This window comes from Parambassis ranga, chromosome 10, assembly GCF_900634625.1.
Source record: "Parambassis ranga chromosome 10, fParRan2.1, whole genome shotgun sequence".
NCBI lineage: Eukaryota > Metazoa > Chordata > Actinopteri > Ambassidae > Parambassis > Parambassis ranga.
In genome coordinates, this window is record NC_041031.1 from 261,601 (window position 1) to 495,000 (window position 233,400).

Here is a 233,400-nt window from a genome sequence, read left to right on the forward strand (position 1 = left end):
CAAAGCCAGCTGCACCACTCTTTGGGTCCTTAGCTCCATCGGTGTAAATCTGCAGAAACCCATTCCCACTTTCTAGTCTGTGTGCTATTATAACCAGAGTTTTGATCAGTTTTAATGTTTTCCATAATGTTCAAATCAACTGCTGGAGTGGGCAGGAGCCATGGTGGTACGTGTCTTCTTCTTCTTCTTCTTCTTCTTCTTCTTCTTTTAGGAGTTTAGCTGGCGGTTGGCAACCAATTTAAGGTGCATTTACTGCCATCTACTGGACTGGAGTTTGGAAGTCGAGACTAGTCATACATTTAAATACGATTAAATAATCCTGTGTTTTTTAAGTATATCATTAACCCTTTCTTTACATTTTTAGATATATCTCCTAATAGATTAATTAATATAAGTGCTTTCTTCTCTCTGCTCAGGACTATGGTTAAATACTTGCACTCTTCTGCATAATTATTACATTCCTAAAGGACATGCACAGCTCTTTCTGACTGTGTACAAAAGCCACACATTCTTGTTTGTTTTCCTATGCGGTGAAGTGAACTGTTAAGGCCTGTATGACCAATTCTCAAGCGTGTGAACACTGCTTCCTCTCTTCTGTTCCCCTCCCATCTCTGCCAGCACCCACAACCCTTTGAATATGATACAAATGTCTGCCAGTGTAATCATCATTCCATTGTTCTTGGACCTTACTGTGAATGACAGATTTACCCTCACCTTTGCTCAGTGGGATGTTGATGTAAACTATGTCCTGCTTCAGAGCCTGTTTGGCTAAAATATCCACCTCTTCATTCCCCTCAACACCCACATGTGCCGGGACCCAAACAAACTGAACATAAACATTTTTGTTTCAGCTGTGTACAGCTAAGATTCACCTGACTTTATGCTCAACAGCACAGCTTGACTATCTGAGGCAACTACAACCATATTCAATCCCTGACAGCTATTAACAAGAACCCATTTAAGAGCTAATAAACAGTATATACTGCGAGGTGGTCTGATGTTGTTTTTTTTTTAATCTTGATGTTATATGATGGGATGTTCACTGCTGCTCCTGTCCTGCCAATGTTTGGATCCTTAGATCCATCTGTTTATATATCACCAAACTCTCCTCAAACTGCTCAAGGTAGTGTTGGACAGTAACCTAATTTTACCTAATTTTCAGTGTTCAATTTCTGAGCATATACATTACCTGTCCATCCAAAGCTATTGTAGATAGACCCCTGATGTTCCCAACAGTTGATCCAATATTAAAGCATTAGTTTACCCCTTTTTAACCGTAGTGGGAGCTCCCCGGCTTCAACCTGCAGAGCCGCAACAGGCGATGAGCTAAAAGCTGCACAAACAAATGTGCTGCCATATATGCCAGACAGCCATAGTCTAAGGAAGACCTCATGGGAGCCTGATAAATTCTCAGCAGTGCTGCTCTCGCAGCTCCCCAGTCCTGACCAGAGACATATCAACAGATAATTTTTTACACTTGTTTTGAACAGCTTCTATGTGCTGCTTCCAGGTAGGTTTCTCATCAAATACCACTCCCAAAAATCTAACCCTTGTTGGAGCTTTTGCTCTTATAGCCTTAATGTAATTTCCTTATGTCGTCTGGAAAAACATATAACTTGTTTTTGCAACAGACATTCTGAAGCCCCATTTTTTAGCCCATTCCTCCACCACCACAATGGCATCCTGCATCTTATTTTGTAGGTACTTTAGATTACGTCCCCGCACCCAAAGGGCCCTATCATCTGCATACAGAGATTTGCCTATGCTTCTATCTATCTGATCAAAAATGTCAGTTATCATAATATTGAAGAGAACGGGGCTACACATGCTACCTTGCGGCGTCCCATTATCAACATTATACAACCTAGAATACTCTGCGCTCTTACCTTAACTTGCCTCCCAAACAAAAAGCCTAGGACCCAATTATAAAGCTTACCCCCAATTCCTAGCTTCTCTAACTTCATCAGCAGCCCCTCCTTCCACAGCTTTGCCTGCCACTACCATCACTTTGCTTGTCTGGGCTTTTCTTTCCTCCGACTCTAAGCACAGTACTGCATCCATTGTATTTCTCCCTTTACGAAACCCACTCTGAAAAGGGCTAAAAAGGTTAATGCTTTCTAAGTAGTATGTTGTTCTATCAGTTATAATTCTCTCCCTTGTCAGGCATCACTGTCATTCCCTCCACTGGTCTATATTTATGTTTACTTAGCACCTTACATCTCCATATTTGTATCCATGTATCATATATTGTGCTCATACTGCGTACTGTACTCTGATTTGGATTATAGTGACACTTATACTCTTATACTCTGTACTTAACTGCATGTAATGTAACTTGATGGCGCAAGAATTTCCTTCGGGATTAATAAAGCACAGCCTTGAGAGAAAAAGTTCTTCCCGGACCCTGTGCACGAGATCGCTGAGTCCGAGATAAACAATGACGTCATTTTGTGGGTTACAGTACATGTAATTTTAGCAGACATGAAGCTCTTAGCGCAAGTTCAATCAGGAAGACTATTTCCACTCTTTCATCACTTCCCTCCAACCGCTTCTCTCTCGTCCTCCTCACTCTTGTCCCGCCTGCTCCCTCGCCCCTTTTCTCTTTCTCTGCCTCTCACCTAATCAGCTGGTTAATAGAGAGCAACTCCCTCGCTCCTCTCCTGCCCAATCACCGCTCAGCAATTCATTTAAAATTTCTCCGTCTCCTCTCCAGCTGTCTTTCAGATCGATTTTGGCAACCCCCCTCCACCCCAAGCTCCACCAGTTCCTCGTCAGGACAAGGCCTCTCATCTCCTGCTCTTCTGCTCCTTCACCACCACCAGGTCTAGACCCGGGGGGATTCCTGCCTAAGCGGCCTCATCTCCTGTCCTTTCCCCCTTCGGATGTCGGTCATCGCATCGGGGTCTAGAACGCCAAAGCACATTTCATTCATTCACTGTACTTCAATAAATTCTTTCCCATCTGAACATTTAGTCTGTCCTGATTATATACTACAGTATAATGATTACGCAATGTGATATTTTGCTGTATTTCACAGTTTTGCAAATGCATGTGGAAGAAGTCCCGCATGAGTTTATATACATTGATGAGGCTGGATTCAACCTGACAACAGTTAGGCAGAAACATCACTGGCCACAGGGCTATTGTCAATGTACCAGGGCACCGTGGGAGTAACATCACCCTTTGTGCTGCCATTACACAGAATGGGGTCCTCCACTGTCCTTACAACACTTGACCTCATTCTAACATTTTTAGACAGATTACACAATATTATCACAGCAGCAAACCCAAGAGAGCAGATGCAATACATTGTCGTCTGGGCCAATGCAGCTTTCCATCGTTCCGCTCCTGTCCAAAACTGGTTTCATCAACACCCACAATTTACAGTTCAATACCTTCCACTATACTCCCGTTTCCTAAACCCCATCGAGGAGTTCTTTAAAAAAACTGTAAAAAACTGTAACATATACCCCTCAGGTCCTCTGGCCCTAACCTTTTAACTATTCCAAAAGTAAAGACAAAAACGCACGGCGCGTCATCGTTTTCTTTTTATGGCCCTCGCATGTGGAACAGCCTGCCTGAGGCCCTGAGGGCAGCAGCTGGTGTGGACATCTTTAAAAGTAAACTCAATACGTTTTACCCAGGCTTTTACTTAACTACGTTACATTCTAGCCTATTTATGATTTTATTATTCTATTGTGTGCTATAACTCATTAGATTCTATGAATGCTATTATTTATTTATGTATTTATTTATTTTATACACATTCTATTAGTACTTTTAGCTCATTTTAAGTTGTTTTGATTTATTGATTGACTGTTTGATTTTATGGACTTACCGTCCAACCCTACTAGCAAACCAAAAATGTAAGCCAGCCAGCTGAGCGTGCAGTGTTTATGTCGAATGACCACTGAATATGGCGTCAAACAGTAAAAGATTATAGTTACAAATAATATCGTGAAAAAATAATACTCTACTTTATACTACTACTAATACTCTTTTTTTTAATTGATCACCTTTTAATACTTTTTAAAACCCTGTGGACACCCTGTATATATAGCCCTATATAGTGACCACTTTGTAGTGCTGTCCTTCTTAGTGAGAAATTATAGACCCCATATAGGGCCCTCAATGTATTCGATATATCGAAAAGTAGTGTCACTCTGATGGACAGCAGAACTACAATACAATTACAATTAATTTTTCAGTTGTTTGTTTATGAAAATGACATCATGTGAGAATTTAAGAAGGATAATGTAATATTTATTATGTATATTAATTATGTTGGTCTGTTATGAAGTCCAGACCTGAATCTCAAACCTTAGATGAGTGAATACTCTGCAAATCTGTTATCATGATGCATTTTATGTTAACCATTCACCAAACAAATGACAGTCTCATCGTGTTATAAAATAGAAAACACCACAAATATAAAAACATTTATATAAGTAAGTACAGGTTTATATTTAAGCCTAAGGTTTATATCAAATGTAACAAATGATTAACAAACTTACAAAAATAAAATATTTTACATTTTATATTTTAACCATGTTTGCTGACAAAGAGCTAGACAGATTCACTTGTGTATCAGATTCAGCAGGCTCTGTGGTTAGGGGTCTGACTTGGAAAGACACTGCAGTCTCAGCAGCTTCCTGCGACGATCGCCACTCTGGATCCTTAAGTTCAGCCATTCTTGCTGAGAGGCCCCCAGTGCTAGACTGGGGTGAAACAAAGATGGTTAACTTCTCATCATTATTTATACTTCATACAAATAAGTATGGGAATTAAAAAAAGGCATCAAAGAAACAGGGTGTAGTATTGTGTAGATTTCATTTTTGACTACAGCAACAACAAAAAAAATCTGAGGGGCCACTTGGGAGTCAAAAGAGCAGGCTGTTTTTAGTCTGCCGATCCATAAGAGCAAATTCCCATCACTTTCTTTACTTTGAAAAAAAATCAGACAAACTCACTGCTGAATGCCACCATTCTACATTATGCAGTCAGCCATGACCATGACAACTACATGAGTTGTAGAAATGTACCTTGGAGCAAGATAGGGCTCTGCAGGGTTGGAAGGGTTCACTGGAGCAAATTCAGTGGTCACATCTGAAGGGTAAGACTGCAACATGTCCTCACCCACCATACACCTCAGGTTGGTTATACTGCTCTCCACTGCAGCATCAATGCTGTCCCTGTTATTGGATAGACCTAAAGGGACACACAGAGGTTACTGTCACTGGTTGCCATCATTTCAATCAAAACAATTAATTAGTGCTCTAATAAAGCTGTCCATCACCAGAAATTCCTTCTGTTAAAATCTATGTGATTTTTGACACTGGGTCAGATTTTGTTGATCGTTACTGAACCTCCTTTCTGAGACACTCACAGCAGCGTGTGAAACTCTCCAAGGCTCTGGACTGCAGGTATGGTTTAGCTTGAGGCTGCTGCAGCAGACATATCACTGTCCACTTGCTGAAAAACCCTGTAGGTAGAGAGAAACATTACCCAGCCTGTACCCCACAAGATAGATAGATAGATATATGTGCTTAATTAATTCCAAACTGAAATGTCACCACTAACTCATTAGCTTGGTTTTCAGCCATGAAATAGTAATTCTATGAAATACAGTTTAAAATCTGTCTGACTTACTAGCTTACTGTGTGTGAAGGTTTCTGAAACTGGTAGTAGAGTTGCTACTTGTAACAATAGCTCAATATAAAAGATGGTTCAACAATATAAAAATAATTTCCCATCTTAATTTCTCTCCAGCAAAGGTTTAGATGATTATGGCTTTGTTCGAAGTGCAGTTTCCCAGATACATGAAATGAAAAGAATGCACAGATTGTTTTACCGGAGGCTAAGTAGTTGTTGGTGGAGTTCAGCTGACAGGCCATATTCATCTGATTGAATCATCTGTCTGATAAAGTCAAAGTCCTGCTTCAGTTGAAGAGCTCCCAGCACACTGAGAACAAACACACAATAGACAGACTCATTTTATTCAATATGTGCAACAACAACAATTATTTCATCAAAATCCTTCTTTATAAGCCATCCAACAATAGTATAATGCTTTAGCCACAAACACACCTGAATTTGATCTGATGTTTAAGGATGTGTTCCATCCATGCCTCCATGAAAGCTGTCATGGTTATGCTCAGTGCTTGGACTCGGGCATCATCGGTCAATGGTGCCACAGCCTCCAAGACCTGACCAATTACAGTTTGGGCAGCCAGATATGCATACTCGTTGGGACTGCTGGGAAAATCTGTGCACCAAGAGAGATTTATAGTGAAATGAGAGATGCTGGCAGGGGAAGGAAGCCTGACTGCATGTTAATGTGACACTGTGGATTTCAGACTGTACTCCCTCAGCATCGAATACTGCATCTGCAAGAATTTCAACAAGGGAAGGTGAAGTCTACTACACATATCACAACTGCATATTCTCTGTAGAAACAAGCAGTTGTGACTGTGTCTATTTCACTGTCTCCTGACTTTTTAAATTAACCTGCCAAATCCATATAAATACAACTGTGAAAAGATGGACCAACGAAGCAGCAGCAATAAATATGACCCAAACTATCATCATATAATTCATACAAAGCCTAAATCAGATAATAGATAAAACAGATAAAACACAAATACTACTCTTTGTCATGTATTTATTCAGTGAAATGATCCAATATTGCAAAGTATGTAAACCTCAAGGATTAGCAATTTATTTAAGATGAGATGTTGAATCAATGGGAGCTAACAGGCAGTGCCCTGTTTCAGCCAGGATAACGTCATTATATTACTGCCTCTAGTTTACACAGTTTACAGTTTTTAACAGAACAGGATCATGATGGTGATCCTCGTGTTCTGTTTAAAACTATCGATTTCAATGGACATGAGATTTTGTTTGGTATTAAACATTTACTGACATTCCCGATGCTGTGCTGAAGGCTGTAGGTTGTGTAGAAATGCACAGTACCTGCAGGAAAACTGCTGTTCTAGGTTGAGGAATGGGTTCCTTTCGAAGTGTTGTAGAGGATTTATCAGCAGTTACTGGAAAACATTTATTTGTTTTATATACACTACCGTTCAAAAGTATCACTTGGGGATCACTTGGAAATTTTTTTTTTATTTTCAATGAAGATAACATTAAAGTAATCAGACAGTCCAGACATTGTTAATGTGGTAAATGACTATTCTAGTTAGAAAAAGCTGATTTTTAATGCAATATATACAAAGGTATACAGAGGCATTTTTTTCAGCAATCATCACTCCTGTGTTCGAATGGTACATTGTGTTAGCTAATCGTGGTAAAAAGGCTCATTGATGATCAGAAAACTCCTGTGAAATGATGTTAGCACAGCAGAACTGATCAGAGAAGCTGTAGAACTGGCCTGGAGACCCCAAACTTTAGAACGGTAGTGTATATATAATACTGGATCATTTTTTCCTGAATAAATAAAAGGAGCTAAAATAATTAATAATAAATAAAAAAATAAAAAAATAAAAAGTGAAATATTTCTGTTTCATTTGAGTGACTGAGTTCTGTCTGTTTTCAGGATTTTCAGGAGAAAATTCTATACTATACTTTCGAGCAGCACATGAATCCAGAAAAATCAAATCCCTGCAGGAAAACTGTAGTACTGTACCTACAAAAGCATCCAACAAAGCCTTGTGTTCCATTGTACAGGGTCTGTAAGTACTGGACTGTACCTGTCTTGTGGCGGGGTCTCCATTGCACAGCAGAAGGCATGGTCCGCTCAAAGATCTCTCCTGACTTTCGCTTGCAGTCACTGGAGAAGGTCTTCAGCATCAGAGAAGCAAAGGTCTGGTGGGCAGTTACAGAGAACAGTGCCATCCACATACTTTACATTGCATAACATCACATTTATTTTCATGTTGGCAAGATGTTTGTATTTCACTGAATTACATACAGTACACTAATTTTATTTGCATGGAAGAAATGACCTGAGGCAGATTTCAAATGTGGTTGTCAGGCTGCTAAGATAGATCAGACAGCTCACCTGCAGCTCAGACACAGCTTTGTCCAGGGCTTCAAGCTGCTGCCTCAGCAAAAGCTGGTTGTGTTTATGCAGAGTGGAATTATGGCCGCTGTATGAATTTACCAGGGACTCAATCTGACATGGCAGCATCTTTACTGACTCCTTGAGCATCTACAAATACAAAAAAACAGATTGTTACATGTAAACCATCTGACACTGTGTGAGAGCAAAAAGACAAAAAAAAACTGATCTGAAAGCCAAATAACACTTTTACAAAACAGTGCCGCAAATCAGGTAATAACAGACATGTTATAAGGTTTAGTTTATTGCAGGTTATCACGATCATTTACAATTGCATCTTTAAATACAATTGTACCACAATTTGTAGACATTAATGAACACGTATTTACATCGGTCTCTGCATCAGGACAGACAGGTGTTTTCTGTAGTGTTTTACTTAATGTGAAGTCACCTACTTTGAGATCCCCCTGAGTGATGAGCAGGAACTTATTGAGGCTCCATGAGGAGAGAAACTGATAAGCCTTGGACATGATCCAGACTGCAGGCAGGTGCACTGATGCTAACACCAGGCTAACCATACGTCTCTGTAGGAGGAGGCTAAAAGAACCTTTAAGGTAGAAAGAAAGAGAGGTGTAGATGTCTTGTGTTCCAGCTTGGGCTACATATTGCAGTGCTAAAATAAGTTTCAGTTTGCTGAGCGAGACTGTGTCTCTCATAATTTAAAATCATAAGTATGACAAGTATTGATAAGTTGGCTTGTTTACACGTTTACATTAGATCTAACATTCTGGGTGTAATATTTCAACTAATTAAGTAATTGATTTAATTGACAGCACCCAGTAGTATTTACTCAGTAATTATTTGATAGGACACATAATACTAGACTGTTTGATTGTATTGTCAGTACATGCTGATATGCTACTGATGTGATCGTGATGACATTTGTTACCTGAGGTTTTGTAGTTAGACTGAAAGTAGCAGAGAGCTGACAGGAGAGGGTGGGGCAGCAGTAGAAAGTGTTCCATGGTCAGTGACATTATCGTACGTCCATCTTGTTTAGATATAATACACTTATCTTTCAAAGCTGAACCTAAACTTTGGCATACCACTGAAATAACACAAAAAAATAGATATTGGTTAATATTGTTTTAAGTTACACTTTAAAACAATATTAACAGAGAAATATCGTGTTTTGTGAAATGTGGTTGTTCCCGTTAAAAGTGAATTTTTCTTGCCACTGTTGCTCTTAAGAGGGTTCAGGCTCTGGGTTTCTGTGAAATGCTTGAGACTATTCTGATTGTAAATGTGCTATATAAATAACATTGAATTGAATTGTGGTTGTGCTTTTTAAATTGCTGTTGATTTGACCTTCAGGGCCACTGTACCAAAGTAAGTGACTCCTCCATAGACATCCATTATAAAATGTTCAACTTTACAGCAGAGAAAAATCAAGGTTACGTCACAAAAACTGCTTTAGTCTCTATGGATAATCTGTATGAATTGATATGAATCCGTATAAATCTATGCTGTTTCCAAAATTAGGCACATGTTCTCATGTTGTACTGTCAACCGATCCCATCTCCTAAGACAATGTTCACAGCAACGGGGTCAACCACGTCTCCTCACTAAGATCAAACTTTCAGTCTGCTTCTTCCTCAGACTCGCTCTGAGAATGTTCTTATATCACTTTAAGAGTCCTTACTAAACATTTTTAAAATGAGAGCTCTGAGGGGATTCTTAAAATCTTTGTGAATACGGTCCCAGATCCCTTGGTTATAACAAGCATGTTTGGCATAGTTATGTGAGTACTCTTGTCAGTCAGAAAATAGAAGTTGTCTGTCTTGTTTTTATGAGAAAATTGTGCCAGTTTTATGGAACTTTCGTCATCCCTGGCCTCATTTGGCATTCACTCTATTAATTTAACTAAGCTTTCTGCTTAATAAATTGTGGGAATGACTTGAAGCTAATTGGTTTCCTGGCATCTATAACCCCAAAAATCCTGTGTATACGTCTATAAAGTGTGTTCCTATGCATATGATATATCATTACAAATGGCTTTACGGTGGCCAACTTGAATAAAATCTTTGCTACAATACAGCTTTGACCCACACCACACCTTTAATAATGATATGTAAGACTTTGAAACATAATTCAGTCCAAAATGAATTTGATATAAGGTGTTTCCACCTGAAAGCCATCTTGACTTTTGGTGGCCAGCGCCCTTTTTCAAAAGACGTATGATGTAGAAGAGCGTTTGTATTCTTTTGAAGTATGCATTTATCTCACTATTATCTAGTCATGTTCCATGTCTTTGCTCTTTGGATTAATCAGGAATAAGATGGATTTAGGTGCTGCCATAACAGTGACAGCCAGAGCCTTCTAACTGATTAAAAAAAAAGGTCAGTCTAAACTTAATAATGTTCAGTTCCTAAAAACTAAGAGTATTACAAACAGAAGCAGCTGTGTGTGTGTTGTATTTCACTGTGATTGAATATCAGAACATTTATGTGTGAAAGTGTGTGCATACAAACCACGGTCCCAGTAAACACATGCTGTAGTGAGTAACAGATGCAGGGCGGAGGCCTCTAGCATGGCTTTGCACTCATCTGGAACCAGACCTAAAATGTATCAAATGAAAATCAAATTGACAGTGGGAAACATCTTCATAAGGCTGAAAATGCTTGATTTTTTTTGCACTAGTGTGCAAAGATCTGAGGTAAAATGAAATACTGGCACATTCATTATAAAAATATGCTTTTTCAGCCAAATTCAAAGTTGACATCAGCAGAAAGCAGGTAATAGGTGTGTACATAGCACCGTAGTCATTTTTCCCAAGTTTATTACATTTAAGGCATAAAAACGGATTGAAACCTTTAATTTTTACATATGAAAAGTGTGAATTAACATCATAATGATAAGAAAATAAAACTACAAAGCAAATACTAATTAGTAAAAGGTTGGAAACCAAGGCAAGATGTTTTCCCCAAACTGGTGATATGTTTTGCAAATGTCTCTCTCTCTGTATTTGTCCTTTGTCTCCATCTCTCCCTTTACCCTTCACTCTGCCTGGCATAAGGATGGCAAATAACAGCTCCTAGTACACCCTCAGCTGTTCGCCTCCTCCACTCTGCATCCTCAGTTCCACTCTCACTACTACCGTTTTCTAATGACAGCCAGTCATAACACTCTCCTCACATGACTGAGGGTATTTCCTTCATATTACTATCCTGTAGGCCTTTCTAACTGAACTTGAGCGCTATAAAATAATATTACTCACTTATAATGGGGAAAGTCTGTCTGTATATTAGCAGTTTAAAGCCACATGCCTAAGTCTATTTAAATGCATATAAAATGTTTCTGCCATCATAATATCATTAAATGCTGACCTTAACAGTTTTCGTACTCCTTAGTTTTTACTTGATGCTACCATATTTTTTGCAAAGGGTCTTCTATTTTAGAAGGACTGGGAAAATATTGACAGTGTGAAGTGAATCGCAACGAGCTGTCAGCCATCTTGGATTTTAAAACTTGAGCTACACCAACATCTACTGTGTTAGCCTGTATGCAAGTGCAGCAACAAACCCTATGCGTATTAAAGAAAATGGCTTTTCACTGGAGCGACAACTAAGAGACTAAGAGTGAAGTGATGGATGAGTCTGTTTCCTCACCTGCCTCTGTGGCATGAATGATCTTGTGCAGGATGTGGAAGTGTCTGTGGCTGTTTTGGAGGTTGATGCTTTCTGTGGTTTTTCCTGTTTGTGGCACATGGAGTGTCAGCCGCAGGGCTTGTCTGCTCAGAGACCACAGCAGGGTGCGATACTGTGTAAGCAGATCTGAAAACACAAACGACTGACCAAGGTCCAGCCACTGTACAGAGTGAGGCAGGTGAACACAATGTGGCTCCACTGTTGCACCTCCTGCTCCTACAATCTCCTTGTTGACTGGGTCGCCATCGTTTTGGGAACCTAAGCTGAAAGAGAAGCATATTCTCATAGTGTGACCTTGTAAATGACAACAGTCTCATACATGTTGCTGCTGTTTTCATGCTTTCCTCAATTTTACTTAAAATTGTATCTACTTCTATGTATTTTAGATATAAATACTAATGACAAGCTTGATTTATCCCTTGTGCAAATACTTTCATCAGTGTGTTCATATGTTGTGGATTGATAGTTCTGCCTCAAAAATCAGGTAATCAGAACAACAGAGCAAACTCAGGCCTTTGCTGATATTAGTCATGATACATTACATTAAAGGCGTTATTCCTCTTGTTTCTGTCTTTATTCTTGGGTCTGAATTTCTGTTTTATTACCCAGAGTAACAACAACACAAACCCTACAGCTATGAGGTAAACACAAACAGAACACAGGATGCAAGAGCAACAACAAAACAACCAGAACACAGGGCTAAACAGAAATCCAGACCCAGGAATAAAGACAGAATCCAGAAAGTAACAACAAAAGAACTCAAGATCATGAGAAAACGTTTGCTTTGTGGTTAAGGGTTGAGGTTTGTTACTGAGCTTACATCTGAACCTGATTTTTTCTTTATTCTGTCAGCCTTTACAGTGAGAGAGACATGGTTTTCTTGAACACAATTAACAGACAATCTAAGAAAAGCTTGTTTAAATCATTCTAAGGGCCTGAATTAGTAACAATTACAGCTCAGCAAAAAACAGTGGATGGTAATCTTATCGTTACCTTTCAGTAGCATCTGGCCTTGTTATTTCCAGCTCAGTTAGTTCCGGCTCAGTTCCCTCAATATTCTGGCCTCTTTTGGTTGAATCCAGTTCCACTGAACCAGCTGTATTAATGACTGGAAGATATAACATCTCCATGTCAGAATTTCCATTCAACAGGTCCGTTCCTGTAGCCGTAAGCAGCTTTTCAACCTCTTCCTCTGGGGTACATGTATGTGAAATCAGTGAAGCCAGCATGTCACTGGAGGACACAAGCGCCTTAAAAATTAGCTTCACTGAGGTATGTTCCAGTTGGCAAACCCTTGATAGTTCCACTGCTTCTGCATTGGTCTGGCAGCCCTCCACTCTGTGCTGGACAGACAGGGGCTTGGCTAAAACATGGTGGTTTTTCAAGACATTACTGACTGCGTGACAGCCAGGGACATAATCAGTAGTTTTATGGAAGGTGTGGTTGGGAGATGACAAATATGTGTGGGCCTGACAGCTCTGACTCTGCCCAGAAACCCAGTGCTGCAGCTGTCTGGCTGCAGATTCTGTGTGATACACTGCTAGAATCAACATCAACTCTTTGACTGAGAAGGCAGATGGGTAAGTCCTTTTTATGGCTGGAAGACAAGAATCTAATAGGGAATAATGTGCCTGCTGCAAAACCACAGTCCTCAGCTCTGTGACACTGTGCTGAAGCCTGTGCTCCTCTACGGCTTGGTTGTAGAGCTCGGCACCTGTTAAAATATCCTCGAGAACTTCTCTTTGTACAGTGTCTAATTCAGTTTGGGCTATGGCAGTAAGAACTGCATACACATAATGCTCCATCAAAACCGACGCCTGCAAAGCAAGTAAGTCCAGAGTCTGTTTGACTTCTATTAGCAGCCCCGTCCGCTGAACAAGACCAGGTCTCAGATAGTGGTCAGACTGGACTTTGGAAAACAGACAATGCCAGTGGCTTAGATGGACCCGTAGCTCCTGACTCAGTGAACACAGTCCAACCCTGAATGACGATGGGGTCTTAAAAGAAAAGGAGAATATTTAAGCAAAATGGTAGTTTCATAAAGGAAACAACTGCTTCCTTCGTTTGTACTAACCTGCTTGTGTGCCAGGTGGGATTTCTTCAACTGGTGTGCCAGCAGGTGTCTTACTCTAGAACTGTAGGCTGCTGTTAAATGAGCCCTTCTGGTGTACTCGTGTATAAAGAGCAACAAGGATCTCTGCTCCAAGAGCTTCCAGAGATTTCTGTAGTGGCCCTGCAAGTAGAAGGGGGGCAGAAAGAACACAGCACCCTAAGATAAAAGGCCTTTAACATGGAGCTGGTGTTTGGTCATGTATGGCTTGTAGCTCACATTAGGATAAACACTTTTCAGTTTTGTCTAAAATACAGACAGGCATGACAAAATAGCAAGAAAGGGGTTACTGAAGGTTACATGTTTCCTGGCAGTGCCAGGATAAGAACTACATAAGAATGGATCCACCAACGCTGGGGACTAAGCAGTACTGGTAAAGGTATATGAGAAAAGGAGGCATCATGTAACACTGGTTCTCAGTGGCTAGTGGATCTAAGGGTTGATTAGAGCAAGATCCAGTCACAATCACAGTGACAGACATCCAAGGAAGGGTCTTAAAGAAAAAGAACTGAACAGCACCAGGCAATGACATGATCCCTGACTACTGACTTCAAAAGCTGACTTCACTCCGTAATTGCCTGACTGCATAAATGAACCAACTACTACATGGTTAACGGAGGCTGGACACATCAGTTGCAGCTCCTCCTTATGATTTCTGCATTCTTACCTAGGTTGTTCTCCTTACACATGCTGAAATCCAGCTTCTCTGCTCTCCTTTCAACTCACCTGGGAAGACTCCATGTGTGCTTCACCAAGCTGAGACTGAGAAGCCACAGTCAGCAGTGCTTGTTGCAGATGCAGAAGACGTGCAGAAGAACGGGATACCAGGTTATGAGCAATCACAAAGTTGTCCTCTTCCTTATCTTGACTGCGGACATGAAACAACCACCTCATATTGGGATTAAAAGTATTTCTGAGTAAAACCTCAGCTCGCTGCAAGGATTGGGAGATGGACCTCTGTGACCAGTGACCTGAAAGGGTTTAGACATAGAGAAACAGAATTACATTTAATTATACATAGCTTAAAACAAAAAAACAAAGACATGGGAAAAAACTATCACTGCCTGTGTGGTGTGCCAGGTCTGCTTTGATGAAACTTTTGTTTAAACATTTACAGGATGCAATATGTCATTTAAAGCAACTGTCTATAGAAATCTGTTTATAGACACAGTTCACCCTTTGCAGCTGACAGTAAATATGTCATATGTCACCCTTTGTTTTCTGATTTTCTGTCACCATGCAGGAACTGCATCTTCTCTGAAAGACAAATAGAGAGATCCTTCAAGATTCTGTGTGTTTTTAATATCACTTCATCTTTAAATAACATTTTTAAAGCAGTAGCTACCTCTACTCTCTCATTTACCCCTGAATCTCTAGTCATCTAAAGCCAGTCATTTTAGGCAAATGTACCTGCTCCGTTTCTGAGCAGAACAACTCAAAATCCTCCCAGTCTGAAAGAGACACAAACAAGAATTACAACAAAGATTGTAGAGAAAGATGAAAATGAACATGACCTATTTATACTTTCTAACTGTGTGAGTACATCACCTGCTGACACATTCGTTTTACCATCGGGATCTTTCAATGTCCGTGCCCTGCTTAGATCCATCTAGACAACACAGGCATAATCAAAAGTGATGTCAGGCAGTTAACTTCAGCACACACCTCCGAGTCGACACACTGACAACGGATTTGCCAATTGTAAACAACTGAACCACTGGCATATGAAAATACATGTTAGCCAGTTGCTTTGCTGTATCTCTGCTTCAATGGCAAAAGTAGTGAGGTCAAAACAAGATTACTTAAATCATATTTCAAGCTGGACCATATTCTGAAGAGATTTCTAACATTTTAGGTCTTGATGAAATCGAGCCTGAACAATAATTTAAAGTCACCATTTGAGTTTCTAGCTCACATTAAACAGTGTGAATGGATAAACAGCAAAGCAGGCCATAAAAAGGAGAAAATCATGTTTCGATGTGAACTCTTTTAAAGGACAAATCTTTACTTGTACTCTACTTTCCACTGCATGTTGTATACTTGTGTTCTACTATGACTACAAAGCATTTCATTGTCCGGTGAGGTTATTTTCAGTTTTGTTTTTCAGAAGGTTGAAGCAAGGCATCTGGACTTGTAGAGTTTTCTTGAAAATGTTTTGCTGCTCATCAGTCATTAGACACAGACACAGTCAGCCAGAACAACACAGGTAAGTATGGAGACATTTAGAGCTATTGTTTGTGAGTTCCACCCAGACCCACCCACTGAGGTCCTCCACCACATACCATGTTTCCCACCAAACAGAACTGCTGAAGCTGCTTGGAGGAGCAGCCAAACGTCCAGACACCTCGCTTCGAACCTTCTGAAAGAAAATAACCTTGATGACTGAGAATCTTCATTACCTACAATTAATAAAGTAAAATGCGAGGTTGAGCCTTTAGGTATCAGGACCCAGTTTACCAACTGGATCCTTGAGGCAGACAACGCCTCCACCTTTAAGACTAGACTTAAAGTCTTTCTGTTTAGTAAGGTGTGTAACTAGTCTAAACTACAGTGTGTAGAGAAGTTGGGTATAGATACAGTTGCTTGTTGACATGGCCTCAGCCACAGGTATAACAGGTGTCATAGTGCAGATAAACTCTTAACTTTTAGCACAGCTAGGCTGCTATAGGCCTACACTGTCAGGGGACACAAACATGATCCACTGAGCAGTTCCCTGCCCCCTTAAATCCCCCTCTCACCTCACCTCTCCTCTATTCTCATTAGTCTGGTAGTGATTCATGTCATAAACTGTTTGCTGTCTTCCTCGTAGTTTTGTGCCTCTCTCTCTCTGCAGGTCTCTCTGCCTCCAGACCTGCATGCTGACCTGCAGCCCGGTCCCTGATCATTCCAATGCTTATTGATCTTCTTCTCCTCTCTCTCCTTCATCCTCTCTGTCCTGTCTCCCTCTTCTTCTCTCTCTCTCTCCTTCATCCTCTCTGTCCTGTCTCCCTCTTCTCCTCCTCTCTCTCTCTCCTTCATCCTCTCTGTCCTGTCTCCCTCTTCTTCTCCTCCTCTACCCGGCCGACTGTCAGCAGGAAGGTTCTCCTTTTGAGAACAAGGAGCCTCTCTCTCTCGGTATTGTCCAATCCACAAATCTGTTCCTTCAGAAAATTAAATCTGAAGCAGGCTCTTGAACTCCAACACAGCGGCGTATCAGGGCCACATTAGTAAAAAATACTGACCCGGAAGAGGAGGGGGGGGGGTAATATTCTGAGATTTAAAGTAGCAAATTTGCTAGAATAAAAGTCAGAAATTTACGGGAAAACCTCAGATATTCTCTGACATTAGGCTATAAAGTCCAAATCTGGTTAGACGTTGCTTGCTGTCACGGTCGCCGTGGAAAAGCTCCTCAAGTTGTACTTGTCGCAAAGCTGTGAAGAAGACAACCTTTCCTGCTCCAACCTCCCGACCATAGTCCGGGAGCAGAGGACGGAGCTCGTCGTTAACCCCCACCGTCAGCTGGAGTAAAGGACCAGAGCACTTTCCTGTGCTTGCAGGGCGGCAGCTTTGTTCTCTTATTCTTCACGCTGTACAAACACCTGTTAATAACAAGTCACCTCCTCTCCTGCACACACACGCACTCACTGCCGTCCCATTAGAAGGCACAGACCACTGTCATAACACGGTGAAAACCCTAAACCCTGCATTTTATCCAGTTTACATGTACACATAAACCGTGTATGAATGAAGCGAACGTCTTGGAAACACGACGTGATTCCATGACCAGGAATGCAAAGTTCTGAGTTTTTTTTCTCGCAAATTTGCGACTTTAAATCTCAAAGTATTAGCCCCCCTCCTCTTCCGGGTCAGTATTTTTTAATACGCCGTCGAACACTGCAACATGTTACTGGACTGGAGACTAGAGGTATAACTCCTGTAGGTTACATACTGGATGTTGGGAGCTGCATCCGTGAACCCATGTCGGCTCAGCGAAAGACCTTTGGCCACAGACGTCTCTGAATTCTTTAATAGCAGGGTTTCGCCTTTACTTTCGTGTTAATAATTATACCTGCTCTCAACAGTAGCAGCAGATTCAGCTCATCCATCCACTAATATTGTGTTATCCGTAACTACACTTGTGTTTATCAGACAGCTACACTAAATGCGCCTTGTAATTGATTTACCCTTTCCCGGATGTTCTTGTTAATCCACAATAACGGGAACAGCGACGTTCACAAGAGCAGAATATGCTACATAACCGCAAACGCAGCATTTAGCTGCAGCTAATCAGAAAACGGGATTAATACGGCGCTGTCACAGATTTTAAACGCGTTACTGCCCCTTCTGGAGCGGAGGGTGAACCGCCAGGGCCGGCCCGAGGCAGCGTAAGCAAATGCTAAGGGCGCCGTACATCCAGGGGGCACCAGATATGGAGGAAGAAAAAAACTATTCTTAACCCTCATGCGTTGTTCGGGACATTTTTGTCCTCTGAGAGAAATTTTTCTGTTTATTTTGGCCATAACTTTGTCAATATGTGGACAAATTGAATCATTTTTCCTCAATAAGCTTAATTTTACATAAATTTTGTTAATATGATTTTAAAATTTTTCATAGGTCAACGGTACACTGTGGGCAAATTTTACCCCCTAATGTGTTGTTCAGGGACAAAAACGTCCCCTAACTTTAACGGTTTTAAAAATATATTAGATAAATATTTTTTTGAAATTTTTTTGCATAGACCTTTTAATTAACTTCAGTTCTAATCAACAGTAGTGCACATGTACGTATGGTCGTGTGGAGCGCAACACACCATGGAAAAGGGGCACTTAGACCTCACTTAGACTAATTCAGTGATCTCAACTGAGACACTAACCTAAAAGTAAAGTCACTCTACTGGAGGACGTGTTTTCCGAAAGCTAAAAAAAAAAAAAAAAACAGCTATTTTACCCATCCACAACTTCAGACGCCAGAACTCCTGGATGTTTTCATTTTACATGCTTATGCATTGCCGTTGTACGTCTGAATTAGGTACACTTCACTTACTTAGTAACTTTATTTTCCTGACTTTCCTTCCCTGACAGTGCGCAAATGGCTCTCTTCCTCTCTAACATACACACACAGTGTGTAGACACACAATTATGTGCTAAAATACTCCCTATAACTCCATATACTTAAGCCAGAAACTACAGTACATGAGCACAGGCCTGCAGGTAAAGGGTTAATATGGTAATTAAGTTGTTAACTGTAAAAATCACAAATTTTACCTCCTACCAACAGGGTAAACCACCAACAATCAAGAATGCATGATTATGTAGTGCCATGGCTGTGCAGTCAAAAAAAGTGTGTTTATAATGTAAGTCTATGGGACAAAATGGGAGAAAAAAAGAAAATCCAGTGCTGTGCAAAAACTAATAATGCAATCAAGTCAATTTTTTTACTGATGTTTGACATGACCAAGACTGTAATAAAGGTTCAAAAGAATCCAGTCCACATTCACCTTTTCTATTAAAAATGAGCCATTTTGTGTGTTTTTTTTTCAATCTTCAGCACCACCCCTTATAAAATTGGTGATTAAAGGGTTAAAATCCTGGGGGAAAATGATTTTTTCACTACTGTTGATTAGAACTGAAGTTAATGAAAAGGTCTATGCAAAAAAAATTCAAAAATATATTTATCTAATATATTTTTAAAACCGTTAAAGTTAGGGGACGTTTTTGTCCCCGAACAACACATTAGGGAGAAAAAAAGAAAATCCAGTGCTGTGCAAAAACTAATAATGCAATCAAGTCAATTTTTTTACTGATGTTTGACATGACCAAGACTGTAATAAAGGTTCAAAAGAATCCAGTCCACATTCACCTTTTCTATTAAAAATGAGCCATTTTGTGTTTTTTTTTTTCAATTTTCAGCACCACCCCTCATAAAATTGGTGATTAAAGGGTTAAAATCCTGGGGGAAAATGATTTTTTCACTACTGTTGATTAGAACTGAAGTTAATTAAAAGGTCTATGCAAAAAAATTTCAAAAAAATATTTATCTAATATATTTTTAAAACCGTTAAAGTTAGGGGACGTTTTTGTCCCCGAACAACACATTAGGGTAGTGTTTGCGAACAATGCATGAGGGTTAAAACTAGTTGGTATTATGTCTTCAGAAAGGTATAAGCCCACATTAATTTAACTGCATAGCAAAGCCTACTAAGTAGAAGAACTACTAGTAGTAATAATAATATAGCATACTTTCTGAAGACGCCTCTCCTCCTCTGAATAATGGACTTTACCTGCTACACGGTGGTCGTGTTTTAATGGGTCAACAAGCTCAACATGTCGAAACGTCCCGAACTGTCTGATGCCCAGGGGAGGAAAAACGCCACAAAGACGATGTCAGTGATATAGTTCCTTTTTCGAACGGTGATTGATAACGCCATTAACAACATGATTTGCTAATCAATAAATAGCTAGTGAATGTTATGGACGGGCCTAGTTGTTATGGAAATAGTAATTTAACTCCCTCATCGTTCCTTCCTGAGGCAAACAAAATATCAGATCTATTCTGCAGGTCTTATTGCATTGACATGGTTATGTGACGTTTTCCCAGCTTGCTCTTCATTTTCCATAGTTGTGAGCCTAGCTGTTTGTTGTGTTACAGTTCATATAGTCTAAAGTGTGTTTATTATGTTAAACTTTACATCAGTGTTAAAGTGCACATTAATGTTAGAGCATAACTTAGCATTCTCACATGCTAAGTTATACTGCAGTTTACTGATTCTTTGCATTCTGCTAATTAGCATTTCACTGTAATGACAATAACATTGAAATACTATATGAAACTAATATATGAATTACTAATATAATTTGTATATCAGAAAAAGTACACAGTATATTATACAGCAGGGGTCTCAAACTCAACTTACCCAGGGGGCCGCTGGGGTTATAGTCTGGGTGAGGCTGTTAATGGGTGAGGCTGTAATATTCCAAAAAAGTACAACTGCTCTAATCGTTTTAATATTTATTAATAACAGGTCAGAATAGGGATGCAAATGATTTATTAATTCATTAATCGTTAGTTGAATGACCTTATCGATTGATTAACAATTAATTGATAAGAGGTGATTTTCCTGGGCCTGAATTTCCAGCAGTTTCACTAAGACTAAAATCTATAGTCATATTCCTTAATGAGTGACTTGCTGTACCATTGGAGATACAGTACAGACAATGACATTTATGTAGGCTAAAATAACAAAATCAACTGTGAATAGAAATTAAATAAAATATGTCCAGCTGCTTTAACATGTAAATAAGATGTTCACTGGCGCTTGTTTACAGTGAGGGCAGCTACTGAGAACACGTGTTGTATTCAACTAGCATCCTGATTAAAAAGAAAGAAAGAAACTCCAAGTACTTCATGTGACCTGCGAGCACAAATGGAAATGCTGATTAACACGTGGCAGTCTCCTACTTTGATCCATTCTGGGACTATATTCTGACGGAGCACTGCTACATGCGCACAGACAGCACCTGAAAACACACACCGTCAACATACCAGCATGGCCAGGCTGCTGAGAACTGTCCAACAGACAGCGCGTTGCTTAACACCCATGTTTAATGCGCGCTCTCATTCCTCTGGTGCAGTACGCTTACATGTGTGTGTGCGCACGCCTGTGTGTGTGTGTGTCGGGGGGCGGAACTCCTCTGCAGCGGAGAAATGCACGAGCATGTACAGACAGAAACGACACTCCGAGCGGAACGGAGGCTGCCACTCCTCAAAAAACATCCCAAACGAAATATCAGAGAAATACTGACGGGCAATTAATAATAAAAATAAAATGCACAGGCCAAGCCTCAGCAAATAAGTGTGTGTGAGAAAAACACTAAACACTAAACTTTGATGTCAAGTGGGGGGCCACAAAATATATTTTGCAAATGGCCCGCAAGCCGCTACTTTGAGACCCCAGTTATACAGTATAGTGTACTTCAAATCTGTATCTAGTTTTTTATTGATATTTTTTCATGTTATTTTATTCTTGAAATCACGTGTTTATTATTAGACTGCTGTCACATCCTCCTCTTCTGTCTTCAGAGGCACTGCTGAGGTTTCTCAGTCCCACCATTGCAAATCCTCCTGTCGCCTCCATCTCAGCAGCACCACCCAGCACTGATGCAGCAGCTTCAAGTGCTCCTCCTGTCGCCTCCATCTCAGCAGCACCACCCAGCACTGATGCAGCAGCTTCAAGTGCTCCTCCTGTCACCAATGCAGCAGCTTCAAGTGCTCCTCCTGTCGCCTCCATCTCAGCAGCATCACCCAGCACCGATGCAGCAGCTTCAAGTGCTCCTCCTGTCGCCTCCATCTCAGCAGCACCACCCAGCACCGATGCAGCAGCTTCAAGTGCTCCTCCTGTCGCCTCCATCTCAGCAGCACCACCCAGCACCGATGCAGCAGCTTCAAGTGCTCCTCCTGTCGCCTCCATCTCAGCAGCACCACCCAGCACCGATGCAGCAGCTTCAAGCAGACCTTCTGTTGCTCCAGTTGGTGTTGCTGGCCGCCATGTTCATTATCTTGGCAAAACAATCCAAAATGAACTGATAAGTAGATTAGTTCTAAAATAATAGAACCCATTGTGAGATCAAAATATCCAAATATTTCTCCATCATTTTAGACTGCACCCCTGATCTGAGTCATAAGGAGCAGCTCTCTGCTCTCTGTCATAGTCAGGATAGTGCCACAATAAGACATTCCTCAAGTAAAAGAGCATTTCTTGGGCTTTCTTGTGGCTGCATGGACAGGGGACAGATGACTGCAGTGGGTGGGGGAAAAGTGCAACATTTTAGGTGGTGCCAGTCGTGCACCACCTTGCGCATGTGTGTGAATCAGATTCATTCTACATTGACAGGCGCATGCTCGCTATTTGTGAGCAGCGCCACACCCCCATTTCTCCATTTAAGGAAGCCTGCAGTTGATTAATGAATGAAGGAGGCGCCTATGTGAGGAGAGAAGTAGTACATTTCACGGTTTGTTAAAAGTGATGGAGCCAAAAAGCAAAAACAAGAGAACTTTACAACCACACAAATCGAAACAATTTTGTCAAGAGTATCAAGAAAGCGCACTGTGGCCCAGGTAAAAGAAAAGTGGTTCCACATTAAAGTTGATGCCGAAAAACACACTAACCTCTTACATCATTAATAGCAGCAATAATTGTCACAATGAGGGTGAGAGTGTGTCAATTTCATGGTTGTTTAACATGTAAAAATGATTTTTTAATGAATGTGGTTTTATTCGCTCTGCATGTGTAAGTCATGTCATTTTTAAGTCAGTTCAGCCTTCCTCGTTTCCGCATGGTTTGGGGCACTAAACACAATTGGTTTAGTTCGCATAATTCCAGCAAATGTATTACCTGCATATATTTTATGTTTTTATGCACTTTGTTTATAAGAAAGACACTGAGTGAAGAGCCAGTGACCTACAGAGAAGAGAAGACAAAGGAAGGGAAGAAGAAGAGACTAATGTGAAGTATACTTTTAAACTTTTTGTCTCTTTTTCTGCCAATTTTACATTTTATTATTATTTATACATTATTGAACGTGTCCTTTAGAAAGAGAAGAGGTGCTGCGCAGGAGACACCACCTGCATTGTGAGTTATGATTATTAATGAATATTTATTTTTTTACGTAGTTTATAAGAAGTTGTTAACAAAGATTTGTTTGTCTGACAGAAGAAGTTAATTCTGGGGGACAGCCGGTCAGCATGGAGAGCCCTCTTCTTCAAAAAGATAAATGTCCATTCATCGGTGTTCTTATTAATTCTCTACGCACATCAATAACTCGGTTTATTAATGTTTATGTTTTTATTTGTCTTGTAGAGAAAGGAAACAAAACACAGACCCAGAGAGACAGCCAACATCTACAGTGAGCCCTCTTCTTCTAAAAGATAAGTTCATTCTGTATTATATTAGCATTCATACACTGATGTGTTGTTATGGTAACTTCATTGTTGACGGCTCCTTTTTCTGTCCTTCATCTTAACCTCATATTTTCTTTTTTAGGGCCCGAGCACCGAGTGGTGCTTTCCATAGAGAGCATCCTATCCTACTGCATCAGTGTATGGTTCACCAGCTGCAGTGGCTCAGAAAAAAACACTCCAGAGGGTCATAAACAGAGCTCAGTAGATCGCCGCTGCCCTCTCTCAACACTGGAAGAACTATCAGAAAACATCCTCGGGGACACATCACACCCCGAGCTCTGTGTTTGAACAGTTACTGTCAGGATGGAGATACAAAACAATCAGTTTTTATCCAACAGCCATAACTGCACTCACTAACACAGGACTCTGCTCACATGGGTAGTTACACTATTTCTTTTATTTTTATTTTAAAAAATAAATTTCTCTTGTTTTTAATTTTAAACATTTAATTTCTTTAATTTTTAATTAAAAAAAAATGTATTTTCTTTTATTTTAATTTTAAAGTTTAATACTGTTTAGTATTTCTTTTTAATATAGTTGAATATGACTACACACTTTAAACTGAACGCTTTTTAAAGTTTGGTTCCACAATGACAATACACACTGTTCTTTATTGTCCATAGGGCTGCAGCAGCGACACTGTTTGCTCAACTCAATAAATGTAAAGTTTGTATTTACACAGGCTTTTTTTCTTTAGGGGATTCATTTTCACAACACAAAGTAAGAAGGTGCTCAGTCAACGATACTTGCTTAGATACACTAGAACAATAACTACTAATATTAAAGTGTTTCAGGAAGATAATATTTTGTATGGGGTTTGTAATGGCAGACAAATGGCATTTGAGTCTTAAAGCACTTTTAATAAGATACAGACTTCTACAGAGAATGCAGAGTCAAGATAACAGTTTAACAGGAACAAATTATCTTAAAAAAAGTTTGCAAATCACAAGAACTACAGTGTGACCATTCATCTGGCAGATGTAGAAGAAAATGACACAAAAGCTTCATTAGTAAGGATTATTATTATAAGGATCATCTGGACCAGCATCGTCAGTTTTATCATATCATAGCATATCATTACAATATGCATAAGAAAAAAACAGTCGTTCTTCAGCTCAACTAGCAGCACAGCCCGTACTAACGGCGGTTTGAATACGTATTTTGACAGTATTTATATTTGACCAGTCCGCATTTCGTCTCACCTCTGTGGACCGCAGCTAGGCGGCGCAGTAACCGAACGGTCCCAAACGTTAGGGAAACCGCCTTTTCCGGCCACGTGACTGTTGAAAGGACTGTTTCCGCGGGCCTTTATCCTCGGGAGTTGGCGGGTATTTGTAGTCTGCGGAACTGTTGCACAGTCTAGCTGACCCAACGAAAACTTGCCGTCGTTTCATAGATCTGGGAAATATGTCTGACTGGAAAAGAGACAGGCGCCGCGGTGCTCACAGTGAGGAACGGGAAAGCAGGTCAGTTCTGAATAAAGTCGCTCTCCTGGCCATAAAAAGTTGTTACTCTGAACTTCTATTGTGTCCATTTGTCACTTAACGGACACATAACATTGTGTGAACTTTCTCTGGAGCTGTATCTGTCCTGTCTTTAAATGCATGTGCACGTTCGTAAATATTGTCTTTGAGCTACTAGCATCGTAACATCGGTGTTTTTAACATGGTACAACAACGTTAGCTAACACTGTGTTCGCCCTTAGTATCGTGAAAGAAATGGCGATGTCGTGGCGGTAAATTGAGCCTCGCTTCGAATTTTGCTCACTGTGGTTACTCAGGATACAAAGGGTTTAACTGCCGGTCAGCAATGTGGTGGGTTTGAGGGAACTACTGATTATGTTGTATTTTCTACCTAGTGATGGTAGAAGTAAGAGACTGGAGAGAAAATTTCCGCCTGACGCGATGCTTACTCAAAAAACCCACGGTGTGAGCAAATACCGTAAATTGTCGTGTAGTCGTGTAGTGTTTACATGTAAACACCTTGATCACACATGTTTACATGCAGTTGTAATGCAACTATAACCGGCTCCCCAAGGCCTTATTCGATTATGACTTGTGCTAAGGGAAATGGTGTTGACATGGCAATGCAATTATTTGAATTTAATTAGTTTGATTGCCGTTGCTAGGCAATCAAACTATTGTTCTTCACCCTCTTTTTTTCTTCTTTATCAAATTGTTCATCTCACAGAGGACATTCCGGGTCAACTTTTTGTTTTCCAAAAAATTATAATTTTTCAAATATTAAGCAATTTCGGTTTCATTTTTAACATGGGAGTCTCTGAGATGCTTAAGTAATTCTTTTGTTTGACCCAGGAAGAGCAGGATAAATTTACCTATTTATCCTGTATGAGGTTGCATGGGGCTGAGCTTCTCAGCTGTCACTGGGTGAGAGGTGTGGTAGACCCTGGACAGGTTGCCCACCTATCACAGGGCTCCCAAAGAGATATTAAAAGTAGTAAAGGGTGTTTACTTGAATATTTCAATTAACTTCTGTATTGTTACAGTGTAACTAAAGAAGCTACTCGGCAGTGCCAAAACATCTTTACAAAAATCCTTGAGTCCAGTTGCCTCAATTTAAACTTATACATGACTATGACCTAAAGAAATGAGAGCATCCATAAGCATAAACTCTGTATTGTGTCTTCCTGCACAGGAGCGTTGGCCTGTCTCGGTGGTCCCACTGCAGGAAGCGAGGGGTCGATGGAAACCTACGGTCCAGCAGCAAGGTGGATGGTCGTGAAAAAGACAATGACAGGCATATTGAAGGTAGCCACAGGTATCCTGATGGTAGACATTCCAGGTAAGACTATATGCCCTTAGTATAAAAATGAATGTGTATGTGGAATTGAGGGGCCTGGTGGTGCAGTGGTTAAATGAGTGGTTGTTTGTCAGTATGTTGCGCTATGATGGACTGTGACCGGTCTAGGCTGTACCCCGCCTCTCATCCGTAGATAGCTGGGATAGGCTTCAGATAATGGATGGATGCGGAATTGAAATGTAATTGTGCACATAGTACTGATATGTATAGTACTGATATGTATAGTAACTGCAAGGTAGGTAGTATTATGAATGCTAAAGGATTCTTTTTCTAAATGTTTTAGAAACCTGCCTGATTTAGGCTACATCTGAAATGATCATTTTTATAGATTTAACTCAATTTTTTTTTGAATTTATTTGTAATTCATTCACAAACTAGGAATGTGTGGTACTTATTGTGGATTGCATGTAGCCTATCTATAAAAGGACCATTAAGTACAGGCTTGCACATTAAAAGTCCTTGGGTTTACAGGTTGCTGAAACATTTTAGAATGTTTCTGCAGGCACTGTGACAGCAGCACATCATATTCCTCCTTTTGTTTTATCAATAGTTTCACCACGCCAGAGAGTACAGGCCCAGTGACTCGCTGTAGCCAACAGGCTGACTGGGGCAGTCAGGTGGAGGATGATGAGATGAGGAGGGATGTACACAGGGACATGCAGCGGTAACAAACACTTCTTTCAGAATTTCACTTTGTTATATTTCAGGTTTATTAAAAGCACACCCTTCTTGACTTCACTTTATAAACTATGTTTCAATGTTTGTTCAGTTACAGGAGGAGGATATTGGGTGCAGAGGTTACAGAGAGAGAGAGAAAGACTTCGTCTGGCTCCTCTGAGAGGTTTGTTGCATTCTATCTCAGGTTTTCTGAGATCCACTATCCACTATAATTCAAAATGTATTAGTAAAAGAAATACTGGTTTTTCAAATTCATACATACATGTTAAACACGGCAACTTTATTTACATTATATACACCTTTACACTACAAAAGGCTAAGAAGCAACATATATTAAGATAAATGTATACATATATTGTACTATTGTTACTGTTTCCTGTCTACTGAGTCACATAGCAGGAGGCCATTTCTCTTGGTGCATGGTGCATATGTTTTGTGAATCAGCTGCAATAAAAACACAATGAGGAACACTTGAGATTGAGGTGTTTTGTCTTCTGCAGCAATGACTCTAAAGAGGGAGATAACATTGAGACTGATGAAGCTGTGTTGCTACGGAGACAAAAACAGATCAACTATGGCAAGAACACACTTGCTTATGACCGATACATCAAGGAAGTTCCAAAGTAAGTTGAAACATATATATGCAGCTCTGAAACCTCCATGAACAAATATAGATATAACTTAAAATCAGATACATTAACAATTCAGTTGTCATGCTTTTATTTTTCTTGTCTTCTTATCAGACACATGCGTCAGGCAGGCATTCACCCAAAGACCCCTAACAAGTTCAGGAAGTATAGTCGTCGGTCCTGGGACCAGCAGATCAAACTGTGGAAGGTCAAACTGCATGCCTGGGACCCTCCATCAGAGAACGGCCTAAATGAAGTCCTCGATAACATGTAAAAATAATTTTGCCTTCATATTTTGCATTTACTTTTAAGTCTCAGTCTGTTGGTTCATGTGTTTGTGTTTTGTTGTTTCAGTGAGGAGCCTGATCTTGGTGACGTAATGGACATTGAGCTGGACTTCCCATCTTTAGCTGACTCCCAGAATGCTTCTGTGTCTCTCCGCACACACCTCCTCTCAGTAGAGGTGAGTTTAAGGGGCTCAATATTGTATTCTATACTCTTTAAGGAAAATTACTTGTCTAGGCACAAAGATAATATATCACAAGTTAAATTTACAGTTGAGATTTAGCTGTATAAATGTATTAGACACTTGCTATGCCAACATCTGCTTGCAGTATCTGAAAAGGAACTGGTTCGATCGATCGTTTTGTTGAGATCATTTTCAGCATCAACATAACACATATTCTGTGCACCCAACAAGCTAGCTGTTGAATTTAGGTAGCTATTCTTGTGGTTATTTTGTTGGGTCAGTGTTAGTGATTCAGTGTGACCAGGTAACACTTTGTTAAACTCACTTGAACTTGTGAAGCAAGTTTCTGACTATAACAGACAGTGAGGAGTATTGAACTGATTTGTTTGTGCTCTGTTGCTCAGGATGACGACTGCTTGGGTACTCCAGTTAAAGTACAGAGGACAGAATCCACCGTGGAGGCTGACATGGCATAGCTCATGATTAGCTTTGTTGAAGGAAATACAATGTTTTGACATACTTGGGTTTCCCTGTCTTCTCTCATTCTACCATGTTGATCAGAATGACTTGGTACCAGTGATTGGAGCAATGCCACACCTGCACAGTTCAACACTGTATGTCATTAGTTCCTCTTTAATGTGGTTATGTTGCAGGCTATATTCTTATTCCATAGTTTGACATGTTTTACAGATCGATTTTCTGCTCAGGGACTTTCACAGCATAATTTTACAGTTGCATTTTAAAAAACTTTCAGTTCTCATTATTGATTTACAATTAAGGATTCGCCTACTTACTGCATTGATCTGTCCATTAGGTGCAAATGTGTATGTCTTGGCTAAGTAAAATCCAAAAACATAGAAAGTTGCTGGAGTCAAAGTGTTGATGTAATAGTCTAAATGAGACGGGGAATCCAAAGGTAAGGTTTTTGATTATATTTTGACGAGATTTTTTCTTTCAGGGGTACAATTTGAGGTTTACAATTTCATACCAATTTTACTTTAGTAAAGGATTTAGTAGAGCCATTTGTTTTTACACTTTTAAGCAAAGTTGTAACTGTTACTACCTGTTTCTTTCATTGTAAAGACTTTCAAATAAAAAAAAAAAATTCTTCCTGTTTTTATGACTGCTGGAATCCAAGTTGCTCTCTGGTGTTACTAACCAAAGCCCTACAATGGAGATAATTTACTATTTGTCTATGTGCTGTGGGATTATGATGATACAGGAGGGATTAAAAGTAAATCAGAATCAGAAATACTTTATTACTTCCGGGGGGAAATTGCTTTAAAGTGTGGTTTATGTCTGTAAGTAGGTGTAATTAAAGCTATCGTTGCACAATCCTATGAATTTATTGACACACTTTAGTAAAAACAATAAGAGGTTTTGTCAAGTTTCGCTGTAGTAGACACAGCAGAGGCCGGGCTCATGCAATGTGCGACAGTGCCCGTTTCCAGCGAGGGAGGCGCTGTTGTGCACATACGCGTTTGAACTACTTCAGCTACAAAGAAGAAGTGGGGGACGCGAGAAGGAGGAGAGAAGAAAAGGACGTATTGGTGCTGTTGTGGAGGTTAAATTGTTTAAGAACTAAGGCATAAAGCACCATGTTGAGAACTTGTCTAAGAGGAGCTAATGCCACAGCGCGGGTAAGATCGCTAACCTTTCCGTTTCTCCCATGAGCGACCATGTTGGCCTTATGTTATCAGTAAATGACCCACGGCCTAGCTCAAGGTGCCATGGTAGATTTTACGTTGAGTCTGTTAACTCAAGTCGTACCGACCGATATATGTTAAAGACAAAACATCTTTTGTATAAACCGCCTGCAGAAAGAGCTAAGCAGAATGGTACATGCTGTCACTGCTAACTGGTTAGCATCCAGTGACGTTTCAAGCATAAGTAAGCGGAGAGGTCATGGTGGCAGACGCGTCTACGTCTTTGCAAAATATGTCTGTTTCTAAATTTTACTCGTCATTGTTTTGCTGTACCAGCCATCATTTTAACGAAGACTACCTACGGCAGCCTATTCATTCAAGATTAATGACTGCTGTATGGCGCATGTGTTTTCGCGAAGTTGATTTACATTTCTGTGTTGGACTGTCAGACCCTTTCCTGACCTGCACTACTCTCCGTCACATTCGCAGAAGCAGTAAAACTTGTCTGACGAGTAGCATGGTCTGAGTCCTGAGTGGCACCATGTAATGCCACACCGTGCAGGTCTGATTTAAAGTCGCAGCGCACAGTAACAAAAGTTAGGAAATACAGAATGCCCCCACAATGGGGACATTTTAAAGTACAACGCTGGCACGAAAAGCAGGGCCAAGTGCTTCTTTTTATCGTGGAGGAACACTGAATATAAAGTAGGAAATGTATAATTGTTTGTTTTATACATTTGCTTTGGGAACTGGAAATCAACGATGAATACCGGGTGGAATGAACCCGTCACAATACCGAAGAACGAATCTTGCAGTAGTTTAGGTCAGTGGTAAAATGGTTCAAAATGTCATTATTTGGCTCAGTACCTGGTTTAAAGCTCCCTTTTTAAAACATTATGTAATAGTAAAGAAGTGCCATGTAAACATAAATTGCTGTTTGGATTTTTTATGCACAATATGGCCCCATGTAATATTTACACATGCACACATACCCTATACTAACTGAGATACTAACTATTCTATTCACACCAAAAGCCAACTCTCATTGCCACACACTTATGTCAGAACCAGCATTAACCTGTTACCAGTTTGAGCTGCAGTAGCTTGTCCTTTTGAAGCTCTTTGAGACAATTTTTGATTGTAAAATGCGCTATATAAATAAAATTGAATTGATCAGGAGCACACATACCAGCTTTTGCTGGCTCAGGCTGCTGGCACAATTTTTGCTTGCCTCACTTTTTCCTGCTTCTAACACATCAACCATGACGGCAAAACGTACACCTCCTGCCTAATATAAACCACCCACATGAGTTATTCACTTTACTCATCAGTAATCATATTATTATGGCTAATGATGCGATTGCACGCTTCTTAGAGCTAAAATTGGTACTGATGGTACACTACTAGTTAGCCTCCAGTAGTTTGTCAGATTTAGAATTTGGTATACATCAGCTTAACTTTTTTAAGTTATGTCAATAACTAGTTTTTTATTTTCTCTTTCTCTCTGTCTACTTCTCTTGTTTTCTCTATAGAAGCACTATGGGAGGACCCCTTTAACTGGTCTGCAGCATCTTCGGCATTACACAGCAGGAGAGACCAGGTAATTTACCAACACACACAGTATAGAGATAAACTGTGTAAACTTTAAGATAAATGATGCATTCTCACATCTCATGGTGACATGCCACACTGATACTCTCTCCTCTTCATTACAGTGGTGGTGCTGCTAAAGTTTTGGTCGGTGGATTGTTGACAGTAACTGGGAGCATTGGAGGGACAGTACTTTATGCCAAATGGGACAACAAGTTCAGAACAGCTGTGGAGAAGAACCTTCCATACTCAGACAGGCTGTTTAATCTGACTCTGGGACCTGCAGCTCAAGATGATGGCCTCATCAAGAAACAGGTCAGGAGACTGTGTGAAGGAGGGAAAAAACCCAAAATAAACTAAAACATTAGGCTGACTGGTGATACTGCTTTTCAAAGTGGTGGTTTAATTTTCAGAGCACATGCACAGCAAGTGAAGATAAAGATATGTTGTAAGCTGAAAATAAGGGCCCCGTACTGAATGTGAAGACAGTTGATTTATAATTAATTAATATATTCATTGTTAAGCAAGATTTCAGTTTTTTCTGATCTGTACACTTGATTCAAGTCAAAACATATGGCAGATGATTGGCAATATAGTTTGTGACATTTCTACATTGCGTCATAATGTGTTTCTGCGACTAAAAATATCTAAATCATATCGGTTATTGATCAACAAGACAATGTATAGAATGATTTTATTTTTTTTTGTTTAGATGGAGTTGGCTCAGCCACCGTCTATGGTGGAAAAACACGTGAAGCCATCTAAATCCAAGTCAGAAAAGAAGGTAAAGGAGGCAGCAGAAAGTCCAACCAAAGACTCTAGCCCTGTTCCCTTACCACCTGCACAGAGCATAGAAGGTAAGTCTCTAAAATGTCTTTTTTTTACATAAACCAGTAATTTGTTTTGAAATTTAGGAGCTCTTTCTTTGTCTAGACAATCTTTTGGCAGTTTTTTGTCTTAATTTTAAAAAGTGGTATCACCAGGCTCATTCTTTGGGTAACCCAGAGGTGTGTGCTGTAGGGGTGGGCGATATGGCAAAAATTTTATATCACGATTCTTTAATGATAAAATCACGATCTCGATTTTATCACGATTTGTTTTTACATTGACACTAATTTGCATGTTTCTGTGTAAATGACGTCAGGTAGCCTACTGTCACCTCTCAAAAACTGTCAGTAGATATAAAAGGCAAACAACAACTCTGATAACGTGCACTCAGTATTAGTTTTCAATAAACATGAAAATTTAAATAACAATTACAGAACAAAATAAAGTTTTATTACAACTCATTCAGGTTAAAAGAAGACTAATGTAGTTCTGTAAAGTATTATTCAACAGTCAACAGACTGAAGTGTGCCTCCTAAGGTTAAACACTAAATACAGTATGAGACTTAAGTAACTCTTAAAGTTCAATGTGATTTAGAACAAATGATCAAACTTTAATGGGAATCATGTCTAAGGACAAACGGAGCTGCTGCTGTCACCTCTGTCCACCGTTTACTAGAGTCCTCATATGGAGCCTCTTCATCAAATGCCTGCGTTATTGTTTGGTGACGTCATTAGCTGTTGCCTCTGTCTGCATCTGATGTACACACGCGGCCCTCCCACTGCACACACACACACACACAGGTGTAGAAGAGCTGCTGACGGCACAACAGCAGCGAACCTGAATATAACGAGCTGGTAATGTTCAGAGAGGTGGGCGCGTACGTGCTCGTAGCATTATACACACATGTACACGCGGCCCTTCCACTGCGACACACGTCACGCGCACACACACAGACACAGGCTTAGAAGATGCGCCGCTGCTGCCGGCAGAAACAGCACCGAACATAAAGGTGGAGTTCGTTTCAGGGACCAGTTCCTCTGTTCTCTTTTCGTTTTCAGCCGTAGCTTCCTAACAGGGAGGCTGTCATTGGTTGGTCAGGTTCACAAGTGAAAAAAGACTCATGCGTCTGCGCGAACATAGAACTGCAATTAATAGAAGGTACCAAATTTACCTCACAGTTTACCATTAGCTTCTGCAAGTTATACCAAAACAGTTTGAGAAACACTAATATTGCCTAATTTTATGGATTTTTACTGAGAATAATAATTAACTTTATAACTTGTTACAAAATCTCATTTAAGCAATTTTCTTACTATAAAAAAACAATAAAATAACAAGTGAGAGAGAGCAGATGACGCTGTCACCCACCGTTCCAGGATAATGATCTAATATTCCATGTACGTTAGTGAACCTTTGGTTTCAGTATCTGTTGTGATGATCCTTCTTAAACTGCGGACAGGCAGCAGTATTCTTTTTGGAGAGTAGTTATTTTCTCCTTGCCATAGAGGCTTTTAGTTGCTTCGAAGTTACTCTGAGCTCCTTTGTGACCTCTTGTCTTGGGAGTTTGTTGACCACTCTCTTGACCACTGATACAACTCTAAATATCAAAAACCATCAACCTTAGATTTTGGAAAAGTTGAAAACAGATTAGCAAATTCAAAGTTCGGGGTTCAATAACTTTAAAAAATGTCATATTCATGCAGAAATATAGAAAATTCCAAAAGGTTTAAAAACTCTTGAAATCTGCTGTAAATACTTTGTTACTTCCATGTTGTTGTTTTGTTGTTTTTTATGCACCAAACACCGACACAATTTTGTATGTAAAAACATACATAAGATGCATGTTTACAGGGTTAGGTTGAGCTCTAATTTCACTTCTGTTGCAATGTGTGGCCTTTTGTTTTAATGCATCCACAGACATCTCTCAGGGTAAGCTGTCTTTTGTTGTATATTTCTGGTGAATACTGTGTTCCTTTACCTTACATTTGACTTAAACTGAGCAATTTACAGAAATGTGTATATAATAAATTTGGTAACATTTAAATATTATATATTCATGTGCTCTATCATTCTTGTTCACTGTAAGATATCATTCCTGAACATGCATTGTTCCTTTGCACATCAAAACATAAAGCCACAGTCACACGTGTGACGCAGGCAGTTGTCTCCTTCATCTTCTAAAAGCCTTGTCCTCACCAGGACTTCACGCTGCCTATTTACATTGACACAAGAGTTGTTTGTTTGAGTTATTTCCTCACTTAGTGATTTGATTAGTTTTAAATGCACAAGTGCATTCGCACCAATAACACAGAACAACAGAGTAAAAGTCTTTTCTCTATGGTGTTACCGGTATACAATTAAAAAAGTATGATGGGCAACCATGTCTAGAAGGTCTCTTGGGGAGCCTATACCATTTAGGGATACAGTATAATAATGAATTAGTTACATGTATTTGTTTTAATAGACTAATTATATAAGTGCAGGTACTGTGTCATTTGAAGTGCTAAAGTCTGTCGTTATCTAATTCAGTGAAATAAATGCATGGTAGTTAAATGACGACTATTAACATTTTTATCTTGTTTTCGTGACCAAAAAATTAATCAAAAATGATTCATTAATAAATTGATGTATTATTTGTTTTTAGTACTGTTAGACATCTGTAGTTGAGTAGTGGTAGTAGAATGTAGTATCAAGCAAACAGTGTTTAGGGTATTAAGCTAGGGATGCACTTTATTATATGATTTAGCACAAGGTTTAGGTTTTTAACTTTCAAATTGCACAATCTTGTTTAGACTTATATTTATACTTGCATTACAAATTGCACACATTGTAAATACTGTTTAATTTTTACCGTTAGAGGTATATTTTATGTATGCTTGAGTGCCTGTATTTTGCTTCTGCAATAGTGAAATTTCCCAGCTTGGGATAAATAAAGTATTCCTATTCTATTCTATTATTGGCCTTTGCTGCAGCAGAAATTTGTTTTTAGATTAAATCGGCAAATAAGATGGAGATACCGCAAGATAGGTTCACATTGATTAAGTTTTGGATCGTTAGTGGACACACCAAAAATGCTGCATTAGGTCAGTCCCCTTATAAAAGACCCGGGTTATTCTTTGGTGATGGTTTTAAAGTAATGTCAGAAAGTATGTCATTCCTTTAACCCTGCACTCAAGCATACCTTATTTAATCACCTAATTTCACTACAAGCAATGAAAACAAATATGAAATAAGAATATCAATATCTGCAGTTGGCCAACGGGAGTATGAAAAATCAGATATCAGTAAAGGTTTAATATGGTGCATCCCTACACTAATGCAGTTCTGTAAGTACTGTGCCTTACTACCTTTACACCTGACAGCTTAAGGCACAGTACAAATGGATACTGTGGTGTTGATGAAGATTTTCAGTCATCCAGGTTATATTCGTTGAGATGATTGACACAAGGCGTCTGGACTTGTAGAGTTTTCTTAAGGATGTTTTGCTGCTCGTCCAAGCAGCTTCATCAGTTCTAACTGTTTGGTGGGGAAACATAGTTTATATCTGGTGCACTCACACTGGACTGCATATATCACATTGCTGTGTTTCTCCCTGAGAGTTTTGTCCTTCGGGTTTTGTCCTTCTGTCTAAGTGTTGTCATTGGTTTCAAATGTAAGTATGAGGTATGTAGAGCTATTGTTCGTGAGTTTCACCCAGACCCACCCACCGAGGTCTGCCACCACATATAAACCATGTTTCCCCAACAGTTAGAACTGATGAAGCTGCTTGGATGAGCTGAGAAATGTCTTCAAGAAAACTCTACAAGTCCAGACGCCTTGCTTCAATCATCTCAATTATGTACTGTGGTCTTATTTATTGATGTATTTATCCAGTCTTTGACAGTCACTTCAGTGTGTATTTGAAGAATACCTAATGTGTGGGTAAGATGGTTCTTTTAAACCATACTTCACAATCTACAAAAGTTGTAGATTGCTTTGGTATCCAGCAACTGTTAACCTTAAAGTTAGAAAGGCCTACACGTGCTGTCGTGCTTTGTCACATTAACTGCCTGTGCCTTCTGTTTTTTTTGTCCCATCCAGAGGCTTCTGCAGAGGCCACTCATATCATTTCAGCCATCAGTGAGGTCCCATCAGTCCCTGCTCCATGTGACACAGAGGCAGCAGCCATCAAAGGTAACAGCTACATGGCTGTGGACAGGTACCACACACTAAAGACAGACAGAAAACATAACTAAGATAAATGGCTTGACTGAGGAAGTGTGCTAGTACACCAAACGGGCACAAGACTGTGAGCTCAGATTTATGTCCAAGTCACAAACTAGATTATTTTAGATTATTGGTGCTAATGTTGGCACCTTATTTGTGGCATCTCATGGTTTTGTGTGTGCATTTCTTTAGAGGAGTGCAAAGAGTGCCATGATCACAAGGATGTTCCAGTGGCAGCTGATGTTCATCCTGATGCAGAGACTGTGGCATCAGGACATCTGAAAGAACGTCAAGAAGAAGAAGTAGCCGCCAGATTAGCTCAGCAGGACCAGGAGGAGCAGGAGATCCTGACATGTAGGCTGGTGACAAAACACACACAGACACAATCTTGCACACTCACACACAGCAGCTATAAGAGAAATCTGATGAAATAATGCTCTCTGTGTCATTGTCGTCTAACTCCTGATCTCCATTACACCTCTTATACTTACTGTTTGTTTCTTCTTCAGCTGTATCTGCCAGTCTTGAAGATTCACTGGCAAGCTCAGCTAAAGCTACTCTCGAAGCCATCGGAGCTCAAGAGGCAGCTCTGCAAGCTATCACACAGCATACACTCAAACTAAAGGAGGCTATGGAAGCAGAGGTATGCAAAATGCACAAAACGCATGCTATGTTACATTTCAATTAGGGCACGTATAAAAGGATTTCAGTTAATAACAATTATGGACACCCTATGAAAGCCTGTGTGTGTTTTTTTTAACAGATTTGGACTTTTTTAAATATAATTTTCAACAATACTTCAGAGATTCCCTTCAGGAGGATTTTCAGACCCCTTTCAATATTTCACTGTGTTATATTGCAGCCATCTGCTAAAATCACTAGTTTATTACTTATTATTACATCGCTTTGATTTATTAGACTAAATGAAATACGTCAATGTGCATATGCTTAAAATAGACGGGGCAGCTTTCCATTTCTAGGTGACATGCGATGTTGATTATTATACTGATCCGCGAGGGGAAGTTGAGGATGCAAACTTTTTTCCATTATCTGTTTCCATGAAACACTGCCACACTGCAGATGTCTCTGACATGGTAGAGGAGGAGAAAAATATTAAAAAAAACTGGTGAGGAATTATAAATACATTAGGAGATCCTTACAGCAGGCTCTTAGTACTGTTGGTGTGAAAGTATATGACTACAATCAGAAAGAGACTTCACAAGTTTAACTTTCATTAGAGGTCTGCAAGTAGTAAACTCTGGTAGTATTCTAGTAGTAGTATTAAACCTGCTCTGTAATAAAAACATGAAGGCTAGACTAAACCAGGACTTAAACTGTGAAGAATGGAGGTGCACTTGTCATGGTGTGGGGAAGCTTTGCTGCAACAGGACCTGGCCAGCTCATATTCCTATTTATCATAGAATCCACCACAAATTGTATTGTGTATCAGAGGGGGTTTGATGAACATGTGAGACTAACCCTAACCCTCTGTAAAAATATTAAAGCTGAAGAGGAGCTGGACCCTACAACATGACAATGACCAAAATATAAATGTAAATGTAAATCAACCAAGGACTGGCTGAAAACTAAAAAATAGACAGTCCTGGTATGGTCACGTCTAAGCCCAGATCTTAATCCCACTGAGCCTTAATTGAATTAACACATGCAGAGTATGGAAATGGCTTTATGACACCACTTTGTGTCAGCATTTTTACAGCGTTTTACAGCAGCAAGCCTCATGACTTGCAGCAGTTTTCTCTCCAGTCTGCATCTGTGAACTAGACCACCAGTACACAGGCTATAATATAGGCTCAACAGGGACAAACTCCAGGAGACGAGCAAGACTGCAATCAATCTGGAGTTAAAACATCTGTTAGATAGAAAAATCTACTTTAATTTAGTAAAAAAATAATGTTATAAAATAGCTGGGTCCTAAATATATTCATCTTCATGTTTATGTTAACCTGCTGCATACAGCCACAAAATAATATAACTGCTTGTGCATCACAGTCATTTTACTTCTTTGACTGTGAGGTGAAAGTTCTCTCTGTTAATCCAGATTTTAATGCTGAAATATTTTTAAACTCTGCTGCTAAGCAGTGACAGAGGAGAGGACCAGTGTACATCGCTGTTTTATTCTGAATATGCTAGTTAACACGTAAAGAGGAATATTCCTGTAGCTCCAGAGCATGTACACACTTTATTCAAAATGTTGCTTGAATAAGGACCTTAATCAGAATATGGTGTGCATGTTAACGTAGTCATTGAGATGCTGTGGGGTGACTTGAAAGAATTCTGCGTTGAGGAGTGGGAACGAACCTTCCTCAGACTGTGGTCAGAGACTGGTAGATGGCTACAAGGACTGTCTCACTGAAGTTACATTAGCTATTAGGGTAGGGTGTCCTAACATTTCCTCAGAACAAATTTGTTTTCATATCTTGTGAAAAATGAACCTTGTGTTCATTGAGTAACACAAAGTTCATTTTTGTTATTTTTAATTTAAATCACCTCTTATCTAGAGATGAATAAAGAAGAACTGAATATTTAATGGTGTATCATTTTTCACATCAGATTGTACATCAGTGTATCCCTGATTTCTTCATATGTTAAACTGCATCCTATATATGTTAGAACATCTAGACCTGTCACCCATAGATTAGATAGTGTCTTCAGAGCTTTACAGTCAAATTCTATATAAAGAATAAAAGAAGTACATTGTTGTCTTCAGTTCCTAAACAGTTACCAAGTGTTATTCAAAAGCTGACGGGTGTATAGTGTTGTAACTCTCTGGAGGCCTGATGGGACACTTTAAACAGGCAAATTCAGATCAAGTGATTTTAGTGTCTGTTGAATCCAGGTTCCTCCTCAGGAGAAGTCAGCCCAGTGGAAGGATCTTGAGGCTGCACTTGCTGATAGAACCTTGGCTGTAAATGATGCCAATGCAGCCCAGCTGAAAGCCAAGTAACACTGACACACACACTCATTCCAATTGTGTTTTTTCATACTTTTCAATACTTGCTATGCTGAATTGCACTAAATGACAGTATTAATAAATCTGTTGCCATTATTGTGTTAAGATCAGTGTTTTCCTTGAGCTTGTCAAGCTTAATGTATCATTGGGGGTACATGTCCTTATTTCAAGGGTTGTTGCTTGTATATATTTTAGTTTAAAAGATTATGTGATTGTTTTGATGTGACAAATACCTAATATTTACACAATATATTTGTTTGTCTGCCATGTAAATGTAGTTGCAAGTCAGTGTGATGAAAGAGATGTTCTGTAGTATACCAGTATACTAACCTATAATAACATGCACTACAGTAATATTGCCTTTCATGCATGTAACTCAATGTATACGTGTAGGCCTGACACACAGGAAATGTGTCAGTGTGTGCAAGGAGGCCTTAAGTTTTTCCATGTCTCTGTCCTTGCAGTGAAGCGTTGGACAGTCTGAAGTCAGCGATTGACAGCTCTAAAGGCCTGAGGATAAGTGCTGTTCGCCCACTTGTGTTAGCTGCTGAGGAGAATCTCCATAACATGGTAGTGGATTTGGACAAAGTGGTTGCTAAAGTAAGGACAACGTTTTGCTCATTTTGATTAAATTTCACATTTTTTAACATATTTGATCTGATACTCTGATGTAAATGTTAAAATGTAAAATATCTGTAAGTACCGGTAGATAGCACCTGAATGATGACACTGCTACCCCACTGTGGCTCTCAACACTATCACATCATTTAAAAACGATGGCTGGATGTGTCAGTGTTTAATTAATACATATGTCTTATTATTTCACCTACTATGCAATCACCCCTTAAGCCTTACTTTGGACCACCATATCATGAACCTTGTACAATCCTGTTTTCTTAGTCTGCAGATTTTTTGCTTACTAAAAATTACTGTAAAACAAGTTTTGTTTATCTTCCCTTTTAATTAAAATCTCTCTACAAGCAAGCAGCAGTGGGGAAAAAAGGGGACAGGAGAGTAAGACCGTCTGTGTGTACTATATCTTTGTAGGTACAATCTGCAGAGTCAGAAGCAAAGATTGTTTCACAATACAGTGAACTGGTTAATGAAGCCAAGCTTCAGTTTCAGCGTGAAGTAAGCAGCCTTACACCAGAGATCCAGGCAAACTGGAAGGGACTCGGTAAGAACACACACACATCATGTCAGTATTTAAGTAAGGGTGGGATGTGTTGTAAGCTAGTCTGAATAATGTCATAATTTTGAATTTGACAGTTGTGCTGTACCAAATAATGACAGAGATATTTCCAAAAGTGACTTTGTTTCTGTGTGTCTGTGTGCAAGCTGGTAAACTGTCAGCAGATGACTTGAATGCCCTGATTGCCCATGCACACCGCCGTATTGACCAGCTGAATCGAGAGTTAGCTGAGCAGAGAGTCAGAGAGCAGATCCACATTGATGCAGCACTGGAACAACAGAAGCTGGAGGACCAGAAAGCCCTGGACAAAGCTGTTGGCACAGCCCTGCAGCATGTCAAAGGGGAGGCACGGCTGGAGCAGGAGAGAAAGGTATGAGGTAGAAGGAGCCACCAAGAATTGATACGGCAAGGCTATGTTAATAAAGGAGTTATTTATACAGTAGTAAATATGTTCTTCTTTAGATACAGCTCAGGGATTTAAATGCTATCTAGGTTATTTAGATATTTATTATACATTTCAATTTTATCTTTGACTTCTATTTGTCTGTAACAAAAAAGAATTTCCCCGGGGATAAATAAAGTAATTCTGATTCTGATTAATGGCTACTGTTTTAACAATGAAAGTTATTTATTTATCTGGCTACCTTAACACTGGCGTGTGTGCATGTGTATATGTGCGTGTGTAGCTAGCTGAGCTGCGGGAAGTGATGGAGGCAGAGATGAGGACTCAGCTCCGGCGGCAGGCAGCTGCTCACACAGACCATGTCAGAGATGTCCTCAAAGTCCAGGAGCAGGAGCTAAGAGCGGAGGCTGAGCAGGTGATTCTGCACATTCTACACATCAAGATCAAATGTCACAGCATCCAGTTATCTGATATGTTCAGTTCTGTGTGTTGGATATAGCTGCAAAGCACTGATTGTCTTGTGCCCCAGTTCTGAAGCTGTTAATTTTGTTCAGGTCCTGAGCAGTAAGTTGCTTGAACAGGAGACCCGTAACCGTCAGCTGAGTCAGGAACAGCTGGACAACTTCACGCTGGATATGAACACTGCCTATGCAAGACTGAAGGGGATAGAGGAGGCCATTGACAGTAAGATATAATTGCATATATGTGTTGTTGTGAAAACTACCCAGTGCCTTGTCATTTAGTTATATTTGGCAGTTTCATGTTTATTAATTGCATATAATATTTTGTACTTGATTAATCAATCTCTTAATTTTGCATACGTCCTTGAACTGCTCTCAGAGTGCAGATTTGCTTGTGAGAAGCGGTTTGCTGGAGAGAAGTGGACTACTTACCTACTGCGGGTTATTTTTAGAACGTAACTCCAGGGACCACTGTATCACTGGATCAGCCATAGCATTATGACTACCTGTCTAATATTGTGTCAGTCCCCCATTTGCTGTGTGCTCGGAACCACCATTAACTTCTTCAGCCGTTTGAGCAACAGTAGCTGTCTGTAAGTAACAGTAACAGTCTGTTGGATCAGACCACACATCCAGCCTTCACCCCCCACATTAACTGTCACCAGTTCACCAGTGTACAATTCTTGGAGCACTTTTGATAGATGCTGATCACTGCAGACTGGGGACACCACACGAGCTACAGATGCTCTGACCCAGTTGTCCAGCCATCACAATTTGGACCTTGTCAAACGTGTGTAAATCCTTATGCTTGCCAATTTTTTTTTATGCACATCAACTTTAAGGACAAACTGTACACTCGCCCACTAACAGGTGTCATGATGATATGTCATTCACTTTATCTGTCAGTGGTCATAATGTTATGCTTGATCGTATGCAAGCAAAAGAATTTTGAAGTTATTCTGGATTTTACTAGAAACCAATAAAGAGACACTTTTTACATGAAACATATCAATGGAGACAAAAAACAGTAGTAGTAGTAGATTCACTCTCTCCAGGAGCCAGCCCCCAGAGGCTATGACGGGAGATGCAGTTTTTAACACTTTCACATGGGCTTCATTTGTAGGCCTGGAAATTTCTACTTAAAAGAAACAGAACAGTTTGAATGAGAAGTGCCATGTTAGAAGAAAAGGAAAACACTGCATTTCAGCATTAAGCCCTCTTTTATCATCTTTTATATGCTAAATCTCAAGAGAAAGTTGGTTATGCAGCAACACAACGACCCTAATGAAGAACAACAAAGTTAAAGTTCTAACCTTTTTTCAGTGAAACGGCTGAGATAGAGCAAGCAGGTCATGTGAGAAAACCAACAAAGGTTTCAGAAACATTTTCAGATGGTATTTTGTGCTCTGTCTTTTGACATAGGCCACGTGTTGGCAGAGGAGGAGGCCCGTAAAGCTCACCATCTGTGGCTTTCAGTGGAGGCTCTCAGTTACACTTTAAAGACTTCAGACGCTGAGTCTCCCACCATGCCTCTGGAGGGTGCTGTTCAGGCTGTGCGAGAGAGCTGCCATAGCAATGACTTTGCCTTGGCCCTGACATCAGCTCTTCCTGAAGAATCCCTGCACCGCGGTGTATACAGCGAGGCTTCTCTCCGTGCCCGCTTCAACTCCCTGCGTTCACTGGTCCGCCGTGTTGCTCTCATCGATGAATCTCACAACTCCTTGTACCAATATTTCTTGTCCTACCTTCAAGCTGCACTACTGTTTGAAGCTAAACAGGAAGCTCCACCTACCCACCTGAGCAGCGAGCACTTAGATCCATTCAAACTTCTGTCATATGCAAGCTATTGCTTAGAGCATGGAGACCTGGAATTAGCAGCTAAGCTGGTGAACCAGCTGAGAGGAGAGGCCAGGAGAGTAGTGGAGGACTGGCTGAATGAAGCCAGACTAACCCTGGAAACCAGGCAGGTCATCAGTCTGCTCTCTGCTTATGCAAATGCTGTAGGGTTAGGAACCACCCAGGCTCCATAGGCTGCTACTTTAATCTGGCAACATGTATAGGAACAGTTTGCTGAAAATCTTTCTGGGGAGAAGCAAGAGTTTGTTCACTGTAAAGCTGTCAACTTGACAGGTAAGGAAGCATAGTCAGTTCACACACATCAACAGAGATCTCAGTATATGTATTCATTTAAGTTAACTGAAATTAACCATGTGATGGATTTCCAGATGCAAACCACATTTGTTTTAAAGCAATACATCAATGTGGACACTTGTTTGTAAAATGCAATTGATGCACCCTCTTAGCTTGAAGGTTTTGGTCCAGTTATTTACCTTTGTCATGTTCCTGTTTTTCATTGCTCATCTGCCACAGTAACTCAATCCAAAATTCAGTATGTAGTGCTGCACATGTTAAATAAATTATTAAAAGGGTATGCTGTGTGTGCATTCATTTATCTTTGTTATGGTTTGAAGTAAAACATGCTGCAGAATCCTGCAGCAAAGCACTTTGAAAGACAAAGGGTCCAGAACAACAGGGAAGGAACACTTAAGCAGACTTAAATAAAAGGAAATGCTGATGAGATCACAGTTTAAAAAAAGGTAGACATGCAAACCCTTTAAAGTCTGAAGATGTTTGCTTTACATGGAACTGAAACACAAAGGCATTCATAAAATGTAAATATTTAAGATCTCTATATATATGGCCGACTGTGAGCAGGAAGGTTCTCCTTATGAGTCGGGTCCTGTTAAAAGGAAGTTTTCCTTGCCCCTGTTGCTCTTAAAGGATTATCTTATTTTAAGGGGGTTCAGGCTCTGGGTTTAAAGCACATGGAAACAGTTCTGATTGTAAAAGATGCTATATAAATTGAATTGAATATGTGTACATTAAATGTACAGTGTTCACTGTCATCTTCACAGCTTGATCAAAGAAGCTCCTCCACAGATTGTGTACGAATGGAAAAAATTCCAGTCCATTGTTACAGATCGACAAAGTTTACTCCAAAAACGTCATGTAGTAGACAAAGAAACCCACCTTTAGGCAGGAGTTTCTCACACTGGTTAATGTTACTGTTTTTAAATCCACCATCAGGAGAACACTGATGCCACATGACACTGAACAGCCATGGTGTGTGTGTATGACAGAGCTGCAAGGAGAAAGTCACTGCTGTCCAAAAAGAACGCTGCTGCCTGTCTGATCACCATCATGTGGACAAACCAGAGGGCTGCTGGGAAAATATTCTGAGGATAGAGCAGGCCAGAATAGAATCATTTAAAATAAATCAGATCACTGGGAATGATGCTGCATTCCGAATATATAAACCTCTCCCATCTGTGAAACATGGTGGTATTTGAACCAGGGGGACTTTAATGGAACAACGGATTCTGAATTAAACCAGAGATTTCTAAAAGAAAATGTTGGACATCAAGTGTGTCATGCAGCAGGACTACAGTGACCGTACAAGTTGTTTATAAAGTAATGGTTGAAGAAAAACAAAGTCAAGCCATGTAGCAGTTGACAGAAACTTTTGTTTTTTGTTATCGCTGCACAGCAGGTCACAGATGATACTGAAAGAACGGTTCACATACTGTAGTCCTGGATCATTTTTTTAAATAAATAAACGATCAATATTTCAGTGAAATATTTTCTATATGTTTGACTGCTGATGCAGTGGTTAGCACTGACGCCTGCGGGTACTTTGGCTTCCTTCCACATGCCAAACATGTGCATGTTAGGATGTAGGTGTGAATGTGAGTGTAAATGGTTCAGGGTGTACCCTGCCTCTCACCCATTGACTAGGATCCAGCACCCATGTGACCCTGTTCAGGACAAGACACATACTGCTCATACTCATCCACTAGCACTTTATGCACAAATACCACGGCTCATCCAGTGCTTCATTTACTCATGTTCCAATGCTTGTCCAGTGGCACATATAAACAAGTCCTGAAGGCTGCATTTAGTTATATTTGGATTCAGTAGGTGCAACAACTGCAATTGATGATAATACCTTATCAAACTTCATCATTTCTACCTCAACACTTTCACATGTGTCTGTCTAGAGCTGATACATATATAGCTTATTATTGTGTGCATATGTGTCCATATATTTGGCTCCAAGTCAGACTTTATTGATACGCACTTTGGTAGTCATAATAAAAAAAAGATAAATACTCATTTTTTTCATTTGCCAGTCAGAGTAAACTGCCACTACGGAGCAGTTTGAATTATTCTAAAGAACCAAGTCCAGTCTGCAAAAGTAGACAGTTATTTCGGTTTAATTCATTTTTGTGTCAAATTATTGATTTGATTTGATTTGATTGAGTGGAATTATGCTAAATTTACTATTTTACCAAGTTAAAGATGCACTGCAATTTGAATTTGGTAAATTTAAGTTGTGAACTATATAATGTGTCATATACACACAACAATATGATGACATATTTGTATAATATTTACATTTAAAAAACGCTTTAAATGAAGTGGTTTGAAATGGTTCAATGTACTATTACTACTTGAAATCATCCAGAATCACGAAAGATCAATGCTGACATAGGACTTTCGAAAAGTTTATATGAAAATCAATACAGACAAAACAAAACAGTTCAGTCATGTGAGCTGTCTCCCTCATGTGGCAAAACTAATTTCTTTGCTCACAGATCAATCAAATATTTACACATAAAAATAAATGGAAACAAATGTGTATACATGTCCCATATGAACAACAACCAATGAAAGCACTGTTTGATGTTGTCCCAGGGGAAGCTTGAGGTGCAGCCCTCCTCTGGTGCACGGCCTGAAGTTCTGACAATTTATTAAACTCAAAACTTTTTTGAATTTGCATACAATAAGATTTAAACAAACAAACAAACAAAAATAATAATACATGGGAGCAACATGTGAAAATGATACCATAAATAATGTGAAAGAATAAACCAAAGTGGGTGTTAGTAACACAAAGTCAGTCCTTGTTCAGGTCCACATACTTGGACAGTTTCACTGATCCATCTATGACAGCAGATAATACTGCAAATATGGAGATTGGTGCAAAGAACACCGATAAGCTTTACAGTCACTGCAGTGCACAGCAAGGTGCATACCCATAGTCAGACCAGAACCTCCTTCTTTTCCTCAGTTACTGGATAGAATGACACACACAAAGTATGATGATGTCAAAGTGACGTTGACCTTTGACCCGTTTGCTGAATATGGTCACAACACATCGTCGTTTCAGTACTGTGACCTTCAACTGCCCCAAAGTCTGAGTTCAAAAAATAGTCCCAAAAAGTGGAATCTGTGAAGACATTAATTACATTAATATTAAAGGCATACTTGTTCAATTAGGTACTGACTTTGAGTTCATCTGTATGGCCTGCACAGAAAATGGCATGTTCTATTCTTACTCAAGTTGCATACATTGATTAAGTACCATATTCTGAAGCGACTCAAATCTGATTTGCCCATTTTACAGTTTATAGTGGTCAGTGGGTTTTTCCCTGTGGTCTGTTGTGTTGTGGAGACAGACAGATCTGACCACAGTGCCCTCCACTTTGTTCTGTAGCTCTGATAGTTATCTTACATTTCATATCCTGGGAAGGAAGTGTGTCATTGTCATCGTGGGTGTGACTCGGTTGCCTCTTTTGGGGTTGCCAATCTTGCTGAGGCCAATGTACATGCCAGGGTAGGCCATGGATTCATAAGCGTTATAGTTGTTGGCCAGGAGATTCTCCTTGAACTTGCATTCATCATTGTAGTAGCCCTGCAAGGAGGTTAATGAGAAAGGGACAAGAAAAAGATATTAAAGGCAAGGTCAGAGTCAGCATTGTTTTTTTTTTCATGCCATAGATTTAGGAAGAAATGTATTCATAGTCTTTTCTTTTGCTGTTGTTTTAGTGTCTGCCTTGTTGTTTGTGAAAATATCGTGAAGCTCACGTTGTTGAAGTTAAGACTTTACTGAAGACAACTATTACTATTAAAAGAAATTCCTTGTACAAGTTTCTTCCTTGTAAAATAAACGTGTCAACTGCAGACAGAGAGAGACATAATCAACCATAATACTGCTACTGCTGATTAGCTAAAGTTGAATGACACTTTGCCCTTTCTAAAACATATGAAAGTGTGACCTGAACAGGCTGATGCCACATGGTAGACCCTTGGCGCTAAGCTAAAGCAACATCAAATGAGAAAAATGAATGCCGATGAAGAACATGAAGCTTGGCCAGGCAAACAGCTCAGAAACAAATATCAACCACTGTATGTCACTGCCCACTGTTGAGAGCTCACTTTGAACAAGCCAATAAACACTGCTGTCACCAAACACCTTCCAGCCACCCTCTGGATCAGCCTGGCTCCACTGCAGAGAGGACACCAGCCACTAACCATTGACAGCAACGCCCCTGCTCCATCAGCTTCTCTGCAGTGTGAACAACAGCTGCAGGATGATCACGGCATGACCTCCCCATGGATCTCTCCACCTCACTACTACCACTACAGCCCTGCACCCCCTCGGTTTCATTCCTTTTCTGACTTCTCCATCTCCCATCTTCCCACTTTACCTCTTGTGTTCCTAAGTTACACAGAGAGCTTGGTGAAGTCTGGGGATCAAAATGATCCCCTTCACACAGAACTTAGCCAACTGTCCAGCAACTGTCCAGCAGATACCAACTCCAAAGGTTGGTGTCTGGAGGATTTTAGCCATTTTAGGGACAGTGTTGGCCAATCTAACAGGACTAACAAGCACTAACAAGTTGCATGAATGGTACCTGATGACATCCCCATACAGGAATATATGCATTTTACATGTATGCATACCACTGCTCATCCAGCTGCTCATCCAGCTGCACATACACATTTCCATGTAGTACTAGTATATTTAAGTTGAATAACATATCAGCTAAAATACATAGAAATACAATACATAGTTTTTCAGCATTTCTATTATGACAACCTGTCATGTTTGTTCTCTCTAATGTATGATGTTTGCTGCACGTTTGTTCCTCTCTCTCTCCTTCACCCTCTCTGTGCTGTCTACCTCTTTCCTCCTTTACCCAGCCGACTGTCAGCAGGAAGGTTCTCCTTATGAGTCGGCTCCTGTTCAAGGTTTCTTCCTGTTAAAAGGGAGTTTTTCTTGCCACTGCCCAAGCAGTTCATTACTTCTTCATTGTTGTCACATGTTAGGCAGTCAGTGTGGGCTCATTTACACTACAAACTTTAAAATAGTGGGTTTATTTTAAGGGGGAGGGTGTTACAGCCCCAGGCCTTTTTAGTTATTTTTGAGGGTTTGGTTAGGTTTGGTTTCACCTCTATTGTTTATTTGGACCTGTCCCCCTTATATCGGCGTCATAGCACCCCTGCGTCCAGCAGGTGGCTTGATGAAAGTTATAAAGATGTGTGTGTTGGAGTGTAAGATGCTAGTAAGTTGCTTATATAAATGTATGGAGTTCGCCAAGGGGGGTTAGATGTGTGTGTAAGTGGTGTTGTGGTTCCTCCACAGTCACTGACGCCAAATTCTTCAAGTTATGGAGTGGTTAATCTTTGGACATTGTTGTTTCCAAGATATACTGGTTTCTTTTCCATGAGTGTGCTTTACATTACTGTAGTTCATGGTCTTAAAACACACCATTTCGCCACACTAAACATGAATTAACATGCAGTATATTCATTTGACCACAGCATTCTTTTTAAGGTGTCTTAAGTAAAATGATTGTCTGTTTCTTGAAATCAAATCAGATCAGTTCTTACCGAGCCATAGAGCTTCCCTTTTTCACTCATGGCAATAAAGAGGCCACTCCTCACCCCATACAGAGTCACCACTCCTCTCTCCACAGGAGAAATTTCAAGAAGACCTGGGATTGAAAAAATGAAAATGACAAGATTCACAAAGAGAATAAATGATTCACAAATAATATATAATATGGTCACATCTGAGGTGCTGTATGTTTCCAAAATATTTTAATATCACACATGAAAAAAGGTATTTATCAATCTCAAACTGATAAGCATAATTTGCTTCATTTATAATAATTTTGTTGTTAAAACATATCACTGTCACAGCAGGGTGACAGTCCAGTGTTCATACTATCTTGTTCATGTCACAGTGTTTCATTCTACAGAGAAAAGTCAGTGGAGGTTGGCAGTCTGACCCTCCAACAAATGGGATGTTGTTGTCTTGTACCCTAACCACCTTTGTAACCACCTATATCAAACTACATGGTTCCTTATTAACCACTTATAGAGACACGATGCTCTGAAATCTCAACAAGAGACATTCAGGGTGTAATTTCACTACCAGCCCTGTTACCAGATGACAGATCTACTCACTTTTTCTTTTCTTTTAAAACAGCAAACAGTTCAGATGGTTAAGATATTGCCATAAAACTGATTTCTTTGGCTATGGCTTGGTTTTGCTGGAATTGCTGATCCCTGACATAACAGAAGAGACATGCCTGTGATAACTTTCATCCTCTGCTGATGTCATTAGTACAATATAAAGTGACACATTATTCCACTTCATCACATTAAAAATGATTTTCAGTAGCCATCAATATTTTACGGTGGCTAAGAGAACTGTTGCAGTGCTGTGAGCTCTCTCAGCTACTCTAGCATTTTCTGTTTGTGTTGTTCATAAAGTTCATTCCATATTATTTGCCAACAGGAGCTGTCACAAAGAACTGTACAGTGATTTTTTATGAGAACGTGCACTGTCCTATTATCCTATTATCTTGTCATTTTATGAGAAGAGGTAAAAATATTTTCAACTTTTTACGGACAACAGTGTAGTACTAATGAGAAAATGCCACAATACTTACTGTATCTGTTTTCATTATGTACGCCTGTGACCTTCCCACTGGGTAAGACCTGAATGTGAAAGCCAATGCCCACATTGCAGTACAGCCTTCTTAGTCTCTTTATCCCCACCAGGTATTCTCCATTATTAGCTGTCACTTCCCTCTTGTCCCAGGATTTGCTGCTAGCCCGGAGCAATGATCCAGTGCTCTGTAGAGTCTGACTGGTAGCGCTGATGAATGGAAGAGAAGCAGCGGTGCTGCACAGGAGGACCCCATACAGGAGCAGAGGGAGCTTAGACCGTGATGATGGCATCCTCACGGTCCACAGAGGCAACCGTGGTGTATTGAACTGTATGATCAGCAATAATGAAAAAACGCACTAGCTTCAGTTGTTAAGTTGTTGTATTTTAGAAAATACAATAAAGGCAAACACTCAATTTCAGCACTCTATGAAACCCACAGAAACCTTCAAGCTTCCATATTTAGTCATCTCTAAACACGTGTCCAGAACACCACTGACTTCTCCTGTTTCTTAATTTTTCTTAGTCCCTAGGTTGATCCAGCAGACTTATATTTGCCCTTATATTACATCACACACCACCTACTGTCTTGTTTGTCTGTGAGTCACAGATGCTGTAGCAGCAAACAAACTGAGAAATACATAAAATACGTAGTGACACAAAACAAAGAGGGACACGCAAGCACACAAACAAGGTAAACAAATTAAAGAGATCTGCTTTTTGTGAAACACCATGTTACCAAATTTCTTCTTCACTATTTTGAGTGAAATCATTGAATGTATGTGCTTTTTCATGTTAATACCTTAACTTGACATGTTGCGTCATTAAGAAACAGCAGGCAGAAATCCAGATGTAAGAGAATATAAATCATACTGTGATTCATATTTATTTGAGAAAAAATGGAAAGTGTGACATCTAATCATCCAGTTAAGCTAGCAGCCCCTTGTCTGCATTTTTTCGCAGACTTTAGAAATGTGAAACTGAATATGCTGCACAATTTGCAATCAAAATTGCCATGTTGACTGTCTGCAGAGGTAGCCAGTGGGGTATAACACACATTACAACAAATCTGTTCGTGTGACCTCAACAGTATGCTTTAAAGTTTAACAAACCAAACAAGGTGGACTGGTTGCCAGTGGTAAAACGTTCCTCTGGACCCCCCTAGCTTCTCTTGACAGACCATTGCTTTAAGTGATTCATTTGGTTTAAATATACATTGGTTTTAGGCAAAATGTCGATTTTGAAATATATTATCAAATTGATGTAAGCTAAATTGAAATGTTTCTATGGGCTGACGAGAAAAAAATAAAGCAAATTATTTTGTAGAAGAGTCAATACAATACAAAAACAACACACAAATAATTAACCTGTTGCCCATTCATTTAGTATACCCTAAATATGACTGTATGAAATCTGAATGATATGGAATGTATAGGTGTTTTGGAATGTGTCCGTCTGTGATGCAGATAACGTTACTGTTTCACTGTGCTTGAACTACTTTGTATGGTACAAGTAGTTCAAGCACAGAGAAACACTGCAAACAACAATGTGATTCATACCAACAAATGTTAGTGTACACATTATACAGCAGGGGAGGGTTGATATCATGTGACATGTGGTGCGTCAGCACACTGCCCATGTAGGGCTCATTGCAGGACTCACAAAGAGAAAGCAAGACCAAGGGAATGATAGAGTATGTGTGTACACATGTGAAGGACTAGTCACCTGCTGGGCAAAAACCCCATGGTAATTGTGACGTGAAAAACCATTTATCAACATTTTCTCTGACATCAAACATCGTCACTAAAGTTCCCCCAAAGCAATAGGGAAGAAAATGTGACAGTTACAGGTCTAGAAATCCACTTGGTTTATTGTTGCTCTGTTGTGTTTTCTCCTCTAAACATATCTGCATTTAACTAACACTAATTTTATTTGGCAGACGGGCCCTATAGCAACGTCAGCCCACATGGTACTGCATATATATATATATATATATATATATATATATATATATATATATTTACTACAGTTTAGATTCATTTAGATTTATGTTTTTTACCCCCCCCCCCCCCCCAATTAACAACCTATTATGGGAGATAGATGTTTTTCAAACCTTTAAAGAACAAAACCAAATGTTCATTACTCATAGTTCCTATCGAGTAATCTATACCTTTGCTGCTGCTGTTATATGTCTCTATATGTCTCTATATGTGTGGTAGGTTGTTTTTACACTACACATTTGGTATGAATTTGATCTTTAAGTAAAAATGTAAATTAAATCTTAATATCCAACAAAATATCAAAAGATAGGTTAGTTTATTTTTTTCTTTCTTTTCATTCTATACCTTATACAATCAACATTTATCTAGGTGCAGAAACCCAGCCTGAACCCCCAAGCAAGCGTACAGTGGCAAGAAAAACTCCCTTTTAACAGGAAGAAACCTTGAACAGGACCTGACTCATAAGGAGAACCTTCCTGCTGACAGTCAGATGACAGGTTGCTTTAATTGAAATGCTGAGAAACTATGTATTGTATTTTATATGTTAATGTTATATGTTGTTCAACTTAATTATACTAGTACTACATAGAAAATGACATAGGCAGGTGTTGACAGTGCACACTGGATTGGTCAGAGGGCCGGTGTTATGATTTGGTATTTTAGCTGCTTATTTGTTTCTTGGTTATATGCAACCCTTATGCACTGTTCGGGACATTTTTGTCCTCTGAGAGTAATTTTTTTGTTTATTTTGGCCATAACGTTGTCTATATGTGAGCAAATTTAATCAGAGTACAGTACACAGTATAAGCACAATATATGATGCATGGATACAAATAGAGAACAGTGGAGGGAATGACAGTGATGCATGACATGATCATCCAGCTCTTCTCCCTACAGAAAGGGGAGGAGTTATACAGTCTGATGGCCACTGGCAGGAAGGACCTCCTGTGGCGTTTTGTGCTGCTCCTCGGTAGTCTCAGTCTACCACTGAATGTGCTCCTGTAGGACAGCAGTGTGTCATGCAGGGGACGTGTTGTTAGGAATACTGAGGAGTTTCCTCAGTATCCTCCTCTCCGTCACCTCCACCACAGACTCCAGCTCCACTCCCAGTACCGAGCCAGCCTTCCTAATAAATTTTAAACGCCTACACAATACAATAATAAAAAAGATAATTTATGTTTATAAAAACACTGAATTCAAAGACAACTGTCTATCAACAACAGATCAAACAACTTTAGTGAAACACCACTTTGAGACAGACTCTTCTACACTGTCTATGAGCAAGTGGAACCTGAAGTCCACTTTTATTCTGGTAGGAGATTTTGAAAACTCAGAGAGTCAGCCAGATTTTGAAAGTAAACACACGCCCCTTTCTCTCGGAGCTCACCCTGAAGCCACGCCTCCAATCACATGGACGCGCATCACCTGAAGATGAGCTGCGGTCTGTGCCTTCGGCCATTATGCACGTACCTCTCTGGTGTGCACAGAGCAGGAAGAGAGTGACAACCAGCCAATACTCCGCTAAGGGTGGTCCCGGAGGATTGGCTGATGTTTTTAGTGTTTTATAGCTTCCATGATGATTCATATTCTTTGTTTTAAAGCGAAACTGCCGAACTAATTGGTTGCTGTCGGATTGTAAAGAGAAGTTACACTAATTTAACAAAGTGCATCACAATGAAATCTCCTACCCGACCTTTAAACGTGGCTGGAATGATTCTGCACCCTTTTTTTAATGTTAAAATGATGCTTAAAATAGTAAAAGCAGTCTAATGGAGAAGTTCTCTCTCCTCCGGACCCAGGTGTACTGTCTGTGGTTGCTGTGCAGTTTCCTCCACACATCAGTCAGACCATGAGCCTCCACCAGCTGCTTCATGGCCTGTTTCATAGCAGTATGAGGTTCATAGTGGTCTCTGTCCATCTGATCATTCTCTGTGCAGTTAAACTCTCCTCCTGTGTTCTGGTTCTGTTGATCGTGGTGTAGCGGGATGATTCCTGGTGAACTCGTACCGGGGTCTCAGCACGGTGAGATGTTGACCCTCCACACACCACCCCAACCCCACAAAACCCTCTAATTCACCAAAATAAACCCGATCTACAACTAACACACACACACACAATATTTACATAGAAAGAAAGGTTTAGAAAAACCAGTCGCAATGCCCTCAATCACTGCTCAGCCAGGAAATAGATTTTTTCAAAGACAATTCATTCACAATTCACAATTCATCAATTTTTGTCAAGGGCTTCTTTGCTTTGGCAGGCTCAAGTGTAACAGCAAAAGACGCTTTGAGAGCAGACTCCTGTGGTTGTGGCTCTGGTAAAAAAAATGCTGTTTTATGTACTTTTGATTTGAGGTCAGCTACAATGGCCAACCTGGTAGCTGCGATATACTTCTCATATTTGACTTCGTACAAGCTGATGTAGTTGCATCTTACATTGAAATCTTTCATGACTGATAACGTTTCTAGGCGAACCAGGCACATAGGTTTGCCTTTAAATTCTATAAACAGATCCATTTCCCACCTTGCTTGATTTTCCTGGTCAATTTGTCTTTTTGCACCACTGGTGACCATGGCTCTACCTGTCTTCCTCGCTGAAGGAGCCATCTATCAGTGAACTGTCATTACAATTTGGTACTAATTCTGTGCAGTAGAGGAAGCATTATGCAAGATATTTAAAAAATTATGAGGACCACCTTGAATTAAAAGGCAGGCCATATGCGGCCCATGGGCCACCAGTTCCCTATCCCTGGTTTAGATGCTAGCGGAGAGCTAACACTAACATCATCACTGTTATGATGAAAACCTTTTTTATAAATTGTTGCCAGGGAGTATCTTTGGTTTATGATCGCTGTGTATGCCATGGAAGTGTATTGTGTAAATAGAAGATGCGTCCAGTTGTGTGAAATACAGAGCGGAGTTAGACAAGACTGCAGAAAAAAGCACTGTTACAGTAACAAAACAACAGTAACAGTCACTAAACCCTTTGTTGTGTAATTTGAGTAAAGTGATGTATTTTGTTTATGACCTCTTATACAGGTCAGGTTTTTTCGTTTGGTTGGAAGTTTGGTCGAAGCAAGGATTCACCGGGCAGCAAACATGCACAGACTGGATGCAAGATGGCTAGCCAGACTCAGATCTAGTGACCTTGATTCATCTTTTCCATCATCATGCCAGGGGGAGATCTTCTGCATAAGGGTTGGACAGTGACTTTAACTGTTCGACAGTGATTTAATTTGAACTGAACTATATAGACTATACTTCTATAGACTATCATTTTTTTTCACTTTGAACTGAATCGAACTAAAACTCTTCTTAAAACTGAACTATTTGGACTGTATAATAAGACAATCTTGCACTTTTTGTTGTATTCTGTATTCATGATTGTCAATATATGGGATAATTGTAGTTATCTTTTTTGAGTCTGAAACTGTGAAGGTATTTTTTCTACCTGAGAGGGAAAAGAGTTAACTCAGTACTTATATAGGAGAAGGACTAAAAGACCAGTCTAATTAAACACTAAATTAGCCTGACTGATTTCTAACCTAGGTTGATAAAGAGAAACAGTGAATGATACTTACCTTTTACCCTATTACCGGTACTTACCTCTCTATCGGACCCTGCAGGGTTATTATTAGTTTTCTTGTTTATGTGTTGTGCATTATTTGTTCAGTGCACACAGTTGGCCTCTTTCGTGTTTAAAGCTCTTGTCTCTGGTTTGTTTATTTTTGCTCCCCACTCCATAGAACCTAGAATTTGCCCAGTGGCACAGCTAGTGGTGCTAGCTGGCATCAGTCCCAAAAACATGGGGCAGTTGTTTTTTGGAAGCTATCATCACCCGAGACCTTATTTGGTGGTTAAATAATAAGCTACAAGAAAGACATATTTTTGGCCATTTTTGCCTTTAATTTGTATTTGTCAGTGAAGAGAGTGACAAGAAGAAATGGAGTAGCAAAGGGCAGCAGACTGGAATTATTGATTGTTTAACCATAAGAAAACCCTGGTCTAGTGTTGAAGGCAGACACAGTGGCCATTCCAGGTAGCTAGGTATTCAAAGGTCAAGATAATCTCATGTCAATGTTTATGGGATATGTATACCATAAATATCTAGGGGGATTTTCAGATTTTCTTCAGATGCCATAGAAACATCTGCTTTACAGAGGGTACCAGTGGAATAAATGAATAATCAAATGACATTTTACATCTCAAAGGTCAAAGGTAAAATGCTCAATAAACTACCGTAACACTTCAAATAATAGCCTGGGCCTATATTTGCCTAAGTCCCAAAATTGTCCCTGCTTATATTTAGGACAGGCCTTTAATTATTAATAATTTAATTGTTCTGGCTAACTAGAACTAGCTGAAAAGTTGTCCACATCCCTTCCATCATTAATGTCATTGTACATTTCTTTAGCCTTAATCCTTACCATCTTCAGAGTGACTTGAATTCACCTCCAGGTCTTCGCTAACCTTTTTTCTCCCTCTACCATGCAGTCTGGCCCTCTTACGGTCTTCATCAGATAGACATTGAAGTTCTCCTGAATTTTCTTTGGCATATTTGACAACTGATAGTTTAAATTCAATATCGTACTTTTTTCTCTTTGTCGCCATGGTGGCCCTTGCCATCTGAGAACACGTAAAGAGTACCGGTAAACAAAGGCAGGTTTTAGCTGGCACTTTATATTCCTGCTTTGTTTTGTCTAGTTTATGCACAATGTCTGTTATGTGAGGTGTAGGTTTTAACAGGACCCAGACGCAGACGAAAATAAAGTTCAACAAAGGTAGCTTTATTTAAAGCTAACTACAACAATGACCAGAGGAGCAGGAGAACAAAAGGAGGGCTACTGAAAAACAGTGCCAGTCAAAGAAGCACAAGACAAAAGTACAAATAAACACAAAAGAAAGGAGGTCAAAAACAAAACCAAACCTGAGGAAGATGGGAGGATGAAGAAACACAGAGCAAAAAGGAGGACGACGAGATGGTGGAAGGCAGGTAAACCCAAGAGGAGACGAGCAGGGATTCACACAGGATTCACATGGGAAGAACTGACAAAGACAAAGGGGAAGCACAGGGCTTAAATAGAGGAGAGACGGCACAGGTGAACACAATTAGGGAGGAGCTGGTAATCAGGAGGAGGGAACTGGGAGGAAGTAAAAACTGGCAGGGAGACATGCAGGGAAGACAGGACTTCAGAATAAGACGAGGGGGCACAGCAACACTGAGGACAAGAGGGAGGAAAGAGGGATCAGAGGAGGAGGAAGACCAATAACAGAAAATCATAACAACAAATGAGGGAACAGAATAAACATGACGATCCACAACAATGTGCATGTATGTTCTTATCATATCTTCATTCCTTTTTGTCCTACCTCCTCGTCTCCTTTTTTACCAAGCTGGCCTTCAGTAGAGCATGTAGCAATCTGAGTTCCTCCTTCCAAACGTTTTAGTATTGTTTGCAGGGCCAAACCCATGTTTGTGCCAAGCATTTATTTTGTGGACCGATTACAAAAGATTGGGCCCAAAGACACTGCATTCTGAGATAACACCAAGATCCTCAACAAATTTTACATTTTACACTGTTAGTGTGGCCTGCAGCGTAACCTAGTTTAGTCCAGTCTTGGTTGACCTCCCATACAGCAGTATAACAGCTACGAGTATGTGTTAGTTGTTCTGTGTTACACTGTGTTAGTGGAAGGTTAACAAAGGCTAACATTAACACTACATTTTTTTCTTTCATTTTTGTGTTGTGCTATATGTGCACGTGCACAAGTGGGTGTAAAACAACCTGATTCTTCCCTGAAGGCCTGTTAGAGGTCTCATTAGGCATTGTCACATTGTATTGGCCTCATCACTTGCACCAACAGAATGGGTGCAATAGGTGAAAAATCAACCATTTGCATTGCTTAAATTTAGCTAAGGTCTCACAGCATGCTTAACATGAACCAATGAGAGACACTGCTTTGCATCTAATTCAATGGTCATTCCAGGTCCCAGTGTCGTTCTGCCTTCTCCATTATCTGGGTTTCAGAATCAAAGAGCATATGGCTGAATACTCCCATCAAATGTTTTCAGACCGATGAAAGTGCACAATGCAGCAAGGTGAATGTGCTCTGACAGGATGAGATGTCACACCATATGATGTGTAAAATAGAGAAAGTATTTCACAAGAATAATGGTTTATTCTTATATGGTCTGTAGGCCAGTGTTTATGATCGTAGCAACAACAATGCACGCACACACAGAAAGCAAGACCACATTACACAAAATGCCTTTTTTAGTGAGATGTTAGAGGGAAGGAGTGGAAGAATGCTAAGGACAATAAGAGGAGTTTGATGTCTTAGAAGGCAGAGTAGCTAGCACAGAAAATTAGAGATGTACAAAGCTATGCGGTGGAGTTTTTCTTGAGGTCAATACAGGATGAAATCATTTATATCATACACTAAGAACTGTGGGGATGTTCTTGCCCCAGTTTTCTCTAGGAATATAAAGATAGAGGAAAACTGAGTTGGCAGAAGATGGTTGTGAGGCATGATATGGAGGCCAGAAAGGTGATGGTCAGGAAGTCATTGAGTAGATAAATTACTATACTATACCATATACTAGACTATAGCTAGTTATTGCTAGATTAGTAAATCACTATTTTCTCAGCCTTTCCTTTACCACTACTGTTTGGATCATGTGGCTACTTTGACACTGGCCAAACTACTTAATGACAGTGAAGACCAGCAGCAAACATGGATGCACACCCATACACTGCAAATATAATCTGGAATGGGTTGTTTCCAAGCAATTTGGAAATACCAAGAGCCACATGTCACAGTTTGTTTGAAGGGTTACCAGGAGAAAGACTCTTCTGTCTAAAAAGCACATGGAAGCAGGACTGAGGTTCACTAAACTGCATCTGACTAAATACAAAGGGCGCAGGGTAGACAACTAGACACAGGTGTGACACATGAGTGAGCAGCAGGTAATCAACAGGAGGAGGGAACACACACGAAGTCCAGTATGACAAAGTCTGGGGGGCTCAGTAAGCTAAGTCAGAGGCTGAGAAGGCAGAGGTGTCCCAGGGTCGAGGAAAGCGGCGGAAGAACACCAGAGATGAGGTTGCAGGCCCTCCAGTGTCTGAATTGGAAATCACCAGAGACGAGGTCACAGACCCTCCAGGATCTGGGTGGAAGAACAACAGAGATGGAGACGCGGACCCTCCAGGGTCCGGACGGAAGACCAGCGAGGACGAGACGATAGACCCTCCTGGGTCCGGGCAGAAGACCAGCGAGTACGAGACGATGGACCCTCCTGGGTCCAGGCAGAAGACCAGCGAGGAAGGTGAGGTGGGCCCTCCTGGTTCCGGGCAGAAGACCGGTGAGGACGAGACGATGGACCCTCCTGGGTCCAGGCAGAAGACCAGCGAGGAAGGTGAGGTGGACCCTCCTGGTTCCGGGCAGAAGACCAGCGAGGAAGGTGAGGTGGACCCTCCTGGGTCTGGGCAGAAGACCAGCGAGGAAGGTGAGGTGGACCCTCCTGGGTCCGGGCAGAAGACCAGCAAATACGAGATGACGGACCCTCCTGGGTCCAGGCAGAAGACCAGCGAGGAAGGCGAGGTGAACCCACTGGGGTCATGGCGGAAGCTCGGGAGCGGTAGTCCATCAAGGGCAGGACAGGAACTTGGAGTAGGTGACCCACCAGGGTCCGGGCAGAAGGCCGGCGAAGACGAGGAGGCTGACCCACCACGGTCAGGGCAGAAGGTCGGCGGAGGCGAGGAGGCTGACCCACCAGGGTCAGGGCAGGATACCAGACAGGCGGACCCTCCAGGGTCTAGACAGAAGAACACCAGAGATGAAGCTGCCTGACCTCCGGGGTCCGAGTGGATGGCCACCAAGGATGGAGACGCGGACCCTCCTGGGTCCGGGCGAGGGGCCACCAGAGATGGAGATGTGGATCCTCCGGAGTCTGGACTGAAGACTAGAGAGGACTGCAAGGAGGACACTCGAGAGCGGTGGTCCACCAAAGACCAGAAACCGAAGGGGTCCGGACAGGAAGCCAGAGCCGAGGACGAGGACCCTCCAGGGTCCGGACAGGAAACCAGAGCCGAGGACCCTCCGGGATCCGGACAGGAAACCAGAGCCGAGGACCCTCTGGGGTCTGGACAGGAAACCAGAACTGAGGGAGGACCACCGGCGTCGGGACTGGAGACCAGAGGTGAAGAACCAACAGCGTCGGGACTGGAGCCCAGAGGCGAAGGAGGCGTCGGGGCCAACAGGATCTGGGCGAGGACTCAGAAGAGGAGGCCCACCAGGACCGGAGCAGAGGCTCGGGAGCGGTAAACCACTAAGGTCAGGACAGGAAGCTGGGGGCGGAACCCCACCAGGCTCAGGACTGGAACTCGGGGACGGAACCCCACTAGGACTCAGACAGGAAACTGGGGACGGGGCCCCACTAGGGTCGGAACTAGAGTCAGGAGACGAGACCCCTCCACGGCCAAAACTCGAAACAGGAGATGGAAGCCCACCACGGCCAAAACTGGAACCCATAACTGAGGACCCTTCGGTGTCGGGCTCAGTCACTATGATTAAAGGTCCTTCTGGGTCAGAACGGGAAACCAACTCTGCAGGGTCAGGGCTGGAACCCAGAGCCGGAGATTCTCCAGTGACAGAGCTGGTCACTAGAGCTGAGGGTCTATCTGGGTCAGAACTGGAACCCAGAACAGAAGACCCTCCATAGTCCAAACAGACCTCCCCCAAATGATCATCTCAAGGCATCACAATAGTCAGAATGATTTATCATGTGGGCACCCTGAATGCAGATGAAAAAGCTCATCTCTGGCTTGATTTGTTGAGATAGCATAGAGACACTCAGTCTGTCAACATCAGTGTCAGTGAAGATTTCAGATTGTTTATGAAGTGTTCATTCTGGAGCTTTTCCAAATTTGTTGTGGACAGCATGCTGTTCATGGCAGGATGGCCGAGCAGTCCAAGGCACTGCGTTCAGGTCGCAGTCTCCACTGGAGGCGTGGGTTAGACATCTATTCTGGCATGCTGCCGCTCATTGTAGATTTCTGCCTTTCATTAGGCAATTCTTTCTTTCATTCCGAAATGAAAATGCAAATCTGCTCTGCATTCTGTTATGCTGACTTCTGTTCCGGAATACTGACCTCTGTTCCACAATACAGACTGTTAATCAGGAATTCTGCCTATCATTCCAGAATACTGATGTCTATTCTGGAATGCTGCCACTTATTCTGGATTTCTGCCTTTCGTTCCTGAATTTTGATTTTAATTCTGGAATGCTTTTCATTCCACAATGCTGTCTTTCATTCTGCAGATCAGCTCTTCATTCTGTTATGCTGACTTTTGTCCCAGAATGTTGGCCTTCCATTCCGGAATGCTAACTTCCATTGCCGAGTACTGGACATCATCTCAAGGCATCACAATAGTCAGAATGATTCATCATGCGGGGACCGTGAATGCAGATGAAAAATCTCATCTCTGGCTTGACTTGTTGAGATAGCATAGAGACACTCAGTCTGTCAACATCAGTGTCAGTGAAGATTTCAGATTGTTTATGAAGTGTTCATTCTGGAGCTTTTCCAAATTTGTTGTGGACTGCGTGCTGTTCATGTCAGGATGGCCGAGCGGTCCAAGGCGCTGCGTTTAGGTCGCAGTCTCCACTGGAGGCGTGGGTTCAAATCCCACTCCTGACAGGAGCAATAAGTTATCCTTTAAGAAATTGACTGACTGAGAATCTAACCCAGACCACATAAGCCGTTTGGATGATTTCATGTGTTATTATAATATTAAAGGTAACAGCTGAGACATTACACAAAACCTTCAGGGGTTCTTCCTGTTGTTTCTTGCCACTGTTGCTCTTAAGGAGGTGCAGTCTCTGGCTCCGATTGGATGACATCACAGGCCGCTGTCAGGTTAGTGGTTTAATTCTGGAATTGTGTCTACCATTCCGGAATCCTTTCATCATTCTGGAATGGATAGACATCTATTCAGGCATGCTGCCGCTCATTCTAGATTTCTGCCTTTCATTAGGCAATTCTTTCTTTCTTTCCGGAATGAAAATGCTGTCTTTCATTCTGCAAATCTGCTCTGCATTCTGTTATGCTGACTTCTGTTCCGGAATGCTGACCTCTGTTCCACAATACAGACGGTTAATCGGGAATTCTGCCTATCATTCCGAAATACTGATGTCTATTCTGGAATGCTGCCACTTATTCTGGATTTCTCCCTTTCATTCCTGAATTTTGACCTTAATTCTGGAATGCTTTTCATTCTGGAATGCTGTCTTTCATTCTGCAGATCTGCTTTTCATTCTGTTATGCTGACTTCTGTTCTGGAATACTGACCTCTGTTCCACAATACAGACTGTTAATCGGGAATTCTGCCTATCATTCCGAAATACTGATGTCTATTCTGGAATGCTGCCACTTATTCTGGATTTCTCCCTTTCATTCCTGAATTTTGACTTTAATTCTGGAATGCTTTTCATTCCGGAATGCTGTCTTTCGTTCTGCAGATCTGCTTTTCTGCAGATCTGCTTTTCATTCTGTTATACTGACTTCTGTTCTGGAATACTACTTCCACAATACAGACTGTTAATCGGGAATTCTGCCTATCATTCCAGAATACTGATGTCTATTCTGGAATGCTGCCACTTATTCTGGATTTCTGCCTTTCGTTCCTGAATTTTGATTTTAATTCTGGAATGCTTTTCATTCCGGAATGCTGTCTTTCATTCTGCAGATCTGCTCTTCATTCTGTTATGCTGACTTTTGTCCCGGAATGTTGGCCTTCCATTCCGGAATGCTAACTTCCATTCCCGAGTACTGAACATCATCTCAAGGCATCACAATAGTCAGAATGATTCATCATGCGGGGACCGTGAATGCAGATGAAAAATCTCATCTCTGGCTTGACTTGTTGAGATAGCATAGAGACACTCAGTCTGTCAACATCAGTGTCAGTGAAGATTTCAGATTGTTTATGAAGTGTTCATTCTGGAGCTTTTCCAAATTTGTTGTGGACAGCACACTGTTTGTGTCAGGATGGCCGAGCGGTCCAAGGCGCTGCGTTAAGGTCGCAGTCTCCACTGGAGGCGTGGGTTCAAATCCCACTCCTGACAGAAGCAGTAGGTTATCCTTTAAGAAATTGACTGACTGAGAATCTAACCCAGACCACATAAGCCGTTTGGATGATTTCATGTGTTATTATAATATTAAAGGTAACAGCTGAGACATTACACAAAACCTTCAGGGGTTCTTCCTGTTGTTTCTTGCCACTGTTGCTCTTAAGGAGGTGCAGTCTCTGGCTCAGAAATACTGATGTCTATTCTGGAATGCTGCCACTTATTCTGGATTTCTCCCTTTCATTCCTGAATTTTGACTTTAATTCTGGAATGCTTTTCATTCCGGAATGCTGTCTTTCATTCTGCAGATCTGCTTTTCTGCAGATCTGCTTTTCATTCTGTTATGCTGACTTCTGTTCTGGAATACTGACCTCTGTTCCACAATACAGACTGTTAATCGGGAATTCTGCCTATCATTCCAGAATACTGATGTCTATTCTGGAATGCTGCCACTTATTCTGGATTTCTGCCTTTCGTTCCTGAATTTTGATTTTAATTCTGGAATGCTTTTCATTCCGGAATGCTGTCTTTCATTCTGCAGATCTGCTCTTCATTCTGTTATGCTGACTTTTGTCCCGGAATGTTGCCTTCCATTCCGGAATGCTAACTTCCATTCCCGAGTACTGGACATCATCTCAAGGCATCACAATAGTCAGAATGATTCATCATGCAGGGACCGTGAATGCAGATGAAAAATCTCATCTCTGGCTTGACTTGTTGAGATAGCATAGAGACACTCAGTCTGTCAACATCAGTGTCAGTGAAGATTTCAGATTGTTTATGAAGTGTTCATTCTGGAGCTTTTCCAAATTTGTTGTGGACAGCATGCTGTTCGTGTCAGGATGGCCGAGCGGTCCAAGGCGCTGCGTTAAGGTCGCAGTCTCCACTGGAGGCGTGGGTTCAAATCCCACTCCTGACAGGAGCAATAAGTTATCCTTTAAGAAATTGACTGATTGAGAATCTAACCCAGACCACATAAGCCGTTTGGATGATTTCATGTGTTATTATAATATTAAAGGTAACAGCTGAGACATTACACAAAACCTTCAGGGGTTCTTCCTGTTGTTTCTTGCCACTGTTGCTCTTAAGGAGGTGCAGTCTCTGGCTCCGATTGGATGACATCACAGGCCGCTGTCAGGTTAGTGGTTTAATTCTGGAATTGTGTCTACCATTCCGGAATCCTTTCATCATTCTGGAATGGATAGACATCTATTCTGGCATGCTGCCGCTCATTCTAGATTTCTGCCTGTCATTAGGCAATTCTTTCTTTCATTCCGGAATGAAAATGCTGTCTTTCATTCTGCAAATCTGCTCTGCATTCTGTTATGCTGACTTCTGTTCCGGAATGCTGACCTCTGTTCCACAATACAGACTGTTAATCGGGAATTCTGCCTATCATTCCGAAATACTGATGTCTATTCTGGAATGCTGCCACTTATTCTGGATTTCTCCCTTTCATTCCTGAATTTTGACTTTAATTCTGGAATGCTTTTCATTCCGGAATGCTGTCTTTCATTCTGCAGATCTGCTTTTCATTCTGTTATGCTGACTTCTGTTCTGGAATACTACTTCCACAATACAGACTGTTAATCGGGAATTCTGCCTATCATTCCAGAATACTGATGTCTATTCTGGAATGCTGCCACTTATTCTGGATTTCTGTCTTTCGTTCCTGAATTTTGATTTTAATTCTGGAATGCTTTTCATTCCGGAATGCTGTCTTTCATTCTGCAGATCTGCTCTTCATTCTGTTATGCTGACTTTTGTCCCGGAATGTTGCCTTCCATTCCGGAATGCTAACTTCCATTCCCGAGTACTGGACATCATCTCAAGGCATCACAATAGTCAGAATGATTCATCATGCGGGGACCGTGAATGCAGATGAAAAATCTCATCTCTGGCTTGACTTGTTGAGATAGCATAGAGACACTCAGTCTGTCAACATCAGTGTCAGTGAAGATTTCAGATTGTTTATGAAGTGTTCATTCTGGAGCTTTTCCAAATTTGTTGTGGACAGCACACTGTTCGTGTCAGGATGGCCGAGCGGTCCAAGGCGCTCCCTGACAGGAGCAGTAGGTTATCCTTTAAGTTGACTGACTGAGAATCTAACCCAGACCACATAAGCCGTTTGGATGATTTCATGTGTTATTATAATATTAAAGGTAACAGCTGAGACATTACACAAAACCTTCAGGGGTTCTTCCTGTTGTTTCTTGCCACTGTTGCTCTTAAGGAGGTGCAGTCTCTGGCTCAGAAATACTGATGTCTATTCTGGAATGCTGCCACTTATTCTGGATTTCTCCCTTTCATTCCTGAATTTTGACTTTAATTCTGGAATGCTTTTCATTCCGGAATGCTGTCTTTCATTCTGCAGATCTGCTTTTCTGCAGATCTGCTTTTCATTCTGTTATGCTGACTTCTGTTCTGGAATACTGACCTCTGTTCCACAATACAGACTGTTAATCGGGAATTCTGCCTATCATTCCAGAATACTGATGTCTATTCTGGAATGCTGCCACTTATTCTGGATTTCTGTCTTTCGTTCCTGAATTTTGATTTTAATTCTGGAATGCTTTTCATTCCGGAATGCTGTCTTTCATTCTGCAGATCTGCTCTTCATTCTGTTATGCTGACTTTTGTCCCGGAATGTTGCCTTCCATTCCGGAATGCTAACTTCCATTCCCGAGTACTGGACATCATCTCAAGGCATCACAATAGTCAGAATGATTCATCATGCAGGGACCGTGAATGCAGATGAAAAATCTCATCTCTGGCTTGACTTGTTGAGATAGCATAGAGACACTCAGTCTGTCAACATCAGTGTCAGTGAAGATTTCAGATTGTTTATGAAGTGTTCATTCTGGAGCTTTTCCAAATTTGTTGTGGACAGCATGCTGTTCGTGTCAGGATGGCCGAGCGGTCCAAGGCGCTGCGTTAAGGTCGCAGTCTCCACTGGAGGCGTGGGTTCAAATCCCACTCCTGACAGGAGCAATAAGTTATCCTTTAAGAAATTGACTGATTGAGAATCTAACCCAGACCACATAAGCCGTTTGGATGATTTCATGTGTTATTATAATATTAAAGGTAACAGCTGAGACATTACACAAAACCTTCAGGGGTTCTTCCTGTTGTTTCTTGCCACTGTTGCTCTTAAGGAGGTGCAGTCTCTGGCTCCGATTGGATGACATCACAGGCCGCTGTCAGGTTAGTGGTTTAATTCTGGAATTGTGTCTACCATTCCGGAATCCTTTCATCATTCTGGAATGGATAGACATCTATTCTGGCATGCTGCCGCTCATTCTAGATTTCTGCCTTTCATTAGGCAATTCTTTCTTTCATTCCGGAATGAAAATGCTGTCTTTCATTCTGCAAATCTGCTCTGCATTCTGTTATGCTGACTTCTGTTCCGGAATGCTGACCTCTGTTCCACAATACAGACTGTTAATCGGGAATTCTGCCTATCATTCCGAAATACTGATGTCTATTCTGGAATGCTGCCACTTATTCTGGATTTCTCCCTTTCATTCCTGAATTTTGACTTTAATTCTGGAATGCTTTTCATTCCGGAATGCTGTCTTTCATTCTGCAGATCTGCTTTTCATTCTGTTATGCTGACTTCTGTTCTGGAATACTACTTCCACAATACAGACTGTTAATCGGGAATTCTGCCTATCATTCCAGAATACTGATGTCTATTCTGGAATGCTGCCACTTATTCTGGATTTCTGCCTTTCGTTCCTGAATTTTGATTTTAATTCTGGAATGCTTTTCATTCCGGAATGCTGTCTTTCATTCTGCAGATCTGCTCTTCATTCTGTTATGCTGACTTTTGTCCCGGAATGTTGGCCTTCCATTCCGGAATGCTAACTTCCATTCCCGAGTACTGGACATCATCTCAAGGCATCACAATAGTCAGAATGATTCATCATGCGGGGACCGTGAATGCAGATAAAAAATCTCATCTCTGGCTTGACTTGTTGAGATAGCATAGAGACACTCAGTCTGTCAACATCAGTGTCAGTGAAGATTTCAGATTGTTTATGAAGTGTTCATTCTGGAGCTTTTCCAAATTTGTTGTGGACAGCACGCTGTTCATGTCAGGATGGCCGAGCGGTCCAAGGCGCTGCGTTAAGGTCGCAGTCTCCACTGGAGGCGTGGGTTCAAATCCCACTCCTGACAGAAGCAGTAGGTTATCCTTTAAGAAATTGACTGACTGAGAATCTAACCCAGACCACATAAGCCGTTTGGATGATTTCATGTGTTATTATAATATTAAAGGTAACAGCTGAGACATTACACAAAACCTTCAGGGGTTCTTCCTGTTGTTTCTTGCCACTGTTGCTCTTAAGGAGGTGCAGTCTCTGGCTCAGAAATACTGATGTCTATTCTGGAATGCTGCCACTTATTCTGGATTTCTCCCTTTCATTCCTGAATTTTGACTTTAATTCTGGAATGCTTTTCATTCCGGAATGCTGTCTTTCATTCTGCAGATCTGCTTTTCTGCAGATCTGCTTTTCATTCTGTTATGCTGACTTCTGTTCTGGAATACTGACCTCTGTTCCACAATACCATTGACAGTAAAAACTATGGACAGAGCCTCCGTGACGTCACCCGTTTGTTTCTGAAGAGCCGTTTTGAGTCTCAGTGGGAGGTTCCGGGACGTGATGACCGCCGCCATGTTGGCAGCGTCACGTCAACTAAAACTCCGAATATGGACAAAGAGGGGGGGCACGAGCGGGGTTTAGGGGGGCGGGCGATTGTGGAAGCAGGAAACTCACGCTGTGATACGTCAACTGTCTGTCACTCAAGCGGCAACGCCCATAATCAGGCGTAATTTTAAGTCCGAATACAATTGAAACGAGTGAGTTGTAAAAAAATTCACCCCCCGTACAATTGACACTAGAAGAGAACCTATCATCTGAGACCACAGCGATTTTTTGTACCAGGCTGTAAACATGTTCTTTTCTGCTGTGAAATCGGCCATTTTAACATGGGAGTCTATGGGAAATTACTCGCTTTTGGAGCCAACCCCCAGCTGTTGCAGCGTGAATTACAAGTTTTGACACTTCCGCATGGGCTTCCACTTTGAGCCCCGAAGGTTGCCGCTTGCACAATACAGACTGTTAATCGGGAATTCTGCCTATCATTCCAGAATACTGATGTCTATTCTGGAATGCTGCCACTTATTCTGGATTTCTGTCTTTCGTTCCTGAATTTTGATTTTAATTCTGGAATGCTTTTCATTCCGGAATGCTGTCTTTCATTCTGCAGATCTGCTCTTCATTCTGTTATGCTGACTTTTGTCCCGGAATGTTGCCTTCCATTCCGGAATGCTAACTTCCATTCCCGAGTACTGGACATCATCTCAAGGCATCACAATAGTCAGAATGATTCATCATGCGGGGACCGTGAATGCAGATGAAAAATCTCATCTCTGGCTTGACTTGTTGAGATAGCATAGAGACACTCAGTCTGTCAACATCAGTGTCAGTGAAGATTTCAGATTGTTTATGAAGTGTTCATTCTGGAGCTTTTCCAAATTTGTTGTGGACAGCATGCTGTTCGTGTCAGGATGGCCGAGCGGTCCAAGGCGCTGCGTTAAGGTCGCAGTCTCCACTGGAGGCGTGGGTTCAAATCCCACTCCTGACAGGAGCAATAAGTTATCCTTTAAGAAATTGACTGATTGAGAATCTAACCCAGACCACATAAGCCGTTTGGATGATTTCATGTGTTATTATAATATTAAAGGTAACAGCTGAGACATTACACAAAACCTTCATGGGTTCTTCCTGTTGTTTCTTGCCACTGTTGCTCTTAAGGAGGTGCAGTCTCTGGCTCCGATTGGATGACATCACAGGCCGCTGTCAGGTTAGTGGTTTAATTCTGGAATTGTGTCTACCATTCCGGAATCCTTTCATCATTCTGGAATGGATAGACATCTATTCTGGCATGCTGCCGCTCATTCTAGATTTCTGCCTTTCATTAGGCAATTCTTTCTTTCATTCCGGAATGAAAATGCTGTCTTTCATTCTGCAAATCTGCTCTGCATTCTGTTATGCTGACTTCTGTTCCGGAATGCTGACCTCTGTTCCACAATACAGACTGTTAATCGGGAATTCTGCCTATCATTCCGAAATACTGATGTCTATTCTGGAATGCTGCCACTTATTCTGGATTTCTCCCTTTCATTCCTGAATTTTGACTTTAATTCTGGAATGCTTTTCATTCCGGAATGCTGTCTTTCATTCTGCAGATCTGCTTTTCATTCTGTTATGCTGACTTCTGTTCTGGAATACTACTTCCACAATACAGACTGTTAATCGGGAATTCTGCCTATCATTCCAGAATACTGATGTCTATTCTGGAATGCTGCCACTTATTCTGGATTTCTGCCTTTCGTTCCTGAATTTTGATTTTAATTCTGGAATGCTTTTCATTCCGGAATGCTGTCTTTCATTCTGCAGATCTGCTCTTCATTCTGTTATGCTGACTTTTGTCCCGAAATGTTGGCCTTCCATTCCGGAATGCTAACTTCCATTCCCGAGTACTGGACATCATCTCAAGGCATCACAATAGTCAGAATGATTCATCATGCGGGGACCGTGAATGCAGATAAAAAATCTCATCTCTGGCTTGACTTGTTGAGATAGCATAGAGACACTCAGTCTGTCAACATCAGTGTCAGTGAAGATTTCAGATTGTTTATGAAGTGTTCATTCTGGAGCTTTTCCAAATTTGTTGTGGACAGCACGCTGTTCATGTCAGGATGGCCGAGCGGTCCAAGGCGCTGCGTTCAGGTCGCAGTCTCCACTGGAGGCGTGGGTTCAAATCCCACTCCTGACAGGAGCAGTAAGTTATCCTTTAAGAAATTGACTGACTGAGAATCTAACCCAGACCACATAAGCCGTTTGGATGATTTCATGTGTTATTATAATATTAAAGGTAACAGCTGAGACATTACACAAAACCTTCAGGGGTTCTTCCTGTTGTATCTTGCCACTGTTGCTCTTAAGGAGGTGCAGTCTCTGGCTCAGAAATACTGATGTCTATTCTGGAATGCTGCCACTTATTCTGGATTTCTCCCTTTCATTCCTGAATTTTGACTTTAATTCTGGAATGCTTTTCATTCCGGAATGCTGTCTTTCATTCTGCAGATCTGCTTTTCTGCAGATCTGCTTTTCATTCTGTTATGCTGACTTCTGTTCTGGAATACTGACCTCTGTTCCACAATACAGACTGTTAATCGGGAATTCTGCCTATCATTCCAGAATACTGATGTCTATTCTGGAATGCTGCCACTTATTCTGGATTTCTGCCTTTCGTTCCTGAATTTTGATTTTAATTCTGGAATGCTTTTCATTCCGGAATGCTGTCTTTCATTCTGCAGATCTGCTCTTCATTCTGTTATGCTGACTTTTGTCCCGGAATGTTGGCCTTCCATTCCGGAATGCTAACTTCCATTCCCGAGTACTGGACATCATCTCAAGGCATCACAATAGTCAGAATGATTCATCATGCGGGGACCGTGAATGCAGATAAAAAATCTCATCTCTGGCTTGACTTGTTGAGATAGCATAGAGACACTCAGTCTGTCAACATCAGTGTCAGTGAAGATTTCAGATTGTTTATGAAGTGTTCATTCTGGAGCTTTTCCAAATTTGTTGTGGACAGCACGCTGTTCATGTCAGGATGGCCGAGCGGTCCAAGGCGCTGCGTTCAGGTCGCAGTCTCCACTGGAGGCGTGGGTTCAAATCCCACTCCTGACAGGAGCAGTAAGTTATCCTTTAAGAAATTGACTGACTGAGAATCTAACCCAGACCACATAAGCCGTTTGGATGATTTCATGTGTTATTATAATATTAAAGGTAACAGCTGAGACATTACACAAAACCTTCAGGGGTTCTTCCTGTTGTATCTTGCCACTGTTGCTCTTAAGGAGGTGCAGTCTCTGGCTCAGAAATACTGATGTCTATTCTGGAATGCTGCCACTTATTCTGGATTTCTCCCTTTCATTCCTGAATTTTGACTTTAATTCTGGAATGCTTTTCATTCCGGAATGCTGTCTTTCATTCTGCAGATCTGCTTTTCTGCAGATCTGCTTTTCATTCTGTTATGCTGACTTCTGTTCTGGAATACTGACCTCTGTTCCACAATACAGACTGTTAATCGGGAATTCTGCCTATCATTCCAGAATACTGATGTCTATTCTGGAATGCTGCCACTTATTCTGGATTTCTGCCTTTCGTTCCTGAATTTTGATTTTAATTCTGGAATGCTTTTCATTCCGGAATGCTGTCTTTCATTCTGCAGATCTGCTCTTCATTCTGTTATGCTGACTTTTGTCCCGGAATGTTGGCCTTCCATTCCGGAATGCTAACTTCCATTCCCGAGTACTGGACATCATCTCAAGGCATCACAATAGTCAGAATGATTCATCATGCGGGGACCGTGAGTGCAGATGAAAAATCTCATCTCTGGCTTGACTTGTTGAGATAGCATAGAGACACTCAGTCTGTCAACATCAGTGTCAGTGAAGATTTCAGATTGTTTATGAAGTGTTCATTCTGGAGCTTTTCCAAATTTGTTGTGGACAGCACACTGTTCGTGTCAGGATGGCCGAGCGGTCCAAGGCGCTGTGTTAAGGTCGCAGTCTCCACTGGAGGCGTGGGTTCAAATCCCACTCCTGACAGAAGCAGTAGGTTATCCTTTAAGAAATTGACTGACTGAGAATCTAACCCAGACCACATAAGCCGTTTGGATGATTTCATGTGTTATTATAATATTAAAGGTAACAGCTGAGACATTACACAAAACCTTCAGGGGTTCTTCCTGTTGTTTCTTGCCACTGTTGCTCTTAAGGAGGTGCAGTCTCTGGCTCCGATTGGATGACATCACAGGCCGCTGTCAGGTTAGTGGTTTAATTCTGGAATTGTGTCTACCATTCCGGAATCCTTTCATCATTCTGGAATGGATAGACATCTATTCTGGCATGCTGCCGCTCATTCTAGATTTCTGCCTTTCATTAGGCAATTCTTTCTTTCATTCCGGAATGAAAATGCTGTCTTTCATTCTGCAAATCTGCTCTGCATTCTGTTATGCTGACTTCTGTTCCGGAATGCTGACCTCTGTTCCACAATACAGACTGTTAATCGGGAATTCTGCCTATCATTCCGAAATACTGATGTCTATTCTGGAATGCTGCCACTTATTCTGGATTTCTCCCTTTCATTCCTGAATTTTGACTTTAATTCTGGAATGCTTTTCATTCCGGAATGCTGTCTTTCATTCTGCAGATCTGCTTTTCATTCTGTTATGCTGACTTCTGTTCTGGAATACTACTTCCACAATACAGACTGTTAATCGGGAATTCTGCCTATCATTCCAGAATACTGATGTCTATTCTGGAATGCTGCCACTTATTCTGGATTTCTGCCTTTCGTTCCTGAATTTTGATTTTAATTCTGGAATGCTTTTCATTCCGGAATGCTGTCTTTCATTCTGCAGATCTGCTCTTCATTCTGTTATGCTGACTTTTGTCCTGGAATGTTGGCCTTCCATTCCGGAATGCTAACTTCCATTCCCGAGTACTGGACATCATCTCAAGGCATCACAATAGTCAGAATGATTCATCATGCGGGGACCGTGAATGCAGATAAAAAATCTCATCTCTGGCTTGACTTGTTGAGATAGCATAGAGACACTCAGTCTGTCAACATCAGTGTCAGTGATGATTTCAGATTGTTTATGAAGTGTTCATTCTGGAGCTTTTCCAAATTTGTTGTGGACAGCACGCTGTTCATGTCAGGATGGCCGAGCGGTCCAAGGCGCTGCGTTCAGGTCGCAGTCTCCACTGGAGGCGTGGGTTCAAATCCCACTCCTGACAGGAGCAGTAAGTTATCCTTTAAGAAATTGACTGACTGAGAATCTAACCCAGACCACATAAGCCGTTTGGATGATTTCATGTGTTATTATAATATTAAAGGTAACAGCTGAGACATTACACAAAACCTTCAGGGGTTCTTCCTGTTGTTTCTTGCCACTGTTGCTCTTAAGGAGGTGCAGTCTCTGGCTCAGAAATACTGATGTCTATTCTGGAATGCTGCCACTTATTCTGGATTTCTCCCTTTCATTCCTGAATTTTGACTTTAATTCTGGAATGCTTTTCATTCCGGAATGCTGTCTTTCATTCTTCAGATCTGCTTTTCTGCAGATCTGCTTTTCATTCTGTTATGCTGACTTCTGTTCTGGAATACTACTTCCACAATACAGACTGTTAATCGGGAATTCTGCCTATCATTCCAGAATACTGATGTCTATTCTGGAATGCTGCCACTTATTCTGGATTTCTGCCTTTCGTTCCTGAATTTTGATTTTAATTCTGGAATGCTTTTCATTCCGGAATGCTGTCTTTCATTCTGCAGATCTGCTCTTCATTCTGTTATGCTGACTTTTGTCCCGGAATGTTGGCCTTCCATTCCGGAATGCTAACTTCCATTCCCGAGTACTGGACATCATCTCAAGGCATCACAATAGTCAGAATGATTCATCATGCGGGGACCGTGAATGCAGATAAAAAATCTCATCTCTGGCTTGACTTGTTGAGATAGCATAGAGACACTCAGTCTGTCAACATCAGTGTCAGTGAAGATTTCAGATTGTTTATGAAGTGTTCATTCTGGAGCTTTTCCAAATTTGTTGTGGACAGCACGCTGTTCATGTCAGGATGGCCGAGCGGTCCAAGGCGCTGCGTTCAGGTCGCAGTCTCCACTGGAGGCGTGGGTTCAAATCCCACTCCTGACAGGAACAGTAAGTTATCCTTTAAGAAATTGACTGACTGAGAATCTAACCCAGACCACATAAGCCGTTTGGATGATTTCATGTGTTATTATAATATTAAAGGTAACAGCTGAGACATTACACAAAACCTTCAGGGGTTCTTCCTGTTGTATCTTGCCACTGTTGCTCTTAAGGAGGTGCAGTCTCTGGCTCAGAAATACTGATGTCTATTCTGGAATGCTGCCACTTATTCTGGATTTCTCCCTTTCATTCCTGAATTTTGACTTTAATTCTGGAATGCTTTTCATTCCGGAATGCTGTCTTTCATTCTGCAGATCTGCTTTTCATTCTGTTATGCTGACTTCTGTTCTGGAATACTGACCTCTATTCCACAATACAGACTGTTAATCGGGAATTCTGCCTATCATTCCAGAATACTGATGTCTATTCTGGAATGCTGCCACTTATTCTGGATTTCTGCCTTTCGTTCCTGAATTTTGATTTTAATTCTGGAATGCTTTTCATTCCGGAATGCTGTCTTTCATTCTGCAGATCTGCTCTTCATTCTGTTATGCTGACTTTTGTCCCGGAATGTTGGCCTTCCATTACGGAATGCTAACTTCCATTCCCGAGTACTGGACATCATCTCAAGGCATCACAATAGTCAGAATGATTCATCATGCGGGGACCGTGAGTGCAGATGAAAAATCTCATCTCTGGCTTGACTTGTTGAGATAGCATAGAGACACTCAGTCTGTCAACATCAGTGTCAGTGAAGATTTCAGATTGTTTATGAAGTGTTCATTCTGGAGCTTTTCCAAATTTGTTGTGGACAGCACACTGTTCGTGTCAGGATGGCCGAGCGTTCCAAGGCGCTGCGTTAAGGTCGCAGTCTCCACTGGAGGCTTGGGTTCAAATCCCACTCCTGACAGGAGCAGTAGGTTATCCTTTAAGAAATTGACTGACTGAGAATCTAACCCAGACCACATAAGCCGTTTGGATGATTTCATGTGTTATTATAATATTAAAGGTAACAGCTGAGACATTACACAAAACCTTCAGGGGTTCTTCCTGTTGTTTCTTGCCACTGTTGCTCTTAAGGAGGTGCAGTCTCTGGCTCCGATTGGATGACATCACAGGCCGCTGTCAGGTTAGTGGTTTAATTCTGGAATTGTGTCTACCATTCCGGAATCCTTTCATCATTCTGGAATGGATAGACATCTATTCTGGCATGCTGCCGCTCATTCTAGATTTCTGCCTTTCATTAGGCAATTCTTTCTTTCATTCCGGAATGAAAATGCTGTCTTTCATTCTGCAAATCTGCTCTGCATTCTGTTATGCTGACTTCTGTTCCGGAATGCTGACCTCTGTTCCACAATACAGACTGTTAATCGGGAATTCTGCCTATCATTCCGAAATACTGATGTCTATTCTGGAATGCTGCCACTTATTCTGGATTTCTCCCTTTCATTCCTGAATTTTGACTTTAATTCTGGAATGCTTTTCATTCCGGAATGCTGTCTTTCATTCTGCAGATCTGCTTTTCATTCTGTTATGCTGACTTCTGTTCTGGAATACTACTTCCACAATACAGACTGTTAATCGGGAATTCTGCCTATCATTCCAGAATACTGATGTCTATTCTGGAATGCTGCCACTTATTCTGGATTTCTGCCTTTCGTTCCTGAATTTTGATTTTAATTCTGGAATGCTTTTCATTCCGGAATGCTGTCTTTCATTCTGCAGATCTGCTCTTCATTCTGTTATGCTGACTTTTGTCCCGGAATGTTGGCCTTCCATTCCGGAATGCTAACTTCCATTCCCGAGTACTGGACATCATCTCAAGGCATCACAATAGTCAGAATGATTCATCATGCGGGGACCGTGAATGCAGATAAAAAATCTCATCTCTGGCTTGACTTGTTGAGATAGCATAGAGACACTCAGTCTGTCAACATCAGTGTCAGTGAAGATTTCAGATTGTTTATGAAGTGTTCATTCTGGAGCTTTTCCAAATTTGTTGTGGACAGCACGCTGTTCATGTCAGGATGGCCGAGCGGTCCAAGGCGCTGCGTTCAGGTCGCAGTCTCCACTGGAGGCGTGGGTTCAAATCCCACTCCTGACAGGAGCAGTAAGTTATCCTTTAAGAAATTGACTGACTGAGAATCTAACCCAGACCACATAAGCCGTTTGGATGATTTCATGTGTTATTATAATATTAAAGGTAACAGCTGAGACATTACACAAAACCTTCAGGGGTTCTTCCTGTTGTTTCTTGCCACTGTTGCTCTTAAGGAGGTGCAGTCTCTGGCTCAGAAATACTGATGTCTATTCTGGAATGCTGCCACTTATTCTGGATTTCTCCCTTTCATTCCTGAATTTTGACTTTAATTCTGGAATGCTTTTCATTCCGGAATGCTGTCTTTCATTCTGCAGATCTGCTTTTCTGCAGATCTGCTTTTCATTCTGTTATGCTGACTTCTGTTCTGGAATACTGACCTCTGTTCCACAATACAGACTGTTAATCGGGAATTCTGCCTATCATTCCAGAATACTGATGTCTATTCTGGAATGCTGCCACTTATTCTGGATTTCTGTCTTTCGTTCCTGAATTTTGATTTTAATTCTGGAATGCTTTTCATTCCGGAATGCTGTCTTTCATTCTGCAGATCTGCTCTTCATTCTGTTATGCTGACTTTTGTCCCGGAATGTTGCCTTCCATTCCGGAATGCTAACTTCCATTCCCGAGTACTGGACATCATCTCAAGGCATCACAATAGTCAGAATGATTCATCATGCGGGGACCGTGAATGCAGATGAAAAATCTCATCTCTGGCTTGACTTGTTGAGATAGCATAGAGACACTCATTCTGTCAACATCAGTGTCAGTGAAGATTTCAGATTGTTTATGAAGTGTTCATTCTGGAGCTTTTCCAAATTTGTTGTGGACAGCATGCTGTTCATGTCAGGATGGCCGAGCGGTCCAAGGCGCTGCGTTAAGGTCGCAGTCTCCACTGGAGGCGTGGGTTCAAATCCCACTCCTGACAGGAGCAGTAGGTTAACCTTTAAGAAATTGACTGACTGAGAATCTAACCCAGACCACATAAGCCGTTTGGATGATTTCATGTGTTATTATAATATTAAAGGTAACAGCTGAGACATTACACAAAACCTTCAGGGGTTCTTCCTGTTGTTTCTTGCCACTGTTGCTCTTAAGGAGGTGCAGTCTCTGGCTCAGAAATACTGATGTCTATTCTGGAATGCTGCCACTTATTCTGGATTTCTCCCTTTCATTCCTGAATTTTGACTTTAATTCTGGAATGCTTTTCATTCTGGAATGCTGTCTTTCATTCTGCAGATCTGCTTTTCATTCTGTTATGCTGACTTCTGTTCTGGAATACTGACCTCTGTTCCACAATACAGACTGTTAATCGGGAATTCTGCCTATCATTCCAGAATACTGATGTCTATTCTGGAATGCTGCCACTTATTCTGGATTTCTGCCTTTCGTTCCTGAATTTTGATTTTAATTCTGGAATGCTTTTCATTCCGGAATGCTGTCTTTCATTCTGCAGATCTGCTCTTCATTCTGTTATGCTGACTTTTGTCCCGGAATGTTGGCCTTCCATTACGGAATGCTAACTTCCATTCCCGAGTACTGGACATCATCTCAAGGCATCACAATAGTCAGAATGATTCATCATGCGGGGACCGTGAGTGCAGATGAAAAATCTCATCTCTGGCTTGACTTGTTGAGATAGCATAGAGACACTCAGTCTGTCAACATCAGTGTCAGTGAAGATTTCAGATTGTTTATGAAGTGTTCATTCTGGAGCTTTTCCAAATTTGTTGTGGACAGCACACTGTTCGTGTCAGGATGGCCGAGCGGTCCAAGGCGCTGCGTTAAGGTCGCAGTCTCCACTGGAGGCGTGGGTTCAAATCCCACTCCTGACAGAAGCAGTAGGTTATCCTTTAAGAAATTGACTGACTGAGAATCTAACCCAGACCACATAAGCCGTTTGGATGATTTCATGTGTTATTATAATATTAAAGGTAACAGCTGAGACATTACACAAAACCTTCAGGGGTTCTTCCTGTTGTTTCTTGCCACTGTTGCTCTTAAGGAGGTGCAGTCTCTGGCTCCGATTGGATGACATCACAGGCCGCTGTCAGGTTAGTGGTTTAATTCTGGAATTGTGTCTACCATTCCGGAATCCTTTCATCATTCTGGAATGGATAGACATCTATTCTGGCATGCTGCCGCTCATTCTAGATTTCTGCCTTTCATTAGGCAATTCTTTCTTTCATTCCGGAATGAAAATGCTGTCTTTCATTCTGCAAATCTGCTCTGCATTCTGTTATGCTGACTTCTGTTCCGGAATGCTGACCTCTGTTCCACAATACAGACTGTTAATCGGGAATTCTGCCTATCATTCCGAAATACTGATGTCTATTCTGGAATGCTGCCACTTATTCTGGATTTCTCCCTTTCATTCCTGAATTTTGACTTTAATTCTGGAATGCTTTTCATTCCGGAATGCTGTCTTTCATTCTGCAGATCTGCTTTTCTGCAGATCTGCTTTTCATTCTGTTATGCTGACTTCTGTTCTGGAATACTGACCTCTGTTCCACAATACAGACTGTTAATCGGGAATTCTGCCTATCATTCCAGAATACTGATGTCTATTCTGGAATGCTGCCACTTATTCTGGATTTCTGTCTTTCGTTCCTGAATTTTGATTTTAATTCTGGAATGCTTTTCATTCCGGAATGCTGTCTTTCATTCTGCAGATCTGCTCTTCATTCTGTTATGCTGACTTTTGTCCCGGAATGTTGCCTTCCATTCCGGAATGCTAACTTCCATTCCCGAGTACTGGACATCATCTCAAGGCATCACAATAGTCAGAATGATTCATCATGCGGGGACCGTGAATGCAGATGAAAAATCTCATCTCTGGCTTGACTTGTTGAGATAGCATAGAGACACTCAGTCTGTCAACATCAGTGTCAGTGAAGATTTCAGATTGTTTATGAAGTGTTCATTCTGGAGCTTTTCCAAATTTGTTGTGGACAGCATGCTGTTCATGTCAGGATGGCCGAGCGGTCCAAGGCGCTGCGTTAAGGTCGCAGTCTCCACTGGAGGCGTGGGTTCAAATCCCACTCCTGACAGGAGCAGTAGGTTATCCTTTAAGAAATTGACTGACTGAGAATCTAACCCAGACCACATAAGCCGTTTGGATGATTTCATGTGTTATTATAATATTAAAGGTAACAGCTGAGACATTACACAAAACCTTCAGGGGTTCTTCCTGTTGTTTCTTGCCACTGTTGCTCTTAAGGAGGTGCAGTCTCTGGCTCAGAAATACTGATGTCTATTCTGGAATGCTGCCACTTATTCTGGATTTCTCCCTTTCATTCCTGAATTTTGACTTTAATTCTGGAATGCTTTTCATTCCGGAATGCTGTCTTTCATTCTGCAGATCTGCTTTTCATTCTGTTATGCTGACTTCTGTTCTGGAATACTGACCTCTATTCCACAATACAGACTGTTAATCGGGAATTCTGCCTATCATTCCAGAATACTGATGTCTATTCTGGAATGCTGCCACTTATTCTGGATTTCTGCCTTTCGTTCCTGAATTTTGATTTTAATTCTGGAATGCTTTTCATTCCGGAATGCTGTCTTTCATTCTGCAGATCTGCTCTTCATTCTGTTATGCTGACTTTTGTCCCGGAATGTTGGCCTTCCATTACGGAATGCTAACTTCCATTCCCGAGTACTGGACATCATCTCAAGGCATCACAATAGTCAGAATGATTCATCATGCGGGGACCGTGAGTGCAGATGAAAAATCTCATCTCTGGCTTGACTTGTTGAGATAGCATAGAGACACTCAGTCTGTCAACATCAGTGTCAGTGAAGATTTCAGATTGTTTATGAAGTGTTCATTCTGGAGCTTTTCCAAATTTGTTGTGGACAGCACACTGTTCGTGTCAGGATGGCCGAGCGGTCCAAGGCGCTGCGTTAAGGTCGCAGTCTCCACTGGAGGCTTGGGTTCAAATCCCACTCCTGACAGGAGCAGTAGGTTATCCTTTAAGAAATTGACTGACTGAGAATCTAACCCAGACCACATAAGCCGTTTGGATGATTTCATGTGTTATTATAATATTAAAGGTAACAGCTGAGACATTACACAAAACCTTCAGGGGTTCTTCCTGTTGTTTCTTGCCACTGTTGCTCTTAAGGAGGTGCAGTCTCTGGCTCCGATTGGATGACATCACAGGCCGCTGTCAGGTTAGTGGTTTAATTCTGGAATTGTGTCTACCATTCCGGAATCCTTTCATCATTCTGGAATGGATAGACATCTATTCTGGCATGCTGCCGCTCATTCTAGATTTCTGCCTTTCATTAGGCAATTCTTTCTTTCATTCCGGAATGAAAATGCTGTCTTTCATTCTGCAAATCTGCTCTGCATTCTGTTATGCTGACTTCTGTTCCGGAATGCTGACCTCTGTTCCACAATACAGACTGTTAATCGGGAATTCTGCCTATCATTCCGAAATACTGATGTCTATTCTGGAATGCTGCCACTTATTCTGGATTTCTCCCTTTCATTCCTGAATTTTGACTTTAATTCTGGAATGCTTTTCATTCCGGAATGCTGTCTTTCATTCTGCAGATCTGCTTTTCATTCTGTTATGCTGACTTCTGTTCTGGAATACTACTTCCACAATACAGACTGTTAATCGGGAATTCTGCCTATCATTCCAGAATACTGATGTCTATTCTGGAATGCTGCCACTTATTCTGGATTTCTGCCTTTCGTTCCTGAATTTTGATTTTAATTCTGGAATGCTTTTCATTCCGGAATGCTGTCTTTCATTCTGCAGATCTGCTCTTCATTCTGTTATGCTGACTTTTGTCCCGGAATGTTGGCCTTCCATTCCGGAATGCTAACTTCCATTCCCGAGTACTGGACATCATCTCAAGGCATCACAATAGTCAGAATGATTCATCATGCGGGGACCGTGAATGCAGATAAAAAATCTCATCTCTGGCTTGACTTGTTGAGATAGCATAGAGACACTCAGTCTGTCAACATCAGTGTCAGTGAAGATTTCAGATTGTTTATGAAGTGTTCATTCTGGAGCTTTTCCAAATTTGTTGTGGACAGCACGCTGTTCATGTCAGGATGGCCGAGCGGTCCAAGGCGCTGCGTTCAGGTCGCAGTCTCCACTGGAGGCGTGGGTTCAAATCCCACTCCTGACAGGAGCAGTAAGTTATCCTTTAAGAAATTGACTGACTGAGAATCTAACCCAGACCACATAAGCCGTTTGGATGATTTCATGTGTTATTATAATATTAAAGGTAACAGCTGAGACATTACACAAAACCTTCAGGGGTTCTTCCTGTTGTTTCTTGCCACTGTTGCTCTTAAGGAGGTGCAGTCTCTGGCTCAGAAATACTGATGTCTATTCTGGAATGCTGCCACTTATTCTGGATTTCTGCCTTTCGTTCCTGAATTTTGATTTTAATTCTGGAATGCTTTTCATTCCGGAATGCTGTCTTTCATTCTGCAGATCTGCTCTTCATTCTGTTATGCTGACTTTTGTCCCGGAATGTTGGCCTTCCATTACGGAATGCTAACTTCCATTCCCGAGTACTGGACATCATCTCAAGGCATCACAATAGTCAGAATGATTCATCATGCGGGGACCGTGAGTGCAGATGAAAAATCTCATCTCTGGCTTGACTTGTTGAGATAGCATAGAGACACTCAGTCTGTCAACATCAGTGTCAGTGAAGATTTCAGATTGTTTATGAAGTGTTCATTCTGGAGCTTTTCCAAATTTGTTGTGGACAGCACACTGTTCGTGTCAGGATGGCCGAGCGGTCCAAGGCGCTGCGTTAAGGTCGCAGTCTCCACTGGAGGCTTGGGTTCAAATCCCACTCCTGACAGGAGCAGTAGGTTATCCTTTAAGAAATTGACTGACTGAGAATCTAACCCAGACCACATAAGCCGTTTGGATGATTTCATGTGTTATTATAATATTAAAGGTAACAGCTGAGACATTACACAAAACCTTCAGGGGTTCTTCCTGTTGTTTCTTGCCACTGTTGCTCTTAAGGAGGTGCAGTCTCTGGCTCCGATTGGATGACATCACAGGCCGCTGTCAGGTTAGTGGTTTAATTCTGGAATTGTGTCTACCATTCCGGAATCCTTTCATCATTCTGGAATGGATAGACATCTATTCTGGCATGCTGCCGCTCATTCTAGATTTCTGCCTTTCATTAGGCAATTCTTTCTTTCATTCCGGAATGAAAATGCTGTCTTTCATTCTGCAAATCTGCTCTGCATTCTGTTATGCTGACTTCTGTTCCGGAATGCTGACCTCTGTTCCACAATACAGACTGTTAATCGGGAATTCTGCCTATCATTCCGAAATACTGATGTCTATTCTGGAATGCTGCCACTTATTCTGGATTTCTCCCTTTCATTCCTGAATTTTGACTTTAATTCTGGAATGCTTTTCATTCCGGAATGCTGTCTTTCATTCTGCAGATCTGCTTTTCATTCTGTTATGCTGACTTCTGTTCTGGAATACTACTTCCACAATACAGACTGTTAATCGGGAATTCTGCCTATCATTCCAGAATACTGATGTCTATTCTGGAATGCTGCCACTTATTCTGGATTTCTGCCTTTCGTTCCTGAATTTTGATTTTAATTCTGGAATGCTTTTCATTCCGGAATGCTGTCTTTCATTCTGCAGATCTGCTCTTCATTCTGTTATGCTGACTTTTGTCCCGGAATGTTGGCCTTCCATTCCGGAATGCTAACTTCCATTCCCGAGTACTGGACATCATCTCAAGGCATCACAATAGTCAGAATGATTCATCATGCGGGGACCGTGAATGCAGATAAAAAATCTCATCTCTGGCTTGACTTGTTGAGATAGCATAGAGACACTCAGTCTGTCAACATCAGTGTCAGTGAAGATTTCAGATTGTTTATGAAGTGTTCATTCTGGAGCTTTTCCAAATTTGTTGTGGACAGCACGCTGTTCATGTCAGGATGGCCGAGCGGTCCAAGGCGCTGCGTTCAGGTCGCAGTCTCCACTGGAGGCGTGGGTTCAAATCCCACTCCTGACAGGAGCAGTAAGTTATCCTTTAAGAAATTGACTGACTGAGAATCTAACCCAGACCACATAAGCCGTTTGGATGATTTCATGTGTTATTATAATATTAAAGGTAACAGCTGAGACATTACACAAAACCTTCAGGGGTTCTTCCTGTTGTTTCTTGCCACTGTTGCTCTTAAGGAGGTGCAGTCTCTGGCTCAGAAATACTGATGTCTATTCTGGAATGCTGCCACTTATTCTGGATTTCTCCCTTTCATTCCTGAATTTTGACTTTAATTCTGGAATGCTTTTCATTCCGGAATGCTGTCTTTCATTCTTCAGATCTGCTTTTCTGCAGATCTGCTTTTCATTCTGTTATGCTGACTTCTGTTCTGGAATACTACTTCCACAATACAGACTGTTAATCGGGAATTCTGCCTATCATTCCAGAATACTGATGTCTATTCTGGAATGCTGCCACTTATTCTGGATTTCTGCCTTTCGTTCCTGAATTTTGATTTTAATTCTGGAATGCTTTTCATTCCGGAATGCTGTCTTTCATTCTGCAGATCTGCTCTTCATTCTGTTATGCTGACTTTTGTCCCGGAATGTTGGCCTTCCATTCCGGAATGCTAACTTCCATTCCCGAGTACTGGACATCATCTCAAGGCATCACAATAGTCAGAATGATTCATCATGCGGGGACCGTGAATGCAGATGAAAATCTCATCTCTGGCTTGACTTGTTGAGATAGCATAGAGACACTCAGTCTGTCAACATCAGTGTCAGTGAAGATTTCAGATTGTTTATGAAGTGTTCATTCTGGAGCTTTTCCAAATTTGTTGTGGACAGCACGCTGTTCATGTCAGGATGGCCGAGCGGTCCAAGGCGCTGCGTTCAGGTCGCAGTCTCCACTGGAGGCGTGGGTTCAAATCCCACTCCTGACAGGAACAGTAAGTTATCCTTTAAGAAATTGACTGACTGAGAATCTAACCCAGACCACATAAGCCGTTTGGATGATTTCATGTGTTATTATAATATTAAAGGTAACAGCTGAGACATTACACAAAACCTTCAGGGGTTCTTCCTGTTGTATCTTGCCACTGTTGCTCTTAAGGAGGTGCAGTCTCTGGCTCAGAAATACTGATGTCTATTCTGGAATGCTGCCACTTATTCTGGATTTCTCCCTTTCATTCCTGAATTTTGACTTTAATTCTGGAATGCTTTTCATTCCGGAATGCTGTCTTTCATTCTGCAGATCTGCTTTTCTGCAGATCTGCTTTTCATTCTGTTATGCTGACTTCTGTTCTGGAATACTGACCTCTGTTCCACAATACAGACTGTTAATCGGGAATTCTGCCTATCATTCCAGAATACTGATGTCTATTCTGGAATGCTGCCACTTATTCTGGATTTCTGTCTTTCGTTCCTGAATTTTGATTTTAATTCTGGAATGCTTTTCATTCCGGAATGCTGTCTTTCATTCTGCAGATCTGCTCTTCATTCTGTTATGCTGACTTTTGTCCCGGAATGTTGCCTTCCATTCCGGAATGCTAACTTCCATTCCCGAGTACTGGACATCATCTCAAGGCATCACAATAGTCAGAATGATTCATCATGCGGGGACCGTGAATGCAGATGAAAAATCTCATCTCTGGCTTGACTTGTTGAGATAGCATAGAGACACTCATTCTGTCAACATCAGTGTCAGTGAAGATTTCAGATTGTTTATGAAGTGTTCATTCTGGAGCTTTTCCAAATTTGTTGTGGACAGCATGCTGTTCATGTCAGGATGGCCGAGCGGTCCAAGGCGCTGCGTTCAGGTCGCAGTCTCCACTGGAGGCGTGGGTTCAAATCCCACTCCTGACAGGAGCAATAAGTTATCCTTTAAGAAATTGACTGATTGAGAATCTAACCCAGACCACATAAGCCGTTTGGATGATTTCATGTGTTATTATAATATTAAAGGTAACAGCTGAGACATTACACAAAACCTTCAGGGGTTCTTCCTGTTGTTTCTTGCCACTGTTGCTCTTAAGGAGGTGCAGTCTCTGGCTCCGATTGGATGACATCACAGGCCGCTGTCAGGTTAGTGGTTTAATTCTGGAATTGTGTCTACCATTCCGGAATCCTTTCATCATTCTGGAATGGATAGACATCTATTCTGGCATGCTGCCGCTCATTCTAGATTTCTGCCTTTCATTAGGCAATTCTTTCTTTCATTCCGGAATGAAAATGCTGTCTTTCATTCTGCAAATCTGCTCTGCATTCTGTTATGCTGACTTCTGTTCCGGAATGCTGACCTCTGTTCCACAATACAGACTGTTAATCGGGAATTCTGCCTATCATTCCGAAATACTGATGTCTATTCTGGAATGCTGCCACTTATTCTGGATTTCTCCCTTTCATTCCTGAATTTTGACTTTAATTCTGGAATGCTTTTCATTCCGGAATGCTGTCTTTCATTCTGCAGATCTGCTTTTCATTCTGTTATGCTGACTTCTGTTCTGGAATACTACTTCCACAATACAGACTGTTAATCGGGAATTCTGCCTATCATTCCAGAATACTGATGTCTATTCTGGAATGCTGCCACTTATTCTGGATTTCTGTCTTTCGTTCCTGAATTTTGATTTTAATTCTGGAATGCTTTTCATTCCGGAATGCTGTCTTTCATTCTGCAGATCTGCTCTTCATTCTGTTATGCTGACTTTTGTCCCGGAATGCTAACTTCCATTCCCGAGTACTGGACATCATCTCAAGGCATCACAATAGTCAGAATGATTCATCATGCGGGGACCGTGAATGCAGATGAAAAATCTCATCTCTGGCTTGACTTGTTGAGATAGCATAGAGACACTCAGTCTGTCAACATCAGTGTCAGTGAAGATTTCAGATTGTTTATGAAGTGTTCATTCTGGAGCTTTTCCAAATTTGTTGTGGACAGCACACTGTTCGTGTCAGGATGGCCGAGCGGTCCAAGGCGCTGCGTTCAGGTCGCAGTCTCCACTGGAGGCGTAGGTTCAAATCCCACTCCTGACAGGAGCAGTAGGTTATCCTTTAAGAAATTGACTGACTGAGAATCTAACCCAGACCACATAAGCCGTTTGGATGATTTCATGTGTTATTATAATATTAAAGGTAACAGCTGAGACATTACACAAAACCTTCAGGGGTTCTTCCTGTTGTTTCTTGCCACTGTTGCTCTTAAGGAGGTGCAGTCTCTGGCTCCAATTGGATGACATCACAGGCCGCTGTCAGGTTAGTGGTTTAATTCTGGAATTGTGTCTACCATTCCGGAATCCTTTCATCATTCTGGAATGGATAGACATCTATTCTGGCATGCTGCCGCTCATTCTAGATTTCTGCCTTTCATTAGGCAATTCTTTCTTTCATTCCGGAATGAAAATGCTGTCTTTCATTCTGCAAATCTGCTCTGCATTCTGTTATGCTGACTTCTGTTCCGGAATGCTGACCTCTGTTCCACAATACAGACTGTTAATCGGGAATTCTGCCTATCATTCCGAAATACTGATGTCTATCCTGGAATGCTGCCACTTATTCTGGATTTCTCCCTTTCATTCCTGAATTTTGACTTTAATTCTGGAATGCTTTTCATTCCGGAATGCTGTCTTTCATTCTGCAGATCTGCTTTTCATTCTGTTATGCTGACTTCTGTTCTGGAATACTACTTCCACAATACAGACTGTAGGATTTTCCAGTAGAAACTTTATTTCCTGATGTAAGTGTAGGAAGTTAAAGAAAGTGTGTTTGACTGTAATAGATGTTCATGACTGTTAGACGTATACATGAATGATGCAACTGCGGAGTAAGTGCAGTTGTGGTGCAGCTATGGCAACAATGTTTGTAGTGTAGCCATAGCAACGTTGTTGCTTAAAAGTGCAACCATAGCAACGGTTTGTTTATTATTTCTGATTGCCTGTTGGAGCCGGCACGAAGCGTCGGTTTTATAACCTAACTAACTAACGTAACCTAACTAACCTAATGTTGCTACCCACTAAACGTAGCTAAGCTAACTAACCTAACTAACCTAACTAACCACTAACGTAACTAACGAACTAATGTTGCTAACAAACGTAACTAATGTAACTAACGTTGCTAATAGTTCAGCTAAAGGTTACTAAATGTTCAGTTGGAAGTTCGTCCAGTTCACAATTCATGTAGTGTGTGAGTGTGAAATAAAGAGTGAGGAAACTACGAGTTGTATCCGCCGTGCTTGTTCCGACAACCCATCCAAAGGGGAGACTATCGAAGAGTAAATCTGGACACAGACTGTTAATCGGGAATTCTGCCTATCATTCCAGAATACTGATGTCTATTCTGGAATGCTGCCACTTATTCTGGATTTCTGCCTTTCGTTCCTGAATTTTGATTTTAATTCTGGAATGCTTTTCATTCCGGAATGCTGTCTTTCATTCTGCAGATCTGCTCTTCATTCTGTTATGCTGACTTTTGTCCCGGAATGTTGGCCTTCCATTCCGGAATGCTAACTTCCATTCCCGAGTACTGGACATCATCTCAAGGCATCACAATAGTCAGAATGATTCATCATGCGGGGACCGTGAATGCAGATGAAAAATCTCATCTCTGGCTTGACTTGTTGAGATAGCATAGAGACACTCAGTCTGTCAACATCAGTGTCAGTGAAGATTTCAGATTGTTTATGAAGTGTTCATTCTGGAGCTTTTCCAAATTTGTTGTGGACAGCACACTGTTCGTGTCAGGATGGCCGAGCGGTCCAAGGCGCTGCGATAAGGTCACAGTCTCCACTGGAGGCGTGGGTTCAAATCCCACTCCTGACAGGAGCAGTAGGTTATCCTTTAAGAAATTGACTGACTGAGAATCTAACCCAGACCACATAAGCCGTTTGGATGATTTCATGTGTTATTATAATATTAAAGGTAACAGCTGAGACATTACACAAAACCTTCAGGGGTTCTTCCTGTTGTTTCTTGCCACTGTTGCTCTTAAGGAGGTGCAGTCTCTGGCTCAGAAATACTGATGTCTATTCTGGAATGCTGCCACTTATTCTGGATTTCTCCCTTTCATTCCTGAATTTTGACTTTAATTCTGGAATGCTTTTCATTCCGGAATGCTGTCTTTCATTCTGCAGATCTGCTTTTCTGCAGATCTGCTTTTCATTCTGTTATGCTGACTTCTGTTCTGGAATACTGACCTCTGTTCCACAATACAGACTGTTAATCGGGAATTCTGCCTATCATTCCAGAATACTGATGTCTATTCTGGAATGCTGCCACTTATTCTGGATTTCTGTCTTTCGTTCCTGAATTTTGATTTTAATTCTGGAATGCTTTTCATTCCGGAATGCTGTCTTTCATTCTGCAGATCTGCTCTTCATTCTGTTATGCTGACTTTTGTCCCGGAATGTTGCCTTCCATTCCGGAATGCTAACTTCCATTCCCGAGTACTGGACATCATCTCAAGGCATCACAATAGTCAGAATGATTCATCATGCGGGGACCGTGAATGCAGATGAAAAATCTCATCTCTGGCTTGACTTGTTGAGATAGCATAGAGACACTCAGTCTGTCAACATCAGTGTCAGTGAAGATTTCAGATTGTTTATGAAGTGTTCATTCTGGAGCTTTTCCAAATTTGTTGTGGACAGCACACTGTTCGTGTCAGGATGGCCGAGCGGTCCAAGGCGCTGCGATAAGGTCGCAGTCTCCACTGGAGGCGTGGGTTCAAATCCCACTCCTGACAGGAGCAGTAGGTTATCCTTTAAGAAATTGACTGACTGAGAATCTAACCCAGACCACATAAGCCGTTTGGATGATTTCATGTGTTATTATAATATTAAAGGTAACAGCTGAGACATTACACAAAACCTTCAGGGGTTCTTCCTGTTGTTTCTTGCCACTGTTGCTCTTAAGGAGGTGCAGTCTCTGGCTCAGAAATACTGATGTCTATTCTGGAATGCTGCCACTTATTCTGGATTTCTCCCTTTCATTCCTGAATTTTGACTTTAATTCTGGAATGCTTTTCATTCCGGAATGCTGTCTTTCATTCTGCAGATCTGCTTTTCTGCAGATCTGCTTTTCATTCTGTTATGCTGACTTCTGTTCTGGAATACTGACCTCTGTTCCACAATACAGACTGTTAATCGGGAATTCTGCCTATCATTCCAGAATACTGATGTCTATTCTGGAATGCTGCCACTTATTCTGGATTTCTGTCTTTCGTTCCTGAATTTTGATTTTAATTCTGGAATGCTTTTCATTCCGGAATGCTGTCTTTCATTCTGCAGATCTGCTCTTCATTCTGTTATGCTGACTTTTGTCCCGGAATGTTGCCTTCCATTCCGGAATGCTAACTTCCATTCCCGAGTACTGGACATCATCTCAAGGCATCACAATAGTCAGAATGATTCATCATGCGGGGACCGTGAATGCAGATGAAAAATCTCATCTCTGGCTTGACTTGTTGAGATAGCATAGAGACACTCAGTCTGTCAACATCAGTGTCAGTGAAGATTTCAGATTGTTTATGAAGTGTTCATTCTGGAGCTTTTCCAAATTTGTTGTGGACAGCACACTGTTCGTGTCAGGATGGCCGAGTGGTCCAAGGCGCTGCGTTCAGGTCGCAGTCTCCACTGGAGGCGTGGGTTCAAATCCCACTCCTGACAGGAGCAGCAGGTTATCCTTTAAGAAATTGACTGACTGAGAATCTAACCCAGACCACATAAGCCGTTTGGATGATTTCATGTGTTATTATAATATTAAAGGTAACAGCTGAGACATTACACAAAACCTTCAGGGGTTCTTCCTGTTGTTTCTTGCCACTGTTGCTCTTAAGGAGGTGCAGTCTCTGGCTCCAATTGGATGACATCACAGGCCGCTGTCAGGTTAGTGGTTTAATTCTGGAATTGTGTCTACCATTCCGGAATCCTTTCATCATTCTGGAATGGATAGACATCTATTCTGGCATGCTGCCGCTCATTCTAGATTTCTGCCTTTCATTAGGCAATTCTTTCTTTCATTCCGGAATGAAAATGCTGTCTTTCATTCTGCAAATCTGCTCTGCATTCTGTTATGCTGACTTCTGTTCCGGAATGCTGACCTCTGTTCCACAATACAGACTGTTAATCGGGAATTCTGCCTATCATTCCGAAATACTGATGTCTATTCTGGAATGCTGCCACTTATTCTGGATTTCTCCCTTTCATTCCTGAATTTTGACTTTAATTCTGGAATGCTTTTCATTCCGGAATGCTGTCTTTCATTCTGCAGATCTGCTTTTCATTCTGTTATGCTGACTTCTGTTCTGGAATACTACTTCCACAATACAGACTGTTAATCGGGAATTCTGCCTATCATTCCAGAATACTGATGTCTATTCTGGAATGCTGCCACTTATTCTGGATTTCTGCCTTTCGTTCCTGAATTTTGATTTTAATTCTGGAATGCTTTTCATTCCGGAATGCTGTCTTTCATTCTGCAGATCTGCTCTTCATTCTGTTATGCTGACTTTTGTCCCGGAATGTTGGCCTTCCATTCCGGAATGCTAACTTCCATTCCCGAGTACTGGACATCATCTCAAGGCATCACAATAGTCAGAATGATTCATCATGCGGGGACCGTGAATGCAGATGAAAAATCTCATCTCTGGCTTGACTTGTTGAGATAGCATAGAGACACTCAGTCTGTCAACATCAGTGTCAGTGAAGATTTCAGATTGTTTATGAAGTGTTCATTCTGGAGCTTTTCCAAATTTGTTGTGGACAGCACGCTGTTCATGTCAGGATGGCCGAGCGGTCCAAGGCGCTGCGTTCAGGTCGCAGTCTCCACTAGAGGCGTGGGTTCAAATCCCACTCCTGACAGGAGCAATAAGTTTTCCTTTAAGAAATTGACTGACTGAGAATCTAACCCAGACCACATAAGCCGTTTGGATGATTTCATGTGTTATTATAATATTAAAGGTAACAGCTGAGACATTACACAAAACCTTCAGGGGTTCTTCCTGTTGTTTCTTGCCACTGTTGCTCTTAAGGAGGTGCAGTCTCTGGCTCCGATTGGATGACATCACAGGCCGCTGTCAGGTTAGTGGTTTAATTCTGGAATTGTGTCTACCATTCCGGAATCCTTTCATCATTCTGGAATGGATAGACATCTATTCTGGCATGCTGCCGCTCATTCTAGATTTCTGCCTGTCATTAGGCAATTCTTTCTTTCATTCCGGAATGAAAATGCTGTCTTTCATTCTGCAAATCTGCTCTGCATTCTGTTATGCTGACTTCTGTTCCGGAATGCTGACCTCTGTTCCACAATACAGACTGTTAATCGGGAATTCTGCCTATCATTCCGAAATACTGATGTCTATTCTGGAATGCTGCCACTTATTCTGGATTTCTCCCTTTCATTCCTGAATTTTGACTTTAATTCTGGAATGCTTTTCATTCCGGAATGCTGTCTTTCATTCCGCAGATCTGCTTTTCATTCTGTTATGCTGACTTCTGTTCTGGAATACTACTTCCACAATACAGACTGTTAATCGGGAATTCTGCCTATCATTCCAGAATACTGATGTCTATTCTGGAATGCTGCCACTTATTCTGGATTTCTGCCTTTCGTTCCTGAATTTTGATTTTAATTCTGGAATGCTTTTCATTCCGGAATGCTGTCTTTCATTCTGCAGATCTGCTCTTCATTCTGTTATGCTGACTTTTGTCCCGGAATGTTGGCCTTCCATTCCGGAATGCTAACTTCCATTCCCGAGTACTGGACATCATCTCAAGGCATCACAATAGTCAGAATGATTCATCATGCGGGGACCGTGAATGCAGATGAAAAATCTCATCTCTGGCTTGACTTGTTGAGATAGCATAGAGACACTCAGTCTGTCAACATCAGTGTCAGTGAAGATTTCAGATTGTTTATGAAGTGTTCATTCTGGAGCTTTTCCAAATTTGTTGTGGACAGCACACTGTTCGTGTCAGGATGGCCGAGCGGTCCAAGGCGCTGCGTTCAAGCTGGGGAACATTCGTCCGTCTAAGATGGGGAAGAAGGGGGGAGAAGGGGGGAAAAGAAAAGAAGAGAAAAGAAGAGGAAAAAGAGGGGAAAAAGGGAAAAATGAAAAAAGAAAGGAAAGTTGTGGAAACATCTCTAATTTATGTACGTATTTCAGGATGCAGAAACTCAAATTGACACTTTTAGGATTTTACTGTGGACCACAGCTTGGATTCGAACCGGCGACCACAGGAATGCTAGTGTTGATCTGCATCTGCTACATTTTTGGCATCATTTTTACAAATGGACATATGGATAAACGTTTTAACAGTCTGCCTAAAGTAAACGGAGTGTTACTATTAAGCAGGGACTCTCCCGTGTTTACCTTTGTTGCATAATACAGACCACAGACACTTGAATGAGACTGTTTCGGGTTTATTAACTCAAAATCATATTTTCTTACATCCCAAATAACGCTGTAATCCGACCCATATTTACAAATAAATGTCCCTTCAGTCCCGATCAAAAAGTAACAGGCAAACAAACAAAAAACTCCTCCTGGTGAACCCCACACAGGATCCTCTCTCTCCCTGGGCGATCCTTGTCCATAAAAAAATGGTTATTGTCCATATTTTTTTTCGCGTCACGGGTCCCTCTTACTCTCCCCGTTTTCCCGTTTTCCTTCACCTGTCTGCCACCGCTGTCCTTGGCGTCTCTCCTCCCCTGATGACAGTCCTTCGTCTCCTTTCAACCCACAGCATGTCAGCTGGCAAAATAGATCACCCGACCCCCGCTGTCCTCACAACAATATAAAATAAAATATTACAAAGAATGCCGTCGCCTTGAGTGGCCTTTCTCTATAGGTAATAGGCATTAAGGGACAATGTTTATTTACAGGAAGACATTTCTATATGGCAATACACCATAAAATCTAAATAAAAACATTACTTATGTGGTAGTGCTACAACGTGGGTGGAAATACTTTGATTCTCAGGTTTGGTGTTTAAACACTGCACCTTAAATAACATTAGTAAGCACCGAGTGGCAAAACAAAATCCACTTTGTGTAACGGCCGTAACTCAACAAATTTATCAATCTATAAAAACGTCAACACAGTACCAGAGTTTACATGACACACAAACGTAAAATAGTGTCACACGGCACTGTAGCAAGTGTTTAATTACCATACCGACTGTTTTTCTCGCTAGCTAGTGCAGAATGAATGCCGACCGGTATGCGCCATACTGATTCTCTGCTCCAACATTTGTCCACCGTGATTGGTCAAATGTTGGAAATGTTGGACAGTGGGGAAGAAATCCGCTAGCTGATTGGGTGCACCTCCAGCAATTGAAGGCTTGTGATTGGCTCTTGTGTCCAACATTTTCCAACATTGTACGGACGATCCTTCGCCAGCTGGCGTTCAGGTCGCAGTCTCCACTGGAGGCGTGGGTTCAAATCCCACTCCTGACAGGAGCAGTAGGTTATCCTTTAAGAAATTGACTGACTGAGAATCTAACCCAGACCACATAAGCCGTTTGGATGATTTCATGTGTTATTATAATATTAAAGGTAACAGCTGAGACATTACACAAAACCTTCAGGGGTTCTTCCTGTTGTTTCTTGCCACTGTTGCTCTTAAGGAGGTGCAGTCTCTGGCTCCGATTGGATGACATCACAGGCCGCTGTCAGGTTAGTGGTTTAATTCTGGAATTGTGTCTACCATTCCGGAATCCTTTCATCATTCTGGAATGGATAGACATCTATTCTGGCATGCTGCCGCTCATTCTAGATTTCTGCCTTTCATTAGGCAATTCTTTCTTTCATTCCGGAATGAAAATGCTGTCTTTCATTCTGCAAATCTGCTCTGCATTCTGTTATGCTGACTTCTGTTCCGGAATGCTGACCTCTGTTCCACAATACAGACTGTTAATCGGGAATTCTGCCTATCATTCCGAAATACTGATGTCTATTCTGGAATGCTGCCACTTATTCTGGATTTCTCCCTTTCATTCCTGAATTTTGACTTTAATTCTGGAATGCTTTTCATTCCGGAATGCTGTCTTTCATTCTGCAGATCTGCTTTTCATTCTGTTATGCTGACTTCTGTTCTGGAATACTACTTCCACAATACAGACTGTTAATCGGGAATTCTGCCTATCATTCCAGAATACTGATGTCTATTCTGGAATGCTGCCACTTATTCTGGATTTCTGCCTTTCGTTCCTGAATTTTGATTTTAATTCTGGAATGCTTTTCATTCCGGAATGCTGTCTTTCATTCTGCAGATCTGCTCTTCATTCTGTTATGCTGACTTTTGTCCCGGAATGTTGGCCTTCCATTCCGGAATGCTAACTTCCATTCCCGAGTAGTGGACATCATCTCAAGGCATCACAATAGTCAGAATGATTCATCATGCGGGGACCGTGAATGCAGATGAAAAATCTCATCTCTGGCTTGACTTGTTGAGATAGCATAGAGACACTCAGTCTGTCAACATCAGTGTCAGTGAAGATTTCAGATTGTTTATGAAGTGTTCATTCTGGAGCTTTTCCAAATTTGTTGTGGACAGCACGCTGTTCATGTCAGGATGGCCGAGCGGTCCAAGGCGCTGCGTTCAGGTCGCAGTCTCCACTAGAGGCGTGGGTTCAAATCCCACTCCTGACAGGAGCAATAAGTTTTCCTTTAAGAAATTGACTGACTGAGAATCTAACCCAGACCACATAAGCCGTTTGGATGATTTCATGTGTTATTATAATATTAAAGGTAACAGCTGAGACATTACACAAAACCTTCAGGGGTTCTTCCTGTTGTTTCTTGCCACTGTTGCTCTTAAGGAGGTGCAGTCTCTGGCTCCGATTGGATGACATCACAGGCCGCTGTCAGGTTAGTGGTTTAATTCTGGAATTGTGTCTACCATTCCGGAATCCTTTCATCATTCTGGAATGGATAGACATCTATTCTGGCATGCTGCCGCTCATTCTAGATTTCTGCCTGTCATTAGGCAATTCTTTCTTTCATTCCGGAATGAAAATGCTGTCTTTCATTCTGCAAATCTGCTCTGCATTCTGTTATGCTGACTTCTGTTCCGGAATGCTGACCTCTGTTCCACAATACAGACTGTTAATCGGGAATTCTGCCTATCATTCCGAAATACTGATGTCTATTCTGGAATGCTGCCACTTATTCTGGATTTCTCCCTTTCATTCCTGAATTTTGACTTTAATTCTGGAATGCTTTTCATTCCGGAATGCTGTCTTTCATTCTGCAGATCTGCTTTTCATTCTGTTATGCTGACTTCTGTTCTGGAATACTACTTCCACAATACAGACTGTTAATCGGGAATTCTGCCTATCATTCCAGAATACTGATGTCTATTCTGGAATGCTGCCACTTATTCTGGATTTCTGCCTTTCGTTCCTGAATTTTGATTTTAATTCTGGAATGCTTTTCATTCCGGAATGCTGTCTTTCATTCTGCAGATCTGCTCTTCATTCTGTTATGCTGACTTTTGTCCCGGAATGTTGGCCTTCCATTCCGGAATGCTAACTTCCATTCCCGAGTACTGGACATCATCTCAAGGCATCACAATAGTCAGAATGATTCATCATGCGGGGACCGTGAATGCAGATGAAAAATCTCATCTCTGGCTTGACTTGTTGAGATAGCATAGAGACACTCAGTCTGTCAACATCAGTGTCAGTGAAGATTTCAGATTGTTTATGAAGTGTTCATTCTGGAGCTTTTCCAAATTTGTTGTGGACAGCACGCTGTTCATGTCAGGATGGCCGAGCGGTCCAAGGCGCTGCGTTCAGGTCGCAGTCTCCACTAGAGGCGTGGGTTCAAATCCCACTCCTGACAGGAGCAATAAGTTTTCCTTTAAGAAATTGACTGACTGAGAATCTAACCCAGACCACATAAGCCGTTTGGATGATTTCATGTGTTATTATAATATTAAAGGTAACAGCTGAGACATTACACAAAACCTTCAGGGGTTCTTCCTGTTGTTTCTTGCCACTGTTGCTCTTAAGGAGGTGCAGTCTCTGGCTCCGATTGGATGACATCACAGGCCGCTGTCAGGTTAGTGGTTTAATTCTGGAATTGTGTCTACCATTCCGGAATCCTTTCATCATTCTGGAATGGATAGACATCTATTCTGGCATGCTGCCGCTCATTCTAGATTTCTGCCTGTCATTAGGCAATTCTTTCTTTCATTCCGGAATGAAAATGCTGTCTTTCATTCTGCAAATCTGCTCTGCATTCTGTTATGCTGACTTCTGTTCCGGAATGCTGACCTCTGTTCCACAATACAGACTGTTAATCGGGAATTCTGCCTATCATTCCGAAATACTGATGTCTATTCTGGAATGCTGCCACTTATTCTGGATTTCTCCCTTTCATTCCTGAATTTTGACTTTAATTCTGGAATGCTTTTCATTCCGGAATGCTGTCTTTCATTCTGCAGATCTGCTTTTCATTCTGTTATGCTGACTTCTGTTCTGGAATACTACTTCCACAATACAGACTGTTAATCGGGAATTCTGCCTATCATTCCAGAATACTGATGTCTATTCTGGAATGCTGCCACTTATTCTGGATTTCTGCCTTTCGTTCCTGAATTTTGATTTTAATTCTGGAATGCTTTTCATTCCGGAATGCTGTCTTTCATTCTGCAGATCTGCTCTTCATTCTGTTATGCTGACTTTTGTCCCGGAATGTTGGCCTTCCATTCCGGAATGCTAACTTCCATTCCCGAGTACTGGACATCATCTCAAGGCATCACAATAGTCAGAATGATTCATCATGCGGGGACCGTGAATGCAGATGAAAAATCTCATCTCTGGCTTGACTTGTTGAGATAGCATAGAGACACTCAGTCTGTCAACATCAGTGTCAGTGAAGATTTCAGATTGTTTATGAAGTGTTCATTCTGGAGCTTTTCCAAATTTGTTGTGGACAGCACGCTGTTCATGTCAGGATGGCCGAGCGGTCCAAGGCGCTGCGTTCAGGTCGCAGTCTCCACTAGAGGCGTGGGTTCAAATCCCACTCCTGACAGGAGCAATAAGTTTTCCTTTAAGAAATTGACTGACTGAGAATCTAACCCAGACCACATAAGCCGTTTGGATGATTTCATGTGTTATTATAATATTAAAGGTAACAGCTGAGACATTACACAAAACCTTCAGGGGTTCTTCCTGTTGTTTCTTGCCACTGTTGCTCTTAAGGAGGTGCAGTCTCTGGCTCCGATTGGATGACATCACAGGCCGCTGTCAGGTTAGTGGTTTAATTCTGGAATTGTGTCTACCATTCCGGAATCCTTTCATCATTCTGGAATGGATAGACATCTATTCTGGCATGCTGCCGCTCATTCTAGATTTCTGCCTGTCATTAGGCAATTCTTTCTTTCATTCCGGAATGAAAATGCTGTCTTTCATTCTGCAAATCTGCTCTGCATTCTGTTATGCTGACTTCTGTTCCGGAATGCTGACCTCTGTTCCACAATACAGACTGTTAATCGGGAATTCTGCCTATCATTCCGAAATACTGATGTCTATTCTGGAATGCTGCCACTTATTCTGGATTTCTCCCTTTCATTCCTGAATTTTGACTTTAATTCTGGAATGCTTTTCATTCCGGAATGCTGTCTTTCATTCTGCAGATCTGCTTTTCATTCTGTTATGCTGACTTCTGTTCTGGAATACTACTTCCACAATACAGACTGTTAATCGGGAATTCTGCCTATCATTCCAGAATACTGATGTCTATTCTGGAATGCTGCCACTTATTCTGGATTTCTGCCTTTCGTTCCTGAATTTTGATTTTAATTCTGGAATGCTTTTCATTCCGGAATGCTGTCTTTCATTCTGCAGATCTGCTCTTCATTCTGTTATGCTGACTTTTGTCCCGGAATGTTGGCCTTCCATTCCGGAATGCTAACTTCCATTCCCGAGTACTGGACATCATCTCAAGGCATCACAATAGTCAGAATGATTCATCATGCGGGGACCGTGAATGCAGATGAAAAATCTCATCTCTGGCTTGACTTGTTGAGATAGCATAGAGACACTCAGTCTGTCAACATCAGTGTCAGTGAAGATTTCAGATTGTTTATGAAGTGTTCATTCTGGAGCTTTTCCAAATTTGTTGTGGACAGCACACTGTTCATGTCAGGATGGCCGAGCGGTCCAAGGCGCTGCGTTCAGGTCGCAGTCTCCACTGGAGGCGTGGGTTCAAATCCCACTCCTGACAGGAGCAGTAAGTTATCCTTTAAGAAATTGACTGACTGAGAATCTAACCCAGACCACATAAGCCGTTTGGATGATTTCATGTGTTATTATAATATTAAAGGTAACAGCTGAGACATTACACAAAACCTTCAGGGGTTCTTCCTGTTGTTTCTTGCCACTGTTGCTCTTAAGGAGGTGCAGTCTCTGGCTCCGATTGGATGACATCACAGGCCGCTGTCAGGTTAGTGGTTTAATTCTGGAATTGTGTCTACCATTCCGGAATCCTTTCATCATTCTGGAATGGATAGACATCTATTCTGGCATGCTGCCGCTCATTCTAGATTTCTGCCTGTCATTAGGCAATTCTTTCTTTCATTCCGGAATGAAAATGCTGTCTTTCATTCTGCAAATCTGCTCTGCATTCTGTTATGCTGACTTCTGTTCCGGAATGCTGACCTCTGTTCCACAATACAGACTTGTTAATCGGGAATTCTGCCTATCATTCCGAAATACTGATGTCTATTCTGGAATGCTGCCACTTATTCTGGATTTCTCCCTTTCATTCCTGAATTTTGACTTTAATTCTGGAATGCTTTTCATTCCGGAATGCTGTCTTTCATTCTGCAGATCTGCTTTTCATTCTGTTATGCTGACTTCTGTTCTGGAATACTACTTCCACAATACAGACTGTTAATCGGGAATTCTGCCTATCATTCCAGAATACTGATGTCTATTCTGGAATGCTGCCACTTATTCTGGATTTCTGCCTTTCGTTCCTGAATTTTGATTTTAATTCTGGAATGCTTTTCATTCCGGAATGCTGTCTTTCATTCTGCAGATCTGCTCTTCATTCTGTTATGCTGACTTTTGTCCCGGAATGTTGGCCTTCCATTCCGGAATGCTAACTTCCATTCCCGAGTACTGGACATCATCTCAAGGCATCACAATAGTCAGAATGATTCATCATGCGGGGACCGTGAATGCAGATGAAAAATCTCATCTCTGGCTTGACTTGTTGAGATAGCATAGAGACACTCAGTCTGTCAACATCAGTGTCAGTGAAGATTTCAGATTGTTTATGAAGTGTTCATTCTGGAGCTTTTCCAAATTTGTTGTGGACAGCACACTGTTCATGTCAGGATGGCCGAGCGGTCCAAGGCGCTGCGTTAAGGTCGCAGTCTCCACTGGAGGCGTGGGTTCAAATCCCACTCCTGACAGGAGCAGTAAGTTATCCTTTAAGAAATTGACTGACTGAGAATCTAACCCAGACCACATAAGCCGTTTGGATGATTTCATGTGTTATTATAATATTAAAGGTAACAGCTGAGACATTACACAAAACCTTCAGGGGTTCTTCCTGTTGTTTCTTGCCACTGTTGCTCTTAAGGAGGTGCAGTCTCTGGCTCCGATTGGATGACATCACAGGCCGCTGTCAGGTTAGTGGTTTAATTCTGGAATTGTGTCTACCATTCCGGAATCCTTTCATCATTCTGGAATGGATAGACATCTATTCTGGCATGCTGCCGCTCATTCTAGATTTCTGCCTGTCATTAGGCAATTCTTTCTTTCATTCCGGAATGAAAATGCTGTCTTTCATTCTGCAAATCTGCTCTGCATTCTGTTATGCTGACTTCTGTTCCGGAATGCTGACCTCTGTTCCACAATACAGACTGTTAATCGGGAATTCTGCCTATCATTCCGAAATACTGATGTCTATTCTGGAATGCTGCCACTTATTCTGGATTTCTCCCTTTCATTCCTGAATTTTGACTTTAATTCTGGAATGCTTTTCATTCCGGAATGCTGTCTTTCATTCTGCAGATCTGCTTTTCATTCTGTTATGCTGACTTCTGTTCTGGAATACTACTTCCACAATACAGACTGTTAATCGGGAATTCTGCCTATCATTCCAGAATACTGATGTCTATTCTGGAATGCTGCCACTTATTCTGGATTTCTGCCTTTCGTTCCTGAATTTTGATTTTAATTCTGGAATGCTTTTCATTCCGGAATGCTGTCTTTCATTCTGCAGATCTGCTCTTCATTCTGTTATGCTGACTTTTGTCCCGGAATGTTGGCCTTCCATTCCGGAATGCTAACTTCCATTCCCGAGTACTGGACATCATCTCAAGGCATCACAATAGTCAGAATGATTCATCATGCGGGGACCGTGAATGCAGATGAAAAATCTCATCTCTGGCTTGACTTGTTGAGATAGCATAGAGACACTCAGTCTGTCAACATCAGTGTCAGTGAAGATTTCAGATTGTTTATGAAGTGTTCATTCTGGAGCTTTTCCAAATTTGTTGTGGACAGCACACTGTTCATGTCAGGATGGCCGAGCGGTCCAAGGCGCTGCGTTAAGGTCGCAGTCTCCACTGGAGGCGTGGGTTCAAATCCCACTCCTGACAGGAGCAGTAAGTTATCCTTTAAGAAATTGACTGACTGAGAATCTAACCCAGACCACATAAGCCGTTTGGATGATTTCATGTGTTATTATAATATTAAAGGTAACAGCTGAGACATTACACAAAACCTTCAGGGGTTCTTCCTGTTGTTTCTTGCCACTGTTGCTCTTAAGGAGGTGCAGTCTCTGGCTCCGATTGGATGACATCACAGGCCGCTGTCAGGTTAGTGGTTTAATTCTGGAATTGTGTCTACCATTCCGGAATCCTTTCATCATTCTGGAATGGATAGACATCTATTCTGGCATGCTGCCGCTCATTCTAGATTTCTGCCTGTCATTAGGCAATTCTTTCTTTCATTCCGGAATGAAAATGCTGTCTTTCATTCTGCAAATCTGCTCTGCATTCTGTTATGCTGACTTCTGTTCCGGAATGCTGACCTCTGTTCCACAATACAGACTGTTAATCGGGAATTCTGCCTATCATTCCGAAATACTGATGTCTATTCTGGAATGCTGCCACTTATTCTGGATTTCTCCCTTTCATTCCTGAATTTTGACTTTAATTCTGGAATGCTTTTCATTCCGGAATGCTGTCTTTCATTCTGCAGATCTGCTTTTCATTCTGTTATGCTGACTTCTGTTCTGGAATACTACTTCCACAATACAGACTGTTAATCGGGAATTCTGCCTATCATTCCAGAATACTGATGTCTATTCTGGAATGCTGCCACTTATTCTGGATTTCTGCCTTTCGTTCCTGAATTTTGATTTTAATTCTGGAATGCTTTTCATTCCGGAATGCTGTCTTTCATTCTGCAGATCTGCTCTTCATTCTGTTATGCTGACTTTTGTCCCGGAATGTTGGCCTTCCATTCCGGAATGCTAACTTCCATTCCCGAGTACTGGACATCATCTCAAGGCATCACAATAGTCAGAATGATTCATCATGCGGGGACCGTGAATGCAGATGAAAAATCTCATCTCTGGCTTGACTTGTTGAGATAGCATAGAGACACTCAGTCTGTCAACATCAGTGTCAGTGAAGATTTCAGATTGTTTATGAAGTGTTCATTCTGGAGCTTTTCCAAATTTGTTGTGGACAGCACACTGTTCATGTCAGGATGGCCGAGCGGTCCAAGGCGCTGCGTTAAGGTCGCAGTCTCCACTGGAGGCGTGGGTTCAAATCCCACTCCTGACAGGAGCAGTAAGTTATCCTTTAAGAAATTGACTGACTGAGAATCTAACCCAGACCACATAAGCCGTTTGGATGATTTCATGTGTTATTATAATATTAAAGGTAACAGCTGAGACATTACACAAAACCTTCAGGGGTTCTTCCTGTTGTTTCTTGCCACTGTTGCTCTTAAGGAGGTGCAGTCTCTGGCTCCGATTGGATGACATCACAGGCCGCTGTCAGGTTAGTGGTTTAATTCTGGAATTGTGTCTACCATTCCGGAATCCTTTCATCATTCTGGAATGGATAGACATCTATTCTGGCATGCTGCCGCTCATTCTAGATTTCTGCCTGTCATTAGGCAATTCTTTCTTTCATTCCGGAATGAAAATGCTGTCTTTCATTCTGCAAATCTGCTCTGCATTCTGTTATGCTGACTTCTGTTCCGGAATGCTGACCTCTGTTCCACAATACAGACTGTTAATCGGGAATTCTGCCTATCATTCCGAAATACTGATGTCTATTCTGGAATGCTGCCACTTATTCTGGATTTCTCCCTTTCATTCCTGAATTTTGACTTTAATTCTGGAATGCTTTTCATTCCGGAATGCTGTCTTTCATTCTGCAGATCTGCTTTTCATTCTGTTATGCTGACTTCTGTTCTGGAATACTACTTCCACAATACAGACTGTTAATCGGGAATTCTGCCTATCATTCCAGAATACTGATGTCTATTCTGGAATGCTGCCACTTATTCTGGATTTCTGCCTTTCGTTCCTGAATTTTGATTTTAATTCTGGAATGCTTTTCATTCCGGAATGCTGTCTTTCATTCTGCAGATCTGCTCTTCATTCTGTTATGCTGACTTTTGTCCCGGAATGTTGGCCTTCCATTCCGGAATGCTAACTTCCATTCCCGAGTACTGGACATCATCTCAAGGCATCACAATAGTCAGAATGATTCATCATGCGGGGACCGTGAATGCAGATGAAAAATCTCATCTCTGGCTTGACTTGTTGAGATAGCATAGAGACACTCAGTCTGTCAACATCAGTGTCAGTGAAGATTTCAGATTGTTTATGAAGTGTTCATTCTGGAGCTTTTCCAAATTTGTTGTGGACAGCACACTGTTCATGTCAGGATGGCCGAGCGGTCCAAGGCGCTGCGTTAAGGTCGCAGTCTCCACTGGAGGCGTGGGTTCAAATCCCACTCCTGACAGGAGCAGTAAGTTATCCTTTAAGAAATTGACTGACTGAGAATCTAACCCAGACCACATAAGCCGTTTGGATGATTTCATGTGTTATTATAATATTAAAGGTAACAGCTGAGACATTACACAAAACCTTCAGGGGTTCTTCCTGTTGTTTCTTGCCACTGTTGCTCTTAAGGAGGTGCAGTCTCTGGCTCAGAAATACTGATGTCTATTCTGGAATGCTGCCACTTATTCTGGATTTCTCTCTTTCATTCCTGAATTTTGACTTTAATTCTGGAATGCTTTTCATTCCGGAATGCTGTCTTTCATTCTGCAGATCTGCTTTTCTGCAGATCTGCTTTTCATTCTGTTATGCTGACTTCTGTTCTGGAATACTGACCTCTGTTCCACAATACAGACTGTTAATCGGGAATTCTGCCTATCATTCCAGAATACTGATGTCTATTCTGGAATGCTGCCACTTATTCTGGATTTCTGCCTTTCGTTCCTGAATTTTGATTTTAATTCTGGAATGCTTTTCATTCCGGAATGCTGTCTTTCATTCTGCAGATCTGCTCTTCATTCTGTTATGCTGACTTTTGTCCCGGAATGTTGGCCTTCCATTCCGGAATGCTAACTTCCATTCCCGAGTACTGGACATCATCTCAAGGCATCACAATAGTCAGAATGATTCATCATGCGGGGACCGTGAATGCAGATGAAAAATCTCATCTCTGGCTTGACTTGTTGAGATAGCATAGAGACACTCAGTCTGTCAACATCAGTGTCAGTGAAGATTTCAGATTGTTTATAAAGTGTTCATTCTGGAGCTTTTGGTGGTTTAATTCTGGAATTGTGTCTACCATTCCGGAATCCTTTCATCATTCTGGAATGGATAGACATCTATTCTGGCATGCTGCCGCTCATTCTAGATTTCTGCCTTTCATTAGGCAATTCTTTCTTTCATTCCGGAATGAAAATGCTGTCTTTCATTCTGCAAATCTGCTCTGCATTCTGTTATGCTGACTTCTGTTCCGGAATGCTGACCTCTGTTCCACAATACAGACTGTTAATCGGGAATTCTGCCTATCATTCCGAAATACTGATGTCTATTCTGGAATGCTGCCACTTATTCTGGATTTCTCCCTTTCATTCCTGAATTTTGACTTTAATTCTGGAATGCTTTTCATTCCGGAATGCTGTCTTTCATTCTGCAGATCTGCTTTTCATTCTGTTATGCTGACTTCTGTTCTGGAATACTACTTCCACAATACAGACTGTTAATCGGGAATTCTGCCTATCATTCCAGAATACTGATGTCTATTCTGGAATGCTGCCACTTATTCTGGATTTCTGCCTTTCGTTCCTGAATTTTGATTTTAATTCTGGAATGCTTTTCATTCCGGAATGCTGTCTTTCATTCTGCAGATCTGCTCTTCATTCTGTTATGCTGACTTTTGTCCCGGAATGTTGGCCTTCCATTCCGGAATGCTAACTTCCATTCCCGAGTACTGGACATCATCTCAAGGCATCACAATAGTCAGAATGATTCATCATGCGGGGACCGTGAATGCAGATGAAAAATCTCATCTCTGGCTTGACTTGTTGAGATAGCATAGAGACACTCAGTCTGTCAACATCAGTGTCAGTGAAGATTTCAGATTGTTTATGAAGTGTTCATTCTGGAGCTTTTCCAAATTTGTTGTGGACAGCACGCTGTTCATGTCAGGATGGCCGAGCGGTCCAAGGCGCTGCGTTCAAGCTGGGGAACATTCGTCCGTCTAAGATGGGGAAGAAGGGGGGAGAAGGGGGGAAAAGAAAAGAAGAGGAAAAAGAGGGGAAAAAGGGAAAAATGAAAAAAGAAAGGAAAGTTGTGGAAACATCTCTAATTTATGTACGTATTTCAGGATGCAGAAACTCAAATTGACACTTTTAGGATTTTACTGTGGACCACAGCTTGGATTCGAACCGGCGACCACAGGAATGCTAGTGTTGATCTGCATCTGCTACATTTTTGGCATCATTTTTACAAATGGACATATGGATAAACGTTTTAACAGTCTGCCTAAAGTAAACGGAGTGTTACTATTAAGCAGGGACTCTCCTGTGTTGTACTCTATTTACCTTTGTTGCATAATACAGACCACAGACACTTGAAATGAGACTGTTTCGGGTTTATTAACTCAAAATCATATTTTCTTACATCCCAAATAACGCTGTAATCCGACCCATATTTACAAATAAATGTCCCTTCAGTCCCGATCAAAAAGTAACAGGCAAACAGACGAACAAACAAAAAACTCCTCCTGGTGAACCCCACGCGGGATCCTCTCTCTCCCTGGGCGATCCTTGTCCATAAAAAAATGGTTATTGTCCGTACTTTTTTTTTCGCGTCACGGGTCCCTCTTACTCTCCCCGTTTTCCCGTTTTCCTTCACCTGTCTGCCACCGCTGTCCTTGGCGTCTCTCCTCCCCTGATGACAGTCCTTCGTCTCCTTTCACTCACAGCATGTCAGCTGGCAAAATAGATCACCCGACCCCCGCTGTCCTCACAACAGTATAAAATAAAATATTACAAAGAATGCCGTCGCCTTGAGCGGCCTTTCTCTATAGGTAATAGGCATTAAGGGACAATGTTTATTTACAGGAAGACATTTCTATATGGCAATACACCATAAAATCTAAATAAAAAAAAATACTTATGTGGTAGTGCTACAACGTGGGTGGAAATACTTTGATTCTCAGGTTTGGTGTTTAAACACTGCACCTTAAATAACATTAGTAAGCACCGAGTGGCAAAACAAAATCCACTTTGTGTAACGGCCGTAACTCAACAAATCTATCAATCTATAAAAACGTCAACACAGTACAAGAGTTTACATCACACACAAACTTAAACTAGTGTCACACGGCGCTGTAGCAAGTGTTTAATTACCGTACCGACTGTTTTTCTCGCTAGCTAGTGCAGAATGAATGACGACCGGTATGCGCCATACTGATTCTCTGCTCCAACATTTGTCCGCTGTGATTGGTCAAATGTTGGAAATGTTGGACAGTGGGGAAGAAATCCGCTAGCTGATTGGGTGCACCTCCAGCAATTGAAGGCTTGTGATTGGCTCTTGTGTCCAACATTTTCCAACATTGTACGGACGATCCTTCGCCAGCTGGCGTTCAGGTCGCAGTCTCCACTGGAGGCGTGGGTTCAAATCCCACTCCTGACAGGAGCAATAAGTTTTCCTTTAAGAAATTGACTGACTGAGAATCTAACCCAGACCACATAAGCCGTTTGGATGATTTCATGTGTTATTATAATATTAAAGGTAACAGCTGAGACATTACACAAAACCTTCAGGGGTTCTTCCTGTTGTTTCTTGCCACTGTTGCTCTTAAGGAGGTGCAGTCTCTGGCTCCGATTGGATGACATCACAGGCCGCTGTCAGGTTAGTGGTTTAATTCTGGAATTGTGTCTACCATTCCGGAATCCTTTCATCATTCTGGAATGGATAGACATCTATTCTGGCATGCTGCCGCTCATTCTAGATTTCTGCCTGTCATTAGGCAATTCTTTCTTTCATTCCGGAATGAAAATGCTGTCTTTCATTCTGCAAATCTGCTCTGCATTCTGTTATGCTGACTTCTGTTCCGGAATGCTGACCTCTGTTCCACAATACAGACTGTTAATCGGGAATTCTGCCTATCATTCCGAAATACTGATGTCTATTCTGGAATGCTGCCACTTATTCTGGATTTCTCCCTTTCATTCCTGAATTTTGACTTTAATTCTGGAATGCTTTTCATTCCGGAATGCTGTCTTTCATTCTGCAGATCTGCTTTTCATTCTGTTATGCTGACTTCTGTTCTGGAATACTACTTCCACAATACAGACTGTTAATCGGGAATTCTGCCTATCATTCCAGAATACTGATGTCTATTCTGGAATGCTGCCACTTATTCTGGATTTCTGCCTTTCGTTCCTGAATTTTGATTTTAATTCTGGAATGCTTTTCATTCCGGAATGCTGTCTTTCATTCTGCAGATCTGCTTTTCATTCTGTTATGCTGACTTTTGTCCCGGAATGTTGGCCTTCCATTCCGGAATGCTAACTTCCATTCCCGAGTACTGGACATCATCTCAAGGCATCACAATAGTCAGAATGATTCATCATGCGGGGACCGTGAATGCAGATGAAAAATCTCATCTCTGGCTTGACTTGTTGAGATAGCATAGAGACACTCAGTCTGTCAACATCAGTGTCAGTGAAGATTTCAGATTGTTTATGAAGTGTTCATTCTGGAGCTTTTCCAAATTTGTTGTGGACAGCACACTGTTCGTGTCAGGATGGCCGAGCGGTCCAAGGCGCTGCGTTAAGGTCGCAGTCTCCACTGGAGGCGTGGGTTCAAATCCCACTCCTGACAGGAGCAGTAAGTTATCCTTTAAGAAATTGACTGACTGAGAATCTAACCCAGACCACATAAGCCGTTTGGATGATTTCATGTGTTATTATAATATTAAAGGTAACAGCTGAGACATTACACAAAACCTTCAGGGGTTCTTCCTGTTGTTTCTTGCCACTGTTGCTCTTAAGGAGGTGCAGTCTCTGGCTCAGAAATACTGATGTCTATTCTGGAATGCTGCCACTTATTCTGGATTTCTCCCTTTCATTCCTGAATTTTGACTTTAATTCTGGAATGCTTTTCATTCCGGAATGCTGTCTTTCATTCTGCAGATCTGCTTTTCTGCAGATCTGCTTTTCATTCTGTTATGCTGACTTCTGTTCTGGAATACTGACCTCTGTTCCACAATACAGACTGTTAATCGGGAATTCTGCCTATCATTCCAGAATACTGATGTCTATTCTGGAATGCTGCCACTTATTCTGGATTTCTGCCTTTCGTTCCTGAATTTTGATTTTAATTCTGGAATGCTTTTCATTCCGGAATGCTGTCTTTCATTCTGCAGATCTGCTCTTCATTCTGTTATGCTGACTTTTGTCCCGGAATGTTGGCCTTCCATTCCGGAATGCTAACTTCCATTCCCGAGTACTGGACATCATCTCAAGGCATCACAATAGTCAGAATGATTCATCATGCGGGGACCGTGAATGCAGATGAAAAATCTCATCTCTGGCTTGACTTGTTGAGATAGCATAGAGACACTCAGTCTGTCAACATCAGTGTCAGTGAAGATTTCAGATTGTTTATAAAGTGTTCATTCTGGAGCTTTTGGTGGTTTAATTCTGGAATTGTGTCTACCATTCCGGAATCCTTTCATCATTCTGGAATGGATAGACATCTATTATGGCATGCTGCCGCTCATTCTAGATTTCTGCCTTTCATTAGGCAATTCTTTCTTTCATTCCGGAATGAAAATGCTGTCTTTCATTCTGCAAATCTGCTCTGCATTCTGTTATGCTGACTTCTGTTCCGGAATGCTGACCTCTGTTCCACAATACAGACTGTTAATCGGGAATTCTGCCTATCATTCCGAAATACTGATGTCTATTCTGGAATGCTGCCACTTATTCTGGATTTCTCCCTTTCATTCCTGAATTTTGACTTTAATTCTGGAATGCTTTTCATTCCGGAATGCTGTCTTTCATTCTGCAGATCTGCTTTTCATTCTGTTATGCTGACTTCTGTTCTGGAATACTACTTCCACAATACAGACTGTTAATCGGGAATTCTGCCTATCATTCCAGAATACTGATGTCTATTCTGGAATGCTGCCACTTATTCTGGATTTCTGCCTTTCGTTCCTGAATTTTGATTTTAATTCTGGAATGCTTTTCATTCCGGAATGCTGTCTTTCATTCTGCAGATCTGCTCTTCATTCTGTTATGCTGACTTTTGTCCCGGAATGTTGCCTTCCATTCCGGAATGCTAACTTCCATTCCCGAGTACTGGACATCATCTCAAGGCATCACAATAGTCAGAATGATTCATCATGCGGGGACCGTGAATGCAGATGAAAAATCTCATCTCTGGCTTGACTTGTTGAGATAGCATAGAGACACTCAGTCTGTCAACATCAGTGTCAGTGAAGATTTCAGATTGTTTATGAAGTGTTCATTCTGGAGCTTTTCCAAATTTGTTGTGGACAGCACACTGTTCGTGTCAGGATGGCCGAGCAGTCCAAGGCGCTGCGTTAAGGTCGCAGTCTCCACTGGAGGCGTGGGTTCAAATCCCACTCCTGACAGGAGCAGTAAGTTATCCTTTAAGAAATTGACTGACTGAGAATCTAACCCAGACCACATAAGCCGTTTGGATGATTTCATGTGTTATTATAATATTAAAGGTAACAGCTGAGACATTACACAAAACCTTCAGGGGTTCTTCCTGTTGTTTCTTGCCACTGTTGCTCTTAAGGAGGTGCAGTCTCTGGCTCCGATTGGATGACATCACAGGCCGCTGTCAGGTTAGTGGTTTAATTCTGGAATTGTGTCTACCATTCCGGAATCCTTTCATCATTCTGGAATGGATAGACATCTATTCTGGCATGCTGCCGCTCATTCTAGATTTCTGCCTGTCATTAGGCAATTCTTTCTTTCATTCCGGAATGAAAATGCTGTCTTTCATTCTGCAAATCTGCTCTGCATTCTGTTATGCTGACTTCTGTTCCGGAATGCTGACCTCTGTTCCACAATACAGACTGTTAATCGGGAATTCTGCCTATCATTCCGAAATACTGATGTCTATTCTGGAATGCTGCCACTTATTCTGGATTTCTCCCTTTCATTCCTGAATTTTGACTTTAATTCTGGAATGCTTTTCATTCCGGAATGCTGTCTTTCATTCTGCAGATCTGCTTTTCATTCTGTTATGCTGACTTCTGTTCTGGAATACTACTTCCACAATACAGACTGTTAATCGGGAATTCTGCCTATCATTCCAGAATACTGATGTCTATTCTGGAATGCTGCCACTTATTCTGGATTTCTGCCTTTCGTTCCTGAATTTTGATTTTAATTCTGGAATGCTTTTCATTCCGGAATGCTGTCTTTCATTCTGCAGATCTGCTCTTCATTCTGTTATGCTGACTTTTGTCCCGGAATGTTGGCCTTCCATTCCGGAATGCTAACTTCCATTCCCGAGTACTGGACATCATCTCAAGGCATCACAATAGTCAGAATGATTCATCATGCGGGGACCGTGAATGCAGATGAAAAATCTCATCTCTGGCTTGACTTGTTGAGATAGCATAGAGACACTCAGTCTGTCAACATCAGTGTCAGTGAAGATTTCAGATTGTTTATGAAGTGTTCATTCTGGAGCTTTTCCAAATTTGTTGTGGACAGCACACTGTTCATGTCAGGATGGCCGAGCGGTCCAAGGCGCTGCGTTAAGGTCGCAGTCTCCACTGGAGGCGTGGGTTCAAATCCCACTCCTGACAGGAGCAGTAAGTTATCCTTTAAGAAATTGACTGACTGAGAATCTAACCCAGACCACATAAGCCGTTTGGATGATTTCATGTGTTATTATAATATTAAAGGTAACAGCTGAGACATTACACAAAACCTTCAGGGGTTCTTCCTGTTGTTTCTTGCCACTGTTGCTCTTAAGGAGGTGCAGTCTCTGGCTCCGATTGGATGACATCACAGGCCGCTGTCAGGTTAGTGGTTTAATTCTGGAATTGTGTCTACCATTCCGGAATCCTTTCATCATTCTGGAATGGATAGACATCTATTCTGGCATGCTGCCGCTCATTCTAGATTTCTGCCTGTCATTAGGCAATTCTTTCTTTCATTCCGGAATGAAAATGCTGTCTTTCATTCTGCAAATCTGCTCTGCATTCTGTTATGCTGACTTCTGTTCCGGAATGCTGACCTCTGTTCCACAATACAGACTGTTAATCGGGAATTCTGCCTATCATTCCGAAATACTGATGTCTATTCTGGAATGCTGCCACTTATTCTGGATTTCTCCCTTTCATTCCTGAATTTTGACTTTAATTCTGGAATGCTTTTCATTCCGGAATGCTGTCTTTCATTCTGCAGATCTGCTTTTCATTCTGTTATGCTGACTTCTGTTCTGGAATACTACTTCCACAATACAGACTGTTAATCGGGAATTCTGCCTATCATTCCAGAATACTGATGTCTATTCTGGAATGCTGCCACTTATTCTGGATTTCTGCCTTTCGTTCCTGAATTTTGATTTTAATTCTGGAATGCTTTTCATTCCGGAATGCTGTCTTTCATTCTGCAGATCTGCTCTTCATTCTGTTATGCTGACTTTTGTCCCGGAATGTTGGCCTTCCATTCCGGAATGCTAACTTCCATTCCCGAGTACTGGACATCATCTCAAGGCATCACAATAGTCAGAATGATTCATCATGCGGGGACCGTGAATGCAGATGAAAAATCTCATCTCTGGCTTGACTTGTTGAGATAGCATAGAGACACTCAGTCTGTCAACATCAGTGTCAGTGAAGATTTCAGATTGTTTATGAAGTGTTCATTCTGGAGCTTTTCCAAATTTGTTGTGGACAGCACACTGTTCATGTCAGGATGGCCGAGCGGTCCAAGGCGCTGCGTTAAGGTCGCAGTCTCCACTGGAGGCGTGGGTTCAAATCCCACTCCTGACAGGAGCAGTAAGTTATCCTTTAAGAAATTGACTGACTGAGAATCTAACCCAGACCACATAAGCCGTTTGGATGATTTCATGTGTTATTATAATATTAAAGGTAACAGCTGAGACATTACACAAAACCTTCAGGGGTTCTTCCTGTTGTTTCTTGCCACTGTTGCTCTTAAGGAGGTGCAGTCTCTGGCTCCGATTGGATGACATCACAGGCCGCTGTCAGGTTAGTGGTTTAATTCTGGAATTGTGTCTACCATTCCGGAATCCTTTCATCATTCTGGAATGGATAGACATCTATTCTGGCATGCTGCCGCTCATTCTAGATTTCTGCCTGTCATTAGGCAATTCTTTCTTTCATTCCGGAATGAAAATGCTGTCTTTCATTCTGCAAATCTGCTCTGCATTCTGTTATGCTGACTTCTGTTCCGGAATGCTGACCTCTGTTCCACAATACAGACTGTTAATCGGGAATTCTGCCTATCATTCCGAAATACTGATGTCTATTCTGGAATGCTGCCACTTATTCTGGATTTCTCCCTTTCATTCCTGAATTTTGACTTTAATTCTGGAATGCTTTTCATTCCGGAATGCTGTCTTTCATTCTGCAGATCTGCTTTTCATTCTGTTATGCTGACTTCTGTTCTGGAATACTACTTCCACAATACAGACTGTTAATCGGGAATTCTGCCTATCATTCCAGAATACTGATGTCTATTCTGGAATGCTGCCACTTATTCTGGATTTCTGCCTTTCGTTCCTGAATTTTGATTTTAATTCTGGAATGCTTTTCATTCCGGAATGCTGTCTTTCATTCTGCAGATCTGCTTTTCATTCTGTTATGCTGACTTTTGTCCCGGAATGTTGGCCTTCCATTCCGGAATGCTAACTTCCATTCCCGAGTACTGGACATCATCTCAAGGCATCACAATAGTCAGAATGATTCATCATGCGGGGACCGTGAATGCAGATGAAAAATCTCATCTCTGGCTTGACTTGTTGAGATAGCATAGAGACACTCAGTCTGTCAACATCAGTGTCAGTGAAGATTTCAGATTGTTTATAAAGTGTTCATTCTGGAGCTTTTGGTGGTTTAATTCTGGAATTGTGTCTACCATTCCGGAATCCTTTCATCATTCTGGAATGGATAGACATCTATTCTGGCATGCTGCCGCTCATTCTAGATTTCTGCCTTTCATTAGGCAATTCTTTCTTTCATTCCGGAATGAAAATGCTGTCTTTCATTCTGCAAATCTGCTCTGCATTCTGTTATGCTGACTTCTGTTCCGGAATGCTGACCTCTGTTCCACAATACAGACTGTTAATCGGGAATTCTGCCTATCATTCCGAAATACTGATGTCTATTCTGGAATGCTGCCACTTATTCTGGATTTCTCCCTTTCATTCCTGAATTTTGACTTTAATTCTGGAATGCTTTTCATTCCGGAATGCTGTCTTTCATTCTGCAGATCTGCTTTTCATTCTGTTATGCTGACTTCTGTTCTGGAATACTACTTCCACAATACAGACTGTTAATCGGGAATTCTGCCTATCATTCCAGAATACTGATGTCTATTCTGGAATGCTGCCACTTATTCTGGATTTCTGCCTTTCGTTCCTGAATTTTGATTTTAATTCTGGAATGCTTTTCATTCCGGAATGCTGTCTTTCATTCTGCAGATCTGCTCTTCATTCTGTTATGCTGACTTTTGTCCCGGAATGTTGGCCTTCCATTCCGGAATGCTAACTTCCATTCCCGAGTACTGGACATCATCTCAAGGCATCACAATAGTCAGAATGATTCATCATGCGGGGACCGTGAATGCAGATGAAAAATCTCATCTCTGGCTTGACTTGTTGAGATAGCATAGAGACACTCAGTCTGTCAACATCAGTGTCAGTGAAGATTTCAGATTGTTTATGAAGTGTTCATTCTGGAGCTTTTCCAAATTTGTTGTGGACAGCACGCTGTTCATGTCAGGATGGCCGAGCGGTCCAAGGCGCTGCGTTCAGGTCGCAGTCTCCACTGGAGGCGTGGGTTCAAATCCCACTCCTGACAGGAGCAATAAGTTTTCCTTTAAGAAATTGACTGACTGAGAATCTAACCCAGACCACATAAGCCGTTTGGATGATTTCATGTGTTATTATAATATTAAAGGTAACAGCTGAGACATTACACAAAACCTTCAGGGGTTCTTCCTGTTGTTTCTTGCCACTGTTGCTCTTAAGGAGGTGCAGTCTCTGGCTCCGATTGGATGACATCACAGGCCGCTGTCAGGTTAGTGGTTTAATTCTGGAATTGTGTCTACCATTCCGGAATCCTTTCATCATTCTGGAATGGATAGACATCTATTCTGGCATGCTGCCGCTCATTCTAGATTTCTGCCTGTCATTAGGCAATTCTTTCTTTCATTCCGGAATGAAAATGCTGTCTTTCATTCTGCAAATCTGCTCTGCATTCTGTTATGCTGACTTCTGTTCCGGAATGCTGACCTCTGTTCCACAATACAGACTGTTAATCGGGAATTCTGCCTATCATTCCGAAATACTGATGTCTATTCTGGAATGCTGCCACTTATTCTGGATTTCTCCCTTTCATTCCTGAATTTTGACTTTAATTCTGGAATGCTTTTCATTCCGGAATGCTGTCTTTCATTCTGCAGATCTGCTTTTCATTCTGTTATGCTGACTTCTGTTCTGGAATACTACTTCCACAATACAGACTGTTAATCGGGAATTCTGCCTATCATTCCAGAATACTGATGTCTATTCTGGAATGCTGCCACTTATTCTGGATTTCTGCCTTTCGTTCCTGAATTTTGATTTTAATTCTGGAATGCTTTTCATTCCGGAATGCTGTCTTTCATTCTGCAGATCTGCTCTTCATTCTGTTATGCTGACTTTTGTCCCGGAATGTTGGCCTTCCATTCCGGAATGCTAACTTCCATTCCCGAGTACTGGACATCATCTCAAGGCATCACAATAGTCAGAATGATTCATCATGCGGGGACCGTGAATGCAGATGAAAAATCTCATCTCTGGCTTGACTTGTTGAGATAGCATAGAGACACTCAGTCTGTCAACATCAGTGTCAGTGAAGATTTCAGATTGTTTATGAAGTGTTCATTCTGGAGCTTTTCCAAATTTGTTGTGGACAGCACACTGTTCGTGTCAGGATGGCCGAGCGGTCCAAGGCGCTGCGTTAAGGTCGCAGTCTCCACTGGAGGCGTGGGTTCAAATCCCACTCCTGACAGGAGCAGTAAATTATCCTTTAAGAAATTGACTGACTGAGAATCTAACCCAGACCACATAAGCCGTTTGGATGATTTCATGTGTTATTATAATATTAAAGGTAACAGCTGAGACATTACACAAAACCTTCAGGGGTTCTTCCTGTTGTTTCTTGCCACTGTTGCTCTTAAGGAGGTGCAGTCTCTGGCTCAGAAATACTGATGTCTATTCTGGAATGCTGCCACTTATTCTGGATTTCTCCCTTTCATTCCTGAATTTTGACTTTAATTCTGGAATGCTTTTCATTCCGGAATGCTGTCTTTCATTCTGCAGATCTGCTTTTCATTCTGTTATGCTGACTTCTGTTCTGGAATACTACTTCCACAATACAGACTGTTAATCGGGAATTCTGCCTATCATTCCAGAATACTGATGTCTATTCTGGAATGCTGCCACTTATTCTGGATTTCTGCCTTTCGTTCCTGAATTTTGATTTTAATTCTGGAATGCTTTTCATTCCGGAATGCTGTCTTTCATTCTGCAGATCTGCTTTTCATTCTGTTATGCTGACTTTTGTCCCGGAATGTTGCCTTCCATTCCGGAATGCTAACTTCCATTCCCGAGTACTGGACATCATCTCAAGGCATCACAATAGTCAGAATGATTCATCATGCGGGGACCGTGAATGCAGATGAAAAATCTCATCTCTGGCTTGACTTGTTGAGATAGCATAGAGACACTCAGTCTGTCAACATCAGTGTCAGTGAAGATTTCAGATTGTTTATGAAGTGTTCATTCTGGAGCTTTTCCAAATTTGTTGTGGACAGCACACTGTTCGTGTCAGGATGGCCGAGCGGTCCAAGGCGCTGCGTTAAGGTCACAGTCTCCACTGGAGGCGTGGGTTCAAATCCCACTCCTGACAGGAGCAGTAAGTTATCCTTTAAGAAATTGACTGACTGAGAATCTAACCCAGACCACATAAGCCGTTTGGATGATTTCATGTGTTATTATAATATTAAAGGTAACAGCTGAGACATTACACAAAACCTTCAGGGGTTCTTCCTGTTGTTTCTTGCCACTGTTGCTCTTAAGGAGGTGCAGTCTCTGGCTCAGAAATACTGATGTCTATTCTGGAATGCTGCCACTTATTCTGGATTTCTCCCTTTCATTCCTGAATTTTGACTTTAATTCTGGAATGCTTTTCATTCCGGAATGCTGTCTTTCATTCTGCAGATCTGCTTTTCTGCAGATCTGCTTTTCATTCTGTTATGCTGACTTCTGTTCTGGAATACTGACCTCTGTTCCACAATACAGACTGTTAATCGGGAATTCTGCCTATCATTCCAGAATACTGATGTCTATTCTGGAATGCTGCCACTTATTCTGGATTTCTGCCTTTCGTTCCTGAATTTTGATTTTAATTCTGGAATGCTTTTCATTCCGGAATGCTGTCTTTCATTCTGCAGATCTGCTCTTCATTCTGTTATGCTGACTTTTGTCCCGGAATGTTGGCCTTCCATTCCGGAATGCTAACTTCCATTCCCGAGTACTGGACATCATCTCAAGGCATCACAATAGTCAGAATGATTCATCATGCGGGGACCGTGAATGCAGATGAAAAATCTCATCTCTGGCTTGACTTGTTGAGATAGCATAGAGACACTCAGTCTGTCAACATCAGTGTCAGTGAAGATTTCAGATTGTTTATAAAGTGTTCATTCTGGAGCTTTTGGTGGTTTAATTCTGGAATTGTGTCTACCATTCCGGAATCCTTTCATCATTCTGGAATGGATAGACATCTATTATGGCATGCTGCCGCTCATTCTAGATTTCTGCCTTTCATTAGGCAATTCTTTCTTTCATTCCGGAATGAAAATGCTGTCTTTCATTCTGCAAATCTGCTCTGCATTCTGTTATGCTGACTTCTGTTCCGGAATGCTGACCTCTGTTCCACAATACAGACTGTTAATCGGGAATTCTGCCTATCATTCCGAAATACTGATGTCTATTCTGGAATGCTGCCACTTATTCTGGATTTCTCCCTTTCATTCCTGAATTTTGACTTTAATTCTGGAATGCTTTTCATTCCGGAATGCTGTCTTTCATTCTGCAGATCTGCTTTTCATTCTGTTATGCTGACTTCTGTTCTGGAATACTACTTCCACAATACAGACTGTTAATCGGGAATTCTGCCTATCATTCCAGAATACTGATGTCTATTCTGGAATGCTGCCACTTATTCTGGATTTCTGCCTTTCGTTCCTGAATTTTGATTTTAATTCTGGAATGCTTTTCATTCCGGAATGCTGTCTTTCATTCTGCAGATCTGCTTTTCATTCTGTTATGCTGACTTTTGTCCCGGAATGTTGCCTTCCATTCCGGAATGCTAACTTCCATTCCCGAGTACTGGACATCATCTCAAGGCATCACAATAGTCAGAATGATTCATCATGCGGGGACCGTGAATGCAGATGAAAAATCTCATCTCTGGCTTGACTTGTTGAGATAGCATAGAGACACTCAGTCTGTCAACATCAGTGTCAGTGAAGATTTCAGATTGTTTATGAAGTGTTCATTCTGGAGCTTTTCCAAATTTGTTGTGGACAGCACACTGTTCGTGTCAGGATGGCCGAGCAGTCCAAGGCGCTGCGTTAAGGTCGCAGTCTCCACTGGAGGCGTGGGTTCAAATCCCACTCCTGACAGGAGCAGTAAGTTATCCTTTAAGAAATTGACTGACTGAGAATCTAACCCAGACCACATAAGCCGTTTGGATGATTTCATGTGTTATTATAATATTAAAGGTAACAGCTGAGACATTACACAAAACCTTCAGGGGTTCTTCCTGTTGTTTCTTGCCACTGTTGCTCTTAAGGAGGTGCAGTCTCTGGCTCAGAAATACTGATGTCTATTCTGGAATGCTGCCACTTATTCTGGATTTCTCCCTTTCATTCCTGAATTTTGACTTTAATTCTGGAATGCTTTTCATTCCGGAATGCTGTCTTTCATTCTGCAGATCTGCTTTTCATTCTGTTATGCTGACTTCTGTTCTGGAATACTACTTCCACAATACAGACTGTTAATCGGGAATTCTGCCTATCATTCCAGAATACTGATGTCTATTCTGGAATGCTGCCACTTATTCTGGATTTCTGCCTTTCGTTCCTGAATTTTGATTTTAATTCTGGAATGCTTTTCATTCCGGAATGCTGTCTTTCATTCTGCAGATCTGCTTTTCATTCTGTTATGCTGACTTTTGTCCCGGAATGTTGCCTTCCATTCCGGAATGCTAACTTCCATTCCCGAGTACTGGACATCATCTCAAGGCATCACAATAGTCAGAATGATTCATCATGCGGGGACCGTGAATGCAGATGAAAAATCTCATCTCTGGCTTGACTTGTTGAGATAGCATAGAGACACTCAGTCTGTCAACATCAGTGTCAGTGAAGATTTCAGATTGTTTATGAAGTGTTCATTCTGGAGCTTTTCCAAATTTGTTGTGGACAGCACACTGTTCGTGTCAGGATGGCCGAGCGGTCCAAGGCGCTGCGTTAAGGTCGCAGTCTCCACTGGAGGCGTGGGTTCAAATCCCACTCCTGACAGGAGCAGTAAGTTATCCTTTAAGAAATTGACTGACTGAGAATCTAACCCAGACCACATAAGCCGTTTGGATGATTTCATGTGTTATTATAATATTAAAGGTAACAGCTGAGACATTACACAAAACCTTCAGGGGTTCTTCCTGTTGTTTCTTGCCACTGTTGCTCTTAAGGAGGTGCAGTCTCTGGCTCAGAAATACTGATGTCTATTCTGGAATGCTGCCACTTATTCTGGATTTCTCCCTTTCATTCCTGAATTTTGACTTTAATTCTGGAATGCTTTTCATTCCGGAATGCTGTCTTTCATTCTGCAGATCTGCTTTTCTGCAGATCTGCTTTTCATTCTGTTATGCTGACTTCTGTTCTGGAATACTGACCTCTGTTCCACAATACAGACTGTTAATCGGGAATTCTGCCTATCATTCCAGAATACTGATGTCTATTCTGGAATGCTGCCACTTATTCTGGATTTCTGCCTTTCGTTCCTGAATTTTGATTTTAATTCTGGAATGCTTTTCATTCCGGAATGCTGTCTTTCATTCTGCAGATCTGCTCTTCATTCTGTTATGCTGACTTTTGTCCCGGAATGTTGGCCTTCCATTCCGGAATGCTAACTTCCATTCCCGAGTACTGGACATCATCTCAAGGCATCACAATAGTCAGAATGATTCATCATGCGGGGACCGTGAATGCAGATGAAAAATCTCATCTCTGGCTTGACTTGTTGAGATAGCATAGAGACACTCAGTCTGTCAACATCAGTGTCAGTGAAGATTTCAGATTGTTTATGAAGTGTTCATTCTGGAGCTTTTGGTGGTTTAATTCTGGAATTGTGTCTACCATTCCGGAATCCTTTCATCATTCTGGAATGGATAGACATCTATTATGGCATGCTGCCGCTCATTCTAGATTTCTGCCTTTCATTAGGCAATTCTTTCTTTCATTCCGGAATGAAAATGCTGTCTTTCATTCTGCAAATCTGCTCTGCATTCTGTTATGCTGACTTCTGTTCCGGAATGCTGACCTCTGTTCCACAATACAGACTGTTAATCGGGAATTCTGCCTATCATTCCGAAATACTGATGTCTATTCTGGAATGCTGCCACTTATTCTGGATTTCTCCCTTTCATTCCTGAATTTTGACTTTAATTCTGGAATGCTTTTCATTCCGGAATGCTGTCTTTCATTCTGCAGATCTGCTTTTCATTCTGTTATGCTGACTTCTGTTCTGGAATACTACTTCCACAATACAGACTGTTAATCGGGAATTCTGCCTATCATTCCAGAATACTGATGTCTATTCTGGAATGCTGCCACTTATTCTGGATTTCTGCCTTTCGTTCCTGAATTTTGATTTTAATTCTGGAATGCTTTTCATTCCGGAATGCTGTCTTTCATTCTGCAGATCTGCTTTTCATTCTGTTATGCTGACTTTTGTCCCGGAATGTTGCCTTCCATTCCGGAATGCTAACTTCCATTCCCGAGTACTGGACATCATCTCAAGGCATCACAATAGTCAGAATGATTCATCATGCGGGGACCGTGAATGCAGATGAAAAATCTCATCTCTGGCTTGACTTGTTGAGATAGCATAGAGACACTCAGTCTGTCAACATCAGTGTCAGTGAAGATTTCAGATTGTTTATGAAGTGTTCATTCTGGAGCTTTTCCAAATTTGTTGTGGACAGCACACTGTTCGTGTCAGGATGGCCGAGCAGTCCAAGGCGCTGCGTTAAGGTCGCAGTCTCCACTGGAGGCGTGGGTTCAAATCCCACTCCTGACAGGAGCAGTAAGTTATCCTTTAAGAAATTGACTGACTGAGAATCTAACCCAGACCACATAAGCCGTTTGGATGATTTCATGTGTTATTATAATATTAAAGGTAACAGCTGAGACATTACACAAAACCTTCAGGGGTTCTTCCTGTTGTTTCTTGCCACTGTTGCTCTTAAGGAGGTGCAGTCTCTGGCTCAGAAATACTGATGTCTATTCTGGAATGCTGCCACTTATTCTGGATTTCTCCCATTAATTCCTGAATTTTGACTTTAATTCTGGAATGCTTTTCATTCCGGAATGCTGTCTTTCATTCTGCAGATCTGCTTTTCATTCTGTTATGCTGACTTCTGTTCTGGAATACTACTTCCACAATACAGACTGTTAATCGGGAATTCTGCCTATCATTCCAGAATACTGATGTCTATTCTGGAATGCTGCCACTTATTCTGGATTTCTGCCTTTCGTTCCTGAATTTTGATTTTAATTCTGGAATGCTTTTCATTCCGGAATGCTGTCTTTCATTCTGCAGATCTGCTTTTCATTCTGTTATGCTGACTTTTGTCCCGGAATGTTGCCTTCCATTCCGGAATGCTAACTTCCATTCCCGAGTACTGGACATCATCTCAAGGCATCACAATAGTCAGAATGATTCATCATGCGGGGACCGTGAATGCAGATGAAAAATCTCATCTCTGGCTTGACTTGTTGAGATAGCATAGAGACACTCAGTCTGTCAACATCAGTGTCAGTGAAGATTTCAGATTGTTTATGAAGTGTTCATTCTGGAGCTTTTCCAAATTTGTTGTGGACAGCACACTGTTCGTGTCAGGATGGCCGAGCAGTCCAAGGCGCTGCGTTAAGGTCGCAGTCTCCACTGAAGGCGTGGGTTCAAATCCCACTCCTGACAGGAGCAGTAAGTTATCCTTTAAGAAATTGACTGACTGAGAATCTAACCCAGACCACATAAGCCGTTTGGATGATTTCATGTGTTATTATAATATTAAAGGTAACAGCTGAGACATTACACAAAACCTTCAGGGGTTCTTCCTGTTGTTTCTTGCCACTGTTGCTCTTAAGGAGGTGCAGTCTCTGGCTCAGAAATACTGATGTCTATTCTGGAATGCTGCCACTTATTCTGGATTTCTCCCTTTCATTCCTGAATTTTGACTTTAATTCTGGAATGCTTTTCATTCCGGAATGCTGTCTTTCATTCTGCAGATCTGCTTTTCTGCAGATCTGCTTTTCATTCTGTTATGCTGACTTCTGTTCTGGAATACTGACCTCTGTTCCACAATACAGACTGTTAATCGGGAATTCTGCCTATCATTCCAGAATACTGATGTCTATTCTGGAATGCTGCCACTTATTCTGGATTTCTGCCTTTCGTTCCTGAATTTTGATTTTAATTCTGGAATGCTTTTCATTCCGGAATGCTGTCTTTCATTCTGCAGATCTGCTTTTCATTCTGTTATGCTGACTTTTGTCCCGGAATGTTGCCTTCCATTCCGGAATGCTAACTTCCATTCCCGAGTACTGGACATCATCTCAAGGCATCACAATAGTCAGAATGATTCATCATGCGGGGACCGTGAATGCAGATGAAAAATCTCATCTCTGGCTTGACTTGTTGAGATAGCATAGAGACACTCAGTCTGTCAACATCAGTGTCAGTGAAGATTTCAGATTGTTTATGAAGTGTTCATTCTGGAGCTTTTCCAAATTTGTTGTGGACAGCACACTGTTCGTGTCAGGATGGCCGAGCGGTCCAAGGCGCTGCGTTCAGGTCGCAGTCTCCACTGGAGGCGTGGGTTCAAATCCCACTCCTGACAGGAGCAGTAAGTTATCCTTTAAGAAATTGACTGACTGAGAATCTAACCCAGACCACATAAGCCGTTTGGATGATTTCATGTGTTATTATAATATTAAAGGTAACAGCTGAGACATTACACAAAACCTTCAGGGGTTCTTCCTGTTGTTTCTTGCCACTGTTGCTCTTAAGGAGGTGCAGTCTCTGGCTCAGAAATACTGATGTCTATTCTGGAATGCTGCCACTTATTCTGGATTTCTCCCTTTCATTCCTGAATTTTGACTTTAATTCTGGAATGCTTTTCATTCCGGAATGCTGTCTTTCATTCTGCAGATCTGCTTTTCTGCAGATCTGCTTTTCATTCTGTTATGCTGACTTCTGTTCTGGAATACTGACCTCTGTTCCACAATACAGACTGTTAATCGGGAATTCTGCCTATCATTCCAGAATACTGATGTCTATTCTGGAATGCTGCCACTTATTCTGGATTTCTGCCTTTCGTTCCTGAATTTTGATTTTAATTCTGGAATGCTTTTCATTCCGGAATGCTGTCTTTCATTCTGCAGATCTGCTCTTCATTCTGTTATGCTGACTTTTGTCCCGGAATGTTGGCCTTCCATTCCGGAATGCTAACTTCCATTCCCGAGTACTGGACATCATCTCAAGGCATCACAATAGTCAGAATGATTCATCATGCGGGGACCGTGAATGCAGATGAAAAATCTCATCTCTGGCTTGACTTGTTGAGATAGCATAGAGACACTCAGTCTGTCAACATCAGTGTCAGTGAAGATTTCAGATTGTTTATAAAGTGTTCATTCTGGAGCTTTTGGTGGTTTAATTCTGGAATTGTGTCTACCATTCCGGAATCCTTTCATCATTCTGGAATGGATAGACATCTATTATGGCATGCTGCCGCTCATTCTAGATTTCTGCCTTTCATTAGGCAATTCTTTCTTTCATTCCGGAATGAAAATGCTGTCTTTCATTCTGCAAATCTGCTCTGCATTCTGTTATGCTGACTTCTGTTCCGGAATGCTGACCTCTGTTCCACAATACAGACTGTTAATCGGGAATTCTGCCTATCATTCCAGAATACTGATGTCTATTCTGGAATGCTGCCACTTATTCTGGATTTCTCCCTTTCATTCCTGAATTTTGACTTTAATTCTGGAATGCTTTTCATTCCGGAATGCTGTCTTTCATTCTGCAGATCTGCTTTTCATTCTGTTATGCTGACTTCTGTTCTGGAATACTACTTCCACAATACAGACTGTTAATCGGGAATTCTGCCTATCATTCCAGAATACTGATGTCTATTCTGGAATGCTGCCACTTATTCTGGATTTCTGCCTTTCGTTCCTGAATTTTGATTTTAATTCTGGAATGCTTTTCATTCCGGAATGCTGTCTTTCATTCTGCAGATCTGCTTTTCATTCTGTTATGCTGACTTTTGTCCCGGAATGTTGCCTTCCATTCCGGAATGCTAACTTCCATTCCCGAGTACTGGACATCATCTCAAGGCATCACAATAGTCAGAATGATTCATCATGCGGGGACCGTGAATGCAGATGAAAAATCTCATCTCTGGCTTGACTTGTTGAGATAGCATAGAGACACTCAGTCTGTCAACATCAGTGTCAGTGAAGATTTCAGATTGTTTATGAAGTGTTCATTCTGGAGCTTTTCCAAATTTGTTGTGGACAGCACACTGTTCGTGTCAGGATGGCCGAGCGGTCCAAGGCGCTGCGTTAAGGTCGCAGTCTCCACTGGAGGCGTGGGTTCAAATCCCACTCCTGACAGGAGCAGTAAGTTACCCTTTAAGAAATTGACTGACTGAGAATCTAACCCAGACCACATAAGCCGTTTGGATGATTTCATGTGTTATTATAATATTAAAGGTAACAGCTGAGACATTACACAAAACCTTCAGGGGTTCTTCCTGTTGTTTCTTGCCACTGTTGCTCTTAAGGAGGTGCAGTCTCTGGCTCCGATTGGATGACATCACAGGCCGCTGTCAGGTTAGTGGTTTAATTCTGGAATTGTGTCTACCATTCCGGAATCCTTTCATCATTCTGGAATGGATAGACATCTATTCTGGCATGCTGCCGCTCATTCTAGATTTCTGCCTTTCATTAGGCAATTCTTTCTTTCATTCCGGAATGAAAATGCTGTCTTTCATTCTGCAAATCTGCTCTGCATTCTGTTATGCTGACTTCTGTTCCGGAATGCTGACCTCTGTTCCACAATACAGACTGTTAATCGGGAATTCTGCCTATCATTCCGAAATACTGATGTCTATTCTGGAATGCTGCCACTTATTCTGGATTTCTCCCTTTCATTCCTGAATTTTGACTTTAATTCTGGAATGCTTTTCATTCCGGAATGCTGTCTTTCATTCTGCAGATCTGCTTTTCATTCTGTTATGCTGACTTCTGTTCTGGAATACTACTTCCACAATACAGACTGTTAATCGGGAATTCTGCCTATCATTCCAGAATACTGATGTCTATTCTGGAATGCTGCCACTTATTCTGGATTTCTGCCTTTCGTTCCTGAATTTTGATTTTAATTCTGGAATGCTTTTCATTCCGGAATGCTGTCTTTCATTCTGCAGATCTGCTCTTCATTCTGTTATGCTGACTTTTGTCCCGGAATGTTGGCCTTCCATTCCGGAATGCTAACTTCCATTCCCGAGTACTGGACATCATCTCAAGGCATCACAATAGTCAGAATGATTCATCATGCGGGGACCGTGAATGCAGATGAAAAATCTCATCTCTGGCTTGACTTGTTGAGATAGCATAGAGACACTCAGTCTGTCAACATCAGTGTCAGTGAAGATTTCAGATTGTTTATGAAGTGTTCATTCTGGAGCTTTTCCAAATTTTTTGTGGACAGAACGCTGTTCATGTCAGGATGGCCGAGCGGTCCAAGGCGCTGCGTTCAGGTCGCAGTCTCCACTGGAGGCGTGGGTTCAAATCCCACTCCTGACAGGAGCAATAAGTTTTCCTTTAAGAAATTGACTGACTGAGAATCTAACCCAGACCACATAAGCCGTTTGGATGATTTCATGTGTTATTATAATATTAAAGGTAACAGCTGAGACATTACACAAAACCTTCAGGGGTTCTTCCTGTTGTTTCTTGCCACTGTTGCTCTTAAGGAGGTGCAGTCTCTGGCTCCGATTGGATGACATCACAGGCCGCTGTCAGGTTAGTGGTTTAATTCTGGAATTGTGTCTACCATTCCGGAATCCTTTCATCATTCTGGAATGGATAGACATCTATTCTGGCATGCTGCCGCTCATTCTAGATTTCTGCCTGTCATTAGGCAATTCTTTCTTTCATTCCGGAATGAAAATGCTGTCTTTCATTCTGCAAATCTGCTCTGCATTCTGTTATGCTGACTTCTGTTCCGGAATGCTGACCTCTGTTCCACAATACAGACTGTTAATCGGGAATTCTGCCTATCATTCCGAAATACTGATGTCTATTCTGGAATGCTGCCACTTATTCTGGATTTCTCCCTTTCATTCCTGAATTTTGACTTTAATTCTGGAATGCTTTTCATTCCGGAATGCTGTCTTTCATTCTGCAGATCTGCTTTTCATTCTGTTATGCTGACTTCTGTTCTGGAATACTACTTCCACAATACAGACTGTTAATCGGGAATTCTGCCTATCATTCCAGAATACTGATGTCTATTCTGGAATGCTGCCACTTATTCTGGATTTCTGCCTTTCGTTCCTGAATTTTGATTTTAATTCTGGAATGCTTTTCATTCCGGAATGCTGTCTTTCATTCTGCAGATCTGCTTTTCATTCTGTTATGCTGACTTTTGTCCCGGAATGTTGCCTTCCATTCCGGAATGCTAACTTCCATTCCCGAGTACTGGACATCATCTCAAGGCATCACAATAGTCAGAATGATTCATCATGCGGGGACCGTGAATGCAGATGAAAAATCTCATCTCTGGCTTGACTTGTTGAGATAGCATAGAGACACTCAGTCTGTCAACATCAGTGTCAGTGAAGATTTCAGATTGTTTATGAAGTGTTCATTCTGGAGCTTTTCCAAATTTGTTGTGGACAGCACACTGTTCCTGTCAGGATGGCCGAGCGGTCCAAGGCGCTGCGTTAAGGTCGCAGTCTCCACTGGAGGCGTGGGTTCAAATCCCACTCCTGACAGGAGCAGTAAGTTATCCTTTAAGAAATTGACTGACTGAGAATCTAACCCAGACCACATAAGCCGTTTGGATGATTTCATGTGTTATTATAATATTAAAGGTAACAGCTGAGACATTACACAAAACCTTCAGGGGTTCTTCCTGTTGTTTCTTGCCACTGTTGCTCTTAAGGAGGTGCAGTCTCTGGCTCAGAAATACTGATGTCTATTCTGGAATGCTGCCACTTATTCTGGATTTCTCCCTTTCATTCCTGAATTTTGACTTTAATTCTGGAATGCTTTTCATTCCGGAATGCTGTCTTTCATTCTGCAGATCTGCTTTTCTGCAGATCTGCTTTTCATTCTGTTATGCTGACTTCTGTTCTGGAATACTGACCTCTGTTCCACAATACAGACTGTTAATCGGGAATTCTGCCTATCATTCCAGAATACTGATGTCTATTCTGGAATGCTGCCACTTATTCTGGATTTCTGCCTTTCGTTCCTGAATTTTGATTTTAATTCTGGAATGCTTTTCATTCCGGAATGCTGTCTTTCATTCTGCAGATCTGCTTTTCATTCTGTTATGCTGACTTTTGTCCCGGAATGTTGCCTTCCATTCCGGAATGCTAACTTCCATTCCCGAGTACTGGACATCATCTCAAGGCATCACAATAGTCAGAATGATTCATCATGCGGGGACCGTGAATGCAGATGAAAAATCTCATCTCTGGCTTGACTTGTTGAGATAGCATAGAGACACTCAGTCTGTCAACATCAGTGTCAGTGAAGATTTCAGATTGTTTATGAAGTGTTCATTCTGGAGCTTTTCCAAATTTGTTGTGGACAGCACACTGTTCGTGTCAGGATGGCCGAGCGGTCCAAGGCGCTGCGTTAAGGTCGCAGTCTCCACTGGAGGCGTGGGTTCAAATCCCACTCCTGACAGGAGCAGTAAGTTATCCTTTAAGAAATTGACTGACTGAGAATCTAACCCAGACCACATAAGCCGTTTGGATGATTTCATGTGTTATTATAATATTAAAGGTAACAGCTGAGACATTACACAAAACCTTCAGGGGTTCTTCCTGTTGTTTCTTGCCACTGTTGCTCTTAAGGAGGTGCAGTCTCTGGCTCAGAAATACTGATGTCTATTCTGGAATGCTGCCACTTATTCTGGATTTCTCCCTTTCATTCCTGAATTTTGACTTTAATTCTGGAATGCTTTTCATTCCGGAATGCTGTCTTTCATTCTGCAGATCTGCTTTTCTGCAGATCTGCTTTTCATTCTGTTATGCTGACTTCTGTTCTGGAATACTGACCTCTGTTCCACAATACAGACTGTTAATCGGGAATTCTGCCTATCATTCCAGAATACTGATGTCTATTCTGGAATGCTGCCACTTATTCTGGATTTCTGCCTTTCGTTCCTGAATTTTGATTTTAATTCTGGAATGCTTTTCATTCCGGAATGCTGTCTTTCATTCTGCAGATCTGCTCTTCATTCTGTTATGCTGACTTTTGTCCCGGAATGTTGGCCTTCCATTCCGGAATGCTAACTTCCATTCCCGAGTACTGGACATCATCTCAAGGCATCACAATAGTCAGAATGATTCATCATGCGGGGACCGTGAATGCAGATGAAAAATCTCATCTCTGGCTTGACTTGTTGAGATAGCATAGAGACACTCAGTCTGTCAACATCAGTGTCAGTGAAGATTTCAGATTGTTTATGAAGTGTTCATTCTGGAGCTTTTCCAAATTTGTTGTGGACAGCACACTGTTCGTGTCAGGATGGCCGAGCGGTCCAAGGCGCTGCGTTAAGGTCGCAGTCTCCACTGGAGGCGTGGGTTCAAATCCCACTCCTGACAGGAGCAGTAAGTTATCCTTTAAGAAATTGACTGACTGAGAATCTAACCCAGACCACATAAGCCGTTTGGATGATTTCATGTGTTATTATAATATTAAAGGTAACAGCTGAGACATTACACAAAACCTTCAGGGGTTCTTCCTGTTGTTTCTTGCCACTGTTGCTCTTAAGGAGGTGCAGTCTCTGGCTCAGAAATACTGATGTCTATTCTGGAATGCTGCCACTTATTCTGGATTTCTCCCTTTCATTCCTGAATTTTGACTTTAATTCTGGAATGCTTTTCATTCCGGAATGCTGTCTTTCATTCTGCAGATCTGCTTTTCTGCAGATCTGCTTTTCATTCTGTTATGCTGACTTCTGTTCTGGAATACTGACCTCTGTTCCACAATACAGACTGTTAATCGGGAATTCTGCCTATCATTCCAGAATACTGATGTCTATTCTGGAATGCTGCCACTTATTCTGGATTTCTGCCTTTCGTTCCTGAATTTTGATTTTAATTCTGGAATGCTTTTCATTCCGGAATGCTGTCTTTCATTCTGCAGATCTGCTCTTCATTCTGTTATGCTGACTTTTGTCCCGGAATGTTGGCCTTCCATTCCGGAATGCTAACTTCCATTCCCGAGTACTGGACATCATCTCAAGGCATCACAATAGTCAGAATGATTCATCATGCGGGGACCGTGAATGCAGATGAAAAATCTCATCTCTGGCTTGACTTGTTGAGATAGCATAGAGACACTCAGTCTGTCAACATCAGTGTCAGTGAAGATTTCAGATTGTTTATAAAGTGTTCATTCTGGAGCTTTTGGTGGTTTAATTCTGGAATTGTGTCTACCATTCCGGAATCCTTTCATCATTCTGGAATGGATAGACATCTATTATGGCATGCTGCCGCTCATTCTAGATTTCTGCCTTTCATTAGGCAATTCTTTCTTTCATTCCGGAATGAAAATGCTGTCTTTCATTCTGCAAATCTGCTCTGCATTCTGTTATGCTGACTTCTGTTCCGGAATGCTGACCTCTGTTCCACAATACAGACTGTTAATCGGGAATTCTGCCTATCATTCCGAAATACTGATGTCTATTCTGGAATGCTGCCACTTATTCTGGATTTCTCCCTTTCATTCCTGAATTTTGACTTTAATTCTGGAATGCTTTTCATTCCGGAATGCTGTCTTTCATTCTGCAGATCTGCTTTTCATTCTGTTATGCTGACTTCTGTTCTGGAATACTACTTCCACAATACAGACTGTTAATCGGGAATTCTGCCTATCATTCCAGAATACTGATGTCTATTCTGGAATGCTGCCACTTATTCTGGATTTCTGCCTTTCGTTCCTGAATTTTGATTTTAATTCTGGAATGCTTTTCATTCCGGAATGCTGTCTTTCATTCTGCAGATCTGCTTTTCATTCTGTTATGCTGACTTTTGTCCCGGAATGTTGCCTTCCATTCCGGAATGCTAACTTCCATTCCCGAGTACTGGACATCATCTCAAGGCATCACAATAGTCAGAATGATTCATCATGCGGGGACCGTGAATGCAGATGAAAAATCTCATCTCTGGCTTGACTTGTTGAGATAGCATAGAGACACTCAGTCTGTCAACATCAGTGTCAGTGAAGATTTCAGATTGTTTATGAAGTGTTCATTCTGGAGCTTTTCCAAATTTGTTGTGGACAGCACACTGTTCGTGTCAGGATGGCCGAGCGGTCCAAGGCGCTGCGTTAAGGTCGCAGTCTCCACTGGAGGCGTGGGTTCAAATCCCACTCCTGACAGGAGCAGTAAGTTATCCTTTAAGAAATTGACTGACTGAGAATCTAACCCAGACCACATAAGCCGTTTGGATGATTTCATGTGTTATTATAATATTAAAGGTAACAGCTGAGACATTACACAAAACCTTCAGGGGTTCTTCCTGTTGTTTCTTGCCACTGTTGCTCTTAAGGAGGTGCAGTCTCTGGCTCAGAAATACTGATGTCTATTCTGGAATGCTGCCACTTATTCTGGATTTCTCCCTTTCATTCCTGAATTTTGACTTTAATTCTGGAATGCTTTTCATTCCGGAATGCTGTCTTTCATTCTGCAGATCTGCTCTTCATTCTGTTATGCTGACTTTTGTCCCGGAATGTTGGCCTTCCATTCCGGAATGCTAACTTCCATTCCCGAGTACTGGACATCATCTCAAGGCATCACAATAGTCAGAATGATTCATCATGCGGGGACCGTGAATGCAGATGAAAAATCTCATCTCTGGCTTGACTTGTTGAGATAGCATAGAGACACTCAGTCTGTCAACATCAGTGTCTGTGAAGATTTCAGATTGTTTATGAAGTGTTCATTCTGCAGCTTTTCCAAATTTGTTGTGGACAGCATGCTGTTCATGTCAGGATGGCCGAGCGGTCCAAGGCGCTGCGTTCAGGTCGCAGTCTCCACTGGAGGCGTGGGTTCAAATCCCACTCCTGACAGGAGCAATAAGTTTTCCTTTAAGAAATTGACTGACTGAGAATCTAACCCAGACCACATAAGCCGTTTGGATGATTTCATGTGTTATTATAATATTAAAGGTAACAGCTGAGACATTACACAAAACCTTCAGGGGTTCTTCCTGTTGTTTCTTGCCACTGTTGCTCTTAAGGAGGTGCAGTCTCTGGCTCCGATTGGATGACATCACAGGCCGCTGTCAGGTTAGTGGTTTAATTCTGGAATTGTGTCTACCATTCCGGAATCCTTTCATCATTCTGGAATGGATAGACATCTATTCTGGCATGCTGCCGCTCATTCTAGATTTCTGCCTTTCATTAGGCAATTCTTTCTTTCATTCCGGAATGAAAATGCTGTCTTTCATTCTGCAAATCTGCTCTGCATTCTGTTATGCTGACTTCTGTTCCGGAATGCTGACCTCTGTTCCACAATACAGACTGTTAATCGGGAATTCTGCCTATCATTCCGAAATACTGATGTCTATTCTGGAATGCTGCCACTTATTCTGGATTTCTCCCTTTCATTCCTGAATTTTGACTTTAATTCTGGAATGCTTTTCATTCCGGAATGCTGTCTTTCATTCTGCAGATCTGCTTTTCATTCTGTTATGCTGACTTCTGTTCTGGAATACTACTTCCACAATACAGACTGTTAATCGGGAATTCTGCCTATCATTCCAGAATACTGATGTCTATTCTGGAATGCTGCCACTTATTCTGGATTTCTGCCTTTCGTTCCTGAATTTTGATTTTAATTCTGGAATGGTTTTCATTCCGGAATTCTGTCTTTCATTCTGCAGATCTGCTCTTCATTCTGTTATGCTGACTTTTGTCCCGGAATGTTGCCTTCCATTCCGGAATGCTAACTTCCATTCCCGAGTACTGGACATCATCTCAAGGCATCACAATAGTCAGAATGATTCATCATGCGGGGACCGTGAATGCAGATGAAAAATCTCATCTCTGGCTTGACTTGTTGAGATAGCATAGAGACACTCAGTCTGTCAACATCAGTGTCAGTGAAGATTTCAGATTGTTTATGAAGTGTTCATTCTGCAGCTTTTCCAAATTTGTTGTGGACAGCATGCTGTTCATGTCAGGATGGCCGAGCGGTCCAAGGCGCTGCGTTCAGGTCGCAGTCTCCACTGGAGGCGTGGGTTCAAATCCCACTCCTGACAGGAGCAATAAGTTTTCCTTTAAGAAATTGACTGACTGAGAATCTAACCCAGACCACATAAGCCGTTTGGATGATTTCATGTGTTATTATAATATTAAAGGTAACAGCTGAGACATTACACAAAACCTTCAGGGGTTCTTCCTGTTGTTTCTTGCCACTGTTGCTCTTAAGGAGGTGCAGTCTCTGGCTCCGATTGGATGACATCACAGGCCGCTGTCAGGTTAGTGGTTTAATTCTGGAATTGTGTCTACCATTCCGGAATCCTTTCATCATTCTGGAATGGATAGACATCTATTCTGGCATGCTGCCGCTCATTCTAGATTTCTGCCTTTCATTAGGCAATTCTTTCTTTCATTCCGGAATGAAAATGCTGTCTTTCATTCTGCAAATCTGCTCTGCATTCTGTTATGCTGACTTCTGTTCCGGAATGCTGACCTCTGTTCCACAATACAGACTGTTAATCGGGAATTCTGCCTATCATTCCGAAATACTGATGTCTATTCTGGAATGCTGCCACTTATTCTGGATTTCTCCCTTTCATTCCTGAATTTTGACTTTAATTCTGGAATGCTTTTCATTCCGGAATGCTGTCTTTCATTCTGCAGATCTGCTTTTCATTCTGTTATGCTGACTTCTGTTCTGGAATACTACTTCCACAATACAGACTGTTAATCGGGAATTCTGCCTATCATTCCAGAATACTGATGTCTATTCTGGAATGCTGCCACTTATTCTGGATTTCTGCCTTTCGTTCCTGAATTTTGATTTTAATTCTGGAATGGTTTTCATTCCGGAATGCTGTCTTTCATTCTGCAGATCTGCTCTTCATTCTGTTATGCTGACTTTTGTCCCGGAATGTTGCCTTCCATTCCGGAATGCTAACTTCCATTCCCGAGTACTGGACATCATCTCAAGGCATCACAATAGTCAGAATGATTCATCATGCGGGGACCGTGAATGCAGATGAAAAATCTCATCTCTGGCTTGACTTGTTGAGATAGCATAGAGACACTCAGTCTGTCAACATCAGTGTCAGTGAAGATTTCAGATTGTTTATGAAGTGTTCATTCTGGAGCTTTTCCAAATTTGTTGTGGACAGCACACTGTTCGTCAGGATGGCCGAGCGGTCCAAGGCGCTGCGTTCAGGTCGCAGTCTCCACTGGAGGCGTGGGTTCAAATCCCACTCCTGACAGGAGCAATAAGTTATCCTTTAAGAAATTGACTGACTGAGAATCTAACCCAGACCACATAAGCTGTTTGGATGATTTCATGTGTTATTATAATATTAAAGGTAACAGCTGAGACATTACACAAAACCTTCAGGGGTTCTTCCTGTTGTTTCTTGCCACTGTTGCTCTTAAGGAGGTGCAGTCTCTGGCTCCGATTGGATGACATCACAGGCCGCTGTCAGGTTAGTGGTTTAATTCTGGAATTGTGTCTACCATTCCGGAATCCTTTCATCATTCTGGAATGGATAGACATCTATTCTGGCATGCTGCCGCTCATTCTAGATTTCTGCCTTTCATTAGGCAATTCTTTCTTTCATTCCGGAATGAAAATGCTGTCTTTCATTCTGCAAATCTGCTCTGCATTCTGTTATGCTGACTTCTGTTCCGGAATGCTGACCTCTGTTCCACAATACAGACTGTTAATCGGGAATTCTGCCTATCATTCCGAAATACTGATGTCTATTCTGGAATGCTGCCACTTATTCTGGATTTCTCCCTTTCATTCCTGAATTTTGACTTTAATTCTGGAATGCTTTTCATTCCGGAATGCTGTCTTTCATTCTGCAGATCTGCTTTTCATTCTGTTATGCTGACTTCTGTTCTGGAATACTACTTCCACAATACAGACTGTTAATCGGGAATTCTGCCTATCATTCCAGAATACTGATGTCTATTCTGGAATGCTGCCACTTATTCTGGATTTCTGCCTTTCATTCCTGAATTTTGATTTTAATTCTGGAATGCTTTTCATTCCGGAATGCTGTCTTTCATTCTGCAGATCTGCTTTTCATTCTGTTATGCTGACTTTTGTCCCGGAATGTTGCCTTCCATTCCGGAATGCTAACTTCCATTCCCGAGTACTGGACATCATCTCAAGGCATCACAATAGTCAGAATGATTCATCATGCGGGGACCGTGAATGCAGATGAAAAATCTCATCTCTGGCTTGACTTGTTGAGATAGCATAGAGACACTCAGTCTGTCAACATCAGTGTCAGTGAAGATTTCAGATTGTTTATGAAGTGTTCATTCTGGAGCTTTTCCAAATTTGTTGTGGACAGCACACTGTTCGTGTCAGGATGGCCGAGCGGTCCAAGGCGCTGCGTTAAGGTCGCAGTCTCCACTGGAGGCGTGGGTTCAAATCCCACTCCTGACAGGAGCAGCAAGTTATCCTTTATGAAATTGACTGACTGAGAATCTAACCCAGACCACATAAGCCGTTTGGATGATTTCATGTGTTATTATAATATTAAAGGTAACAGCTGAGACATTACACAAAACCTTCAGGGGTTCTTCCTGTTGTTTCTTGCCACTGTTGCTCTTAAGGAGGTGCAGTCTCTGGCTCAGAAATACTGATGTCTATTCTGGAATGCTGCCACTTATTCTGGATTTCTCCCTTTCATTCCTGAATTTTGACTTTAATTCTGGAATGCTTTTCATTCCGGAATGCTGTCTTTCATTCTGCAGATCTGCTTTTCATTCTGTTATGCTGACTTCTGTTCTGGAATACTACTTCCACAATACAGACTGTTAATCGGGAATTCTGCCTATCATTCCAGAATACTGATGTCTATTCTGGAATGCTGCCACTTATTCTGGATTTCTGCCTTTCGTTCCTGAATTTTGATTTTAATTCTGGAATGGTTTTCATTCCGGAATTCTGTCTTTCATTCTGCAGATCTGCTCTTCATTCTGTTATGCTGACTTTTGTCCCGGAATGTTGCCTTCCATTCCGGAATGCTAACTTCCATTCCCGAGTACTGGACATCATCTCAAGGCATCACAATAGTCAGAATGATTCATCATGCGGGGACCGTGAATGCAGATGAAAAATCTCATCTCTGGCTTGACTTGTTGAGATAGCATAGAGACACTCAGTCTGTCAACATCAGTGTCAGTGAAGATTTCAGATTGTTTATGAAGTGTTCATTCTGCAGCTTTTCCAAATTTGTTGTGGACAGCATGCTGTTCATGTCAGGATGGCCGAGCGGTCCAAGGCGCTGCGTTCAAGCTGGGGAACATTCGTCCGTCTAAGATGGGGAAGAAGGGGGGAGAAGGGGGGAAAAGAAAAGAAGAGAAAAGAAGAGGAAAAAGAGGGAAAAGGGGAAAAATGAAAAAAGAAAGGAAAGTTGTGGAAACATATCTAATTTATGTACGTATTTCAGGATGCAGAAACTCAAATTGACACTTTTAGGATTTTACTTTGGACCACAGCTTGGATTCGAACCGGCGACCACAGGAATGCTAGTGTTGATCTGCATCTGCTACATTTTTGGCATCATTTTTACAAATGGACATATGGATAAACGTTTTAACAGTCTGCCTAAAGTAAACGGAGTGTTACTATTAAGCAGGGACTCTCCCCTGTTGTACTCTATTTACCTTTGTTGCATAATACAGACCACAGACACTTGAATGAGACTGTTTCGGGTTTATTAACTCAAAATCATATTTTCTTACATCCCAAATAACGCTGTAATCCGACCCATATTTACAAATAAATGTCCCTTCAGTCCCGATCAAAAAGTAACAGGCAAACAAACAAAAAACTCCTCCTGGTGAACCCCACGCGGGATCCTCTCTCTCCCTGGGCGATCCTTGTCCATAAAAAAATGGTTATTGTCCGTATTTTTTTTCGCATCACGGGTCCCTCTTACTCTCCCCGTTTTCCCGTTTTCCTTCACCTGTCTGCCACCGCTGTCCTTGGCGTCTCTCCTCCCCTGATGACAGTCCTTCGTCTCCTTTCACCCACAGCATGTCAGCTGGCAAAATAGATCACCCGACCCCCGCTGTCCTCACAACAATATAAAATAAAATATTACAAAGAATGCCGTCGCCTTGAGCGGCCTTTCTCTATAGGTAATAGGCATTAAGGGACAATGTTTATTTACAGGAAGACATTTCTATATGGCAATACACCATAAAATCTAAATAAAAAAAAATACTTATGTGGTAGTGCTTAAACGTGGGTGGAAATACTTTGATTCTCAGGTTTGGTGTTTAAACACTGCACCTTAAATAACATTAGTAAGCACCGAGTGGCAAAAGCAAAATCCACTTTGTGTAACGGCCGTAACTCAACAAATCTATCAATCTATAAAAACGTCAACACAGTACAAGAGTTTACATGACACACAAACTTAAACTAGTGTCACACGGCACTGTAGCAAGTGTTTAATTACCGTACCGACTGTTTTTCTCGCTAGCTAGTGCAGAATGAATGACGACCGGTATGCGCCATACTGATTCTCTGCTCCAACATTTCTCCACCGTGATTGGTCAAATGTTGGAAATGTTGGACAGTGGGGAAGAAATCCGCTAGCTGATTGGGTGCACCTCCAGCAATTGAAGGCTTGTGATTGGCTCTTGTGTCCAACATTTTCCAACATTGTACGGACGATCCTTCGCCAGCTGGCGTTCAGGTCACAGTCTCCACTGGAGGCGTGGGTTCAAATCCCACTCCTGACAGGAGCAATAAGTTATCCTTTAAGAAATTGACTGACTGAGAATCTAACCCAGACCACATAAGCCGTTTGGATGATTTCATGTGTTATTATAATATTAAAGGTAACAGCTGAGACATTACACAAAACCTTCAGGGGTTCTTCCTGTTGTTTCTTGCCACTGTTGCTCTTAAGGAGGTGCAGTCTCTGGCTCCGATTGGATGACATCACAGGCCGCTGTCAGGTGGGTGGTTTAATTCTGGAATTGTGTCTACCATTCCGGAATCCTTTCATCATTCTGGAATGGATAGACATCTATTCTGGCATGCTGCCGCTCATTCTAGATTTCTGCCTTTCATTAGGCAATTCTTTCTTAAGCATTCCGGAATGCTGCTGAAAAGAAGAGGAAGAAGAGGGGAAAAAGGATAAAATGAAAAAACATATCTATATCTATATCTATATCTGAACATATCTATTTTATATACGTATTAAAAGTTACAGAAACTCAAATTGACACTGTTAGGATTTTACTTTGGACCACAGCTTTGATTCAAACCGGCGACCACAGGAATGCTTGTGTTGATCTGCATCTGCTACATTTTTGGACATATGGATAAACGTTGTAACAATCTGCCTAAAACAAATAGACTGTCATTATTAAGCAGGGACTCTCCCGTGTTGTACTCTAGTTACCATTGTTGCATAATACAGACCACAGACACATGAAATGAGACTGTTTCGGTTTTATTAACTCAAAATCATATTTTCTTACATACTAAATAGAACTGTAATCTAACCCATATTTACAAATAAATGTCCCTTCAGTCCCAATCAAAAAGTAACAGGCAAACAGACGAACAAACAAAAAACTCCTGAGATGATCCCGCGTGGGGTTCACCTCTCCCCCTGGTACTGGTCCCTCTTAGTCTCCCTGTTTTCCTTCTCCTGTCTGCCACTGCTGTCCTTGGTGTCTCTTCTCCCTTGATGACAGTCGTCTCCTTTCACCCACGGTATGTCAGCTGGCAAAAAAGATCACCTGACCCCGCTGTCCTCTGACACGCCGTGTACCGCAACAATGTAAAATAAAATATTACAAAGAATGCCGTAGCCTTAAGCGGCCTTTCTCTATAGGTAATAGGCATTAAGCGACAATGTTTATTTACAGGAAGACATTTCTGTATGGCAATACCCCATAAAAAACTAAATAAAAAAATTACTTATGTGGTAGTGCTACAACGTGGGTGGAAATACTTTGATTCTCAGGTGTTTAAACACTGCACCTTAAATAACATTAGTAAGCACCGAGTGGCAAAAACAAAATCCACTTTGTGTAACGGTAGCAGTAACTCAACAAATATATCAATCTATAAAAACGTCAACACAGTACAAGTTCACATGACACACAAACTTAAAATAGTGTCACACGGCACTGTAGCAAATGAAAATGAATGAAAGAAAGCATTCCCAATTTTGAATTTAATCAGACAAATGGAGTCAGAGGTTCAGCCTTTCGCTGGAATTTATTAAGATCAATTGTTTGACACTTATCAATCAACAATTTCAACAGCAAAGTCCTCCAGTCCCAAGGCTAAGTCTCTTTTTATAGCAAAGCAAAATGTCTGTGTGTGTGTGTGTGGGTATGTGTCTAGATTGGGCAGCTCTTTCACCCAGATTGCGAGGACACCTCTGGTTCCTCTCCACGGAAATGTTTACATTTCCATCCTGTTTTCTCACATCAGATCGAGACACAAAGCCGAGGACAACAAGGACACTATGTCCTGATACTTCAAAACATTTCCTCAGCTCTGGACAACACTAAGAAATCAACATGTGTTAGGCCAAATCTAACAAAAGCATATTCTCCACAACATATCCCCCCTCAGGTGGGTTTTTCCTACCTGACACGTGTCAATCAAATTAATGTTGTCATCCGAATTGTTACTATGTGTGCATGAGTGAGTCTGGAATAAGTCAGTGATGGCAGACTGCTTATATGAAGTGTATAATGAATGATAACTGACAATTATATGAGTACATCAATGTCACATGTATGTCTACAAAGGCAAACCTATAAGGCAAACCTCTTCCTCCTGCTTGCTCCTGTCCTTGTCCTGCTCTAATTCTCACTCTCCTCAGTCTTCTTCTCCCTCCATTGTTCTCCACACTGAAGCTTACCTGTGGCTTATTTACAGTGCTCATGCTGATTGCAAAGTGAACTAATGATCTAAAACAGTTCTCACATGTGAAAAAAACTCAGTGAGAGTCAGCCAGATTTCTAAAGTAAACACACGCCCCTTTCTCTCAGAGCTCACCCTGAAGCCACGCCTCCCAACCAGTCTGTGACTTCAGCCATCATGCACGTACCTCTCTGGTGCACAGAGCAGGAAGAGAGTGACAACCAGCCAGTACTCCGCGCAGGGGCGCCTCGTAGGATTGGCTGATGTTTTTAGTGTTTTACAGCTTCCACAGATGATTCATATTCTTTGCTTTAAAGCGAAACTGCCGAACTAATCGGTTGCTATCGGATTGTAAAGAGAAGTTACACTAATTTAATAAAGTGCATCAGAATGAAATCTCCTACCAAATAACCAAAAAATGATCAATGTAAATCAAAGTTATTATCCCATGGAGGTCTGGATTTGGAACCATACTCAAAATAAAAATCACAGTACAGGCTGATCCAACTTGAGTGGAAGTTCCTCCAGACAAGTCAGTAGTGTGTGTGTCCTCCACGTGCCTGTATGACCTCCCTACAACACCTGGGCATGTTCCTGATGAGGCGGTGGATCCTGAGGGATCTCCTCCCAGACCTGGATTAAAGCATCAGCTCCTGGACAGTCTGTGGTGCATGTGGTGTTGGTGGATGGAACGAGACATGATGTCCCAGATGTGCTGGAATGGATTCAGGTCTGGGGAACGGGCAGGCCAGTCCAAAGTATCAATGCCTTGCCCAATTGCCAATGCCCAATTTCTATATTACTATATTACTATATGACTTACCAACACAAGCAAGCATTAAACATTCAGACACATCAACCCAAAGTATGAAAACAGTACAACCGCTATGTACAAACAGAGAGAAAGCATCCCATGGCTTACTGACCTACAAAACAATCAGATAAAAGCAACATGAGTGCCACTGGAAATGACAACAAGGACACAAAGTCAGAGCTACCCTAACATGATCGACAATGTCTCATCAGCTAAAAACAGCAAAACATTGAGACACTGAGAAACACTGAGAAATATACCAGCACGCCCATGACCACATTATACCATTAAGCAGATTGTTATCAGAACCAATACTCGCCCAGATCTGATTCAGACGCCACAGAAGAAAACAGCTCGTCATCTTTTTCATGGAACCTTCAACAGGGCAGGTAGCAGTGCCAACACTTCTCTAGAATCATCACATCCGGATCACATTCCGGCCATATTCCATCCAGACTTTTGGCAAAGTGTTCTCTCAGACACAACAAAGCTCATTTCCAAGACAACATCAGTGATTAAAGTTTGTTCCAGACTGGGAAGTTCCCCCTCTATCAGCTCTCTGTCTGAGCCAGCTGCCGTCTAACAGCCCGGCTGTGTTTTGGGACAAAGACAACACTATACACTACATTATCTGGGAGGGGGTCAGAGTCTTACGCGCCTTCTTTGCAGATAAAAAATGGCAGCTTATAACCAGACTGGTATTTTCACAGTCTGGGTTAGAATTAACAGTGGGAGGAGAACTCCAACACTTTACATAAATCTAAACAACAGATCGACCTCCAAACAAATGGGTCCTCTTCACACAGCTCATGTACTGTCAAAATAACAAGATTCCTTGTAAATCTGGGACGCTATGATGAGGTGTCCGCATACTTTGGCCACATTGTGCACTCAAAATGCCTTCAGTTTCACATGTATGTTTGTGTGTAGTCTACTCCACATGCCTCAAACCACTCTGGAACCTCAGGTGAATGGACTGTTTTCCATAGACAGTGTGTATTGTTAATGTTTCTGTGAATGTAATGGACACTGAACATCTCTGTTGGACGTTATAGTGATCTCTGAGCTGTGTTATTTACAGTTTTTTCTGATTGCTTAAGCACATTTCTGTAACTATTGGCTATTTGTGCAAAACTCTACACACAAATAAAAAAACCTTACACCAAATCAGCAAAACATTGTAGATCTCTTGCAAAAGCTAATACATCTTGCTTAACTCTTGTAAATACCAGCCATAAATGTGTGTAGTTTTACTAGGAGTGTGTTGATCATTTGGAAGTTGTGAGTAAAGCAGTGAGTTGTGTTTACAGTTCAGCAAAAAGATGCTGTGAAGTGGATTATATTTTTACAATTGCAAATTGTGTTACAAAAGTGCAAACTGAGTGTAAAGCAGTGTTTTTGCTTTTAGTTTTGCAAACTCAGTGATTTTGACATAACTATTAATAGTTTTAGAAATTGTGCTATAAGAATCATTGTTAGTGTTTAAGCATTCTGAAAAAACTGTAATATATATGGTCTTTTTATACCGATGTTAAGTCATGCATAATATTTACGGTTCGACTGTGTGTATATATATTTATATATAGGCTATATACACACAAACATATATACATCAGCTGATATACTGACAAGGAAATAAAAAAAATAAAATAAGAACTACACAACAAAAACTGCAGCGACAACACATTATCCTAATAGTGAAAAAACATACCATTACCACTGGTGGTGACCGCTCTCTTGTCTGCAGCACTCACATAGGAGGCCCTGAGGCTCCAGATTCCTGCAAAATGTAAGTTTTATTTCAATATTAATTAAGCATTCAACCAGTGTCACATTTGAATGTTTTTATTAGAAAGACAGCAAGTTATTATGACCCTCAATTCTCACTCCAGTAATATAATCAATACCCCCAACCCCACCCACAAAAAGAAACCCCAAATCAATTCAATGTGTCATTGAGCTCCCTCCGGCCTGCCTTCCACATGTAGATCACCATCAGGCAGGCACACAGCAACAGCAATTTTACATAGAGCAGTTAATGGCAGCAACAAGTCATCATACTGCAGGATGGGGCTCAGATTTCTCAGATCCTGCACTGTCCTTTACTTCCTGGCTCTTCCTCCTGCTGTGAGAGTTAAAGCCTCATCCTCTATTGTGCAGTTTCAGCATCCAGAGACCCGACATTATCTTCATACATTTAGATCTATTCATTTCTTGTAAGAATGTATTTACTCTGAGATACCTGATCACAACTGCAGCAGATTTCAGAATAAAAGTGATGAAAACCTCTTTAAAAGTAGTAGGTCGAGTGCACTTCCTCAACTTGGAGGTCACTACTTGCCTCCAAGATGTTGTGAGCACACTATTAAAACAAGCTATCTATATTTTATAGAGCACTGTACAATAATACAATGTAGGCGAGAGAGCCAAAGGTCAGAGTAAATGGATACAAACATCTCTCTACACACTGAGCTGCATTAGAGGATGGAGGAAGAACAAAGGATGAAACCTACGTGATGTCTTAGACAAAAAAAAACAACCTTTTACTACCTCAGAATGTAAATGAACAGCTTTGTAAAAATAAACATACATAACATTGTGTGGGACAGTTAAATTACATACAGACTGGATATCGAAGTGGAAGAGCGTACAATGACATTTATCTTTTCTACAGAATATTTTACTGCCAAAACACAGTAGAATAATATATTACGGCAGACTGCCACTCTCCCCAGACTTGTCCACCACCCGAGTCCTCAGTTGTCATGGTAACGATATGACAAACAAGTGCTTATAAGTTTACTGCTGGCCTTCTTTCTTCTCTCCCTCTGAAGAGCTGGAGCCGCTGCTGCTGTCTCGCTCTGCTGCCATCTGGAGGAGAAAAAGAAACAAGTCAGTGATGCACCATCACTCAGCAGTAGTACTTTACAGCATTTAAATAACTGACAGTATTTACATTTGTAATTAGTGCTTTATTATACAGAGACGTCACAGGAACTCATGAGAGTCAAGCTGTTGCCAAATTTTGGTACTGGTGTGTTTGGAGTTACAAGAAACCAAAAATCAGAATACAAACTCGGTCAGAGACTCGAGCGGAGTGCTGGTCCTGTAAGACAGTGATTACTGACCAGTCTGTCAAATTAAGTAACATTAATGTGTAAAATGTTGAGCTATTTTTGTAGTATTAACAATCAATTAGTGCTAAAGATTAGGAAGGTTTCATGGTTTTGATACCTTTAAATAGTCCCATAAAAACTTTAAAGTGACTTGGCTATATTCTCCATCAAATGGTGCAATGTGTCTCAAAAAGTGGCAATATTGCATCTAGCTGCTCTCCTAACCATCATCAAATAACAAAAAGGTAAAGAGGAACATGTTACATGTGGGTTGCTTAGATTAGATACTGCCCGGAAGATAAGAAGAATCTTGCTAGTCCAAGTTAGCATGTCAGTCATTTTAGAGACAATGGCTTTAGTGGACAAGTAGATTTATACCAGCAGTGAAACATATGCGGAACGTATCAAGCATGTTTTGGTTGCGTCTTTAGCATGACATCAATTCACACCAGGTGAGTTTTTGAAGCGCAGTGTATCTGTGCGCATGTTAAAAGCTCCCGCAGGAAATTTTTATTTTGAAAATCTACTGGATTCTCTGATGTTCTCTGACTTCCTGTTCCTGCTTAATCTGGTTGGTGCAAATTGACACATCTTTGATGCAACAGCTAGAACAGGCCCGCATCTCTCGTGGGGCAGCGTCTAGCTATGCTTCTGGGTATATGATATGCCCAGACGTCCGGCTGGAACAAAAAGCTAATTTTATGTTATTTTTTTTTCTTCACCTTCCTCAGTATGGATATAAGCTGTAGAAGACCGATGCCACCAAACATCTCAGCTCCAACCTCATTGTGTCTTGTATCTTTTAATGATTCTCTAATGTTAAAGCATGGTTCCTACCTTCTTGTAGGCCATTTCAAAGAGTTTGAGTGACGCCTGCTGCAGGGTGGTTGCTGCCTGTTTGATGTTCTCTCCCGTCTCTGAGTCTTTGTTGGCCAAAAGATCCCTGACCTTTGAGATCTCCTCCTTCAGCTTGGTGCACTGTGATTGGACAGATCATTGAGGAAAAATGAATATGACTTCCATTCCCCCAGAGGAATAATCTGGGAGTAATTAATGTGAGTATTTGCTGTACCTCGTCAGCAGGAAGCTGATCCTTGAACTCCTCCATCTTAGATTCTGTGTCGTGGATGATGCCCTCAGCCATGTTGACAGCCTCCACACGATCCTGCAAAAATAAAATGCACTTAATGACCAGTGAACCTACATCCATGAGGAAGAACTAGCAGGTTTAGAGCACTTTTTAGTGATGCACCGAATTTTCGGCCACCAAACATTTTTAACACTTTTTTTTACCGGAACAACTCGGCCGAAACAGGATGTTGTTATGGCGCAACCAGCACGGGTTTGACTGGACGCTCCAGCATGTCTGCGGTGTCTTTTCTTGCTCCATGTGAGCAGCTAAATACAGAGATCAGCTCCTCTGATGCATCTGCAGCTGACGTTATTCTTTTAAACGCAGCACTAAAGCGTCTTCTAAGCAAAGAGGTGGAGACGGACCGCGGAGTGAAAACATTGAAAAGTACAGTCGTAGTCCATCAGCACGCGTTTCACTGAGATCTACTCGGATCCTCTGCACTTTATCACGACAGTATTGATCCACGTTATAAAGATCATACTTGGATGTGGGAATAAAGCAGCGCGCATGAGAAATGCTCCAGGCCGCGAGGATTCGTAGCACCTGCTTGAAGACAGAAGCGCACAGCGCGCCCTCGCTGTCTGATGTGTTCAGTCAGATCCTGCAGTAGAGCGCCTCAAAGCATAGACTCTTCTGTTCTGATTTACTACATACGTGACATCAGATTTATTTTTCTGCTGGATGTTTACAGGCTGTTCAGGAGACTGAACCCCTTGCAAGGCTCCTGGACCTGATGGTGTGTCCCCCTCCTCCCTAAGACACTGTGCAGACGAGCTGACTCCAGTGTTCACAGACATCTTTAACACCTCTCTGGAGTCATGCCATGTGCCAGCCTGCTTCAAATCCTCCACCATAGTTCCAGTTCCCAAGAAGCCAAGGATCACTGGTCTTAATGACTACAGACCTGTGGCACTGACATCTGTAGTCATGAAGTCCTTTGAGCGCCTGGTACTGTCCCACCTCAAGACCATCACAGCCCCCCTCCTGGACCCCCTGCAGTTCGCCTACAGAGCTAACAGATCTGTGGACGACCTGTCAACCTGGCTCTTCACTACATCCTGCAGCATCTGGACTCCCCGGGAACCTATGCTAGGATCCTGTTTGTGGACTTCAGCTCTGCTTTCAACACAATCCGCCCAGCTCTCCTCCAAGACAAGCTGTCCCTGCTGCATGCTCCAGACTCCATCTGCCGGTGGATCACTGACTTCCTGACAGACAGGAGACAGCATGTGAGGCTGGGGACGAATGTCTCAGAAACAAGGACCATCAGCACCGGTACCCCCCAAGGATGTGTACTTTCCCCTCTGCTCTTCTCCCTGTACACCAACTGCTGCACTTCCAGCCACCAGTCTGTCAAGCTGATTAAGTTTGCTGACGACACCACCCTCATTGGACTCATCTCAGACGGGGATGAGTCTGCCTACAGGAGGGAGGTGGACCGTCTGGTGTCCTGGTGTGCTGACAACAACCTGGAGCTGAATGCCCAGAAGACAGTGGAGATGACTGTAAACTTTCGGAAAGTGCCAGCTCCATCACCCCCCCTCACCCTGACAGACACCCCCATCTCCACAGTGGACTCTTTCCGCTTCCTGGGTACCACCATCACCCAGGACCTCAAGTGGGAGCTCACCATCAGCTCCCTCATCAAAAAGGCCCAGCAGAGGATGTACTTCCTGCGGCAGCTGAGGAAACTCAAGGTGCCAGCCAGGATGATGGTCCAGTTCTACACGGCCATCATTGAGTCCATCCTCACCTCCTCCATCACAGTGTGGTACGCTGGGGCCACTGCCAGGGACAAGCACAGACTGCAGCGTGTTGTGCGCTCTGCTGAGAAGGTGATCGGCTGCAGCCTGCCATCTCTCCTAGACCTGTACGTCTCCAGGACTCTGAGGCGTGCAGGTCGGATCACAGCTGACCCTTCTCACCCTGGACACGGACTCTTTGAGCCACTCCCCTCAGGCAGGAGGTTACGGTCCATTCGGACCAGAACCTCACACCACAAGAACAGCTTCTTCCCCTCTGCTGTTGGACTGTTAAACTGTAATTAATGCACTGCTCTGCACTGTCTTCAGAAGGTCACTTTAGTATAGTCACTGCACAATGACGACTATTTGCACTGTTTACTCCATCTTGCACTACTTGCACACTAGTACCACCTCACCAACCCATGTGGTACCTATTACATTACTACATTATTACACTGTTCCATTTGTTCATATAAGGGTCTATGTTTACCATTACATCCGCCATTCATTTTATGTTCTGTTCATTGTATGTCTGTTATAGCATGTCTGTTATGTCAATTTAGCCTTACTGTAGTTTATTTACTTAATTTTATCTTAGTTTTATCTTATTGCATGTTATATATGTTCTTTGTATCCACCAATCACTGAGGCAAATTCCTAGTAATGTGAACCCCCTTCACTTACATTGCAATAAACATGATTCTGATTATTTTTTTTAATTTGACAAAATGTTTATTTATGCACTGGCCCTATTTAAATAGAACACATTATGTACACATGAGTGGGGTCAAGCCAAGTTATTTTATGTTGTGCATTGTTTGAATGTGCTAAATAAATATTTTTATAATTTTGTAATTGCTTTATTCTTTGAAACATTAATATTAAGTTATGCATTTGCAATGCCTTGATTTTAGTGAGGTAAGTACACAGTTATATCCATAAATGCAATGGTACTGATAATTGGCATAAAATGTTGTTTTTTGGCGTTTTGGTTTTCGGCCTTGGATTCCTCATTTTCGGTTTCGAGCAAGAATTTTCATTTTGGTGCAAGTATTTTACTGTTTTGCAGTTTTGAGTCCTACCTTTCTCCTCCTGTCCTCCTCGGCGTACCTCTCGGCATTCTTGATCATGTTCTCAATGTCGTCTTTGCTAAGACCACCTGAGGACTGGATTACAACTGAGGAAGACAGACGAGGATTACAACAAACGACTAATATGCAGCTCTAAACATTTGTTAATTCAGAAATCATTTGGTTGCCAAAACTTGTGGCTGCTAAGAGTTAGAACTGTTTAGCCACACTGGGGTTAGTGGGATAAACGGCATCCACTTGGCATCCACAAAGTATTCTCTTCTTCTGAGGACTGCAAAGGACCACGCTTTATGTATACCAAAGTGATGTTTAAATCCAGAATATGGCTGCCACTCACTCTGCTGTTCACGGCCTGTGCCCTTGTCCTTGGCAGACACGTGGACGATGCCGTTGGCATCTATGTCGAAGGTAACCTCAATCTGTGGAACTCCACGGGGGGCAGGGGGGATTCCCACTAGTGTGAATTGACCCAGCACCTTGTTGTCTGTGGCCATCTCTCTCTCTCCCTGACACACTTTGATCTCCACCTGAGTCTGTCCATCAGCGGCTGTGGAAAACACCTGGAGAGGATCATGGCAGTGTTACTGTAGAACCTGCTGTACCAATTATTGATTGATTACATTATGTCAACAGGACTGCAGGGCTGCCTTTCATACCTGGCTCTTCTTGGTGGGAATTGTGGTGTTCCTGTTGATGAGTTTAGTGAAAACACCTCCCAGAGTCTCGATACCCAATGACAGCGGGGTGACGTCCAAGAGGAGCACATCAGTCACATCACCAGCCAGGACGCCTCCCTGGATGGCTGCTCCAATAGCAACAGCCTCATCTGGGTTGACAGACTTGCTGGGAGCGCGGCCAAACAGGTCCTGGACTGTCTGCTGCACCTACAGTGACAAACAGTATATGTCACTTATATGCTTATATTACATCCAACTACTGTGGGTCATTGATGGTCTGCCGATACTTGTATTATAGAACAATGAAATTAAATGAGGAGTATGCCAATTGTTCTCTAAGAGAGGCGCCATTTAAGCTGGATCCACACTCCGCGAGAACAGAGAACTCCCTCCCTCCTGCCGACGTTACGCCCACAAAATGACATCATTTTTCTCTCAGACCGCCCGTTGTGCAGCTCTCTTTGACACGTAGTCCGAGCAGAACTTTTTCTCTCAAGGCTGTGCTGTGATTGGTCGGAATTTATTGTGAGCGTGATGAATGTGGAGAAGCCAAGAGCTTCTTCAGGTGCAGAACACACAGACAGAAGGAGGAAGCACAGCGACGATGGACAGTTTAGATGAGCAGCTGACAAACAGCTCCTGGAAGGAGAAACACGGCACACAGAGGAAAGCGTCTGTCCACAAGGTGGCGATAAAAACTAATCCCAGTATTGATCACGGTGTTACAGCGGCTCGCGCACATTAAACACCTGGAGACGGGATTTTTTTTTTTCTTTCTTACTCTTACCACCCGTGGAGCGAGTTCTCTGTTATCTGTTCTCGTGGAGTATGGAACAGCCTTTATCCTTCATTGCAGCTCAAAGTTAAACAATGTTGCTTTAGCAACACTACTTTAGACCGGCAGATGTCAAGGTTCACAACACTGACTGGTCATTCTGTACAACAGAAGTCCTTGACCGCTAGGGGGTCCACAGACGTACAGCAGGGAGTAATGAAGTTTTAGGTTGATGAGACACTTTCATTCTTCCCCCACCAATTTAAATACACATCATTACGACTCAACATATTGTAGCAAATGGATAGTTTGAGGCAGTGACACAGCCACACTATTATAGCTTAGTATTGCATGCACAATAACGAGGTACGTTTATACATGGCACTAGGACCAGTTTATATAAAATACAATTTTATATAATATATAGCAGGGGTCCATGACCCGAAAAACATTAAAGACCTCTGCTCTACAACAGTGCTCCATGACAGGTCCTCTTTCACTCAAACGTCCACAGTTATTTAGCTTGAAAGCAAACCAAGCTTGGCTGCAAACGGTCAGATGAATAGAACATCGTCTGTACATCATTACTCTGCTAAAATTTCCAAGAGTTTAAGTCGAGGCAACTGGACTCAAGGATTGTTTGTTTAAGATGTTCCGCCACTCCCCCAAATGGCTTCTTCAGTTCAGCAGAACTCCACAGATATACTCTGCTAATACCTTTATGTTTCATTCTAAAACTCAGGTCTCTATCTACTCAATATAAAATCCTTTATAAAAATGCCACACAGTGCATTGTATATATACTACATACCTTGGGCATGCGAGTCATGCCTCCCACCAGCAGCACCTCTCCAATGTCTCCCTTGGACACCTCTGCGTCCTGCATGGCCTTCTGGCAGGGTGCCACGGTGCGGCGGATCAGGTCAGCCACAATGCCTTCGAACTGAGCCCGAGTCAGCTTCATGTTAAGATGTTTGGGACCAGAGGCGTCCATGGTCAGGTAAGGCAGGTTGATGTCAGTCTGGGAGTGAGAAAATAAAAAAATGTTTATAATTTCCAGGAAAAGCACATGCAGACTGTTCGGTTTGCTGAAATGCTTGTGTGACCCTGTCTTAGACCTGTCCTGTGGTCTCAATCAGGACAGGCCTCTCTCAGTGGGCCGAGACCTGCAGCAGCTCAGCAGCAGCAGGCTCTGAAACAGAACCTGTTGCTGTAAGGTACAACACAGGAGCTTCCTCTACCAGCACTGTAGCACTGAGCCAGACGCAACTTTCTGGACAGCTGGCTGAGAGCTGGACTTGAAATAATAAATCTGAAAAATAAATTCTCTACCTGCAGCGAGGAGGACAGCTCGCACTTGGCCTTCTCAGCAGCTTCTCGGACTCTCTGAAGAGCCATATTGTCCTTCATCAGATCCACCCCAGACTGAAAAGACAAGACATTTTTATATATAAAAAGCCATCAAACACACGAAAGGTTTGAACACGCTCGTGACTGCTTACCTCTCTCTTGAACTCTTTCACGATGTGTTTGAGCAGGTGCTGGTCAAAGTCTTCTCCTCCCAAGAAAGTGTCACCGTTGGTGGACTTTACCTCAAAAACTCCCTTCTGGATCTCCAGGACAGAGATATCAAACGTACCTCCACCAAGATCATACACAGCAATACTGTAAACACACACACAAAGTTTATCACACAATCGCACCAAAAAACTGAAATAAGTGAGTTATTAATGTTTTACTCACATCTTATCCTGGGTTTTGTCCAGACCATAGGCCAGAGCAGCAGCTGTGGGCTCATTGATCACACGCAAAACATTCAGACCAGCGATCTGACCAGCATCTTTGGTCGCCTAGGAATCGAAGAAGCATATAAGTCACCATTAACATGCATTAGCTAGATGGGATTTACTACTTCACTAGGAAGGTCCAGTCCTTCAAACCACTAACTTGTATTTACTTTCAATAAACCAATGTTAATGATTTACAATTACCAACTTCAACGTTTTCTTTCCATATCATCTCAACCATGTTGTAGTAGAGTTTTTGACAGCAGTCTGTCATGTGAAGTTAATACTCCTGACACTTGCTTATAATTATCCTCTGTGTGTATACCTGTCTCTGAGAGTCATTGAAGTATGCTGGTACAGTGATCACAGCGTTCTTGACTTTGGTTCCCAGGTAGCTCTCTAAAAAAAAAAAACAAATATCAAATCATTGGGAAGAGTACAATACACATGTGGAAGAAAAACAAGGGAAAAGCAATGAAATTCACACCTGCAGTCTCCTTCATCTTCATCAGAACAAAAGCTCCAGCCTGGCTAGGGGAGTACATTTTCCCATGAGCCTCTACCCAAGCATCACCGTTAGATGCACGTACAATCTTGTATGGGACATTCTTCCTGTTAAAAAAATATATAGGGTATTCATTGTATCCACTGGTGCGAAAAAAAGATGCAAATGTTGTTACTGAACATTAGTTCTAGTTGCAAATTAATTTAGTAAGATCATAGATGCACTCACAAGTCTTTCTGGACCTCTGGGTCATCGTAGCGTCGACCAATCAGTCTCTTGGTGGCATACAGTGTGTTCTGAGGGTTGGTGACAGCCTGGCGTTTAGCGGGCATGCCCGCCAATCGCTCACCATCTGCTGTAAAGGCAATGACTGAAGGAGTTGTCCTAGCGCCCTCTGCATTCTCGAGTACCTAGGAGGGGGTGAGACAAGGTTCATTCCCTTCAAACTATACCTCAGCTTGTTGCCATCAGTTTGTCTAAAACATATACATCAAAGTGCACCTTCTGTGTCCGCCGTTACTGTCCCCTGGAAATCCAACTAAAATCCACAGACGCCAGACCCTTCTTTGTATAGAACAAAATCATTAGGATGTCAGGTCAGGCTCTGTATGTTTAGTTAGTGATGTTTTGACTGAAACACCGACCACATCAGCATAACTGGATGTGGTTGCACTGATTTTGTCTAACAATGTATCAAATCAACAAGGACGGTGTGGTAAAGTAGCTGCACACCGAGCTCAATAATGAACAGATAAAAGACAGAACTGAAAGACGACTGTCTTCCTAAATGTAAAATTTGCATCAGATGTCATGTGTCATATTGACTGATATGCATATGTGTAGAGGCAAGAGTCAGAAGATGGTCAGAGAAATTCCAGAGGAAACCGAGTAAAAGAGATGAACTTTGTCATCCAAAGTGTACTGTTGTGGCTTTTTCCATCTTGCCATTGTAAGTGACAGCAGAGAAGGTCACAGAGGCGAATACATGGCTGTTTAAAACGAGAGCTGGTGAGGTGTTCAGCACAACAGACACAATCTTACACTATAAAAGTGTACATTAGGACATTATCGCGCAAAAACAGTTCTGAGGTCACGGTTTTCGGTTCGTTTTCGGCTAGTTTCGGTTCGGTTTACAATGTTGAGGTTTTTCTACTTTTGACAGTCTGGAAATACCAGATGAGCATAAAATATATATCCTAATTATCCAACATTCACCATATTTAAGAATCAGTTCAGTGTTTCCCCATCATTATATCAGGTCAAGTCAATTTCATTTCTTTTTAATTTCTATATAGCACCAGATCATAACAGAAGCCATTTAAGAAAACCTTTCCTATAGAACAGGTCTACACCTTGTTCTTTTATTAAACAAACTAAACAGCTCATGTTATTCATCTTATATATTTCACGTCAGTCTTCAAACGTCACCAAAGAAAGTCACTAGTTGCTTTTGATTAAAAAAAGTTTGGAAAGCCGCGAAATGTAGTGAGAGAGACGCCAATTTGGCAACACTCGTCTTCATGCTGTGGTAAAAATGTCTCCCCTTACTTGATGCGCATGTCCAGAACCGAACAGAACATGCACCCCGAACCGAAACACGTGTACCGAACGGTTCAGATTTTGAACTGTCCCGCCCCTACTACCCAATCACTGTGTGAAAGGAGACAGTACACTGAAATCAGAGGGGAGGAAAATAATGTCTGAATTTAAGTATATTCAGGTTGCAGTTAGATGCAATATAAACATCAATTGGTTGAAACAGTTTTTGCAACATCTATTCTACCCTTACACCTAAAATGTATTAGTCATCAATTGTTACAAATAGGAAAAGGATTGAAGCCTAGACAAATCGATGGAATCTGAACTGTTTCCTAGTCTTTTCTGATAACCTTTGACATTATTTTGCAACATACAATGTTTTGCAACTTCATCAGCTACTCGACAGTAAACTAAAAATAAAAGTGCACATACGCCTTAACAAAACATACACAAAAGGTCCAATACTTTTTCACAGGATGCACTTGCCTGAATAGAGCCATCAATCACAAGAGTGCTTCAGGCCAATTTGATATTAATGTAAGGGCCGTTCAACATTCAACTGTCAATTTAAATATGCTGACATTAAACAAAATCTACTCATCCTCACCTTGGCCTGCTTTCCCTCCATGACTGCAACACATGAGTTGGTGGTTCCCAGGTCTATGCCAATGACTGCACCCTTGATGGCTTCAGACCTGCAACACCCAACACATTCCCATTATCATATATATATATATATACACATATATATATACATATATATATATACACATATATATACATATATATATATATATATATACACATACATACATACATATATATATATATACACATATATATATATACACACATACATATACACATACATACATACATACATACATACATATATATATACACATACATACATACATATACACATACATATACATACATATATACATACATATATACATACACACACATATATACACATATATATATATACACACACACACACACACACACACACACTGTATTACCACTATACTATACTACTGATGCAGATTATGCACGTTTTACAGGAATACTTAAAAGCAGTGATTTTTACTTCATTATATTTAAATACTTACGCATAGTCCCTCCTGGACAGGGCTCTGAGTGCGTCTGGCTGAAAGCCATTCCAACATGCCTGTAAATACATCACAGAACTGTTACACAGCTGTTATCAAAAACTGACTGAAAGACAATTTAACATGAGAAAGTTTAACCGAGTTAACGACATGTTAGACCAAAAACACATTTTCCAACATGTTATACAACACAAAATCTACTCACGTTACATATTTAAATAACACCTAATATGCAGAAAACAAGGATTACACACGTGCAATAATCCATCTGTACCATCTATGCTGCTGTGCAATGTTTGTACACAATTGCTCTTATCTTTTATTTTTTACTGTACTATATTCTATTTTGTTCTATTTAACTCTTGCTCTGACTGTCGGTGTTGTATTGCTGCTGGTACCCAAATTTCCCTGAGGGACCTTCCCAGAGGGGTTAATAAAGTCTATTCTACATTGAGTGAACCTCAGGAGCACGGTGTGAGAAGTGTTGCAGCGTGTTGGGGGGTGGGGACACCTCGCTGAAGGTCACAGATCTGCTACAGCCTTGAAACAAGTAAATTACTTTTTGCAGTATTAACATATGTTCACAAGTAACTGCCAATATGAACCATGTTCAGTTAATCTTCAAGTCTCTAAATGGCACAGGTGACGTAGGACGTCACATTCACTCTGGCACACGCTTCTCTAACGGTCACACAGAGCAGACGGCTTTATTTAGCACAACATCCTTCACCACGTACATTTAACACTCTGACAGTTCAAACACATTGCTCGTTTCGGAATAACGCTGACATCTAGCAGTCACGGTTAGAGGTGGCCTCCAGCTAACGCTGTTAGCGTGCTATGCTAGCCGGCTAGTTGTCAAATCTGTTAAAATGGACCCAGCATTAGTTATACTTGATATGTTTATGGTCAATATTTTAAACTTACCTTTTTAATCAAAGACGACACGTTTCTTGTGCAGGTCCTAGTCGGAAGAGTCCTTGAAACGCTTCTGGCGACACTCAACATTTTGACTCGGCTAACAAGCTAACTAATTTGAAATAAAACGTCAGCAGCGTTTACTGCCAAAGGACGATTCCCAAACTGTGAAACAGCGAAGATTAGCTAAAAGATGCGAAACCTCTCAAGTGTCTGCAGACGTCCAGACGGTGTATCCGAAGAACCTAGACTCAGGTACAGCAGGACGGCTTGTCTTTTAACTGCGACGCTTCTTCTGGAATGATCCAACACATGTTGCACCATGCACCGCTGAAGGACCCCAGGTTTTTGCTGTTCGTGTACTGCCTGAAAATACAAATGTACATAACGAAATATTATGCGTTTTTTCGTGTATGAACTGTTCAAATTTTGACAATAATATGATGTCACAAAAATAACAAGGTGCCTTGTTTAAAGGATAAGCCAGTTGTGCTACTGTTGAGGGTTGTCGTCAGTATGGCTGTAACAGGGCAGATAAACGTAGTGGGCATGTGAAGGTCATGATGTAACGAGGGTGCTCGTAGTTTTCACGTGTGTTACATCAGGGATGCTGAATGAACATACCCTCTGTATCTTACTATACAATTACTATTGTTTGGGGAATCGTTTGCGAAGTCACGTAACACAAGGAACATTCACATTTGTATGTATACACACCTTAAAACACATGACAGATCAACTTTATTCAGAGTTTAACCAGCTTGTGGAACAGATTATTACCCTATATTACAATTATTATACAAACTACAAAACACCAAAGGTAGCATTATATAGTCCATGTAAACCCCTGTTTGTGTTTTATCTACTTGACCACTAATATCTGCATCATTTCAAGTGTCCTATCAATTTTGTGTAAAACAAACAAACAAACAAATATGATCACAATAAACGGTGAATATATTTTTTGCCAATTAATCAAATATGAATTTCAGGACATTATTATCAATAATAATACCAGATATTTCTTATACTTCTACTAAGACATAATGCGAGGCAAGAGGAATCACAAATAGGGGGCAGGCTTCATCACAGAAACAACTGATGTCTGTACAAACAAATATATTAGAGGGGAAAATACGTGGGTTTAATATCAGCCACTAGGTGGCAGCATGGAGAGTAATATGAAACATCTTAGGTCAAACATGACAAAAGCTTTAATTTAGCTATCAGGTGCAACACCTTAAAATAGGGTTGGGCGATATTGGCAAAAAAATGAATCACGATTAATTGTGGCGTTTAGCCGATAACGATTAATTTGACGATTAATTGATGACAGTTGCACTTACATGCTTTTGACTCAAATCGCCACATTGTTCTAAAATGATTCCGACAAATCATCAGTCAAGTTAACTCCTTCATTCTAACAGGTTAAGCTGGTGAGTAGTGATTAGGCACCAACCAGCTATGTTTGAAATATGTATTGATAACAGATGCACAAACTGCTTCAAAATAATAATGAAGCAAACATTTAAAGTAGCTTTGTCCTTCAGATGTTCTTATCTTAAGGCCACAGAGCAGTGCATGTCAACATTAACATTAAACAGGACAAATAAGTTCAGAAAAGTCACATCAGTGATTATTTCAAGTTAAAAAAATGTCTGTGCAAATGAACCTGTGACTGAATATGTCCCACAGTAGTGCATGTTTTCACTCAGACTGTAGAACAGCAGCAGAAAAACAAACAAACAGGACAATTTCAACCTGCGTTACGTCCTTCCATCGCAGAGCAGGATGACTAAACGTACCACGGATTCTCGGCTAAGTGGAATTCTTTCAATATCTGCTGGAGGAGACTTCGCTGTTGTATTGTACTGTTTCCTATCTTGCTGGGGAGTACGTAAATAAAGATTGAGAGGCGGAGTTCATTCTTTTAATACCAACAAACATTCCGTTACCATGGCAACAACCAAAGCTCCACGCTCACATCTAATGCATGTCGTGTATGCATGCGCGACACTATATACAGTGTTGGGGAGTAACGAATTACATGTAATGCCGTTACATAATTTAATTACAAAATGAACCTATTTGTAATTAGTTACAATACTGGGGAAAAGAATGTAATTAAATTACAGTTTTTTTTAGAAATTTCAAGCGTTACAGTTTTAATTACATTTTCAGAAAAGCTTGAATTTAGAAATATTTTTTCACGGCGCATCCGCCGTCTAAACTGCATACTGCCTTCTGATTGGTTCTCATCTTGTCTGTCATCACCTGTTGCCCTGATGCTGCCAGTGTGATTTGTCAGACAGGAACAATGGCGATGAAGAGTGTGTTTATGTGTTGGAGATTCAGAAGACATTTGACCCAAACCGCAGATAAATCCACATTACTATACAGCTGTAATACAGCATAGTACTGAAGATGCTCACATTAGGCTAAATAAAATGTGAGCAGAGCCAGCGTTCCATGTGTCTTCTCCTGAACAAAGTGGGTTGACTCAGTAATGGCACAGATGAGGCTGTGGTTAGCAAGCTAGCTACTAGCTAGCTATACCCCCTCCCCTCCCCTATACAAACCCTACAGCTTTAAATCATGTTATGTGTTCAACACAACACAGGAGAAGACACACGGAACGCTGGCTCTGCTCACGTTTTATTTAGCCTAATGTGAGGACCTTCAGTACTATGCTGTATTACAGGTGGATGTGGACGGATACTGTTAAAATTATTAACAGACTATTACCTCTAGCCAGGAGACGATGTGCGAGCGTCAATTAAGCAGGCATTCTATGTGGACAACTGTCTGCAAAGCTTCCCCACTGTGGAAGAAGCACAGCAACTCGTCAAACAAGTTGATGTCACTTCTGGCTGAGGGGGGCTTTGAGCTGCGACAGTGGGCCAGTAATGTTCCTGAGGTCATCTAACACCTTCCCTAAGAAGCCATATCAAAGGGCAGCAAGTTCTGGATAAACCAATCAGACACTGACCCACAAGAGTTCGCATTGGGACTGCGTTGGCATTGCAGCTCGGATACCTTACGGTACAAATACCACATGCTGGAACACCCTACACCCAGCAAGCGGAACATCTACAGAGTCCTGGCACGTCTCTTTGATCCCTTAGGCTTCATTTTTCCCTTCACCACTCGGACCAAGATTATAGTACAGCATTTGTGGGACAAACGGAGAGAGTGGGATGACCCATCATTACCTGAGGAGCTACTACAAGCTTGGCTGCTATGGATAGAGGAGTTGCAGCATCTCTCTCAGCTTTCATTGCCTTACTGTTACATGAGTCCCACAATAGACACATTGAGCTGGAGAGGGAGCTACACATCTTTGCTGATTCCTCAGAAAGGGCCTATGGCTTAGTGGCCTATCTGCGGACTCAGGACTCACAGGGTCTGGTGGAAGTGTCATTCCTCACTGCTAGATTGAGAGTGGTCCCAAAGAAACAACAATCTGTACCAAGACTAGAGTTGTGTGCGGCATTGACCGCTGCCCAGCTGGCCGCACTCCTGCAAAGGGAGCTGACAATTCAGATCTCCAAGGTTATTTCTAGACGGACTCCACAACTGTCCTCACATGGCTTCAGTTGAATTCTTGCCGAATCAAGGTCTTTGTAGGAACACGAGTGGCTGAGATCCAAGAGCTGACGGAAGGCTGCTGTTGGAGGTACGTGGACTCAGCAAACCCAGCTAATGACATCGCAAGGGGTAAGACAGTGCTGGATCTCTCTAGCGATAGCAGATGGCAAGGTGCACCCAAGGTGCACCCTTTCTGTGGCAGTCACCCAAATCTTGGCCTACTCAACCAACCATAGGAGTACCAGAGAGTCGCACAGAACTTCGAACAACCCTAGTCTGCTACCTCACCACAGTCACACAGAACACCCGGTTAACTGATGTTAATGATTTCTCATCATTCTCAGACCTGATTGAGGTAGTGGCCCGGTCCAAACGTGGGGCAGCAGCTGACCATGTTTCCCTTACAGCCGAAGATTATAGAGAAGCAGAAAGACAGATCCTTCAACAAGCCCAGCAGGACAGCTTTGCTGAAGAGTTTCACCTCTTAAGCATCGGCAAGCCAGTTTCAACCACTAATAAACTGCTGACTTTGGCCCCAGAGTACGATGGAACTGTAGGACTCATTAGGGTTGGTGGAAGACTCTGCCGCAGTGACCAGCTGGAGCAAGAGGCCATCCACCCGACAGTCCTAGACCGCCGGCATAAAGCGACACAGCTCATCATTCACAACACAGATAAGGCCCTTAATCACCCAGGTGCAGAACGCGTGTTTGCAGAGCTATAAGTATTGGATTCTGCAAGGCCGCAAAGCAGTAAAGAAACACCAATGACTTTGCCCTGATTGTCAGAGGTGGAGAGCCGCCCCAGCCGTACCAGCCGATCTAGATCCTGTGATGCCCAATCTGCTCCTCATGGGGCGGCATGACCTTCCCCAGGTTGTGCATTCCGATGAAGAACTTCTGAGTCGACGCCGGTGGAGACATTCCTAGGTATTAGCAAAGCAATTCTGGAGGCACTTTATCCGGTATTATCTCCCAGCCCTGCAGATCTGGTCTAAATGGCATAAGGACCCCGCACAGCTTCAACTGAACACCGTTGTTATGGTGATTGATCCTCAGTTGCCGAGAGCGCAGTGGCCACTCGGCCGTGTGACCAAGTTAATTTCAGGAGCTGATGGCAGAGTCAGGACTGCAGAAGTGCAGGTAAAAGACAAGACTTACACCCGGCCAGTTGCTCACCTGGTGGCTCTACCAGCGGAGGTCATCTATCCTTCTGATGGTGTCAAATTTGTTTCGAGTATTTTGGGGGCGGCTGTTACGAAGGATTGACTTGTATGTGGACAGTGTATCGGCAGTATCACGTGACTCCTGATCGCCGCTCCCTTTGATGTGGCAGCATGTGCTGCAGCTGCTGAGAGATGAGAGAGTGAGTGAGTGCGCTGCGAGGAGTATGTGGATGCAGAGGCCAGTGGAAGAGACATTTCTGTTGAGATTGTGTGCGTAATTATAATGTAAGTTTGCAGTTTGTATTTAAGGTAGTCCAGATGTTTCATTTGGTTTATTATGTTATGCGCGTTTAATACTGTTTAATAATATGCAGTTGAGACATTAATTCAAGCTTTTCTGAAAGTTGTTCAAATCAAATGTAATTTAAATTCTAACGCTTGAAATTTCCAAAAGAAACTAATTTAATTACATACTTTTCACCAGTATTGTAACTAATTATAAATACGTTCATTTTGTAATGGCTTTACATGTAATTCGTTACTCCCCAACACTGGATATTAGTTAATTGAGATGATTATTTAAGGTGTGTTTTATCGACATCAGCTAGCTGGGTTTCCTTATTAAAGGTAGGGGAGGAGATTTTGAAAACTCAGTGAGAGTCAGCCAGATTTTGAAAGTAAACACAAGCCCCTTTCTCTCAGAGCTCACCCTGAAGCCACGCCTCCCAACCAGTCTGTGACTTCGGCCATCATGCACGTACCTCTCTGGTGCACAGAGCAGGAAGAGAGTGACAACCAGCCAACTATACGCGCAGGGGCGCCTCGTAGGATTGGCTGATGTTTTTAGTGTTTTATAGCTTCCACAGATGATTCATATTCTTTGCTTTAAAGCGAAACTGCCGAACTAATCGGTTGCTATCAGACTGTAAAGAGACATTACACTAATTTAACAAAAAGTGCACCAGAATGAAATCTCCTACCCTACCTTATTAAGCAGAAGGCTACTGGCTGAATTGTGCACTGTTATCATTAGGTCAACATACTTTCTATTATTGCAAACACTTAATGCAACACGTTTGAATTATCTGTATTCCATTGTTTTATCTGTTTGATTTTGTAAAAGAAAAAGTATAATCATTATAATGATCTAATCATCATTTCTATCCAAGATAGAGGAAACACCCAAGAGTCCTGAGCACTTCCAGTCTGCGTGATGAGAGGGAAGATGGAACAGCCAGCACTCCCCAAGTGAACCTGAACCTGCTCTGAACAAGCAAGGACAGCAGCAGGACTCAGCGTATCACAGGATGCTGTCTTTTATGCTGTCGGGCCAACAGTAATGTTCTTTTTCACAACTGCCTTCAGGAGTATAAGCACTGATCTGGTTGCATTTGCCAAGTAAATGGACTGCTGTGAAAGTTTACATTCAGATATGTTAAAGTTATGTTTCCTTGTTAACACTACACCTGGTGTTTTAGTTATAAGTTTGTTTATTGATCAAGATACAGCACAATAGCCCCTGTGTGTGTGTGTGTTCTAGCCTGTCTGGTTCATCTGCTGACCCCTCACTTCAGTAAAAAGAGACACTGAAATTCAGTCTAGTGATTGATTTTATTATTGTGTTAATGTTGGCTAACTTAAGGCTGCTGCTGCAAGATGACAGATGTTGAACCTCTGTTAGGAACGTGCTGCTCCGCATCATTTCACTGAATACCACTGCCTTCCGCCATTATTGTTATCGTGGGCTCACGTGCGCGCTTGCGGGTGGTGAGAGTATGTCGCACACAAAAATGCGTCATCATGACGTAATTGATAAGTGGAAAATATTAATCGGTGACAGTTTTTCTTACGATTAATTGCACAGGATACGATTTTGCACAAGCGTAGTGCAGTGCCACTTTAACTACCTACCACAAGTTCCTGCTGACCTGCTCTGACTGCCTGCTCATGCACACATACAACAAAGAGAACAACTATCAAATGTTTTACTTATTCTTTAGTAGGTTAGGTGTAAATACCTTATTAATATTACTGAATACCGAGGGCCTTTATTGTCCATCTGTGACGATAACATTACTTTATTCTACTCATCTCTGTAGGGAGGAATGACACTGAAGCACCCTCTGACTTTGAGACCTTCAGGAAACAAGCTGCTTGTCTCAAGTTTGACCTGCCTGCAAAGTTTCACTATGACACCAGCAAAGGTGAGCGTTCACTTTTTTAACCTGTGATACAAAGCAATTCAGAGTCCTGAGTCTAAAAATGTGTTGTGAATTTCCTGTGAGTTTTCACAGAGCTGTGTCCGGTGGACTGACTCCACACTACAACAGCAGATCCACACAACAGATTTGTTTGTCAGCCTGTTCATTAGTTTGTTCACAGTATAATTTAAATATGCATATTAAAATAAAAATGGGTCAATCGTGGCTTATAATTTGTGCCGGGGAGTTCTTTGTTATTTACAGTTTTTTTAGTGCGAACGGTTCTTTTAAGCGTATTTTTTTAAATGAGGACATGTGGAATAAAATGAATAGATTTGATTCCACGCATGGCGCATTAAAGGACTACTGTGAACAATTAAGTGCTATGTTTGATCTGCCTTTATTTTGAATGATGGCTAATGAACTTTTATTCGGATCCAAGTCTAGAGTCTATTTACATTACATTACATTATCTGAGACAGTAATAATTTGGTGCGGTACTTAGTAACAGCGAGGGTTGGAATCATATTAAATACCGTTTGCAAACTGAAAACCAAGGTGAATATTATTTACCTCGTCAAAGCCCGGCTTTACATGTTTTCTTGAATGCCGCATGTGACAAAGTCTCGCGAGACGAGGCTACCTTGACAACAGTGTACGTGGCTTCACAGCTGACCCGCAGACTCGGGTGTTTACAGGGATGCACTTGCTCAGAGCTAAAGATACAGTGCGTACAATGACCGTATCTGAACATTGACTAATGTCGAGTAATTTATATTAAAAATATTCCCTGTCCAGGAAGAGGCTTTGCATTGACGCTCCTTGCTAGCTACAGCAGCTTCAGAGCCTGCTAGCGGAGTGCTAGTGAAGAACAGCTTCTCGCCCTGCTAATCGTCCAGCCTGCTGGTGTGATATGGCGGAGAGCGGGTCTTCGCTTGAATTATCCAGTTCACTGACGAGCTCGACTCTTCCGCCGCCCAGGACCCGCATCTTCAAAATAATCGTAATCGGAGACTCGGGGGTCGGAAAGACTTGCTTAACGTACCGCTTTTGTGCGGGCAAGTTCCCCGAGAAGACGGAGGCCACGATCGGGGTGGACTTCAGGGAGAGGCTGGTCGAGATTGACGGCGAGACCATCAAGGTGTGCACTGTACAGTAGAGTTTGACAAATTCCAGGCCTACAAAGAGACATGTATGTTGAGTGCGATGACAGGTCTCATAGGTAAACATCTGGTTATAGCCACAGCTGTGTGTTAATTGTTGTCTTGCTCATAGGCACGTCATTGGTTCTTCCTGGTCTCAGGCTTATGTGAGGGCTTCAACCTATCAGGCCTGCATTCAAATCATTACTCCAGCATTATCACTACATAACATAACCAGGCTGTAAACGTGTTTATTTTGGGACCTATACACATTTATGAGGCAGTAAATGTTGCAGTAAACATGATTGTTGTCAGGGATATATATGTTAATCTGTATGGCTATATAGCATCTGTGGTATATAATATTTTTTGTTATAAATTTGAAATTTTAACATCCACTCACGGAGGACAATTAAAAAGACATGTAACCCACTTCTACATTGTCCCCACAGATCCAGCTGTGGGACACCGCAGGCCAGGAGCGCTTCAGGAAGTCCATGGTGCAACACTACTACCGCAATGTTCACGCTGTTGTCTTTGTCTACGACATGACCAATGCTGCCAGCTTCCGCAGCCTCCCCGCCTGGATCGAGGAGTGCAAGCAGCACGCTCTGGGCACAGAGGTTCCCAGGATACTAGTTGGAAACAAGTGTGACCTCCAAGACTCCATCCAAGTGGGCACGGACGTGGCACAGCAGTTTGCAGACGCCCACTCCATGCCGTTGTTCGAGACCTCGGCAAAGAATCCAAACAGCCAAGGAGATGGAAACTGCAGAAACAGTGACCATGTTGAGGCTATTTTTATGACGGTAGCTCACAAGCTGAAGTCTCAGAAGCCCCTGGTGCTCAGCCAGCCGCCCGAGGGATCAGGTGGCACCATCAACCTGAGCAGGGGCAGGGATGATGGGGGAGACGGGGCCAGGAGCTGGAGCTGCAGCAGCTGCTGAGGGAGGAAAACGATAGGAGAGGGGAGATGACTTCAGCCTTAGGCAGACCGATAACAGAGAAGGCAGAAGGAGCAGAGCGACGAGCAGAGAAAGAATGGATCAGCAAAATGGCTTCACAATCAGAAAGAACACAGACGAATGTCTCCATAGACGAGGACACACTTTATTCCCTGCTTGTGCTGAACTTCATGAAAGACTTTAGGTGATTTTGGCTCGCAGCTATAATGTGCGGGATTGGTTGGTTTGTGCAACAGAAAAAGTGTCCAAAAGTCCCAAGGCTAGTTATTCTGCAAGGGGTGGACAAAATAACAGAAACACACGTGCATGTCATTTGGGGTTAGACTCTGGAAAATACTTAATTATAATGAGATTTCTGATATTCCGTCTACCACCTTCCTTTTGTTTTGTTTTCTTATTAAAGGCACTCTATGGAACATTTACATTCACACTAACACACAACGTGCATTTTCTAACCATTTTAGCTACATTTCCCTTTTTCGAATTAGTTGTGATCATATAAAATACATTTCTTAGCTTCTTTTACCAACGGTTGGTAATCATGTTTGCAAAGCAATGAAACTGCAATAAATTGTTTTCTTCTTAAAACCGAAGGCTGTCGGTAACAGTCACAAAGTCCACAGGGTGCCTTTAAATGTGGTTGTTTTCAAGCACTACCTGTTTAAATCTTGAGGGAAATGATTTCATATTCATGTTCTGTTTTGAACAAATATTAAGCTCTTACAGTTGACTGGGGAAAAAGGGATCATACAAACAGTAGACAGTACCCTGAGGGGATCATCGCTACATTCAATACCTGGGGTTGTTGCAAATATGATGTGGCTGCGTGGCTTGTGACATTCCCAGTGTTGCTTTTAGCTGCAGCTGACACCACATCATGCTATCAAACAGGGTGACGCTTTCTAACTGGGAAGCTAAACATTTGCTAATCGCTGAAAACAAGACAAATGAACAAAAGCGCTACTAAACGTTTGATGCAACTAAACATTAGCTTCTAGCAAGCTGTAATTTTCTACCGCTGTAAAATTCCTGAACAAAATGTAAAGGGTTAATTAGCAGCAGTGATGCTGACTAGCGTGCTAACTATCAGAATGTTGTATCCTCTGGAAACATGGTGTTAAGGTCCTGCATCCTGTCTCACTTTTTACAGTGTAACAAAATGTTGACATAGCAACCATCTTTAAGAACAATCCTGCTGCCCCCAAGTGGCCAAGAATCTGTTACTGCAGCTTTAAGGGGAACACTTCAACTGTCTGATGGTAGAACCATCGTTTAGCTTAGTTTCTAGCATGCAGCGTACTTCAACATGAATCTGTCGCTTGTTCTTGCACTCAGCAACGTGGAATATGTACCAGGAATCAGCTGAAGGATTTAAGGGAACATGTAAAAGTCCTTGTTGTGTTCCCTGCTCCATTTTCTGTGTAGGACAGTTCGCTAAACACAGCGCTGTCAGCTAGTGAAACGGTGGAGACACATACCTCTCATAGGGAGTAAGGCATTGTAGTGTGCACCTCTGGCATATATACATAGATGCCTATACTCACTCAATTTACTCAGCATGTCTTGCACCATTGCACAATAAAAGTTGACTTTTTTCTCCTCAACAGCCCATCGGTCGGCATCCATGTCTTGTTGCTTTGCAGATTTGTGTGCTGTGACCACAGCTGGTCCTGTGGCGCTCTGCTCATCTTCACGAAGGACTATCAGCAGAACCAGATGGCCTTCACTCAGGACTCACTGTTCAGACTATGCACACAGACAGCGGGGCAGAAAACAAGAAAGACGATCTCTGTGGTCTGTCAGTGACGTGTCTACAGTGGGAGACAGACATTGTGTGGGCGCTTCATTGTTTTATACTGGGTTGCTGCTTTCTTCTATTTTTTAAAGTGTCCTTTGTTTTTTTACAATTCTGCCTTCATGTTGTGATTTCCTTTGCCTTACATTTGTTCACCGATGCCACAATCAAACAGTGCCACTGTATGTCTTACTGCTAAGGAATCCCAGATACATAATGTGACCATGAATGAAACTGCTTACTTAACTAACTGTGTGAGAGTTATCCAAACACGGAGTCATCTTTCCTTAGGAAAAAGCTTAGCACACTTTTATTTATTAAAAACGCATAAAAGGTCTTGGGATTAACCCTGTTAGAACTCACTTTGTCATCACACACAAGGAATTAAACATTTCATTCCCAATATGCCGTGTGTGCAGTTATTCAACTTGAGTGAATGTGGGTTTAGAAATGTTTGGCCAAAGAGCAAATATGGACGTTACGACAGTCCAAAGTCCTCAGTCTTATCACAAGCAGGAATGATTTATGTGTCTGTGATAGAGCTGCATGGGTTCCATTAAGACTTAACTGCTTCACTGGAGCCTTGAGATTCCTCTTTCCTGTCCATGTTAAAAAAAAGAAATACAGGCACAGCTTCCATGGTCACGTCTGTCCTGTGTGGACCGGTCTCTGTAATAAGTGTGTTTGTCAGGTCAGTCTGCTGTATGGCGGCAGTTTGGAGGGACCCTCCTGTTCCTCTGTGGTGCCCCTGTCAATGGACTGAGCTGGAGAGTTGAAGAGCCGCTCATCGCCCCCTGCTGGACACAGAGGAGAACTACATTCAATTGAATCGCTAATGAAAGAGATTAGGATTCAAGCTAACACCTTCACATAGCAGTGATCCTGTGCCTAGATGTTCTATCCTCAGACATTGCTACTCTAAGTAAATACAATATGTCACAGGTCTCTCAAAGAGATTGATGGTAGTGTGGAGTATTAGTCTAGATTCTGGTCCAGCCTTCAGCCAGATATTTTCTGTATACTAATCATTTTCTGTACTAAGCTAAAGAGAAATGGTACAACCATAGCTGTCTAGCTAGCCCACCGCACCGACATGTTTTTCCCACTGATTCTCTTGTTGGCTTCCACTCCAGCATGAACCAGCTAGTACCTCACACAGGTGTGTAATCCCAATGCAAATGGTGGTCACATGTAAGGGATACCAACCTGCTAACTGCTCATTAACTCAAATGTAAAGGTGCACTGATCAGGACTTGTATCCTGATGGATATAGATTTTCACTATAACTAACATAACCAAACTGCTTCTTTTTCCCTGGCATGAGCTACATTTAGCATCATGGGTGCACCACCAGAACACCTATGTCTAGATATCATAGGAGGGTTTTAGACTCCATAGTAACATGGAGCGCAGCAACTTAAAGCCATTAGTTAGTATGTCTTACACCCATGTAAAGGGGCCAGTGCTGAGTAGGTCACTGGGATTTTACCATCACAGGAGACATTTGTCTTCTACCTAGTGAGTTAGTACTGAAGATCAGTGTGGGTATTAGACTAATATCTAACATAAGAACCTACCTTGCCAGGTACACACCATCTCAGTGTCTCCAGGATCACACTGAGGAACCAGGGTCTCCTGCAACACATGTCGCAAATGAGATGGTATGGTAACAGGCACAATATCTTTAGAGGGGAAATGATATAGTTTTAAAGTCATAAGAGTTCCTACCAGTCCTGTTCTGGAGTCATAGCAGCCGCAGCAGGGCAAACTGCGGCAGCCCACATAGGCAATGAGAGAGGAGAGAGCCAGGCTGATGGCGCAGGTCAGCAGGATGGTGGCGTTGGCCCCCTTCACCATCCGATGGAGGACGAACGTCTGTCCAGGGAGAAACAAAGATACTGCAGCACGCTGTGTCAGAAGCAGCTTGCTGCAGTAGCTTGCTTGTACATCTGAGAGTTGCAGGTAGTTTTTATTTATCAGATATATAGGGCAAGGGCAAGGCAACGTTTATTTACATAGCACCATATATACACAGAGTGCTTTACACAGGACAAAATCTGAATAAAAACATTTGAAAACTTTAAATTAGGAAGGAAATGAAAATCATAAACACAAAAGTAAATGAGAAGAGTGCATCGGAATATATACAACAAGACATGTCAGAAATGAAATCATGGTGCGTGTGTGTGCGTGTACCACTTTGGGACTGTCGTGGTGGTGGAACACCTCTTTATCCTCTTCTCCATAGGTGAGGGTCAGACAGGAGTACGCTGATATGAACACCGCAGTCACGCAGGAAAGCCCTGCAGCCATCACCATGACACTCACCTGAGGACAGACACACAAGGTGAGCCGGGCAAATACAGTGTGTGTGCGTGGACACATTTACAGGTGGTGTTTAAGCACTGCCAATCTCCACTGTTGTGATGCAATCAGTGTTGAAATGCAGCCATTAAATGGTGCATGTCCCTTATATTTAAGACTAGTAAAGATGAAAGTGATTCACAAACATCTCCATGAACTACAGGACATGAGCCACATTATTAATATATGTGTGGTATAGTTATCCTGACAGGACACGCCGCCATGTGTTCAGTGACGTCAGCAGTCGCACTTACCAGCACCGAGTGTTTCCTCTGAGAGGCAAACAGCGCCAGCACACCTGGACAGGCCATGACCTGAAAGACAGCGGACACAGCCTGACTGCAGGGCAGAGCAGCAGGAGCAGAGTCCGGCTGACGCCGAACCCTCAGTGCCTCAGAACTAACTAACTAACTAACTAAGTGTTGATTCAGTGACGGACCCTTCGTCAGAACCACAGGTGGTGTTAGCACGAGGAGTGAAGGAGGACGTATGAAAAAAACACTAGGTCTACGGGGGCTGCTGGAGTCAGACTTACCATTCCGCCCCACACTGGCGTCCTGGACGTACTCAGTGGGGTATCCCTGCGGAAAACCGCATCCATAAACCCACACACGACACAAAGACCGGCACACGCGATCTGGAGGACGCCGAGGGCGAGCACGCTCTTCTGGTTGAAAATGAAGTACCTGTATCGGTCCATCTCCAGGTACTAAGCCGCCGGAAAGTCCCTGCAGGCTGAGTTCAGCTAGCTTGTAGGAAAAACCTTCTGTTAGCTTGATGCTCGGCGCCGTTTGGTTTGACTTCTGCGTCAGAAACCTGAACCCAGGTGCTGACACCTGTCTCAGAAATAAAACATGGTTGTTTTGTAGCAGAACATTCGCAGCACTTCCAGCATGTGGCTTGATATTTCCGGGCAGCCCACTGGTTTCGGTTCCGCAGGTAGGAAGTTTATCTATTAACCTGGCTGACCAGCAGCAGGTGGAAACAAGCGCGTCCCTGAGCCCGGAGTTTGGACTGTCAGGCTGTGAAGCCCCGCCCCTACTGTCGTTCCGTTGGGTAGGTCCTGTTACTTTGCTTGAAATAATTAAACAAATTAAATGAATTTAAATAAACATTCACAACCAGTCAAATGGTTGAACACAATTTACATAGTGTACAACAATGCTGGGAACTTAAATAAAACATTAAAGAAGTGTCGGTAAGTACAAAAAGTAAAGTATGGTACGTATGGTAAGTTTGGTACCTGCAGTTTTCCTACAAATTGTGTAGCTAAGAATTTGTAAAATAAAAGTTTTACTAATTTTCTCCTATTCATCATTAATTCACACCATTGGATCATTTTGTGTTTGTTACACTGCTCGAAAAAAATAAAGTTGCCACTAAAATAACACCTCCTAGATCTCAATGAATTTAATATTCCAGTTGAAAATTTCTTATTCATTACACAGGGAGGAGGTCTGGATTTGGAACCATACTCAAAATAAAAATCACAGTACAGGCTGATCCAACTTGAGTGGAAGTTCCTCCAGACAAGTCAGAATGAGGCTCAGTAGTGTGTGTGTCCTCCACGTGCCTGTATGACCTCCCTACAACACCTGGGCATGTTCCTGATGAGGCGGTGGATCCTGAGGGATCTCCTCCCAGACCTGGATTAAAGCATCAGCTCCTGGACAGTCTGTGGTGCATGTGGTGTTGGTGGATGGAACGAGACATGATGTCCCAGATGTGCTGGATTGGATTCAGGTCTGGGGAATGTTCAGGCCAGTCCATAGCATCAATGCCTTCATCATGCAGGAAGTGCTGACACACTTCAGCCACATGAGGCCTAGCATTGTCATCATCAGAAGGAACCCCGGGCCCACTGCACCAGCATATCACAGTGGGTCTGAGGATCTCATCCTGGTACCTAATGGCAGTCAGGGTACCTCTGGCTAGCACATGGAGGGCTGTGCCTCCAAAGAAATGCCTCCCCACACCATCACTGCCCCACCACCAAACCAGTCATGCTGGAGGATGTTGCAGGCAGCAGACCATTCTCCACAGCGTCTCCAGACTCTGTCACGTCTGTCACATGTGCTCACTGTGAACCTGCTCTCATCTGTGAAGAGCACAGGGCGCCAATCTTCTTCCAATCTTGATGTTCTCTGGCAAATGCCAATCACCCTGCACGGTGTTGGGCTGTAAGCACAGGCCCCACTTGTGGACGTCGGGCCCTCATACCACCCTCATGGAGTCTGTTTCTGACAGTTTGAGCAGCCTGAGCAGCTTCTGTGGGTTGTAGGCCGCCTCATGCTACCTCTAGGGCTGAGAGCACTGACAACAAAACTTTTATATCAATATCTGTTGATATGTATGTATCATCAGATCATACATACTAACCTTCGAGGTCCTTAACCATAATCCATCCATACATCTTCTGAACCTGCTTTGTCCTAAAGTACAGGGTCACAGGGGGCTGGAGTCTATCCCAGCTATCAACGGATGATAGGCAGGGCCCCTAACCATAATCTTCTGTTGTAGAACACACTTTGCCTGTGCTTTTTTGCATCTCTTAAATACAATCACTTGTGCGATTGTTTGCTTTGACTACATGTCATGGGCCAGAGGTTGGTACACACCCTTTGCTGTTATTACGCAATAATAATTACTCTAATTTGATTGTGACTGATTCATGGTGGGTTTTTCACTATTTATAGCAACATGAAATATTTCACTGTCTTGCAACCGTGACAAAAACAGATTACTTCCACAAGAAGATAAATGGACACATTAGCTTGGAGTTTTATTTCTGAGGGCATGAACACAGAATATTAAGTTAGAAAAGTGGAACAAGCTCACAGGTCCATCTTGTTGACGTTACATTGTTCTCTTCCTTTAAGTTACAAATCCTTTAACCCATTTCAGATATTATAAATACATTAGTCATTGCAACATACATCCTATGCTGAGCCTACCATTTAAACTTCTGGATAAATGAGTTGAATCAAGTTTGAGATCTACTGTTTAAACGAATAAATAACGTGTTGTTAAACTCAAACGCTCAGTGAGCTGCAACTGCTGCATGAATCCTACAGGAAAAGCACCAACCATTATCCACATGGAAACCAAGACTTCCAACACTGATCAGAGGGCCGTGGAAAATCAGAGCAGCACATCTTTGTTTTTTTTGCATAGTTTTTGATTTGCTAGGCCCAAGCAGAGCCTCCGTTTATACACAATTGCTCAAGTAGCACTCCATATGAAGCATAAGTGACCTCTCAAATATGACCTGTGGGGTTTGAACCAGGGTTCTTGTAACATGATATCACAGGAAGGTAGTGATGGGGGGGTCATATCGTCCAGAGGTATTCATCTGCGCTCTCATTGGCTAGCAGAGGCCAGCTGTCTCTGCTGGAATACCTCTAGTTCTTGCTTGTACCAATCAGGAGCCTCAGGGCCATTCTTTCCCGTTGGCTCGTGATCGTAGCCATAGGCGACCATTAGCTCCTCGTGTTTCTGCACAGCCCTCAAGGAACGGATGCATTTGATTGGCCCAAAACGTGGATGAACAAATCTACAAAAACAATTGAATGACAAAATTCAGATTCCACAAGTGTGTGAAACTATACATCTTTGACCTTAATAAATAAAGTGGTTTTCAATACAGCAAACTAAATAAAAACACAAAAATAAAATGATCGTATTTATCATATAAGGAAGTGCAGTAATTAAAATAAATTAACATATGGTGTATGTGTCTGCTAGGTTCATAGGCTAACCCTTCAAGCACGCTACAGCTGACAACAATGACACAGATTACTGGGAAGGTGATTATTGGCCATAAAATATGTTTACGTAAGAAGAATTTGCTGTACTCCATTAACTGTGGGTAACTCTCTGGTGATGGGCACACACACAGGAACAGTTTGTTGGCAAATACACCACACAGCAAACAGGGAACTGTGCTGTATGTTTCCATCAACTGTAATCAATTCAAATTTTATTTTTTATACCGCATTTTCTTAGCTTCATTGTTGCATCCCTTGATTAACTTATAGAGTTAATTAAAATATAATATCACACTGCTGTATTCAACCTGAATTTTCTTTTAGTTTTATTGTCTTTGTTTGAACTTTGTTTGAAAACTCGTGACACCTTGCAGTGCGTGTACTTACGGGTCATATTTGCAGTTGGGGGTAAAGGAGTGGTTTGCCTTATGACCTAGAGAGGCACAGTATTTCTCTGTCTGGTCGAGCGGCTGAGGGACATCGATCACAGTGTCTTCGTCAAGTGAGATTGTGTTTCCATTAAGAGCCCAGTCTCTGCTGTCCACCTGATGAGTTCACATTACACATGAGAACACAAAAAATGTACACAAAATTTTACAAACACTAAACAATGATCAGATCATGTAAAGTAGGATATTTAGTTTGTTATTTTAAATTGTGAATGTTTTTTTCACTTCGTCATACCTCGGAGTGTGTGATGCGGACTCCGTTGTAAAAGGCCATCACAGTGTTAGCCTCTACGTCTGCCTTGGCAAACAGGCCCTGTCCTGCTCCTGGGATCACAGAGTCTGCCACAAACACCCTGACACACAGACAACATGGAGACGATACAAGTACCAGGTCAGTCAAAACCAGGGAAAAGGATGTTGTGAGTGGGACTTTATATATACGTCTGACCTACTTCTGGATTTCATAAGGGTCAGGGAGCAGAGTGTGGGTGCCGATACAAGTGGATGTGGACTTGTCATATGAGTACACAGGACCTTTAAAAAAGATAATATCGTCTTTTTGTTGAAACATATTCATACTCATTCCTCTTGATTCATTTGCACTTCAATCACTACTCACTGTTAGGAGTGGTTTCAAAGCGAGGCCTTCCAGTCTGGTTGGAGATCAGGGTGGCGAGACGAGCTTCAATTAGCTCCCCCTCCACAAAGCTTCCGTAGAGAGCCGTGCGGCCGTCTGGGTAGATGTATGCTATAGACTCGCCAGTCATCTCCCCGTCCTCATTCACCTCCCCAAACACACAGCCCCCGTCCTAGACGCACCACAGTACACACCAACAGACACAACACACACAGTCAGCAAAAATGTTCATACCGAAGCTCATCATGACAGCCAGGGTGTCGCAGCACACAGTAAGGCCTGTTACATAGAGTCCATGGTGACTGTGGAGGAGCAGCATCTCTAGGTCAATTCACACAATACTGTCTGCCAGACCTGTTGTTCAGTCTATTATCATGCCCTGAACATTATCGGCTCACCTAAACTGCTGTTTTTGGCATCGTTCAGCAGCGAAACCTCTTCACAACCTGTGTGTGTGCAACATGTGCTATAGTGGGAGGGCCGTATGAGGAATTCTGCTGAAGTATGAAATGGGCCGAAATGAACTTTGTTCTTGGTCTTGCCACTTCAGGAACATGAACAGATTTCTCTGTTTTTGTAGAGTATGGAACAAGCTTTAGCCAACTCACAGGGTAATACACCCAGCACTCCCCACAGCGGATGTTGTCTTTGTACTGGCCCCTGAACACCGAGCGCCCTTCTCCATCAAACTCCTGAGCGGGCCCGTTGAGCTCGCCGTCCACATATGTCCCATGGAGGACACCGCCATCTTCATATGTGTACACTCCCTGGCCCTGCAGAGCGTCATCTACATAGAAACCCTCCAAGGCGCTGTGGGAAAGGAAAGAAAGGAGACAGCTGTGGTGAAACTTTAAGAAGGCAAGTAAGGCCAGAAAAACATTTATTAACACAGAAACGTTGACTACATGTCACAAAAACTGTAAGAAAACATGACTGATTTGTCTGGTTGTGTTTTTGTTTACAACACTGGGGCAAAAATCTAAAATCTGCAGAATTTAAAGTACCGGTAGATGTCATCATGGTTGTGACAGATATCGTCCAGTTTTTATAAGGTGATTTTTATTCTTATCGAACAATAAGATTAGCATAATTGCATGATTAATATTATTGCTATTTATGACCATTTTTGAAATAGTACCAATATTACCAGTTATCCTTATTAGGGAATTAGAAATAAGGGCCTACCTCTAATGAAAACAAAAGGGTCAACCTCTGATGTTGCTCAATCAGTGGGCAAAAAGTTGGCCCATGGCATAAATGTAAATAGAAAATACAGAAATAAATTAAATTAGGGGACAATTCAAGGGAAAAGACAGATATCGTTACATAAATAATAAATAAAAACATTTATAAATAAATACATTCATACATAAAATGGAACATTTGAAGGCAAGGTAAAACTAAGTGTGGAAATTAAAATCAAAAGGATTTACAGATTTTAAACATTTATCACACTACAAATGAAAAATTGCTACACATATTTTAATATTTTTGGGTGTTTTTACGGACATTTGTTTATGTGTTGGATATTTTGATTCAGGTTTGGACTTTTGCAGTGGTCATAGCAGAATGTGTCTACCTTCCATCAAAGAAGAAGAACTTGCCCTTGCCGTTCTTCTCTCCATGGGTGAAGTGTCCTTCAAAGCGGTCACTGGAGGAGTAGGTCACTGTGCAGAAACCGTGGGGCTGACCATCCTCATCCAATGGACCTGGAGACACACACAACGCTCTGATAACATTACATTTCTCTCCCTACTCAGAACACAGCAACATGAAACCATGAAAGAAAGAATACATAATACCTACAACGTAAAAGCTTTGAGTGGACAGACAGAAACCACTTATATTTTACTCTTATAGTTAAAAACTTAGCATTTGCAGCAATAGACAGAAGAGATCAATATATGAATCATCAACCACAGTGATGACAAAGTGTTCATGATTATCAGCATCACCACCCCACAAATCCTATCCTGGGACCAGCTGAAGGGCCCCAAACAAACAAGTGCCAGTATACACCTTTAACTTGTTTTATGGAAATAAATTACATCCTCTTCCATTATAACCATTAGTGACTGATATTGTCTTTTCTAAGAAAAGCTGGAGCTTAAAGGACAAGAGTAGCCTGGTTCTACTGGAGACGTGGGGACAGACTCAGTACTTTAGAAAACACAAAAGTCAGCTGCATTTGTTTTGTGGACCTATAAAAGAAAAGGTATTCGTCACACTGTTGACATTTAAAGTCTTGCCCAAAACAAAGATGGCGGCGGGCCTTTAATTTCTCTGTGGACCAACAGATTTGCCATGCAGGGGCCACAGGAGTCCTTTATATTATAAAACATATTCCAGGACAGGGGTCTTTAAACTTCCTGCTGCACTTTGAAGCGCTGTGTTGACTTTTAGAGAAACAGTGGCTGTTTCTAAGGCACAGGAGCAGTACGGTTCTGCTGGTAGTGGTCGGACCCCGAATGTGTCGGCCACATTGAAGTGTTTTAATAACTCACACAAATCCTCCGTCACTAAACCAAACAAACATGACCACACACCACACCCGTGACGGTGCTAGCTGTAGCATTTAGCAATGAAAGTACCTTTCGTGTCATTTTACCTCCTCTCTAATCAAATCTTTCACCGTGTAACAGCAGCGGGACGCTGACATCACGCACTGCCGCCCTGCCACGCCTGTCAGCCGGGGTCTCTCTGAAATAAAGTCCGTGGCTGAGTCACCGGGCGGGCCCACCCACAGCCTGCCTCATGGACATTTTGGACACATCACCATCTCTAAGCGGCTCGAAACAAAGCACCACACACCTCGTTATTTACGCGTCAACAGCACAAAGCAGAGTCCACATACCATCGACAACCTCTTCCACGTTCTCATCATCGCTGTCCATGCTGCAGCAGTCTGCTGGATGGACGCAGCTCCGGCTGCTTCTCCTGCACACATGGGCGTCACCGGGGCGTCACCGGGGCACGGCCCCTTTAGGTGCCGCTGTATAATTCATTCTACCGATAAAACATGCATTTTTTCGGTGGTTTTCTTTTATTTAACACGGGGTTTCTTGTTAAGATCATTTAAAAATGAGCCTACATTTAGAACAGCATTGAAACATTTAAAATTACAGTTATAATAATAATAATAAGCAGAAGAAAAGTTACATTTGCAACAAAGAAAAGGGCCTATGGTAATTACTCATAAAGTAAACAACCATGAGGAAATCCCTGTCCTCACCTGACACACACACACACACACACAGCCACACACACAGACACACACACACCATATGCTTGGCTATATCCTTGTTCTTATCAGTACAGAGTCTATACTTTGTCTAACTGTTGCTACTGGTTACTGGAAAGTATCAGAAGAACAAACTAATAACTTTACATCTGCCTCTCCCAGACCAGTGTCTTGTGCGTTTTAGGGCAGGGCTTAATAACTTCAACGTGACAGCACTGGTTTGGGGATTTGCTGAAGTTGTTTCCTCCCAGGAAGTAGCTCCTGGACCTTATGTAAAGTTGTAAAGTTGACTGTGTCGCAGAAGCAAAAGGTGTTTTGAGTGGAGCCATATGGCAGACCATTCCCCTGTTTTGTTAGCAGCAGTGTCCCTTCTGTCTGCCCTGCAGATGGGTGAGTTGAACACGACAGCGTGCATGTTTAGGTACATATGGTTTGGGTTATTGATTTACTGCTTTCAGCCTTACCTTGTATTACAGGAGTCTTTCATTCTGCTCTTTTTAGCTCTTTCTTTAGCTGTCCTGTGGTGGGAACATGTGGGCTTTGGCTGGGTTGCTTAAGCCCCAGCTCTGTAGTCTCACAGCTGCTGTCTGTATGATCTGTATTATGCTGTCCCTGCTGCAGAGAAGCACTCCTAACATGATGCGACCACTGTCAAGCTTTACTGTAGCAATGCAATTCAAACTTATAGTAAGACAAAGTCTGTTGCTTACATTCCACAAAACTGGACCCCTCCTTGACCCTCACCATCAGTGTCTCCTCTCAGCCTACCTAGCAAGACGGGTTGGATGGTCCAGGACGGCCCACAAGATCCTGCCTCCTTCTGTTTCTGGACCTCCAGAGTTTGAGAGGACTTTCCGTGCACAGTAAGCAGCCTGTTATGCAGTGATAGAGAGTGGATGTTTTAGATAGGCTGGTTTATCAGTCAGACCTGGTCAGTTATCGTTACTTAAAGAACATTTCACAAAAGTCTAAATATCCAAGGAAGTATGTTCTCATGGATCTTAGATTTCACAGACGAGCAAGTTATTAGACCATTAGCCTCAGAGGAAGAACACGACATACACAGCAGTTAAGAAGTGAAAGTGTTAGTTTAGTTGCTTAGCCCCTCATGCGATGGTTTTGCCTTTGCTACTGCAGCCAGGAGAGTGTCAGCTTCACTCACAGGATGTATCGAATGCACTGATCTGTGACCTGTGACAGTCAACCTGAGGATGTGACTACATGATGTGTGCTTGCAGTCAGAACTGTGTGGAGTGTTACCCTTTGTTCCTGGTGGCACTGTGGACCTGCGGCCTATACTTCAATGAGGTTGCTGCAGTGGTCGGAGGACTGGTGTACATTGTTGCTCGACAAATATACTTCAATGGATACATCAAGTCCACGAAGAAAAGGTCAGAACAAAATACATAAAATAATGTGGTGCTTGTCCACAATATGAGAGCGCTGACTGAGCTCTTTCTGGTTTTGCAGGTTACCTGGTTTTTATCTGACTTTGGCTGTCTTTTTCACACTGGCTCTACTGGGTTTGAGTGGCATACTGCGTGTGATACTACACAAGTACTTTCACGTCCATCTCTGAAGAGTTCATCTTCACAGGTTCATCTAATTAAATATGATAACAAATGATGTTCAGAATCAGAATTCCGACTCTTATTGAGTTGGAGGATCATGTGCCTGTAGAATGTTTGCAAATGATACACAGGTAAATTAATATGTAAAATGTGCATATTTGTTAAGTATAACAAATCTACATAAGAAGTACAAGTGTTAAGTGATGCATTCACACATTTTACATAAAATGCACAGACGCCAATGACAATGTAATGCAGTGTAATTACTACAAATGCATAAGTAATTTGTGAAATTACACATTTATAGCTAAATGGTGTCAAATGTATTTTTGTTTTGTTACCAGCGCCGATATATATATAAAAAAAATAAAAAAAAATTAAATGTAAAAGTGGCATCGATTGTTTTTCCACCCAGTCGTACACTGCCCCCTGGAGGCGGTACGTTGTAACGCCTTGGCGCACTGGACAGAAGGAGCACAGCTGCTGGGAACCGTTAGCTGTGCTAATCTTTTAACATTTCCTGTCGACACTCCGCAGTCCAGCGCAGAGGCCATTGTTTTTCCACGTTGTGAGGTAGGTAGTTCTTTACATACTTCGTTCTTTGTGTGTAAAAGCTAAAGCTAAACAAGCTAGCCTGTGTTAGCTCTGCCACAGACATGCTAACAGCTAGTTAGCAGCAGGCCTGCTATGTGTGGGTGTTTTCTTCCGCCAGCTGGCGTGTGTTTTGAACGGCTTTAATGTGGCTGGGTGACCGGCCAACGCTGGTTTACACGACTTTAAGCTAAAAAGCTATAGCATCGTTTGGTGGATGACAGGCTTTCAGTTCTTATTAGGTTTCCTCCAAGTAACATTTTTGTGTGATTTGTATTTTTAAAGGGACGTAACGTCATTCAGCCACGACGCGTCCTGCCAGGAGACCGTGGTATAGGACTTCCCTGAAAATAATTTTTGTATACGTAATATTTTTGTAACATCGTCTGATGAAGCATACCCCATTTACTCATTTTAAATTAAGATCATAGAAACCGACTGCCACTCTATATGTGGATGTGAGGTTGGGTTACATTATGAATACAAACGTGTCATTGACGTGAGCAGTTTTAGAGGTGAGCCCCAAATTACTCTACATCTTACAGTCAAGTTTTCATTCATCTTCAGTGTACCTGTGAGTCGCAGCCCTGCATTCCAAAAAGGAAGACGAGTACTTCACCATGAGCTCAGACGATGGTGAGACTCACTCCCTCACTCACTCACTCACTCACTCCCTCACTCACTCACTCCCTCACTCACTCACTCCCTCACTCACTCACTCACTCCGACTCCCTCACTCACTCCCTCACTCACTCCCTCACTCACTCACTCACTCCCTCACTCACTCACTCACTCACTCACTCCGACTCCCTCACTCACTCCCTCACTCACTCCCTCACTCACTCACTCACTCACTCACTCACTCCGACTCCCTCACTCCCTCACTCACTCACTCACTCACTCACTCACTCCGACTCCCTCACTCCCTCACTCACTCACTCACTCACTCACTCACTCACTCCCTCCCTTCCTCCCTCACTCACTCACTCCCTCACTCACTCCCTCCCTCCCTCCCTCCCTCCCTCACTCACTCACTCACTCACTCACTCCCTCCCTTCCTCCCTCACTCACTCACTCACTCCCTCCCTTCCTCCCTCACTCACTCACTCACTCACTCACTCCCTCACTCACTCCCTCCCTTCCTCCCTCACTCACTCACTCACTCACTCACTCACTCACTCACTCCCTCACTCACTCCCTCCCTTCCTCCCTCACTCACTCACTCACTCCCTCACTCACTCACTCCCTCCCTCCCTTCCTCCCTCCCTCACTCACTCACTCACTCACTCACTCACTCACTCACTCACTCACTCACTCCCTCCCTTCCTCCCTCACTCACTCACTCACTCACTCACTCCCTCACTCACTCCCTCACTCACTTCCTCCCTCACTCACTCACCCACTCACTCACTCACTCACTCACTCACTCACTCACTCACTCACTCACTCACTCACTCACTCCCTCACTCACTCACCCACTCCCTCCCTTCCTCCCTCCCTCCCTCACTCACTCACTCCCTCACATACTCACTCCCTCACTCACTCCCTCCCTTCCTCCCTCACTCACTCACTCACTCACTCACTCACTCACTCACTCCCTTCCTTCCTTCCTCCCTCCCTCCCTCCCTCACTCACTCCCTCCCTCCCTCCCTCCCTCCCTCACTCACTCACTCACTCCCTCACTCCCTCACTCACTCACTCACTCTACAGTATGCTCCTTATTCTGCTGTGTGGGACTGACCTGTGTCCTGGCTGCAGGTGACATGGAGAACCAGGCTGAGCTGGAAGAGAAGACGAGGCTCATCAACCAGGTGCTGGAGCTTCAGCACACTTTAGAGGGTGAGACACATGCAGATGCTCAGCGGATATTTATATATATGTATAAGGATAAACAGCTAGTTCTCCTTTAATGTCCCTGTGTGATGATGCCATCTGGTCAGATAATGCAGGCTGTGTTGAGAATGGTGCCCTGCGTGTTTAAAACAAATACTAGCTATAGTCTGTAGTAACAAACCAACCTGCTGCTTCATTTACCTGAATGTCTTACATTATTATACAATATACAGGCTTCCTTTGCAGTACACAATTAGATTTGAGTGATTTGTTAGAGAGAGTAGGGAAATATATTTGTTTTCTGGACTGTGCCTACTCTGTTTCTGGTTACTCATGCATGCCCAAGGATGACTCACACAGCTGTCACTCTGCCCCTCCTGCACACATGCTGACAGTGATGTGGTCTTGTTTTGTCATAGTCTTGATCACTTGCACACGGACACGTGATCCCTTATGTGATCTCTTTGTGCATACACATAAGGATCAATCCTTAGTCCCTTCCACTGTTTCTTCTAAAATGATGAAACATCATATAATCAAATATAACATGCATGTTGCATTAAATTAAAGCTGCAAGCAGCATTGCGGGCCCTCGCGCACCTTGCGATCCGCGGGGCTATCGCTGTCTTCACTCCTATGCTCTCGTCTCCTATACTCTCCTGTCCTATGCTCTCCTCTCCCCTCCTCTCATTTGCAGAGATGTACAACAAACACATGTTTACAACCAAACTTTCCTGCTACCAGTAGGTGGCGCTATGACCGTATCATCCTATTAGCATATATATCTGTTCAGACTCGGGTCCATAGCAGTACTGTAAGATTTTGTCCACATTGCATAAAGTATATGGGTAGTACTGCATAAAACACAGCGAGTTCCTTTGTAATGGCGAATGGTCAACTTTGAGGCCACACCCCCGCCACACGGTAATACTTTTGAAAGAATGCGTCTATTCCCTATGGTGTCCTGAGTGGACACAGTGAATTTCAGCTCAATTGGATGAAGTATGCAGGGCGTGAAAAGTTTTGTAGCAGGGTCACAAATAAGCAAAAAATGGCCACATAAGTCAAAATTGCGGACTTCCTGTTGGGTTTGGAGGGGGGGTCCAAGAGACTTTTTTGTGCGTCTTGAGGTGATACACATGTGTGCTAATTTTCATGACCCTACTCAAAACAGGCCAGGGGGGCAGGCAGAAAAACCTATGAAAACACAACATTTTGTGGCGCTCTGTCAAAGCCTCAATATTGTTGTATAGATGTGTGTAGGGTCAGACTCTGATCATACATGTGACATTGACATGTGACAGAAAACGAAGAAGTTATAGCGACTTCCTGTTTCCTCTGAAATGGTCAACTTTGAGGCCACGCCCCGGCCACACCGTCAGACTTTTGTAAGAGTTTTGGAATGCGTCTATTCCCTATGGTGTCCTGAGTGGACACGGTGACTTTTAGCTCAATCAGATGAAGTATGCGAGGCGTGAAAAGTTTTGCAGCAGGGTCACACATCGCCAAAAATGGCCACAAACTTTCAAATGGCGGACTTCCTGTTGGGTTTGGAGGGGGGGTCCAAGAGGCTACGCGTTGGGGGCGCTATAGAGCCATTTTTCTATGTGCATTTCAAAAGTCAGCAAATTTCAAAATTTTTCGGGCGAATGAATTTTTCTACCGAGTTTGGTGAGTTTTGGGGCATGTTAAGGCCTCCAAAAAATGCGATCTTAGGGGGGGAAAGAAGAAAATAATCCTAAGGGTTTCAATAGGGCTCTTGCACCATTCGGTGCTCGGGCCCTAAATATACATAGTGAACATTTAGTTTCTGGATTCCTATGTGTGAAAAATCTCGCATGAAGTTCATAAATCTGAGAAAAGGTTTGCTATGTTGTGGGTGTTGTTCAGTGAATGAATGATGAATGACAGGAACCTGCACCAGATGCACTCCCAGGGTAATGCTTATCTAAACACATCTCATGCTCTGTTTAATCTGTGGCAGCACAGCAATGCTTTACCTGGAACTGGGATTAGCTGTCCCCTCACAGTGGTTTCACTCCAGGAACTGGTCTTACCCTAATGGACAAACAATCAATAAAAAGGCCCATAAGTCATTTCCTCTTTCATATTTATGTATGTGATGTGTGTGTGTGTGTGTGTACTTTTAGACCTGTCCGCCCGGGTGGATGCTGTGAAAGAAGAGAACCTGAAGCTGAAGTCGGAGAACCAGGTTCTGGGTCAGTACATCGAGAACCTCATGTCCGCCTCTAGCGTCTTCCAGACCACCGACACCAAGAGCAAAAGAAAGTAAGGAGAGCTTCAGAAACACTTACCCCTAACCTGAACCCAAACCCTCCTAGATGACCAGACTCAAGGACCCTTTAAATACTGCCTACACCTGAAACAGGTTCCTGTCTGAGACATGGGTATTTCTCTGTATGTCAAAGTGGCCACCAGGGGGCAGAATTGCATTGATTCAAATTGAATGTATGGGGTGGATGAGGGGTACAACAGACATGCATCACAGACTTTGGTTCTTTGTCAGCTGTAACTCAGATCCATCTTTTAACCCAATCCTCCCCGGTCCCAGGACCCAGCAGATCCATTACACAGGCCTCAGACTCGTGCTTATATGAAGTTACTCAGTAATCAGACCTGGCTTAATTAACACCTAACCTAGTGACAACCAACAAAAATGATCAAAGGTTGATGAGGGGCTCCTGTTTAACCGGTTATAATTACCTTCTAAAGGTATAATTCTATGCAACACAAGGACTAAACCACATTAACATGTACCTTATTGTGCTCAGTACTGTGTCTGAACGCCTCCTGTGTTGTCACAAATGGAGCTGCTGCTTGGCCAGCATGCAACTGACACCATGTTGACACAGCTAAAGCCAGATTAACAAAGCTAGCTCAACAGGGACAGAGTGTAACTTAACTCACAATGCCCCGTGGATTAATATTTGCAAATAGCAATTACCGTACTTGTGACCAGACCCACACCTGTCTGCGGGCTTTGTTCAGTCCAATAGTAAGGTGGAGTCCTGGTGTACACCTGCACATCTGCACTGCAGTGCATTTTAGAGCATACACAAGTAATGTCAGCAAAAAATGATCTAAACCACCTCATTGAAATTCACTGACCAGGTTTCTATTTGCTAATGCTAAAGAATTAGCCGATGCTTTCTCTGCTGTTTAAGCCTAAAGGACACTTCCGTCAGTGTGTTATTTTTGCAGCTGCAGATGCATATACAACAAATAAATCATCAGACTCAGACTTAAACTTCTATGCTTGCCCTATCTGCACCATAAAAATGAAAAGAAAAAGCTCCACACCATCGTCCTGTTCAGTTAAATGACCCTCTTCTCTTCGGGATGCTGCACTAGAGAGCGGTGTTCAGTGTTTGTGGGTTAGTGAGTAGCAGGACAGCACGGGTTGATCCAAACAGGGGAAACAGGGGAAATCTCTTTTTTCTTTCCCTTCGTTATTTATTAGTCAGTATCGCTGCCATTGTGGGTACAATAGATTTTACAGTGTGTTGTCATAACATGATTTTTTGTTGCTGCTCCGAAAAGAGAGGAGGGTCCGAAGGCCCATTTTGAAAGTCTGCCAGTGAAAAAGTGTCACTTTTTGTTGCTGCTTCTCTTCTCGGGAGTAAACTCCTCTACTCAACAGTGACCGTCACTGTTAGTGTCCACATCATTTTCTTTTAAAGCCTTGTTTATATATTGACTGTTAAACTGGCAAAGCCTAGTTTAGCTTCTCAGTGACTGACTGGATTTTAACGTTACCTCTGTTGCATTTATACATTGTTTACAGGTTGTTTTTGTTGCCAGTTTTAAATGTGTTTACTTAAATAAAGTGATGATCTTTGATGAACCTCCGCCCCCTGAGCTAATCATCTTGCTTCATATTTGTCATGCTCCCAGGGTCACTAAGGGTGCTCGCAAGGACAGGTGACCTACAGCTTGGTATATACATACATAAAAGTACAAAGACACACTTGAATGAAAGAACACCAGAAGTTCATGGGGTCTCTTTCATCGATTCGTCATACATACATCCGTATGTATGGTAGAGAGGAAAGTGCGCTGATTCCACACACTATAGACATTAGTGTCTTTGCATTATAGTCCTGCACAGGTCCTGGTTTTGGAAGCCTGCATTCACAGGCATAGTCCTGACAAACGGAGCTGTACTCACAATTACACCTGGACTTAGTTAAAAACAAGTCAATATCATATTTCAATCTGGTACTTACCCAGTGCAGGACTGGGCATTACACTAAACATTTTATTGTGTCTGTTGCCATAGAGATTGAGGGCACCTGTGTCTTAAGAGTGGGTCCTGTAAATCTGTAGTTTGCATCTGTGAAAATCTGCATCCACAGATGTCCCCAGCTGGTAGTTCTGGTGTAGACCTGTACTGAAAGCAGAGAACAGAGCCAGGACTCCAGCAGTGGTAGTTGTGTACACTGCCCTGTGCTTAGTGAATAGGTCAGGATCACAAACTGATTTCTATGTCATGTTTTGTCTTGTAGCAAAGTAGAAACTAGCTTAAAGCTACTAAAAGTACTAAAAGTACAGAAACAGCTGAAAATACTAACATTTAAAAGTCTGAACCTGAGGTTTACACCCACAAGAGACTCAAACATTTTATACCATCACATCTTTTCTAAAAAGGTTTCTAACGTTAACTAATATAATTCTTCACAACCACACATTCTGATAGTGTGATGCCACCACTATCCGAGTAAGCTTCCAAAAATGTGCCAGATGGCTCAAAGGGACGTCAACTCCAGGACTACCGCGTGCCCTCAGGCTTCACTGGGTAGAAGCAGTTATGCTTTTTTAGGGAATACTTTTTGCAGATTAATCCAAAACTACTGCTAGGCAGCATTTGTTGCAGTAGGATCAGGCGTGTGGGTCAAAGATGGATCATGTTAAGAAACATGTTAGTTATTGCAACAGTGTGGCTCAGTGGTTTGTAGACTACAGTTGATTGTACAGTGGAGGCAGATACACTTTTTGGATTGGATGTATGATGCAACCTGTTTCTGTTGATGAAAGACACTTAACAGCTTTGCCTGATGTATAAGCCCCAACCTAATTCATGCTTTACCTTAAAGTGGAACTGTTACTAACAAAATTGTGCAACTTCATTTATCACCATGGTAAGGTCTGGGTCACAGTGCCAATGACAAACCTATTTTGCATTTGATTTGGTTAATAAAAAGCAGTTCAAACCTCCAAGGACAGTGTGATTTTTGTTATATATTTCTTTATTTGGTACAAAAAATACAGTGTAATAGTGCAATAAATTACTCCCAGGGTTGTCGGAGTCGATGAGCCATCAGTGTGGCCAGTTCACAAGAAGGGAGGACTCCCTTCCACATGTGATTACTCAGCAAACCCCAACCCCTCAGATTACAGTCACCGCTGTGTATGTGTAAGTGTCCAGCAGGTGGAGTAGTCTGTTCACTGGTTGATCCGCGTGTGAGGTAGAAACCAGTTTCCTTTTTTCTCTGTGGTCTTCAAACTTGAATGAACACCTGACAGACAGGAAAAGAGTGAGCATTAAACAACCACATACACCACACATGCACGCAGTCTATGACACTCTTCTAATACATATTCCACTCTGTCACACTGAAACTCAGCATGAAGGATGTTTCCACCTTCGCAGTGCCCGACGCCACCGACCTATGACCTATGTCTCAATTCAAAAGTGCAGTTTAATGCACTGTGTACTGTGTGAATGTTAGTAGTGTGGGGATGGCAAGGTAACATTTAACATGAGAGCTAATCTGGAGCTTATTATTACGGCTACATCGAGCCAATAAACATACTGATGTGTTCTTGACAATGAAAAATAAACACTATGAAGTTATATGGGATGTGCTGCTGCTGTTTCCACTGCAGCTGTATGTTCCCATGTTTGGTAGTGTGAACATGCTCAAAATGCCACACTACAGTTCTTTACTCTCCTATGCCTGTTCACAATCTCAGTTGTGCACTTAGATGTGTGCCTTTTTCCTATAAACTGTGCCGACTTGCTCTTCCACATGTCGGTTAATTTGGCTGCCAACTCAGAGGTGCAACAAAGAGTGAGCTTTCCACACAGGGCAGCGAGGCTTATTACAGACACAACATGAACAGACATGTGTGAACACAGCTGATTGACTTGAGACAGTGGCAGCTGTAGTTGTTCTTTGTTTCAAAACATCTCTACACTCCAAAATATTAAAACCTGACTACGGCGACAGTTTCCTCTGGTGCTGAATGCAGAGAAGTTCCTGTATGAGGAATTACAAGGCAGCAAACTCATGACAACGCTCGCCCCAGTCAGATAACTTTACTATTTCTTAACTATTTGTCTTCACAAATACAAACTATTTTCCAAACATTGCAGTCAGTGTACTTCTGTAACTATCTGTTCTACAACCATATTTAAAAGTTTGTACCTTTTAATTGTTTTATAAAAACACAATGAAAGTATTTATTTATCTGCGACCCCCCTTACTGCTTCCATAGGATTTAATAGGTGAGCTGCAGCAGGTGCTGCTGATCGTCAGTCCTTGATGAGCTGATCATCAGCAGGTGTACAGACCTCTATAAGAACAGATGTTTTGAACATTCAGGTGTGTGTTAGCACAATGACCAGAGAGAAAGACATGAACAATGGTGTTAGAGCAGCAGCTGGTGCTGCATCAATCTGAAAGACTTATAAAACCATTTCACACTATTTGGAGTTCAACGGTCTACAGAGAGAAAGATTATTCATGAGTGGAGACATTCAAGACAGCTGTCAGTCTGCACAGGAGTGGACGTCCCAGCTGATTCACTCCAAGATCAGAGGAACACAACAAACCAAGAGCTACAGGTCAGAGCCTGCAGACCTCACTGAGCATGCTCAGTGTTAACGTGACAGCACAGTCACAGTTTGTTTGAAGGGTTACCAGGAGACAGACTCTTCTGTCTAAAAAGCTCATGGAAGCAGGACTGAGGTTCACTAAACTGCATCTGAACAAAGAACAGCACTTGTGGAACAATGTCCTATGGACACATGAGACCAAAGTGGAGCTGTTTGTCCTAATGCATGTCTGCTGAAACCTTGCAGCCACAGGACCTGGACACCCTGCAGTCATTGAGTGGACCGTGGGACAAATGTGAGGGCATCTGTGTGACAGTTCAAGCTTGGTGGAAATGGGGTCATACAACAGGACATTGATCCAAAGCACAGCAGCTAATCTACATCAGAATGACTGGAATATAAAAGAATCAAGGTTTTTGAATGGACTAAGTCCAGACCTCAACCCAACTGAAATACTGTGCTGGGACCTGAAGATGAATTGATGCATAAGTGAATGGCCAAAAACATCAATGAACTGAAGCAATGAAAAGGAACGGTCCAAAGCTGCAGCCAAGGCAAATCAGCTTTGCATTTCTCTACACCAATGATTTTACAGTTTTACTATAGCACTATTACAGCCCCCCTAGACATGCTTAAACAAATGTGCACTTACAAATACAAAGAAATCCCACAAATCATGTCACATGTCAAAAAAGTATCAGTATGAGAAGGCTCCAGGCTGTGGACAGGACAGGGAGCATTCATTATTAGGAGCACATCAACACAGTCACAGTCATTTTACCTGATTATTACCTGATTGTGATGATCTTTCCAGAAAATAAATGAAGCCATAGGCAGTTAATTAGATGTTATGGCCTATTCAGTTTATGTCGATTTATTTCGTTTTTTACCTAAAAATGTGTTTTATTGTAGTAATTTTTGTTTATTTAATGAATACTACTAATAAGTAATGATTAACTAAATTAGTGTTGTCTGTAAAATGTGCATAAGGAACTCCTGAATCAGCCTGATTAAACAATGACTCACACAGACACATTCCACTTCAGCAGACAGTATCCTGCTGAACAACCTATGTACACTGGGCATGACCAGGCACCTCAGTAAACAAGTAGAACAGGTACCTTCCATACATGTGTGCAAAAATACAATCAACATTTTGAAGCTTTTCACCCACACTGTTTGCCATGAGCCATACAAAATGCGTCTCCTCCACAGCCAGTAAACCCAGATAGCAAAATCGGTGCGGCCCAGATCGGGCTTACTTATGCAGAGACAGCATTCAAACTCCAGCGATCCACATCGGTTTGCCACATCTGAGCCACAAGCGGAGCCACAGCCACATCTCCACCAAAAATGAACCAAATACATGATGTGGGTCACTTTAGGGCCACACAGAGAATGCCATGTAAAGGAAAGCACATCTTAGCCAAAAGAGGCCCACATTAGATAATTTAGGGCCAAATTGCTATTTTACCTGTGGGCCAATAGAGGCTCACGTCCATTTGATCAGGGCCACACCAATGCCAGTAGTGGGCCACATTCACTTGCTATCTGGGGAGAATGGACTGTATGCAGGTGAGTGAATGAATGCCAGGTAATAAACGTGTGCTCGCGGTCTCACGTGTATGGACAAGAACTGACTGAGGGCGCGTTAGATATGGATGTGTATGGATGAAAGAAGGGGCCTCCACAGTCAGTGATGGGGATGCTCCATCAAAAGCTCATTTGATGTTGGGCTGTGTTAGTGAAGTTGTCAGCTCCTTGGTTTGTGTTCATAAGCTAAATTATCTGTGGACATCGTTGTTTCTAGGATACGCTGCCTCATTTCCACCAGTGTGTAAGTAAATATATACTGTAGGTATTGACAGGGAGGCTTCAGCAAATTTTAACAGTGGTGGGACAGTGCCTCTCAAATGTAGGGGAGGCGGAGAGCAATTTCCCCTTAAACTCCATTGTGCTGCTTCAAGGCATTTTTTCCATTTGATATCTTAAACCTGAGACATGGGAGCATTAGCATAGCTGCAGTCCAGCTTCCTGCTGCTATCATTTAATGAGGCTCGGTGTCGGTGCGATGCCTCACGTGCCACCTGTGCTCTGTGTAAATTGAAGTTTCCTGCTCCTGCCAGGAAGTCCCATGCAGCACAGCATATGGAACGCAGCCAGCGTGGGTAATGAAAGTTTGTCCTGCTTTACATGTCACAGCAGATGAAGATGTTAATCAAGTCTGGCCTGTTCTTGGCAATGAAACAGTGTGTGCCTTATTCCCAGGTACTCAGCGGAGTATGTGGTCAGATCAGTAGGTCAACACATACAATAAGTATGACCCAAAGCTCATTTAGTCAGCTGAAAGCACTGCATGCTAAATGTTTTGGTCCTCTGTATTAGGACTGTACATGTCCTGCTGCTTTAAGCACGCACACGAATCAAAATGTAGAATGCAGATCCAGGTAAAAACATGGTGAGGATAAGAACTTGGGTCAGACCTCACTCAGTAGAGCCCAGACGTCAGAGTCAGACTGAAACACCAGGCGCAGGGCGGAGACGGGCTGCAGTGCTTCCTCAAGCTGACCTTCAGCTACTCCGTTCTCAAAGGCACCTGAAACGACAGCAGCGTGCTGAACATCTTCATTTAAAATAACAATGGATAAGCTGAACCAAATGCAGTCTGTACACTGACAGCATGTCATGGTTCTGGTTTCCGCACACTGCCCAAAGTAAATGCCTGATTGTAAATGTATCTATGAGGCAAAATGGGGCAACGATCATGGCTCAGAACCTGAGATCACATAGATCTTTACCATTTGGAATCAACAGGCCCAGGAGCATGAGAGAGTCTCCTAAAAGGGGCAGGGCCATGTGAGGAACGCGTCTTATCTCTTAACATTCTTTGGTCTGATATTATGATAAAACCTTTGCTGGCCAGCTAACGAAATGACTCAGCATGTTACATTAAAAAGTAGTACGGGCTCTTCCTTTGGAATCAATAGAGGGACATCAACATCAAATCTAGTCCTATGATCTATTTGTCATCAGGGCCTCTGCATGGCAACTCGTATGTACTCAAAGACTATAGACAACTGCTAAATCTGAATCAGTGGACACTGTACAATTTATAATGCAAGTTTATGAAACAGGCCTGCAGGGAACTGACGATGTGAAATGTGACCTCCTGCAGTTAAAGTAGCATAATGCTTCCACAATACATTTAGCACCAAACATTAGAACATACATAGTTTCTCTGTCCATGGGCGGTTGTGTGTTAGTCACTTTGATTCTTTGAGTGCTGTCTCTGCATTTTCTACTGGCAGTCCTGTCATCAGCAGGATGTGGCTGAGTTTGTGTAATAATCTTCCTTTATTCCTGGAAAGTGATCAAACAAGCAATGCTGACATCACCACTCAGCTGTGTTTCCATTACTTCAGAGGTCATGCGAAGGACACATGCATTTCATTCTTGCATACATGGACTTTTAACCAACACCCACTTAGAGTTGTCTTCGTGTTAGGAGGATTTACTGTTTGTCCAAATGAAAGACTGTGCTCACAGAAGCCTCATTCCCTAACACTGGGCTGATGTATCTGTGCTGTTATTATTACCTGATCTGTTGTCATGTACTTACCAATTATAATGAAGCCATTATCTGATTCTTTATAGTGGGAGGATGAGCCAAGTTTGTCTTTTGCCAACGCCTGAAAGAAGAAAAATATCACTTCTTTAGCACAGCAGTACTTAATGCGATCTTTCACTGTTATCATTTAAATGTTTACAGTTAGCTTAGCTTAGTTACTATGACACACATTTAAGGAAAAAGATCACTGTCAATGTCACCCAAGCTGAAGCCTTTAATACAAGCAGCACCAACAGTACACACCCACAGCACTGTTCTACCTGCCTAAGGCCTCTTGTTTAGTGACTTCTATAGTCCACACTGATCCTGCCCTACACTCCCTCTATTATCTAGAACATAGGGGACATACTGATAACCCTCCTGATGTAGACGAGACATGTACACCTGTGAATACATTCCGTACAAAGGCAGCGTTTTAAAACTGATGAATGATTCTTGCACTGTACTTTCCACATGTCATGTTTACCACTAGGCTTTTTAAATATTTCCTTGCCTGATATAGGATTTCAGCAGCTCAGCAGATTCAGGTACAGAATGTAGCTGGAATGTTTTTAGACATTAGTCCCAAATTTATGAGAGAAACAGACCCATGTTCTCTTTTTTGTTGATTCCAGTTATACATTTTATTTAAACTTCTACAAATCAAGTCTATGTTATTATCTAATTATTAACAAATCAAAATAATAATCTAATGCTTCACTTACTACAGAAATGTACAAAGATAAACATCATCAACAAAGATGACAAAATGGAACAGTCTTATTATTAAAGTCATCCATCTATTACATTTATGAAAAACTAAAAATAGTAAATACACATTATGTTTTCCAGAGTCATAGATTAAGAAAATATTAAATAAAAGCAGCTGTTTTTTTAAAGACATAAATATATAAGAGAATAGATAGAAAAGATAAATATGTATATCTTCTGCATATAAAAATACAACAAGTAACAATACACAAAAAATACAAATATATTTTACATTTGGATTGTCCCTTAAAATAACCCCTGAAGGTTTTATTTTATGATTCAGATTTCTCTTTTGTAGTTTGTGTTGAGAGGCTTACATTTTACATGTACCACTGCTGCTCATTCACAGGCACGCACCGTGAAACCACAAACCTGCTCACAAAACTCTGTCAGGAGTCGGTGATATTACACCAAATACAGTGATGACACAGCCATACCTCAGCCTAAGGCTACCACGCAGAGGTTAACAGCCCAGGCTATTCATAGTCCAGGGGGTCCTCTCCTCTCCATCCTCTGCTGACTATGGCCCACTACTGATTTATTTTGACTACACTCTTCTTTGCTGACTGTTTTATGTTTAACTGGAATGCGCTGTAATGTACTTGTGATGCGGCTGATTCATTTTTCCTGTCAGAAAGTGGTTCAGTTTGCATCTGCTGCTGTTCTTTCACTTGCAATGTGAAGCCTTTAGCTCATCTTGTGTAACGTGGTTCCCCTCTTATCTTGGCCATAGTGATTCCATGTCTGTCTAACTTTACCCAAAGGTCACCCAAGGCATGACCACTTTTTCCCTTTAGTGTGTCAGAAGTGTCAACTGACACGTAGTCCCCCCCACACAAACAGCCAGAGGGAGGCAGAGAGGTGACAGCAGATAGCTTGTTGTGGTACCTGTTTCCTGTCGCTTTGCTATTCTTTCCTAGGCATTAACACCTGAGATGAAAAACAAGACCTGCTCCATGGCAGAGATGGAACCAAAGAACACAAACACACATACGGGTTGCTTACAGTGCCAGGCAGTACTTCCACTGTTGTATTGTAGAACTTATCTCCACTGGTTTCGATATTTCCACTCCGAAACAGGTACCTACAAAAACATCACAAGTCTGCACTGAAATGTTATTCTAAAAAAAAACATTTTGTGTTACAGAAAATAAAACTTTAGCTGATGGCAAACATGCTTGAATCTTTTGTTCATTTAGTTGTATATTGTCTGACTTTTGTGAATATTGGCCTATAATCAATACATGTCTGTCAATACATTTTCAGTTGCTCCCTCTTTAGGAATCATTTACAGAAGATGACCAGCTTGATTACCAGGCCTTTAAAGTACACAAAAACCCTGCCCGTAAGACATCAGCACACACACACACACACACAGACAGACACACACACACACCTTATAATGATGATGAGAAATTGAGAAAAAGCCAAAGGGGGTTTGGCCAATTTTCCCAATAACACCTTTTCCTCCAATAACATTATACGGTTATACATGTTTGTATAAACGTTTCAGTACAATACAATTACTTTATTAGACATTGTTCACTGCTCATGTGAAAGGTGTAAGAACTGATGTTTTTTAAATACAGATGTCTGACAGGTCATTTGCTTCCACACTGGAACACAGTGTATATAACAGTAAGATGAGGATGATGGCTGCCCTCACAGTGACTGTGTGATAGGAAAATTTGTTCTATTTTTGCTTCTATTTGCATTTACATAATGAACAGGATCTGTATTTCTGCAGATTTCCTGGGTACTGAGTGAGGAGCTATAGCTCCGCCTTCCTTTGGATCATCCATTGACATACAACATTTGTTGATATTTTGAAACTGACCTGGATATGTGTATAGGCTGAGGGAAACTAATGAGGACATAGTCACCCTGGACAGGTGTTAATGCCCAGAAGAAGTCCTCCCCTTTGTAAGACCTGACCAGACTGTGCTGCTGGTAATGCTTCAGGCTGCTGCTCAGCTCTGCAGCCGGGTTATCGTGGGCCTGGTACAGTGTCTGCTTCCCAAAGTCCTTATCCTGGAGAGGATAGCACAGATAAACACAAAATGCATGTGTTCGTTTCTACCTAAAATCACCTAGTTTCCATGGCACATTGTTTATTCATGGCCTACTCTCACGTCTTTGGGATGGGACCGAAGCTTCTTTTGCTAAGAAAAGGTCGCTGGCCTAGATGGTGGCTGCTAATTAGTGTGAGATCGGTGTTTGGACAATGAAAGCCCTTGGCATTAGACCAGCAGGGCCACTGCAGTGTAACACAGCAGATATGATGATATATTAGCAGCTGTCCATTACAATACTGTATGTACAGTCCCGTATGCTAGTCTTACAAGTAAATTCTGTACATCTATATCTATTCACTAAATGAGCCAATCACACAGCAGCAACCACATGTGCATGTAGAAAAATGACCTGCTAAAGTTTAAAGCTTCAATCAATGAACCTTTATTTATAAAGCGCCTTACTACAACCGGCGATTGTCCAAAGTGCTTTACTCATAAAATACAATTCAAAGCAAAGTGCAGAACTAAAAACAGTAATAACGAAATAATAAAACAGATAAAAGAATATCAGCAAGACAATAAAAACAGAAAAAGGGGATAAAAGTGCCACAGTGATGTTTTAAAAGCCGTCCTGAACAGGTAGGTCTTATATTAAAGCTTCAGAATAGGGGAATGCCACAGTGTTACTACTTCTACCAGGATGACGCTCAGATCATATCTAGAAGTTTAGATCATCTAAACTGCTTTCATGCAACGAGCTCCCTGCACTCCTCCTCCTGGCCTCCACAACCAGCAGATCGCACTCTGTTAGGCACTGTTGGAACGTGGTAGAATGGGAGGATGCACTTCAAACCTCCTCAGTGATGTTAACTGTGTATATGTTCATATGTGTCGCTTTATGTGTCAGCATATAAGACTTCTTATTGTATATACTGTAGTTATTGACCCTTCTTTCATATATGCTGCTGCTACTTCAGCCTAATTTCCTTATGGGGATTACTACAGTAAATCTTAATCCTAAGCATGCATGCTCCCTCACGTAGCATAGATCTATGATCCACCCAGGTACAAGCAGACCTGTAAAAACGCATGTACAGTATACTATTCCACCCATACAGCTGCCCTGCTATCTGCTAAATCTTACTGCTAGACCAGCCATTCTCACCTATTGTAATAGTACATAAATAGAGAAAGCTTCCATGACATGCTCCATACTGTGTATGTTGTTCCAAATAAAGGGTAACTGGGTGTGGAGCTGGAAGCTTGCCATTTTATATAACATTATATATAACAAGGGCTTTAATAATGCAAAACGTTACGCTGAAACATAATGTAAATGTTTGTGCTATTTAAAATATACCTCTGTATTGTTGTCATGGATGAGGAAATGATAATAGCTGCCAAGACTTTGGCTTCACTCCCATCCTCAGAGGTTACCAACACGGCAGGCTCATTGTGCCTACCGCGGGTATGTTACAAGATTTCAGGATGATAAAGAATAACTTACCAGCTGTACATAGATATTATAATATCATTGAAACCATAGAAAAATGAATAGCATTGTAGTTGGGGGATGTTTTTTGGAAGTACTGCTGCAACACTACACTTTGTTTTGAAAACATATTGAACACAGCGTCTGTCTGACAAGTTGACCCTGTCTGTAGTAAAAGGTGAACAACCTGCAGTTTGGATAAAAGTGTTATGTTAGCTAGACAGCGACTGTCACTTTTCAGTATGGCACAGGCGTTAGCGTACACACACACTTACCTTGAGATGTTGTAGCTTCCCTGGCAGAGAGGAGTGGAGGCCTACATGCTGGAAGAGGGAAGGCTTGTACCTCTGCTTGAGCAGTTCCTTCTGTTTGTCACAGTCGTTCTGCATTAGATAAAATGAACAGCAGGTGACCACACGGCATGCTATTGTATTTATATTTATTGAAAAATAACATATTAATTGTGTCTTATGTGTGTCCTGATGGTCTGTTTGAAAAACACCATCCCTACAGTGAGGCATGGTGGTGGCAGCATCCTGTTCTGGGATGGTGTGTAGATTTATAGTAAAAAATGATTGTAGCCAAACACAGAACAGTCCATGAAGAGAACAGTGTGCAGCGGCCTGTGACTGTGGCATCAGTTTACACACAACCACCCAAAGCATACAGCTAACACATGTTTTGCAAATGTACTTTTTATTGATATATTTGCACACATGCACACATTAAAGCATCTGTTAGGGGCATTTTTAACTCCCAGTAGCACCGACTTACTTTGTCCTTCTCGGGGTTGCAAACTTTCACCCACAGAATGTGATCCAACAGCCAGTCTATAGGTTTGTCTCTGTGGAACATCAGGAAGAACTCTGCGATCATTGGGAGGTCACAGGTCCGAAACATCTTGCCTGGACAATTGCACATTAATACAAGTTGTTGTAAAAAAACAGTTAAGCAGATTTACCACAACCAATATACTATATGTACCCAAACACACCTATAAATCCAAGCTGGGAGAACTCCAAGAAGAACCAGTCCATTGAAGCCTTCTGCTCCACAAAGATCTTCATGTCACTGTAGTAGCTTGCCTTTGCAACGACATCATCTTCTAACTGGAAAACAGGACAAACACATTCACTCCAGCAATCCCTCACCTGGAGGGCCATCAGTTCGTCCATTTGTTTCAAATGTTTCTATGTGGCTTTAATGACACAGTTACTTACATAAAACACACCACACAGTCAGCTACTATATGAATGCCCAGTGCTATACATGAAGGTATAAAGTACAGTGACATCTGATTACTCTGTCTTATTTTGTTTAATGGCAGCAGTATGATCCCCACCTGAACATAATAGGCTCCTTTGTCCTGAGCATAGATCATGAGGAAGCTGAAGTCCAGGTTCTGCTTTGTTCGCCATCTGAAAACAGCCGACCGCAGACACATGAACACATTGACTTCTTACCATTTACTTTCCTTATAGTTACTGCTCCATATTTATCAGCACAATATTTACACCATTAATAAATACAACACTTTAGGTGAAATGTACTTGACTCTATCCTGGGTGTCACCGAAGGTCTCTCTGAGGCTGGTGAAGTCGGGGTAGTAATACTGCGAAGGGGAGACCACCTCCAGCAGTCCAGACTGCGCCTCTTTGGGAAAACTGCAAAGAACGAGCTGCGGTGAACTATAAAATTACAAACCTGAATACAAAAAAACTGATGAAAAAGACATGATACGTTTTCGAAATAAGAGCCTGAAAATCCTCTTAGCTGTAAAGTGTTGTTATTATTATTCTAAAGTGATATTATTCTTGTTGACAACACTGGCGTTAGACTAATATATACGCATTTTGTGTCCTTAGCAAATGATAGATGTACACATGAGTAACATCAATCGATAAGGTAATGTCACCGCGAACGCTTACTTCTCTTTAAAACAAACACAACATTTTCCTTTTTGGTGAAGTTATATGTGATGCGATAATATGACGACTGAAAATAAAACCCAACACAGGAAAGACACAGCTACATCACTGCCCCCTTCTCACCTGCTCTATTGCTTTGTGAAAAGCTTGACAATAAAACCCCCACATACCAACATACAATACAAACCTGCTACAATAAACCATAATAAATCTGACGTACTTCCTTTGAAAGATATAAGATAGATTTCAGATTAAAAAAACAAGCTTCACAGGAGAAAGCTGTAGGCAACACTAGACATGAAACCGAAGAGCAGTGTGAGTGTGATATAATAATGAAACTGCCCCATGGGAGCTCATCTAAAGTCACTCACTTCTTCCTAATGGTCTCTGCGACGCTGCTCACATAGCCTGAGTCTGTCTGAAATGGAAAGGGAGAAGGCCAGTGATATAGGGGGAATTCTGCCATGGTTAGTTAACACCAAATGACGAGGTATGCTAAATGCTTTTGCAACAATGAAAAGAGTATCATCGGGTCTTATCGGGTGAGACTGACCCATTGTGCTCCTCCCTCCAAGGCCAGACCTCGTATAACCAGTTTCGGCAGATGTGAGGTTGACGTAGTCTCCTTTTATTTAGCATGCATATATGTATTGATACAACGTTTGACACAGCTGGTCGAGTTGCATTTAAAGGTGATTGTTTGAAAATGTCTAATACATTATGATCCATAACTGCACCCTGACCTGCTGTGTGCCATAACAATCATGCACGAGCTTGAATGTGAGTGTGACTGAGATAAGAAAGGATTCAAGCATGGCTTTTGATTGATAATGATATTGTGACACTACAGTCAGGAAATAACTTGAAGTTTTTCCTTAATGTATGATATCAGCCTTAGATAAGTTTATGACAGCCGCTACCGGCTGTGTTCCTCATGATCATACATTTATGATGCTGTGTTAATCTGGTTTTTGTGGCTGTAGTGATGCAGATAGCGTAGACAATGCTAGTTTTGCAGATGGTTTGTTACAAAGGACTGGTTAAGTAAATGTTTAGATTTATTCTGCTGAAGTAACACTTAAAAGCTATAACCAGCATCACAAAAATGCCAAATCTCAAAAGATTTGGTGTGTTTGTCGGAAGAATACAATGTTGGTGTGTGATTTGTTTGAAAGAAGGATTGTGATTTGTGGGAGTTTGTGATTTTGTGAATCCGAAACTAAAGAATTGCAGTTTAAACACAAAGCATCGGTGAAGCTAAGCTGAGAAGGCTGGAACTGGCTGAAACCAGAAAGAAGCATTTAGTTCACACACAGCATAGATATCAAGACACATCTTCTATGTAATGCTTACAAAGAAAAGTGCTTTCTAAGTTTTCCCTGAGGTCGAAACCTGAAATAAAACCAACCTGTATGTTTGTCAGCATACCTCTGCAACAAAGACGATGATGAGGAGATCTTGGCTCTGTGGGGGAGTCAGACTGTAGAGCAGGGAGCTGAGTGTGTTCATCAGGTAGCTCTGCTTCTCTCGCTTCACTGTAGGAATGCCCAACACCAAAGACACTAAGGGAGTAATGCACACAGGGACAAAGGACCAGGGATGAGATCACACAGTAAACACAATCCCAGAGCGTTCATACGTAGTAATGGTGTGCATGTTTATGTTTGTGCGGGGAGTGCTTGATACCGTTTTTGCGCCCATGTCCCAGCACCACGTTAGGTACGAGGCTGTCTGGATGCTGTCTGAGGTGGGGCATATAGAGGTAAATGCTGGGCTGAAGGAATGTTTGCTGGTCTGAACCCACTTTCAGCTGCCTCACTGTTTCTGTTCAAAGCAAGAAAGAAACAACTTGATAAAATTATAGATAAAACATGTCTACTTCAACTGGGTCCTCCACCTACCTGTGGGGCTGGTGTCGTTGGTAGTAGTGTTACTGACAGGATGGCTGATGTTGGCTGGTTTGGAAATATTCTTCAGCTGTTCCAGGATGTTGCTGAGATCTCTGCTGACCTGCCCTCCCAGCTCCTCTGCAACCAACAGGCGCTCGTACAGGCTCTGTAGGTCTGGTCCCTGACCTGGGACATTAGGCAGAGTTTCAACAATGATCTGTTTTAAGAAAGTGACCTCAGGCCAGCAAGAGAGGACATAAATCTTCCTTTACTGCTTAAATAGCACTCACACAATGCTTTGCCAAGTCAAATGATGCCTCAAGTACCTTCAATAATCAATATTTTAAGTCCTAAACACACACAGCACAATTCTATCCCTTCTCCAGAACACCTTATCTCTAATCTAAAGACACTTTTCAATGATATAAGAGATAACCCTTTATTAGAAATTCACAGTGGAATATTACTATTCCAGCAGGAGTGTGGCTGATTAAAATCAGTAAAACCCAACACCTTGTTGGCAGTGGACTAAATGTTATGTAACGTTTGACTGAAAGTCATTTGGAAATGTGACTTCAAAATCTATTTGTGCTGTTAGCACAACAGAAAGCCAAACAAGGACTTACTGACACTATCTGTTACTTCCTTTTTCTTTGTGAGTTACACAATATCCTCCTCCAGCGTCTTTAAGTCTACATCTGCCAACTGTCGGTGACTATAAAGCTTTGACGGAGGAGTAAAATTATCTGAGTGAAACAGATCAAGCACAAGTACAGGCCACAAAAGGAGTCGTGTAGCACTTTAGATGCGTTGACAGTAACTGCACAGAAACACTAAACATGTGTGTAGGACTTTCCAGTAGAAAGCTTTATTTCCTGATGTGGGCGTGGGAAGTTTAAAGTGCTGCGTTATGTGTGTGACTGTAGTAGTTTCATGACTGTTGGATGCATACATGAGTGACGCAACTGCGGAATCGCAAGAAGTGGCTCTACAACAGGAGCCCCCCCCCCCCCCACACATTTGTAATGCTTCCTACACCACTGGGACAGAAGATGTATCTATGGCTCTTCTCCATCGCCATAAATCAGGGATTGATCTGGTATTTTTCAGCCATAGACTATTTTATATGTTTCTTGTACTTCACTGGTGTTTGGAAACAGAGGGCGAGAAAGCAGCACTCAGACTGATGAAGAGACGAAGGAGAGTCCTGTCCAGGAATCTATTGAGGAAGATGTATGTTGGCCCAACGGATGGAGCCCCTGGTGATCAGGCTGAATCACCTGGTTCTCGGTATCCATATGTGAAGAAGTCTCTGCAGCAAATGTTTGAGCCTGCCTACGCTCAGCTGACCTGTGTCCTGTCCTGCCTTGGGACAGCGCCCCTGAGCCATGTGAGCAGCAACCTCTGTACCAGGTGCTCAGCAGGGAGTTCGACTTTGGGACTGATCGCATCATTGAAAGAGCTGAAAACCTTGACGTGTGCCAGGCAGTTGCGGGCTCCATCCAGATTCTGACACAGCATTTGTATGAAGCGAAACAGTCTGACAGAGAGTCAGTCTTCTTCAGCTCCAGATCAGAGGAGGTCAAAGTTCTCAGAGAGTTTTCTGACGTTCTGCTACGTAATCTTTTCTCCAAATCTCTCTTGGACAGCGAAGTCATCCGATGTGCCTTAAATGAGATTATTAAATGTTTTGGAACCGCTGGTTACATGGCTATCCGACCCCGACAACCTGAACCTGGGGGTGAGCCACCTGGACCAGCTGGGGGTGAGCCACCTGGACCAGGTGGGGGTGAGCCCGCTGGACAGCGTGACCCCTAATAGTTCACCTGATAGTTCCTAATGGTTTCTAATAGAAACTAAAAGTTTCTGAAAGTTCCTAATAGTTCAGCTGAAAGCTAGTTCAGCTCACAGTTCATGTAGTATGTGTGTCTGTGTGAAATAAAGAGTGGAAACTACGAGTTGTATCCGCCGTGTTTGTTCCGACAACCCGTCCAGAGGGGAGACTAATGAGGAGTAAATCTGGACGTGGATGTGAGTGGATGAAATGTTAATGTTTTCACTTTGTAAATCGAGAAATTATTTAATTAGGATCGGATCGGGACTCGGTATCAGCAGATACTTAAAATGAAATGACTCTGACGCGAGGGCAAAAAAACCTGATCGGGACATCCCTAGTATTTACTTCTAAACATATAAAAAGTAAGTGGTGAGTGATTGTTATGTGGGAATCATTACAGTTCAAACCACAGTGTGTGTAAGATCCCTTCTTAGATGTGAAAGACTGATAAAGTCACACTGGAAACCATTACTTTAAGCTTTTTACCAAAGATAGCTCTACAAGATCTTCAATCAGAGGGGTTAGTATTGACCACAGTGTTTTTTCTTCTGTGTACTGCCATCTCCATAGTTACAAGTGTGTTGTTGCAACCCTCAATTCCATGCCCACTTGACCCATTGAAACCACAGCCAGGTAAAGCATAATGGTAATATTGTATTATTCATGCCATGTTTAGAGGGTCATCAGACCCCTGAAGCTCTGTATCCATGAGCTCAGCCCAGTGATTTAGTTTGTTGAACCACTGCTCCGTGAAAAGGCCAAGAAAACACAGAGGAGGAAGAAACCTACGTGAGCCCAAGTAAAGCTTCAAGATAAGATAAGTAACATAAGGTAGAAGGACCAGCCTGCACTGTAGGCACAGTATTACGTCACGTTTAGATAACATAAAGTCTGCTTATAACAAGAAAAAGTCTTCGTTGAACGTTTTACTTTATGACAGCGGTTGAGCCACAATATACCTGAAGCTTGTCAAGTGCTGTATGTAAAACCAGCAAACACATTCAGCTGTCACAACATCAGAAAATGTAAAGTGTACTTGTTTTGTGTTTTTTTATTGAATTAGACACTAAAGTTTTCTAAATTAAAACACATTAGGTCACTTACCTCCATGACTAGGAATCGATTTAATCCAAGTTACCGACACAAAACAAGCGACAGCCAGCAGGCATCCAAACCTGAAGGAGTAAAACCTCATTTCATCGCTCACTGCTGTCTGTCCGTCTTTGTTTGACGCCGCCGGCTCCCAGCGGGCAGCAGGTGGATGTGGCGCTGAGCGGCGCAGGCAAAGTGCAGGTAATGGGAGAGGAACACTATTGGCTGGTGACAAACGTGACTCTGACTACGTCAGAAACACTAAAGCATGCATACCTGTACCTGTTTACCCTCCTGAGGACCACAGGTGTCACTGTCACTGACATGTGGACGTGACAAACACATGCTGGAGCGGCCAGTAATGGGCCTACAGCGACATCTGCAGGTCAAATTACAAAACGAGTCCTGTCAGCTAATCAATAGACCTTTGCAAAATAATTGGCATTTATAAGGGAATATATTAAAATATTTTGTCGTGGGTGGTTTAATGGGTATTTCCTGTAAGGCGAAAGAAATCCAATACATTTCACTTCGTTTAAAAGGTAGATTAATGTTGCATCATAGTAACACGGCTACTTCTTGTGTAGAACGTTTTTTTAATTACTGATCCGTCAACAAAAATTTATAATATTGTCTACATTGTCCAATCTGCACTTTGTGGCACAAAATTAAAACAAACACCATTAGAAAATGCATGTCTGTATTCCGGTACCTCTGTATATATATACATTTGTCGACCTTTTCGTCACATGGGGATGTAGCTCAGTGGTAGAGCGCATGCTTTGCATGTATGAGGCCCCGGGTTCAATCCGCCAACACGAACAATACAACTTTTTCGTTTTTTTCGTTTTGTTTTTTAAAGAAAATACGCAGTTGAACGGTAGGTTTGCCCTCCAAAATAAAAGGATAAATAGCTAAAGCTAAAACATAAAAAATCTTTTGATTTTTTTTTATCTTGTCTGTTTGTTTTATTTATTGTGTGGTGCCTTTGAGTGCCGAGAAAGTCGCCTACAAATAAAATGTATTCTTATTATCATTGTTATTATAAGGCTACAGCGACATCTGCTGGTTGAATCACAGAACGCTGTCCTGTCAGTTCAAACAGAAGTAAACATGCTTTCTTAAATGAAATCCACTGTTGGTACTTATTTACCTACTCACCAACATTAGCAAATTTCAGCATCACTTTATTCTAAACATAATATTGATTAGAGGTTCTACATATATGCTGCAGTATGTGTGTAGATATTTACTTGCAGGTTTATACGTGGTAATGTGGTGTCAAATTTGTTGCCCAAAAGGTGTTTGTGGTATCTAGATCATAATTGTATAACCTACACCCAAAGTAATGGATAGTCTGAAGGAGTCAAAGAAACTGTAGCCAAATGCTTTTGAAGTTCACCCAAAACACATGCTATAACTAGCCCTCACTTTCCTAACAGTGACTTCAGCACAGGCCAAGAGTATCTTGACAGATGTGGCTATAGCACAGGTCTGCTGCAGCCTATTCTCAGAACACACACATCGTTCACTGAAGTCCAAAGTGACAACAATGATCACACTAATCATCTGGTTATGTGTCTTGAGAAAAATGTTCTCTGTGTCAGTGGATGTGTGTTGTAATGAGAGTCCTAAATGGAATTTGACAATAAAGCTTTGTGATCAGCTCTGACATCCACATTAGTAATCAGTAAACCTAGACCTCCCCTCTTGTCCTCCCTGGTGGTTTACCACCATATGATCACTAACCACCACAGGCCAGCTCTGTCCCTGTCTGTGTCTGTTTATGTCTTCTCCAGTCTTGAGAAGTAAAAAAAAAACTGTAATGCAGATGTGTGCAGTCATTCAGAGGAGTGAACAGAGGCACCATGAGGGTTTGGTTGCTATGGACGGCAAGCAGGATGAGCGCCTCTTAGCCCCAAACACACAGCTCCATTCAGATACCCCACCCAGCATCCATCACCCACTACCAAAGAGTGACCTCTGACCTGTCCCAGCAGCTGCATTCATGAGGAAGTGGGCCGTTGTCACGGTGACAGAGGAACTGTTTAATCTTTCTTTATCTCTAAAACACTGACTGTAGGTTTGTACATTATTGTAAAACAGAGAAGAGGAAAAGCGACTTAATGAAATGAATTAGTTCGTCTGTGGGCCTGTTTAACACAACACGTCAATAGATTATCAGTGACTCCCAAACCAGCCTGCTGGAGAGGTGTCCGAGCTGGGGGACAGATTTAGAGGTTTGACCTATGAGACAGGCCCGTTCCTCTGCCTGACTAACTGTAGGATGGTTGCTGTTTTGACCTTAGAACATGTTAATATCAAGCAGGCATGAGCTTTCATCTGTTGATTTGTGTTTCTGCCCAAACCTCTCTTTTCAGATGGGAAGACCCTCTGTCCCCAAGTACAAGCCTCTCCTGCAGGTATCTTTACAACAACTCAAAAAGGTTTGTGTTATTCTGGAAAGTTGGATATTTTTACATGGATATTTTTGGGACTGGCTTTGGCAGGCAACCTCAAATGACCCCTGGAGAAACTAGGTTTTGACACTTCAGTGTTGGAATACTTCCTTGACCTCTGTAGTTGCTGCTCGGTGTGGACAGAAATGGATGCTAACTGCAACTTGGCTTCTTGGTAGTGTTTCTAATATTCATTATAGATTATATGTCTGCTTAACTTGAAGGCTTGAAGGTGGATTATCTTATGCTGTGATGTGTGCCAAACATGCAGCACTGCTCTCCAAAAAGAAGGAGGTTGTAAGTCAGTATACTTGCCATAAGTTACATCACTGTGTATATGTACAAGCTTCAAAACAGCTGTGTCCTGTCAAGTTGATCATTCTCTTACACACATCTTTGGCAGCATGTGGATGGCTGGGTGTGGGCACCAGGATGCCATATTGGAAGAATCCCAGGTGGTGGAGCCAGGGTGACACTTTGGACGATGTTCTGCTGGGAGCTTTGGGTCCTGCCATTCATGCTGATGTTACCTCGACATGTAGCACCTACCTAGCCCTTGTTGCAGACCATTTCATGGAAACAGCATTTCCTGGTGGCAGTGGCCTCTTTCAGCAGGATAATGCTCCCTGCCACAACACATACCTGACAGTCTATCTACATAGTCTCTACCAGCTCACAGCTTCCACCGTTTAAAGGATCTGCTGCACCTTCAGAGGTGTGCTGTGTTTTGGCAGCAAAAAGGGGGAAAGACAATATGAAGTGGTGGTCAACATGTGCTAATACAGTTCATCACTGGAGGTGCCTGCAAGTCAGTGAAGCCAGATACCAGGACAGAATCATACGTGCTGCTAAAGTTACTCACAGCATTACCAGCATCCTTCACCGTCACAGCTGTGTGATGCGTCTGAGTTTTGGAACAATAATATATGCGTGACAAATGAATTTGAAACACAGGCAAATGTACACTGGAGGAAAACAGCGGTATTGTTTTGAGGAGAATCAGTCAGGGACTGGATCTGCTGCAGAAACTCACCAGAGGAGTCAGATTTCATGCAAAAACACCCCATCAGCCCCACATGTGTTTTTACCATTAGCTTCTGTCCTTCAGCAGACAAAGAGATTAGATGGAACTTAATGATCCCGCCGGGACGCTGCAGGAGCTAATAAGAGCACAGAAAGAAACAATATTAGTATTGATGGAATCTGTATGGAAAATATGAACGAGTACAACACACTAAGTTAGAACACACTCCTATTGTACTTAATCGAGCAGGTAATATTTTTTCCTGCGATCAAAGTGTTCATAGAGAGAGGTAAGTAGAAGGATGTGTGCTACACTTAAAGGCGGAGGTCAACGTGCCAGCTACGTCAGCCTCTGATGGTCGGGTCAGTGGCTTAAACACAGCCAAGAAATACGAGGAAAAGGGAAACAGGGAGCGAGAGGCAGCAGAAAATCTGCTCGTCTTCATTTTTAGTTTGGTTTTTAATCCTCCCGTTAAGAGGATTGGGAGTGAAATGTTAATGCCACATGAGAAGACACACATGAACGTGCAGATGTTTTGCACACACACACACACACACACACACACACACACACACACACACACACACACACACACACACACATCTCTCTATCTAAACCCGTCTTTGCTGTGTAACAGTCACTAATCCTCAAATGTAGGATTCCAGATTCAGGGGCTGCTGTGCTAAAACGAATGGTTTTAATTTTTAGTCATAGAAAATCATGTATTTTGTTTTTAATTATATATGATTTTATTGTGTTCATTATGTTTGTGGATGTGGAGCAACAGAAAATCTTCTTACGTTACGAAGGAGGATGTCACTGCAAACACGAGCGCCTCCATTTGTCATGGTTGTGGGTGGCAGTGGGTGGGGTAGAGGGTGGGGGTGTGCCGGCTTTGAGGAAAGAAGCAAGTGAAGAGAAAGGACCCATCTGTCCCTGTAGTGGCAGATAAAGAAGGAGTGAGAGCGGCTCGGACACAGAGCAGGGGGAGGAAGGTACGCATCTTTAACTTATTTTGAACTTTAATTATTTTCAAGCTGTTTGCAGATCTAAAGACCGAAACACAAAACATGTCATGTGCAGCCAAGTTTACATGATGTGATGTTGGACATACATCACATATCATGTGTGTCAGGGACAGTGTGGCACGACATCATCCTGTAGAACTATTTATGGCAAAGTAGAACTTTTAGAGCGGACGCAGGGTGCTGCCAAGATTTTAATGCTTTTTGATTTTTAAGTATACTAAAAATAAAATGACTCATAAATCCTTGTTGGCTATGCAAATAGATGTGTTTCTTTTTATTTAAAACACAAAGTTTGGAACGAGCCTGCAAAGGTCGCGACCTCTGCAGCCAAGAAATACCTGAGTTCTTATCTTTCTTACAATCGTAATAACTTGTCAACACTAAGCTGTCTGTGATGACACAGGGCTGCATGCACGTATGTAGCAGTAACCCTTGGCAGGGAAAGTATACAGTATACTATTTTTTATATTTAATAACTGTTTACTGTTTCTTTATTTCTGAAACTCCAACGAAATTAGAAAACACTCAGCAAAAAGCTCTCCAGGACAGGAGGAACCCACACAGTGTCAGACCAGGCACTTGTTATTTAATGCTCTGTGACTGCTGAAGATGTCAAGTCCACTATTGAGCAGTTGTGTTAGAAATGGGTTAGAATCCCATCTGTCAAAGAGTTGTGTAAATTCGCCCTGGTTACCTTATCCCTTATTTAGCCTGTTGCTAATTGTTAGCTCGCACACTTAAAATGGAAAGATATTTACACATGCTAATGAACGCGTGTTTCTGTTTGTGTTGTGAGCATCTGCATGTGGGTCTGCTTTGATATAGCATATTTTAAAAAAGAGCAGAGCCATGTGTATTTGATGTTACATCCAAATGAATGCTGGTGTTGTCTGCAAGATGAATGAGCTGCTTTCTAGCATGTTCATCATGTTGACTGCACCAGTATATGCTGTAAAAGTAATGCTCCAAATGTAAAACATGCAACTAATTTCTGTTTGAGTCATGACACGGACCTTCGACTGAGACCCATGATGCTGCATGTGCATTCTACAGCTGTACTTCACAACATCACCGTGTTTAAGTGAGAATGTTTGTGGCCCTTCTGGCTTTTCTGCTTTAATCTCATTAACACTGTGCTCGTCCTCCATTCATCCTCCCACCCATTTATGCTTTCTTCCCTACACCCCCTCTTGTGCTTCAACTGAAACGGTACACCCTCTAACTTAATTAAATGTCTTCTGACTGACACCGGCACTCACATCTACCAGTCTGCCGTGCAGCGGTCAGCAGTACCCTCCCTCTGTATTTATGGTAATTCCCGTCCATCTTCTGATTGCATCGGGTAGATTGTCTCCCAGTGGGAATACAGTACGGAGGCTTCCCATCAACTCATTGGTGCTGGTGTGACACTGGATGTCCCCGTGTTCTTCCTCATTCTGTAGAGAGTGAACATGAAGGCAGCTCAGTTATCTGACCAATAATAATTGAGAATCAGTTTTATTAACGAGTGCTTTCCTCTTTTATATTTTAGTGTAGAGAAAACACCCGGCTGATTCGAATAGGTGAACGGCAATGTCAGTTTGCTCTTTGGTCTACATTCTAATACATGTGGATGCATTTTTATAGTCCCAAAAAATGAACATAAACACTCATTTATTATACAAATGCATTGCCTACTGCACTATGGTCTATGTTGGTACAACAGGTTTTATTTTGACAGTGAGAAAGAAGCGTGCATTCTTTTAATTACCTGTAACTGTGTGGCGTCTCATTACTGCACATGTTGTCGTACGTACTGCTGCCATTACTTAATTAATACTAAGAATATATATTGTTCTCTCTAGGCAAGGAAAGCCAGCTCAGACCTCAGAGGGCTGACCTGCACTGAACGCTCTGGAGATTTCTGTCCGCAGTATGTTGCCAAGATGGAGAGCTGGATTATTTTCCTCTGCCTGAGCAGTGGCTGGAGGCACATTGCTTCTACTACTGACGTGACCCCGACACCCTCGTCTGCACCAGTGACACCCACTGAAGACGAGAGCACCCAACTGGTGGTAAATATATACATACATATATATTATTGCTTTTACTTTAAAAATATATAGATCAGTGGCCCTGCTCTAGAAATATGTTTCACATCAAAATCCCTTATTGACATTTTTATGGTATAATTACTATGTGATTTTGACAAGGAGTAAACATCTCTGTAATATTTAGTCAATTTTCCAAAAAGCACAGTTGTTTTATTTTATTTAAACCTGCTATAAGTCTGTAATGATTTTCTTACTAACTATTTGTTTAAATCATTGAAAATGTGTGGGAATAGTGTTATTTGTTGTTGCCAAGGAAACCATATTTTGTTTATACTGTACACTGGAATCCATTAATAAGGAAAGTATTAGTTTATCCAAGGATATTATGATCAGCATCGAGCCTCCCTCTGGTTCCATACATCTTGCTGCATGCAGTGTGTGCACATAGCATTTTCTCTTGCATTGTGTATTGTGCTGATGAGCAAGACTTGCAAAGCATAACTTCACATCATGTCAGAGAATATTTGTCTTTTCTCCTGTAATGTTAAAGCTTTATTGCCAGAAATGATGACTTTTTCCAAACTTCCTGGCTTATTCTCAACACATCAAGATACTTCAAGAACATAATGTATCATGATCTGTCCTTGGCATAGGATTGGCTGATAAAGTATGGCTACCTGCCACCCTCAGACCCTTCCACCGGTCAGCTGCAGGCCTGGACAGCTGTCACAAATGCTGTCAAGGCCATGCAAAAGTTTGCAGGCCTCAAAGACACTGGAGTTTTAGGTGAGGATTACTGAAACTTGCAAGACACCGATGTTTAATCTAGTCATTAAACATGATGATCGATTTGCGACTCTTGGTTGGTCTGTCCATCAGATGAGGAGACTAAGGCAATGATGAACAGTCCACGTTGCTCCTTACCTGACCAGGAGCAGCCATCTAAATCACCGGCTAACCAAGTGGGTAAAACGATGAAGAGGAGGAGGAGGGCTGTTTCCATGTGGACACGCAGGAACATCAACTGGAGGTTGAATCTAATGACAACAAATGTTCAGTTTGGAACCTCTATTGTTTTCATGTCTACACAAGTTCATTCTTACTTTCACAGGTTGCAGTCATACCCTTCCTCTTCTCAGCTGTCCCGGGAGACAATTCGATCACTGGTGTTCTATGCTTTAAGAGTCTGGGCGGATCCAACACCCCTGGAGTTCCACGAGGTTGATACATTTGTGACAATATGGGCTGAGTTCATGTAGTTTTGATCTTCACCTTATTCCGCCGGGTCGCTCTCTGTGTCTAGGTGGGCAGCCCAGAGGCAGCTGACCTGCAGGTAGACTTCCTCCATGGTTACCATGGTGATGGTTATCCTTTCGATGGGGCAGGAGGGGCAGTCGGCCATGCCTTCTTCCCTTCAGACCTTGCCCGGGCAGGAGGAGTTCATTTGGATGCAGAGGAGGAGTGGACCTTCAGACAACCAGGTGAAGTAACACAAAAAAATGATGCTGAATGATGACAGTCATTTTCTGTGGAAGACCCTTGTATTTGATTACTCTACACTCTTACTCTGGCATCTCAAAGCCAAACCTTTTACGTCTTTTGTTTGCTCTGTTGTCTTTAATAACCATTGTTTCCTTTAGTTGCTGGATTTTCAGCAAGGATAAGTCTTGTGACATCTCTGCATCTGTCTCTTCCTGCCCAGCCTCAGAGGGCACTGACCTGTTCACAGTGCTGGTGCACGAATTCGGTCACGCACTGGGCTTAGCTCACTCCTCGTCACGGCACTCCGTGATGAGGCCATACTACCAGGGTCCTGCTGGAGACCCCCTCCACTACCGTCTGGGACCACAGGATCTGGAGCACATCACACAGATCTATGGTAACATGCCCAGAATGCAAGAGCTACACTCTAGTATGACAGCATTGTCCTTCTGAGGACAAGAGGATAGTATAATGTCCTCATTTTATGACTTAAGCCTGTGAAAGGCATACAGCTGGACAGTAATGGATGAGCACAGCTGTGAAACAGTGGCCAGGCCTAACCTCTGCTGTGTTATTAAGGAAGTGCTATTTATGGTCACATGCTTATGTCAAAGCCTGCTATTGTAAAGGACCAAAGGAACTAAAGAGGGAGCTGATGAGATGTGTGGCTGAAACAAAGGAATTCATTTTGCTTTTGCATACTGCTGCGCATGTTTGATGGACTGACAGCTGTTCATATGTATTACTTCTAATCTATCCATCCACATGGTTACATTTGGATGTAGGAATTTACTCCATCTTTCTAACTGCTCAACACTGGACCTCTGTCATAGCTGTATGATGTACTGTCCAAAGTATACAGCTGCTATAGAGCTTCATGTGATCTTTGGATAGGTAAAAGGAACCAGCTGCTGGCGACAGACGCTCCTCGCCTCGCCCCAGAACCTCAGTTGCGCCACAGAGGCCATCACCACCAGCACCACCAGCATCAACATCCCAGACATGGGTATGATATACAAAACACAACTAACTGAGATGTTAGGGAGTTCACAGGTGAAAGGGATTCCTAGGTTTAAAATAAAACAGCCACATGAGGATATTAAATCCACTTTATCGGTATCATCTTGGTAAGTAGAAAGAACTCTACTGTTTCAAGACACAGTTCAGGAATACAGTAATTTGGGAGATATAAAGTTTCTTTTCCAAATTACAAATACAATACAAATCCAAATATATACCTGATGCAGATTCTGTCTCTCAGTCAAAAATCTATATTAAGGTGTCTGTGATATAATTTCCTGGGTCATAAAACCTGTAGTGTTGAAGGAAGAGACAGCATCTACGCCAGCACTTTCTGACACCTCCACACTGCTGACATACATTTACACACACCCTTTTAAACATTCGCCTACAAAATTACATTTTTACATTTGTTATTATGTTTTATTGTCTTTAATGTGGATTGAATAGATTGAATAGATGATTCTAGACAAATCCTGATGTGGCTATGAGTACATTCAGGGTTTTGTCACTAAAAACGGCATCATATTTAGAATTTTCTACTTGTTCTAATTTTATTTCTCCAAATAAACATATATTTATATTTATATATATATAAAGCTCCCTGTTTTGTCCAATCAGACCTTCCATAGATCGCTGTAACACTAGTTTCGATGCTGTGGCAAAGATCAGAGGAGAGACGTTCTTCTTCAAGGGTCTGTACGCTGTGACTAATTTTGAAATGATCAAACTCCGTTGCTCATGTAAACAGGATCACCTCTCACCTCTCCCTCTCTGGTCCCATACTCTCCAGGTCTGACTATGTGGCGAGTCAATGGTGCGGGTTTGGTGTCGGGACATGGAGCTTCAGTCAGGAGGCTGTGGAGGGGTCTCCCTCCTGATCTGCCTCACCTTCAAGCTGTGCTGGAGAGGCAGTCAGATCATGCTATCATCTTTATCAGTGGTATGAAACTATAATGTAAAGACAGCACAGACGTTTTGACACCATATTTTATATCAGCCATCTTCAAAGGGATGTACTAGTGCTTATTTTTGGGGGGAGGCAACTGAACTCACTCATCTATTTTTGTCTGGTGCCCTCTTGTGGTCATATAAAGTCATAACATGCTAAGCTTGTTACCGAACTTTTTGTCGGTTTGACTTCTTTGTTGACTGAAGTGATCACTCTCTGCTATAACGTGCTGGCCACACACAAGCTCCATTATCTTTTTATTACCCAGCCAACTTTTGCAGGCCAACTCTGAAGTTCATCACACTGGTTTCTTTAAAAAAAGGCTGAGGTGTTTTATCAGCTTTTACAGAAACAACCCTTTTATTATTTTTGCAAACACCTGAAGTTATGCTCTAAACTAGCTACAATAATGCGACTGAAACCTCACCACCAATGGGTATAATGCAAGACATGCCCTTTTAAGCAATATTATTGCAATAGAAAACTCATAAGTTGGGTATTACTAGTGTTAAATAAACTGCATGTGCTAAAAACACATTTTTAGGAAACAACTATACAGTCTTACACAAGCTTACTTTCCCTCCTCTTCAGAGTGATTAAAGGTTTTTGAATCCACCTGGGTCAAGTCTTACTTTGACAAATGTAGAACCAGCTAACCTCCCGTCTGCTGCAGGTACCCAGTTCTGGCTGTTCAGGGACCTGTCGCTGCAGGAGGGCTACCCTCAGCCCTTGTCTGCTCTTAGGATGGGGGCCAACATGGAAGGAATAGATGAGGAGGAGGAGGAGGAGGAAGTGGCAGGAGCAGCAGGGTCATTGAAGCAGGGTCTGGTCTGGGACCCAGAGGAGGGCCCTGTGTGGGGGACAGTAGGGAACGCTGGGGGAGAGAAGCAAGATGACACCTGGACTCAGCTGTTTAAAGAGGGGATCAGCGGCATCACTACAGAGAGAGATGGTGAGGATCAAACATTTGTTGTTTTATGTTTTAGTAATCTGTAATCTAGGAGTGACATTTTAAAACACAAACAAACTCTCCCTCCTCTCCAGGGTCTGTCTACCTCTTCAAAGGAGACTCCTACTGGAAGTTCATGTTTCCTGGCTCCTCGCCACAGGACGGATACCCACGATCCTCTGCTGAAGACTGGCTGGACTGCGAGTCCTTATCCCTTTCCTCTTTGCCCAAAGTGGATGACCTCTCCTTGTCTCTGTCTCCACCTGCTGGAAGACAGGAGCTGAGGGAGAGATGGAAGGAGGAGAGAGAGGAGGAGGGAGGAGGAAGGACAGGGGACAGGATGTGGTACCAAAACAAAGACAGGAAGGACCGAGGTGCAAACACATGGACTCAATGCACGTGCCAAAATGGAGCAGTTTGCGGCAGGACAGCATCTTTGATTGCTGTCGTACTTCTGGTGACATGGATACTGATGGTTGTTTAAAGCGGTGGAAGGAACACACAGTCATGAGCATCCGCATCACTTCAGCTTACTCGTTACCTCACTTTTTAGTTTTTGATAAGCGGGGGCTTCGTGAAAGAAGTTGATAGGCAGATTGTTGGAATTTGCACTCATCTCTCAACTAAAAATTATCCTAAAAAAATTAGCGTTTCTCTGACAAAATGCTGTAAAAAAAAAACAAAACGGGTTTTTAACCAAACTGCAGAGCAGAGTGAAATCTGGTTAGTAGAGGCTGTAAAAATGCAACTTTGAAAAAAATGCACATACTAATTCTAGTTTATGTACATTTTTTGTAAATTTAATACTCAAAAAAAGTTTTTTCTGTCTCTGTTTTTTATACTATATATATATATATATATATATATATATATATATATATATATATATATATGTATGTATATGTATGTATATGTGTGTATATGTGTGTGTGTGTTAGTCTGTTAAGACATGAGTTGAGGTCACGTGTAGTCATGATTGTGCTGTTTAAGCTTACACTGATAAAGAGAGAGTTAATTCTGTGACCTCTTCAAACAAACAAAGCATTTGAGGGTTATTCCAGGGTTTCCATGTTTTCCCTTTTCTCTGGGTACCCCGGCTTCCCCCCACATTCTAAAGACCTGCTTGATGGGTCAGTTGGTCCCTCTCTGGTGCCCGTAGATCTGAGTATGAATGGTTGTTTGTCTGTGTGTGTTGCCCTGTGATGGACTGGTGACCTGTCCAGGGTGTACTCCACCACTCACCCATAGATAGCTGGGATAGGCTCCAGCCCCTGTGACCCTGCACTACAGCTGTAGGGTCACAGGGGCTGCATCAATGTGACAAGTTACCAGACAAAGAAACTGTGAAATGCATAGGTCTGATCACACATATTCATGTATTATGTTTCTGATTTGACAGTGGTGTACTCCACATGGGGCTGTAACATCGTTATAAGAGATGACCAGCAGAGGTCAATAATAAAGTGTTCTGTATTATGTAAATGTAGTGTCATCTATCAATACACTGCACTAATAACTAATAATCACAATTAATCATAAAGGCGTTTAGGAAACTACACAAATGTACAATAAAACAGTAAGAGGAATCATTTTGTATTGTTTCTTTTATTACGCATTACCTTAGCAAAAAATAAATAAATATAATGTAAAAAAATTCAAGGTAATGATATTATATACGAGAAATGTGAGAAGTGCACACAAAGCTATCCCGTGCTCATGAGAAACTTTGTACTCACTGGTGACCAGGCAGACAGTTGGGCTGTACTTTCATCTTGGACTTAACTATAAGGACATTGAAGGTTTGCTTGCAAATCATCACTGTAATATTATCTCATAGAGTAGAGTAGAATAGAATAGACTTTATGAATCCCTTTGGGTTGTGCTGTTTCCGTGGAGGCATAATGGGACTTTAAATTGCCTACAAAAGTAAGTAGGCAGAAAAGTTTTGGGCTGCTGAGTATTAATGAACACAACAAATAGATCTATAGTTCAAAATAAGCTTCGGCCTAAAACAACTCTTCCTGGGTCAGCTATTAGTCTTTGACTTTCCACGCTGGAATTCCCCCCCTGGATTAGCTAAAAAGAAGAATTCCACAACATGTGGGGTATTTACTGCAAGCACAGCAGCGAGCTGTCTGTGGTTGCCCCATTACACTCATAGAAAGAGTTGTAGTAAGATAAGCTGCATTCCTTCGCACTCATTTCAACTTCAGCAGTTCTAGGTAAGAAGAAGGAAAACCCTGAGATAAAACTAAACATAGAACACATTTCACCTCACTATTATGCAGCGACACACTAACAAACCTTTCCTTTTGGGAAATATGTCAAAAATCTGGTATTTAGGACACAGAAAGAAGGCCGCCAGGAAGTCCTTAACAGGTTCCATCACTCTGACAAATAAGAAACTCTCACAAAGAGAGGACTTCACTGCTCCGTGGAAGCCTGTTTGCTTTCATGAACAGACTGGGGGAGATAAGGGCCGCCAGCTGCTTCTCTGTTCATATCTCAGCCATCGTATTCTGTCTGGCCACATTAATCCTCTTCCACCTGTAAATCAGTCAGCACTTTCACAGTTTAGAGATAAAAACGTTTTCTCACTTTTCAGGTTGACTGACAGGATTTTTAGGCTGTTCCAGCTTTCACGGAACAAGTCAGAAAAAACCTGTTTTATCAATGAAAGGAGACTGGCTAAACCTTCGCAAAGCAAGTAGACATTAGGAATGCAATGTCATGTTTTTTAGAAAACTGAATACACCATTTTCTTAATGTCATTGTGTCAAAATCAAAAGTTCAGGGATGATGTGAAAAGCACCCGCATAGCCCCCAGTGTACTCACTGGTGTACGGCGCTCTTTGCTGGGCTGCCTTAAGCAATTTCCCCATTGTGGGACTAATAAAGGTTTCTTAATTTAATTTAATTTAATTTAATTTAATTTAATTTAATTTAATTTAATTTAATTTAATTTAATTTAATTTAATTTAATTTAATTAATGTCAGGTAAACTAAGGCTTCTGATTTGGCTGTGGGTGTGAGTGCTAATGGTTGTATGTCTTTCTGCATTAGCCTTGCAATTGACCGTCACCAGCGTTGTGGTGAAAATCAGGAGTACTTACATAATGTATAGTAGTGAATTCGTTGTCATCAACTGCATTCTTATCAAACCCTGCTGGATCTCTTGTCTATTGTGCAATTTCCTGTGACTGCTGTCACAAACAGACCTGTCTCTGTCTAACACTGTGTGCTTTCACCGAGGGCACAAGTGAAGGGCCCTCACAGTACCAGCTGAGACAAAGAAAACAATGTCAGCTGTTAAAACCTTATGTGGACGAGTGCCTTACATGGACACACTCTGGATCATCTTAAACAAGTCTCAGCCCTGTTGGCTGTAATAGACATCTTTGGTGAACTGCTTTGCATATGATTATACTGACTTCTCAGGTCTCAGGTCTGAAGTTACACCTTGTAGGCAGTACGAGGTCTTTGAACTTTCCCCAGTTAAATGTTCCAAGTGGTCTGAGGGTAGACGGCTCGGATACACTGTAAAGAGTTGGCTCTATTTATAGGTCTAAACCCACTCTATCCAACTGGAGCTATGGGCTGAAGGCAGGCAAGGGGCAGTCTGGCTCTGACAGCTCTGTCATGGTCACTTCAGAGCAGAAACCAGAGGCTGTGGGGCAGTGTGGATGGGAGCATCTTCTCTAGTCACAGGCAAAGGATTGAAATGATTCACCTGAGATTAACAAGAAGCTCATTTTTCTTCACTACAACTTTGATAACTATTACCCAAGAAGGTTCCTGGAAACATATATTTCTGTTATTTTTCATCTGAACTTCAAGGATCTACGAGGAGAAAATTTGGGATTTTTGTTGTGATTCTTTTGGATCGACCCTAAAAGGAAGGTGACTGCTTCTGCTTCTAAATCAGGAAGCCACATTTATATTTTTGCTAATGGAAAGTTTCATTTGATTCTACAAATTAACCTTATTGTTCCACAAAGAGTTTTGAAGACATCCACAAAGGCGTTGATAATGGGTCTCTGCACAAGCAAGTCCACCGTCACCCTAGATCCCAGCGCTCACACCCTGAGTGCAGACCGGGCCAGCCGAGCAGCAGCAGAGGGAGTCAGCCCTGGAGGGACACCTATTTTGGATGAGGGCATTCTGATGGTCCAGCCGGTCAAAAGCAAAGCTGAGGGTGGAGGAGGAGGCGGGACAAAGAGCGGCGGAGCAGTCAGCCAAACTGCCAAGGGTTACCTGGAGCTGGGGGGGAAGGGAACGGGAGGAGATGGGGAGGCGCAGACATCCCGAGAAGCTGAGGAGGAGGAGGAGGACGAGGAAGGCGACGAGGTGGAGGAGCTCATCCACTTCTCTGACAGCGAGGGCAGTTTGAGGAGTGAGTTTCTGGAGTAGAGAGGAAGAAGATGGGAGGTGGAAGGAGGAAACAGAACTAGAGAAGTTGTCTGATCGTGTAATTGCCAAGTGATGTTGAATAAATTCCTTTTCTGCTTTGGAGCTACAGGTGGATGATTGGTTTTCTGTCTCTGTTATTCACTTCTCACAGCTAGTTATATAATCGTTGATATGGACATTTCTGTGGTCACTGGCTGTATCAATTCCACTTTGCTAAAAAGTCTCTTAAACGACCATCTTGTGTTGCTTGGAAGGTGACTGGATCTGATCACAGTCACAACTGAAAGGCAGAGCTTCTTGCTGTTGATGTCATAGTCCATCATCACACCTAACTAGATGGACTACACATCACCTGTACAACCTTAAGTTCCTGGTACGCATCTACATATTCTAGGTTCTATCATAACCATGCCGATGCGGTCGCTGTCTTTCAGTGTTGCAACAGGTACATTTACATTATTCTTTGACAATACTTGACAGTGAGCTCGACCCAGGCCGGATTTTCCACTTTTTCCTAATGAATCTTAGGATAAAAGAGTGGGATATACTAGTATTAGTTTTAAGAAGATTTTGTGAACTGCGCACTTCAAAATGCACAAACTAGCGATGCATGTTCACAGGCCCCCAATTCCAGCTGAAAAGAAAAACACACTTAATTTTCAACATCGGTGCCTAGTACTAGTTATCAGTATCTGCAGCAGCCCTAGCCCCTAAATATACATATAAAATATACATACTATTTTGTTTGAGATAAGTTTGCAGTGTGTCAGAATATGTCAGGTTTGACTTTGAAGAAGGGAAATTTGCATGACACAGTGTCCTTTTGTGTTGTCCTTCAACATATATGCCACCTGATGAGCCAGTATCTCTTTCACTCTTTTCCTCACATCACCTCAATCTGCTTTAATGGCCATTTTCCAGTGAATGACAGTGACTTTGATTATATCTTGTATCTTATATCTCTGGGCAGCAAGTCAAAAAGCAAATGCCAGAGCTGAGAATACACATCGCCTTATTACTCATACCAAATTCGTTTGTATTTTCAAAAGCAGGAGTGGTTAACCCACAAACTCTAATACATGTGTCAGACAGACCTTGTGAAAAATTCTTATCACCATGATGAATAATTCAGTTGACCAAAGACAAGCTGGCTTAAAAAGTGTTGGAATCCCAGTGTTTTCGGGGACCTTTCTTGTATCAAGAACATCAGGCCAGAATTTCAAACACAAGTGAGAGCAACTGAGAAAAAAAATATATACACAATACTGATAAAGGTCATTAATTTAGCACCGTGGAAACCGAGTGCAAGCAGAGTGTAGTCTTCTCCAATGGACTTATGGCCCTCTTGATAGCATCAGAGGTCATTAATTATGCTAGGCAGCAAATTCTACCGTATCAAGGAATTTATATTGCTTTCAGCACGCTTAAGTGATGTACCAAGAGACACTTTGCCAATAGGAAACATGGCCGCCTACAGAGAGGCAAACAAATGTTTGAAAGCGTCACTGCAGGATCAGAGAAAACACAGAGCATGTGGTATAAAAAGCCGGATTTTACTTCTTACTTTTTTCTCTTTTTTCCACTTTTACTTCATTGCATTTTTTTTGTTGAGTTAAATACTATTACTCTGATACACTTTCTATGAGCAGCACCAGACACAGACACAGCTGACAGTGGCCTTTCAAACTGTTCACACAGGCTTAATGAGCACAGAGCTGCCTGTGATGGAGGCAGAGACCGAGAGGAGGTGGATGTTTCTCAGTAGTGTGTTGCTGAGCAGTGTTTGTGTTTTCAATGAGACAGACGCTTGAGTTAAATTGTTCCTCTTCATCCTGTGTGCTCCTATCATATCCTCTTTTTCATATTGTGGCCTTAAGTTGTGTTCTGGCCAAGTTGGCAACACTTGTCTCTGTGCCAGTGGTAAAAAAAGCCTCGCTGCATTGCTTGTGCATGTTCTGAACCGAACCGAAAATGTGTACCCAAAGCTTCTTTTTTTCCTGAACTGTCCCATGCCTAGTGCTCACACACCCAAAACTCATCATTCTGTTACATATTTTCCGGACTATAGGTTGCACAGAGTATAAGTCGCACCGGAGTACAAGTCGCACCAGCGGGTCAGTGTAAATCACTACGTTTTTAGCGTTGCCTCTTCTTCCTCTTAACTTAACTGGTACGGCTGCAGGGCATTGAGAGTGAGACACACATTTCAATGATTAGCTTCACCGCACAGAAATTCCTATAAACATTCTGTAAATGAGTCAAAGGCAGATTAAGATTAAGATTAAGATTTCTTAATCTTAATCTTAATCTTAAAAGGCAGACTACTGTGCGCTATAGCTGTCTGGAAATAGCGAACTATCGGCCAATCAGAAAATATAATAGACATCTGTGGCAACACTTGTATATATATATATGTATATATATATACATATATATATATACCAACCAACCAAACAAACAAACAACAACCAACCAACCAACCAACCAAACAAACAACAACCAACCAATCAACCAAACAACCAACCAACCAAACAAACAACCAACCAACCAAACAGTAGTTTAATTATAACAGCTTGTTACTTTCCACACACCACTTGTAAGCATGCACTAAGAGTGACACCAGTCTCAGATGTGGCTGTGTGGTTTCCCTTTCTAAGAAACACACTGCAGCTATTCGTTGAGCCTTCCACTGCAGCATTACCTAGTGGGAAAAGTGGTGTTTATAGGTGTTTGTTGTGGCACAATAATGTTATCTGCATGACAAACAATATGACCTTTGTTTTTCACATAGCATCTGGGACAAGCTAATGGAGAGGAAAAAACCCAAGAGTTTATGCATTTTCACTTTTATGTCAGCAAAATGAAGGTTGCAGTGGAAAGTAAGCTACCTTGTTTATTAATCTTATTTATCAGTGGAATCCTGTCGGAGCTTTGAACCCACACGGTCACACAGTCAGTCAACTGGTGGTGTCTTGATAATTCCTGGACAATGTCATGGAATGTTTTTCACATGTGATACTGGCCATGAAAAGATACCACAGCAAAGACATCAAAGGCAGTCCGCCCTCAGGGACAGCACTACAGCTTTTGTGTCATTTCAGTCAAGACAAATAAAGCACTGGGGATTACCGCTCACCTGAGCACCACCTTCAACCCTCCTGGTCTCTATGGAGTCGTAATTGTAGTGATGCTGTGGCAAATTAAGACAAAACATTCAAATTTTATACAATGTTTGTGATTCATTCAGATAGGAACTCAGGGAGAGCAGGCTTTCATCATGGTCACTGTGAATGTGTAACAAATTGTGTGCTGTCAAGACAGACAAGAAAGGTAAAACAGAGATGTGTACCTACATTCCTTTTAGCAGGCATTTAAGTCTAGAAGTTGGATGATGCTTCTTTCCATCCAAGTAATGTGTGTTTTAACATGACTGTAACTTCTCGTAGGATGTAATTTGTGTTAACAGAGCTTGTTTGACATTTCCCAACATGGAATATCTTGTTATGGCAAAAAACACATCACATGTATGTCAGTAATATAATGACACACTCTGTCGTCCACCAAGCAGCACACTGAACAGAGCATCCAACACGTCCTGTCCAGAAGATGCTAATCAAGTCAACGACTGGCGACGTTATGCAGCTTTGAGATTCTTAATTGTTATTCTAAGAATTATAACCATTTACACAAAGTTCACCAAACATTATCATGCAAAACTGATACATACAGTGATACATTACTCCCAGTAGAACAAAACTGGATTTCCTATCACCCTAGCCCTAACCCTTTCTTTGAAATGAAGCTCTTAGCGCAAGTTCATTCAGGAAGACATTGACCAGTTATCTCTCTCTCTTGCTGCCTGATCTCCCTCTCTTTATCCTCCCACTCTGGCCAACTCTAGGAATAAAAGCAAAGACTGAAGAAAAGAGAGGAGAGGACCAGTTAAAACAAGCTTCTTGTAAAACATTTGAGAACAAAGTAAAGGACAGACCCACAGGAAAAATGGCTGTAGTGTACTAAACTAAAAATGTTTTCTAACCTGAGCCAGCCCACACAATGACAACAATGAAATCATATCACAAATACACAGAAGTATACATGTATGAAAAATATGCTTAATGGACCTATACAAACAAACAAGGACTTCCCAAGAGTCTGCCACGTTGTAGCTTATGTGGTGCACACTGACACACTGTGCTAGGTAGAATGCTACTTTCATCCCAATCCACAGCCATTAAAGTGTGAAAGAGAAAGTGTATGACTTCATTTTCCTCTGCTGTTACAGCCAGGTCTTCAGAGAGGTGAGGAAATGCCGCGACAGTCATAAGTATTCAGATTATACTGATATGTGGCTAGCATCGGTACACACACACACACACATGCTGCATCACATTTGCCAGCACATCAGGGTCCTCCTGTGTGGGAGAACTTCGATTCAGGGGTTCCCCAATAGTTGGAATCTGGACTGTTAAAAGGTGCAAGCCACCACAGATCCACTGACAAAGCCTCAGGAGTGGCTGCACACAGCAAGAGTCCGTCTCTCCTTCTTTTAGCAGCCTAATACAGGTGTAGGCAGACACAGGTAGATCTATAAGTGAAGGCTTAGATTTGCACAAAAAGAAACATTGTAAGCTCTAAAGTATCTATCCATTAGCCATGACTGGATCCTCCTCTGCACAGATGCTGCCACTACTACTGCTGTCTCTTTTCATCTGCTTTCATCAATCATCCTCTGCACCAATACAAAACTGTTTTTCTGAGTTCATCAAGGACGTGGATTATGTAGGAGCAATTGTGAAGGTAAGATGACACTTTGTCCAACTGTGCCATGGGAAATGGCTAAATAATATAGGAAAAGAACATTTATTATCTTTTGTGCTGGAAATAAATATATAAGTCTATTTGTGTGTACTTGATAGTGTAGCACCAGTGATAATATTAGTGTTCAGTCCAGACAGAAGCAAACTAAAACTGTTCACTGTCAAGTACTCTACAAAGAAACGTACTGATGTTGTGTGTGGGTGAAGCAGGAACAGATAACCAGATAATATAGAGAGTAAGCCCGAGCAGCCTGTTAGCTGACAGTCTGTGTGACGTTTAGTTAGTCCCTATATGCTGACGATACTGACGGCTTTCTTCTTTGGCTTGACAGAACTGCACTGGGAACTGCACCACCATCAACCTCACAGTAAGTCCACATTTGATCTTCACTAATAATAGCATTGAATAAATGACAATAGACAAGCAGACAATACGTTCTCACTCTAATCATGTGTGCATGGGAGATGTCCATCATATTATATGTTGATTATCAAAAAACAAAACAAAAAACTGACATGTCCTGACATGCTTCATCAATTTAAATGTATATTTTGTATTTTTAAATTCCGCTGAACTAATACATGGTGTTCTATACATCTTTATGTCCAGTGCTGTAGATGCTACATAGAAGAGAAAGAACTGATCGTTTTCCCAGTTTCCTTTTGTGTTATATAGCAGGTTAAGCATGTGATGTTCAGTGTCGCTAAAAACTAAAGAACCCTGCAAAGCATTATGCTTGTAAGACGTTGTTGCTCTTGCCTGCAGTGTGCATATGCACAGCTTAAGACACTTTTACCACTTCCTTGCCTTGCTGTTATCTCATCTGAGCTAGACACAGTTATTCATGCGTAGAATTGTTGACTGGAAAAATATTTTAATTTTTCTTGTTGCATTTGTTGTGTCTCAGGCTCTCATGTATTACTGATACGTTTTTTACATGATCCCTGTTTAACAATGTTTTAGGACACAATATGTCCTTGAATGTGTCACAAGGGCTAAATAGGCTGTGTCCTTTGTGTGGATGTGAGAGAGATGGTTATTAGCAATGTAATAAGAGATAAAAATGCCTTCTGTCATGTGAGCTAAAACAAACCTCTTGTGCTCAGGAGCTTGTTTTGTTTAGTATTATTATACCGATAACCATGCCGATGCGGTCGCTGTCTTTCAGTGTTGCAACAGGTACATTTACATTATTCTTTGACAATACTTGACAGTGAGCTCGACACAGGCCGGATTTTCCACTTTTTCCTAATGAATCTTAGGATAAAAGAGTGGGATATACTAGTATTAGTTTTAAGAAGATTTTGTGAACTGCGCACTTCAAAATGCACAAACTAGCGATGCATGTTCACAGGCCCCCAATTCCAGCTGAAAAGAAAAACACACTTAATTTTCAACATCGGTGCCTAGTACTAGTTATCAGTATCTGCAGCAGCCCTAGCCCCTAAATATACATATAAAATATACATACTATTTTGTTTGAGATAAGTTTGCAGTGTGTCAGAATATGTCAGGTTTGACTTTGAAGAAGGGAAATTTGCATGACACAGTGTCCTTTTGTGTTGTCCTTCAACATATATGCCACCTGATGAGCCAGTATCTCTTTCACTCTTTTCCTCACATCACCTCAATCTGCTTTAATGGCCATTTTCCAGTGAATGACAGTGACTTTGATTATATCTTGTATCTTATATCTCTGGGCAGCAAGTCAAAAAGCAAATGCCAGAGCTGAGAATACACATCGCCTTATTACTCATACCAATTTCGTTTGTATTTTCAAAAGCAGGAGTGGTTAACCCACAAACTCTAATACATGTGTCAGACAGACCTTGTGAAAAATTCTTATCACCATGATGAATAATTCAGTTGACCAAAGACAAGCTGGCTTAAAAAGTGTTGGAATCCCAGTGTTTTCGGGGACCTTTCTTGTATCAAGAACATCAGGCCAGAATTTCAAACACAAGTGAGAGCAACTGAGAAAACAAATATATACACAATACTGATAAAGGTCATTAATTTAGCACCGTGGAAACCGAGTGCAAGCAGAGTGTAGTCTTCTCCAATGGACTTATGGCCCTCTTGATAGCATCAGAGGTCATTAATTATGCTAGGCAGCAAATTCTACCGTATCAAGGAATTTATATTGCTTTTAGCACGCTTAAGTGATGTACCAAGAGACACTTTGCCAATAGGAAACATGGCCGCCTACAGAGAGGCAAACAAATGTTTGAAAGCGTCACTGCAGGATCAGAGAAAACACAGAGCATGTGGTATAAAAAGCCGGATTTTACTTCTTACTTTTTTCTCTTTTTTCCACTTTTACTTCATTGCATTTTTTTTGTTGAGTTAAATACTATTACTCTGATACACTTTCTATGAGCAGCACCAGACACAGCTGACAGTGGCCTTTCAAACTGTTCACACAGGCTTAATGAGCACAGAGCTGCCTGTGATGGAGGCAGAGACCGAGAGGAGGTGGATGTTTCTCAGTAGTGTGTTGCTGAGCAGTGTTTGTGTTTTCAATGAGACAGACGCTTGAGTTAAATTGTTCCTCTTCATCCTGTGTGCTCCTATCATATCCTCTTTTTCATATTGTGGCCTTAAGTTGTGTTCTGGCCAAGTTGGCAACACTTGTCTCTGTGCCAGTGGTAAAAAAATGCCTCGCTGCATTACTTGTGCATGTTCTGAACCGAACCGAAAATGTGAATATATAAGTCTATTTGTGTGTACTTGATAGTGTAGCACCAGTGATAATATTAGTGTTCAGTCCAGACAGAAGCAAACTAAAACTGTTCACTGTCAAGTACTCTACAAAGAAACGTACTGATGTTGTGTGTGGGTGAAGCAGGAACAGATAACCAGATAATATAGAGAGTAAGCCTGAGCAGCCTGTTAGCTGACAGTCTGTGTGACGTTTAGTTAGTCCCTATATGCTGACGATACTGACGGCTTTCTTCTTTGGCTTGACAGAACTGCACTGTGAACTGCACCACCATCAACATCACAGTAAGTCCACATTTGATCTTCACTAATAATAGCATTGAATAAATGACAATAGACAAGCAGACAATACGTTCTCACTCTAATCATGTGTGCATGGGAGATGTCCATCATATTATATGTTGATGATCAAAAAACAAAACAAAAAAACTGACATGTCCTGACATGCTTCATCAATTTAAATGTATATTTTGTATTTTTAAATTCCACTGAACTAATACATGGTGTTCTATACATCTTTATGTCCAGTGCTGTAGATGCTACATAGAAGAGAAAGAACTGATCGTTTTCCCAGTTTCCTTTTGTGTTATATAGCAGGTTAAGCATGTGATGTTCAGTGTCGCTAAAAACTAAAGAATCCTGCAAAGCATTATGCTTGTAAGACGTTGTTGCTCTTGCCTGCAGTGTGCATATGCACAGCTTAAGACACTTTTACCACTTCCTTGCCTTGCTGTTATCTCATCTGAGCTAGACACAGTTATTCATGCGTAGAATTGTTGACTGGAAAAAACGTATTTTAATTTTTCTTGTTGCATTTGTTGTGTCTCAGGCTCTCATGTATTACTGATACGTTTTTTACATGATCCCTGTTTAACAAGGTTTTAGGACACAATATGTCCTTGAATGTGTCACAAGGGCTAAATAGGCTGTGTCCTTTGTGTGGATGTGAGAGAGATGGTTATTAGCAATGTAATAAGAGATAAAAATGCCTTCTGTCATGTGAGCTAAAACAAACCTCTTGTGCTCAGGAGCTTGTTTTGTTTAGTATTATTATACCGATAACCATGCCGATGCGGTCGCTGTCTTTCAGTGTTGCAACAGGTACATTTACATTATTCTTTGACAATACTTGACAGTGAGCTCGACCCAGGCCGGATTTTCCACTTTTTCCTAATGAATCTTAGGATAAAAGAGTGGGATATACTAGTATTAGTTTTAAGAAGATTTTGTGAACTGCGCACTTCAAAATGCACAAACTAGCGATGCATGTTCACAGGCCCCCAATTCCAGCTGAAAAGAAAAACACACTTAATTTTCAACATCGGTGCCTAGTACTAGTTATCAGTATCTGCAGCAGCCCTAGCCCCTAAATATACATATAAAATATACATACTATTTTGTTTGAGATAAGTTTGCAGTGTGTCAGAATATGTCAGGTTTGACTTTGAAGAAGGGAAATTTGCATGACACAGTGTCCTTTTGTGTTGTCCTTCAACATATATGCCACCTGATGAGCCAGTATCTCTTTCACTCTTTTCCTCACATCACCTCAATCTGCTTTAATGGCCATTTTCCAGTGAATGACAGTGACTTTGATTATATCTTGTATCTTATATCTCTGGGCAGCAAGTCAAAAAGCAAATGCCAGAGCTGAGAATACACATCGCCTTATTACTCATACCAAATTCGTTTGTATTTTCAAAAGCAGGAGTGGTTAACCCACAAACTCTAATACATGTGTCAGACAGACCTTGTGAAAAATTCTTATCACCATGATGAATAATTCAGTTGACCAAAGACAAGCTGGCTTAAAAAGTGTTGGAATCCCAGTGTTTTCGGGGACCTTTCTTGTATCAAGAACATCAGGCCAGAATTTCAAACACAAGTGAGAGCAACTGAGAAAAAAAATATATACACAATACTGATAAAGGTCATTAATTTAGCACCGTGGAAACCGAGTGCAAGCAGAGTGTAGTCTTCTCCAATGGACTTATGGCCCTCTTGATAGCATCAGAGGTCATTAATTATGCTAGGCAGCAAATTCTACCGTATCAAGGAATTTATATTGCTTTTAGCACGCTTAAGTGATGTACCAAGAGACACTTTGCCAATAGGAAACATGGCCGCCTACAGAGAGGCAAACAAATGTTTGAAAGCGTCACTGCAGGATCAGAGAAAACACAGAGCATGTGGTATAAAAAGCCGGATTTTACTTCTTACTTTTTTCTCTTTTTTCCACTTTTACTTCATTGCATTTTTTTTGTTGAGTTAAATACTATTACTCTGATACACTTTCTATGAGCAGCACCAGACACAGCTGACAGTGGCCTTTCAAACTGTTCACACAGGCTTAATGAGCACAGAGCTGCCTGTGATGGAGGCAGAGACCGAGAGGAGGTGGATGTTTCTCAGTAGTGTGTTGCTGAGCAGTGTTTGTGTTTTCAATGAGACAGACGCTTGAGTTAAATTGTTCCTCTTCATCCTGTGTGCTCCTATCATATCCTCTTTTTCATATTGTGGCCTTAAGTTGTGTTCTGGCCAAGTTGGCAACACTTGTCTCTGTGCCAGTGGTAAAAAAATGCCTCGCTGCATTACTTGTGCATGTTCTGAACCGAACCGAAAATGTGAATATATAAGTCTATTTGTGTGTACTTGATAGTGTAGCACCAGTGATAATATTAGTGTTCAGTCCAGACAGAAGCAAACTAAAACTGTTCACTGTCAAGTACTCTACAAAGAAACGTACTGATGTTGTGTGTGGGTGAAGCAGGAACAGATAACCAGATAATATAGAGAGTAAGCCTGAGCAGCCTGTTAGCTGACAGTCTGTGTGACGTTTAGTTAGTCCCTATATGCTGACGATACTGACGGCTTTCTTCTTTGGCTTGACAGAACTGCACTGTGAACTGCACCACCATCAACATCACAGTAAGTCCACATTTGATCTTCACTAATAATAGCATTGAATAAATGACAATAGACAAGCAGACAATACGTTCTCACTCTAATCATGTGTGCATGGGAGATGTCCATCATATTATATGTTGATGATCAAAAAACAAAACAAAAAAACTGACATGTCCTGACATGCTTCATCAATTTAAATGTATATTTTGTATTTTTAAATTCCACTGAACTAATACATGGTGTTCTATACATCTTTATGTCCAGTGCTGTAGATGCTACATAGAAGAGAAAGAACTGATCGTTTTCCCAGTTTCCTTTTGTGTTATATAGCAGGTTAAGCATGTGATGTTCAGTGTCGCTAAAAACTAAAGAATCCTGCAAAGCATTATGCTTGTAAGACGTTGTTGCTCTTGCCTGCAGTGTGCATATGCACAGCTTAAGACACTTTTACCACTTCCTTGCCTTGCTGTTATCTCATCTGAGCTAGACACAGTTATTCATGCGTAGAATTGTTGACTGGAAAAAACGTATTTTAATTTTTCTTGTTGCATTTGTTGTGTCTCAGGCTCTCATGTATTACTGATACGTTTTTTACATGATCCCTGTTTAACAAGGTTTTAGGACACAATATGTCCTTGAATGTGTCACAAGGGCTAAATAGGCTGTGTCCTTTGTGTGGATGTGAGAGAGATGGTTATTAGCAATGTAATAAGAGATAAAAATGCCTTCTGTCATGTGAGCTAAAACAAACCTCTTGTGCTCAGGAGCTTGTTTTGTTTAGTATTATTATACCGAGCAGGTCATGTGACATGTTCAGACTAGCTTAGCACCAAAGCAAACCCAGAAACTGAAATCCTACAATTTGAAGCTTTAAAGGTTCATGATGAAATCTGGCATTAGAGCTACGTCTTAATTTCACACAAGCCCCACTGTTACAGTTTGAGCTGACTGTTAACTCAGTCTAAACACAAGCAGGAAATTATAAATATGTTAAACTACGTTAGAAAAACAGATCTGAGCTTTTTCTAACTGGAAAACATCTGTGCTGAAATGTGCTGATGAAGGGTCTAAACAAAATCTCAGCTACTAAATGAAGTGCAATTTCCCCATTGTGGGACTAATAAAGGTTTCTTAATCTTAAGTAGCCAGCTTAGTAGATAAATGTGTACGTTTGGCACTAACATGCTTTTCTTCCTCTTGAAAGCGATCCGCCTATCTTGAATATTTCATACAAGGTCTCGAAGATCTGAAGCACAGATATAATAATGCAGCACATCGCATCATCACAAAAGTGATCAGAAGGCTGGAGAAAATAGAGTCATGTGGGAGTAAGGTAAGATCTTCATCGAGCTGATGATCACTTATAATCGCAGCTATCTTTAGGGTTTGTTAGCTTACTGATGTATAGCAATGGATAAAACACTAACACCCATTCATGTGTTTCCCTTTAGAAAAATGTGTTCTGTTGGTCGTCTGTGAAATACGAGCCCATCATTTCACCAGAACTATTCCACAAGAAACTGGAACACGTGACGCAGGGGTTGCTGAGCCACACAGCAGGAGAGGGAGGTGCACAGCAGAGCTGTGAATGCAGGTTGTAGACGAGCTGGAGGACAATGGTCAGGAGAGAGACAGAATACCCACCACTGTTCAAAGGGCCCATATGGGGCTATATGTTTTTCTTTATTCTTGTATTATTTATTAAATATTGACAGTCAATTTGAAACCCTAACCGCTGAATATTTGTTTCCAAGAGGGGAATTTTCCTTCCTGTTAACAGGAGTTTCTGACTTCCTTTCTGACCTTATACTTACCTCAAGTTGCCTTTTGGGACATACATCCATACATCAAATCATACTTGCCTGTAGAGAGGGGTTTATCACAGCACGGAACACGATTCTCACATGTATGCTTTTTAATTTATTTTATTTATTATCCAAGTGCATTGATGTCATTTATTATTTGTTTCTATATGAGTGCAGAAAATTCTTATGAACAGCATGTTTATTGTTAATTAAATCATTTTGCGTTCTCAAGCTGTAATGTACACAGACTGTTGTCATATTGTGCTGTAGTTCAGATCCTTTCACACCTGATGATGATGATCATGTGTTCATTCTTTCAGAATCTTCTGACTTAAAATGTGAATCTCATGTTCTACTGCACAAATAAAAAAGTATTGTCATTATCCCAGTTCTGGTGGTATGATCCCTTCTTATCGTGTCGAGTGCTTACCTGTATGCAAAGTTATAGTCCCGGTTTTTCAAAGTCTGAGAGCCCTAACTGAATAACTTTAGAACTTTGGAATACACTTTAGCCTTTAAGACGCAGCCTTCTGGCCGTTTGTGAGTGCTTTTGATTTTGTCTTAATATACCACATTGAAAATGTTTCCATACATATGTTTGGTATCTTTTTTTCAGCACCACCTCACCTACATGACCTGAGCATTACTTTTGAACTTTAACCTACTCTGTTTACATATTGGACCCAAAAATCACCCAATCTGAATGAAAAAAAAAACATGAAAATGCTCAATGAACTGTTTTGGAAATAGAAAAAGTAAACATGTGTAGCAAATATGAACAAAGAAAGTTTGAATTTGGTGAAAAAAAATCATATACATATATCCAAATATTTACTATATGAAACATGTATTTACAGGCGTTTTTACTGGGTCTATCAACATCAAATAAAAACTGGGGAAAAGTTTAGAATCTGCACTTTGCACTGATGTGATCAGCTACGGCGTAGTTTTTTGTTAAAAGTGTGACGCGTTCCGCTCACGCCGGTGTGATCAGGGACCTTTGTAAGATAACACTTCTCTGTGTCACATCAAGACACCTAAAGAGACCTTTACACTTCAGCCAAAGTTGTTATCTTCAGGGCTGAGAAATGAAGCCCTTGCAAAAGTGTTAAAAATTGCAATTTACAAGTGCAAAAGAAAGGCAGCAGCCAGATTTAATTCAGGAACGTTCTTGCTGTGAGGCAGTAGTGAGAAACACTACACAACCATAACCCTGTTTTATAACTCATACTTTAATGACATCAGGACTTAAGCATAACTGATGGCGTGAGCCCCAGGGTCCTGAAAGCCTGTGCCCCTAAGTGGAGCTAAGTGGAGTCCTTCATCATGTCTTTAACCTCAGCCTGAGTCTTCAGAGAGTCCCCGTCATGTGGAAGACATCATGCCTCGTTCCTGTTCCAAAGACGCCGCGTCCCAGCGACTTGAAGGACTACAGGCCCGTGGCTCTGACGTCACACATGATGAAGACTCTGCAAAGACTCATCCTGGAACAGCTCCGGCCCATGGTCCAACCACTTCTTGATCCCCTCCAGTTCGTCTACCAGCACCGGGCTCCACAGGGGACCGTCCTCTCTCCCTTCCTCTTCACTCTCTACACCACAGACTTCACCTACTGCACAGAGACCTGCCACCTCCAGAAACTCTCTGATGACTGCAGTGGCTGGATGTATCACTGGTGGAGATGAGAGGGAGTACAGGTGGATAACTTTGTCACCTGGAGCGAGAGCAACCACCTACTGCTCAATGTGACAGAGACAAAGGAACTAGTGGTGGATCTGAGGAGGACCAAGGCTCCAGTGACCCCTACCAGCATCAAAGGGGTCAGTGTGGAGGTAGTGGAGGAGTACAAACACCTGGGAATGTACTTGGACCACAAACTGGACTGGAGTAAGAACGTGGACACTGTTTACAGGAAGGGCCAGAGTCGCCTCTACTTTCTGAGGCAGCTGAGGTCCTTCAACATCTGCAGGACGATGCTGAGGATGTTCTCTGAGTCTGTGGTGGCCAGTGCCATCATGTATGCTGCTGTCTGCTGGGGCAGCAGTCTGAGGGTGAGGGACATAAACAGACTCAACAGAACCACCAGGAAGGCGGCCATGTTGTGGGAGAGGACCTGGACTCTCTGACAGAGGTGTGTCAGAGGAGGACGTGGTCCAAAATAAAGACCATACTGGACTGTCCCTCTCACCCGCTCCACACTGTGCTGACCAGCTACAGGAGCTCGTTCAGCAACAGACTTCGACTCCCATGATGCACCACTGAGAGACACAGGAAATCATTCCTGCCTGTCTCCATCAAACTACTGAACTCTGAACTGTAACAGTCACTCAGACCCTGTACATTCATACTGGTACATTCATGTCCTGCTCTTTGCTATGTAAAGGTTTTTATACAGTAGTAAATATGTTCTTTAGATACAACTCAGGGATTTAAATGCTGTCTAGGTATTTAGATATTTATCTTTGATATTGAGCCATCTTTGATTGATTTTTTATTCTTGGTTGGATTTGCATGTCTGTAACTCTAGTAATTTCCCCTCGGGGATAAATAAAGGAATTCTGATTCTGATAAAAGAGGTGGAAGCATCGTCTGATTACAATTACAAAACAATCTTACCAGCTCTGTAAGATTGAGGGTGTTAGACTGGCAGACACCAAAATGTAACCAGTTCTTGAACGTCTGGCATGTGCTCGAGTAACATGAAAAAGATCATTTATGGATGATGATTTCTCCAAATATCAACTAAATTAAAATATTTTATATATTGTTACAGTTTCCTCTGTGTCTGATTGTGAGATGTGTCTGTACTATAAGGTCCCATCAGCGCCACTGCTTCAGGATCCACCTTCAGTTCCCGTACAAATGCCTCAGCTTTTGAAGCTGCATCAGCTACCCAGTGTTTACGTGTTATTAAAAAGCTTTTATACACTATATAAAGTGTCTCTGACTGAGCCCTGCCATTTAAGTGCTTTATTTAAAGCCACTGTACTCTGCTGCCCTCTACAGGGTCTTCAAAGCATCAGAGAGAGAGAGAGAGAGAGAGAGAGAGGGTGAGAGGGTTGCACATGTGGATAGGTGAAAATATTGAGGAAGCATCAGAGCACCGGAGCTGAAACAAAGGAGAGGGAGAAAAAGGACAAACACTATCAGCATCCAAACATGCAGCCCCCACCAAGAAAGGTACGCTCATGCTGAGTCTATGGAAGCAGGGCTGCTGCTAATGCAAACTCAGTTTCCTGCCTCAACATGCTCTGTCACTACTGTTCCGCTACTTTCATTTCTGCTGCATGAGTGTAACTGGCTTTCCGGGCTGTTGGTTAATAAAAAAAAACAGCCTCTACAAAACAACATGCTGTATTGTAATGGACACTCATAAACAGCTTGTATGATTTCATACACTGGGAATTTAAAGTAACTAGTTGTTATGGGTTGTTTGACTAGTGGCTAACTTCACTCGGGTCAGGCTGATGATTCAGAATTCCAGCATTACTAGAGGGATTTTTAATGAAAGCTTTTACACAACACTTATCTCATAGTTTGTGTGCCTATATTAACAGTTAACAGTTATTACTTTACTGAAAATCAACCAACAAACACGACTTAAAATGTCACAGTGCTGATGTGTAGGAATTGGCTAATGTTAAGCTTTGTATTTATACACAAATCAGATGAGCATCCATACCACTAGCATAATATGTGTTTTGTACTAATTTTTGTCACATTGTATTCAACCCAGTAAGCTGCTATGAAGTGAGTTAGCAACTATCTCTCATTGTATCTCTGTAACTTTTCAACAACACTAGGAAAATAATATTCTCTGGATGGAAACTCATGCACATGCTTCTGAACCTGATGTGTGCAGGTGAAGGAGAGCCAACAAGTGAAGTTGGTGTTCTCAGAGCAGCTCAGCAAACTGCAGACTAAACACCACCAGGACACTGAACTGCTGGAGGAGATCAGGTAAAATCTGCTGTGTGTCTGTGCACGGCATCCTCCCGTAGGATCCATCAGGACAGACGGTGAAGCGGAAAGGATCAATGCTAAAATGCTGGAGAGACATTAATGTTCAATTCCATGTCTGTGTCATGCTTTGTGCCTTTTTGTGTTCCCCAAGGTCATTTAGTAAGCAGCGAGCAGCCATAGAAAAAGAGTACGGTCAGGTGAGGCCCATTCATCATCTATTCCAGTCCACTGTTAGCTCAGTTACTGGCACCTTTCATTGTTTACTGGAAATGCTCCTCATTTATTGATTTTAGGTCCCATGTTAGTACCTGAGTGCTGTTTTGTCCTGACTTGTGACTCCTTGTGTGTATGTCTGCATTACAACACTACATTCTAGCTGTGAAAGATAGTTTTTGATGAAACCCTCAGTGCATGTTCCATGTTTGCACCTTTTTGGAACACAGTGTGTATCTTTGTTTGTTCTGCACCCTGGTGGAGAATGTGGCACGTAACTGTTGTATGTGTGAATGTGTGCATGATGATGACACTCAGCTTTGCAGGTTATGTTGGTGCTGTGTGTGTGCTGGTGTCCTTGTTATCAAATCATCAAAAGCAGAATGCATACATTGTATATGCCTAGTTGCACTGCTTATTTAACTGTGCAGGAAAACAGTGCAGGGATCCAGCAGGTTTTTGTCCAGCTGGCGCTCACATGAATTTTCTTCTTGATGATGTATTGTGTGTTTTTTTCAGGCCCTTCAGAGGTTAGCTGTTCAGTACCAAAAGAGAGACTGGCAAAGAGGAAATACAGATGCTAT

At 41.9% G+C, this 233,400-nt stretch overlaps 13 protein-coding genes, 1 long non-coding RNA gene and 57 other non-coding genes across 89 annotated transcripts in view; 65 read left to right on the forward strand and 6 right to left on the reverse strand.

The window, feature by feature from the left end:
• Positions 1-4,382: 4,382 nt before the first annotated feature.
• Positions 4,383-18,135, reverse strand: ccdc142 (coiled-coil domain containing 142). 10 transcript variants are annotated; one of them, XM_028416346.1, is made up of 19 exons: positions 17,998-18,135; positions 15,383-15,443; positions 15,245-15,285; positions 15,046-15,091; positions 14,561-14,805; positions 13,799-13,957; positions 12,718-13,721; positions 11,872-11,987; positions 11,686-11,769; positions 10,549-10,635; positions 8,967-9,125; positions 8,473-8,624; positions 8,018-8,167; positions 7,707-7,821; positions 6,088-6,265; positions 5,852-5,962; positions 5,387-5,482; positions 5,043-5,208; positions 4,383-4,718 (listed from the first exon to the last, which is right to left on the reverse strand). In XM_028416346.1, exons 2-17 carry the CDS (start codon positions 15,441-15,443, stop codon positions 5,431-5,433), a joined length of 2,760 nt encoding a protein of 919 aa, XP_028272147.1. In that variant the 5' UTR covers positions 17,998-18,135; the 3' UTR covers positions 4,383-4,718; positions 5,043-5,208; positions 5,387-5,430. The 10 variants fall into 10 exon arrangements, with proteins under 10 accessions (XP_028272147.1, XP_028272139.1, XP_028272141.1 ...); XM_028416338.1 differs by having other exon boundaries at positions 4,384-4,718; positions 11,686-11,987; XM_028416340.1 differs by having other exon boundaries at positions 4,384-4,718; positions 11,686-11,987; positions 17,763-18,095.
• On the forward strand, positions 17,702-23,627 carry LOC114442622 (uncharacterized). 4 transcript variants are annotated; one of them, XR_003671360.1, is made up of 4 exons: positions 17,702-17,738; positions 21,893-23,315; positions 23,403-23,441; positions 23,523-23,627. It is a non-coding gene; the product is annotated as an uncharacterized LOC114442622 (long non-coding RNA). The 4 variants fall into 4 exon arrangements; XR_003671362.1 differs by lacking the exon at positions 17,702-17,738 and adding an exon at positions 19,963-20,195; XR_003671361.1 differs by lacking the exon at positions 17,702-17,738 and having other exon boundaries at positions 21,776-22,927; positions 23,244-23,315.
• Positions 23,628-25,051: 1,424 nt separating this feature from the next.
• Positions 25,052-29,453, forward strand: slbp (stem-loop histone mRNA binding protein). Of its 2 annotated transcripts, none has more exons than XM_028416397.1 (8): positions 25,052-25,236; positions 26,426-26,572; positions 27,141-27,254; positions 27,360-27,431; positions 27,769-27,891; positions 28,012-28,167; positions 28,252-28,360; positions 28,771-29,453. In XM_028416397.1, the coding sequence occupies exons 1-8, from the start codon at positions 25,178-25,180 to the stop codon at positions 28,840-28,842; spliced, it is 852 nt and encodes a 283-aa protein (XP_028272198.1). In that variant the 5' UTR covers positions 25,052-25,177; the 3' UTR covers positions 28,843-29,453. The 2 variants fall into 2 exon arrangements, with proteins under 2 accessions (XP_028272198.1, XP_028272199.1); XM_028416398.1 differs by having other exon boundaries at positions 27,366-27,431.
• Positions 29,454-29,855: 402 nt separating this feature from the next.
• On the forward strand, positions 29,856-44,093 carry immt (inner membrane protein, mitochondrial (mitofilin)). Its single transcript, XM_028416305.1, has 14 exons — positions 29,856-30,006; positions 31,545-31,612; positions 31,728-31,917; positions 32,315-32,459; positions 36,512-36,604; positions 36,830-36,991; positions 37,147-37,280; positions 39,495-39,598; positions 40,073-40,208; positions 40,656-40,785; positions 40,947-41,170; positions 41,487-41,618; positions 41,758-41,887; positions 43,087-44,093. The coding sequence occupies exons 1-14, from the start codon at positions 29,965-29,967 to the stop codon at positions 43,692-43,694; spliced, it is 2,298 nt and encodes a 765-aa protein (XP_028272106.1). The 5' UTR covers positions 29,856-29,964; the 3' UTR covers positions 43,695-44,093.
• Positions 44,094-47,242: 3,149 nt separating this feature from the next.
• LOC114442987 (fibroblast growth factor 4A-like) lies at positions 47,243-50,760 on the reverse strand. Its single transcript, XM_028416878.1, has 3 exons — positions 50,469-50,760; positions 49,402-49,505; positions 47,243-47,419 (listed from the first exon to the last, which is right to left on the reverse strand). The coding sequence occupies exons 1-3, from the start codon at positions 50,758-50,760 to the stop codon at positions 47,243-47,245; spliced, it is 573 nt and encodes a 190-aa protein (XP_028272679.1).
• An 11,324-nt stretch (positions 50,761-62,084) lies between these two features.
• Positions 62,085-62,167, forward strand: trnal-uag (transfer RNA leucine (anticodon UAG)). Its single transcript has one exon. It is a non-coding gene; the product is annotated as a tRNA-Leu (tRNA).
• A 1,344-nt stretch (positions 62,168-63,511) lies between these two features.
• On the forward strand, positions 63,512-63,594 carry trnal-aag (transfer RNA leucine (anticodon AAG)). Its single transcript has one exon. It is a non-coding gene; the product is annotated as a tRNA-Leu (tRNA).
• An 839-nt stretch (positions 63,595-64,433) lies between these two features.
• Positions 64,434-64,516, forward strand: trnal-aag (transfer RNA leucine (anticodon AAG)). The gene has a single exon. It is a non-coding gene; the product is annotated as a tRNA-Leu (tRNA).
• Positions 64,517-66,499: 1,983 nt separating this feature from the next.
• trnal-aag (transfer RNA leucine (anticodon AAG)) lies at positions 66,500-66,582 on the forward strand. The gene has a single exon. It is a non-coding gene; the product is annotated as a tRNA-Leu (tRNA).
• A 1,111-nt stretch (positions 66,583-67,693) lies between these two features.
• trnal-aag (transfer RNA leucine (anticodon AAG)) lies at positions 67,694-67,776 on the forward strand. The gene has a single exon. It is a non-coding gene; the product is annotated as a tRNA-Leu (tRNA).
• Positions 67,777-69,163: 1,387 nt separating this feature from the next.
• Positions 69,164-69,246, forward strand: trnal-aag (transfer RNA leucine (anticodon AAG)). The gene has a single exon. It is a non-coding gene; the product is annotated as a tRNA-Leu (tRNA).
• Positions 69,247-70,357: 1,111 nt separating this feature from the next.
• On the forward strand, positions 70,358-70,440 carry trnal-cag (transfer RNA leucine (anticodon CAG)). Its single transcript has one exon. It is a non-coding gene; the product is annotated as a tRNA-Leu (tRNA).
• An 840-nt stretch (positions 70,441-71,280) lies between these two features.
• Positions 71,281-71,363, forward strand: trnal-cag (transfer RNA leucine (anticodon CAG)). The gene has a single exon. It is a non-coding gene; the product is annotated as a tRNA-Leu (tRNA).
• Positions 71,364-72,203: 840 nt separating this feature from the next.
• trnal-aag (transfer RNA leucine (anticodon AAG)) lies at positions 72,204-72,286 on the forward strand. Its single transcript has one exon. It is a non-coding gene; the product is annotated as a tRNA-Leu (tRNA).
• A 1,111-nt stretch (positions 72,287-73,397) lies between these two features.
• On the forward strand, positions 73,398-73,480 carry trnal-cag (transfer RNA leucine (anticodon CAG)). The gene has a single exon. It is a non-coding gene; the product is annotated as a tRNA-Leu (tRNA).
• An 834-nt stretch (positions 73,481-74,314) lies between these two features.
• On the forward strand, positions 74,315-74,397 carry trnal-cag (transfer RNA leucine (anticodon CAG)). The gene has a single exon. It is a non-coding gene; the product is annotated as a tRNA-Leu (tRNA).
• Positions 74,398-75,221: 824 nt separating this feature from the next.
• Positions 75,222-75,304, forward strand: trnal-aag (transfer RNA leucine (anticodon AAG)). Its single transcript has one exon. It is a non-coding gene; the product is annotated as a tRNA-Leu (tRNA).
• A 1,111-nt stretch (positions 75,305-76,415) lies between these two features.
• On the forward strand, positions 76,416-76,498 carry trnal-cag (transfer RNA leucine (anticodon CAG)). Its single transcript has one exon. It is a non-coding gene; the product is annotated as a tRNA-Leu (tRNA).
• An 839-nt stretch (positions 76,499-77,337) lies between these two features.
• Positions 77,338-77,420, forward strand: trnal-aag (transfer RNA leucine (anticodon AAG)). Its single transcript has one exon. It is a non-coding gene; the product is annotated as a tRNA-Leu (tRNA).
• Positions 77,421-78,244: 824 nt separating this feature from the next.
• On the forward strand, positions 78,245-78,327 carry trnal-aag (transfer RNA leucine (anticodon AAG)). Its single transcript has one exon. It is a non-coding gene; the product is annotated as a tRNA-Leu (tRNA).
• A 1,132-nt stretch (positions 78,328-79,459) lies between these two features.
• trnal-aag (transfer RNA leucine (anticodon AAG)) lies at positions 79,460-79,542 on the forward strand. Its single transcript has one exon. It is a non-coding gene; the product is annotated as a tRNA-Leu (tRNA).
• An 824-nt stretch (positions 79,543-80,366) lies between these two features.
• Positions 80,367-80,449, forward strand: trnal-aag (transfer RNA leucine (anticodon AAG)). The gene has a single exon. It is a non-coding gene; the product is annotated as a tRNA-Leu (tRNA).
• A 1,111-nt stretch (positions 80,450-81,560) lies between these two features.
• On the forward strand, positions 81,561-81,643 carry trnal-cag (transfer RNA leucine (anticodon CAG)). Its single transcript has one exon. It is a non-coding gene; the product is annotated as a tRNA-Leu (tRNA).
• Positions 81,644-82,250: 607 nt separating this feature from the next.
• On the forward strand, positions 82,251-82,333 carry trnal-aag (transfer RNA leucine (anticodon AAG)). Its single transcript has one exon. It is a non-coding gene; the product is annotated as a tRNA-Leu (tRNA).
• Positions 82,334-83,444: 1,111 nt separating this feature from the next.
• Positions 83,445-83,527, forward strand: trnal-cag (transfer RNA leucine (anticodon CAG)). Its single transcript has one exon. It is a non-coding gene; the product is annotated as a tRNA-Leu (tRNA).
• An 833-nt stretch (positions 83,528-84,360) lies between these two features.
• Positions 84,361-84,443, forward strand: trnal-cag (transfer RNA leucine (anticodon CAG)). Its single transcript has one exon. It is a non-coding gene; the product is annotated as a tRNA-Leu (tRNA).
• Positions 84,444-85,282: 839 nt separating this feature from the next.
• Positions 85,283-85,365, forward strand: trnal-cag (transfer RNA leucine (anticodon CAG)). The gene has a single exon. It is a non-coding gene; the product is annotated as a tRNA-Leu (tRNA).
• A 1,090-nt stretch (positions 85,366-86,455) lies between these two features.
• trnal-cag (transfer RNA leucine (anticodon CAG)) lies at positions 86,456-86,538 on the forward strand. The gene has a single exon. It is a non-coding gene; the product is annotated as a tRNA-Leu (tRNA).
• A 1,698-nt stretch (positions 86,539-88,236) lies between these two features.
• trnal-aag (transfer RNA leucine (anticodon AAG)) lies at positions 88,237-88,319 on the forward strand. The gene has a single exon. It is a non-coding gene; the product is annotated as a tRNA-Leu (tRNA).
• An 839-nt stretch (positions 88,320-89,158) lies between these two features.
• trnal-aag (transfer RNA leucine (anticodon AAG)) lies at positions 89,159-89,241 on the forward strand. Its single transcript has one exon. It is a non-coding gene; the product is annotated as a tRNA-Leu (tRNA).
• Positions 89,242-90,080: 839 nt separating this feature from the next.
• trnal-cag (transfer RNA leucine (anticodon CAG)) lies at positions 90,081-90,163 on the forward strand. Its single transcript has one exon. It is a non-coding gene; the product is annotated as a tRNA-Leu (tRNA).
• A 1,111-nt stretch (positions 90,164-91,274) lies between these two features.
• trnal-cag (transfer RNA leucine (anticodon CAG)) lies at positions 91,275-91,357 on the forward strand. The gene has a single exon. It is a non-coding gene; the product is annotated as a tRNA-Leu (tRNA).
• A 3,707-nt stretch (positions 91,358-95,064) lies between these two features.
• Positions 95,065-95,147, forward strand: trnal-cag (transfer RNA leucine (anticodon CAG)). The gene has a single exon. It is a non-coding gene; the product is annotated as a tRNA-Leu (tRNA).
• A 1,111-nt stretch (positions 95,148-96,258) lies between these two features.
• Positions 96,259-96,341, forward strand: trnal-cag (transfer RNA leucine (anticodon CAG)). Its single transcript has one exon. It is a non-coding gene; the product is annotated as a tRNA-Leu (tRNA).
• Positions 96,342-97,452: 1,111 nt separating this feature from the next.
• Positions 97,453-97,535, forward strand: trnal-cag (transfer RNA leucine (anticodon CAG)). Its single transcript has one exon. It is a non-coding gene; the product is annotated as a tRNA-Leu (tRNA).
• Positions 97,536-98,646: 1,111 nt separating this feature from the next.
• On the forward strand, positions 98,647-98,729 carry trnal-cag (transfer RNA leucine (anticodon CAG)). The gene has a single exon. It is a non-coding gene; the product is annotated as a tRNA-Leu (tRNA).
• Positions 98,730-99,841: 1,112 nt separating this feature from the next.
• Positions 99,842-99,924, forward strand: trnal-aag (transfer RNA leucine (anticodon AAG)). The gene has a single exon. It is a non-coding gene; the product is annotated as a tRNA-Leu (tRNA).
• Positions 99,925-101,035: 1,111 nt separating this feature from the next.
• Positions 101,036-101,118, forward strand: trnal-aag (transfer RNA leucine (anticodon AAG)). The gene has a single exon. It is a non-coding gene; the product is annotated as a tRNA-Leu (tRNA).
• A 1,111-nt stretch (positions 101,119-102,229) lies between these two features.
• trnal-aag (transfer RNA leucine (anticodon AAG)) lies at positions 102,230-102,312 on the forward strand. The gene has a single exon. It is a non-coding gene; the product is annotated as a tRNA-Leu (tRNA).
• Positions 102,313-103,423: 1,111 nt separating this feature from the next.
• trnal-aag (transfer RNA leucine (anticodon AAG)) lies at positions 103,424-103,506 on the forward strand. Its single transcript has one exon. It is a non-coding gene; the product is annotated as a tRNA-Leu (tRNA).
• A 4,305-nt stretch (positions 103,507-107,811) lies between these two features.
• trnal-aag (transfer RNA leucine (anticodon AAG)) lies at positions 107,812-107,894 on the forward strand. The gene has a single exon. It is a non-coding gene; the product is annotated as a tRNA-Leu (tRNA).
• Positions 107,895-109,591: 1,697 nt separating this feature from the next.
• On the forward strand, positions 109,592-109,674 carry trnal-aag (transfer RNA leucine (anticodon AAG)). The gene has a single exon. It is a non-coding gene; the product is annotated as a tRNA-Leu (tRNA).
• Positions 109,675-110,785: 1,111 nt separating this feature from the next.
• On the forward strand, positions 110,786-110,868 carry trnal-aag (transfer RNA leucine (anticodon AAG)). Its single transcript has one exon. It is a non-coding gene; the product is annotated as a tRNA-Leu (tRNA).
• Positions 110,869-111,979: 1,111 nt separating this feature from the next.
• trnal-aag (transfer RNA leucine (anticodon AAG)) lies at positions 111,980-112,062 on the forward strand. The gene has a single exon. It is a non-coding gene; the product is annotated as a tRNA-Leu (tRNA).
• Positions 112,063-114,031: 1,969 nt separating this feature from the next.
• Positions 114,032-114,114, forward strand: trnal-cag (transfer RNA leucine (anticodon CAG)). Its single transcript has one exon. It is a non-coding gene; the product is annotated as a tRNA-Leu (tRNA).
• A 1,111-nt stretch (positions 114,115-115,225) lies between these two features.
• Positions 115,226-115,308, forward strand: trnal-aag (transfer RNA leucine (anticodon AAG)). Its single transcript has one exon. It is a non-coding gene; the product is annotated as a tRNA-Leu (tRNA).
• Positions 115,309-116,125: 817 nt separating this feature from the next.
• trnal-aag (transfer RNA leucine (anticodon AAG)) lies at positions 116,126-116,208 on the forward strand. The gene has a single exon. It is a non-coding gene; the product is annotated as a tRNA-Leu (tRNA).
• A 1,697-nt stretch (positions 116,209-117,905) lies between these two features.
• Positions 117,906-117,988, forward strand: trnal-aag (transfer RNA leucine (anticodon AAG)). Its single transcript has one exon. It is a non-coding gene; the product is annotated as a tRNA-Leu (tRNA).
• An 817-nt stretch (positions 117,989-118,805) lies between these two features.
• trnal-aag (transfer RNA leucine (anticodon AAG)) lies at positions 118,806-118,888 on the forward strand. Its single transcript has one exon. It is a non-coding gene; the product is annotated as a tRNA-Leu (tRNA).
• Positions 118,889-120,585: 1,697 nt separating this feature from the next.
• trnal-aag (transfer RNA leucine (anticodon AAG)) lies at positions 120,586-120,668 on the forward strand. Its single transcript has one exon. It is a non-coding gene; the product is annotated as a tRNA-Leu (tRNA).
• An 817-nt stretch (positions 120,669-121,485) lies between these two features.
• trnal-aag (transfer RNA leucine (anticodon AAG)) lies at positions 121,486-121,568 on the forward strand. The gene has a single exon. It is a non-coding gene; the product is annotated as a tRNA-Leu (tRNA).
• An 839-nt stretch (positions 121,569-122,407) lies between these two features.
• On the forward strand, positions 122,408-122,490 carry trnal-cag (transfer RNA leucine (anticodon CAG)). Its single transcript has one exon. It is a non-coding gene; the product is annotated as a tRNA-Leu (tRNA).
• Positions 122,491-124,187: 1,697 nt separating this feature from the next.
• Positions 124,188-124,270, forward strand: trnal-aag (transfer RNA leucine (anticodon AAG)). Its single transcript has one exon. It is a non-coding gene; the product is annotated as a tRNA-Leu (tRNA).
• Positions 124,271-125,381: 1,111 nt separating this feature from the next.
• On the forward strand, positions 125,382-125,464 carry trnal-cag (transfer RNA leucine (anticodon CAG)). The gene has a single exon. It is a non-coding gene; the product is annotated as a tRNA-Leu (tRNA).
• Positions 125,465-126,574: 1,110 nt separating this feature from the next.
• Positions 126,575-126,657, forward strand: trnal-aag (transfer RNA leucine (anticodon AAG)). The gene has a single exon. It is a non-coding gene; the product is annotated as a tRNA-Leu (tRNA).
• An 839-nt stretch (positions 126,658-127,496) lies between these two features.
• trnal-aag (transfer RNA leucine (anticodon AAG)) lies at positions 127,497-127,579 on the forward strand. Its single transcript has one exon. It is a non-coding gene; the product is annotated as a tRNA-Leu (tRNA).
• Positions 127,580-128,419: 840 nt separating this feature from the next.
• trnal-aag (transfer RNA leucine (anticodon AAG)) lies at positions 128,420-128,502 on the forward strand. The gene has a single exon. It is a non-coding gene; the product is annotated as a tRNA-Leu (tRNA).
• A 1,697-nt stretch (positions 128,503-130,199) lies between these two features.
• On the forward strand, positions 130,200-130,282 carry trnal-aag (transfer RNA leucine (anticodon AAG)). Its single transcript has one exon. It is a non-coding gene; the product is annotated as a tRNA-Leu (tRNA).
• Positions 130,283-130,889: 607 nt separating this feature from the next.
• On the forward strand, positions 130,890-130,972 carry trnal-cag (transfer RNA leucine (anticodon CAG)). The gene has a single exon. It is a non-coding gene; the product is annotated as a tRNA-Leu (tRNA).
• Positions 130,973-132,082: 1,110 nt separating this feature from the next.
• trnal-cag (transfer RNA leucine (anticodon CAG)) lies at positions 132,083-132,165 on the forward strand. The gene has a single exon. It is a non-coding gene; the product is annotated as a tRNA-Leu (tRNA).
• A 1,108-nt stretch (positions 132,166-133,273) lies between these two features.
• Positions 133,274-133,356, forward strand: trnal-cag (transfer RNA leucine (anticodon CAG)). Its single transcript has one exon. It is a non-coding gene; the product is annotated as a tRNA-Leu (tRNA).
• A 1,110-nt stretch (positions 133,357-134,466) lies between these two features.
• On the forward strand, positions 134,467-134,549 carry trnal-aag (transfer RNA leucine (anticodon AAG)). The gene has a single exon. It is a non-coding gene; the product is annotated as a tRNA-Leu (tRNA).
• Positions 134,550-141,656: 7,107 nt separating this feature from the next.
• On the reverse strand, positions 141,657-154,540 carry hspa9 (heat shock protein 9). The gene is made up of 16 exons (XM_028415930.1): positions 154,240-154,540; positions 153,313-153,371; positions 152,805-152,892; positions 150,887-151,068; positions 150,641-150,765; positions 150,479-150,552; positions 150,110-150,216; positions 149,869-150,031; positions 149,699-149,791; positions 149,178-149,387; positions 147,571-147,798; positions 147,252-147,474; positions 146,906-147,000; positions 144,016-144,108; positions 143,781-143,921; positions 141,657-142,698 (listed from the first exon to the last, which is right to left on the reverse strand). The coding sequence occupies exons 1-16, from the start codon at positions 154,318-154,320 to the stop codon at positions 142,627-142,629; spliced, it is 2,034 nt and encodes a 677-aa protein (XP_028271731.1). The 5' UTR covers positions 154,321-154,540; the 3' UTR covers positions 141,657-142,626.
• A 44-nt stretch (positions 154,541-154,584) lies between these two features.
• Positions 154,585-165,489, forward strand: rab33ba (RAB33B, member RAS oncogene family a). 4 transcript variants are annotated; one of them, XM_028415933.1, is made up of 4 exons: positions 154,585-154,610; positions 161,083-161,187; positions 161,983-162,325; positions 162,779-165,489. In XM_028415933.1, the coding sequence occupies exons 3-4, from the start codon at positions 162,098-162,100 to the stop codon at positions 163,271-163,273; spliced, it is 723 nt and encodes a 240-aa protein (XP_028271734.1). In that variant the 5' UTR covers positions 154,585-154,610; positions 161,083-161,187; positions 161,983-162,097; the 3' UTR covers positions 163,274-165,489. The 4 variants fall into 4 exon arrangements, with proteins under 4 accessions (XP_028271734.1, XP_028271733.1, XP_028271732.1 ...); XM_028415932.1 differs by lacking the exon at positions 154,585-154,610 and adding an exon at positions 160,171-160,381; XM_028415934.1 differs by lacking the exons at positions 154,585-154,610; positions 161,083-161,187 and adding an exon at positions 161,862-161,911.
• Positions 165,411-168,443, reverse strand: LOC114442418 (uncharacterized). 2 transcript variants are annotated; one of them, XM_028415937.1, is made up of 6 exons: positions 167,986-168,443; positions 167,705-167,764; positions 167,283-167,414; positions 166,815-166,961; positions 166,664-166,721; positions 165,411-165,880 (listed from the first exon to the last, which is right to left on the reverse strand). In XM_028415937.1, the coding sequence occupies exons 1-6, from the start codon at positions 168,148-168,150 to the stop codon at positions 165,774-165,776; spliced, it is 669 nt and encodes a 222-aa protein (XP_028271738.1). In that variant the 5' UTR covers positions 168,151-168,443; the 3' UTR covers positions 165,411-165,773. The 2 variants fall into 2 exon arrangements, with proteins under 2 accessions (XP_028271738.1, XP_028271737.1); XM_028415936.1 differs by having other exon boundaries at positions 165,453-165,883.
• Positions 168,444-170,207: 1,764 nt separating this feature from the next.
• On the reverse strand, positions 170,208-175,299 carry setd7 (SET domain containing 7, histone lysine methyltransferase). The gene is made up of 8 exons (XM_028415778.1): positions 175,158-175,299; positions 173,883-174,012; positions 172,912-173,113; positions 172,286-172,475; positions 172,119-172,200; positions 171,902-172,019; positions 171,605-171,762; positions 170,208-171,003 (listed from the first exon to the last, which is right to left on the reverse strand). The coding sequence occupies exons 1-8, from the start codon at positions 175,195-175,197 to the stop codon at positions 170,811-170,813; spliced, it is 1,113 nt and encodes a 370-aa protein (XP_028271579.1). The 5' UTR covers positions 175,198-175,299; the 3' UTR covers positions 170,208-170,810.
• A 481-nt stretch (positions 175,300-175,780) lies between these two features.
• mgst2 (microsomal glutathione S-transferase 2) lies at positions 175,781-177,461 on the forward strand. Its single transcript, XM_028415779.1, has 4 exons — positions 175,781-175,934; positions 176,308-176,407; positions 176,783-176,935; positions 177,015-177,461. The coding sequence occupies exons 1-4, from the start codon at positions 175,874-175,876 to the stop codon at positions 177,121-177,123; spliced, it is 423 nt and encodes a 140-aa protein (XP_028271580.1). The 5' UTR covers positions 175,781-175,873; the 3' UTR covers positions 177,124-177,461.
• Positions 177,462-177,538: 77 nt separating this feature from the next.
• Positions 177,539-183,418, forward strand: LOC114442332 (short coiled-coil protein B-like). The gene is made up of 4 exons (XM_028415780.1): positions 177,539-177,688; positions 178,274-178,342; positions 179,465-179,545; positions 181,690-183,418. The coding sequence occupies exons 2-4, from the start codon at positions 178,327-178,329 to the stop codon at positions 181,830-181,832; spliced, it is 240 nt and encodes a 79-aa protein (XP_028271581.1). The 5' UTR covers positions 177,539-177,688; positions 178,274-178,326; the 3' UTR covers positions 181,833-183,418.
• A 1,423-nt stretch (positions 183,419-184,841) lies between these two features.
• Positions 184,842-201,249, reverse strand: LOC114442509 (alpha-1,3-mannosyl-glycoprotein 4-beta-N-acetylglucosaminyltransferase B-like). The gene is made up of 15 exons (XM_028416105.1): positions 201,042-201,249; positions 198,113-198,286; positions 197,898-198,035; positions 197,640-197,773; positions 196,583-196,629; positions 195,834-195,947; positions 195,626-195,701; positions 195,278-195,392; positions 195,058-195,188; positions 194,559-194,666; positions 192,614-192,807; positions 191,782-191,860; positions 190,018-190,087; positions 188,882-188,994; positions 184,842-185,076 (listed from the first exon to the last, which is right to left on the reverse strand). Exons 1-15 carry the CDS (start codon positions 201,130-201,132, stop codon positions 185,059-185,061), a joined length of 1,602 nt encoding a protein of 533 aa, XP_028271906.1. The 5' UTR covers positions 201,133-201,249; the 3' UTR covers positions 184,842-185,058.
• Positions 201,250-205,476: 4,227 nt separating this feature from the next.
• mmp17b (matrix metallopeptidase 17b) lies at positions 205,477-212,538 on the forward strand. The gene is made up of 12 exons (XM_028416635.1): positions 205,477-205,507; positions 207,385-207,594; positions 208,227-208,359; positions 208,453-208,603; positions 208,685-208,793; positions 208,877-209,054; positions 209,276-209,452; positions 209,950-210,061; positions 210,697-210,770; positions 210,869-211,018; positions 211,701-211,979; positions 212,072-212,538. The coding sequence occupies exons 2-12, from the start codon at positions 207,466-207,468 to the stop codon at positions 212,458-212,460; spliced, it is 1,881 nt and encodes a 626-aa protein (XP_028272436.1). The 5' UTR covers positions 205,477-205,507; positions 207,385-207,465; the 3' UTR covers positions 212,461-212,538.
• A 14,286-nt stretch (positions 212,539-226,824) lies between these two features.
• The window catches only part of LOC114442121 (F-BAR and double SH3 domains protein 1-like), a 17,366-nt gene continuing 10,790 nt past the window's right edge, over positions 226,825-233,400 (forward strand). Inside the window, exons 1-5 of one of the 2 annotated variants that reach the window (XM_028415398.1) lie at positions 226,825-226,856; positions 231,647-231,820; positions 232,503-232,600; positions 232,755-232,800; positions 233,336-233,400. The exon at positions 233,336-233,400 is cut by the window's right edge and continues 9 nt beyond it. In XM_028415398.1, the coding sequence (XP_028271199.1) occupies positions 231,800-231,820; positions 232,503-232,600; positions 232,755-232,800; positions 233,336-233,400 (230 nt within the window). In that variant the 5' untranslated portion in view covers positions 226,825-226,856; positions 231,647-231,799. Of the gene's footprint in view, positions 226,857-231,646; positions 231,821-232,502; positions 232,601-232,754; positions 232,801-233,335 lie in introns of those variants that run through there. The other variant, XM_028415399.1, reaches the window with a different exon arrangement.

Excerpts from the sequence above, each read along its gene's own strand:
- immt (XM_028416305.1), top strand. The coding sequence starts at position 29,965 with ATGTTGAGAACTTGTCTAAGAGGAGCTAATGCCACAGCGCGG. Across the intron at positions 36,605-36,829 it reads AGAGGCAGCAGCCATCAAAG|AGGAGTGCAAAGAGTGCCAT; the intron begins GTAACAGCTACA and ends GCATTTCTTTAG. Across the intron at positions 41,888-43,086 it reads GATAGAGGAGGCCATTGACA|GCCACGTGTTGGCAGAGGAG; the intron begins GTAAGATATAAT and ends CTTTTGACATAG.
- slbp (XM_028416397.1), top strand. The coding sequence starts at position 25,178 with ATGTCTGACTGGAAAAGAGACAGGCGCCGCGGTGCTCACAGTGAGGAA. Across the intron at positions 27,432-27,768 it reads TCGTCTGGCTCCTCTGAGAG|CAATGACTCTAAAGAGGGAG; the intron begins GTTTGTTGCATT and ends TGTCTTCTGCAG. Across the intron at positions 28,361-28,770 it reads CACACCTCCTCTCAGTAGAG|GATGACGACTGCTTGGGTAC; the intron begins GTGAGTTTAAGG and ends TCTGTTGCTCAG.
- rab33ba (XM_028415933.1), top strand. The coding sequence starts at position 162,098 with ATGGCGGAGAGCGGGTCTTCGCTTGAATTATCCAGTTCACTGACGAGC. Across the intron at positions 162,326-162,778 it reads TTGACGGCGAGACCATCAAG|ATCCAGCTGTGGGACACCGC; the intron begins GTGTGCACTGTA and ends TTGTCCCCACAG.
- mgst2 (XM_028415779.1), top strand. The coding sequence starts at position 175,874 with ATGGCAGACCATTCCCCTGTTTTGTTAGCAGCAGTGTCCCTTCTGTCT. Across the intron at positions 175,935-176,307 it reads TCTGTCTGCCCTGCAGATGG|CCTACCTAGCAAGACGGGTT; the intron begins GTGAGTTGAACA and ends GTCTCCTCTCAG. Across the intron at positions 176,936-177,014 it reads ATCAAGTCCACGAAGAAAAG|GTTACCTGGTTTTTATCTGA; the intron begins GTCAGAACAAAA and ends CTGGTTTTGCAG.
- LOC114442987 (XM_028416878.1), bottom strand. The coding sequence starts at position 50,760 with ATGCCATCATCACGGTCTAAGCTCCCTCTGCTCCTGTATGGGGTCCTC. Across the intron at positions 49,506-50,468 it reads ACATAATGAAAACAGATACA|GTCTTCTTGAAATTTCTCCT; the intron begins GTAAGTATTGTG and ends TTTCAATCCCAG. Across the intron at positions 47,420-49,401 it reads AAGGGAAGCTCTATGGCTCG|GGCTACTACAATGATGAATG; the intron begins GTAAGAACTGAT and ends ACCTCCTTGCAG.
- LOC114442418 (XM_028415936.1), bottom strand. The coding sequence starts at position 168,150 with ATGGACCGATACAGGTACTTCATTTTCAACCAGAAGAGCGTGCTCGCC. Across the intron at positions 167,415-167,704 it reads AGAGGAAACACTCGGTGCTG|GTGAGTGTCATGGTGATGGC; the intron begins GTAAGTGCGACT and ends GTCTGTCCTCAG. Across the intron at positions 166,962-167,282 it reads ACCACGACAGTCCCAAAGTG|ACGTTCGTCCTCCATCGGAT; the intron begins GTACACGCACAC and ends CTCCCTGGACAG.
- LOC114442332 (XM_028415780.1), top strand. Across the intron at positions 179,546-181,689 it reads GCTTCAGCACACTTTAGAGG|ACCTGTCCGCCCGGGTGGAT; the intron begins GTGAGACACATG and ends GTGTACTTTTAG.
- setd7 (XM_028415778.1), bottom strand. The coding sequence starts at position 175,197 with ATGGACAGCGATGATGAGAACGTGGAAGAGGTTGTCGATG. Across the intron at positions 172,201-172,285 it reads CTTTGAAACCACTCCTAACA|GTCCTGTGTACTCATATGAC; the intron begins GTGAGTAGTGAT and ends TCTTTTTTAAAG. Across the intron at positions 172,020-172,118 it reads GACCCTTATGAAATCCAGAA|GGTGTTTGTGGCAGACTCTG; the intron begins GTAGGTCAGACG and ends TCTGTGTGTCAG.
- ccdc142 (XM_028416338.1), bottom strand. The coding sequence starts at position 15,443 with ATGGATCTAAGCAGGGCACGGACATTGAAAGATCCCGATGGTAAAACG. Across the intron at positions 10,636-11,685 it reads CATTCATGCCACAGAGGCAG|GTCTGGTTCCAGATGAGTGC; the intron begins GTGAGGAAACAG and ends GATACATTTTAG. Across the intron at positions 9,126-10,548 it reads ATGTGTTTACTGGGACCGTG|TGGTATGCCAAAGTTTAGGT; the intron begins GTTTGTATGCAC and ends GTGTTATTTCAG.
- LOC114442509 (XM_028416105.1), bottom strand. The coding sequence starts at position 201,132 with ATGAGGTTTTACTCCTTCAGGTTTGGATGCCTGCTGGCTGTCGCTTGT. Across the intron at positions 198,287-201,041 it reads ATCGATTCCTAGTCATGGAG|GTCAGGGACCAGACCTACAG; the intron begins GTAAGTGACCTA and ends CTAATGTCCCAG. Across the intron at positions 195,189-195,277 it reads CTCCCAGCTTGGATTTATAG|GCAAGATGTTTCGGACCTGT; the intron begins GTGTGTTTGGGT and ends GCAATTGTCCAG.
- mmp17b (XM_028416635.1), top strand. The coding sequence starts at position 207,466 with ATGGAGAGCTGGATTATTTTCCTCTGCCTGAGCAGTGGCTGGAGGCAC. Across the intron at positions 207,595-208,226 it reads ACGAGAGCACCCAACTGGTG|GATTGGCTGATAAAGTATGG; the intron begins GTAAATATATAC and ends TCCTTGGCATAG. Across the intron at positions 210,771-210,868 it reads AGAGACGTTCTTCTTCAAGG|GTCTGACTATGTGGCGAGTC; the intron begins GTCTGTACGCTG and ends CATACTCTCCAG.
- hspa9 (XM_028415930.1), bottom strand. The coding sequence starts at position 154,320 with ATGTTGAGTGTCGCCAGAAGCGTTTCAAGGACTCTTCCGACTAGGACC. Across the intron at positions 150,217-150,478 it reads TCAATGACTCTCAGAGACAG|GCGACCAAAGATGCTGGTCA; the intron begins GTATACACACAG and ends TTCGATTCCTAG. Across the intron at positions 142,699-143,780 it reads TTGAAATGGCCTACAAGAAG|ATGGCAGCAGAGCGAGACAG; the intron begins GTAGGAACCATG and ends TTTCTCCTCCAG.